Source organism: Momordica charantia (assembly GCF_013281855.1).
Source record: "Momordica charantia cultivar OHB3-1 chromosome 8 unlocalized genomic scaffold, Mcharantia_2.0 BLBB01000008.1, whole genome shotgun sequence".
In the NCBI taxonomy this organism is placed as follows: domain Eukaryota; kingdom Viridiplantae; phylum Streptophyta; class Magnoliopsida; order Cucurbitales; family Cucurbitaceae; genus Momordica; species Momordica charantia.
In genome coordinates this window covers 8174954-8446341 of record NW_028275166.1, presented here as the reverse complement: position 1 = coordinate 8446341, position 271388 = coordinate 8174954, and the positions used below count along the sequence as shown (strand labels likewise).

The 271388-nt window shown below is 34.8% G+C and overlaps 33 protein-coding genes, 2 long non-coding RNA genes, 1 other non-coding gene and 4 pseudogenes across 64 annotated transcripts; 22 read left to right on the top strand and 18 right to left on the bottom strand.

Annotated features, from left to right (window-relative positions):
* Positions 1–18797: 18797 nt before the first annotated feature.
* LOC111021032 (ENTH/VHS family protein) lies at positions 18798–25479 on the bottom strand. The gene is made up of 5 exons (XM_022297864.2): positions 24734–25479; positions 23422–24171; positions 23123–23278; positions 21517–22476; positions 18798–19273 (listed from the first exon to the last, which is right to left on the bottom strand). The coding sequence occupies exons 1-5, from the start codon at positions 24938–24940 to the stop codon at positions 19232–19234; spliced, it is 2115 nt and encodes a 704-aa protein (XP_022153556.1). The 5' UTR covers positions 24941–25479; the 3' UTR covers positions 18798–19231.
* A 7185-nt stretch (positions 25480–32664) lies between these two features.
* LOC111021056 (protein JINGUBANG-like) lies at positions 32665–35624 on the top strand. The gene is made up of 3 exons (XM_022297892.2): positions 32665–33313; positions 34168–34504; positions 35039–35624. Exons 1-3 carry the CDS (start codon positions 32728–32730, stop codon positions 35505–35507), a joined length of 1392 nt encoding a protein of 463 aa, XP_022153584.1. The 5' UTR covers positions 32665–32727; the 3' UTR covers positions 35508–35624.
* A 2266-nt stretch (positions 35625–37890) lies between these two features.
* Positions 37891–41554, bottom strand: LOC111021054 (protein JINGUBANG-like). Its single transcript, XM_022297891.2, has 2 exons — positions 40938–41554; positions 37891–38736 (listed from the first exon to the last, which is right to left on the bottom strand). The coding sequence occupies exons 1-2, from the start codon at positions 41517–41519 to the stop codon at positions 38008–38010; spliced, it is 1311 nt and encodes a 436-aa protein (XP_022153583.2). The 5' UTR covers positions 41520–41554; the 3' UTR covers positions 37891–38007.
* A 966-nt stretch (positions 41555–42520) lies between these two features.
* LOC111021111 (DNA-directed RNA polymerase subunit beta) lies at positions 42521–45577 on the top strand. The gene is made up of 4 exons (XM_022297965.2): positions 42521–43001; positions 43579–44023; positions 44118–44233; positions 44880–45577. Exons 1-4 carry the CDS (start codon positions 42536–42538, stop codon positions 45293–45295), a joined length of 1443 nt encoding a protein of 480 aa, XP_022153657.1. The 5' UTR covers positions 42521–42535; the 3' UTR covers positions 45296–45577.
* A 2412-nt stretch (positions 45578–47989) lies between these two features.
* Positions 47990–51855, top strand: TED3 (Pex2/Pex12 N-terminal domain-containing protein / zinc finger (C3HC4-type RING finger) family protein). The gene is made up of 8 exons (XM_022297966.2): positions 47990–48385; positions 48697–48810; positions 48909–49062; positions 49354–49490; positions 49597–49697; positions 50258–50375; positions 50866–51032; positions 51439–51855. The coding sequence occupies exons 1-8, from the start codon at positions 48227–48229 to the stop codon at positions 51563–51565; spliced, it is 1077 nt and encodes a 358-aa protein (XP_022153658.1). The 5' UTR covers positions 47990–48226; the 3' UTR covers positions 51566–51855.
* A 4741-nt stretch (positions 51856–56596) lies between these two features.
* LOC111021027 (transcription factor bHLH68) lies at positions 56597–60167 on the top strand. 5 transcript variants are annotated; one of them, XM_088127042.1, is made up of 10 exons: positions 56599–56796; positions 56926–57112; positions 57214–57574; positions 57672–57752; positions 57901–57966; positions 58152–58217; positions 58377–58433; positions 58626–58709; positions 59055–59099; positions 59813–60167. In XM_088127042.1, exons 1-10 carry the CDS (start codon positions 56760–56762, stop codon positions 59954–59956), a joined length of 1128 nt encoding a protein of 375 aa, XP_087983168.1. In that variant the 5' UTR covers positions 56599–56759; the 3' UTR covers positions 59957–60167. The 5 variants fall into 5 exon arrangements, with proteins under 5 accessions (XP_087983172.1, XP_087983171.1, XP_087983168.1 ...); XM_088127043.1 differs by having other exon boundaries at positions 56600–56796; positions 59828–60167; XM_088127046.1 differs by lacking the exon at positions 58626–58709 and having other exon boundaries at positions 56597–56796; positions 59828–60167.
* Positions 60168–61944: 1777 nt separating this feature from the next.
* On the bottom strand, positions 61945–67952 carry SGB1 (Major facilitator superfamily protein). The gene is made up of 14 exons (XM_022297953.2): positions 66912–67952; positions 66727–66823; positions 66546–66613; positions 66322–66454; positions 65914–66013; positions 65692–65804; positions 65458–65551; positions 64591–64744; positions 64337–64480; positions 64180–64253; positions 63603–63691; positions 63353–63467; positions 62455–62639; positions 61945–62248 (listed from the first exon to the last, which is right to left on the bottom strand). Exons 1-13 carry the CDS (start codon positions 67006–67008, stop codon positions 62457–62459), a joined length of 1461 nt encoding a protein of 486 aa, XP_022153645.1. The 5' UTR covers positions 67009–67952; the 3' UTR covers positions 61945–62248; positions 62455–62456.
* A 6515-nt stretch (positions 67953–74467) lies between these two features.
* Positions 74468–79657, top strand: LOC111021053 (homeobox-leucine zipper protein GLABRA 2-like). Its single transcript, XM_022297890.2, has 12 exons — positions 74468–74623; positions 74719–74834; positions 74915–75040; positions 75132–75249; positions 75574–75774; positions 75866–76240; positions 76590–76691; positions 76769–76981; positions 77062–77239; positions 77716–77987; positions 78643–78729; positions 79016–79657. The coding sequence occupies exons 1-12, from the start codon at positions 74504–74506 to the stop codon at positions 79409–79411; spliced, it is 2304 nt and encodes a 767-aa protein (XP_022153582.2). The 5' UTR covers positions 74468–74503; the 3' UTR covers positions 79412–79657.
* Positions 79658–80716: 1059 nt separating this feature from the next.
* On the top strand, positions 80717–81818 carry LOC111021119 (photosystem I reaction center subunit VI, chloroplastic). The gene is made up of 3 exons (XM_022297973.2): positions 80717–80904; positions 81002–81128; positions 81446–81818. The coding sequence occupies exons 1-3, from the start codon at positions 80777–80779 to the stop codon at positions 81623–81625; spliced, it is 435 nt and encodes a 144-aa protein (XP_022153665.1). The 5' UTR covers positions 80717–80776; the 3' UTR covers positions 81626–81818.
* Positions 81819–81923: 105 nt separating this feature from the next.
* LOC111021117 (rop guanine nucleotide exchange factor 12) lies at positions 81924–85954 on the bottom strand. Its single transcript, XM_022297971.2, has 8 exons — positions 84854–85954; positions 84626–84765; positions 83954–84070; positions 83606–83760; positions 83423–83497; positions 83047–83319; positions 82642–82962; positions 81924–82504 (listed from the first exon to the last, which is right to left on the bottom strand). Exons 1-8 carry the CDS (start codon positions 84886–84888, stop codon positions 82097–82099), a joined length of 1524 nt encoding a protein of 507 aa, XP_022153663.1. The 5' UTR covers positions 84889–85954; the 3' UTR covers positions 81924–82096.
* Positions 85955–86194: 240 nt separating this feature from the next.
* On the bottom strand, positions 86195–86990 carry LOC111021121 (uncharacterized). Its single transcript, XM_088128124.1, has 2 exons — positions 86540–86990; positions 86195–86442 (listed from the first exon to the last, which is right to left on the bottom strand). The coding sequence occupies exons 1-2, from the start codon at positions 86675–86677 to the stop codon at positions 86296–86298; spliced, it is 285 nt and encodes a 94-aa protein (XP_087984250.1). The 5' UTR covers positions 86678–86990; the 3' UTR covers positions 86195–86295.
* Positions 86991–88006: 1016 nt separating this feature from the next.
* LOC111021116 (protein disulfide isomerase-like 1-6) lies at positions 88007–92255 on the top strand. Its single transcript, XM_022297970.2, has 12 exons — positions 88007–88745; positions 88845–88974; positions 89440–89605; positions 89690–89808; positions 90581–90661; positions 90753–90842; positions 90928–90999; positions 91098–91166; positions 91429–91509; positions 91593–91727; positions 91812–91865; positions 91944–92255. The coding sequence occupies exons 1-12, from the start codon at positions 88228–88230 to the stop codon at positions 92046–92048; spliced, it is 1620 nt and encodes a 539-aa protein (XP_022153662.1). The 5' UTR covers positions 88007–88227; the 3' UTR covers positions 92049–92255.
* LOC111021118 (uncharacterized) lies at positions 92248–92988 on the bottom strand. The gene has a single exon (XM_022297972.2). It carries the CDS (start codon positions 92917–92919, stop codon positions 92413–92415), a length of 507 nt encoding a protein of 168 aa, XP_022153664.1. The 5' UTR covers positions 92920–92988; the 3' UTR covers positions 92248–92412.
* A 2088-nt stretch (positions 92989–95076) lies between these two features.
* LOC111021025 (large ribosomal subunit protein eL37x) lies at positions 95077–96197 on the bottom strand. The gene is made up of 4 exons (XM_022297852.2): positions 96045–96197; positions 95800–95935; positions 95451–95552; positions 95077–95346 (listed from the first exon to the last, which is right to left on the bottom strand). The coding sequence occupies exons 1-4, from the start codon at positions 96045–96047 to the stop codon at positions 95300–95302; spliced, it is 288 nt and encodes a 95-aa protein (XP_022153544.1). The 5' UTR covers positions 96048–96197; the 3' UTR covers positions 95077–95299.
* A 3548-nt stretch (positions 96198–99745) lies between these two features.
* LOC148209464 (mitochondrial arginine transporter BAC2-like) lies at positions 99746–101709 on the bottom strand. Its single transcript, XM_088128254.1, has 2 exons — positions 101085–101709; positions 99746–100904 (listed from the first exon to the last, which is right to left on the bottom strand). Exons 1-2 carry the CDS (start codon positions 101316–101318, stop codon positions 100200–100202), a joined length of 939 nt encoding a protein of 312 aa, XP_087984380.1. The 5' UTR covers positions 101319–101709; the 3' UTR covers positions 99746–100199.
* Positions 101710–104193: 2484 nt separating this feature from the next.
* On the top strand, positions 104194–107659 carry LOC111021127 (uncharacterized). Its single transcript, XR_015792616.1, has 2 exons — positions 104194–106833; positions 107383–107659. It is a non-coding gene; the product is annotated as an uncharacterized LOC111021127 (long non-coding RNA).
* Positions 107660–109520: 1861 nt separating this feature from the next.
* LOC111021081 (uncharacterized) lies at positions 109521–112604 on the top strand. Its single transcript, XM_022297928.2, has 2 exons — positions 109521–109879; positions 111750–112604. Exons 1-2 carry the CDS (start codon positions 109609–109611, stop codon positions 112415–112417), a joined length of 939 nt encoding a protein of 312 aa, XP_022153620.1. The 5' UTR covers positions 109521–109608; the 3' UTR covers positions 112418–112604.
* Positions 112605–119352: 6748 nt separating this feature from the next.
* Positions 119353–123859, bottom strand: LOC111021063 (protein ALTERED PHOSPHATE STARVATION RESPONSE 1). Of its 3 annotated transcripts, none has more exons than XM_022297903.2 (5): positions 122467–123859; positions 121803–121978; positions 121422–121645; positions 119781–120594; positions 119353–119617 (listed from the first exon to the last, which is right to left on the bottom strand). In XM_022297903.2, the coding sequence occupies exons 1-4, from the start codon at positions 123467–123469 to the stop codon at positions 119817–119819; spliced, it is 2181 nt and encodes a 726-aa protein (XP_022153595.1). In that variant the 5' UTR covers positions 123470–123859; the 3' UTR covers positions 119353–119617; positions 119781–119816. The 3 variants fall into 3 exon arrangements, with proteins under 3 accessions (XP_022153595.1, XP_022153594.1, XP_022153593.1); XM_022297902.2 differs by having other exon boundaries at positions 119353–119605; XM_022297901.2 differs by lacking the exon at positions 119353–119617 and having other exon boundaries at positions 119680–120594.
* Positions 123860–124673: 814 nt separating this feature from the next.
* On the bottom strand, positions 124674–132669 carry LOC111021070 (protein ALTERED PHOSPHATE STARVATION RESPONSE 1-like). The gene is given in 6 exon segments (XM_088127500.1): positions 124674–125028; positions 125711–126457; positions 126710–126933; positions 127639–127833; positions 127835–129059; positions 130537–132669. Coding segments are annotated over 4 exon segments (2157 nt in total). The 5' UTR covers positions 128849–129059; positions 130537–132669; the 3' UTR covers positions 124674–125028; positions 125711–125733.
* LOC111021052 (uncharacterized) lies at positions 131278–134102 on the bottom strand. Its single transcript, XM_022297889.1, has 6 exons — positions 134073–134102; positions 133887–133986; positions 133691–133741; positions 133318–133403; positions 132704–132839; positions 131278–131285 (listed from the first exon to the last, which is right to left on the bottom strand). The coding sequence occupies exons 1-6, from the start codon at positions 134100–134102 to the stop codon at positions 131278–131280; spliced, it is 411 nt and encodes a 136-aa protein (XP_022153581.1).
* A 1729-nt stretch (positions 134103–135831) lies between these two features.
* On the bottom strand, positions 135832–140449 carry LOC111021069 (protein ALTERED PHOSPHATE STARVATION RESPONSE 1). 2 transcript variants are annotated; one of them, XM_022297912.2, is made up of 5 exons: positions 139161–140449; positions 138782–138957; positions 137695–137918; positions 136639–137439; positions 135832–136256 (listed from the first exon to the last, which is right to left on the bottom strand). In XM_022297912.2, exons 1-4 carry the CDS (start codon positions 140185–140187, stop codon positions 136662–136664), a joined length of 2205 nt encoding a protein of 734 aa, XP_022153604.2. In that variant the 5' UTR covers positions 140188–140449; the 3' UTR covers positions 135832–136256; positions 136639–136661. The 2 variants fall into 2 exon arrangements, with proteins under 2 accessions (XP_022153604.2, XP_022153603.2); XM_022297911.2 differs by having other exon boundaries at positions 135944–137439.
* Positions 140450–142609: 2160 nt separating this feature from the next.
* Positions 142610–146911, top strand: LOC111021068 (protein ROOT INITIATION DEFECTIVE 3-like; annotated as a pseudogene). The gene is made up of 8 exons (XR_015792602.1): positions 142610–143147; positions 143223–143336; positions 143471–143604; positions 143694–143842; positions 144712–144911; positions 145380–145507; positions 146047–146285; positions 146395–146911. The product of XR_015792602.1 is annotated as a protein ROOT INITIATION DEFECTIVE 3-like (transcript).
* A 747-nt stretch (positions 146912–147658) lies between these two features.
* On the bottom strand, positions 147659–151221 carry LOC111021067 (Putative methyltransferase family protein). 2 transcript variants are annotated; one of them, XM_022297909.2, is made up of 9 exons: positions 151027–151221; positions 150752–150868; positions 150468–150553; positions 150279–150381; positions 150058–150108; positions 149635–149788; positions 149078–149216; positions 148114–148219; positions 147659–148024 (listed from the first exon to the last, which is right to left on the bottom strand). In XM_022297909.2, exons 1-9 carry the CDS (start codon positions 151136–151138, stop codon positions 147870–147872), a joined length of 1023 nt encoding a protein of 340 aa, XP_022153601.1. In that variant the 5' UTR covers positions 151139–151221; the 3' UTR covers positions 147659–147869. The 2 variants fall into 2 exon arrangements, with proteins under 2 accessions (XP_022153601.1, XP_022153602.1); XM_022297910.2 differs by having other exon boundaries at positions 150752–150853.
* A 1216-nt stretch (positions 151222–152437) lies between these two features.
* On the top strand, positions 152438–154826 carry LOC111021122 (Pentatricopeptide repeat (PPR-like) superfamily protein). Its single transcript, XM_022297974.2, has 2 exons — positions 152438–152673; positions 152826–154826. Exons 1-2 carry the CDS (start codon positions 152598–152600, stop codon positions 154673–154675), a joined length of 1926 nt encoding a protein of 641 aa, XP_022153666.1. The 5' UTR covers positions 152438–152597; the 3' UTR covers positions 154676–154826.
* A 5339-nt stretch (positions 154827–160165) lies between these two features.
* LOC111021078 (FCS-Like Zinc finger 10) lies at positions 160166–163401 on the top strand. 4 transcript variants are annotated; one of them, XM_022297921.2, is made up of 3 exons: positions 160166–160465; positions 161552–162713; positions 162799–163401. In XM_022297921.2, exons 2-3 carry the CDS (start codon positions 161665–161667, stop codon positions 162965–162967), a joined length of 1218 nt encoding a protein of 405 aa, XP_022153613.2. In that variant the 5' UTR covers positions 160166–160465; positions 161552–161664; the 3' UTR covers positions 162968–163401. The 4 variants fall into 4 exon arrangements, with proteins under 4 accessions (XP_022153613.2, XP_022153614.2, XP_087984320.1 ...); XM_022297922.2 differs by having other exon boundaries at positions 160173–160465; positions 162802–163401; XM_088128194.1 differs by lacking the exon at positions 160166–160465 and adding an exon at positions 160472–160574.
* Positions 163402–166135: 2734 nt separating this feature from the next.
* On the bottom strand, positions 166136–166209 carry TRNAR-UCG (transfer RNA arginine (anticodon UCG)). The gene has a single exon. It is a non-coding gene; the product is annotated as a tRNA-Arg (tRNA).
* Positions 166210–166371: 162 nt separating this feature from the next.
* Positions 166372–176469, top strand: LOC111021065 (coatomer subunit beta'-2). 3 transcript variants are annotated; one of them, XM_088127224.1, is made up of 25 exons: positions 166372–166524; positions 167099–167119; positions 167212–167273; positions 167576–167630; positions 167735–167771; positions 167921–168246; positions 168337–168468; positions 168563–168711; positions 169634–169702; positions 169978–170128; positions 170210–170275; positions 170984–171172; positions 171680–171820; positions 171910–171984; positions 172156–172332; positions 172442–172533; positions 172627–172743; positions 173440–173554; positions 173712–173783; positions 173879–174075; positions 174164–174257; positions 174589–174695; positions 174996–175119; positions 175478–175662; positions 176035–176469. In XM_088127224.1, exons 1-24 carry the CDS (start codon positions 166522–166524, stop codon positions 175619–175621), a joined length of 2715 nt encoding a protein of 904 aa, XP_087983350.1. In that variant the 5' UTR covers positions 166372–166521; the 3' UTR covers positions 175622–175662; positions 176035–176469. The 3 variants fall into 3 exon arrangements, 1 of the variants encoding a protein (XP_087983350.1); XR_015792698.1 differs by having other exon boundaries at positions 166373–166524; positions 175478–175686; XR_015792699.1 differs by lacking the exon at positions 167212–167273 and having other exon boundaries at positions 166400–166524; positions 175478–175686.
* Positions 176470–177375: 906 nt separating this feature from the next.
* LOC111021066 (UDP-Glycosyltransferase superfamily protein) lies at positions 177376–183112 on the top strand. 4 transcript variants are annotated; one of them, XR_015792700.1, is made up of 7 exons: positions 177376–177620; positions 178403–179532; positions 180335–181227; positions 181552–181608; positions 182029–182196; positions 182539–182676; positions 182755–183112. XR_015792700.1 is itself a non-coding variant. In XM_022297908.2 (6 exons), exons 2-6 carry the CDS (start codon positions 178554–178556, stop codon positions 182551–182553), a joined length of 2112 nt encoding a protein of 703 aa, XP_022153600.2. In that variant the 5' UTR covers positions 177376–177620; positions 178403–178553; the 3' UTR covers positions 182554–183112. The 4 variants fall into 4 exon arrangements, 3 of the variants coding, with proteins under 3 accessions (XP_022153600.2, XP_022153598.1, XP_022153597.1); XM_022297908.2 differs by having other exon boundaries at positions 182539–183112; XM_022297906.2 differs by lacking the exons at positions 182539–182676; positions 182755–183112 and having other exon boundaries at positions 177377–177620; positions 178406–179532; positions 182029–182403.
* A 4618-nt stretch (positions 183113–187730) lies between these two features.
* On the top strand, positions 187731–188651 carry LOC111021095 (auxin-induced protein AUX22 pseudogene; annotated as a pseudogene).
* Positions 188652–191170: 2519 nt separating this feature from the next.
* On the top strand, positions 191171–192523 carry LOC111021082 (auxin-induced protein 22A). The gene is made up of 2 exons (XM_022297929.2): positions 191171–191660; positions 192160–192523. Exons 1-2 carry the CDS (start codon positions 191236–191238, stop codon positions 192245–192247), a joined length of 513 nt encoding a protein of 170 aa, XP_022153621.1. The 5' UTR covers positions 191171–191235; the 3' UTR covers positions 192248–192523.
* Positions 192524–194692: 2169 nt separating this feature from the next.
* LOC111021083 (uncharacterized) lies at positions 194693–196474 on the top strand. Its single transcript, XR_002602790.2, has 2 exons — positions 194693–194903; positions 196182–196474. It is a non-coding gene; the product is annotated as an uncharacterized LOC111021083 (long non-coding RNA).
* Positions 196475–199324: 2850 nt separating this feature from the next.
* LOC148209463 (deoxypodophyllotoxin synthase pseudogene) lies at positions 199325–201865 on the bottom strand (annotated as a pseudogene).
* Positions 201866–205319: 3454 nt separating this feature from the next.
* On the bottom strand, positions 205320–214461 carry LOC148209462 (pleiotropic drug resistance protein 1-like; annotated as a pseudogene). The gene is made up of 25 exons (XR_015792729.1): positions 213903–214461; positions 213358–213478; positions 213172–213260; positions 212555–212637; positions 212172–212331; positions 212004–212076; positions 211768–211771; positions 211403–211455; positions 211200–211292; positions 210794–211102; positions 210413–210693; positions 209922–210236; positions 209629–209787; positions 208777–208880; positions 208530–208668; positions 208377–208442; positions 208036–208148; positions 207580–207913; positions 207115–207404; positions 206870–206946; positions 206640–206777; positions 206321–206549; positions 206063–206234; positions 205730–205969; positions 205320–205622 (listed from the first exon to the last, which is right to left on the bottom strand). The product of XR_015792729.1 is annotated as a pleiotropic drug resistance protein 1-like (transcript).
* Positions 214462–223098: 8637 nt separating this feature from the next.
* LOC111021128 (uncharacterized) lies at positions 223099–226732 on the top strand. Its single transcript, XM_022297980.2, has 7 exons — positions 223099–223355; positions 223839–223954; positions 224042–224160; positions 224429–224591; positions 224690–224916; positions 225033–225354; positions 225455–226732. Exons 1-7 carry the CDS (start codon positions 223197–223199, stop codon positions 226509–226511), a joined length of 2163 nt encoding a protein of 720 aa, XP_022153672.1. The 5' UTR covers positions 223099–223196; the 3' UTR covers positions 226512–226732.
* Positions 226733–227581: 849 nt separating this feature from the next.
* Positions 227582–230828, bottom strand: LOC111021061 (plastidic ATP/ADP-transporter). Its single transcript, XM_022297899.2, has 5 exons — positions 229828–230828; positions 229022–229276; positions 228699–228842; positions 228272–228619; positions 227582–228176 (listed from the first exon to the last, which is right to left on the bottom strand). Exons 1-5 carry the CDS (start codon positions 230587–230589, stop codon positions 227811–227813), a joined length of 1875 nt encoding a protein of 624 aa, XP_022153591.1. The 5' UTR covers positions 230590–230828; the 3' UTR covers positions 227582–227810.
* A 10168-nt stretch (positions 230829–240996) lies between these two features.
* LOC111021087 (caffeoylshikimate esterase) lies at positions 240997–242230 on the bottom strand. Its single transcript, XM_022297935.2, has one exon. It carries the CDS (start codon positions 242194–242196, stop codon positions 241213–241215), a length of 984 nt encoding a protein of 327 aa, XP_022153627.2. The 5' UTR covers positions 242197–242230; the 3' UTR covers positions 240997–241212.
* Positions 242231–243684: 1454 nt separating this feature from the next.
* Positions 243685–250546, top strand: LOC148209461 (protein ANTI-SILENCING 1-like). 10 transcript variants are annotated; one of them, XR_015792659.1, is made up of 15 exons: positions 243693–243815; positions 244249–244348; positions 244673–245026; positions 245573–245741; positions 246308–246450; positions 246694–246888; positions 247046–247072; positions 247530–247622; positions 247928–248006; positions 248116–248212; positions 248702–248819; positions 248935–249051; positions 249459–249538; positions 249636–249709; positions 250125–250546. XR_015792659.1 is itself a non-coding variant. In XM_088127165.1 (14 exons), the coding sequence occupies exons 2-13, from the start codon at positions 244322–244324 to the stop codon at positions 249507–249509; spliced, it is 1470 nt and encodes a 489-aa protein (XP_087983291.1). In that variant the 5' UTR covers positions 243693–243815; positions 244249–244321; the 3' UTR covers positions 249510–249538; positions 249636–250546. The 10 variants fall into 10 exon arrangements, 2 of the variants coding, with proteins under 2 accessions (XP_087983291.1, XP_087983292.1); XR_015792661.1 differs by having other exon boundaries at positions 244673–244758; positions 244834–245026; positions 248935–249538; positions 249636–250546; XR_015792662.1 differs by lacking the exon at positions 248702–248819.
* A 540-nt stretch (positions 250547–251086) lies between these two features.
* On the top strand, positions 251087–256607 carry LOC111021105 (cytochrome c oxidase subunit 5b-2, mitochondrial). The gene is made up of 6 exons (XM_022297959.2): positions 251087–251403; positions 251519–251604; positions 251768–251818; positions 255022–255088; positions 255233–255312; positions 256289–256607. Exons 1-6 carry the CDS (start codon positions 251232–251234, stop codon positions 256349–256351), a joined length of 519 nt encoding a protein of 172 aa, XP_022153651.1. The 5' UTR covers positions 251087–251231; the 3' UTR covers positions 256352–256607.
* Positions 256608–260481: 3874 nt separating this feature from the next.
* On the top strand, positions 260482–265925 carry BOR4 (HCO3- transporter family). Of its 2 annotated transcripts, none has more exons than XM_022297978.2 (14): positions 260482–260609; positions 261237–261342; positions 261454–261536; positions 262201–262393; positions 262463–262601; positions 262786–262951; positions 263046–263212; positions 263354–263527; positions 263613–263708; positions 263804–263920; positions 264065–264387; positions 264606–264885; positions 265167–265304; positions 265414–265925. In XM_022297978.2, the coding sequence occupies exons 2-14, from the start codon at positions 261239–261241 to the stop codon at positions 265444–265446; spliced, it is 2013 nt and encodes a 670-aa protein (XP_022153670.1). In that variant the 5' UTR covers positions 260482–260609; positions 261237–261238; the 3' UTR covers positions 265447–265925. The 2 variants fall into 2 exon arrangements, with proteins under 2 accessions (XP_022153670.1, XP_087984237.1); XM_088128111.1 differs by having other exon boundaries at positions 260538–260678.
* Positions 265926–267137: 1212 nt separating this feature from the next.
* LOC111021124 (cytochrome c oxidase subunit 5b-2, mitochondrial) lies at positions 267138–271062 on the top strand. Its single transcript, XM_022297977.2, has 6 exons — positions 267138–267432; positions 267586–267671; positions 268289–268339; positions 269775–269841; positions 269954–270033; positions 270610–271062. The coding sequence occupies exons 1-6, from the start codon at positions 267255–267257 to the stop codon at positions 270670–270672; spliced, it is 525 nt and encodes a 174-aa protein (XP_022153669.1). The 5' UTR covers positions 267138–267254; the 3' UTR covers positions 270673–271062.
* Positions 271063–271388: the final 326 nt, after the last annotated feature.

The window sequence follows — 271388 nt, the reverse complement described above, 5'->3', positions numbered from 1 at the left end:
GAATTATTCTACATTGGCACACTACCGGTCATTGCATATCAACATTCTAGTTTTGTTCAGTACAATAAATTAGAGTATGAAGATTTAAACTTCAGACCTCAAAAAAATAAGAGATGCCAATACTAACATCTAATTTTAGTTATTGGTTTATTAAAATGTTTAATGAGAAAAATTAGTATATATAATAAAAAAATTATTGCATATATATATATATAGTGAGTTTAATACCATGGATAGAGGTGAGAATGAATCTTTCGATCTTTTAGTTAAAGATATATATATATATTTTCTTTTTCTTTTTCTTTTTTTTTATTACCCCAGTTGAAGTATATTTAGATTTATATTAAAATGTTTACTGTGACAATTTTATTAATTAAATTTGTGTAAAATATTTATTAGGGACAAAATCAATCTCTTACCTATTTATAATTTTGTAATATTGGTTTCACTTTGTTAAAGTGAATCCATAAAGCCTGGCCACCACCTTTAAAAATATGACTTCTTTTTTCTTTATTTTCTTACATTTTTATTAATATTTCTTATTTTACATTTTCTTTTTTTAATTATTATTTGAAGTTGTATTGATGTGCTCTCTCTTCCGTCTGGGAGGGTAGCCCGACCCGAACAAAACAAGCTCGGCCTAATTAAAATGGTATATTTTGTGATTTTTTTAAATATGTAATATATTATGCATTATAATTTATCTTTTACTTTATATTTTGTGATTTTCAATAATTCAAAAGTGAACTTACTATTTATACAGTTTTATATAGGTTATTGGATATATGTTGACTTGTCATTTCAATATTAAAAAGAAATCAATTAATAGAAGTTACAAAATATCACATAATCAATTTAAACGGTCTAAAGTTAAAGTAATACGCTAAGTTTAGAGTAATATAGTCCCTCAATATATTTTTTTAGTACAATAACATGTGAGGAGTTAGAGATATATGTCAATCACCGCTGAATTATGTTTGCTAATATACCCTATTTAATATTAAATAAAAAAAAAGATTTACATACAAAAAATCAACGAAGATACGAGCTTGTAATGAATTTTTGTGTTTCATTATAATAATTTAATATAATCAAAGCATAGATTATATTCCTATAATTAATTGCTATGGTTGAAGCTAAAGACAAATGTGTCAACTTTAAAGGCTAAATTATTAAGTGGGCTTAATGCCTTGTAGTGAAAGAGGGTCTCGCTCCTCTCTCTCTCTTTTTCCTAAAGAAATAAAACTTTACTAGTGCGTAAGTGTCACAGGACTATAGAAGTTGAAAAATCACCCTCAACAACACGCAGATGGGATTCCGATCAATATTGGAACTACACATCCCTCAACAACACGCAGATGGGATTCCGATCAATATTGGAACTACACATCTGAAGGTCGTATTTTGCAAGGAGATCTGCCTAGACGATTTCATAAGTTTTATGAGAATAATAATTAGACTTTGTGTTTAACATTCATTTTTATGTTTACGGTCAAAAATAAATTAAATTCGATAGTTTTATAGTCTTTCAAAAGATAAAAAAATATCTCCTTTTTACATTTCTCTCGTCTAATTATCAAAATTTTAGCGGTAACAAAAAAAAAAGAGTACTAATCAATTAATACATAAGTTTTTTTTTTTTTTTAATGAATATGCATCTCCATGGAGTTTAAAGTTACCATTATAAACAAAAGGAAGGTGGGAATTAAAAAGCAAAGACCTTCCATAAAGGCCAAAAAGTTTAGGTAAAGTGTTAGGTGGGTGCAAGAAATTAGTGCAAATTTGTGGGACAAATGTCGCTCTAAGACCTTTTTTTTTTTTTACAAGAGCTACTTTTACGTTAGATTACACAAATTAAAATTGTATAACCTAAAGTTGAGTGTGTGTTTAATTATATATATATATGGTGTGTTTATTTATCTCGTACTAAATTAAAAGTCTGTTCAAGTTTGTAGGATACATGGAAAAAAACTTATATAAAAACTTACCTTTTTTTCACTATATTCTATCTTTTACAAACTATATACCTATATATCAGATATAAACATGTGCTTCTATAACTAATTACTATATACAATCTAGATAAATTTATATTATAAACTATTTTTTCTTTCTCTAAATTGATGTATGGTAGTGATATAGTCTTATATTATTGCGACTGCGCCACTCCTATGAGACAAATTATAAATTAAATTGAAAATTCAGAAATCTAAGAGTGCGTTTTGTTGGTAATCAGCAAACCAAAATTCGAAAACAATGGATTCAATGAAAATCTGAGCTGTATTCTTAATGTTTTCAGGTATGTGTTTGGTAGCAGATTTGGTAATTAAATCTCAATTTTAAAATTTGGTCTGTTTAGTAATATATTTGTAAACTAGAGGTAGTTATAAACTAAATATTTGGTTTAATCTAAAGTTATATTATTTAATTTATTAACATTTTTTATAAATTTTGTATAATTATTATTTTACAACTTATATAATTTAAAATACAGTGTATTTACATGTTTTAATTTTAACAAACATAAAATGAGTTTATAATATGAAGTAATATATTTATCAAAGTTTTTATCTTGATGTAATTGTGCATCTTAAAAATTTCAAATTCAGGATCTGAAAACACTGAAAACATTAAAAAGAAAAAAAGTCGTTTTCAAAATTTCAACGAATCTGAGTTTCCAACGAAACGAGCCTAAACCTTTTATATTTAAGTTATATGAACTATGACTTATTAAAATCGTGAATCAACAAACATTCATGTGTGTCGTCTCCCAAATTTTAGTTTAAACAATTCAAGTAATTATCTTTTTCATTTTTCTCTTTCGGGTGAAAGCAACGTTGGTATTTTGTATTTATTTATTTTTTCTGACTCTTGAATGGAAACACAGTTGGCAGTGTAGGTCTGAAATTTTGAATTTCAAAATGGAAAACTCTCGATGTCCATGCCCAAAATGAATTTGAATAATTTTATTTAAAAAAATGTAATTTCAATTTCAAAATTTTTTTTTAAAGATTTTTAAAATGTTATTTTAATCAATCAACTGTCATACATGCTAGTATTTTATTTTGGTTAATAAACTTTTCAAACATTTTATTGTAAAATTATCTATCATAAATAACCTTACCCACAAATTTTGTTAACATTTAAAATTTTAAGAATCAAAATAAGATAAATTTTGCCTTTGAAGAAGAGACTTATCCATTAAGGTATAGAACTTCACCAAGAATATTTCCAGGTTTGGTTCTACTTTTTAATTAATCTTTCTTAATTACAAGTTTGTTGCTTATTTGACTTATTTTCTAAGCTAAAATCACTTGCCTTTTTTAAGGTGGATTACCAAAATGATCTTTCTTTCTACATGGCTAGCTGGCTCACAAGTTGATTTTAGCTGGCTTCAAGTGAATAGGGAAAGAAATAGATAAATAAGGATTCATCTATAAAATAATTTTGTTTGTCAACATTTTGGTTTAAAAGTAAAAACTAAATAGAGAAATTGTTGATAAATAAATTCCATCATTGTTATATATAGATTCTAGGACCTAAGTTATTGAAAATAATAGGATAATACTAAATCAATCTTTTTTTATTCGATCATTTGAAATAGTAATTACAAAAATTAATTTAAGCATAATTCAAATATTCAGGTTTGAGTGTTTCTTTTTTGAATTATAAATTTAAATCCTTGGACCAAAAAAAAAAAATGATAGTCGTTGCTTTGTAAAAAAAAACTTTGACATGTGGATATGTTTGTTTGTCTCATAATGATTGTTGAAAAAGGCCTTCTCATTTTTCATAATGGGAAGAAAATCACCCTACAATTAATGTAAAAGAAAATCTTCCCAAAAGGTTTCTTTCTTTCTTTTGCAAAAGCTCAAGTGAATTACCCAATAGAATTTGAGATTCTATTTTGTTTTTATGTTCCAAATCTTTTGCATCTACATTATTATTCAATAAATAAATAAATATTTTTTTGAGAATTTAACGTAAAGTGTTTAGACTCACAAATTAAGTGAAATATTTATCCGAAGAACCAAATATATCTGAATTTAAAACGTGTTTTAACATCTACAAAATTTTATTGTGTGAAACAGCACCCCATCAATGAATCCATAAAACTCAATTGGTTTACCATAAAGAATTTTTTTAAAAAAAGAAAAGCAACAAAAAGAAAATAAAAGTAAGTGGGGTTTAAAGGAGAAGAAAAGGTTGGTTGTGTGTGGTTGCTAGGGTTTTACTTAAGCCATTGGTATTGTTTGGGGAAAGGAATACCCTGGACACGTGGAGGACCCCTATTGGTGCTCCAAGATTGCTCATGAGTCATGCCCAACTCGGATAGCCGAGATGGCCGCCACTAACGTCGACAAATGCTAAGTATGAGGGCCGAGGTGAACCTGGCCCAGGTCTGACCTACCGGGGAGCTTGGTAGGGGCTGATGTGAGCAACTGTTGGCGGCGTGATTATCGGGCGTAACCGTCGGTCCCGAGATTACCGAATGTAACCGTCGCGAGATCAGCGAGACTACCACCCATAAGTAGAGGACCTCACTCCCCGATCAGGTACGACGATTTCTGGCCTCGAACTAAACTTGGAATCCGACCTATACTGACTTGATCGTCGGAGTGCTCACCTTTTTGTGCAGGTCCGCCCAAGTGTTCAGGTCGGTCCGGAGGCCGAGTTCGAGCTACAATCGGGAACACACTGTTGTGCATATCCTTGCATAAACATTTGGCGCCGTCTGTGGGAAGACAATATAAGTCATCTCAATTCTTTTAAACCAACACGCGAGCGAACATGGTTCAACCAGCGAACTCGACCAATACGACAGATCGAAGGACTCTAGCTGCCAGCGATGCCCACCAGAGGGAGGTCGGAGCAGCAGCGGTAGAGGGGCAAGGTCACGACGGCCTAGTAACGGAACCCCTCCGCAGGTCGGCACGGATCACCGCGCCTGCCCTACCGCCTGCGCACCCGAGGACGTCCAAGGCCACCCGTGGCCGAGGTGGGACCTCTAAGAAGGGCGCCCGGGGTCCAACCCCGGCTCCAACAAGCGAGAACTTTGATGCGCTCAAGAGAGAGATGGAGGCAATGCGCACACAAATGCGCTCCATGGAGGAAATGTATAACGAAATGATGCTAGCTGCAGGCGCAGGGTCCCGATCTGAAAATCGAGTTACGCGCGTGGACGTACGCGAGCAAGGGGGTTCCCACCTCGGCCCAGCCGAGGAGGAACGTCCCGAAGACAACGAGAGCGAGGGGTACACTCGCCAGAGGGGAGACCTCCGTGAGCATCTCAACAGAAAGAGAGGCTCGTCTCTCCGAAAAGGGCAGTCACCATCCCGCTCACACAGGAGCTCCAACCAGCAGGCTGAATCCTCTCACAATCCCGCAGGGATAATCACAAGGGAGGAGTTCGACCAGCTGAGGGGGGAGCTCGATGCTCAGGTGGAGGCCTTAAAGGCCAAATGTGAGCAGAAAGACGATTCACTGAACGATGGCGACTTGGGAGAATCGCCTTTCACCTCGGACGTTTTGGAAGCACCAATCCCTCCGAAGTTCAAAGCTCCTACCGTGAAGCCTTATGACGGGACGAAGGACCCCAAGGACTATGTTGAGGTCTTTGAAGGCCTCATGGACTTCCAAGCGGCATCAGACGCAATCAAGTGCCGCGCCTTTCAGATCGCGCTTACTGGCAGCGCGCGATTGTGGTATCGGAGATTGCCAGCCAGGTCGATCTCAACCTACTCTCAGCTGAGAAGGGAGTTCCTCGCCCAGTTTTCTTCTCGGCACTATGACAAAAAGACAGCGACCCACCTCGCCACCATCAGGCAGAAGGAGGGTGAGACGCTGCGAGAATATGTCACCAGATTCCAGGAGGAGCAGTTGAAGGTTGCACACTGCTCCGATGACTCGGCCATGTGCTATTTCCTCACCGGTCTAGCCGACGAAGCCCTCACGGTGAAACTTGGAGAGGAGGCCCCGGCCACCTTCGCCGAGGTGCTTCAGAAGGCGAAAAAAGTCATCGATGGACAGGAGCTTCTCCGAACCAAAACCGGCCGACCGGAGCGAAAGATCGGCCGGGGCAGAAGTGGGAAAGATGTAGAAAGGGCAGATCCCAAGTCCAAGGACAAGGGATCCTTTTCCAGCGGCCGAGCTGAGTATCGAAGGGCGGAGAACGGGCCTACTAGGAGCCGACCTTATGAGCGCTTCACCCCGACCACGATTCCAATTTCCGAGATCCTAACAAACATCGAGGAATCTGGGATGGAAAAACTACTCAAGCGTCCTGAGAAGCTTCGGGGAGCCCCGGAGAGGCGCAGCAAGGACAAGTATTGCCGCTTCCATCGGGAGCACGGCCATAACACGTCAGACTGCTGGGAGTTGAAGCGCCAAATTGAGGATCTAATTCAAGATGGCTACTTCAAGAAATTTGTGGGAAAGCCCTGGACCAGCTCAGCAGAGAAAAAGGATTTGCGAAAGCGTTCAAGGACGCCGCCCCGGCGCACTGACCGACCTGCGGTCATCAATACCATTTTTGGAGGGCCAAGCGGGGGTCAGTCCAGACATAAAAGAAAGGAGTTAGCCCGTGCAGCCAGGCGCGAGGTGTGCATCATCAGGGAGCAGGGGCCGACCTGCCCAATCACCTTCGACGGTGCAGACTTGGAGGAGGTCCACCTGCCCCACAATGATGCACTTGTGATAGCTCCCTTGATTGATCATGTGGTGGTCAGGAGAGTGCTGGTAGACGGGGGCGCATCCGTTAACATCCTGTCCTTACCGACCTACCTCGCCTTGGGATGGACGAGGTCGCAATTGAAGAGAAGCCCGACACCGCTGGTTGGGTTCTCTGGAGAATCGGTCATCCCAGAGGGTTGCATCGACTTGCCGGTCACGCTGGGGCAGGACCGAACTCAGGTCACTTAAATGGCCGAGTTCGTGGTAATTGACGGTAGATCGGCCTATAACGCCATCTTTGGGAGACCCATCATCCACTCATTTCGGGCCATTCCCTCAACACTTCATCAAGTTTTGAAGTATCCCACCCCCAATGGCGTGGGCACGGTCCGAGGAGAACAGACCGCCTCGAGGGAGTGTTATGCCTCCGCACTCAAAGGCTCATCGGTCTGCGCCCTTGAAACTCTCGCCGGTAGGGATGGGACGCTCGAGTTCGAGGCCGACCTGTCGAGGAAGGAGTTTGCCGCACCCACTGAGGAGCTCGAGCTTATTCCTCTGCTTAGTCCCGAGAAGCAGGTAAGCATAGGAACCAAGCTGGGGGCCACCGACAGATAGGAGCTAATCCACTTCCTCAGATCCAACTCGGACGTCTTTGCGTGGTCCCATGAGGACATGTCTGGCATTGACCCACGAATTATGACGCATCGCCTCAGCATAGATCCATCATTCCGACCTGTGAAACAAAAGAGAAGACCTATGAACAAGGAGAGGAGTGATGTAATTGTTGAGGAAGTTAACAAACTTTTGAAAGCTGAATACATAAGAGAAATTTTGTATCCCGAGTGGCTCTCCAATGTTGTATTAGTTAAAAAATCTAACGGCAAGTGGAGAATGTGCGTAGATTTTACGAACTTAAATAAGGCATGCCCGAAAGATTGCTTCCCACTGCCGAGGATTGATCAGCTCGTGGACGCCACAGCCGGGCACGAACTGCTCACCTTCATGGACGCCTACTCTGGGTACAACCAAATCAAGATGCATGTCCCAGATGAAGGTCATACCGCTTTCATAACAGACCAAGGTCTGTACTGCTACAAGGTCATGCCCTTCGGGTTAAAGAACGCAGGAGCGACCTACCAGAGAATGGTGAACAAAATGTTCGCCAAGCAGATTGGCCGGAATATGGAAGTGTATGTGGACGACATGCTTGTCAAGAGCAAGCAGTCTAAGTCGCATCTCTCCGACCTGACCGAAGCCTTCGAGGTCTTGAGGGCATATCAAATGAAGCTCAACCCGGCTAAATGTGCCTTTGGAGTCTCTTCGGGAAAATTTCTTGGCTTCATGGTGAACAACTGGGGAATCGAGGCCAACCCCGAAAAGATTAAAGCCGTGATCGAGATGGAGGCACCTAAAACGCTGAAGCAGCTTCAGTGCCTCAATGGCAGGATTGCGGCCCTAAACCGGTTTGTTTCAAGGTCGACAGAAAAGTGCCTTCCTTTCTTCAAAGTCCTACGAAAGAAAGGGCCGTTTGAATGGACAGCGGAGTGCGAGCAAGCGTTTCAGCAATTGAAGAGCTACCTCTGTTCGGCACCTTTGCTCGCCAAGTCCATGCCGGGGGACAAGCTCCAATTGTACTTAGCGGTGTCTGACAGTGCCGTCAGCTCGGCCCTAATCAGGCAAGAGGAAGCGCGACAAAACCCGGTCTACTACACAAGCAAGGCCATGACCGAAGCCGAGACTAGATACCCTCAGATGGAGAAGTTGGCTCTCGCTTTGGTCACCTCGGCCCGACGACTTAGACCATACTTCCAAGCCCATACGGTGGTGGTGCTCACTAACTTGCCCCTAAAAAGTATCTTCCATAAGCCGGAAGCTTCTGGACGCCTAATGAAGTGGGCAATAGAGCTAAGTGAGTACGACATCCAGTTCGAACCCAGAACTGCGTTGAAAGGACAAGCAACGGCAGATTTCATAGCCGAGCTCACACCACCTTCCGAGCTGCGCGAGGCCGACCTACCTTGGACAATCTATGTCGACGGATCCTCCAATGAGAAGGGGTGCGGAGCCGGGGTCCTCTTGCTCGGACCAGGAGGCGAGCGATTTGAGTACGCCTTGCGGTTCGGCTTCTGGACTTCTAACAACGAGGCTGAGTACGAAGCATTTATTGCCGGCCTGCGAATCGCTAGAGCATTGGGGGCCTCTTGTGTTAAGGTCTTCAGTGACTCCCAGCTGGTTGTGAGCCAGATCAAGGACGAGTACCAAGCCAAAGACACCCGAATGGAGAAGTACTTGGGCAAGGTCAGATCGTACCTCGCCCAGTTTCGAACTTACGAAGTAAGCCGGATTCCGCGAGCAGAAAATTCTAATGTTGACGCCTTGGCCAAGTTAGCATCGGCGTACGAGACCGACCTGGCCAGATCGGTCCCCGTCGAGATTTTAGATAATCCCTCGATCTCAGAGCCAGATCTGATGGAGATCGGCGCTCCAGAATCCTCATGGATGAACCCGATCGCGGACTTCATTAGGGGCAACTCACCGCAAGACCCCAAGGAGCGCAGAAAGTTGGCAAGGCGGGCAGCTCAGTTCGTGGTTCGAGATGGGGCATTATACCGACGTGGCTTTTCCCTGCCTCTATTGAGATGCCTAACCCCTGAAGAGGGCCTGTACGTCCTCAGAGAGATCCACGAAGGAGTGTGCGGCAATCACTCAGGCGCCCGGTCGCTGTCAGCCAAAGTGATCCGACAAGGATACTATTGGCCGACCCTCAGCCAGGACGCCAAGAAGTTCGTTAGAACTTGCGACAATTGCCAACGCTACGAAACCATAATCCACCAACCTCCCGAGCTGCTCACCCCCATCTCGGCCCCGTGGCCATTCGCGCAGTGGAGGGTAGATATCATTGGTCCTTTCCCTTTGGGCACGGGCCAGACCAAGTTCGCTGTGGTTGCGGTGGATTACTTCACCAAGTGGGCCGAGGCCGAAGCGCTCTCCCACATAACGGAATCCAGGGTCACGTCCTTCGTATGGACGAATATCATATGTCGCTTTGGTATACCGCAGGCCATAGTGACAAACAATGGGAAGCAGTTTGACAACGCCAAGTTCAAAGACTTTTGCAGCAAACTTGGCATAAGTCATCTTAGCTCGTCCCCCGCACATCCGCAAGCAAATGGGCAGGTGGAGGCAGTAAACAAGATCATCAAGCGAGGCATCAAACTTAGACTAGACTCCAAGAAAGGCAGGTGGGCCGAGGAGCTACCAGAGGTTCTATGGTCGTACCGGACCACCCAACGAGAGTCGACGGGTGAGACCCCGTTCTCCCTGGCCTTCGGCTCCGAAGCTGTAGTCCCGGTTGACATCGGCATGCCATCTGACAGAGTAGAGCATTACGAGCCTACGACAAATGAGGAAGAGCTGCTCCTCAACCTCGACTTGTTGGAAGAAAGAAGAGCAATGGCCCAGCTACGCCTGGCGGAATATCAGGGCAGAATGGCCAGACATTACAATGCCCGCGTTCGACCTCGGGCCTTTCAGGTCGGACATCTGGTCTTAAGGAGGGTCCAAACGCATGTGGCTGCCCTTGATCCGGCCTGGGAGGGCCCGTTTGAGATCAAGGGCATAGTCTGACCTGGGACGTACATATTGGCCGATCTGAAAAGAGACGTCCTCGCGCACCCATGGAACGCGGAGCACCTGAAGCGTTATTATCCTTGAAATGCCAAAAGGATTTTCAATGAATCTGTAGAGACTGTTCCAAAAGAATTATGATCGGAATAAATGTGATGATTTAATTTCATGCTTCCGAGCTCGACCAGAAATTAAATGGGGGCCACGAACTCCCACGCGATCACATTCCAGCAGTTGGTTCAAATTCAATCCTCCGAAGCCTAAGGGTACGAGGTGCGATGCCAAAACCACTGACGAACTTAAAATTCAAACCTTCAAGGCAAAGGGGCGATGTGAAAAGTTCAAAATGATCAAGCCTCCGAACTTAGGGGTACGAGGAACGATATGAAGAATAGTTACGGACTTAAGATTTTAGCCTTTTAACCTTTTTTAAGTTAAGGGTGAAATGTTAAAAATCCAGAGTTGGTGCAATGTATTGAACATTAAGAGATTCAAATTCAAACTTTCAAATTATTTTAATTGAAGGCGCGACCTTAAAAGTAAAAGGTGCGAGGTGACATTGGCTGCAGTTCAAAGAAAAAGCAAAGGAAAGATGTTGCCGACAACAAAGTAAAAACAAATGGGAGCCTCTTTATTGAATGGAGAGCAGAGCCAAGGCTTATAGACCTTGCAGCTCTGCCCTGACACTTACAAACAAAAAAGGAAGAGAAGAGAGACAGAGAAAAGCCTCATGAAGGATGGTCGCCTAAGGGTCCGCCTGAGGAGTGCCCTCCTGTGCGGCGCCGACCTGGTCCTCTTCGAGATCGGAGTAGTCAGAGTCCAGATCTCTGACATACTGATCCACCAACGCTTGGGGGCCAGGGGTGCCGCCAAGCCCAGACGCCCAGTTCTCGGCATACCTCCTTTTCAGACCGCTGAGATCGATCTGAAGGTCAGGCATGTCGGAAGCAATGCCCTTCATGAGGAACTTGAAGCCCGCGTCAGAAAAATCTTTGGCAAATCCATCGAAGTCAGGATGTTGCCTAAACGATTGCTCTAGTAGGACTCCATTGCTGAGCCGCTCCTTCGCCGTCTCCAGCTCGACAGTCGCATGCTCCAGCTCCTTATCCTTCGCTTCAAGTGCCTGGAGCATGTCGTCCTTCTCCTTCAGGAGCTGGAACTTCTCCTTCTCCAAGCCCCTGGTGATAGCGTGGGCAGCTCGGAGTTGGGCCTTGCGCCTGTCCTCTTCCTTCTTCAGCAGCTCGGCCTGGGACTCCACCTCGGCCTTCAACGTCTCCACCTCAGAGTGAGCCTTCAGCAGCTCATCCTTCATGGTGGAGGAAGCAGCCTCCAAGGCAGTAGAGAACTCCTCTTTCTCCCTCGCTGCCAGAACTTCCCTCCCATCCAGCTCGGCCTTTACAGCCAGAGCCGATTGAATGGAAGCAACGAACGCCTGAGAAACGATACAAGGAAAAAGTTAGACCGAACTACCTGTTGGGCGAAATTAAGCAAAAATGGGGACACTAGTCTTACCTCGGCGGCGTAATCGATGGTCCTCTGCAGAACGGACCCAGGGTCGCTCACAAATTTGGACGCCCTTCTTAGGCAGCGGTCCAAACTTGCAGCTGAGATGCGGGACACCTGGTCCCTCACCCCGGAACTCGACGGCTTAACTCTGAACCGTGCCGTCACGTCGGACGTCCCGCCCATCCTGGCCGCAGGATCGTCCACCCGATCTGCGAAACTTGCAGGCCAGACCCTGCAAGCTCCGACCTCCGAGGGGGAGATCGCCTTCTTTTTCTTCCTTCTTCGCTTCAGAGGGGCTTCCTCCCTCACCTCCTCGCCCAAAGGCGGGGCGTCCACCGCCTCGGTCTGATCCCTGGGGCGCTTCTCCCTCGAGGGACCCCCAGAAGACTCCAGCTCGACCACTGAGGCTGGATCTTCCGAAGCAGGCCCTGCCACGGCAGGGGTGGCAGGTTTCGAACTCTGGGCGGCCTCAAGAGCATGGGCTCGGCCCTTGGACTTGCGCTTCACGCTGCTTGCAAATCCGCAAACCATGGCTGCGGAATAAAAACAGGGGTCAACACAAGGTTGGAGGAAAAAGGGGGGAGGCAAGCTCGGCATACCAAGTTCAGAGTTCGGCCTTGAGGATTCAATGGGACGAACTGCAGGGTTGTAATCTAGCAGCAGCTCGTCGGTCACCAGGGTTCCGACCTTCCTACCCCTCGGAAAGCGCTCCTTGTAGTATTTCAGCGTGTCGAAGGAGGCTTGCGTTAGCTCGGGGACTGATCGGATTGAAACTGCACGAAGACAAAATCCGAGTTAGACCTGAACGACAGAAAAGAAAATTACGAAAAGCAAGAACTACTCCGTACCTAGGTTCCCAAACCTAGTGGGGACGTCAAAGAAGGAACGACTTGACTCGTCCTTTGCGAGCCATTCCCCAGAAGCGTAGAACCACTTCCTCACCCATCCCTTGATGGAGGTCGGCCCCTTAACTATACCGCCTGCGCCTTTCCTTGCGCACATATAGAACCGACTAGGCTTCTTAGCTATCCTTTTTGCTTCGAAGCACGCGAGGAGCTGGTCTACGTCCAACAGCTCGGCCTCCTCACTATCCCGAGCTCGTAGCCAAAAGAGGATGGCCAAAGCGAAAATGACACCCCACCCATTGGGGGCCACTTGAGCCGGAGCCAACCCCGTCCGGAAGAGAAATTCTTGGACAAAAGGGTGAAGGGGAAGCCTGAGGCCGTACTCAAACATTTTGAAGTAGAGAGTGACCCATCCCTCTGGAGGATTGCCAGCTCTCTCCCCCTCCTCCGGAAGCCTGAGGAGGATGTTCTCAGGGATAGTGAACCCCCTACGAAGGGATCCGAGGTAGTGCTCAGGTATCCTAGAAGGGTATTCCAAACCCTGACCTGAGGTGGAGGCGTCACTATCCTCCCCGTCATCGGAGAATCTAAAGTTTTCTATCTCCTCGAGCTCGGACTTTAACCTACGAGCTAAATCGGATCCTAAGTTGCTGCTAAAAGAGGACGACATGGCAACTACGTTCGAAAGAGAGAGGGAAGAGACCGACCTACCAAAGGTTCGAGCTGCCTTCAGATCGAACTCTACGAATCCAGGGAACGTAAGGTATGACCTGAAGGATTGGGGGCATTTATAGCCCGTCGGAAGAATTTCCCCACCGTACACGTGTAATCAACGAGCGGCTAGGATCCTCCCTGAGATCCGAAGCGTCGGAATATTTGAATATTCCGACGATAAATCTTCCGCGACGGTTGTATTTTCCCACGAATAGGAAGTCGCCACGTGTCCAAAGTAAGTCGAATGAACTTATCTGCCAGGTCGAGATCGGACCAGACAGAGAGGGGGCCAATGTTTGGGGAAGGGAATACCCTGGACACGTGGAGGACCCCTATTGGTGCTCCAAGATTGCTCATGAGTCATGCCCAACTCGGATAGCCGAGATGGCCGCCACTAACGTCGACAAATGCTAAGTATGAGGGCCGAGGTGAACCTGGCCCAGGTCTGACCTACCGGGGAGCTTGGTAGGGGCTGATGTGAGCAACTATCGGCGACGTGATTATCGGGCGTAACCGTCGGTCCCGAGATTACCGGGTGTACCCGACGGTCCCGAGATTACCGAATGTAACCGTCGCGAGATCAGCGAGACTACCACCCATAAGTAGAGGACCTCACTCCCCGATCAGGTACGACGATTTCTGGCCTCGAACTAAACTTGGAATCCGACCTATACTGACTTGATCGTCGGAGTGCTCACCTTTTTGTGCAGGTCCGCCCAAGTGTTCAGGTCGGTCCGGAGGCCGAGTTCGAGCTACAATCGGGAACACACTGTTGTGCATATCCTTGCATAAACAGGTATTAAACTGGCAGCTCCTTTAGGAAACAGTGGAAGAAGAAGGCAAAAATAAAATATCTTTTTTCCCCTTTAATTAAGAATAAATATGGCCTAATAAGTTTCCCCCACTGCCACAAAACTAATAAGGAAGTCTTTCTTTTAGTTTTTTTTTATACTTTCACGCATAATTTAGTTGATTCAACCATATATTTTCGATCCTAGGTTTAAATATTCATTTTTTAACTAAAAAAAGGAAAATTGTAATTAAAATGTAATTTGTTGTATCTTTTTGAAAGATTAATTAGAAATAAATAATGCGATGAATACTCATCAAAGAATTTATCAAAAAAAGAAGAAGAAAAATACTCATTATTGTAGGAAGAAAATAGAGATCGAACTAAACAACCGAAAAGAGGAAATGGAGCCGAAGAAGAAGCGGACCCGAAGAGAGGTAAGTGGATCGGGGCCCAGCAACCCGGGTCGGCTATGGTCAACGCCGAGTAGTTCTTGACCCAATGGTCGAGAACTTCACCGATTTGCCCCGACCCCCGTGCAACCCGATACGAGTCTACTTGGTCTCGGCCCTAAATGCAGCATGAGGCCCACTTCGTTTAGATCTCCTAAGTGCATTAGGATTCAACTTATGTAAATCTTCCTAGAGCGATTATGATTCGATCTCTATAAATACGAGAGTAAGCTATACCCTAAAGATATGCTCACAACACCCAACACTTTATACTCAACTACTCCGATTCTGATTTAAGCATCGGAGCCTGTGTGGCAAAGTGCTATTCTGTTTTGCAGGTATTGTCGATCCCTTTTATTCCAAAAGATTGGTGCGAACTTAGGCCACGTTTACTATCGTAATGGAAATTAATCGTAATGAAAGTCAATCGTAATGAAATCAATCGAAATCGTAATGTTATTTCATTGATGTTGTTTACCATAAATTTTCTGTTATCGGAATCAGGATCAGATATGTAACAATTACTAATGTATCTCTTTCTCCTTTTTAGCTAATTACAAATATAATATTGTGTTAATCTTTTTCGAATTACAATAATAATAAATTTTAATTTAATTTATTACTACATTATCGATAGTTAATATTTTTTTATTATAACAATTTATCTAATATTAATACATAATGAATAATTAAAATAAAATTACATCAAATAAAATATTTTTTATTAGAACAAACAAACTTTAATATAACATATTATTAAAGTTTTATTAATCTAATATTTAAAAGTAATAATATCTATTTAAAAAATTTATTGATATTAATTAATATTAATTTATCATATTATATAATAAAATCACATCAAATAATAAAATTGGAATATAAATAGAGAAGAAATTATAAAGGTATAAAAGAAATAATTAAAAATTATATGGATATAATCCATAGGAGGGAAAGGGTAAAACGAATACATTAATTATAATATGTATGTGGGATCCACGGAATAAAGAATTGGAATGGGATTGATGGGATTACAAAATTTGAGGTAGGTCTCATCGTGATTACATTCCTACAATTTGGTAAACATCATCAAAGCCAAAGGTAATCAAAGTTCTCATTACGATTCATTGAGTACGATTGCGAGTAAGTAAACGGGGCCTTAGCGGAATCACAAAAGACCAAATTTCTGCATCAAACACTCGTTAAGGAATTAATGTTAATTAGTCAGCTTATCATTTTAGATTAGTATTATGTGAATTCGAGATTATTCCATGTGAATTGTGATTTAGGTAAAGTTGAATTTTGATAACCATTTGGTATTCGTTTTCTTTCTTTCTTTCTTTCTTTCTTTTTTTTTTTTTTGGTTTCTATTTTGTTTTAAAAAATTTGACCGGTTTACTCTAATTTATGTGAAATTTTTTATTTGGAAATCTAACCCAAAATTTATAAAATAAAAAATAAAAAAAGTAACCTCTATTTTTAAAATTTTGCTAAGATTTCTTAAACTAATTTTTTTTAATACAACACATGGATGGGGAGATTCAAACTTATGACATCTTTAGTCAGACACAAGTATCAATTACAATTGAGCTAAGTTCACCTAGACTCTTAAACTACTTTTAAAATAAATTCAAATAAGATTGTGACTTAAAAAACAAAATGAAAAGAAACGAACTAAATAATCAAATATATGGCCTTAATTGAGCAATTTGATTTTGGGGAGAGTTAATTTGCTTAGAAAATATATTTATTTATATAAGATTATTTCTACTCAATGACATACTTACATATGATTTTTTAAAATACACCTCATGTGAGATACATTTTGACTTTTTGTTTTTCATTTTGTTATCTTGTGTAAATTTAATGATAAATTATCATCTCTAATTAGTAAAATAATTCAAAGAAATGAGAATGGAGATTTTTCGTGTTACAATAAGTGTTGAACACATGTTACATGTAGGACCAAATACAAATAATTAATTAAATATCAAATTAACAAAAAAAATCAATAATTGGAAGACAAGTACAGTCAATTACTTATAATATTTCTCTTACGCAACAAATTATTGGAGGGTAATTAAATTAATAATAAAGGTTTATATATATTTATTGTGTATTTATAATATATGTGATTTTTTTTTATTTTTGTTTTTTGCAAAGGAAAAGAAAAAATAAAGAAGGCTCTTTTTTGCTTTGATTTTTTCTAGAAAAGGTTGGCAAAGACTTTGTTTGGTAGTAAATAAATAATCTATAATCTAAAGTTTTTCCTTTTTTTTTTATTTTTTGCTGTCCTTTGATCATATTTTTTTCAAAGCAATATTTAGTGTAAGTTAAAGGTGCTTTTCATTCTTTCTATTGGCCAGTAGTGCTTGTCTTTTGTTTTTATATTAATATTAAAAAGCTAGCTAAAATAATATTAGTGGTGTTCAATATTGGAGTGAATTACAATGGTCTAGCTCTTCATTTGAATAACAAATTTAAGTTTTTTAAGTACCCAATTGTATAAAGAAATGAATGATAGAAGCTTGAGTTTGTGTTACATGGTATTTTGATTTATGGATTTATAATTTAAACAGGTTAATTTGTAATATACTAAAGATATATTTTAGGTAATTACTTGTCAATTTAAACCTAGCTCAAATTGGATAAATGTGTTTAGTTGATTGTTCGACTCCTGCAAAAGACATATGTAAATAATGTGGAGCTTACATAATCTATGAGTTAGGTAGCTTGTAGTCTAAGATAGAGCAATGCTCATGTATCAAACATAAGTTCGATTACTTGAACCTAGTTCATAAATCAAATATTTTCTAACATGCGTAGCTGGTAGGAAAACTTGGAAGGCATGTCATCTCCAAAATTTAAACCTAAAACATGAATTAAAGTAACGACCCGTGGATCTGATGATTTTTACCCTAAATTTGAAACTTTTTTCGTTGCCATCCTTGAAAAAATTTGTTCTAAACTTAAACTCTGTAAATTTTGAAACTCTTCAATCAACTCCTTTCAAAGATTTTTTGTTTTTCCAAATACCATCTTATATTGATTTGATTGGGGAAGTATTTTTCCAAGAAATGTTATAAAGAAAAGAGGGACAACTATGTTTTGCACAAATAACAAATTTGCTAATGATTAGCATAAAATCTATAGAGATTTGGATAATATAATGGATAAGACTTTGTATCTTATAGTATTTTCGTATTGATTGGATCAGATCACTCACATTAGTTTGAATCAGTACAGCCAAGAATATTTGTGTCAATTATCCCATAAAGCAAAGCATATGGAAAAAGTGCAATATTCTTTTCTTTTATACTTTCCATTTTTTCTCCTCTTTTCTTTTTTTCCTTAACTTGGAATCAAAGTGTAATAACATGTAGTTAGATCAATAATGTGGGTTTTGAATCTCTCCGATGGGATTTTTCTTGAGAAGAAAATTTTGTTTCAAATATATTTACCTAAATTCATTTTCTCATTGAATTTATTTGGATATTTCAATTAGTCTTGAAGCTTGTTCGAATTACCTTATGGAATCATATCTCTCTCTCTTTCTTGCCCTTTTTCTTTATCTTTTTATTTTATGTGAGATGTACAATCTAAGAATGGCTTCTCTGTATTAAAATTTAAAATTATGTCCCTCGCAACCTTGATTTTTTATCCTCGACTTTTGTTCATTTTAGTCATACTTTCAAAACGTCTATTTAATCCTTGTATCTAAAAAATAGACTAATTTAGTCTTTGTTTAATTTTATACACAATAAATACACAATGAAAACTCTTTGATACAAATTTAAGACTACATTTCAAAAAATCTAGTAAGTGAAGTGTCATATTAAAATTATAATCGAAAGAAATAAGATCAAAATAATTACTTTTTATAAGTAGAGAAAACCATTTTTTGAAAGCATGGAGACTAAAATGTACAAAAATTAAAATTACAATGTTTTGAAAGTAAAAGAGCAAAATGAATCAAAGCCCAAGTTCCACAAACCAAATATATTTGAACCTAAATTGTAAAAGAAAGAAAAAGTAATATATATACATGTCATGGTAAAATGCATACACATTCACTTTCAAAATGGACCAACTCTTGCAAGTTCCACTGGAAAAATGAAGATTACAGAGAAAAAAGCAATATACATGGCTGCAATTCAGTTCACATGCAATAGAATGATGGATACATTTAAAAAATAAAGAACAAACTGCTTTATTACCATTACCACTACAAATTGCAAGTATTTCATGCGAAAAAACCAAACAAAATTAGGGGGAGAGACTACATTTTTTTTTTCTTTTTGCAAAATAAGACTCTACAAATTGGAACTGAGGAAGAAACGCAACCAATCCAGGAATTACCACAATATAGAGCTGATTATGCAAAAGCAACTGTCAATTTTCTTCAACTTAATTGTCTGCTTTTTCCATTTTCTCATTTTTCCTAGTTCTTGATCACCTACCATTTATAATATGCGGCGCATCAAATTGTATTCCTCGTTTGCGATCGGAGCGTCATCTGTTTCTACTGGAACAGAATTTTGGTTTCCATTCATCACCTCACCTCTAACTCGCCCAACACCCAACAATGACTATTAAGAACCTCAATGGTGAGATATAGCCTCCCAAATTCATACTACCCGCTTTGGATCCCGAGCTGCCGCAATATGGTCCTACAAGATAGCATGAAAGTTAGTGGAAAAAAATTTACTGGTAAAATAGGATTCCTTAGCCCCTTGTATTTTAAAAGCTTTCTACAGATAGATGAGATGATATTGATCTAGAGCAAGTATTTGATACCCCTATAATGGAAGTTGACTTCCTCAACCTCTGTTCCTTTAAGTCAAACTTTCCATCTTACATTAGCCAGTGAAATCTCAAACTTGGTATGAAGAGAATTATTAAAATTCAAACAGGAACTGAGGATCGGATTATCCATGAAAATAGGAAATCTTCACTGTTCCCTTCACTACCATTCAATTTCAGACAGTAAGATTTGGGGCTCAGCCTCAACCACAGGCAAAAGAAAAAAATTACAAATTGTTGAGCACTTCAGCACTTTTGTTGCATACCAAGGCGCCAAAAGAAACAATCGTCAAGTAACATGGATCGCCAGAAAGCATCTATAGGTGCACTCAGAGGATCATGGATCGCCAGAAAGCATCTAGGACTTCGGTCTCTTCCTTGGGCAGGATAATCTACTACTTTTATTACATACCGAGAATTGCATTTTGTGGTCGAAGTCTTGACTTATTCCATAAAGCACCCCTATCTATCTTAAACTCAAATATAGTGCATGTGACACCATATTTGAATTTGAGGTTTGATCTTAGAGATTATTGGTTGACATGTTATTCCATTTTTCAGGGGCTCTAATCAGGAGAAGCTCTTCTTTTGGATTAGAATGTATACTTCTCTTGTTTAATAACATGTAGTCTGATATAATTGTGGCTATCTATAATAGTTATATGCATAAAAAATCTCTCCCCACTAAGTTGTGGCAAAAGGACAATGCATATATGAGGTGTAGGTAGAGTAAAAATTATTAACAAAATAAAATACTAACATATAATTCCAATAGGAGTTAATACCACAAGCTATAGAAGAAAGGATTCACCAGAGTAGTAGCTAGATGCCTCACCTCTATTTTTAGAGAGGGATTTAAAACACTATGGTTGGTTAGAATTTTGGTTACTCTCTGGGACAGTATATATTTGGTCGGAAGTGTAAGTATAGCAAGGTCTTTTTTTTCCCTTAACTATAGAAATTACAATCACGGGGGGTCAGAGGTTTGGATTTCAATAATTGAGCCTCACTTAACTTGATATTTGTAAATATTCCAGTTTCGTATAGCTGTTTGAGGGATGGGTCTTTTCCCTTTTTTCTTGGAAGTGAAGTTAGCTTCTTCTGGATACTTCCTTTTCAGCAGATTTATTTTGTACCTTCATCCTTCTCAATGTAGAAACTCTGTTAGCTCCCCCTGGATACACTAGTTTTCTTCTATTCAACTTTTTTTTTTTTTTGACTCAACATCTTGTCACTGCGTCAACACTTGCCTATTCAACTTTTTATTTAATATTTAAGACTTTGAGTCTCGAAATCCTGATTCATATTAGATTTTTAGGTTCAAATTTAAATCTGGTAGGACTTCTAGCGAGAATGGTTAAATAAATTTTAATTAGTTATGGAGTAGGAATGTTGTGTGCTAAGATTAGTGGATTCGGGTCAATCGAATCTAATAGTTATCTAAGATGATAGGGTGAATTCTTTTTTTTTTTAATATCCGTGAGTATTTGGGCTAGCTTGCATGTACCTGATACAACCACGTCTAACCCTACAACATTTGGTTGCCAAAGTAACTCGTTGGATATTAAATCCTAGGTAGGTGGCCACCATGGTTTGAACTCATCCCCTCTAAGTCCTTTACAACTTACATTGACCCTCATTGACCATTAAGTCGAACCTTTTTTTTTTGTTTTGATATCCGTGTGTCCGGACCCAGCTTACGCACAACTCGACTATTCACGGGTCAACCACCTGACCCTACTACGTTTGGTTGACAAGGAAACTCGTAGGATATTAAATCCTAGATAGGTGGCCACCATGGTTTGAATCCATTCCCTCTAAGTTCTTTACTATTTACATTGGCCTTCATTGACCACTTGGATCATCCCATGATGGTTACTAGGCCGAACCATGAACCATGATGGTTGATGATATGGTGAATTCTTTCATTTCCATTTCTATGTTTCTCTCTTTTCAGTTCTAACTCCAATGGCCACTAAACTCTCAAAGTTTTAGCACTAAATATATTGCCATATTTCTCTAACCACCGTTCAGAAGATCGCCATAAAAACTAAAGCAGTATCATAATGCACAGTTAGGAAAATTTAGAGTTAGATGAAACTAAACTTACCGAGATAAAATCAAAAGCTCTGGTCTCTTCTTTCTTTGAACTATTCATCATGGAGCTAGGCGCTTGTGTTGGAAGATTTGGATGGAATATGTCAGGAAGGGGTGCAGTTCCTCCATTAACCGCACCACCACCACTTGATTGGAGATTGGGGTTCCCAAACTGTTGGTAATTAGACATGGCTGATAGTAATTGTTGTTGAGCAAAGAAGTTTCCCGTGGGAGCATAACCCATTGGCTGAGAAGAAAAGGCTGTACTGAACATTGTGCTGGGAGGAAGATAAGCCATTCCAGGGAGAAAGGTAGCATTCATATTTGCCCCAACCATTGGTGAACTGTACATGCCATTTAAAGAATCTTGAGGAATCTGATACTGATGGTTGGGTTGGCTAGAAACTGAGAATGAAGATGCAGATAGTGAATCCTTAGAATCTTCCTTATCTTTACTCTTCAAGGCATCTTCATGGACGGACAAACCACTCATTAAGTCATTAACATCCTTCCTTGCATGTTCTTGTAATGCAGGTTCAGAACTTGATCCAAAAATATCAAAACCTCCAGGATCATTTTTCTTCTCCGAGACCGGCTTTTTATTTTCATTAGTAACATGATTACTATCAACATTCATCCCAGAAAACAGATCATCTGTATGTTCTCTAGTTTCAGTAGTGTGAAACGAGACATCTGAAAAGGGGTCGTCATCATTCTTTAGTTCACTGGTGCTAGTAACAGTGTTCAGGCCATCTCCAAATAAGTCGTCTACTAATGGAGTACTCGACGGATTAATACTAATATTTTTACTGTTTTCCACCTCTTGGGAATTTTTTGTTCCACCGTAATCATCTGCATCACTGGTGTCAATTAAGTCTGGCATCTGAATAGTGGAACTGGTGTTGCTTGGGAGGGACTTCTCTGAATCATTCATGGGGGGGACTCCTTTCCCTCCATCTAAAAGAGGGATAACCTGCCCAAAGAGGCAAGGAACTAAATTATAATTCAATTTCAGGATAAGACCTCGAAGTTGAGCTTACATTATTTCCTGCTCCATCATACTTCTTTCAAGCAATAGTAATAAAATTATACTGTATTCAAGGACAAACATCCAAATGATGAATTTATTCAGCAACTGCGTCAACTATCAAGCAGTTGCTTCCTCCAAATCTTAGAGAAAATAGAAGCAAAGTAAATAACATCATAACAAATTATATAGTATTCAAGAAAAAGCATCCTAATGACGGCTTTACTCAGCAGTTCATCAAACAGTCGCTTCCTTATTCAGATCTTATAGAAGCAAAGTAAAACAACATCGTAACAGCAAAAATTGTTATAAGAAGGTTTATGAATATAATGACAAAAGGAGTACCTACGACTCACATAAATTATGATATTATTCTTTGCAAAAAAAAAAAGAAAAAAAATTTATGATGTTATAATAAGTCTTAAATCTCCAAAGGGTAAAGTAAGAAGGAAAAGTTAATTCTGATGCGATCTTTCTCTTAAACCAAAAAAAAAAAAAACCCTCCCGTACCATTTTATGGAGAAAGTCACAAAAAGGAAAATGGCAAAACAAGCATGTACATTATATTTTTGCAGGTAAACTGATGATTTACCTTGCTAGCCTTCTCCCTTAGAGACGCTTGGGGAGATTCAGAACATCCAATCACTGCATCTTGATTTTCACTGAAATAAGATGTCACGATCGAAAAATGATCATCGTCATCTTTCCTCACAATAGACTCAAGGATGCAGAGAGCTTTGAAACGAACCTGAAAAATGAAACTCTCATGAAAAACAGATTGAGTTTGAAATCAATATGCAAATATCAACTTTCATTATCTTAATCCAAAACAGAAAGCCAGGCTTTGCTCATATAATATCATAGAAAAGAATATTAACAGCAAGAACATGCCTGCCATGATGGGGATGTAAGCTTTGATTCAAGAGCATAGCTCAGCGCCAATGCATCTAACTTTGCAGCTTCTACAAAAAATGCCTGAATAGCATCTCGAGTTGGTTGTAAGCGCACACCACCTGATGTTGCAATGGTATCCAGTAACCTCTCCTCTCGAGTTTTGCTCTCTGAAAATCCAGAACTCAGGCTCCCATTAGTAGGTTCCACCTTACTTACCCTAGAATCCTGGTTCCAAGTTCCACTAGTTGTACTCCTTGATGTGCCCAAACTACCATGAGTCTCACGGCCATATTCAACTGGTTCGTACCTATTATCATACTCCATTTCAGTAGTCAATGACCTCTGAAGGTTGGGACCCCTGTGACTACTAGCACCATTCTTTCTTGACGAATGTCCTTGTGTAAAATTACTTAGTCCTTGCTTTATAGATGCACTTCCTAGACCAACTACCTCCCTAAGAAATGACTTCTTATCTTCTGATGGCACTTCATAATTTGAATTCCCAAAACCTTGAATTCGACTGTTAAGATTCTCAGATGGTGCAGGCTTGTTGTCCTCTTCAGAAAAGATAGCGGAAATGGCTTCATGAGCAGTATCCCTCACAGCTTTATTAAGTGCATCACCTTTAAGGGGGTCCAATTGTCCCTTGTAATGAAATAACTGGCGGACAGCCACGGAGTGTCTCTGCATTTCCCTTCTGAATTCCACACCAGATTTTCCAACTGCATACTTTATCAACCTAAGAGCCTGTGGTAAAATCAAGCACAAATCCAAATTTTTCAAAATTAAACCACAGACTGGAACTCATGGAATGTTTTCAAAACTGTAGCACACGTCAGCTATCTAATAAATTATCGAAAAATTCAAAGCAATCATTGAACTGAAACAATTCCAAGATCTAATCGTGTTTCCCAGTCTACAATGGTATATCATAAAAGGGACAAGGAAAACAAAACAGACCAAGCAAATAACAATTAACGAAAACTACAGATTACACGATCAAAAATTCTGAGTTTCGAAAGAACACAGGTAAAAAAGGGATAATGGATGTGGGTGAATCTTGTGTTCATTACTGATTATTCTATCAACAGCTGAACAAAATCAAAACCGAACCAATCCCGAACTAAGATCAAACCAAATTCTCGAAGTAGGAAGCTCGACAACATAACCCAAAAGTGAATTACTTGACTTTGCCGTGCTTTCTAAGACCACCAAAGCATCAGAGAACAGAAAACCTATAGTCCTAAACCAATTAAGTCCCAAATTAAAACGAGAGGAATCAGAACAAGCAAGAAAAAGATATAAACACCTTCTGTTTGACAATCGGGCTCTTATGTTCAAGCCTCTTCCAGATAAACTCCGAGAACTCCTTGACAATACTGACATGCGAAGATCTCAACACTTCACAAATCTCTTCCAATTTGTACACCGGCGTGACCTTGTCCTCATCCGAGGTCGCCGTATCAATCATCCGCGACCTCCAGTACGACTCTACAGCTCTCCGACTCGAATCCATATTGACCAATTAAATCACCAACTCCACACCGAACAAGCGCTTCAAACCCGATCCACTCGAAACAATCCCCCGATCCGAATCCCAGAAACCCAAAGAAATGCGAAGTTCTTTAGGGGGGAAAAACCTCAGTCAATGCTTGCCTTATCCTCCAAGCAGTCTCACCACGCAAGCCTAATCAGATTCGTGGGAATAAAAAATTGCAGCTCCTCAATTCAGCCGATCTTCGTCTGCAAATCCAAAGGGGTTGATCTGAAGCCAAATTGGGTATCAGAATTGAGGGTCTTACAATCTGAAGAGGGGAAAAATGGCAAGAATTGGAGGATTTTTGGCTTCACCAGGTCCGCGCGGGTGACCACACGTCGGCCCACTGCTGGGATTTCACGTTTTCAATGCCACCTGCAATAGTTTTTGCTTTACCTTCTGTTCTTCTAGATTTTTCTTTTTGAAATAAAAATGAAATCTTTTTTGCCTTCGATTTTTCGTCTCCTTTTTTTTCTTCTTTCTTAATCCTTCTGATGCAATTGGAGCTTTGTTTGTTTGTGGGCTGGGAATGGCGATCAGCGATCAAACATTTGGGGATGCACTCTTAATTTTTTTCTTTTTCGATCAAATAAAATTATTAATTTTTCACGAATATCTAATTTAGGGGGTTTCTTATTACTATTTTTTATTTTATTTTTTTTAGTTTTAATAATTTTGATGAATAAAACCTAACTAAATAGTTGTGCTATATGAAGGTACATTTTTTAGGTTAAAAAGTAAATATAATTAATTGGGGAAAGTGAAGAGAAAGTAAATGAACGTTGGCCCCAATCCTATGCTAGCCAATATTAATTTGCACAACCAAACATTGTTGGAAGTTTAGTGAATTCATTTATATTAAAAAAAATGATCAATTTCAAAAGGTTCAATTTTGTTTATGCTGAATTCTATAAGGTTTGAGATACGTCTGAGTGACTAGTCGAATTGAGTGGAGCGACAAACACTATGATGCTAGTTAGTCAAATTTCTAAATCCTTAGATCCGTTCCAAACACAATTACATACTTGATTGGGTGTCGTAATTGCGTATTTATAAGGATTAGGTCGGAATCTTTTCGTTACAGCAGCTATTAATTTGTCACTAAATTGTTGAATTATTTTGAACTGTATTTTTAGGCCGTTGGATTCATCCACTCGAGCTTGTCAAGCTAAGGTATCCTTATCTTGCTTGAAACTTCAAGTGTCTTCCATCGAGCTCCGCAGGTCGGCACCATTAGATCGATTGTGGAGCATAGTTTTCAGCCCACGTGGCGTATCGTAGTTTCACCTCCAAACAAATTTTAACTACACGCTTTTAATTTTATCAAATTAAATAATAGTTTGAATCATTGATACAATTATTTTTAATACAACATGTAGGAGTGGGGGATCGAACTCACAGTCTCTTAGTTTGAGATATATGCCAATTATCTTATCGTTGAGCTATGCTCCTTTTGGTATTGATGCAATTAATATGTTTTCAATAAAAAAAATATATCAACCAATAATCATACATAATCCAACTAATAAAGTTTCCAAAATGATATAAAAAAAAATAACCAAACTCAATCATGAAAATAGTATCAACTCAAGTATGACTTGATGGCTAATTAGACTGGAAGTTCGATCATTTATCCTCACATGTGTGGAATTAAAGGAAATCATGAAAAATATTGAAACTCAACCACAAATTTAAGTCTAATTAAAAGCATTCAACACAATTAGAAAACGAATACTCGCAAAAAAAATAGTATTTTATCCATAAGAGTAATATTTATGATTAGCCACAAAATTTTTTTAAACCTAGCTAATTGATTGTATAAATTACACTACTTATTTAAATATAAAAATTAATTAAATAGATAAAATAAAAAGTTACAGATTAAAATTGACTATCAACATAAATATAGCAGAAATTCAGAATTTCTCTCGATTTCTCTCAATTTGAGAAGGAACGTTTCGAGACGGAAAGAAACAAAATTTAATCCCATTGAATTTCAATTTTATATAATTTAAATTTCGACACTAATCCCATCTCGATTTTGATAATTAAAAAAAAAAGACGACCCAACCCGATGCAAATTGCTCGACCCACCGTGAAACCGACTTCGGGTCGGTTCGATTTTGTAGGAAAACCGACCCGACTAATTTACACCCCTAAAAATTCTAGCCAGCCAAAACAACAACTGTTAAGCATCGGAGCCCGTGTGACTAGAGTCACACCAGTTTAGCTCGATTTGGTTTTGCAGGTACTAGTCCCGGATCAACAAGTTTGGTGGGTGCGAGGAGAAGGACCGGAGGACCGAAATCCACGCATCAACAATTGGCGCCGTCTGTGGGAACGATTTAAAGCATCCAGTTGAGCAACATGACACCAGAAAGGAGTCCACGACACTCTGATGATAACTGCTCTGCCAAGAGGAGGCTGAACTTGGACGACCCCCAAGTTGGAGGACCCGAGGATGGGACCAGCCAGCCAAGCCTAGAACGTCATGAATGGTTGCCCGAGGCGCATGCACTAACGACCCCTGAGCCGCTCCAAAAGCAGTTCGCGGTCTTGGAAGACAAGGTAGAGGGCATGCTTCAACTCATGACCCAAGTCCTTCGACAATTCGAGCGACAAGAGTCCGACGAAGTGCCCCTTGTCAGAGACCTGAGAAAGGGAAAGGGCCCAGCGCAAAGCAAGACTGAGGAGTCAACAAACAGTGCAGGAAGTAAGTTGCGGATAGGTGGAAATACCAGGCGACGAACCCGGATTTTCGACTCCCAAAAGATGAAAAAGCAACATAAACCCCCGACATCAAATGGGGGCAAGAGCGACCATGATGACAGAAACTCTGAGCCGACAAGTCTCAACAAAGGCAAACCGGCAGATCGGCCAGAGTCCTCGGAGAAGCGACATAACAAAAAAAAAGGGATTCGACCTCGAAGAACTACTGGATCAAGCCGACTCACCATTCACGGAGGAGATCATGAGAGTGAAGGTCCCTCCAAAATTCAAGCTGCCCACGGTAAAACAATTCGACGGGACGACCGACCCAGTGGACCATCTAGATGCTTATCGGGAATGGATGGATATCTACGGAGTGTCAGAAGCGGTCAGGTGCCGAGTATTCTCGACTACTTTAAACGGGTCGGCCAGAATATGGTTTCGACAATTAAAACGAGGGTCAATCTCGAGTTTCAAGAGCTTGGCCAGAGCATTCGTGACCTAATTTGTAGGGGGACGGTGTCAGAGCCGACCTGTGGCTTATCTTTTAACTATTAAACAGAGGATGGCAGAGAGTCTACACGACTATGTAGCTCGGTTCAACGAGGAGAAGCTGCAGGTAGAAGGCCTTACAGACGCTGTATCTCTGCTGGCCTTCATGTCCGGGTCAGGGATGAGCATTTATCACTTTCGTTCGGAAAGAAAACACTGAGTACCTTCTCGGAGGCGCTGAGCCGAGCTCAGAGGTACATGAGCGCTGGTGAGTTCTTTTACTCAAAAAGGGAGCCAGACGGAAAGCGAGCCGACCAAAAGAGGGAGAGATTAAAGGAGAACAACGAGTGTTGCGGGAATGCTACTATACCTCAATGAAGGGCAACGACAGGACTTCTACTAAGGGGGGCTGTTGACCTTTCCTTTCTTCCTTCAAATGTGGTTGTTTTTGTTTCTCTACCTTTAGCAAGATTTCTAATTATTATTTCTTTTATTCAATAAAGTGTCCACTTGTTTGGTTCTCTGTCAACTATATCTCTTAAATCCAAAACGAGATACCGACGACTTTGATAAAACACTTTGCCTCGTCTACAAGCGTACTCTCAAAAGATATCAACAATACAGTTGAGAGTAGGGGGCAATAGGTACCGACCACGGCTACTCAACGACGTAAGCTTGGTAAATCCAACTCTACACGGCGACGATAAAACCAGCTATAGCCGAGCAGGCCGAGCAGGGCTCGGGACCGACCACTGTTCGGCTTCGACCAAGTGCGAACGGACACAAATCTACATTAATCGGCGGTTTTATGAGATAGCCTATTTTGGTCAATAGGTCTTATTTTCGACTGAGCACGGCTCGGGTCCGACCACCACTCGACGTCAATCACGTGCGACGAGGCATGGATCTACTTTAATCGACACGTTTCGAAAGAACAATTAAACAATCTCAACACGGCCAAACCAGAAGCGGGTCGATTGACCTAGCACGGTTAAAACATGAGATGGAGTAAAAGGCCAAAAACAACAGCTGGTGTAAAACCTTCGGCTATGACCAACGAGTTAAAAACCAACGTCGGGCTTGAATAAAGCGACAGACCTCTCGGGAAAGGCAAGGCCAAGCCCTGGTTATCGACTTAATCCGACCACCCTTGATAGGGGAGAACCAGTGACGGGCCTGAATAAAGCGACAAACTTCTCGGGAGAGGCAAGGCCAAGCCTTGGTCATCGACTTAATTCGACCAACCTTGACAGGAGAAAACCTTTTTTGTCACGAGTCGAGGCTTGTATTATTACACCGTGATGCTGTTCGGATTGAAGAATGCAGGTACAACCTACCAACGAATGGTGAATCGGATGTTTGCAGCCTTAATCGGCAAAAATATGAATACCTACATATCTACGACCTGAATATCTACATATCTGCGACCAATCAAGAAACTCAAAATTGGGACGGACCTAGAAGCAGGTCGATAAGCTAAAAGCCAATCAGTGAAACTAGTGAAAAGAATCCCGAGGTGCTAAAAAAGGCATGCGTACAGGCCCAGCAAGGTTAAAACAGAAAACAGGCAAGCCTAACCGATTAACGAAACTCACGGGTAGAAAATCATATGGCAAAAGCCAAAATAGGTTAAAAACCCGAGGGTGTTGATTTAACTTGGGGTAAAAAACCGGCAGAAGCCAAATATGTTAGAAACTTAAGGGTGTCGACTAAACTCAGGGTATAAAAGCCATTGGCAAAAGCCAAGTGGGTTAGAAACCCGAGAGTAAACCCTGAGGTATAAAACATGGGCAGAAGCCAAATAGGTTAGAAACCCAAAGGTATCAACATTAGTTCTGTTAAAGTTAGATCCCAAGGCCAAAAGTAAATGGTTTAAACTCAGATGAGAATAAAACCAAGCTCAGGAGACTTGATTATGGTCAACGAAAATTGGAAAAAAACTTCCAATTCATGAATAGTATCGCCAAGTTCAAGGCACAAAACCAGTGGCAGGAACCAAGCACTAAAATCCAGAATTAGATCAAAAGCTTTTGGTAGAAGCCCTGTGCGTTAGCAGCCTTCTCATTTTTAGCCATTGATATACAACGGTCTTGTGATAACGACAAGCGACAAGTACTCTCAAAACAAAGATCTTTACACAATTATTCGTCTTCTGTTTTGAGAGTGGAGGCCATTGTTATGGAGAACAAAAACGACCTAATGCCGGGGCAAAGAGCGAGGAAAGCGGCTGGCGGAGAACTAACCGGGCCGAGAGGGCTCGGTCCCGACCCGGGGCTCGATCCCGACCCGGGGCTCGATCCCGACCCGGGCCTCGGCCCACAGCCCAGCCAACGATCCCCCATCTTCGATCGACGATTCCACCCAGGCCTTGCAACGGTGAATTAGGGTTAGCTATGGAAAGTTCTGAAACAACTCCACGCTATAAGTAGTGATCCAGCCTTAGAGGTAAAGGGGGCGAAGAAGTGACTACATTTACCTTGTTCTCTTACTAACTTAAGCATCGGAGCCCGTGTGACTAGAGTCACACCGGTTTAGTTCGATTTTGTTTTGCAGGTACTAGTCCCGGATCAACAAGTTTGGTGGGTGCGAAGAGGAGGACCGAAATCCACGCATCAACAACAACCACCCTCGCCCAAGTCCAAATGAGGTGTTTAAGAAATAATGTCCAACAAAAATAACATAAAAATAATAATAAGAAGAAGAAATGTATCGTCTTTTCATGTAAAATGTAAATGATCTCCTTCTTAGTTTACGTGGCATCCCTAATAATTATTGACTGTAAAATATTTAACAATCAAGCCTTTTCCTTTTCTGTTTCAATGATTTTGCTCTTATACTGATAGGGGAGTTACATAGCTAATGCCACCAAAAAAAAAAAATTAATTAAAAAATATTGTGGTCAAATAATCATTTAGTTACAAAGGATAGAAATGTCATGTAGCTGGAATTTCAGTAGAACTCGATGCAAGATAAAGTTACGACCAAGTTCAAAAAATAGCGAACTCAAAACGACAAGTAGATCGATCATCAACCTCAAAGAAATTCAGTATAAAGACATGATTGAAAAATGACTCATCCTAACCTATCCCCTAATTCATGATAGGCCAATATAAAATCTGCCTTTCGCGTGATGGACTCGAATACAACCTGCTAACTATGGCTCAAGTAGTTAGATGGTCATATAGTATTGTATTAGGTGAAAACCAATTTGTCTCTCTGATAGAATGAGGCCACTATAAAGGCAGACACACAGCCATATCAATAAACAATTCTCATCCTATTGGCCTCGATCTTTACTAATATCATATTCACTTTATTCACACTATGATTTTGCTTTTATAAATTTTCTTTTTAAATGTTGGTAAACCCCACATCATTTCTTGATCATATGATTTTGATTGCAGTAGATTGTGAATTGAAGAAATATATATACCTCCATAGTACCATAAACTTAAAAGTCAAGGACGTTCTCTACGAGATCATGCAACAACATATCATTATCTATTTTAAAGCTTTTATATACACATATAAGGGATAGCTATTTAAAAGTTCAAAACAAATCAAATTATAAAAATGTAGTGCTAAACTTGAGAAGCCTTTTAAGTAGAGAGAATTACAAAATAAGATTTCATATTTGATTCAATTCCTTAATCTCCATGCAAATATATCATCGTCCTATTTATATAATAGGATAATTCTTAATTATAATAGGAATAAAACATCCCAATCAAAATAGTATCTAAAATTAAATGTTAAATCTCAAATCGTATCAAATCGATTTCTAAATCATATCAATCGGTAGGTTCTATATATGTATAAAAGAGCATTATGATTAACTCAATCATATACCACATCAATTCTTACTAGCATTTAATATTTCTATTACTGCCCTTATTAAACTCACCACCTTCGACCAGTTTCTTTGGACATTTGGTCATGGTGGGTGTCCGGAGTGTGGGAAAAGTTATTTAATGGGCCATTCAGTGTCCTCTTCTAATAACTGCTCAGTTCAAAATAAATTTTTTATAAGTTTAAATAAACATTTGGTAAAGAGTTTAGTGGTATGTCTCATTTGATTTGGAATACTTTTCTATTCATCGAGTAAAAGTGGGCGGTAAAAAACTCATTCAAGCCAAACACTTCTCTATCAGAGAGAAACAATCCTTAGATTATGATAAAAGAAAGAAAAAAACTTTGACATATTGAAGTTAAGTATTTTTTTATCTAGTTGATGGCAAGAAGATCTTTTTTATGTAAAAAATAAATGTTGATAAATATTAAATTTAGTGATGGAACGTTAGCACCATAGTATTTTTTTCATTAAAATATATATATATATATATATATATATATATTTTTTAATATAACATGTACGAGTGAGAATTTAAACTCATGACTTTTTCAGACTTAACCTCCTAGATTTGGTTTGGCCTCGTTCAAATATATACGTTCCTATTAACTATTACATCTATTTTTAATTTCTCTCTCCTATATGTACATTATGAAACCCAAAATTAATATACAAAAGTTCGTATATAAATTTGATATTTTTCTTCCGAATCTCCATGGAGTTTCACCTCCCACAAACCGATCTCTGGACTACTTCCATGGAAGAACAAACTAAATCCATCGACAAACCCGACCCCATGTACTTCCCTTCTCCGGCCAGGCCCTCCGCCGCCTCCATCCCCACGCCCTGGCCCATGTCGCCGGCAAGGACGCCGCCGCCGCTGCCACAACAACAACAACAGCCCGTTGTTTACCACTGCATAGCCTCCCTCCACCGGCCGGACGGGAACATAGTGTCGATAGCGGTGACGAAGGAGTTCATATTCGTGGGGTCGGAGAGCGGCCGGATTCAGTCGTGGAAGCTGCCGGAGTGCCCCGGAATGGGGTTCATTAAGGCCAGCTCCGGCCAGGTGGGGGCCATGTTCGCCTGCGGGAGGATGCTGTTTACTTCCCATGGGGACTGCAGAGTCCGGATTTGGGATGTGAAAATTGGCGGGAAGAAATTGAAGCCCAAAAAGATTTCGACTTTGCCGCCGAAACGGTCGTTTTTGGCGATGAGAAACATACGCGCCGCCCAGCAGCAGCATACAGATCTCATCTCTTGCTTGGCTTATAACAATGTAGATAAGCTTCTGTATACAGGTAGTTCTAGAGTTATTAATTAAATAATTTGAATTAAATTATAAGTTTAGACTTGAAATTGTGGAGGATTTTTTTTTTACACGTGGGTGGTATTCGAAACTCTCAACTTCTCTATTAAAAATATATGTTTGTTAAGTTAGGTTCGTTTTGACTATGGGTTATTTACTCCAACAAATTTACAATAGGTCTCTGCTGTGTTGTTAAATCCATGGTTGAATACTCATTACACTTTTTTTTACCTACAAAAATCAACTTATTATGTGATTCTGATAAGTTCAATGAATTAACCCTAGAGATTTATTAAATAAAAAAATAAAAGTTCATGATTCGTATTAAAGCAGTAACTCAGTTCCAAAAGCTCAAAGGCCGAGAACTTGCAAATTTTAACCATAAATCTGTTATAGAAACTAAATTAGGTTTGTGTTAAGCTATAAGTTTTATGTAATTAATTTTTAGGATCAGTAAACTCTATAATTTAGATATTAAATACCTAAGCTACTGTTTTATAATCATTTTGTTTTTTATTTTTTATTTTTTAAAATTAAACTTAGAATTATGACTTTCAATATGTACGTTGTTTTGTTTTGTTATAGTTTTTATAAATATTTCCAAGACCAAATTTTGAAAAAAAAAATGAAAAAGTCCTTTTAAAAACTTATTTTTGTTTTTTAAATTTGGGTATGTTTTTTTAGATAGTGAAAAACTTACCACCGAGATTATCCAAAAACAAACATAGTTATTAAAAACAATAAAATTTAATACCAAATAGGGATCAGAAATAGTTATAAAAAATGTGATCGAGATTAAACACCACTTTTAACCTAACTATGGACTAAACTGAGTGTTTGATATAGGTTCGTGGGATAGCACAGTAAAAGCCTGGAACATCTCAGAAAAACGATGCGTAGATTCATTCATGGCTCACGAAGGCAATGTAAATGCAATCGTCATAAACCAAGAAGACGGCTGCGTTTTCACCTGTTCTTCTGATGGCTCTGTCAAGATCTGGAGAAGGGTCTTCGGAGAAAGCTCCCATATCTTAACCATGATCCTCAAGTTTCAGCTCTCCCCCGTCAACGCACTGGCTCTCGCCGTCAACCCCTCGCCGTCGTCTAAACCCTGCAACTTTCTCTACTCCGGCTCCTCCGACGGCCTCATCAATTTCTGGGAGAAAGAGACCTCCTCCAGCAGGTATAAATTTAGCCACGGTGTAGTTTTGGTTGATTTTCAATCTAATCCATAAGATTTCAAAGGTAACTTTAAGTTTTAGACAGGTATTTGTGGTTCGAGTTTAATTTCAATTTGATGTCCTTACGATTTTAAAATTTTAAATCTGGTCACTATGATTTGATTAAATCTCACGAATTTGTCCCAATTGTTACTATATTGTATATGTGAAGGTATATGATAACGTGCATGTACTAATTTGACTAATTATGTTAACCAGCTATATTAGAGTTTAGATATTATTCTCTAAACTTGTGGGGTTTAACAAAATCATTGGAGCTAAATTCAAAGTATAAGGACTAAATAGAAATTTTTAAAACTACCGGGACCAAATCAAAACTAACAAATATTTTATAATTTAACTTATATTTAATTATTCATTCATAATTCTAACATTCCTCTAACTCATAAATTTTAAAATTAGTCGTAAAGTTCAAATATAATGTCACTTCTTCTAATATCATTTTAAATCATAACTGAACTTAAAAGTTTAAACAGGTACAACCATGGAGAGTCCTTGCAGGGCCATCACTTCGCAGTTCTTTGTTTAGTAACCTTGAAGGATTTGATTCTCAGTGGCTCTGAAGACACGACCATTAGGGTTTGGAGGAGAGATCACGGAGAAAATGGGTTACTTCATTCGTGTCTTTCGGTGATCGAAGGCCACCATGGCCCGGTGAGGTGCTTGGCGGCGGCAATGGAGACCGATAATATGGGAAATATGTTGGTTTGCAGTGCGAGCTTGGATCAGAGTTTTAAGGTGTGGAGAGTGAAGGTCTTTCCGGCAAAGAAGTCGTCACCGCCGCCACCAGTGATGAACAGCTCCGGCTGCTGCAGCTCAGAGATGATAGAACAGTTGAAGGAGATTGTTGGGTGTGAGATGAATGCTGTTCTATCACCTTCTTGGGTGGAGAAGAGGAAGCTCCAAGGTGGTGATTATTATATGTCTAGTAGTAATCCTTTTTAGTTCAATTAGTTTATGTAATAGAGAGTATTTTGAACCTTTTATTTCTACTAGGTCCTAAATCAATGACATTCATTTCTTTTCATTAATTTAGATGGGATGATATAATTTGACAACTAATTGGTAAGATTTGAGAGATTAACCTAATGTGTTGGATGGACCTGATTACCTAAACGGTCAATCTTCTAAATTTAACTTATTTAATTGGTAGAGTGTAGCTAATAAAAATTCAATCTCAAGACTTAAAAATCTAAAACAGATGCGTAATAGTAAACATTTTGAAATAAAAGAATAATATACCTTAAAAAATTATTATCAAATCTAATATGACCTAGCTAAATCATGTAGCTTCATCCAAATTTTAAAGTAAAATAAATTGCAAATGTCTATACTCAATTAGATTATGTAGCAATATGAAATTAATATTATGAATTAAATAAATCAAATTAACCCTGAATAAGTTAAGACAAAATTGTTAGGGTATAATGTAAAATTAGAAAGATCGATCGATAACTCTTAAAAGACAGTTAAATTTGTACCGGTAGTTTTAAACATTAAAGCTAAAATTCAATGGCTTCAATCTTTTCTTCATTACTTTTGAAAAGACACATCTTCAGGAGAGTTAATTACTTGTGTAGTACACTCTTCAATTCTTCATGCATGTTTCCTATTAAATGCAGACTATAATACACCAATGACTAAGGTATATAGAAGTTCACACATATAGGCCATTACTTAATGAGAACGTGAATTAAAAGAATGGAAGTAAAAATCAATTGAAATCGATAATTCTGACGACATTGTTGGAGATGTGACCCAAGAGAATTCAATTAACAGTGACTGTTTTCCAATAGCTTTAGGATATGGAACACCAATTTTAATTTATATGAGCTTTTGATGAGATCTTGAAGCTTAACTCGTTGCCTATAATTCAATGATTTTATGAAGTTCTAGTAGCTAGGTCCCTCAAAAAATAGATCAAGGAAGAAAATGATAATCGAAAAGAGTGATAACAAAGAACAAAGTAAACATTTTACGAAACGAAATCTCAAATGCTTCCCTTTAACAAACGTATATTTTTTTTAAGAGTATTACATCATTCAAATTAAAATTTGGAAATTCATGACTTTAGAGGAATGTGTACACAAATCTAAATAAGAGGAGCTCTTACTAATATTTTGATATGAATAAGAAATAAAAATACATTATATAGGCAACTATTGTATTGTTCTATTTCTATAGAAAATCCAACGTCACTCCATAATGCCTTTCCAAATAAAATTTGCATTCGTGGATGCCATTCAATTCCTTTTTGTTTCCTTTTGCAATTTTTGATTTGACACTTCAATTTATTCAGTTATTGACAAGTCAAATCAAAACACTGTCACCAATAGGAAGGACAGCACGATTTTTTTAAGTGTTAATTTGGACGTCAGACTTTAAAAACTAATTTTCTTTTAAAATTAATTATAGTAACTAACTCAAATTATAGTAACGATTTTTTATCATTGCAATAAATCCTTCATTATTTGATTTCATCCCAAAACACTTAATTGGTCGAAAGATATGATAGACAGACTAATGGTGTAGGCTCATTGGTATATTTAAGTAAATTTTCATATAAAAATAAAACAAATTGTGATATGCTAGTCTGGTTGCATAACTTGCTTCCTTTTCATCTATTCTAAATTTGTTTTTCAATAGTTTCAAATTTCAACAGCAATAAAAAAAAAAATAGTTTCATACATCTATTATGGTTTTTAAAATTTAATTCAACTTTCAATTATATTTTTAAAAATAAATATTAAAATAACAAAAAATAGTACAAACTCTTTTTGTTTTTTGGCTAAATGTATATATATTAATTCTTAATATTGAGAGCTTGCAAAGGCTTCAAATTTTTAGATATAGAGCCTATCAAGCTCTTATAAACTTATTTTGATGAGGTGTGACAGTGGCAACAAAACAACATCTCGATAGATGGCAAGCGAGGATAGAAATGGCCTACAGTGACGATGAGATGGAAAATAAGGTGAAGAAGAGAGAAAAAGAAAAGATGGGAAGAGAACCCACAAATATATTATTAAATCAATATATTTTACTAAATTAGTACATACCATCAGTAATTTAACCAACGCGTCACTTTAAGGTTAGTTAAAAATAATTTTAGGACTTCTCAAACCTTAAAGATAAAAGTATCCCTTTTGAAATTTTTGGATCACATACAAACTACACAAAAAATGCGCGGTCTTACCCTATTTAAAACATCATGGGCTAAGTTAAAAAAATTTAAATAATGGAAACAAAAAAAAACAATTTAAAAATAGGGAAATCCAACCTCTGATCCCAAAATAAGAATTAAGTACATGTAAATTACCACGAAAATACTTAAATATTAAAGAATAAGACATATCCGTTTTAACATTTTCCATATAATTTACGTAGGTATAGTACAGTACAACAATACCACAGCCTTTTAATAATTAATTAATTAAATTAGCCCTTACAAATCAAGATTCTGCAAAGAACGGCGACGGCTTCCGTTTTTCGTGGAGGTCACGCGCCAGACTTTAAGAACGCCGTCCAAGCTCCCGCTGCATATGGTGCAGCCGTCGTCGGCCTCCTCTTCGTCCAAGCAGCCGGTGCCAGAAAACGCCGCCACGCACCTGACCGGGCCCCGGTGGCCGACCAGAACCGCGAGACACGTGTGTAGCTGGCAATCCTGGTCATCCCGGGCCCACACCCGACACGTGGAATCCGCTGATCCACTCACCACGTAGTTTCCGAGGGTGGCCAAACACATGACCGCGTGCGTGTGGCCCTGCAGGGCGCCGCCGTACTGCAGCTGGCCGGAGAACCAGCCCTTGAGCCAGTAGTGGAGGTAGCCGTCGCTGCAGCCGCCGTAGAGGACGCCGCCGTCGGCGGCCAGGCTTAAAGTTTTGACCGGAGAGAACTTAGCGGGGAGGGTGACGACGAGGGAGTGGGGAGGGCGGTGGCTGCGGGAGAAGTTGCGGCGCCAGACGCGGACGGTGGCGTCGTCGGAGGCGGTGTAGAGGAGGCCGTCGTCGGCGGCGATGATGGCGTTGATTGGGTCGGAATGGGCTTGGATCGTTTCAACGCATTTGAAATCGGAAATTCTCCAGATTTTTACGGATTTGTCGAGAGATGCTGAGTAGAGAACGTCGTCGGAAATGTTGATCGCCAGTGACGTGATTGGACCCATGTGCTTCATCTGAAACATAATCAATTTAATTAAAAGTTTAAAACCCACCACCACAAAATAAGATTTATGTTTACTTTCAGATCGTAGCTTCTTAAAATAAGTGTGCAAGAAGTAAATTAGTATTGATAAATTAAATTTCGTTTTTTAAATATTGAAAAACTAGGTCACACTAGCTATTTGTAAATTAATATTTATTAAATTGCTTTGATTTAGATCACTTTTCAGTGGATATGGATGATTTAATCATATTGGAGATCTTGTGTTCCAAGTTGGTTTGTGATTTAATCAGGTTTAAAAAGATAATTACTTAAAATTTTATATCCACCTACATTTTTTTAATCATTTTTAAAGTCACGTATATATATATATATATAGAGGGAGAGAGAGAATAGTAACTAAATAGTTAAATAATAACTTGGTACATGAACATTGTTCGAATTTGGCTTTTCTATAGTTTTAAGAGTTTCAATTTAGTCCAAATTTTTTTTTTAATAAGTATATTGAAAATTTTAAACTATAGAAAAGAATGTAGTTGAGACTAATTCAAGCTATAAAAACTAAAGCGGAAACTTTTAAAATTATATAGACAAAAATTATAATTTAACTCAACTAAAATATCATATAGACAAAAAAATTATAATTTAAATCAACTAAAATATCATTCAATGTAGTAAAATATTTAAAAAATTATTTTTATCCATATACTTAATTTATTTTTTATATTGATAAAGGATTTGCTTTCACATGCTTAATCTCGTCGCAATGTCTAATCTTATAATGTTTAATTATAAAAAATAATAATAAATAAATAGATAGAAGATTTCAATATCAGAAGAATTTATCCTCCTAAAATTTAATTCCATTTTTCATGTGCCTCTTTTTTATTTTTAACTTATATTTAAATTTGAAAACTATATATATATTTAAAAATTTTGATTAAATCTTATATAAATTCTAAGATATGTTCTTATTGTAAGACATCTATATACGACTAGATGGTCGTGAGTTTGAATCACCCACCCTCCCATATTGTACTCAACATGAAGGAAAAAAATATATGCCCATACTCTTTTAAATGAAGTGGTTCAATTGATTAATTATTATTTTTTTAATTTATTCCGTTTTCTAACTAAAAAAAAGTACGTACTTATTTGAATTTTAACAAAAATTTCTAGTATAAAAAAACTAGTTTTTGGAGATGATTTAAATCTTTGGTTTTAAGAGTCTACTATAAAATTTGTAGTACGCGTAAATCATGAAAAATAAAATAACGTATGAGTAAATTAAAGAAAGAAAAAAACAAAGGCAAGATTAGAACAATAATATAATAAATCTATTAATTTAATATACTTAAAATATTTGGTATATTATATTAACTAGCTCAACCAAAACCATGTCAAATGCAATAATGGTCATAAAGAATGGCATCACCAATATTTATGGGATCCAAAAAATTAATTCCGCTTTTTGTAGTATTTTCTAAAAGTAGGAGTGGGTGATTTTTTTAATGAATGCTTGTCACTAACTAACTATATTTGTCGTGTAATCTAACATTTTCGCAACATTTTCTAATATGCTTTGAAAATTATTTTGAAATCTATACCAATTTTAAGAATTAAAAATAGTTTTTAAAAATTTTAATTTTTTTAATACAGCATGTAGGGGTATGAGATTCGAACTCACCCCTTTTAATCGAAGATAATTATCTTAAGCAACCCTGAGAAGCTCACTACAAATTTTTTTTTAAAAAATTCACTAGTTCTTTTTTCGTTTGTTATTAAAATTGGCCAACGAATTCAAAAGATTTTTATTTTCTTTCTCACTGAGTTATCTAAAACGACAAGATTAAACCAATCTAGTTTTTATTAAAAAAAGCAAATTTAGTTGTTAAAAGTAATAAATAATAAAAACCATTATCAAGCAACATTTTAAACCATCTTTATTTTTCATATCCAAAACTTAAATTATGGAATCAGTAATATATATTCCAAACTCTCTATACATTACTCTATTTTTGCAACTAGTTGAATATAGTTTGGATCTTCTTTTTCAGTTTCCCTTTTATTGCAATTTATAAATTATCCCTTTATTTAGATTTATAAATTATATCAAAGCAATCAATATTTTAATTTTTTTTTTAAAACCCAAGAGACAGTGCAAGAAAGAAAAAATAAAAAAATTTATAAAAAAACAAAGATGAAGGAAATTACCATTTTGTCCTTCCCTGCAATGTAACTTCTGACGTAATTTCCGGTGGTCGGAATAGTTGCGAGGCGGAAATGCTTGAGCCCTCTGTCCCAGCTCCGGCGCCACACACGAATCTTACAGTCACTATAGGCGGCGTAAAGTTTATCATGAGAAACCTCCAACGCCACCGCCATGGCAGCCCTGGTCTTGAGCTCGCCGCACTCCGTGAAATCCGGCATCTTCCAGATCCTCACCAAGTTGCTATCAGACCCAGTGTAGATTATGTTGTTGAAAATCGCCATGCATAAGATCTGCCCGTCTTTTTTCAGCACGGACGACACGCAGCGGTACGAAATTAGCTGGTCGGAGATCTTGGCGGCGGCGGCCGGGTGCGGGGGGGAGGTGGCCGGCGAGTTGTGGAAGCTCTGAGGGAGGGAAGGGCAGTTGTTGCTGCTGAGGCCACGGGGAGGGGTGAAGGGAAATTGAGAAAAAGAAGGCTCTTTGGTGGAAATGCTTCGGTAGAACCTCTGGCCGACGGCGGCAGCGGCGGAGGAAGTGGTGGTTGTTTTTGGTGGAGAGGACTCCGGCGAGTTCAGAGAGGCCATTGTAATAATTCTCTCTCTAAAAGTAGAGGGAGAGATTAAATGTGTAATGTATGTAATGCCATTTTATTTTATGATAGAGGATTAAATGTAGGGTTGTTTCCTGTCATGTCACACCATTCCAATTTAAATTTATTCATATTGGAAGAGTCGAGATTATTATGCGAATTTGATGATAGTTTTATATTTATGTGTATGAGAGAAAACTTAAAATTTATATATTTTTTTACGATACACAATGTATAGGGGAACAATCATATGGAGACGACTATATTGTTTGTAATTTCAAAATTAAGGACTAACTATTTAAATGAGATCATAATTATAATGAATTATATATAGTGTTATAAAATTTGAAATCATCAGTTGTATGAATTAGTTACAGAAAGATGTGCTTTATCAATAATAATAAAAAAAAAGTGGATTGCGTTGAAGGGTTTAATGTGGTTAGTGAGGATTTGTAAATTTATAAAGCTTAGGATTAAAGGAACAAATATATGGCTTTTGGATGGAGAGGTTTGAATCTCAGCCCTATTTATGTGTTAAATTTCAAAAATAATAATAAATTAAGTCTAGAACAAATAATGTTAATTTGATAGTGCAACGTGACATCAAACTAACAAACTTTGACTATAGTTTAATTGGTCAAGACACCTAACTTTAACTAAAAGATATTGAATTGGAATTTCAATATATTTATTGAGATGTAATATAAATTTATATTAAAATTAATACTGATATGAATGATTAAAAGAAAAACAAATATTATGAAAATGATATTTTATCTACATTTCCATAAAAAAAGAAAAAGAAAAAAATTTTGAGATTTTTAGACCATCACATTAAGTAAAGAATTAATGGTGTTATTTTTACAAATTTGATTTGGTTAACCTTCTCACTTGGCATTGGCAAAGAAACAAACAAGGAAAATGTCCTAAAAATGGTGTTGTTTAAAGGGGGTAAAAAAGAGAGGGACGGTTGCTGTTTGTTTGCATAAATAAAAAAGGAGGAGCGAGGAAATGAAAGCATGGCAATCCAAGATTCCAAGCCCAAAACAGACTCTTCGGCTAGAACTCGACCATACCAGCAGCACCATGAGCTTCGACACTATGAGAGACCGAGTACAATCCTCCAGCCCCCAGAGCCCTACTTCCAATCGGATGCTCGAGCGCGTCCTCTCCATCCGCAGAGTCCCCTATCACAGTGGCGATGTTGACGACCACGACGACGACGACCATTTCTCCAAGACCAAGAAGCACAATTTCTCCTTCTTCACCCACCGATTCTCCAACTACTTCGCCCGGATCGGACCCATTTGGGCCTGCCTCGCTCTTCTTGCCTTAATCTTCCTCTTCATCTCCTCCTTGATATTCTTCCACTCCCGCAGATTTGTGTGCGTCTCCAACTACGATCCCGTTTCGCGCTCTGGGTTCTTCGGCATGGACGGCCTCGAATCCGATTTCGGCTCCCTTGGCGTGCCCTGGTGTAAGTTTTCTTGCTACTGCCATTCGATCTGATCCGTTTCGGTTTTCGAAATGTTGAGTTCTAGATCCGTGTTCTGTCTATTTATGATGGAAAATTAGGAGCAGAATCATCATTAATTTGTTTTTGGTGATGGAATTTGTGTGTACCGCTGTCAGCAATCTCATGTCGTTGATTTGTTGTTGTAACTAGTTGGCAGTTTCGCATCTCTTGAGCTTTTTCTATTTTGAAACGTACGATTCGATTTTTCTCTTTGCTCAGTCTTGGACTATGTATTGCGAATTTGCGATTGTATAATTTTTAGGCTTGTAAGCTGTAGCGTCATGATGATGTACTAGCTCATTTTTGTCATTAAAACTTTAGTTCCAACTTATGTCACAACATTGGAGTCTTGAACATACACGACAATATTTGATAGTGTTGAATTTTTGGTGTTTACGATTAAGAATCCTTATAAATGAACTACTATAAGTCATATTCTCTTTGACTTCGCAGTCCTAAGTTCTAGTCTGATCAAATATTATGAATTTCCTAAACTTTTTACCTGTTTGAATCCTTATAATCCCATCCTTGGCAAAAGGCAGATCGAAACATGGAAAGACAGTGGAATGGACCGCAAAAGATTTACTAAGAGGCTTGGAGGAGTTTGTACCAATTTACGAGACCCGTCCGATAAAAAACAACATGTATGGTATGGGCTTTGATCACAGCTTTGGCCTTTGGTTCATTGCTCGTTGGCTAAAGCCAGATCTGATGATTGAGAGTGGCGCATTCAAGGGACATTCAACTTGGGTGTTGCGGCAAGCAATGCCAGACACACCAATTATTTCACTGTCACCGCGTCACCCTGAAAAATACTTGAAGAAAGGGCCTGCTTACGTTGATGCTAATTGTACATATTTTGCTGGAAAGGACTTTGTAGACTTCGGAAGTGTTGCTTGGATAAATGTGATGAAAGAACATGGAATCGATGATCTTAGTCGAGTCCTTATATTTTTTGATGACCATCAGAATGAATTAAAGAGGTAATCAGAGTTTCATTTTAATCAATTATTTTCATTTTCTATATAACTATACACTTTGTTTATGCTGAAAGTTTATCGTGTTATTTGAGGGCAGAATAAAGCAGGCTCTGAAAGCTGGCTTTCAACATCTTGTTTTTGAGGATAACTATGACACTGGTACGGGAGACCATTATTCTTTAAGGCAGATGTGCGATCAGTTCTATATTAGAGGTGCCTGCTCTTCCACTTTGCTCTGTCTGTCTGTTTTTATACCAAATATGAATATGTCTAGGTAGCCCTCAAGGGACAGCCTAGTTGGCAAGGACTTGGGGTCTCATGGTTATACTGGCTCAGAGCCTCAAGTTCGAACCTTCTGTGAGCTTAATACAAAAAATCCTTAATATCTCCCAGGTTTGGGCCTTGAGGTGGGTGCGGGTGCACCTGTGGTATAGGGAAGCAAAGCTTTGACTCCTAGTTATTAAAAAAAAAAAAAAAAAATCTAGGTAGAAATACAACACAAATTTCTTCTTCACACCATCCATTGGGTATTCGGATAAGGAATTTTGCACAAGGAGCCCTCATTAATACAAAGAAACTGAAATCTAATGAGAAAACTGATCCATGTGATCCTTGTGATATTTTTAGGACAGAATGAATTAAAAATTATTTTCCCGTGTTACTTTTACTTATCTGAGTGCTCAATTATTTGCTCTAGTTCTCAGAATTTCAGTTTTCAATAACCTTTCAAACTTTTTAATTGGAGTGCAAATATTACTTCATGCATATCGTTGTGGCAATCATTAAACATTAGCTAGCAAGCAACTCCGTGACCAATGAAATTGAAGTTTATTTTAATGCCTTTATATTTGTGATTTAGGAGGTGGGCACAGTTGCTTCAAGGACAGTGATGAAGCTAGAATCAGAGCAAAAAGGCAGAAGTTCTGGGAGAAGGCAGTGGATATAGAAGAACTTTGTGGACCATACGAGTCTTGGTGGGGTGTCCAAGGCTACATGCGCGATGATTTTAACCACAGCAATAGGGCTATTTCCCACGCGGAGCACTTCCAAAATAGCAGGTACTTGGAGTCAATTCTTGATGTTTATTGGGAGCTACCTCCAGCTGCCGGCCCTTCCTTAACACATCAGACTAGATATGATCCCGCTCGTGTTTCCAGCCCTATTGTCGAAGATGGCAGGTACAGTTTGTTCCAGCGACTTGGTTTAGCTCGACTTGAGACTTCTGTATTTAGCGGTTACACACAAATGGTCTATATTCAGATATCTAAACAATAGTTGGGAGAGTCTGACAGAGATTAGGCATTTTACTCTACATGTCAATAGTTAAGGTCATGCCTGCATTTATCTCGTAGTCGTCCCCTAGTTCGGAAGTGCCATCTTTTTTCCATACCCACTTCTGCTTTTCAAATTTTAAGTCAATTTAGGGACAGATGCTTTCTGTTCAAACATATTCCTAGTGGTTTTGTTGATGGCAGTTTTATATATTGGCCACTGTTTGTTGTATCCTACTGTTGTAGCATATCGAGCCTCAATTGACTTTAGTAAACCGTTTTCGTATCCGCTGTCGGACTTCTGTATTTAAGAATAAGTCCTATAAGAGCAATCTTTGGAGCCTTCAAAGGAATTAATTTGTTAAATTTCACTGTTGCTCTCAACCTGATGAGAGACTGATAGGAAAACTGGATCATGATTGTGAGAACGAATCCTAAATAGGTTAAGAGAGCTCTGCTCAGCAAAATGAGTACATTTTATTCAGGAGAGATTAGGATGAGAACCATAAATCAGGAATACAGAATTAGATGCCTCTCTTACATATCTTATTTAGGTGGCTGGAAAAAGTTATAGTTGATCAGGTATAAACCTAGCTAGCCAAGGGGCTGGAAATTGAAATCATGCGGTGGGTTCTGCAAGAAATTGTCCATGGAAGATTTTCTACCCATCCCATGAATGCTTCCATTTTTAGCTCCCAAGGGTAGTCCAGTTGGCAAGGACTTGGAATCTCTTGGTCATTCTAGTTTAGAGGTCTCAAGTTCGAACTTTTTGATGAGCTTAATACCTAAACCTTCCAGGTCCAGACTTTGGGGTGGGCGTGGAGTACTCTAGGTTGGAGAGTAAAGCTCCGACTCCTAGTTGTGCTGCTGACATTGTTGGCCAAAATAAGCCGAAAAGGCATAATGTAGGGGAGGGATTTACTCAGTCTGGTAATTTTGGAACATTTCATGATCTCGAGCCTCCTACATGAATCAGTAGATGTGGAATTGCACCATGTATGAACAGCTAAGGGCTGCATTTGGGTTAAAGTTCATGAGGCATAAGCAGGTTGGTTATATAGAAAGCTACCCATGATTGAATCAAATTGACAAAATCTATTTAAATTTAGCTAACCAATTATTTTCCGGTTTTATATTTTTGCCAAGGGTGCGATTGGTTGGGCGATTCGATGAAAACTAGAGAGTTGGTGTTTTTGAATATACATACTTAGTGGTAGTTATTAACTAGATGTTTAGTTGAATTTAAAATATTATTAACTAATTTATTAACATATATGGAATATGTTTTGTATAATTATTATTTTACAATATTATATCCTCTGTAATGTAGTATGTTATACATGTTGTATAACAAAAATATACAACATGAAATGAAATGGGTCAATAACATATTTATCAAAGTTTTTATCTTTTTATTTTTAATGTAACTTTGCATTTTTAATTTTTATATCTAAAATCTAAAATTATTGAAAATATGAAAATGTTTTTTTTTTTCGTTCAGAATTTTCCAGTGTTGGATCGCAGTTCACAAAGTCATGAAACGATATAATTGACTTAACCCAATACCTGATTTGTCCTCTGGCAGGAAATAATTAAAGAATTACTTGATTAAACACACAATTAGTACAAAACAATTAAAGAATGACTTACATGATACCAAAGAGGACAAAAATTCTTGAAATTCCAAGATTCTTCATCGGATGACCTAAGTTCAATATTTAAAATAAAAATTAATATTTTGAAGACTTTGAGAAATTTCCATGAACGAACTACTCATTCCAATAGCTTATTCAATCACAGAATTATGATTACTAATATTTACATACTCATACCAATATATTTCTCACTTTTAATGTCCTCCCTATTCTAAAATATTTAGCTTGGTCCTTTTTTTTTCTTGGAAATTAGCTAATTAATCATTCAACTTTCAACTTCAAACTATTTAACTGTTTAATTAACAAATCTTTCTTACAATTTAAAAACTATATATATTTTAGTACAACATGTGAAAGTTGGGGGATCAAACTCACAACCTCATAGTTTGAGATATATATTAATTACCACTAAGCTATGCTCAACACGTATTTTTTAAAATTGAAAAAATGAATTGGGAAACAATTATAAAATAATTGGACTATCTTATTTTTCTATTAGAAAATATATTGGGAGTAGATTAAATAAAGCAAATGGTCCTTAACTTTTTAAGTAATTTACATGATGTTTAAAATTTTCAAATTCTCAAATTTACCCTTAATATACTAAAATTCTCAATTAAAACTTTCTGAAAAAAAAATAAAAAATAAAAATCAATTTACAGTTACATTGTTTATTAATATATTTCAACATGTTATTTTCAAGTATCACTTGGATAAAAAGTTAATGAATAGTTGAGTTTCTAATAAAGCAATAATTTAATAATGTATTAATTTTTTATTAACAAAAATTTAATTATATTTGAAAATTTCTAAAAAACTTGACAAACTAAACCAAGAGTATATAACTTAACATGAGCTTAACTTCGCGATAATTGATATATATCTTTGATGAAGAGATTATAAGTTCGGATCTCCAATTTCATTTGTTCTATAAAAAAAATAGCCTATATAATAAATTAAAACAATTTACCACGATTTTAATTTCAAATTGATTTTGTTATTTTATAGAAAATAATAATTGGACCAGGTTTGGGGCAGAGGATCCATTTTCTGGTTACCCCAAGAAAAGGGCACGCAGACCCAAACGGAGCTGAGCTGATTGCTGAGGTAGCGGTTGCTCCGCGTTTCGGCGTTTCTGTAATTGCACAGGGCGTCGCGGCGCTACTCAATCACAATCACAATCAGTCTTCTTCTTCTTCTTCTTCTTCTCCCTCAGCCATTTCCACAACGGAGCTCCCTCTTCCCCTTCTCTTCTCCTCTCTGCAACCTATCAATTTGTCATGGTCTTAGAAGCCCTAGCAACAGCTTCCGCCACCTCCTCCTCTGCTTCCCCGCCTTCCACCAGCAATTCTACTCTTCCACCACCTCCTCAAGATGCATGGACTCTTGCTTACCAGACCTTACTTCCTCACTGGAAATCTCTCTCCCACTCTCGCATGGTACCTTCATCTCTCTCTCTCTCTGTTCTAAACCTAATTTTATTTGCTTCTCGGATGTCTATTTTATTTATTCATACCTGCCTCGATTCCCTGGCCTAGCCCTCATATTCGTTCCTTTCTGAATTTGAATTTTCTGGTGATTTTTATTGTTTTTTGAGTTTGTTTCTAATTAATAACTTTACCCAAGATCATTTTTCTCGTTGGTGGACCTTGAACTGTCCATGTATTGTAATTTGTAGCTGGTTGATATTTCTGCGTACTAATTTACGACACCCTGCATGCCCTTTTTCTTTTTTCTATCTATTCTGTAGTCGCCAATTCCAATTTCGATATCGAAAGTCAATCAAGTGGATGCGGCTCGGCTAGATATTGAAATGTCAGCCATGTTGAAAGAACAGCTGGTTAAGGTCTTTGCTCTGATGAAGGTATCGGTTGATCATCTATTCTGACATTGAAATGTAAATACTTGGCTAGTGAAGTTATTTAGGCTTCATTCAGTATTTCTTCTACTTTGATGGATTAGCCAGGAATGTTGTTTCAATATGAAGCAGAGCTTGATGCTTTTCTGGAGTTCCTTATTTGGCGCTTTTCAATTTGGGTGGACAAGCCCACACCAGGAATTGCTCTCATGAATTTGCGGTATAGAGATGAGCGTGCTGTGGAAATTACAGGAAAAGGTAAGGTGGTCTAACAAGCTCCTGCTATGCCGCTTGTTTAACTGTTTGTTACAGTCAAGATGGGGTAGGAATTAAATCACGTTTCTCCAAAATTGACATGTAAGGTCAATAATTATAATTAAGTTTGAAGTTTCTAGAATTAAACTTCAAGAAACCGTGGGAGAACTGCTGTTATCAAATCTTCTTAGTAATATATGGTAGTCATTTGCTAGTTCCTTTCTTGAAAACTTCAATCGTTTTTAGCTAACCTAGTTGACCTACTCCTGGCTCTGGACTTCTTCTGCAATACAGTCAGAACTGGCTTGGAAGGACCTGGCCTTACAGTTGCTCAAAAGATTTGGTATTGTGTGACCACTGTGGGTGGTCAATACATTTGGACTCGATTACAAACATTTTCTGCTTTCCGTAGATGGGGAGATTCAGATCAGGTACTGGTTTTCAGAAACTCACCACCCCTACTATGTGGAGAATATTTTTATGCTGTGGATGGTTAGAATAAAATAGGCATTTTATATAACCCTATATTTTGTTCAGAGGTCACTGGCTAGGCGAGCATGGCTTTTGATACAGCGCATTGAAGGAATATATAAGGCTGCTGCATTTGGCAACTTGCTCATATTTCTTTACACAGGAAGGTAGGTTTACTGCATCTGTTAGCTGCACTTTTAAACAAACTCTTCCACTCCAACCAGCTTTAAGTAATTATTTGTTTCTAATTGATGCCAATAAGGTATTTTGAAAAGATTCTACTCAAGTAAAAATTATACTTACCAGGGTCAAATGATCTCTCTGCATTGATTACTTTTTGGTTTGCAATGGAAAAATGAAATTATTTTTCTATCAATAAAGTACAAGTTCATGTCAGTAGAGACTAGAGTGTGAATTCTTCTAATGAAGTTGGAGCTTTGATTTATTTTGTCATCATTTTGTGGATCCATTCGACTGCATCAATTTTCAGTTTATCCACAACATTTGCTGAGGCAATTTAAATATTTCTGCAATCATATTGCTGATTCTTGTGTCATTGTTGGTTGTTTCGCTTTCATTTGCTTTTCATTCAATTGTGCTGGTTTAAATTCTTTACGTACGTGTTCTGTGGAACTCAGATAAAAAGGTGGCAGGTTGTCGATTGTCATGAGTTGTTTACTTTCTTGGACAACTTGACCTGCAGCATCATATGTTTGGTGTGATGCAGGTATAGAAATCTTGTCGAAAGGGTTCTAAGAGCCAGGCTTGTTTATGGGACTCCTAATATGAACAGGGCTGTAAGCTTTGAGTATATGAATCGCCAGTTAGTGTGGAATGAATTCTCGGTAACTTTTTCTCTCCTTTACAGTTTGTTGCAGAAGTATTGGAAATTTTTTGGCTTAGAACTAAATGTCACACTTCTTGCTTCATTTCAACGATATATATTCTTTGAATGCATTATTATTGTTAACCATATGATGATTAGCTCATCCTCTTCCCTTTTTTCTCTTTAAGTAGAATTCTGTTTCAAGTCTAGCATGATACATATTGTCGGGATGTATTCTGTTTGAAGTCGACGTCTACCATGGAAAAGCTGTTTGTTTGGCGAAAATAATTGTCTAGATAGAATTAAAGTGAACTACAAGTTTCAGGTCGTTCATATAGGGTTTCCAATTGGCTTTCAGTGAATCAGTATCATCTACTATACTCATGCTTGCATGAATATTAGAATAAGGGTTTCAATTTTCTTTGCCCAATGCTAAGCTAAATACAACGTTATTGTTCATAGTGAGGAACGTTTGTCCTCAAGAGTCTACTTTTTTGTGCTCATGACAGGAGATGTTGCTGTTGCTTCTTCCTCTTCTTAATTCTTCCTCTGTAAGAAACTTTCTACGTCCATTTTCTAAGGAGAAGTCTTCAAGCTCAGCCGAGGATGACAGTGCTTGTCCAATTTGCCTGGCAAGTCCTACAATTCCCTTTCTGGCTTTGCCTTGTCAACACAGGTCAGTATTTTTTATCACATCACTCTTTCTAAAGCCGAAAAAACTACTATTTGTCATATGAAGATTGAAGAAGGCACAAACGATAAAATTAGATGTGTTTGTTCCTAAGCCCAATCGAACAGGCATACAAGATGATAAAATTATTTCTCTAATGAATAAAGTTTCGACATACATATTACAGTTTTCATTCAAATACTCAATTTTTTGACAGTACTATGTTGATTGATGTAGTCAGTTCTAACGATAGAACTTAAAAAACTTCTAACATAAAATTATATATGTAACCAGATAAACATAGTTGGATTTCATGTCTATATAATTGTATACTATTGGTTTAATCTCACTGGCTCAGCTTAGGCGTGAGATGGAGAAAAGTATTAAACTTATAGTTTTTCCTCTCTGCCAGATACTGTTACTATTGCCTCCGGACACGATGCATTGCAGCTCACTCATTTAGATGTTCCAGATGCAACGAGCCTGTGGTGGCCATGCAGCGGCATGTTGAAGGCACTGCTACAAATCCCAAACGGTGATCCCCGTTCCTCGCGGGCAGAGGGAGCAAATACAATTCTAAGTATAGTGATAATAACAAGAAAAAGGAAAATTGCTTCAATGTTGCATTTAATTTTTTTGCTTGAAGCATTACATGCTTACAGAGAATAATAAATTCCCTGGAAGAGCATTCTTGTATTGTGTAGTAGCCTAGTAGGGGGCTCATTCTTTTTTCTTTCCTAGTACACTTGTAGTTCAGGTACTCACTGATTACTTTGTGATTAATTTCCTTGCAGGAGTTACAAGAGGAAATAATATGCGTCTTTTTTAACTTTGCTTTTCTTCTTGACAAAGGTACAATAAGGGGTGGGGGGGAGAGTATTTGAACTCTGCATAGAAATTTAGATCAATTAGTATTTTCAATTGGTGCCATCACTGGCGGATAAATCTTATCTTGTTCATTTGGTGTGAAAACAATCTTGGCTGTGTATGCTTATATTGATTAGTTTTTGCAAGTTTAGCAATCCTATTATATAAATTTTACCTTGAGAAAATTTGACTGTAGAAAGTTTCTGTGGCCTTTAGTTCTACTTATGTTGGGCTATAATTTTTCATCTGTTTTCTGGATCCTGTCCTCTTGTTCTGTTTCTATCATCTGGCAGTTGGACCAATTTAAATGGTCTAGATTTGAAAATAATACCTTATGATTTCTTTGGTTTTTCCATTTCCATTAAGATATGGAGTCTAATCATCAAGAACTTTAGAACATTGGATTAATGATGTTTGAAATGGTGGTGACAGTGGTTACACTTTCAAAACCTGTAATTATGGTAGTAGTACACTTTCCACGCTTGTATATTCTTCTGCTCAGGATTAGGCCATCACTTTCCCATGGAAGAGCCGGCTTCTTCTTTTACCACAACTTTATGCTATAAAGTTTTGTCCGAACATTTTTTAATTTGTATCTGATCAAATAAATTCCTTAACTTTTAATTTTGCGTCAGGTTCTTGAATTTTAAAAATAGTAAATAGATTTTTAAATTTTCAATTTTATGTCTCTGATGTATTTGATGTTTTTTAAAATTTACGAAATTGTTAGACATGAAATTGCTTATTAGATATTTTTTAAATTGAGAGACTTATTAGACAATTTTAGAAGGTCAGGAAGTTTATCTCCTTAATGTCATAACATTTATATTTTTATATTATTTTATTAGTTAAAGTATATTTTCTCAAATTTTTAATCTTTGTACTTCTTAAATATTTGTCATCTCCATCTTTTGAATTTCAATTTATTAGTCTCAAACTTTAGTGTTAACCAGTTATGTTAATATAATGAAGAATTGACCTCTCGTATTGGAGAATGGAGAAATTATTGGAGGAGGCCCTCCGATGTATGCGGTAGTTTTACAAAGAGAAATTACAAAAATATTTCGAATTGGTATCTAATAATTATTAGGAGAATACAAAATTTTGAATTTACATCTAATAGTTATTAGGGTTAATCATATTGTGGCGATCTAATTTAATAGTGTTGATGATTGACATGATACCTCATTTGATAATTATTTTGTTTTTAATTTTCTATTTTTAAAATTAATCTTGTAAACACTATTTTCACCAATGTATTTATTTATTTTGCTATTTACTTTTTAAAAATGTAAAAAAAAGTAGTTTTTAGAAAATCTGGCAAAAAATTCATATATGTTTTTTAAAAAGACAGAAATATCCAAAAAATTTTGAACAACGAGTAAAAGTACATAAATGAAATTTAATATTAGAATTTATGGAAATAATTTGACTTTTTCTTGTTTGATAAAAAATAATTTGACTTATTTATTTGCTATTATTATTTTTGAGGTGGAAGGGAAAGGAGCGGGTATGGGGGTTTTGTCTAATGGCCCACTCCTTTATTTTTCGAATAAAAGTCATATAGATTGGTTATTTTTTATTTTCTAGGAGCCTACTTTCACTATTTTTTTAGAAAAAACAAAATTCCCAAATACTTTTTAATTTTCCAAAATAATAATTAACATCTTATTCTTATACTTGTGATATGAACAGAACAGGGCACTTAATTTTGAAAAATTGTTCGTCTTTTGCATTTCAATCTATGACGATTTCTATCAATAAAAAAAGTAGAAAGAGAACACATCATTTCTTTGAACTAATTACCTTTTTAATAAAATAGTAAACATGACTGGACTTAATCAATCAAACTCATGATATATCAATAGAAAATAAATAAATTTTTACCTAAACTCGCAGTTTTTACCGTAAGCTTTTAATTTCATCAAATTGTATCTTAAATTTATATAAGTATTATAAAATTTACCTTAAACTAAAAGATTATTGCACTTTTTACTTGTTACTAAATTTTTGTTTGCAAAATGGTTTAAAATAGTATTTTCACATTCAGCTATGCATGGTAATTGGTAGGAAATTGAAAGGACTAAAAAAAAAGAAAAAGAAAAAAACAAGACCACGGAGCTAGTTTTAGTTGAAATTCGTGAGTTTACGAAAATATTAAGCAATTGATTTTTTTTTTTTTTTTTTGATTTCTGGATATAAGAGGGCTCGAACCTGGATCTTGAGTGTCAACAACTCGTATATAAATTGAAACGTTGGTGTAAGTTTAAGTTTCAATCTGATTACCTTTAAAGTTTAAATGAAAATTGATACGATATGTCAAAGTATCAAAGTTTATGAGGTAAAAATTAATTTTTCCATTATAATTGATTGATTTTTTTTCCCTCCCCCTCCCGCAAATGTGAGAGTATACATAACTCTGACTTTCTTTTGTTCTCGAAAAAGAGGAAAAAAAAAGTCTGACTTTCTTTAATTTCTGAATACCGTGATCAACAATTTTCTCTTCATATATATATATTTTAAGCTTCCTAAGAAAACCCAATTGAGGTTCATTAACAATCAAATAATCAAATTATGGTTAGCGGATCGTTTTCGAAAATAGGATCTTTTAAAATTTTCAATATATAGCTATTACTCTGAAAAGAATTTATTTTTAAAGGAAAACAAAAAAGGATATTCCCACTATTTTTTCTTTTACCCATTTTAGATCTAACATTTACAAATTTTAGACAAGTGCACAACGCTCGAGTTTGCATTAATTAATGATATATTTAGAAAATTACTAACAATTAATGTGCCCTCCACACGGTGTTTTTAGACTTAAAAATAAGATTTTGTCAAAAAAAAAAAAAAACTTATAAATAAGTTAATTTTCTAATTTCTTTTTAGAGAAATTATGAAATGTAATATCATAACATATAAAAATTTCTCACACAGCTTTCATAATTGGAAATGGATTTTTAAGATGGGGATTTAGATATGTATTAAGGAAATCTAAAGAAAATTTCATGGGGTAAGGACTATAAATATTTACCTAATAAATAATTATAACATTTTGTCGAATCGTCTCATGTCCTCCAAGTCACACGATGTTTCAATTGAAAGAACTGTGATCGAGTGGTTCCTACCAGATGTGGATTAAGATAGATTAACCCTTGCCTATATATATATATATGAACTAGATTATTTGTCCCCAAAGGTTAGAGGTTCAAATTTTCCAACTAAAACTAACTAAAAATGGATGATTATAGTTATGAGATGTATCTTGTTCGTGCATATCAATTCTAGATGAGGGGCTGAGCTGACATTTGAATTGGGGTGACCTCTTTATCTGTTATTATAAGCCGAGGACTTGTATGTTATGGTGCTCGATCCATATCCACTTCAAAAACTTAAGTTAATACTTGGGTCTCGACTAGTGTCGAGTCGAACTTAGTGAACTTGCGTAGAAATTGTTTTGTAATTAAGGAGTGAACATTGCCTTGAGGGCTTTGAAAAATGTTACCCTACCATTTTGACGTTTTACACCGACAGTCAATGAATTTTATCCTTGTAGAGTTCGTGTTTTCAAGTTGGCACCGAACAAGATTCCTACAAGTCGATCAGGGGTAACCTCTTGCCTACCACCCTTAGCTTTCTCATCCTCGACTTTATCTCAACTGAAAGCCTTGATACATGTCCTCGAAAGGTCCACATGACAGGCTCTAATTCCACCCATATAACAATAGCATTATACATATATTTTTGTCAGATTTAATCTTATAACAGTTGTAGTTCTTTTTTATTATTACAATATTTAAATCGAAAACTCCCAAAGATCCAAAATGTGAATAGCAAAGCATATAGTAGGTGCGCAATGTAGGGGTTGCACTTTACCAATTTCAAGGACATTCCCAGCGATTGTCTTCTATTTGTCTTCCTTCATTATTTTATTAACCCACTTAGATCTTGGACTATATATTATATTTTAAATTCATCTGTGAATTATTGCACAAATATATATTACTACTACATCAAGCATATGCTTCTATACCAAACCCTAACATATGGTTATTTTTTTTCCACTTCTTTTTTCTTGGTGAAAATGGGTAACATGATTTGCACTTATAATGGGTGCTCCAATGTCAAGTGATTTTTTTTTCATTTGAGATGTCATTTTAATCACCTATACTTGTAATGAGTTGGAAATATTGTTTTTTAAGTTCCTATTTGTTTAAAAGGTTCCATTTTTTTTTAAAGTTTTAACGATTTTCAATTATAAAAATGTGAATATTAAAAAAAGGATTTATGATAAACTTACATGATATAATACTCAAATTAGGATCATTCTCGACCAGTTTTAAATGCATTCATTAACAAAAATGTTAAAACATAGGGACTAAAAATTTACTTTTGGACTAAATTGAAAAAAAAAATCAAACGTTATAAACTAAAAGCATAATTTTTAAAATTTCAATACCATCAAAAGTTTAAATTAGCCAAAAAAAACCCCCTTTTAAAAACTATCTCAAGATAAAACCCTAAATCCCCAAAAAGAAAATCTCAAAAACTCTTCAAAGTTTTTCTCATTTTATCTACTAGAAAAACCCATCAAGTTTAGTGACCTGGAAATGCAGCCCACCAGCTTTCTGAGCTACATAACTTTATACAAAAGCAAAGGCAAGAAATTAAATATAGAAATGAATTAATGAAGGGAAGAAGATTACAAAGAGCACCCACTTCTGTAAAGTGTTTGCTAGAGAGAGCATAGATTTTAACAAGTTTTCTTCAAAATCTTTCCATTCCCTTTGAGAAAAATTCAACCACAAAAGAAATCTATATGGTTTTGGCTAAGGGCTTTGTTTGGTTGCATTTACAAGGAAATATATGACAAAAGTGTGGATAGAAAGCAACAGAAAGAAAAGTTGTTCCCTTTCTTTCTTTTCTTTTCCTTTTCCTTTTCTTTTTCTTTCTCCAAGTTTATTTTTTTTCAGGTGGGTTTGATTCTCTTTGAAAGCATAAATTGGAGGAGCTCATAAATTTTTTTTTTCAGAAGAATTTTTGTGGCAAATGATGGGTGGAAACCCTAGTAATTGGTGGAGCATGCTGCCACCTAATTCTCTCTCTGCTCCTCAATTTGTTCTTGGATCTTCTCCACTTCCTTTGAGTTCCATGGCTGATCACCATAATATTCTTCATAACCCAGAACCCAATTCACAATCATGGAGCCAATTACTTGTGTAAAATTCTCTCTCTCTATTTTTCTACACATATATGTAATTTCTCTCATTTCATGGAATTTAAACTATGCCCACTTTGATTTGTTGTAATTTTCTTTCAGTGGTGGATTGCAAGAAGCTGGGGATCATGAAGAGAGGTTGGTTTTGAATAGTAATAATTTTGAAGCAAAAAAGTTTGAAACTTTGGAGGGCAGAATATTGATTCCATTTCCCAGATTTGGAGTTGGTAGTGGTGGTGATGTGTTGAAGCAAGAAAGTTGCTGTGAAAGTAGAAGTAAAAATTTGTCATTTTTATGGAATAATAATGAAGAATCATCATCATCATCACCTGCTGCTGCTGCTTCTTCTTCCTCTAACTCTAATTCTGTCAATAGCTGCTTAACTAGTAATGCCATATTGGACTTCTCTTTCCACAAAGTTGATTCCAAAAACCAAATCCCTGATCACAATTATTCATCTGAGGTAAATTCAAGTAGAAAAAATACTTTTTGATCTTTTTTATTTGTGGCCACACTCGAAAACTTTTTAATTTTTTTGTGTGTTTTCCATAATTACCTAGTGTGCTAGCACAGCCGCCACTGGTGGTGGAGTGTGTAAGAAGGCTAGGGTTCAGCCCACCTCCGGCCAGCCTCCGATGAAGGTATGCACCGCGAGATATCGAAACTTCTGTATCGAAATTGAATCAAAATGTCTGATTGGATGAACGAATTGAACCCTTGATCTTTTTTCTTTTCAAATTAGTCACAAAATTCAGTTTTTTTTTTTTTTTTTTTGGTGTTGTGAATCAGGTGAGAAAGGAGAAGGTAGGGGACAGAATCACAGCCCTCCACCAGCTGGTTTCTCCATTTGGAAAGGTAATTTAATCAAAGAAAGGCTATTGCTTTAAGATATCATATAATTAATTTTCTGATCTCTTCTTCAAATCTATAACAAATTAAAACTCTCTTTAGTGTACTTTTTTTCTTCTTGTTTATAACCTCAAAAGAATTCTCCATGTTGTGGTTTTTTTTTTTTTTTCCTTTTTTTGTGTTTTTTGCAGACTGACACTGCTTCTGTCTTGTCAGAGGCTATTGGGTATGTCAGATTCCTTCAGAGTCAGATTGAGGTCAAGCTCTATAACCCCATTAGTTTCTTCATTTCTTTATACTCAGAAAAAACCACTAAGAAAAGAACTATTTGGGAAGTTATGCAGTACAAAGTTTTATGAATATTATTCTAATGCTAAGCTTTGATTTTGTATTTCCTTATGAATATATATTTGCAGGCTCTGATCTCTCCATATTTGGGCAATTCATCAAAACCCACAAAGAAGGAGCAGTTTGTAAGTTTCTTTGAACCAAAACCCATTTTTGACATTTCTCCATTACCCAAAAAAAAAAAAGTCGAAATCTTTGACCCAATTTCACATTTCCAAACAAAACCCAAATCTTTTTGTTTTCTCTCTCTCTCTATAAGTAGATGAAAAGACATGAACTTATATATTACAATTGTTTTCTTTTTTTGGTACTTGAAGAGAACATTAAATGATGGGAGAAATTTGAGAGAAGTTGAAGGAGAGAGGGGAAGAAGTTGTGTATTTCCTGAAGACCCTGGTCAGGTATTATTGTTGCTTTATTGGATCCATCACTCTTACAAAAATTCAACTAAAAGAGAGAGAGAGAGAGAGATGAAAGAATCTCTAAAGAGATTAAAAATTTTGAAAACAGAAAAAGAAGAACCCTATTTTTTTATTCATAAAGGAAAGAAGTGAAAGAACAAGGGTCTCAGCTTTATACCAACTTTAACATTTTTTAAAAGTTACCCTAGAGAGCATTATTTGTGACTTCTTAATTGTTTTGGAATCATTAAAGGGTTTGATAAAAAAATTTAAAATAAAATTAATTACTTTTTTTTATTTAAATAATATTTTGTGTTTCTTTTTCTTTTCTTTTGGCCATTGCAGCTCTTGAATGACAATAGCCTGAAAAGAAAACTACCTCCTCACCAGGTATTCTTTAATCTTCTCTCTCTTTTTGAATGTTTTTATTTGCAATTACACACCCATCATTCTCATAATCATATTTAGGATTATGGCATAATTAAAATGGTAATAGAAGTGAACAGTGTTTATATTTAGGAAAATTGAAAATTGGAATGGAAATGAACTATATTTATATTTAGGGAAATTAACTATATTTTCTTTACACCTTCCCATTCTTGATCATTTTCAAGTTATGATCATGATTTGTTTGATTTTTTTTTTTTTTAAAAAAAGACCATTAAAATATTTGGAATTTTTTAAATTAGACCCTTCAAGGTATTTAGTGTGAAAAAATTAGGGCTTACAGATATAGGTATGGGATGGAAGGTCGAACCTTCCAGGAAAGATAATAAATATCTTATTCATATTAAATTATGTTCATATGGATAGTTCTTTCAAATATTGAGAGTTTATATAGATCGACCCCTTTTCAACTTTTACCTTCTAATTACATTGTCTTTTGTGCTACATGTGATACTTTGTGAAAACTAACCAGTTTTTAGATTCAATATTTAGATGAGAAAATTGAAAGAGAGAAAATAAGAAAGAAAGAAGACATGCATGTCTACTTTTGATATCTTGGGTAGCTTCCAAAATTCCCTTAATAAACTAACTTAATTTTTAAAATTTAAAAATAAAAATAAAATGGTTATCAAACGAGTCTAAAATTTTAAGAGCAGATTTTGAATGGGCAGGAAAACGAAGGAGGAAAGGACTTGAGGAGTAGAGGGCTTTGCTTGGTACCTGTATCTTGTACACAGCTTGTACAGAGTGACATTAATGGAGCTGATTATTGGGCTCAAGCTTACAATGGCAGTTTCTAACTCCTCCTCAAAATACCTATGCTTGGTGCTATGCTATCCATTATTCTCTATATTATTGCTGATTAATTAGGAATTAAGATGCTAACTTTTTCTTTCCCTTTTGAATAAACATGTGTTTAGATTTTTTCTTAAATATGTTCCCCTTTTTAAATGTAACTCAATCAAACCTTAGCCAAGATAATAAGTGACATATCTACGGTTTCTTTTTTGAGTACCACGTGTGGGGATGGAGGATCGAACTCACAACTTCTTGATTGGAGATATATGCCGCATGTTGGCTAATATATCTGCAATTTGTTGAGACAACAACTCTTTTTTATATCTTTTGCTCATATAATTTCACTTTTGGATTCTACTTAATTAACGGTCCTTGCATCAGTGAAAATGTTGTCTACGCCTAATTTTTCTTATTTCTGGCCGATATAAAATTACGTTTGTATATCGAAAAATTCTGCCTTCAAATGCAAAAGGATCAAAAGAGAGTCTTCAAATAATAGCCATTCTAATTCATTTAGAATAATGGTTAGTGAAGTAGTGGCAAATATTATTTATAAAAAAAAATATATACATATAACACTCTTTAAAAAAAACGGATGACTAATTTTAAAATAACAACTTTACCCAAGTGATCTATTTGTAATATATTTGTTATATATATGTGATATATATGTGATATACATATACTACTGATATAAGTAAAAATTTGTGCTATATTTGAAAAAAAAAACAGTTAAGCATATTTTGAAATACATAAAAAAAAAAAATTTTACTACCCACTGCAATTTACCTAATTGTTACTTGACCAATCAATTTCTCGTACCTTTTATAATCCAAAACCTAGTTGAGCCTCTCTCCTCAATCTTTCTATAGAAATATATTGCTTATCTAATAGAGTTTTAATCGGTACTCACAATTTCTTGTTCAACAATTGGAAGATTCCTATTGAACTCCACAATCCTAATATCATCTCTTCTTGATTAACATAATGATTACTTTCAATTCTATCTTTCATTTTAGCCAATTTTAGTAAAATTAACCAGAAATTGGACATTTTTCATTTTCATATGTTATTTATTCAACAATGCAGACTTTTTTTTCCAGGTATGAATGGTTCAGTGTGCGCCCGTTACAATTTTGTTGTAAGAGCATATCATAATTATCCTCTTCAATCTTTCAAATTCGTAATTAAACAATTTTTTTACTTGGAACTGAAGAATGGAGTCGACATATTTCCATAAATAATTGATATAATTTTAGTTCATTTCAAAGATTTCATCCGTATGCCGACAATCGATACAAGGGGATGTATAAACTAAGCAATCAATATCATAAGCAAAACTAAAAATATCAACAAAACATCGATAATATAAATATAAATAGCAAATAACTAACTTAGGAATCATTTTTATAATTTTTCTTAAAATAGCCATAGTTGATCAATTTTTCTATCAACAATTGTATTTATTTATATATGAGAGTTTCACCATATCTGACATCTAATTCCTTATAAATTATTTAGATTTTGACATCTCAACCAGAGAGGAAAAAAAAACTGAAAATTTTCAATCTTCAAATCAAAGCCATTCAAACTGATTCCAAAAAATGAAACTGGAAAAATATCACAATCTCAATTCTCAATCAAAATCCTGACCACATTATTTACAGAGCTACATCTCTGGAAAATGATGGCTCAACAATAGCACAACAGGTAATGACAAAAAATAAGCTACTCACTACAACCACCCAAGAGATGTGTCTCTTCAAAACAGCCAAATCAGTGAAAGGTCAAATAAGACATTGTAACTGTCAAAAAGATAATATTTTCTAATCATACATAATTTGACGGTTATGAGTGTAACAGTCACATTATTATGACAGACAATTTCTCATTTCTTGGATAAGAGTATGTGAGAAAATAAGTATATATAAACATGCAACTTATGAGTACAGAATGACATCATAAGCTGTGAAGCTAAGAGAGGATCAAATTGCATAAAAAATCAATGAATAAAGAACTTTGAACTGTGGCACATGGCATTTTCTGCAATTGCTTTTCATTGTAGCAAGGAAAAGAACCAAAGAAAAATGAAAATAGATAAAGAATACATGACCTGAATAGAGGTTAAAAGATTAGAAAGCCCGCCGTTGCAGGGTGCGACTGGGGAAAGGTAGAAGCCGTAAATTCTGAAGCTGTTGTACGCTCTTGTAATCCCGCGCTTTGAACATGGGCTTGTGCAAAATATATGCAAGATGATGATAGGAGTATTGAACGAATACAAATCTGTTTTCTGCCTGAAAAGAAGAACGAATAAGATCAGTAGAAACCAATATCAGATATGCACAATGTTTCTAAAGGAGAATTTCTGAAAACCATGAGAGTAGAATATTTGGAGTTGAAATGCTTGAGAAACTATCTGCCTTTACAATTCTGTTTGGAATTTTGGTTATACAACAGAAAGAAACAAAGAAGATGATGAATTGATCCAAGTATCATGTACCTCTACTCTACGGGAAGAAGTGCCATTTCAATTTCCTGGAGTGATTTTCCTTTTGTTTCCACTACATGTCTCTTCACAAAAAACACAGCGATCAAGCAAAACGTGCCGAAAACTGTATACAGGACCTGGGCTCCTATTTGCTCCAGTAATGGCAGGAAGAGTAAACCGACAAAAAAGTTTATCACCTATTCATGTCCCAACCAGCAAGAATGTGAGACATCCACAAGGTTTCTTTTTTCTTAATTTCCCTAATTCTTTTGTGCTTGCATGCGAAGGGAAGACAAAGAGAAGACAATAAGCAGTGGAGGAACCACAAACCAAACCACAAAAAAAAAACATCCAATTTAATTTTATTACAACAAAAAAACAACTCTGTTTCAAAGGACAAAAATTAAACTAGCTAGTGAAGGGGTTTAGCCGTTCCTATGAATTATGATATCACATGTGAGAATTCTTAAGGATGAATAAACCACTACTCAACCCAAAAGCTTAAGCTGATGGGTTGGGTAAATTTAATTCATTTATATGGATTCTAACACCCCCTTCATTTGTGGACTTGGAAAATTATGCGTTGAACACAGTCCTGCTCTGATACCATCTTAAGGATGAATAAACCACCACTCAACCCAAAAACTTAAGTTGATGGGTTGGGTAAATTTAATTCATTTATATGGATTCTAACAAGGATTTTATTAATGTAATAAATAGTTAAATATTTTGATCAAGTTTATCCATACATTAGCTTCTTTTAAGGGGGTTTGGATTTTTTCCCTTTAAATTATTGTTCCAAGTTCAAGATTGTAAAACAAAAATCAGATAGAGAATACAAGGACCAAAAGAAGCGCAGCAGATGACTTCTTAACAAAGTCTTATCAGGTTGAGCTGAGAAACATAGTACCCAATGAACCGACATGCAAAATGCCATTGCTTTTGCTCGAATTCGACCAGGAAATATTTCTGATAGAAGGAGACCAGGAACAGGACCAGCCCCAAGAGAAAACGTCAGGACAAACCTGCATTGTCCATCTTGTGCTTGTCAGAATGGACCAAGTAATAATTTTCTCTTTGGAACATCCCACATTCATTCGTCTAGCTAGGCATTCCAAGTTTTGTTTCAAAATTTGATTATCAGGATGTTAATAACTCACAGTAACATGCCGCCAGCAGACAGATAGAATGATTCAGTTCTGGATGGAAATGAGCTTGCTCCTACCACTTGGAGGCCCATTGACGCAACCTAGAACAAGACACAGTAGCGTCAAAATATACCAAATGCAAGCTCATATTATGAAAAGTAAAACGTTATCAAGGGCTTACCTAAAAGAAATTTGTATGCGATTTTTAATTTTACCTAATTTAGTTGTACCAGACTCGTACATGTTGCATAAGTAGTTTGCGGCTTTTATGTGGGACCAAAATCATGCTATAAAGAGCATAACCATACATCTTTTTGTTTCCATAATACGCTAAGAGAGGTCCTATCGAAACTTTCCAGAAGGAAAATTTCATATACGATGTAAAAGAAATAGAGCTGGAAAAATATAATAATTTAGTTTGAAATTTAATAGAACTGGAAAAATATAATAATTTAGTTTGAAATTTAGTCTCATAGTTGCTACTTTAGAACACAAGAACATGGTTGTCCTGTTCAGTCTCACAGTTTCTACTAAGATATCCTTTTAAACCAAAGAGCATTTTTCCCCAGAAAAGCACCAGAACAATTACCATGCCTGAAAAACTCCAAAGAAGCAGCACCCTTCTTCCAAGTTTATCCATTAGTATCGTTGCAACAACTGACCCTGAAAGATGGAAAAGATAAAGGCAAATACCAGCGTAATCTCATATCTGAACTGGAAGCTGATCACAGTCAGAGCCAACGTACCTAAAAGATTTGCTACTCCTATACAAATATTTGCACGATCTGAAGGTACGCCAAAACTTTTGAAGACAGTAGAAGAGAAATAGAAAACAGCATTTATGCCAGAGAGCTGCTGTAAAGCAAAAAGGGTTGAACCAATGAAAACCACTGCAAAATTTGACATGTAAATGTAATAATTTAGAGAAAAAAAAAGTTTCATAAAGAGTTAAAAGTATGTCAGAAACCATTAAGTGATCATTGATTACATTGTACAATACCTTTGAAATGGCGGCCATGGAGTAACTCTGATAACTTCACTGCATCTGCATCATCTCCTTTATCAGACTTTGACAATTCAGCATATGCGTATTTAACATGTGCCCCTCCCAGAAGCTTCTCAATTTCAGCCTCAGCTTCAGCAGTTCTTCCACTCTGAAAGAAATGCAGAAGAGATAGTTAGAAATCACTTTCAGAATTTAACAAGAAATAGTCCATGAAATGGGGAGCATGAAACAACATATATTGGCATATGAGTCTGAGATGCTAGATCATCAATTTTTCTATATCTAATAGAACTCAAGAGAGACCATCAGAGAATTATAGAAGCAGATTATTATATGAATTTGGCTACATAACTTGAATTTATCCTTCAGAAAAATCTTCTGATATTCTGAAAACTAATATTCTTTTGAGCACCGCAAACTATTATGACAAAGGCAGTTAATGGTGTAATTATTGTGTCCTGTGTCACATAGAACTGATTGACTGATTGAAGCATGCCAGTGGTACAATGAAATGAAGTAGGATAGGAAGATATCAGAGCCTTGAGATGTTTTCCAACACAAACAAGAAGGAAGAAAGCAGAGAAATAAAAGAATGGTTTACAAAGTCATAATTCCTATTCGCATTAATATGTAAATGACTACTAAAGTACATGATATGTCACCATTTAGCCATGACATGATATACCCATATGGAATTAATAATATATGTGCATGCTTGGGGGAAAGAAACCGAAACTGTAATTCCCTAAACTTACTTTGAGTTCAACCAATTTACAACCGTGAACATGAAGAAAGCTAACTCTCAGACACTAGTTGATAAACTTCCCAAGAGACCATTTAAATTATATATGGGATAATTACCTTGAAAAGCCAATGAGGACTTTCAGCAGAAAATTCCATCAAAAGGGCAAGTAAAGCAGCAGGAATGACTGATGCCCAAAAACAAGCCCGCCACCTGAGAAAATCTTCCAGTCAGAAAAGCTGTGATATCTGCTGATGTTCATAGAGAAATTGGTGAACTGTTCAATTTGCACAGATATGAAATGAAAATTTTGACGTATTCTTGAACCACGCATTTCCTGGTACATTACTTACCAACCCACTATTCCCTTGGCTTGAAGTCCCATAAATAGGGATCCCAGAAGACCGAGACATGATGAAATCTGAGTAAAAGTTCCAAAAGTACCTCTTACATAAGCTGGTGATACCTGCTCAATATAAATAAAGATTAACTGAAAACAAGGCAAACTGAAAGTAAGATCTTAATTTTAATTCCAGAGAGTGGCTTGCGGTACAAACTATCAAGATATTATGTACCTCAGAAACATAGAGTGCTGCAACAGCTGGGCCAAGACCCATCCCAGTTCCAACAAATAACCTCCCAAGAAGCATTCCCCAGAGGTTTTTTGTGGTTGCACTACAATCATATTTGTGCATAGAAAGAAAATTACTAATGAAACTGAATTAATTTGTAACAGATTGACAGTAATAAGATAGGACATGTTTTGGAACTTGAAATTGTGAGATATTATAAAAATGATCTAAAGGAGTAGAGTAAAGATTTATGAGGTTTAAAATGGATTAATTGCAAGTTAGAAAACAATGTACAAGAATCAATATGGTAAGCGAACAGCATTTGAATTTTTACTAAATATCAAGAACAAAAGTGGGTCTATCTAGTACCAGGAGTGAATCACTTGGGATTATGCTTCACAAAATGCTTACCTCATGGATGCACCAATTATCATTGGTAATGCACAGAGCTGCAATGCTCTACGACGCCCTAACCCATCTGCAATCCAGCCACTAACTAGAGATCCAAGAAAGGCACCACCTAAACACGTACTTACTACGAGACCTTTATTTAAAAAAAGAAAAAAAAACATTAGATTAATTGTTTTTTCCAAAAACACAAATCAAAATGCTAGAACACATATCTCTATAATCACCTTCGGCCAATGTACTCCCACTGAAGGCAAGGTCTAAGGAAATACTCTCTAAGGTTTCATTAACTACACTGCATCGTCAAAGATAACCAACTAATTGATTAAATCAATTTGAAACATACAATGGTGAATGTTTAACGAAACATAAAAGTAATATTTGGAATGGTGATGATTGAGGACATACCCAAGATGGTAGCCAAACAAAAACGAAGAAAGAGTTGCTACTACTACATGCCGCAAGGAGCGTCTCCATGAAGGGTGTCCACTTCCAGTAGAACGCACTAAAACATGTCGAGTAGTTAAACAGTTAGTTTCATTCCAGATGACAAAGAAATCATGAAAATCTTGATAGAGGCATTGCTGCCATACCTGAACTCTCTTGTTTACCATGAGCATCATCTGTATAGTCCTTCGATGCTGCACGTTTGTAAGTTGAGGACATGTCCACGACATGGCGCCCCCTCATGGCGTAAATGTTATAAACGAGCTCTCCTCAAAACCAGCTGCAGAAAAACTGCCTATTACTATTAGGAACTCGGTTACCAGTGGCACCTGAAAACGGAAAGACAACACAGGATGTTGAGTTTCAATAGGATCGATTAAGGATGTCGAGTTTCAATAGGATACCATCTTAAGATGCAAAAGGATCGCGAATGTCCAATCACAGTCACAATTAGCAGAGAGAATAAAAACCTCATGAATGCAGGGCATCTATATAGCCACAGATTATCTAATATTTCCAAATACTTTTTAAATTAAGTTATTCCCGCAGTTCAATACATTTCAGTACGGGCCGTTGATTGATTATAAAGCATGAACAAGAAGACATTCATGTCAACATCTCGTAGTAATCTATCCGATCGATACAAGAGACCTGATCGTCTCAACAACTAATTACCGAAAACATAAATTCTGCATAAAAACAAGACCGACACGCAACCGGCAGAGGAGGAAACGAGAAATCAAATGCGAATGATGAAGAGAAGAGATTAAATCAGAAAGATCAGGTGAGAAGTAAGTGTACGGCATAAATCGGAGAGGTTATGAATCAAAAATCGGAAGAAATAGAAAGACGAGGAAGCGAGAGGGCGGAGTAGTGACTAAAATGCGCCGGGCGAGGGCTGCAGCGGCGATGATAGCTCCGATGGAAGACGAACTGATTCCGGCATTGGAAATCGGCGGAGAGAGAGAATTGAGAGTCGTTGGATTCGCTGCTAAAAGAAGCCGATGAGGAAGGAAGTGGTTCCTGAATGTGTGAATTATGTGGTGATGGAGCTTCCCTCTCAGGCCTAACACCTGTGCATGTTTGTCGGAGCTGCCATTATTCACCTGCTCTTCTCCTCAGACTAACCATCTCATTTCCCAATAATTCTCAACATTCCCGCCAAACAATGGAAAAATAAAAATTATAGAAAGTTAAGACAAATCACAATTATTGAATTTCTTTTAAAATAGATATTAGAATTCATAACGTATTAATCCGAGATAGTTGTACACAAAGATAAAATAATTGTATTCTTTTAATGGGATGATTTAACCTTTTTTTTTTTTAAGTTGTTAGAACTTAGATCTCCCTGGTTTTAAAATAATGTTATGTGACTATAAATGAATGAGAATAATATCCCTAATTAATATTCAAATATTTATCTTTTAACACATTAGCATTTAGATTTGACAGATATTAAAGAACTTTAATACATACAATTATAGTCACATTATCTATTTGTTATAGAGTTTTTGCAGTGCAACAAATTTGGGGATGAATGGTTATTGAACTTTGACCTCTAGACTATTTATTATATAGGTAATGTACAACGTTATAGCCAACATGAATATACTCAACAATAAACAACATTTATTTCTTCTTTTAAAGTTGGAGTTCAAATTCTCATACCCTATATTCGTTCTACTAAAAAATCAAAATAATAAAATATAATTAATAGGTTGCCCAACTACTACCTATACCTATAGCGTATGTTCACAATCCATATACATATTTGCAAATATATCATTTATTTATTAAATATAATGGATAGAAAATAACGGTAACTACCAAATAATTAATGTTTTTTGGGCCAACTTGAGATATGATAAAAAAAAATAGCAAAATAGCAACCATATTTTGATTTTTCAAATATAGCATTTTTTTCCCAAAAAACAGAGGCCCACATATTAAATGATAACATTGGACTGCAGGCCCAAACCCAAGCTTAAAAAACTCTATATTTCAATTTCCATTTAATTTCCGTATGATATAAATGTGATATACTACTGATATAAGTGTGTGATATACTTTTAATATGTATATCTAATATACATGTGATATAGTATGAGCGTCTGATATACTATTAATTTGAGTATTCGATATAGTACTAAAATAATTGTTTGATATACTGATATGATTATATGATATACTATTGATGTGATAACCTGATTTACATATGATATAATGTTGATTTTACTTTAGCAAAAGAATGAAATATGGTATTTATTAGCAAAAGTACAACAATATTCAAAATTAGAATCAATAGATAACTTTCTAAAGATGCTAGCACCAACCCAAATAGAAATCTTTAGAAATTGATCATTTAGACACTTTATGTCATTTAATATTAGGAGATGTCCACTACAGTTATTAGTGCATCTAATTCGTTGAATATCTGAAAAGAGTCCACGAGATGCACTAATATTCAATCTAAATGGGAACTTTGTAAGATTTTGATTGAGGGAGTTTAACTCGATTACAAGTTTAAATTGTTTTAATGAATACCTTAATATTGATTAGATTCAGGTGTACATTAGATGTATATCAAAAATATATCAGAAGTGCATCGGATATACATCAGATATAGATTTGATGGATATCAGATACAGATATTCATCAGATGTATATCATATATAAATTGGATGTATATCATATACGATTTGATGTATATCAGATATCATAAGGGTAAAATTAGAATAATAAAAATCTCGAAAATAAAAATTAAAATATTTTACTATATTTGAAAATTTAAAAAATTAGTGACATTTTGTGAAATACATAAAATATTTTTGCTATCTACTACAATTATCCATGTTTTTTTTAAGATCAAATAATTAATATTTAAATGTTAGTCTGCGGTTAATATTAGATATTTTGAAAGTTGGATAAGGAGAGTGGAAGAAACCTAAAAACTTGTAGACTAAAATGAAATTTAATTTAAACCAAACTTAAAAAAAAAAAAAAGAAAGAAATTAGATTGATGTGTAAAAAAATCAATAATAATTTAAGCATCGTGAGAAATTTACTCTTGAAGTCTAGTGACATGAAGTATTGAAGTTTTTAATTAATTTAGCGTGGTGTTTCTCAAAACAACGTGTGATGATAAATAAAACATTAAAAATAAAAAAAAAATTTAACTAGATTGGTTGTAGGAATGACATTTATAGGAGCATGGATTAAATGTAGTCTAAGGAGAGGACTGAAAAGAGAGAGCGAAAACGCTATGGAAAATTTTAAGAAAAATACTAGAAGTTTTTATGGTACATCAATATGTCCATTATTTCAATCTTTTCAATTAGATGAATATGTCACGTATGTGTCAAGGTCAACATTGAATACTTCTTCTTTCAACTTCCTCACTTATTGTTGTTATCACCTTCGATTGAAGATAAATAATGATAGAAATGTTACAGATTTCTAGGAAGTCAATTGTTGTAACATTATTGTTCATCTTGACTAGAAATTACGACTCGCCTTCACGTTCTCAAAAGTAGCTTTCCTATGATATATCTTTCTTTACATGGACTAGAGTGATTAAAATGAATTTTCTTTTCTGTATTTGATTCAACTATTTTTCTTTTAGAATTTAGAATCTCGATATATAATTAAAGTAGTACAATAATCCAGCCTTGGATTATGTAGATGATAATGTGGTGCCATATAAAAGGTGAAAATCAAAAAGCAGCACTACTATATTTTAAGTTGAGAAAATTTCGAGCTAGGTGCATGTTACTTCTAAATAAAGGTATGCTTCATTTGTGTTGAGTTGAACTAAATCAAATTAACATAACTTTCTCATTTATGATGATGGTATAGCGCGCCATCAATGACATTATCTATTTTCAAGTAGATAGAGAAAATTATATATTTAAAAAACTTTCTCTGTACATTATTAAAATTATATTTACATAGAGTAGCAAGTTTACCAGCTTCATTATTATTAATGTGATCATTTATGTTGAATGTATGCCTTTTTATTTGTCTTTATTGCCTTTGAGGACATGGTTTTTTTTTCATGTGTGTTTGTGTAGCCTACTTTTTCCCTCTCCCCCATAATTTCTCCAACTTTTCCTCCTCAATTTTCCTCTGACATTTTGTCCTTTTATTGTTTCTAGTTTGATTTATTTCTGGTTTCAAAAAGCTGAGTTTGATTCTACTGGGTTTCCATTGGCTTGTCTCTCTCATTTTGTCTTTCTTCTGATTTGGCTATGGAGATGAGAAACATTACATCTCTAAAAGCAAATAAAAAAGAGACATAAAGTTGAAGATCAGTGTTGGAAATCAGAGAGAGCAAATGGAAAACAATGAGCTCTTCTTTTGTTTCTTCATTTGGATTCCTATGGGGACATTTTGTTTTAATATTCATATTATCTACCATTCCCAACTACCTTCAACTTCAGATGAGAAAAATGCAAAGTAAATAACTACGTTTTGGGAAATATTGTTTGAAATGCAGATGAGATTAAAACAACCGTTTTATTCCAACGTCGTATTTGTTATTGGATGAAATAGTCTGCTACGTAGTCCTCTCGCTAGGAAATTAAACATGTGTTTGGGCTTCAGCTGATCAGACAGGTTGAGGATGAGATGAGCCAAATCAAAGTTACCTACACCCAGCTACCGTCCTAAAAACACGGATGTCATCGATGTAAAAGTAGTTGAATACAAAATATGAAGTAATGAAATAGTAGGACAAGTTTTTCAAAGCTCCTCTAGAAAAGTTGGGGTTCATTCTTTATCGAAGGTAAGCAATTTCTACTCAACCTTATTACTAAAGCTGATCGCACTAGCTAGTTCAAACTCAGTATTAACTTAAGTTTCAAAGTGTATGTGGCTGAACACTACACCGATGAAAGGTTCTATTGGCAGGTTATTACCTCGATTGATTGGACATTCATCTCAAATTAGTCGTCTGTCCTTCACCTCGTCTAGAATACTTGCATCAACAATATTTATGATAGTCAAAATTATTGCTATACAAATTAGAGACAAGTTTGAATCTACAAAAAATGACATATAATGTCTAACCACTAGAGCCCTTAGAAGTACTATAATATCTTTAATTAGTTAGTGTTATGTTGAAGTTAAGTTGGCTAACTCTTTAATTCCTTGTACCACCAACCCTTCAAGACATGAATTTGAATCCAAGAAAATAAATATCAAAATTAATTAATAACCAAAATCATCTCATGACTTTGTAGTTACTTAAGAAAATAAATAGAAGATGTTATTATTTGAAAAATAAAATAGAACATATTATTAAGAAATCACTTGTCTAAATAGCGGTCATCAAAAGATATTATAAACTTAGGTTATATCACATAAGTGCTCTTTATAATAAAAGATAAATTTTCCTCAAATTTTGGAATAAATAAATCATGTGGTTTATTTCAACTTATTTAATTTCGACTCTGTTTGCATTTTTAATTTGTTATTTTGTTTTAATTTTAATGAAATTATTAAGGTTATCTTTGATAACAGTTTTATTTAATTTTTTTTATTAAAAAAATTATGCCTACTTTTTTCTTAATTTATTTAATGTATTTTTCTTACCATTCTTACCAACATATTTAAATTATTGGTAAATTTTTCAAAACAAAAATAAAATTTTAAATTTGACTGGAATTGTGAAAACATTAAAAAGAGAGAGATTACAAAGTAAAATAACACACATATATATATTATTTTTAAGCTAAATTTTCAAAGATAAAATAGTTCTAATGGAAGGATTTTTTTTTTAAAGATAAAATAAGATATAGGATTAAAAATACAATTCAAACTTGCTTTTGTTTCGGTTCACACTTTTTGGGCAAATTAAAGAAAAAAACAAAGGAAAATTGGACGCAACCCCATCAATTACACAAGGACATAAGTCATGCATAAGTCCAATCAGCTGAAAGTATATTGCCATGTCATCAGTTCCGTGTTGACTTTTTGGTTTGACTGTTGATGTCCTTCATATAATTAATAATTTATTTAATGTTAGTTAATCAATATTTATTATTCCCTAATTAACATATTAACATCTGTATATGCTACCTATAATTCAATTTCATATTTCAGCAACGATTAACACATCTGTATTAGTTCTGCTTAATTAATCAGTTAATTATTATATTTTAATGAATAACTAATATTAAATAACTAAGTACATTAATTTATTATGTGCCAAATATATAATTTCATCCTCAATATTTGTGTCATTTTTCAACTTCAAACCTTAATTTTTAAAATAGTCTAATTTACCCGCCTTACATATTAAGGGAAAGAGACCAACATATATAATTCCATCTTTTAATAATTAATGTCATTTTTTAATTAATATTTTAAAGCCTTCTATTTCAATTTTCACTTTTAATATTTTTAAAACCCAATAAAATTGCTACTATATTAACTATTATGGGTTTACCTAATAGTACTAGAACGTGTGGAAAAAAATAGGAATCTTGTGATATAGCTACCTACTAATTAGGATACTAAAGTTATGAGTTTCTTAATCTTTAATTAAAAAATTTATCCATTAAGATTGCTACGATATTAAATAACATTTCTGTTAAAACCCAATGGCACTGGAATATGTGAGAAAAAAACAAAATTAAAGAGAGACTCTAGAAATTAAATGAGCTCAAAATCCGGTGGTAGCTATCTTACTTAATTAGGATATTAAAATTATACAAATTTCTTAAAAATGAAATATTGTAATTAGAAAGGTTACTTTGTGAGATTAACTAGAGGCACGTACTAAGCTAACTTACATTACTAACTTACCATTCATTTATTTTTAAAATAGTATTTTAAATTTTTTTTTCTGTGTCAATTTCGGAGGACAATATTTGCCTACAACACATGTTAGGTAAGTGTTCCTACCATCTTTATGATATGTTTTGTAGGGGATCGAAATGCAGCTGCCACGTGTCACACCATCGGAACAATGCATTGAGGAGTACTCCAAGAAATGAGCCATGAGTATATATGAAAGTTGAAAAGGCAGAATTCAGTTACATTTGGGCACCAATCTCCAGTCCAACCATTACAACTCTCAACCTGTCGTGCCACCATCTTCAGAGCAGCCGACGACTTCGAGAAAGAAGGTAGTAAATATCAACGAAATCTCCACATAATACAGTAATCTAGGGAATAATTGACAAGAGGTTATTGATGACTTTTCCAAGCCATGGTCGCCTATAAATCAAAAGGGTAAAACTTACTAATATACGGCACGTTTGAATCTCTACTAAAAGTCTAATATACTAAATTCCAACCTCTATTGACTTGAGTATTGAAGTGCTCACCTTCTGCTTTACAGGTTTTCTCGATCGATTACAAAAGAATCTATTCGATCGTTTGGACGAATATTCTGTGCTCGTATATTTTAATTATACATTATAAAAAAGTTAGTAGAAACTCGTATGAATTAAAATTGGGAGGTAGCTAGGTTGAGGAAAACAAAGCCGTTGGTGGGAAAAGAAACCTACGAAATACCGTTGGAAGTTTGATTGAAAGAGAGTTAAAAGTTAGTTGGGTCATCTTCTTTCTTACATCGAATATCTAACAGTCAACCCCTACCATTCTCTCTCACTCATCTCTTTCTAATATTATATTTATTAAATAGATTTAAACATCTCGAAATTCGATCACTGAGCTCAGCCATTTTGTTGTCATCTCCTTTAAATCTCCCATCTTCTTTCCCTTAAAAATGAATCCACATCTCAATCTCAATCTCATGGCCGCCGTCGACATGTCGAATGATAATACCAATAATCGCCTCGCTTATACCAAAGACTTCTTCTCCTCTCCCGCCCTTTCCCTTACCCTCGTACGATTCGTCGTCTCCATCTCCCTTATTTCGTTAATTTTGATCATCTTTTCACACCAAGTTGTTTGGTTTCTGTTTTTGTTTTTGTTTTTCAGGCTGGAATTTTCCATCGTGGCGAGAAGACGGATGTTGAGATGGAGGAGGTGGATGACAGCGTAGGACGGCGAGATGATGTTGCAGAGATTAGCAGCGAGAACTCAGGACTAGTAAGGTATGTTAAAATTACTGTTCAACTCAAAAACTTAAGAAATTGATTACGGTAACTAAATTTAGTTTTGTATTATTTTTAAGATCCGACGAAGATTTTGAGGGTGGAGGAGTGCATGAAGAAGATGAAGATGGGGATCAAGGATGTCACGTGAAGAAAAGGAAGAAATATCATCGGCATACCGCCGAGCAGATCCGAGAAATGGAGGCGTAATCTACAGCGACATCGTTTGATTTTTTTTTTCTTTTCTTGTCTTGAAATTTATGTTGTTCTTGAACATTTTTGTTATGTTTATTGCAGGCTGTTTAAAGAGTCACCGCACCCAGATGAGAAGCAAAGGCAGCAGCTGAGCAAGCGATTAGGCCTTTCTCCGAGGCAGGTCAAGTTTTGGTTCCAAAATCGTCGAACCCAAATCAAAGTATGTCAAATTAATTAATTTCCTTTTTCTTTGCAAATTTTCAATGTCACTTTCGATTATTTTGACCAAAAAGTGTTTTTGAATGGGCAAAAAAAACACTTTTTACTCTCTTTTTTCAATGGGCTGAAATACACTTTTCCCAGCAGTCATATACCAAAATTTCGCTACGTAAAAAACAAAGCTTTTAACTTTAAAAGCAAAAAACACATTCCAAACTTTATTGTTTTTTATACTATTTTTGGGTTTTCAAAACCACTTTTTGTTGTTTCACCAAGTGTTGAGTTAACTAGTGGGTTTCATTTGAGCGTACTATTGTTTTTGCAGGCTATTCAAGAGCGCCATGAAAATGCATTGTTAAAATCTGAGATGGACAAACTCCGAGAGGAGAATAAAGCCATGAGAAAGATTGCCAAGAATAAAGCTGGTTGCCCGAACTGTGGCGCCACAGATGTTGGCAGCGGAGACCACACCGCATTGACGACTACAGAGCAACTGCGTATTAAGAATGCCAAACTCAAAGCTGAGGTCTGCTCGTTAAACTATCTCAAAAATTTAAGTGGATAGGTTACGGTAAATTCTATATTTCATTAATATGACCGATGTTTTCTATTCGTAGGTTGAAAGACTACGAGCCGCGCTGGGGAAATACCCAGCAGCAGCTGCCTCTCCTTCATACTCAACGGGAAATGAACAAGAGAACAGAAGTTGCTTAGATTTTTACACTGGAATTTTCGGGCTGGAGAAGTCAAGGATCATGGACAAGGTTAATCAAGCACTGGAAGAGCTCAAAACAATGGCTACCGCGCCTGAACCACTTTGGCACCGGAGTGTCGAGACCGGAAGAGAAATATTAAACTACGATGAGTACTTGAAAACATTCCATCTCACGAACTCAAGCAACAATTGGTTAAAGAGACACATCGAAGCCTCTCGAGAGACCACGGTTGTCTTCATGGAGCCCTCGCGACTGGTTCAAAGCTTCATGGACGAGGTAACAAAATTAGGATATATATTTGAATATAAATAAATAAATAAAAAGCTACGTTTATCTTAATCTATCAGGTTAAACTTTCGAGTTCAATAAAAGTTTAAATTGTTGTTATCTTTTCTTCCTCACAAATGTCTTAATAAAATTAGGTTATACTAAATTTTTAACTAGAAAAATGATGTTCTTAATATATATAACATGCATAAAAAGTTACCTCTACTGTGTAGCAGATACAAAGTATCATTTTTTTTTGTGTTATGTTACCCGTGATGATAAAAGATCGAATAAAAATATTAAATTTACGGTAACCTATTAACTTAAGTTTCTTCGATTCACTTACGTTTTCTCGTAGAATCAATGGAAGGAGATGTTTCCTTTCATGATCTCAAAAGCCGCTACAGTTGATGTTATTTGTAATGGAGAAGTTGCCTATTGGAATGGCGCAGTGCAATTGGTGAGCTGAAACAGAACTTTTTTTTTCCATTCAAAGTCACAATATGAATTAAAGGGCTCTTTCACTGTCCAGTGCAGATGTTTGCAGAGGTGCAGATGCTTACACCATTGGTGCCCACCAGAGAAATGTATTTCGTCCGCCATTGCAAGCAGCTCGATGCTGAACGTTGGGCAATCGTTGATGTTTCAATCGAAAACGTCGAAGATAATAATATGGATGCAGCCTTGGTGAAATGCAGAAAATGCCCTTCTGGTTGCATCATTAAGGATGAATCTAATGGGCATTGCAAGGTGACAAACTTTTTTAGTCCTGTGAATATATAAAGGAAAAGAAAAAGTAGTGATAATTAAGTGTATAATATGAAGTTCAGGTAACAATGGTGGAGCACTTGGAATTGGAGAAAAGCACAGCAGTTCATAACTTGTACCGCAGCATAGTGAATAATGGGACTGCCTTCGGAGCAAGACATTGGATGGCCACACTCCAACTCCAATGCGAGCGCCTAGCTTTCTCCATGGCCACCAACATTCCCATCAAAGACTCCATAGGTCAAATTAAACCTGTTTCATAACGGTTTCGTTTTTAGTTATCTTTTTTCAAAAGTTAGGCGTGTTTATTCACGATTTCTTTGATTCTCGAAGACGCATTTGAATTCTTAGCTAAAATTAAAAACAAAAACAAGTGTGTTTTGAAAACTATTTTTTTGGTTTTCAAATTTTAGCTTAGATTTTAGAAATGTTTTAAAAAAGGTGAAGGTAGAATTTATAAACTTAATTTTTAAAAATAGAAAACTAAAAATAAAATAGTTATCAAGCGGACCTAAAATATTTTTGCTTTTAAAAAGTTTTCATGTGTTTTTCACCTTCTTTATAAACATATTTGAACTTAATTCAAAAAATAAAATACTTTTCAACTAGGTGGATCCGACCCACCACTAAACTCAACGTTATTTCTCTCTCCTGTTTATAAAAAAAACTGCGGGATAAAGTTTTGAAAAATATTGACATGTTTTGAAACACATCAGGAGTGGCAACACTGGCTGGAAGAAAAAGCACTTTAAAGTTGGCACAGAGAATGAGTTGGAGCTTCTCCCAAGCAGTTGCAGCTTCAAGCTATCAAACATGGAGCAAAGTGGTGGGGAAAACTGGGGAAGATATTAGGGTTTGCTCGAGGAAGAATCTGAGTGACCCTGGAGAACCCATTGGGGTGATTCTTTGTGCAGTTTCTTCTCTCTGGCTCCCTGTTTCTCCTCACCTTCTCTTCCATTTCTTGAGAGACGAAGCTCGCAGAAATGAGGTAATTAGAGCCTGTTTGGTAACGGTTTCTGGTTCTTCATTTTTAATAAAGAAAAATTAATTGCATGACCATAATATTCATGAATTCAAATATACTAAAACAATTTTTTTATTTATATTTTGGAACAAATTGAAAATGTGTGAACAAGAGAGTAAATAAACTTGTTTTGGTTGTTTCTAATTCTATATATAATTTTGAGAATGTTCTTAAAAAAGTAAATAGAAAAAATTAATGGCTTGGATCGTGTATCAACAATCAATCTCCGGTAGAGGTAGATGATAAGGTTCATCATAACAATTATTTATTTCTATTTTAACTCGTCTTTTTTTTTCTTTTTTCCTAAAACAAAAGGGATGAAGTTGGGGAGAAATGACAAGAAAATATTAGAACATCCATCTCGGAGAGATGATGGAAGCAGAATATAAGAAACATAGTTAATTGCAAAATATCTAAATTTTTTAAGAAAATTAGAAATGAAAAACTAAAAATTGGAAACTTTACCAAACCAACCCATACTTAATTGCAAAATGTTTAAATTTTTTAAAAATAAATTTAGATACGAAAAACAAGAAACAGAAATAATAGCCTAACATATTTTCCTAAACTTTCTTCGCAACCAAACAATGACCATGTCATGAATTGTGAATCTTTTTAGTGGGATGCCATGTTCGGTGGGGAAAAGGCTCAGTTGATTGCAAACTTGGCTAAAGGACAAGATAGAGGCAACGCAGTTACCATTCAGGTAAAATAATTCTCTCTCTTATATTCTACTTTAGCTTGTAAACTTTTTTTTTATGAAATTCATTTTTTCAATTATTTTTTGGTATCTAAAATTTTGACTTATCCATTTTAGCCCTTCAACATTTTAAAATATCTCCATGAAATTTTAAATTTATCATTCCACCCCTAACTTTGTAAAATAAATGGAAAATATAATTTTGGGTATGTGTATGTTAATATAACCATACACGTGAAAAAAAATTTAAAAAGAGTTTAGAGATAATAAATTCAAACTCAAAATACTACAGACCATTGGAGCAAAAGAGAGCAGCAGCGTATGGATCCTCCAAGACAGCTCCACAAACGCGTCGGAATCCATGGTGGTCTACTCCGGAGTAGACGTCGTCGGCATCCAGTCGGTGATCACCGGCTGCGACTCCGGCAGCGTCTCCATCCTGCCGTCGGGGTTTTCCATTCTCCCCGACGGGGCTGAGTCCCGGCCCCTCCTCATCACTCGCCGGAACAAAGACGACGACAAAACCGCGGAAGCACAAGGCGGCGCTCTGCTCACCGCCGCCGTCCAGATCCTCACCGACGGCTCTCCCACATCCAAACCGACCATGGAATCCGTTGAGTACGTTAAAAGCATCATATCGTGTACGCTCAAAAATATCAGAACCAGCATGGGCTGTGAGGATGACTGATCACAAAATTAAAATCCCACAACTCTAAAAATGTGTAAATCTTTTTTTCGGTCCTTTTTTTTCCTTTTTTTTTTTTGAGCCTTTTTGTTGAAGGTGGTAGAGGTTTTTGAGGTGAGTAAATCCATCTTTTTTTTTTTTGCCTTTTTTGTGGGTTTGTTTATTTGGCTTTGACGTCTGAAAAATGTGAAATATTGTGACTTCTTTTTGGTAGATACAATCATTGTGACAGCTGATTACTTTGCTTTATGCTTTGCAATTACTTTTAAAACAAGAACAATAAATAAATCTGTAGCTGTCTATATTTATCTTTATCTTGACTGCTAATAAAAATTTGATAACTTTTTTATTTTTTAAAAAATAGAAAAAAATATCCAAAAGATAAGTGTTAGACGAATGATTAGTAAGCACACCTAAATATTTTCTTAAATACTTTGGTATGCAAAATACACCAATAACCATTACTTATTTTATTAAACAATATTATTCAACATCCAAATATATCCACCAAACAATACTAAAATTAAATCAAGTAAGAAAGGAAGAGAAGACGACAACACAATTTATTGTGGTTCGATCAATATGGTCTACATCCACTATGCAAGATGAGAATAAACTTATATTAATTTCAATATTCAATCACAATACAAACTAGAGATTGGAGAATAAAAAATCAAAAAAATCTCAAGTAGAGCAACCAACATTTTAATTAGTGCTAGCTATATATATTTAGGTCATAATTAAGTACATTAATTTAATTAAATTCAAGTTTATATTTTATACGGTTTTGTTTGTTTAAATTTATGGATTTTCCACTCTTCTAGCCGTTTAAACTTAAGTTATATAAGCTAATCCCCATAAAACTCATCCTTAATATTCCGTGCTAAGTTTTAGCAACCAAGCATTATTTATACATATATCTATAAACTAATCTTTTAAAGAAGTTTGAAATAATTAAATTAGACTCTACTCATTCACACATTTTTTCAAAACCAACAAGGTTAAAAAAAAAAAAAAAAGAAAAAAAAAGTTTGATTCTCCATCTCTCATATAAAATATACCCTTATTTTTTATTAAATAGCAGTGATATTAATTTCGTCATTTAGTCAAGTTTAGATTAAAGTTTATAGATATATGACTCCATTCCCCATATCATAATTCATATCAACAAAGGATAGGCTTATCCAGCTCCATCCCACGTGGCACCTCCTAAGTGATACTCCATATTGTCTTCCAAGATCCCGTTCCGCCACGTGTCAAAAGAACATCCAATCACAGGATCCAAAACCCATTTGAAGCCTCTCCACTGCTCTCCTCTGCCTCCCAGTTCCAAACTCCAAAGTTTGTTCCTTTTTTCAGACCAACGCCATGGCTTCCTTAGCAACCTTAGCTGCCGTCCAGCCGGTCGCCGTAAAGGGTCTCGCCGGAAGCTCCATTGCCGGAACCAGGCTCCCCCTCAAGCCCTCTCGCCAGAGCTTCAGACCCAAAAACTTCAGGTGCCAAAATCTTCTCTTTTTTTGCCTTTTTTTTTTGTTGTCTTATTTTGCTCCGAAATTATCTGAATTTTTCTGGGTTTCTTCTTGTTTTTCTTAGGGCTGGTGCTGTGGTGGCCAAGTACGGAGACAAAAGTGTTTACTTTGATTTGGAGGATTTGGGCAACACCACTGGACAGTGGGATTTGTATGGATCTGATGCTCCTTCACCATACAATTCTCTTCAGGTTTGTCTTTGCTTTAATGAATAACGAAAAAGGGCCAGAGCAGAACAGAACATAACAGAGGAATTGTTGTTTCTTTCTTTTACTTTTGAGTGATCTTGATGTGTTTGGGAGTGCTTTTTAAATCAGCAATTTTAGTATAAGTACTAATGTTTAATGACAAATCACTTTAAAAGTACTTATCTTCTCGTGCCACTATTACTTCAATCCAAATATAATGATTCTAACAGATTGTGAAGATTTAGAGTTCAGTTATATCTCTGTTGCTGCTTTGGTTGGATTGAACTTGCTATTGACTTATTTTGGTACATTTTTTCCAGAGCAAATTCTTTGAAACTTTTGCTGCTCCATTCACCAAGAGAGGATTATTGCTCAAGTTCTTGCTACTAGGTGGTGGTGCCACTCTTGCCTATTTCAGTGCCACAGCCCCAGATGATGTTCTTCCAATCAAGAAAGGACCTCAACTCCCACCAAAACTCGGGCCGCGTGGCAAGATCTAATTCGCTTTCAAATCCTTTTCTCTGGGTTTTTTGTTGTATGTAAATTTTCTCTCTCAACTCTCCTACCAGTATGTTTTGAAGATACCATTTGGGAGTGTTATTTAAGCAATTGTTATTATGTGATGAATGTACTTTTACAATGTGGCCTTGCCAGTTCCTTTGAAAGACTGATAATGAAATATGGTTAAAAAGACTTGCTCTTTCTAACAAAATTGACTAATAGTTAACATCTGCAGAAGAACCATATTAAAAATACTCCAAATACCAAATTAGTTGTGCTCATCCTTCATATTTACAGCAGGAATGAATTGAATGGATTTGGTAATTACAGCTCTAAAGAAAAACTCAGTGAAAAGGAGGTTGAGCTTTTAACTGTGTACTCCTGTTATGCTCTCTCCCCCTTTCGCTAAAATCTCATGCTTGATCTTTACTCGTTATTTCTTCTCAAGTTCCTTCCAGAATGAACTTGAGTCAATGTCGCGACGTGGGGCTTTTCAAACCGCCTATGTTCTCAAGGTACGAGACCAACTTATTATTAGTCACTATGTTTTGAAGCTTGTGCACATGCTTCATTTCAACCTCTGGCGATGGCGCAGTGTCAGAATTCCCTGTTGGCGACTCCTTCTTTACCTCATTATCACCAAGATCCGGACCCCAATTCATGAAATCCAATAGTGTCATAGAAGTAGGCGTCTCTGCTGCATTTTGTGTCTCTTCTGCAGGTGATACCGATGGGGTTTCCCGCTTCTTACTCGATGCTTGTGATGGATTTTGAGCGATATAATCTGCGTAGAGTACATCTTCAATCCTTGACATCACTGTGAAGGCTAAGCTTTCCAGGATTCTAGAGTAACTCTCTAGAACAGCCTGTCCAACATCCTGTAAATACAAGAAAGCAGTCTTGAATTAATCCAAATTTATAAAGTAACATAACATTGTAGAGTGATGCAGAAAGAAGTTCCAGCCTTTCAAGATTTGAAAACAAAGTATTCTCCAAAAAACATGTTGTGTTGTACCCGATTGTATTGGATTTTGCTAATGTCTAATGCTGACTGAGGAGTGCCTGGGAAACGATGTTTGAGGATGAGTAAAATTGTTTCTGCTCTCTCCTCGAAAAGCTCTCTCTTCTCCAAGCTCACAGCTGAGCCCCAAGCAGATTTTCCATCTTTCTGGTTCATCTTACGCTTCCATATCACAATGGAAGCCTCAATTCTGTCCTTGAGGTCTAGGATCTTGTGCTCTGAAGATAAGTCCATGGTAGATAGAAACTGATCCGGGTCGAAGAATTCGACCGTTATGTTTCTGTAGATAGAGTCTCCAAGGCTTTCCCTCCCATTCTACAAAAGGAAAATTCAGGCATGAAATCAATGAAAGATGGAGCATTCGAGATGTCGAGCACTTGTTCGGTAAATTTTGTTCACCTTAGGCAATGACTCAATGTAGTTTTCTGGGATCTCCATTTCTGATAGAACTTGAGCATTTATGGCCATGGCTGCTTTCAGGACTTGGTTTACACAATCCTTTTGATACTGCATAAACTTCCTTGAGTTTTCAGATAAACCATTCGTAGGAACTTTAGGAGTAGGTAGCCACCATTTGTCACTTCTCTTTGAAGCATTGTCTTTATTCGCATCACTCGAATCTCTCGATACGTAGTAGAACTCAGATTGGTCCTTAAAATTATCCAAACAATCCTATGCATCATGTGAAATCGTTAGAGAGAAGTATTAATATATCATTTACAATGAAAATCATTAAACTCGGAAGAGTAGACCAAGATAAGTAATCTTTTCCTACAATAAGCATCGCGTCAAGCTTTCGCAGTGCAGGGATGTTCATGTGAAGGTCATTGCGTTGACGGGTAACCATGATCTGTTAAATCAAAGAATGTGAAGTGTATTAAGTTATGATCTGTTTTTGCATTTTGCTGCACTTTGTGTTTGTGTCTACGTTGAAGAAAGAGGGGAAGAGAGATTATGCCTCCATGTTTGTTCCATCCTTGGATTTCTGTTGAGACGCAACAAATTCAACAATGTAATCTGTGACTGATAAAAGCAAGTCAATCTCTTTTCTCCACCTTGCTTTTCGCTCCACTGACATCGGCTCGAGACGCCATTGTTCCCCGAAAACAGAAGCTGCAAAAATGACAGGAGAAAGGTGAAAAAGATCACCACTTAACATTCTCCCTTCTCTCAACTAGAAAACTTCATTAGCTTTTGCATTGAAATCTGTTTCTAGTAACAAACTTTATTTCTTTTCCCACATCTAAATGAAAGCACAATTCAACAAACGCCGAGATAACAAAAGATCGATACGCTAACAACGTACCTGCAAGATTTGTGATTGCATTTGACAATGCTAAAGCCGATGAAACACCCTTTCCTCCACCAGACATGTCTTCACCCAAAAGCAATTTTGCAAACCTCTCCTTCATCTGTTCTATTTCTGATTGTATCCAAACAAAACATAAAAATTTCAAAACAAGCTCAAGAAAATCCAGAGGAGGCCCTCTTAATTCACATAAAACAATAGCACTGCAACCAGATCAGGCTAATTCTTTCTCCTGATGCAATCCAATGGCCCAAACCCATTTCAAGTAAAATTTTCAGCGGTACGATTCGACATCGATGCAATGAACACAGGCTAATTCTTCCTATGCAATCGAGTGGCCGAAACTGGTTCGAAGTAAAATGTTCATCAATAGAATTTGACATCGATACGTGGGGAAATCTCATAATGTTTCCAAGATGTCATGGAAAATATCACACAAACATCAGAATGTCAACCATTTGAATATAAATATCAACAATGATGTTAACAACTCATTTGAAAAGTCTCAAACTTAAATTTATTAATTCAAAAACATTCTGTCAATTCCAGCATTCTAATTTCAGAATATTGCATCAGAGCATTCACTCCCAACATCATCAAACTTTTCAAAAACAGAAAACAGACAAAAAAGAAACCCATTTGAATTGAAAGCAAGAAATATGTTGGAACCTGTTGGTGGCTGATCTTTGGGTGGCTTAACTGGAGCAGCAGCATCATCTCTGCATACCTTAGCTTTAGGGGCTTTGTCTTGGCGATTAGTGGGGGGCTTCTCCAAAACGGTGTCGTTCAAAGGGACGGAGCTCTGGCTTCTGTTGAAAAACAAAATCATTATTATCTGAAGAAAACAGAAGGCACTATTATTGTCCTGCATATCTTTTGAAATAGAACAATTTGGACCTGTGATTCTCTTCTTCTTCCATTTCCCGCACCATCTTCAGCTTTTTGATGAATCTTTTGATAGAATAAACGAGAGAGAACAAACCAGCAATCTTGACAGACCTGTAAAAACAAAGTTCATAGAAAAGAGAGAAGGGGGGAGGGGAGAAACTGAATCAGATTCAACAGAAAAATGTGAAGGAGTTGAATTTGGTTTGTGGGGTTCTTTCTTTTGCTCTTCTTCTTTTGTTGTTGGTTTGACAGAGAGAGAGAATTTAGAGAGAGAGGAAGGGGGAATTTGGTAATTTGTGAGATGGATGGCTGTGGTTTTTCATAGGAAGGTCAAAGGTTCTTAAAACCAGGGGAAGACAGACATGGCTTCCATGGCTAACCACCATCTATTTCTCTTTCTTTTCTATACAAAGTCACACCTCAGGCTCAGATCACAAGGGAGCCAATGGTAAGTTGTTATTTTTTACAACGTTGTGTAAAATTGTACTTGTTTTCCTGTTTTTGTGACATCTGGATCTGGTGTTGCTATATAAATGTTTTTTCTGTTGCAACTAATTGATTGTTATTGGTTTGGTTTAGACTTGGAATTGGAATTGGAATTGGAGGGTAATCTATTCTTCGACCTTGGTGAGTTTGAAGGGAAATTGACAAAAGTGTCCTAAAATCTGTGACAAAATAAGAATCACATGTATTCATTACATTGCACTACAAAGATGAAAATTATGATGAGAAGAATATTTGATAATATCTACTTTAATCTTAGATTTATGAATTTCGGTTCAACAATTCTAACACCAATTTTAGAACCAGGATGGAAATTAAAATCGCCAACGTGACCATAGTCCAGCCATAATTGGCACATGCTCCTTTCCTTGAGGTCAAACGTTCGAACCCGCATACCTTGTGGGAGCCTCTCAGTGTGTCGTAGCCTCAACTTGGATGCTCCAAAGACGAAGAGGAATGGATCGTTTCTTTGAAAGTATAAGAGTTCTTAACACCGATCAGGGAAGATTTTAACTAGCAACAAATCCATTGACATTCAGACATAAGGACGATTCCACTGTTAAAGGATCTTTAGCAAAAACTCGTCAATGAAAAGTTACGGGCGCCACAGGGTGGCTTAACATAACAAACTAAGTTCTAACTTCAACTTCAAAGTGTACGTAGTTGAGTACACGGAAGATCGTTGCTAACCGGAATGGCACAATAACCAATCTCCAAAGTGGTATATTACAAAATCATCTTTTATTAATGGAAATAGGCCTTTTCCCCTTCGCATTCAGAAATCTAAAAACCTTAATAGTAACCCAGATAAGAAAACCAAAAAGCAACTAAGAAAGAACATTACCCTTCAAAATCCACAACCATCCATTTCCATTGGCACAAACAACTATACAAATGAAGTTTGAAATACATATGTAGAGCATAAATAAACAAAAGGAAGGCCTTAGTTAGCCCCTCTGAGTCTGAATCTGAATATCAGAAAGTTGAGTCTCCAAAGTGAAGTAGATAAAAGTTCCTTTAGAATGAGTGAAGAAGCTCCCAAAATTTGAACCCACCACACATTGCCATCCCACCCCATGCCCATCATCAAACTTCTGCACAAACACAAAACCCCACCTCATATTTCACTCACATTACATTCAAAAACACATTCCGTAACAAAATTTCAGATCAAACCAATCAAAATTTGACCTTCTTGATGTGGGCAGCGATGGATTTACAGTCCAAGACATCGTACAGATCCAGAGCTTCAGAAGCAGCTTTCATGGCTTGGATCTGCAGCTTCACTGGCATGTCCGTATCATCGATCAAAGCCTTCCCTTCCAGCATTGTCCTGAATGCTCTGATCTTGAAGACCCAGAAAAGGAAACTTTGTCCCAAGCAGAAATATGATCCAAATTCTTACAGATGTCGCAGAAACTTACAAATGTCGGATCAGAAGTTGGTGAGCTCCAAATGTAAATGTGGTGTGTCTGATGCAGCCTCGAGCTGGCACGTTCACTGTCTTGTCAGCATCTTCATCTTTCTGTTACAAATTAATTAATCCCTTCCCTTCCTGTTTCTGTCTCTCACGTTTTCTTTCCTTTTTTCCTTTCTTTTGACTCCCACATTTGTTGAAATGAAGGTGTTGTGTTAGGTATATTATAAATAAAGGGGATATTAATGTGAGATCTTTTCTTAATAGAATACTAAATGAACCCAATAGAAATGTCTGCAAGGTGTCAAATTTAAGCCCATCTAATATAATTTAACTAGTGAAACACTTATATTTTTAAATTCGAATTCTCATACATTGTTATACTTAAAAAAAAAGTGTCAAATTTAAGTCCTATTTGATCTATTTTAGTTTTAGTTTTTCAAAGTTATACTTGCTTGCTCACCATTTCTTTTGATACGTTTTTACATTTTAAAAAAATGCACTTAAAATTTTAGCCAAATTTCAAAAATAAAAATTACTTTTTAATTTTTAAAACTTATCTTAAATTATGAAAATACTCCCAAAATGTGGATAGCAAAACAAAGAATATATATATATATATATGAATGAAAGTAGCACAAGCTTTACTTTCATAAATAAAAAACTAAAAATAAAATAATTATCAAACAAGCCATTGATTTTTCGAAGACAAAGTATAATTCAAATCATCACATGCTTACTTTCTAGTAGGAAGTTAGCTTGAATTCCCACCTTATGTGAAATTTTAAAAATAAAATTGTTAAATTTTAATGCAAAACCAGTGTCTACAAATTTATCATTTTAAAAGAGAATAGATATGGAATATAGAATATTTGTTTCCCACTCTAATTTTAGGGACAAAAATGTAGAATGCATTTTTCATCTTCATATTTGTTCTCAATGGTAATTCTTACCTTATCATAAACTTAATGCATATATTATTGAAATATATGTTTTTAGGTCAAAATGAATATAGTTGGTAAGGTATATATTTGCGATGTGAATTCGAATTTCCACCCACCACCACCGATACTAAAACTTAACCAAAATGAAAGTAAATAATTTGAAGAGAGACTGTAATTTAATTTGGAGGAAAAAAACAGAGAGAAATATATTAATGAAAGGAAAGCAGCGGTTGTCCCACTCACGTTCTAGTTTGTTTGAGCGCAGGACCGACAGTTTTAATTTTAATGGCTCACTCACATTTCCACACGTACAGCTACAGCCTATCAACCAAATCGGCTTCTTGCTCTTGAGATCTTCTTCTTCATAATCCCTACTAATTAACTCAGCCTCAATTAGCGCCCTTTTTACAGGAAAAGAAAAACCCTCAAAAACCCCATTTCGCCGCATGTTCTGAGCTCTTCCCCAGATCCAATTTCAACTCCACACCGATTTTTTCTTTTGCACAAGACCCATCACCATGATTCTAAGAAAACCCACTTACAGATTCATCCCTCTTGCCTTCACCCTCCTCTTGTTGTTCGGATTCTTGGCCATTGTTAGCTCATCCGAGACCAACACAGTTGAAAATGGCGATGAAGATTTCGAGGGTTTCGAGGAATTGTTGGCATTGGACGAAGAAGAAGAGAATCAGCAGCAGGATGGGGCTAATTTGAGGACCTCGGAGGCAGAGGTATTGAGTAAAGCCCAGAGGATAGTTCTTGAGCTTAGTAATGATAACAGTGAGAGAGTGATCCAACAAAATGAGTACGTTTTGCTTCTGGGTTATGTCCCCTGGTGCGCCAGGAGTGCGGAGCTTATGCCCCACTTCGCCGAGGCAGCAAATTCACTTAAGGAATTGGGGAACCCCATTTTAATGGCGAAGCTTGATGCCGATCGCTATCCAAAAGCAGCCTCTACCCTCCAAATTAAGGGGTTCCCTACACTGCTTTTGTTTGTTAATGGGACTTCTCAAGCTTACACTGGCGGATTCACTGCGTAAGTAATTTTTTGCAAATGGAAATTAATCCTATTAGCTACTTTATAATTGAATCTCTCTTAATTCGTTGAATGGGCGTTGTTTTTCCATCTATTCAGGGAAGAGATTGTGATCTGGGTCCAGAAAAAGACTGGTGCCCCTGTTATCAATATAAGCTCTTTGAACGAAGCTAAAGAATTTCTAAAGAAGCACCACATCTTTGTTGTCGGTCGGTTTGAGAAATTTGAGGTTTGTTGTTTCCCTGTGCATCTTGTATGTGTATGCTTTGTTTAGGAACATTGGACAAAAAATAGAGAACAAAACACAAAGAACACAGTTTTACACATCGTAGACAAAGTAACTTTGAACAAAAATAGCGTATCATGTTGCAAGAGGTTCGCTCCCATTCTCCAAATCGGATCGTTGTTAGGCAACGAATTGAGCCTACAGTGCCCGAAAAATTCACTTGATGTCATGTTGTGTGTTTCTGGAGTTGACTCGAAATAAAATTTGGGTTCTCCAGGCCTAACAACTTGATTGTAAGATAAGAATAAGTGCTGTTCTTGACATCAAGTTAATGATATTAGAAGTTTTTAGCTGCATATATTATACCCTTGGGGAACTATATAGTTTTTAAAATGATTTTCTCTTTCTTTAATTTATATGTACGGATCATGGAGGATGTGTTGAAGAAATGTGCTTTCTTTTTTCAAGGGGCCTGCATACGAAGAATTTTTTAAAGCAGCCTCAGATGATAATGAATTCCAGTTTGTTGAAGTGAGTAACGCTGAAGTTGCAAAGACTCTGTTCCCTGATATTAAACCCTCAAACAATTTCCTTGGACTTGTTAAGGAAGAGCAGGAAAGATATACGATATATGGTGAGTTTGTTTGGTAGCGAAGCGGATGTTAATATCGTTTAGTTTCCCATCAGGCATCTTTGCTTACTTTTTTGTATTTTGCAGACGGATCCTTTGAAAGGGAAAAGATCTTACACTTTTTGGAGCAAAACAAGTTTCCATTGGTCACCAGACTGACTGAAATGAACTCTATCCGAGTTTACTCCAGCCATGTTAAACGTCAGGTTGTCGATGTTTCTCGTTGATCATATTCATTATCTCTTTGAATTACATCCCTTCAAGTAGAGCTCTACATTTCCTTACATTTTCGATTCCTTTTTTGGGTTTCACAAGTTGATCAAGCAAAACGGTCGTACACTGTGTTCTTTCTTGTCTGTTTTTTTTTTCTTGTAGTTACCATCTAAAACTTTGTTTAAGAATATAAAAGGAAGAGTTGTCTCATTGTTTTTATTTTATTTATTGATTTAGTGTAGGCGTCTTCATCCTAACAAATTGCCTCCTTCCGCTGCTCAAATTCATCCAATATCTCTTTTCCATTTCGAGTAGAACTCTTTAGGCTTTCCTCTCAATGATGAGTCCTGAGGTATTCAAAATTTTCCTCAAAATCAGTAGTTTGAATATTGTTATTGCATGGCTCATAAATCTCTCAACGTACACGCCTCGAGGGGGTAATCCCGAGAGGCTTGGAATGTTCGAGGAGTCTTCCCCAGGATTATAGATTCAAGCCTCTGGGTGGAAAACCTTAATAAATGAAAGTCCCTTATGTCTTCTAGAGGTTGTGTAGCCACCCAGGAAGTTCCCAGTAGAGTAATGGAGTAGAGCCCCATAAAATACCACATAGAGGGAAAAAAAAATTATGGATGCGCATCTTCTCTCTTGGTGCTCGTACAAGGAAAAGCATATGTATATAGTGCACTCAAATCTAGCTCTATTGGCTTCTTATCATCTGTCAATAATCTCTCAATACAAACTGTCTAATTTTCATTGACTTTGCAGGTTATCATTTTCACCAATGACGATGAATTCAAGAATCTCCTTGAGCCCCTTCAGAATGTTGCAAGAAAGCTCAAGTCGAAGGTATACAACTTACCAAAACTTTAGTAATCAAAGTTTCTCATCACATTGTCTAGATGGAAGGATTGTCAACAATATCTTCTTGTGAATGCAGATAATGTTTATATACACAGACATTGCAAATGAAAATCTCGCAAAGCCCTTCTTGTCATTATTCGGTCTCGAAGAAGCAGACAAAACTGTGGTTCGTATTTGATTTCAGCCTATCCTTTTCCCTTAACCAAATCTATGTCTCCTAATGCACTTTATATTTGCTATGCATCCGGTAGGTTGCTGCTTTTGACAATGGAATGAGCTCAAAGTTTTTGTTGGAGTCAGATCCGACCCCGAGCAACATAGAAGTAAGAATCTTGTTCTATGTATTATTTTCTCTTAAAAGTCCTGACAAACTATGAAATTGGGGAGCTCATATAGTTCTATGAATTGCCATTTATTGTAGGAGTTCAGCAGAGGTCTTTATGATGGTACTCTGTCTCCTTACTTCAGATCACAGCCAATACCAAATAACGTGGGTTCCTCATGAATTTATTTTTGCTGTAGAAATATCCACTATAGTTGCATATTAAACAAATCTCAGGTTCTCACATTACATGTCATGGATTCGTAAGCAACTTAACTTGAAGTTTAAGCATATACGAACCTATTTGATAACGTTCCCGCTTCTTATTTCTCATCGAGAAACAAGAAAACGGTACTGAATGGACCTACATGACTCATTAAGTTGTACCCCAAACTTAACTTGAGCAAAATTTGTTGTTGTGATTTAAAAGGAGGGGGCAAGCGTTCAGGTGGTTGTGGGAAGGACATTGGAAGACCTGGTTTTGAAGAATTCCAACAATGTTCTATTGGAGGTAAACAGAAATCATTAGTGATAAGTTGTTCGTTGTCATAATCATGATTAGATTAAATTTGGTTGAAATGGTTGTGAGAGCAGGTGCACACGCCATGGTGTATTTCCTGCGAGACAACGAGCAAGAATGTGGAGAAGTTGGCCAAGCATTTCAAAGATTCCCATAATATAGTTTTTGCCAGAATTGACGCTTCTGCAAACGAACACCCTCAACTTCAAGTCACTTACTCACTCATTAATTAATATTTATTTACCAAACTCGTTGTGTGTTATCAATATTAATGTTGGAATTTCTGATTCCAGGTAGACGATTATCCAACTCTCCTATTTTACCCAGCTGCCGATAAATCAAATCCGGTAATTATTTATTATTTATGATTCCATTGTTATTGTTAGTTTTTGTGATAATTCCATAATTGGAATATTATGGTGCAGATAAAACTTTCGAGCAAGTCGAGCTTGAAGGATTTGGCTAAGAACATTGGCAAACGGTTGAAGTCTGAGGAGCAGCCTGAGGCCACTAACAAAGACGAACTATAGATAGAAACAACCAAGTTTTTACATTTCAAACACATCCAACTGAGGACCAGCAGCAACTACAAATTAATCAAGTTTCAAGGCATACACACTGTAATTGTCGTCGGAGATTCTAATATTATTACATAAGTTTTATGTATTTTAATACCAACGCCTGCCTTTGAAATAAACTTAACTTACTATCCTTCTTAATCATACCATGTTCATCAATACGAATACTTGGCAATTCTTATATTTTTCCTTTAATTGAACATAATAAACACGCATCCGAGTTCATGGAGAGTTGTTGGCGATTGATAATCACGCCAACAACTCTCCTGAAACAAAACAAAACAGACTTTCAGAGATGAAATTGAAGGGCAGAAGATTACGAATTGTTTGAAGCAAAACCTTCCCCTAAGATGGGTCCACCGCTCTTATCCTTCTCCTTCGCGTCTTCTCCGATCTCCAGTCCCTGCAATACGTCTACTACACAACCCTGCCCTCGCCTCTTCTCCGTTCCCCCAGCTACTGCTACTACTTCATCCCCTCTTCCTTCTCCACCGCCAATCACCATCGCGTCTCCACCAAACTCGGGTAATTTCGCTCCCTTCGCCGTGGCGCAAGGCCCCGGCGGATCCCGCTCTGGGGAGATTCCGGTGACGACGTCGGTGGATTCACCAGCATCAGCAGGCCGTGGATCCTCGACGCAGTGGCCGTCGGAGGAAAGAATAGAGGTGGCCCTAGACTTGACGGCGGAGGCGGCTTTGGCAAAGGCTTCGCGAATGGAGTCGGGGGGGAGGGCGCAATCCTCGAGGCCGGCGTCTTCGAGACGGGGAGGGAGGATTTCGTCGAAAAGACCTGCTTTTGGTTTCAGTTTTTCTGCTGCGTCCATTACGAACCCTAAGAACTGAGAACCAAGCTATGGGAGTTCCAGTTCCAACTTCCAACACAAGGAATTGGATTCGTCTAATAAATAGAGAAGAACAGTACTGTACAGTAAGAAACACGTGGCGCAAATCCCCCACGATGCTTGAATACGTGACGACACGTGTGACTAAGTGAGGGCTTGAATAAAAATAAAGATACTGCAGTTTTCAATTAATCCGACATAATTGTCGTTTTTTCTTGGTTCATTGATATTAAGAATCTACTGAACCTAAAAAGTAATTACAATAATTTTATAAATTCCGATGGTGAGATTATGCAATAGGCTTTTGAGGCTTACACCTTGATACTTTATCTCAAAGTAAGGCTCTAACTCTTAGTCTCGAGAAGAGGTTTACGCCTCTTTGAAAACACGAAGTTTAAATTTATATGATAATATTAATTATTACTATTTTTACCACTTAGACTTTAAAAATATTGAAGAGAATAATTTATAACTACCTTGACTTAGAATTGATGATAATAGTAATTATGTTAAAAGATTTTTTTTAGAATTTTTTTGAGTGATAAGTAACAGGTGAACATTTTGATAATTTATATAAGATAATACTTAACCACACAAATTTAAAATTTGTATAATTTTTTAATTAAAATTGACGCTTACGCCTTCCTTTAGCCTTTAAAAATTTGATATTGTGCAGTAAAAGATTTGTTCGATAATAAGTTAAACGGAGTCTTAAAAATGGACAAAATGTATAGTTTAACCCAGCTTTGACTAACACAATTTCATGAACAGCTACACATTGTTTTAAATAAAATATAATATATATGAGTATAGTTTCTGATAAAAATTAAGGTTCAACAATCAACACCACCATTTTTATATTTCAATTACCTTGCCAACCATACTTTTAAACAAATTCTTGAATCAAGATTTAGTTAAAAAGACAACTTGTTCTTGGAAATCATGGACCTGTAATTTGGCTAGTTCAATTGCACACTAATCTCGATTTGTACACAAAAGAAATTTTTTTCCAGAAAAAATAATTTCAAACAATCCTCAAACGAGGATTCCGCATAGTGACTGCCTCCACCATCAATGTTCATGGCCAAAAATGACATGTTAACTTCACAAGAAACATATAGGAAAAAAAGATAAAGATTAAAATCATTTCTTGGAATGTTGTGGTCTAGGAAATAGACCAAATGGTATCCCATGAAATGCATAACATCGACATTCAAGACGAGTTTTACTTGTCCTTCATAGGGGAGCAGCTTCAATCCTTAGAATCATTCGGCATTTACACTAGTAAATCCTTCTCTATTTCATCAACTTTCTCCTCAAAGCTTTAAAATTTCTATATCCCTACGAAGGTATCGTTTTTTGGGTTGGCAGGAGGGTCAACAGACTAAATACCCTTGAACAAAACAAGTAGGAGAGAATTTGAGTCAATTCACAAGACTGCACTTTTCTTCTACTAAATCCCCCCGTCGGTGTGCGGTAAGAGAGAAGTTGAATCAATATTTCTTCTGACTTCTAAATCAAGATTTTGTAGACTTCCAAAGCGGCTGTAAAGGCTTAAAGGGGTTTAGAGGAGATTTTTTTGTAACTTGATGCATTTTAACATCTCTATTTAGTTCCTTTGCTTCTAAAATATTATTGAAATCTTGTCTTACTATGATCCAAAATATTGAGACCCTTTCTCGTAGTTTTGATGTTCTATTATGATCCTTTATCTTGAGTTGGCCTCTAGTTTAGCTTTTCTATATTCTATATCCCTTAATGAAAGTGGTTTTCTTACTTATATAATAATGATGGCAAAAATAAAGTCATACACTATCACTAACATCTCCAGAAAGAATAGCAACATGCTATTTTGTTGTCAATCCCACCTATTCTCCCTTAACATGTCGAACAGCATTGACCAGTCGAGCAAACTTTTACTGTTTTTCAGTTTTATCAACACTAATCATGGTCAGGAGAAAAACATTACACTACAAATTTCCTATCATACAACACTGAGGCCCCAGAATAACGATTAACGAACAATTCAAACATTAGAACATAATAATAATATCCAATTTTCTTATTAATAAATTCTATCCCTGCCTTTAGGATGATAATATCACCAGCCAAAACCTTGTAAAAATGGTTAGAAGTATAGACCCCAAACAAGACATAGATTAAAAAAAAAAATGTGAAAATGCTATCAATCCAATCATAAGAAATTCCATAAACAAAATAGTAAGGAATTAAAGTGAGCTTCAGTATTGAAGGCAATAACATCATCAAACAAAATTCATATAGATAACCGTCCAAAAATGACATAATCCTCCTAAAAACTATGATAAGGTACCAAGTTGTGCCACAATCAACCTTCAACGTTTTAAGCTGATGTTGCTGCTCCTTTGCCCCTTGGTGCTGCTTGAGTGCCTAATAATCAAAGAACCCAATGTAATTAAAAACCACAAAATTCCCCAAAAATTTCGTTGATATGAAGAAAAGGAAGAAAAGGAAATATAAAACCACACTAGTACCTTCTCTGAAACCACTCTTAAATCTGCGAGGAACATGGCGCATGTACCTCATCCGCCCAGTTCCAGTGGTCTTCCTACGGATCGCCTTCACGCTCCAGTTATCTATACCCCAAATCCCCATCAAACAATTGAACAACTAAACCAAATTTGAAAACCTAAAAGTAAAATAAATTCACTCGAACGAATTACTATGTACAAAACAAATCTACTGCCATCTAAGCCGATAGTGGGTGATCTACGGTGATCATTCCTAATCGATGAAACGAATTAAGCGCAGTAAACAACACATAATCGAATCATGCGATAATGTAAAACCTAAACAAAACAGCCTCTCCTTTGGCGAACTTACATTTACGCTTACGGGCGGCAGGGAATGCACAGGCGGAGCATCGACTCTTCTGCAGGTGAAAGCTCCGGCGGCCACATCTCACACAGAGAGTGTGGGTCTTGTTCCTCCTCTTACCGAAACTTCCCGTTCCCTTACCCTATTTTACCGATCAACACGCAAAAAATTAGCCAACTCGAATTCCCGATTCAACAACATTCATACAGAAAGAGAAAACTTTTGGAGAGTAAAAGCAAGTCCACCACTACCATTTAATCGAATTCGACGATGAAGCGCTCGGATTCTTCTTCCGTCCAAAGAGGACTGAGATGTAAGCGGCAACCTTTATATGCGAGGGTTTAGGGTTTGAAGGGATTGCGGAGTAAATTCGGTGCAAGAGAAACCGACCCGTATAGCTTCGACCTAACCCGAACTTTTTTACTGGGTCGGGTCGGTTTGTTCTCTTAATAGAACTGATGTCTTTGGGCCTTGAATTGAGCCTTCCTGCACACGAGAAAAGGGTCCTACATGTTTGTTCTCTTAGAACTGAGGCCTTTTGGGCTTTGAATTGGGCCCTCCTTTACACGATGAGAAAGCCCAACATGTTAGTTCAGGTTTAAAAGTATTTTGAAAAATATGATATTTTGACCATTATAGTATTCATATCATATCTTTTTTCTTTTTTTTTTAATACTGTGAGATGGAGATCGAACTCACAACCTCTTAATTGGAGATATATGTCAATTATTACTAATGGGGAATCGAATTCACAACCTCCTAGTTGAATATATATATCAATTACTGAGTTATGCTCACTTCGTAAAATTCATAATTTGAACATCTCCCACATAAATAACTACCTAAACTAAATGGTTTAATTTATTGCTATTTAATAATAAACTATTCTTGGAAAATTATTTCAAATATTTTTTAAAGTAAAAATTTCACTAGAAATTAGAATATGACTGCACTTTATCAATTAACCAACCACATGGGGAAAAGCAACCATGTTTTTTGAAATATTACGAGAAAACTAAAAAGGCACCGAAAAAGACCATTCCTCATATTTGTGGACACGTGGTACGGGGTCTGAATCACGTGCCCACCACCGGTCCATGCGGTGTGGCCGTCTGGCGGATCGTGGAAATTGTAGGGACGATTTGTACCTGAAAACCCCAACTTACGGGCCACGTGTCCATGGAGTGGGTCCCACTGTTTTGTTTCTTTTGGGCTGCCCGGGGGAGGGGGCAGTAACATCCAACGGTGAGAATCTATTCAAATGGTGTGACCGATAGTGAAGATCGAACCGCGAATAATTGACGGGTCGTAGTTGGAGTTGGTGGATCTCCTCCAACAGGTTGAGCCTCTTTTGTAATGGACGGCATGACTTACAAACAGATAAACGAAAGAACAAAAACTCCAAAACGTGATTCATTTTGGCCTTTTCTTTTCTTTTTTTCTAATTTTATTATTTTCTTTTACAAATCTAGTTAAAAAGAGAGGCTACAAATATAGCAATAATAATAGCCTAATGATACAATTAATAATTTATAAAAATTATATAAAAAAATAATTTAAAATTGGATAAAAAAAGATATGATGCACATCAATAATTGAGGATTGATTATTTCAATCAAAATCTATAACAATTATCAATTATGTGACTTACTTGTTTAAGGTTACTATTGTTGTCTAAGAGACAATTTCGCTACAGAAATGAATGATGTAATTCTCTCTATTAATGATGAAATTAAGTCTTACGAGTCAAGACCGTAAATGTAAATTAGGCTAAACTAAAAGGAAGGTTGATCCATGGGCAACCTGTGGTCAGTCCAGGGTCATGGTCCATTTGATCGGCTCAGTGCCACGACCCACCTTAGATCAACTATCCCTTGGACTAGCATCCATAGCCCAGCATAAGAGTACATCTGAACTCAATGACTCATTCGATTATCAAGTGACCAAGCCATCAAATTTAAAGTTCAAGATGAAAGGAATTCAAAAAAGTTATTAGACTTCTTATAAATAGAGAAAGAACTCATAATAGAGTTATGCTACAAAATCCACTCTTGCTATGGTTTATACATGCAATTTTGAAAGAAAAATAGTTAAATGTTTTATCTAAAAAGTACCTCTATATCATTTTTATTTACTTTATAATTTCTTGAACCACTTTTACTTATTAAAAAAATTAAGAAATGCTTTTAGTCAGCCAAAAACACGTTTACAATTTTTAAGAAAGCAATTTTCAGTCGAAGGCATGCGAAACACATACCAATACTAACAATTAAACTTCATTAAGGATTTCATTTTTAATTTTCAATTTTTAAATATTATATTTTTTTTACAACTTTTTAGTATATATTTTCAACTTTCTTTAATCTGTAGTATAGGTAGATTATTAGTCAAATTTTAAAAACAAAAACGTCTGTTTATTGTTGTTTTTCACTAAACTGATTATTTTATTATATTATTTAAAATACAAAACCAACCAAACAAGTTATCTCCAAACCATCTTTCACAACTCCATGGAAATTGAATCAAATAACTTTAATTTTTTTTTTTAAATGCTCAAATGACCCAACCCTCTCTAAATGTGTCAAGATGACCTACTTTAAGCATTAATGATGTGTCAGAGAAGATGAAATGATCAAAATGTCCTTAATTATAAGACATGACGGCGGGAAAAAACCTTGGCCGAGGTCATATTAATTCCCGCCCAGGAGTCATTTAATTCACAACAACCATTGTCTTTAATTTTGCTACTTTTGATTTCTTCTTAAGATTGGACTTTGCTGTTTTGTTTGCTTTGATTTTGAAACATGTTGTCAATTTTAAATTTAGTTTCGTATTTTGGCATGATTCTGTTAAGGTTGACTATGAACCTTGGCGGGAGTTATGGTTTTCCGATCGAGTTTCATAAGAAACGTTGAACCTCGGGCAAGGTTTCACCCAAGGTCAATGGTTGGTGATAGAAAAAGTTGACGCAACGTCGAGGTTTCTAAGCCTCTGTCATTTTTCTCGGGTTCGGTCTCGGGCGAGGTTGAGCCTGAGGTAATTGAAGGTCATTTGAGTTAATTTTCCAACTCTATCCCAATTTTTCCTTTTTTTTTTTTCTTCTTTTTACACTTGTGTTGGAAATTTGGAATTTGATGGTAGACATCTGGACTAATATTAAAAGAAATTCGTAAATTCTAACCGTTCACATCACTGTGGTTTGAACTAACATTTTAAAATCTATTTACTTAGATAAATTCTGGAAAGAACTTCCAAATCCTACGCCATGGTTCAAGTCTATCAAGACCCAATTTCTATCCTATCAAAATAAACAAATTATAAACACAGTTGTGAAAGCAAACCTACATTTTAATATACAATTCTTTATCTGCACTTGCAAATTTATTAATTCCATGCAATTAAACACTTAACCGACCTAAACACCCTAATCAAACATTTATGACACTCTTTAAAACTCTTGACGCTTAAATCTTCACCTTTTATGTTTGATTAGTAATCCAAAAAAAACAAGTTAAAATTACAAATTTGATTCTAATTTTTTAAGTTTTCTAATATATTATATTATTGAGCTTTTAAAATTGTGTTTTAAACGTTTTTGTTTTTGCTAACCATCTTAATTGTGAAAAAAAAAATCTAATATACCTGGAATTTTTTTTTAAGTAGAATCACGTGTGGGTTGAGATTCAAATTTGTAACATTTTGATTAAAGATAAGTATATTTTGATTAAAGATAAGTATAAGTTGAGCTATGTTAGGATCTATCAATTCCTCTATTAATTATTATACACAAATTTAAGGTCAGACAACTAAAACTTATACTTTAACCAAAAAAAAGTGTCATAAAATTACATCTCACGTTATAATAAAGCACAAAACCGACCAAACACAATCTAGCTAAATCTAAACATTTGTGATTCATAGTAAATCACTAATTAATAAATCACACATAATCTACACAAATCTAAATATTTGCAACTAGTTTATTTACACAAATCCAAACATTTCAATTATAGAGTCAAAGTTTAATTCAAACTTATTGAAAAGCAAAAACAAACCAAAAAACAGAGACATAATTTTCTAGAACAAGTTTTCAGACAGCGAAAGGATGCACCTCCCTCAATCCTCCTATTTGCCACTGCATCTAAATCTCCTATACAATCAATAATTATACAGCAGCAATGATCTGAAAATGCACAAATTTTTCGTCATCATCATCATTTTTTCCCTGTAACTCCAATCAAGAAGTTACAGAATTCAGAGAATTCGAACAATTCTTTCCACAAGTTCTTCACCCACTCAAATTAGCAGATGGAACTGGAAAACAGAGGTCGGTCCCAGAGATAAATGCTTGAAAAGAGACAAATTAAACCCCAATCTTCTCTTTTCTCCCATTTTTCAATCTCCTCTTAGATCGTATTCTCGGCGTGAAGTCCTCCATTACTGGACAGACACCTCAAGCTGAGCTCATACGCAGAGAAAATAGCTCCATTCACCACAAAAGCTCTGGCAATGGCGGTCCCCAATCCACGATACAATACGCTGTACCCTTCTTCCTTGACGCTCTTGTAAAGGCAATCCGCAATTCCAGAGTACTTTTGAAACGAGAATTTGGACTGAGCCTGAAGTCTGGTTTTCACGACGTCCAGTGGGTAGCAGCAGACCCAGCTGGCGACGCCGGCAAGCCCGCCGGCGACCAGCATCGTCCTCACCGTCTCTTCGCCGGTCATCCGGCAGCCAGGGTGAAGCTTCTCCCTCATGTATTCGTAAGTCAAAAAGTAGAAGCAGTGCGAAGGCGCGTCTCTGAGCATCGTTATGGTCAAGCCTCTGTAAAGTCCTCTGTATCCTTCGCTTCTGAAAATGTTCTTCGCCACTTTCATCGGCCCCGGCCGGGACGACGACGACGACCCCAGATCTGCGTGGCTCGAGGAATTCGAATCCTGTAGCTGAAGCCGGATTTTCACGAGCTCCACCGGCGTCAGAATTAGGCTCTGCAGAGCTCCGGTTCCGAATCCCCCTAATGCTACCGCTTTGTACGACGGTGGCCGGTTCTCCGTCGCCGCCGGATCGAACGCCCGGCACAGCACGGCGTTCGTCTGGAAAACAATGGCGTTCTGCAGAATACATGTGAATTTTCAGATGGATGGTTTTGTTTTCTTCCTCAAATTTTAAAATTGGCCAAAATAAACAGATGATTTTGTTATAACGGTTTCTGGGTAGTGGGTAGATTCTGGAATCTGAAATGATTTGATTGAGGATTAAAAAGAAGAACAGATCGAGAAAAAAAAAAGGACCTGAAAAGTGACGGAAGCGAGTGGCGCTCCCATGCCTCTGTAGAGGGCAGCGGGGCCGCCGTTGGAGACGATGTTACGGAGGACGCTGAAGGCGGAGCCGGAGGTGGAGTGCTGCTGACGGACGCGAAGGGTGTCGAGTGGGTAGCCGGATACAATACCCGCGGCGCCGCCGATCCCGCCGGCGACGAACTCTTTCCCCCAGCTGCTGGCGAGGAACTCCGGCCAGAAATCCATTCTCGAATTTTCTTTCTTCTCCTGCTTTTTGACAAGGCAAAAAGAAGAAAAAAAGGGTCAAATTTCGCGGCTTCCTCCGTTTGGATTTTGCTTGCACGGAAGAAATCGCGAGTGCAGAAATAGATTTTGATTTTCGTTTTTATCCAGAAAACAGGGGAGGGGATTCGGTGGTTATCTTTTCCGGGAATCAGCGAAGAAGAAAGAAAAAATTTTCTCACTTCTTTTTCTTTCTCTCCCGGAAAAGTTAAGCCACAGAAGCACTTCCCAATTTCTCTTCGCCGATTTCACCCAGCACCCATTAGTCTATATCCTCGTGAAAATTGGAATCTCACAAACAAATATCTTTTTTTTTTTAATAAGAGAGAGAATCAAAAAAGAGAAATAAAAAAATGACACTTTTTTGAAAAATAAAAAATAAAAATGGCCAAAAGCCACGAAGTGACAAATTATGACCACGTTTCCCGCTCCTAATTCGTTTAAGTGCAGAGGAAAAAGCCACCGGCTGCGTGAAATCTCACCTCAATTCAATTGCATTCAGATATAAAATTAATAGAAAATTTATATAGGTAAAATTCCAAATCATAATTTAAATAGAAAGTTTAATTAAAATAATATAACGTAAACGCCATGTAATTTAAATAACTTAATTTAATAATATAATCTAATATATCCTTACTAATCACCTATATTTATCTGGGCCATCATTGAAAAATTAATGGGTAATTATTTAAAAAATATTTATTTTTTTTTATTTTTCTATCTCAATGGTTAAAGATTTAATGATTGGAAGCACAAATATGGTTCTCCTTCCTCAGTGAAGACCTAAGTATTAAATATAGACTATATATTTTAGTCTAAAATCTTGGTAAGTTCTTTAAATTTAATATCTATAGTTAAAAAAAATCTAATTTAATTTTTGTGTTTAATATTTTTTTAAATCTAGTTCATCACTATTAGTTATATATTATAATTAATTGATGATAAATTTTGATATAATACCCAGTGAATTGATGAAATTTTAAAATAAAAATGTTATTAAAAAAATTTGAAATTCATCGTAAAAAATAAAATTGAAATTATTGCTTAAATTTGGATTACCTGCATTGCTAAAATCACACCAATCTAAGATGATCTGCAAAATAGGATAGTGTAGTAAAAAGTATAACTCTATAGCGTATCTCAATTATGAGTGCCTTATTTCTTTTTATAGAGAAGAAATTCTAAAGGAGCTAGGATATCTATGAGTGCCTTATTCCTTTTCATAGAAGAGAATCCTAAAGGCACTGGGATATCTTTTTCCAAACATACTTAATCTTTATTTGAACTTCTTGGATATTATAAGAAATCCTCCTCTATTTAGCATATCTTATTCTTTTTGAACCATGGGCTTTTAGGACCTTTTTGTTGGTCTTTTGGTATTCTTCACACTGAAATGACAATATGAACTATACCGACTAGTCAAATTTCTTAGTTGGTCGGCCTCGACCTAGCACCAAGGTTTAGAGCTCTCAGGGCGCTCGGGGCATGGCCTCGTTGCCGCTAGGAGCTGGTTGGGGTGCCAGCCCTACCGCTAAATGACGCTGAGTGCTCTTCTTTTAGTCAGCTACAAATTTTTCTTTTGGCTTTTAGGTCATTTGTTGTTTTTTACTCTCGGATATTGATTCATAATTCGTTTGCCTACTTCATCCATCACAGTATCAAATTCTCATAAATTTAGAAGGTGAATTATAAAATTTTATCTCTTAAATAATTTTCTCCAATGAAAAATTAAATTAAAAAAAAGTGGGGTGGTACACCGTAAAAACGAATCGGCCATCTGCTTCCTCATTGTGATTTGTAACCACGAGGTCCAACAGAAACACGACACGTGGAATTTCCGGTCTTGAAAAGTTCAAAAATAAAATTTTACCCACCCACCCAATTAGTAGAGAGCCCGTGAGACATCCTTGTCGATATCCGTTAACCCGACTACGTGGGCCCCGCTGTGTCTGGCAGGACCACGTCACTTTTCCGGCCACTTGCTTGACGTTTGTCAGACACAGTACGGCAGTGTTATGTTTACATAGAAAATCCCCACCATGGTTTTTAATTTTAACTTCCCCTAAACCTTTGGATATTTTTAAAATTTTAATTTTGTTCAATTTCCGTGGCCCCACAAATTTTCCTTTTTTTTCCAATATTCTATGGATGTGATAACTTACTTTTAATAATTCGAGGTTTGTGGCCCAAAAATTTTGTGTTGGGTTGGAATATTAAATTTCCAATGTGTTATTATGACAGGTTTGAAAATTATTTTTATTTTTTAAAATTTAATTATTGCAGTTAAATATTTTCTTTTTGTGTGTATATATATAGTAGTCTTATTTAGAAAGAATGCATTTAAAAACTCTATATTATAAATATCATAATTGAATATTTTTAATTGTTTTTTTACAAATATAAAAAACTACCTAAATATTGTTATGTTTTTAGATTTGCCTTTACGCAACTTCTTTGTATGGGCAACGTTAAATATTAAACCGTTTCTATATTTCTTTTTAGTATAAAATGTGGGGTAAGAATTTGAATTCATGGCTTTTTGGTCAGAGATAGGTGTCTTAACCACTTGAGATACGTTCGATTTTGTCAACCTTAATTTTATCCAAATATTTGAAAGTTATTAGTTACGAATTTAGAACCACGTTAAGTATTTATTATTATTATTTCATATAATGACTGTGAGGGAGTGCAAACCTTTTTTTCTAAAATTACACTGTTAAATAAATATAAATGCAACAATTATTTTTTAATACAATAATATGTATGAGTGAAGATTCGAACTTATTGTTTTTATTAGAGACAAATACTAAATACTTAATCAATTGATAGACTCGAGTTTGACAATTACATTCGATTATTTGGAGAAGAAATTACATTTTTTTTTAGAATTTTACTATCTACAGAATTGTAAAATCAAGCTATGAAAAGATGTGATAAGTGATAAAGGTGCAACGATATCTTTTCAACTTTACACTAAAGAAAAAAAAAAGAATAAAAAATTTCAAAACAAATATTTCCAGAGAAAAAAACAAAAGGAAGAAAAAGAGAATCTTTTTGTACCTTTTTGGATCTGAGGGAAAGGACGCGTGCTGATCGTCCAAGGAATCCAACAGCATCTGCCTCCTTAATTATTGACCGTCGGATCCTGATTCATATTTGTCGTATTAGCGGCCTTTCTGGTGGGCTCGGAGGCCCATTGTGGCGACTGATTCGGCCCATCGATTCATTGCCGCAGGGAGTTTCTTTGCTGCCGACGAGCGGCTGTTTCCTTTCTCCTCCGCCGCCGTCGCTCACTATGGTGAACGAGACCCGAGAGTAGAACCGTAATGGTGTAAGGTGTTACAAGGCTCCGTCATATCTAAATTCTCAATTTCCTGAGCCGTACGTCGCCGTCGCCGTCGCTATCGCCACCGTCTGTAAGTTTTGTGTGTCGCCGTTGTCCGAATCGCCATATTCAGGGCTCTCGTTTGGTATAACACCAATTCGTGTTCGAATTCGTCGCTTGGAGAGGTTAATTGTTCGTATGTCTCCCGAAGAGGAAAAAATGACTCGCCGCTCTCCTCTTGATTTTTCTTTAATTTTGTTTGCTTTCGTTTAGGGCTCCGATTGCTATCTTTATCTGATATATTTGTGATGAAAAATTCGGGGGTAGGAGATCATAAGAAGGAACCCTATAATTTCCCACTCGAATCATCGTCAACTGTCAACTCTTGTGTTAACTTACATCGATTTTTCATGTTTATTTGGGGATGTCGATTAAATTTATCAACAGTTTCGGGGGTGCTCAAGAAATTAGCTAAATTTTGAATGTAATTATGCCTGGGTAATTCTTGTTTGGTTGATTTTGAAGCAGTGGCTCATTATGCTCTGTCTTGGTACTTTGTTTTGATGGAGTCTGAGTGAGCAAAATGATAACGTGGTGCAAAATATAATCACCAAAAACAAAATTTCATTAGTTTCTATAGGGAAAACCAGCATAGCTTTTTTTGATAATTTGATGCTAGACTAAATGCTGTTCAATTTTATTTTGTTCTTAGCTCATCCTTTATCAGCAATGCTCGTGTAGAAAAAACATGTGAAATATTTTGTCTAAATGGATGTGTATAATGCAATCATACATGGATGAGTGTCTGTTATTGTAGTCTGGTTGATATACCGCACTTGAAATCAGATTTTCATTGAAATTGTAGGAATGGGGCAGACCGAAACCCCGGCAGAAAGCAGATATATTCCCTCAATTCAGCCCCAAGAAGACGAGGGCATAGAAGAAAACAAGGAAGAAAAAGACGAAAAACCCGAAAACGGAACAAGCACGAAGAAGAAAACCTCTGGAGTTCAACAGCATCCATAGGTAGTTCCCAAACTTTTTGGAACGAAGTAAGATGTATTTCTTTTTGTTTTAGGGATAGATTTGTGCCTAGTCTAGTCGGGAAGCTTCTGAGCTTCCACAGGTCTAAAGAACTCAAATCTTTCCTTTGATATCGATGTGATGAAAAACCCAGCTGGGAATTGGGATCTCACTCCAACCTTTCCTGTGGCCCATCTCTGGGGTCACTACAAAGATGCAATAATGGAGAATCCACGTGAGAGAGGAGCTAGAGGGACCTCTTGTTCAAGATTAGATCTTATTGTGGACCACATCAAGACGTCAAATTGTGGAGAAATGCACATGAGAGATAGAGGATTCTGGTAGCATGCTATTTGGATTATTCTGGAGAGAGAGAGATGGAGAAGATTCTGGTTAGATGCCACTTGAATTATTGAAGAGAGAGAAAGAGAGTGGGAGATTCTGATAAGGAGTTATTTGAATCATCCCAAGCCTTAGGAGTTACTTTAAGAAGCACTAAAGCAGAGTGAGAGATAAGAAACTGCCCCAATTATCCAAAGGCTGAGCCCTGAGGAGTAACTTTAAGAAGCAGAGAGATATATAGATGAGAGATTCTGATAAGGAGCTATTTGAATGATCCCCAGACTGAAGACCCAAGTAACTTAAAAGGAAGGAGGTTCGTTGTATTTGTAAAACAGTGCAAACAAAGTCTCACGTTGTCTTACATTAGCTATGGTACGTAAGAGAAGATAATTATCTCTATTTGTATGAAGTCTTTTGAATGGAACAAAAAGCAAAACCGTGAAGATTATATCTAAAGCGGACAATATCATACAATTGTGGAGATATTTAAGATATTGGATACCGTTATACTTCACAAGGTTGAATTGTATCTTTAAGAATAAGACAGTTCATAGAGAGGCTATCTTGACATGGTAACTAAGTGGCACAGCATCTCTCTCTGTGTATAGAATATGTATCCAAATTCCAAATGTTGCTGAAAATGTCATGTTGGTGGGCCGCCTACCACTTTTAACAACAGTAGCAGCACGGACAGCGATGGCTGCAGCCTGCCACGTGTGTAACTTGCGTAGGAGTTCAGCCACATAGGCAATAATTTACAGCTCAACAATTCGACATCATTCCGAGGTACATTCACCTGTTTTTTCGTGTATTATTTTGGGCAACTGTCGTTTTGAATGATTCATTTGACATGTTAAAGAGAGAACTTTAGAAGTGTTTTAAGTTATATATCTTATTGTGATGGGGGATAGGCTGTATAATATTAGTCACTTTTTAATGATTTCATTTTCTTAATCTTTTGGTGGCAAAGAGGAACTAAAAGTTCTTTTAATTATTTATGTAGCGGGTGCTTTTTGAAAAGATAAAAACACCCACTGAGGGTTTCTCCCCGATTTAATTTAAAATTTTCTCTTCTCCAGCTCTGTTTTTCCACTCTCCAAACTACAACAAATAGGTAAGATTTGACCATCTAACATCAGAATAAACCGATTAGTTGAGTTGGGCTCATATTAGTATTCTTGCATCAAAGTCGGTGCAAGGTTTTAATATTTATAGGGTTTCTCTTTTAAATTGTGATTAAAATTAAATAGAAGATTGAAAAGAGAATTCGATAGATAGAAATGGAATATTTTGTTGAATACTTCTAAACATTTTCTAATCCGTTCTTTTTTGCAGGAAGTTTCCAAATCGATCATTTTGAAGTTGCTCATTTATTTTCAGGCTTATTTGTTTGGTTCAAGAATTACGGGGTGAAAATCGATCGAACATGAGTGATTGCACATTTAGATTGACTTTTTGAGATATTTTAAGTAGGCAAGAACTTGAATGGTAAATGTAATAGCTGATTTCAAGTTATGCAAAAAAAATTTAGTGGGACAAAGAATCTTTCTTTGAAATCCAAATGGATTCGGAGAGTTTATAATGATTGTTTCACTAATCTATTGGTTTTGAATTTTATATTTTAAAAAGTCTAAAATATTTTAATAAAAGGATAATCTAATCTAATAACTAATTAAAAGATAATTTTTCTTAAGTTTTAGATAAAACATGTATACTTTTATGTATTTATAATTTTTGCTCGTAGAATAAGAATAATTATAAAAGAATAGGAAATTATTTTTGGGACTCATACCATTTGAATATTCTTAGAATTTGTAAATGAATGAATGGATGGTAATAGGATTAGAACTTTTTGCAACTTTTTGTGGTTATGTTAATTTTGAAGATTAAATATGGTTGAATTTTATTTTGTTACACTTTTCCTTTCTTTTGGTGGAGCCTCCACTTCTGCTAAATCAAATAAAAAGGAGTTAGGAATTGAGCTTTAAATCTTTTATTTAACTCACGTATCAGAGTTGGGAGACAAATATTGAACATGGTATCCTTGAGGATTATGTATAATTGGATTTTATTAGGAAATCATTTTAGTGAAATCATTCGAGGAGAGAAAGTAGTACGAAATGATTGATGAACTAGTTTTATGAATTATGGAACTCACTTATAAAAACTAGAAATAATATATAACTAGAGGTCACCACCATCGGGGTCTTAAATGTAGGTATTGGTGAAATGTTGACGTTTTAATTTGATGGAAATATCAAATAGATGTTTATAGTAAATTTATAAAAATAAAATATTAATTTATAAAAATAAAATAACAAATATTTAGAATAATAAATACGCATTTCATTTTTTAAAATAAGTTAAAATTTATTAAAATCAATATTAAGTTCACGTTGTTAATATTTTGTCAATTTTTTTTTGTGATATTATGAAAATGTCGATTCATCCCTCATATGAATGTCGAGCTCATAGCGTATAGAAATAATGTATAGATGTTGATGAAAATTTAATATCAAGCCTCGAATCAACGATCAACTTTAATTTTACATTGTGAGTACAGCTTAAAATGTTTATAAATAAATATTTTTGTTAAAATAATAATAAATATAATATTTTCTAAATATCTATTAAGCAATTTGACTTAACCATATATATATTGAAACTATAGCATTACCAGTCATTAATGCTTTTAACTATTGAGATAAACTCAAGTTTACACATGAATGAGTTACTTGAATCTTTTTGCCATCATTATTAATTTAAAAAATAAATAATTGACCTCAAAATCAAATGAATTTTAACTTAGATGTTATCAATATGATGTATATTATTTATGCACCACTAAGATCATTTTGCGAGGTTCAAATTGAAGGGCCCATCTTAGCATAGAATTTGCACGAGAGAAGAAGTCTTTGACACTCAAACCATAATAAGTCCAATCTATAACTTCAAATACCAAGAATAGAATCGTGTATATTGGTATGTGGAGCAAGTCCCTCGATTTATAGGCAAAAACCAATAGGTCCCACTTATCCAGTAATTAACAATCATTCCGTGATCCGCAATGTGTTGTTGGATTAGCGGTTAAAGAATAGTTAGGTGTGGTCTTACGTATTTCGGCTCATCCTTTATTAAGGTCGGTGGCATTTAAAATCCAAATAGCTCAACTTGGTTTTTAAGAAGATTGTAGCCTATATGGTCTATTCGTCGACTCAGGCAAAGGAGACATCCGAACCATTCTCAAAGATGCATATATTTCAAAATTAAGTTTCATACATGAAACATCATGGTGATGTGGCACCTTCCAACCTATACCTCATCGCCACGTGGTAGGTCGTTTAACTATACACATTTTGTAAGTAGAAATTGAAATACAAAGGTCGGAAATGGGCCTTAGAGAATTAAAGTTGGGAGAGGTCCGGCCCAGAGACCCATTTACGTTCTGAGGGCACGATATAAAACGACACCGTTGCAAGTTTCCTCGCCAGTAATCGAGTGTGGAGTTTTCATAACAGAAATACCAGACGGGACAGTCCCGCGAAAGCGCGAGCGAGAGAGATGGAGATGGCGACGCAGACCGAAAGCAGAGTGGATCGAAGGAGAAGACTGATGAGCAGAGAGATGGATCGAATGGCTCTGATCACCGGCCGCATAAAAAATCTGCCACCGTCGCCTCCGCCTTCTCCGTCTTCCCCATCGCCATTTCTTTACAATCATCATGCTCATACTCATCAGCGCGGCCATTCCCACACCGGAATTTCCCCCTCATTCTTCTCCAAAGACCTTCACAAGAATCCTGATTCCGTTCCTGTCATCTCTCACATCCACGGTACGCCCAATTCTGATTTCATTTCCTCAATTTCTCCATCTCAATCCTACATTTGATTCAACATTTTACATCTCACTGCTAGCTAGGGCTTTTTTCCCTTTCCTTTTTCTTTTATCTACCGATTTATTGGTTGTTTCGTGATAAAATGCTATTTATCTTGTTATGTGTCTCTATGTAATAGTTGGTTGCCTTTTTACCTATTTTATTGCTCCACGTATCGAGACTCTTCTCTATATATTTAGAGTCTTGTACCTTTTCATAATATGAGTTGAAATATTCTTATTTTGGTACTGTACGGACTATCATTTTATATGTCGTAATTGTGATCTAGAAAGCCAGATTAATTAATTGTAGTTTTTCATATAGATCAATTATATTCTTTTAGTCCATTAAGAGAAAAATTAACATGATTGGATTGGAGATTATTTGAGGCTATTTAATATGACTAGTAATTTTACATGGTTGGATTGCATGAGAGATATTAAATTGTTATTAGGGACATACAAATTTTGAATCGGACAAACTACACGCTGTGGCGGTCACATTCAATAATTTCTCTTAGTTCTATGTGAAGTTGTTTGTCATGACGATTTGATGGATTGATGTAGCACGTGAAATGTTTGTTCATTGAGAGATTTAATTTCATCTAATATTATATGCTAGCCATCATTATATATTTGAGTTTAGTCTACACCTTGATTAAATATCATGTTGAAACCATCTTTCTAGTTTTATTTTGATATATGCACAATTGAAATAGACTCAACTGGGACGAAATCTCAAAAATGCTAAATTATAGCCATATAGTTCTCTGAGTCGTCCTATAAAAATTTCTTTCACTTCATGTTTCATATTGAATTAATCAATTAACTTTGCATGACAAAGTCTTTATCAATGTAGTTATATAGAAAGGTGGTTTCTACACGTGTGCTAGTATTGATCAGATTTTGGTTTTATTATTTGAGTATCTATGAGGTTGCTGGGAAGAACTTTAATTTTTCATTTTTTTGATCATTATGAATTTATGATACATTAGGTTCTTTTTCTTCTTTTCTTTTGTATCATTATGCGGCTCTTAATACAAAATCAAAAGAAAAAAAAAATCAATAACGATATCATAGCTATTCTGGCCATTAATTGTTGGAAACTTTCCAAATCAATGTGCCTCACTTAAAAATTATCGTTTTGTTTTTCGGTGCTAGTTGTAAAAATAATTTGATATTATGATTTACGTGAGTTAGTTTCTAATATAAGAAATCTCATTTGACAGAAGAAAAGAAAATCACTGATCAAGTTAGTAATTTATTATCTCAAGATGAGCTATTAATCACACGTATTTGAATATGAGAATATGGGAATGACTCTTCTATTTATGTACTATTGGTAAGTGTGGTCCACCGTGAAGGTTATCAGACATTTTTGCAGGAATTACAGTGTTGGCTCCGTCATCGTGGGATGATGGGTGGCAGATGTTATTACTTCAAAGTACATTGGCATGACCTCAGCCATTACCAAGGTTATGTTGAGGTCCGATGTCTTTTACCTCGTTCTTTTTCTTCCGACATTTCCACGCCTCACCAAGCGGAGGGCATCTTGCGCTATTCCTAACCATCGGTATCAAACTCACAATTATGGTTGATGGGTGATAAACAATTGGATCCTTTCTCACACGATCTTGAAAGAAGTCGAATGTTGATCTATAAATGAGAAGCAGAATTTTTATCTGTTGCACTAAATATAATTTTGGAGTGAAAAATCTCAGTTTGTTTAATATGGACAATTAAAACCACAGCAGGATCAAAACCTCTGTTTCTCAGATTTGTAATTGTACAAGAAAGAACTCATTTGACTAGTTTCATTTGTTTTGCAGGCATCCCCAAGCCCAGAGATGAAAAGGCAGCCACTTTACTGAAGAGTATGTCCAGCAATGAAGTCGTCCTAGAAGAAAAGAAAAATGCTGTGATTGGAGGATACCAAATCAATTATCAAAAGCTGAACCCCATTGGAGAAGTAACCAGTCCAGTCTCAAGTCCATCTGCCATATCAGTGGCTGAGAAGGCCTCCATTTTTAAGGAACCTGCAGAGTCAAAAACACAATTTTCAAAGCCAAAACTCTTCACTTCAAAACGAGTGAACTCCTGCATTATTGCTTCTCAAACCACCAGAGTTTACTGCTCGGTGATCATCGCATCTTTGGCGGTTCTATCGCACCTGGATCACCTGCTGTTCATAATTAGGAACATAGTCAGGCCGGAGAGCACGGTGGCATCGAAGCCTCTCTACATTCTGCTGCTCACCGACGCGACGATCATCGTGGCGAGAATGTTGTCTGAGAGGCAGAAAGGTGGGATGGAGGAGGTGGCCGCGGTGGAGGAAGAACCCGAGAAAGTAGTAGTGAAGGAAGATGCACATAACTCGTGGGAATCCGCCGTGAAGCTTTTGGAGAGAGGTTTGGTGTTTTATCAAGCTTTTCGTGCCATCTTCATTGATTTTAGTGTTTATGCTGTGGTTGTTATTTGTGGCCTCTCTTTGCTGTAGCTTTACCTTATGTGTCTTTGCTTTTGATTTGATCTCTATTCAAGCATCCTCAGTTCGTTGGAGCTTAGCAGATGGAATATCCCAATTTGAAAGATTTTTGTTTTGATTATGTTTCTTTCTTTCAGAGGTACATATATATCACCATTTAATTTTGGTGTGGCTGCTTATGGCCAATCTTACATAGTTATATCATTCATTTCAAATGTTTAAAGCGTTTACAGTAAATAAATTCCTCTTTTTCATTTTCAATTTCCAGGTTCCTGAGCCATGTTTACTCTAATTAAATTTGAAAGAGAAAATGAGAATCATTCTTTGATGATCTGTTCTTGTTTCCCATGAACGATTTCTAATTTGGTTTGAGCCTACGGTAAGATCAGGGATCATTCACATTTATTATTTTGTTAGAAAGAATGATAGGGAATTCTTTCATCTCATTCTCACTCTTTGTTTGGACATTATATCCTCACATCCATTTTGGTTAAAGTCTCTAGTCTTTACAACAAAATGTTGTTGGTTTATTCGTTTTAATGAAATTTCCCCTTACTCGTAATTTGTAAGGGGAGTTTTAAAATCTCGTCCACATTCGACATCTTTGCATGTCTATATAGATTGATATGGACACAAGGAATGAATCGACATTTCTATTGTATCATATAAAAGAATTGAAATGAAAAACAAAATAAAATATTGTAACGTGGACATAAGTTTAATAATAAAAATTTTTAGAGTGAAATGTTATTTTTTTATTTTTATATATTTTAGAATTTCTTAAGATTTGTTTGATGAGTATTTAGTTTTTAATTTTATGATTTTGAAAATTAAGTTTGTTTCACCTATATATTTCCTCGTTTTATTTAGGAAATCTTTTAAAAATCTAAGTTAAAATTTGAAAACTAACCAAGGTAGGTGTTTGATATCATTTTTTCATTTTTCATTTTTAGTTTTTTGAATAAAACCTTTTAAAAATCTAAGTTAAAATTTGAAAACTAACCAACGTAGGTGTTTGATATCATTTTTTCATTTTTCATTTTTAGTTTTTTGTTTTAGAAAGTACGCTCGTTAGTTCTCTCACTATTTATTTGGTTTGTTTTTCACATTTTTTTCATTAACACTTCTTATCTAAATTTTAAAATAAAAACAAGTTTTTGGAAATTTTTCTTAAAAAAAGTTTAGCTTAAATTTTGAAAATATTTTTAAAAAGTTAGTAACAAGACAAAGAATACATAAGTGGAAGTAGGGGTGTTAGAAAAACTCGATGACTCGAAAAAATCGATCAATCCAACCCAAACTTTGAACCCTACGATTTGGGTTGAATTATAAACTTATTTGGGTTTAAATAAATGAAAATTGTATGGGTTGGATTGATTTAACGATTCACTCAAAATAAGTTTTGGTTGAACTGAACCAACTCAAACCTATTATTAATTTTAAAACTGTTTTTTAGTCACCATAAAAATTATATATTATATTTATTTTAATTTTATTTAATTCAATAATTATTTATTCTACAAGGACTTTTAAGAACAACCTTTTAAAGTTTTTGTTCGGCGTACCTTTTCACCATATAAGTAAAAATCGAATTATGAGTATGGATTCAATGTCTGACAATATATATAAATAAATGTTTAAGATATTATCATTCACTTTTTCTTTTTTTTTTTGTTATACAATACTTTGAATAAATGACCCGAATAATCCGAACCAATCTAATCCAACCCAAATATTTCATAGTTGAGTTGGGTTGAGTTATCAATTAATAAAGATTGTTTGGGTTGAATAAATTTACAACTTGAACAATTAGGTTGAGTTAGGTTAGATACCTGGACTCAATCCAACCAAACCCATGAACACTGCTAGGTGAAAGTAGTAGTTTTAAGCTTAATTTGCTATCAAATGGGATTGTAGTTTTCAAATTTTTGTTTTTGAAATTTGGTCAAATATTCAAGTGCGTTTTTAAGAAACATGAAAATATACTAAATAAATTGTAATCTAACACGCATAATTTTCAAAAAAAAAAAAAACGAAAATAATTATCAAATGGGACCTTGATTTTTTATAATTTTTATCTAGAGCATCCTTCGACATCAACATTTCTATAAAATTGATACCTCGATATTTTTATCAACATCAATCTTTAAAATGTTGCTTGTGGTACTAAATCTAACCTCTTTTTACCGACCAAGGTCACATGTGAAATGAAAATGGCTATACACAAAAGAAAGAGCTCTTTAGCAACTTTCTTATAAGCTTTGGCTTTCTCGCCTATCATGGCTCCTCCTCCTTTTGAAAGGGTGTTCTAATCTCATTATATTCACTCAAAAAGTTATGCATTTTTAATTAATTTTGACAAGTTAAACCCAACTTTATTAATTCAAGTTCATGGAAAATCTTACCTCATTTGATCAAAGCAATTTAAGAACAAATGAATGATAATTTAATATATGTTCACTTTATTTTTATTTTTTTATAGGTGCTTTTAACTTTTGGATAAACAATCATTTTTAATCATTTATATATTTTTATCATAAATTATTTTACATATAAATCTTATTTACTTGAAAATTAGATATTTAAAGAATCTATGAGAGGCAGAGATTCAAACACATACCCATAGAGAGAAGTCATTATTATTAGTCTTGACCATTTGAACTATGTTTAGACCGACACTAATAGAAAATATTTTGAGCATAACAATTTTAAGAATATATGCTTTATGAAGTAAGTTGCTTTTAAACATTTTTTTAAATATATAGTTTTGAATATATGATAGTGAGGTCACAGGTCATGGTTCGTGCTCAATTTCATTAACTTATAAATAAATAAAACAGAAACTTTAATTTGTAGCTGTGCTTAATAAAAACAAATAGAATCTGCTGATGTTGTAGTTGTACTCAAATTATTTTTTGTGAACGTCAGTTTCTTAGGAAGAGCTGTGTCCACTGACAGGCCAAACCAACTACTGTCCAACTAAAATCGACCCGAACCGAAACAAATCAATGCATCGATCCCTATCTATTGCTTAAACTAATTAAATTTATTCAATCTCGTTTGATAATAATTTTATTTTTTTTATTTTGTTTACAAAAAATTATGTCTACCTTCTCTCAATTTTCATAGGTATGTTTTTGTAAACATAGCCAGAATTTAAAAAACAAAAAAAAAATTTAATATTTAGTTTAAATTTTGATTTTTTTCAAAAAAAAAAATTAGATAATAAAGTATTTTGACTTTATTTCAAGAATTTATAATAGGTAGCTAAAATATTTGCTCTATTGGAACATATAGCTACAATTTTTGGGTTTTTGCTGATATTGACAAAATATTTTTATTTATTCTGATTTCAGCGTTCCAAATTTTCAGGTGCAATGGAATATCAAATCAAGCACGTATAAATTATATAATTAGTATATCATATATATCATTGTTTAGGCTTCATGTTCAGTAAGAATATAATTGAGTTAAACCTCCATATATGTATATTTTATAGAATTAAGAATTGGTTGCTACTTATGTAAACTCCTATAATTTTTTTTTGCTACTCTAGAAAACTTTAGCAAGCTCCTCTTAAATTGGGAATTTATAAGGATATATTAGGTATATCGTTACTATATTAGCACTCATAATTAGTATATCAATAGTATATTAAATCAGATATATACATATATCATTATTCGAACATGTTAAGAATATATTGGACCTTTGCTTTATCCAGAGTCGAGCTACCAAATTTACTATTTTTGCGAAATTGAACGGTGAGGGCTGCTTTTAGAAATTTTCTATTAATTTTTTTATACTTTTATACCGACTTCTCTTTTATATCATCAGATAAACTCTCCATATTAATTCTGAGTTTTTATTATATTTAAGACCTAACATCTGTTTTTTTTTTTTTTTTTTTTTTAATTTGCAAAGGGAAAAAATTAAAGGCTGCAGGCTGCAATTTCAAGGCTTGTTCCTTTGTCAAAGCTGATGAGATGACTACCAAAACCAATTGAATTTATGATAACTTTTGAACAGTCAAAATCTATGTTCCTTCCTACTGTATACCACTTCAAATTCTCACTTTCTATTTTCATCTCTCTCATTCCTTTTTACAAGTTCCACAATCAAAATCTATGTTCCGTACATTTGTTAAATTATGTAAAAAAAAAAATCCATTAAGTAATTATTTTATAACATTTTAAAACAAGAATATGTTACTGACACATGAAACTCAATTCATCCATCAATCATCAACAACATTCATTTCTTCCCAGCGTCATCTTGAGATCATGTGTCCAAATATGACTTTTTGTTAACAAATTTTCAATAATTTTTTTTTTTTTTTTTAAATGGAATGACTCAATTGATGATAATTTTTAATATATTACCAATAAAACTAAAAACCAGGGACCAGGCAAATTGTGAATACCAGTTGTCCACTTCAAAATTTATGGCCCAAAATGTGTCTTAGTCTCAACTCCACATGACAAAATTAAAAGCTCTCAAAAAATTGTAATGACCAAATGAAGAGTATGAAAAAGACTCTTCCCCCTCCCAAATTAAAAATACATAAGCTTTTTCTACATTATAATTATCTATATCATCAACATAACAAACTTTGAGAAAACAATTATTTAAAATAATTAAACAAATATATTTTCATTGGTTGTTTTATTCTTCACTAAAAAGGCAGTACTTTTCATAAACAAAAATTTTGGTAGAATCCAAGTTTTGTTTAATCTAAGAATCCATAGTAGTGAATCATTGAAGTTTTAATTATAAAAAGTTACATTAAATAGCAAAGTGAGTTTGAAATAATTTCTAATTCAATCGCTTTTACCAAAAAAAAAAAAAAAAAGTAAAAATTTAATTTAATTAAAATACGGGTGTTTGTTTAATTTAAAATGATTTTCTATCCATCATTTTTTGGAGAATTCAACCTTTTTACAGAATGATTATATACAAAAAAAAAAAAAAAAGTGATTTTTATTTGTTATCATAAAACACACATTTTTTGCTTTCCAAAATTACTTAAGAAGTTGATCAAAGAAATAAGATAGATAATGCCTACTATAATAGTTTCTTCTGTCCCCATATAGCTACAAACTCCCAAAAGAAAAAGACTAATCGTATCCATTTTTAATTTCTCCCAATTATAAAAATAGCTACCAACTCCAAAAAATAAATAAGAATTCAAGTATTATCCTTGTCAAAGGCGTATTAATTTTCCATTATAAATTTTTTATTTCATCGAATTGAAAGAAAATTGTTTAAATTCAACTAGACTCTCGATAACCTTAATAAGAAGATTTCTCAAAATTAAGTAGCTAATTAATATTATGAAAGTTTAAGAAACACAAAACAGAGGAGAGAGTTATTGAAGAATTAGATGGGGGCGGGGCGTATGCAAAATGGAAGAAGAAATGGCGAATCTGGCCGAGAATGAGCGGTCGGGATCTGCTGCCACGGACCCTTCATCAAAGTTCTGCAAATAACTCTGCGGATCATAACCAACCCGAACCCGAACCCGCCCACCCGAACCCGGACCACACCCGAATCCGATCCTCAAGATTCTCTTCTTCTCCTTCTTCAGCCTCCTCCACACGGCTCTCCACCTCCATGATCCGGATCTCGCCGCCGTCTTCTCCCCCAGAACCGCCACAGCCACAGCCACCGCCACCGAAGGACACCCACGCCCGCCGGGGCCGGACCACCTCAAATCCATACACTTTGAACTTGGCGTTGTTGGTAGAGAAGATCCAAGAGAGAGAGAGAGATTGAAGTTTCAAGTCAAGAGGCATGTGGGAGTGTGACACCATTTATGTTATGACTTATGAGTATCATCATCAATGTATTTATAGTTAGAAACTTCAAATATTCACACCTAATTTAATAATTGTTTATTTTTTTAAGGAAAAAAAATGTATTTTTCTCTTACAGTGACCTTAATTCGAAGACTAACCAATCAAGAGACAAGCAAAAATCATACTTCCTTGTTAACTAGCGGCATCATACCACTAAATATTTTTTTACAACTGTTTATATTTTGGAAAAATAATATATAAAAAAAATAAGAAAAACTAAAAATCTATCTTAAATTTAACCCCCTTTACACTAAAAATATTCTAATAGACCATTTTATGTCTAATATAATAGATTTTTTTTGTTGTTACTCCATTTAATTTAACATTTATGTCGAGACACACGTTAATTACTACTAAGCTAAGTTCATGTTGACAATAATGCAATGTATTTAAAGATCATGTGTGGTTGTCCATCTTTATCGAACCATTAAAATTTAAGAATTTTTTTCTAATAATCTATTTGCTCATATTCATTGTTTAAGGGTTAAATTTGCCCTAGACTAAAAATTCAGATTAGTCAAAATTAATATTCCAGACTAATCATCAACTTAATCCAACCTCTTTATTTTATATTCTTCAGTCTTATGTTTCCCTTTCCGTCTAATATTTAGAAGTTAGACATCTCAAGTTCGTACTTTACTCTTCCCCTGAAATCTTATTTGAGATAAAATGAGGGAGGAAAAAAGTATTTAAAAAGTTGTAATATCGACCACAAAATTTTATGTAATTATATGTAATTATGATTATTATTTTCCACGAAAGTTTAAAAAAATATATAATAAAGAGCACTTTTTTTAATAATGCATTAAAAAAGTAATAAAATAGGTATCACTCTTCTACTCCTAATCGTTTTCCTAATAACCACTGAATATTAACTGAAATCATGCAATCCTATTATGAATTCTGCCGTTTCTTTCATCGCCCCCCTTTCTTAATGGATGGATTCCACGTGTCACTTTTTGATTGCTTTTGTTACAAAAGCCGAGAAATGCAGGCTTTTTATCTGAATTCTCTTTCTCAAAAAAAGAAAAACAATAATATGGGCATTTGTCTATCAAAATTATTCCAACTAATAACATCCAACCAATATTAATGTGAGAGAGAGAGGCAGGCCATTTATTTATTTTCCTCTTTCTTAAAAATAAAAATAAAAAATGCACAAATTATTCCCAACTAATAACATCACATCAAAATTGAAACATGAACTTAACTCAACGGTAATTAATATCTGTCTCTAATCAAGAGATCATAAATTCGAATCCTACTGAGAAAAGCATCCCACAAAAAATACATGGGGTGGGGAGATTTAAGAAAATCAGTAACCAACAATGGAGGAAACAACCTGCAAGAGAGACTAGAGAAAGCCATTATCAATTTTTCTGAACTGTAGGAAATATATATACCATACCAACCAGATAAAACAAACAAGGCTATTAAAATTAAATAGTTCCAAAGCTTTTCTTAAGATTAGTTTTGATGTCAAACACATTATGCCAAGGAAATTATACAAAACTTACCAGGGAAATTCTCTTGCTGGGCTGCGGCTTCGAATTTTAGACCTGACAAATCGACCTTAAGTTGTTGTACATCTCCGAACCTGCGTAAGAGAACTCAGACAATGCCCTGAAGAGTTCTGGCAACTGATTCTTAAGGCTCACCAGTGATTTCTCCCTCACATGAAGGCACTGCTTCGCGTGAGTTTCCTTTTCCTCCTCCAATCTCTTCTTCAACGACTCTACCACAATTAGCTTCTCTGTAACTACGGCATCCTGCGCGTTTTCTTCAGACTTCTCGGGGTCCAACTCATCAGGAATTCTTCGTTGCTGGTATTTGTAATGCCAGTCGTCAAAATGCCTCTGCCTGCGGTCGAGCTCTTTCTCGGTCTCGTCGCATCTTAACTTTAGCTTCATCTCTTCTTCCTGCTGCAGCATAATAGTATTTATCACGGCACCGAAACTGGAAATTGCTGTTCTAAGATGCTCATCTGGGAGTTTCTCGAGTTGGTCGTGCCAAACAATGAGGAGTCTCTGAATAGGAGGATTTTGAGCTCTTGGTGGAGAAGACACCTTCTCTTTCAGGCTACTCTCTATAGGAATCAAATTTAGTTTCAACCAACTGTTTAGTGCTTTAATGTAGTCTTTCTGACGTTGCACGAGCTTCTCGAACTGTGAATGCCATTCTCTCACGACATTGCACAGCTGTAACGTGCGCTCATGGTGGTGCAGACTAGTTTCTTTTGGGGACTGAGAGAGATCCAGGTATCTCAATGCATTCACAATCTTCAATTGCTCTTCATGGTGAATTCGCATCGCAGCCCACATCATCGTCATCCTGCATCACATCAAAAATTATTTGTGGTGCTAACATATAAACCTCCTTTGCAGTGGCAAAAGCATGGTGGCAACCTCAGATAAAGAATACGCACAATAAGATTTGGGAATCAATAAAATTAGATATTTGACATGTCAAGTTAACCAAAATCTACTTGAACCACTTTGAGAATAACCCCACCAGTCAATCTCTAACTATTACAAACAAAGGTTCATCACATTGTTCACGGATCAAAAGCTCTCAAGTGCTTAATTAATATAGTCCCCAATCTTTACCAGTGCGCCTATATCAATCTAAGCAATTCTCTATCATATGGTCAATATCACAATCGGTATCTTAAGGAGCAGTATCAATATATCCGATAAGTTCATGTTGACATACTCGACGAGAATACTAGATCGCCACAATTCCAGACAGAAACAGTGTTCCCAAAACAACCAGAGATTGGCAGCATGCCTAGGCCTTGCATCAGGGAAAGTTTTGTTTGGTGGGTTTTTAGGAAATATGAGTCATTAAAAAGAGTTTACAAGCCTGCCAGAGATTAATAAACTTAAGCAGACCAGAAAGATATTCATAGTTATTCAATAAAAACAGTATCTGGCATAGTCAAATTCTCTCCATTTGTCATGCCACTAGATCTTAATTAGCATTAGAGAAAGAATTTTGACTTAATTGTAGACAAATGGAGAAGTGACATCTAGATCAAGAATTTTTTCCATGATATATGTTATGTCATTTGGTACCACCACCTCTGAGTTATCAGCATCACGTGCCAAAATGAGAATGCAAGTAAAATATGTATTTATTGTATGTCTCATACAACATACCCATGAACAAGCTGAACGAGTTTTGGGTATAACTGTTCGTCTCGTAAACGATTAATCTCCGAGACAGTTGAATCCAAGGATTGCATGTCAACAATGTATCTTGTATGCAAGTGACTTACGGCTGCTTTTGCTTTCTCCAACGCTTCTGAACTAGAACCTCGTTTCTTTAGCCTATTCAGTGCAGCAACCTTTCTTTGGTACTCGAATTTCATAATTTCACCTGCCTATTGAATAATAATTATCACAAATAAAATTCAGTTCATAGAGAGAGATATGTCCTTATTAGCATCACAATGAAGATGTGTTCCATCATAGACATAGACACAAATGAAAATAATCTCCATTGACAACAATAATTAGAAAGATCACACTTGAATGTACCTTCACTTCATCAAATAACTTCTTTTCCCATGCCAGGAGTTTATCTAGCACAGTGGCATGAGTTTCTTGATCTTCTGCATAGAAATCATCTTTTCCATTATCCATATTAGAAAGTCCTCTAAATGACCGGTTCCATGTAATAACACGCATCACTCTAGCAGAATGATCAATGTGCCCTGATAGGAAAACAGCAAAAGGCAGTGAGTTCTTCAGTAATATGAACAATAAATAAAAACAAACCCCACAATATCTTAAAAGGGAACAAATGTGAGGGTGGAGTTTCTTTCCATTCCTCGCGTTCACTTCGGGCAAAAATACTGCTATCTAACTGAATGACTCTCTACACACATTAGCCTTCTAAATATTCCCCTCCCCTTAAACTAACAGCCATAATGTCAAACTCGCCCTGCGAAAAAACACTTCCCTCACTCCTAACATAAACAAGTTTACTCCACAAGCTTAGCTTGTTCTCCTCATAGAACATGTAAATTGGACCAAAGGTCGTGCATTCCTAGAACTGAAAGCAATATTGAGTGAACCCCAAGTTCGACAACAATTTAAACAGAGAAAAAGTATAAATAGCTTATGTGCAATTAATGTTGCAATATTGTTCAACTAGACCTTCAAAATGCTTGAAAGTTAAAAGGCAAGAGATCTTGATTACCTCGACCATCAGCGAAATTTGAGTGATAATGCAGTCGTGTCGCCTCAAGCATCTTGGACACTTCATGGGCACTCTCAGAAGCCTTGAGAAAATGATCGTCAAGATTCACAAATATCTGCAACAGATTAAATTTGGCCTCATTCATCCGTCTGCCCTCCATGGAACCCACAGCCCCCACCTTCTTCAAGCTCTTCGATGTGGAAGCTGATGGCTCTGCAACAACAGGCGGTGGTGGCTCCACCACCTCGGCTTCTTTGTGCCCTCTTCGGTCCTCCATTTCATCGTTGTCCCCTCTTTGGGGACTTTTATCAAACGGTTCGCGCTCAATGTCTTCCTCATCGATATTGACCTCCTCAGCCTCACTCAAAGTCGGACCAGGCATACTGTCAACAGCAAAGAAGTAATCGTACGTCGAGTTCTGTTGCTGTGCTGGCGGCAGGTGCCGGTTCACATTCAACGGCGGCGTGCTAGACGGCGGAGGCGGCACTGGCGGCGGCGGACCCTCCAAGTCTTCATCAAGCTCTGTATTCCCTATTCGGCTGCTCCCACCGCCACCGCTACCTTTTTTGCTTCTCCTCCTCCTCAACGCACCAACAGAACCCTCGTTGTCTGTTTCATTCTCATCCTCTTCCTCGATGATTGGCCCAACCGGCTTCAGATCGGACTTGAGGATATTCATCTCCGGCATGCTAGCAGCCCTATGAAGAGGAGAGGGAAAATTCGGGAGAGGCGGCGGCGGCGGCGCAAGGGGCTCATAAGACGCTGCAGCAGAATCAATTATCGGGTTCGATTGAGCAGTCCCGTCAACCAATTGAGGATTCTGGACCTCCCCATGCGCATAATCGCTCAAAGAAGATCCAGTGTTCTTAACGGACATGACATAGGCGGAATGAGCAGCAGCAAAAGCATTTCGCGCCGCGACCGCATCTTTCATGTGAATCTTCCGTTCTTTGCATCGCGCAATCGCCTCTTCGTTCTCGATCTTCGACTGGGAGCAACCCATCAGAGCTCCGCCGCTAGCAGTGACGCCGGCGGTCCGGTAGATCAGAAATGAAGCATGAAAAGAACTACTTTTCTTGCTACAGCTCACTCCTCCGGACTAGCATTACAGAAGAATCAACGAGGAAGAAGGAAAAATCATCGATTTGCTACGATTTGGCAAAAGGGGGGAAAGGGAATATGCTTTCTCGTCGGAAGAAATGGCGGAGAGAGCTTTGTGCGGTGATATAAAGTGGCTTTTGGACAGTGAGCTGATAACACATCGCTAATCTGACGCGATTGTTCATTGGTGGCCCCGCTTTTCAACGTTCTACGCAGCTTTTTCGAAGGATTTTGCCATAAATTTGTTATTCTTTTCAGATAAACAAATATTAAATTACATCTGCGGTCGTATGTTTTGAGAACATTTTTTTTTGGAGTGGATTTTGTTAGTGGCTATCACTCCCATCGCTATTAAAGCTTACGTCTTTTACAACCAAAAAAAAAAAAAAAAATCCTACTTTAATTGTAACTTTGCTTAGTAACAAATAATTTGATATTTAGTTTTATATTTCTAAAAATATCTCCACACTTTACAAGTACTTTTGTGCTTTTTCACATAGCATTTAATGTGACTGTCGGTGATGTTTTGACTTTATTTTACTACCAAACGTGATAAATTGGGGTGGAAATACTTTTTGAATGTGCATGTAATTTTAAAATAAGTACTTCTAACTATAACCATTTAGTACAAAGTATTCAAGAACAAATTATTTTAACGTGCAATTCCACCCGTTTAAATATTTCTCAATTTAGCATATAGTATTTCAATTTTGTCAAAACATTTCGCATTAAAAAATTTTTGTTGTGATAATAACACTGCCAAAAGTTCTTTTAAATGGGTCAAATGTAGTTCCAAATAGTCTAAATGTCTAAGAAATATTATTCAATATTTGCATAAAATGACAGCTAGAAATAAGTTGTATTTGTGATGGTCAAAAGGGTTGGGAAATATGTTGAATTTATTGAACTATCACATAATATCACCTCTTGTATTTGCTCTTATAAAGTGTTATAATATTAACAAGTCAAGACGAATGATATAAACATGACTCAAAAATCGGAAACAACAAACAAAACCGTTTAAAATTATATTATATATATAAAATAAAAACATAAGCTAAGTAGGTAGATAAAATCTTCAAATTAGATCAACAAAATTTGTGATATAAACCAATAACAAAGGTTACTGTGTTAATTTACAATTAAAAAAAAATCGAAACCAAATAGAAAGTTAGAATATAAAATTGGGAACGAGGACAGCATTCTCTTGTCAAGAACAAAATTTCTTCCCATTTTCTCACGCAAACATTAAATAATATAATAGTCTACCAAAAGCACCCAATCACATTGACAAGAAAATGGAAGAGATGATTCTCGCCGTCGAGAAAATCAGGTCTTAACAAATCTCTGCAGGCTCAAGCTCCGAGGGAGGAGGCCGCCGTAATGCAGCAGTGTCGTGGCGAGCGGTTGGGCCGCTATAGCCATAACCAGTCGCAGCAGCTGGGATCAGAGCATCAACGGCTGCAAAATCAAACAAAAAAAACAGAAGTAAAGTTTGGGGGAGCTATTAGGATTCGTTAGTAACGATCTTGTTTCTGTTTCTTCATTTTTAATAAAGAAAAATAAATTGTATAATTCAAACATGGATTCAAATATGATAAAATCATATTTTTATTTATGTTGAAGAATAAATTTGAAAATGATAACAAGAAATGAGAAAGTTGTTTTAGTTGTTTCCAAAATTTATATGCAATTTTGAGAATGTTATAAAAAAAAGGTGAAACAATAAACATGATTAGTTGTAAAATGTCTAGATTTCTCAAGAAAATTGAAAACGAGAAACGGGAACGTTACCAAACGAAGCCTTATTTGTTGAGTACAAAGCTTTGGACTGAGAAACCAAGGAGAATAATAGTAATAATATCTTAGGAAATCTCGAACAGGCAACAGGGCCATTCTCACAATATATAGACCATACAGTCATAGACACAGAAACCCACCATCTTTTGGACACGTCAGATAGATATCCTAAATTCAAATTATGTAGAAATTAAGATCGAAGATAGTAATGTAGACAAAGACACATGTCAGCATATGATAATCACAAGTTCCATAGGCAAAACATGAAAATTCCATAGGTTTTGGTTTGAAGTAAGAATAAATAAAAAATAATAATTGCAAAGGAGAATAGACAATAACTTACAAGGATGTTTTCTGGATTCAAATCTAGACCCGACAAATAGACTTCAAGTTCTGGTACATCTCTGAACTAGCAAAAGAGAACTGTGACAATGCCCTGAAGAGTTCTGGCAACTGATTCTTAAGGCTTACCAATGACTTCTCCCTCACGTGAAGGCATTGCCTTGCATGAATTTTCTTTTCCTCCTCCAATATCGTTTTCAACTTCTCTACCACAATTGTTTTCTCGGGGTCCATCCCATCAGGCATTCTTCGTTGCTGGTATTTGCAATGCCTCTCCTTGCGCTCGAGCTCTTTCGCAGTCTCCTCCCACTTTATCCTCAATTCCATCTCTTTTTCCTGCATCAGCCGAATATTATTAATAACAGCACGAAAAGTGCATATGGAAGTTCTGAGATGCTCATCCGGGAGTCTCTTGAGTTGGTCGTGCCAAGCAAGGAGGAGTCTCTGAATTGGGGGAATTTGAACCCTTGGTGGAGAAGAAACCTTCTCTTTCAAGCTACTCTCTATGGGAACTAGATTCAGTTTCAACCAGCTGCTTAAACCTTCAATGTAGTCTTTTTGACGGCGCACAAGCTTTTCAAACTGTGAATGCCACTCTCCCACGATATCACAGAGCTGCAGCGTGCGCTCATAATCAAGGCCACTAGTTTCTTTTGGGAATTGAGAGGGATTCACCGATCTCAGTATATTTACAATCTTCAATTGCCCTTCATGGTGAACTCGCATTGTTTCCCACATTGTTGCCATCCTGCAGGACAACAGAAATTATTTCTGGTTTCGCTAAAACATGGTGGCGACAATCTTAAAAACAGAGCATAATATGTTCTAGGATCTCAAGCGAGATACTAAAAGATGTCACATGTCAGATAAACTTATGTTCGACAAACATAAAAAATATCCACGAGTCATTATTACCAATAATAAAGGTGACTATAATGTACAAAAAAACAAAAAAAGAATGGTCATATGCATATACATATAACTATCTCATGCAACTCACCCATTAATGAGGTGAACAAGTTTTGGGTATAACTGTTTGTCTCGTAGATGATTAATCTTTGAGATAATTGAACCCAAGGATTCCATGTGAACAGCATATCTATTTTCCAGACGTCTTACTGCTTCTGTTACTTTATCCGATGCTTCTGCATTAGAATCTCGTTTCTGTAGTCTATTCAATGTAGCAATCTTATTTTGGTACTCCAATTTCATGAGTTTACCTGCCTTTCAAGTGCAATTATCACAAATGAAATTCAGTTAAATTAAAAAAGAGTTCCTCCTTCATGCCACATTGTAGATCTACCTCCATCATAGAAACACAAATTTCTTTCGGTAAGATCATCAAGTATCAAACAAAACAACTGTAAACCTCAACATAAATGGTGCCTGCCTAGCCTATTTTCCATCTCTTCATAGTTCATAGAGGACATGGTTGTGGCCTCAAGGCCCCACGGATCAGAAAGGACAGTGATGGAAGCCCGCAGCAAGAAGCAATTTACTTGGAAAATAAATTCAAGAAAATCTCCAAACACTCAATATCATAATATTCTGATCATTATATGACCAAAAATGGAGCTAATATCTTAGATCAGCTGAGAAGCTTTATATCTAGACTCAAGAGAGTAACAATCATGCGTGCAAAACTCTAGGCAGTTACAACTTACAAGTCGGTATATTTCTAGAATCATTTCTCATTTAATTTATTAAAAGAAAATCTTCTAACTTTACACATAATTGAGGTTCAAAATCATATGACAGTGAGAGATTTGACCTCACAAATCTAGAAAGAACTTCCATCATCATCAGGAGTTAGGCATCGAGTATTGAAATTATACCATATCACGTCAACGATTATTTGCGAAAATGAAGAACCAAAAGAGATTGCTTAAATATTAAGAAAGGAAGAATACTGTTCCATCATCCATGTACCTTCACTTCATCATAGAGCTTTGTCTCCCATGCTAGTAGTTTGTCTACCACGGTGGCATGAGTTTCTTGCTCTTCTGCAATATCTTTTCCATCATACATATTAGCCAAAGCTCTAAGTGATCGGTTCCATGTAATAACACGCATCACTCTGGCAGAGTTGTCGATGTGACCTGAAGAAAAGGGCAAGATCCATACCTCGGTTATCAGCAAAATTGGAGTGATAGTGTAATCGTGTGGCCTCAAGCATCTTGGACACTTCATGGGCACTCTCTGAAGACTTGAGAAAATGATCATCAAGATCCAAAAATATCTGCAACAGATTAATATTTGCCTTAAATATCTTCTTCCCCTCCGAGGAACCAGAAGATCCCGCCAGTTTCACCGTCTTCGAGCTCTTCACCGCGGCTGCGGGTTCTGCCACTGCAGGGGGGGCTGGCGGCGGCTCCACCAGCTTCTCGACCACTGGTTTCACTGTCTCAGCTTTTCCACTCATTCTGCGCCCCTCAATATCTTCACTGTCCACTCCCTTGGACTTTTTATCAAACGGCTTGTGCAAAATCTCCTCTTTGTTAACGTGTACCTCCTCGACTTCGCCCAAAGTCGAGAGGAGGACGTTATCAACAGAGAAGAAATAGTCGAAAGTTGAATTATGTTGCTGCGGTGGTGGAATATGCCGGGTCACCTTAATAGGCGGCACTGGCGGCGATGTACCCGCCAAATTTTCATTGAGCTCCGACTTTCTAATTCGGCTACTCCCTTCATCGCCGTTACTTTTATTGCTTCTCCTCCTCCTCAACGCACCAACAGAAGCTTCGTTTTCATTCTCCTCCTCTTCCTCCATAATGGGCGATCCTGGCTTTAGATCGGGCTTGTACATATTCATCTCTGGCACGGTCGCAGCCCTTTGAAGAGGACTAGAAAAATTAGGAAGAGGCGGCGGCGGAAAGGATTTAAAAGAGATGGCAGCGGCGGCGGCAGAAGCAATATCACAGTTTGGTTTGGTAGCCCCAGTGCCGAATTGTGGATTTTGAATCTCGCCATGGGCATAATCGCTTAAAGCAGCTCCAGTGTTTTTAAGTGACTTCGAATAGGCGGAGTGAGCGGCGGCGAAACGGTTGCGCGCCGTCACCGCTACGTTCATAAGAATCCTGCGTTCATTACAACGCAAAATCGATTCTCCATTATCGATCATCGACGGCGAACAACCCATTGACCTTTGCTTCTGCTACACGGCGGGGATGGCGGTGGGCGGAATTCGGCTCGAGCATGAAGGATTTGAGATTCAATTCAGAGAGAAGCTGCAGATTTTAGGGAAAACCGGAGTTCGGTTTCGGAAGTGATTTGAAAATTTTCCTGGTGGAAAATTCTGCTCATTCGAGGACTCTTGCTCCAACCGAACGTTCCAACAGCGCCGCGCCTGTCTTTCATTTTCAAACGATTTCCTTATAAATACATGGGACCTCTTTTTCAGCATGTTTTGTTGTTATTATTTTTTCTTTCAAAAATAGAAATTTCCATTCGATCTAAACTATAAAGGCTAAATTTTACTTTCAGAATATAAATTCGTAAGAAAATGTGTCAATCATGTATGTTTTAAAATTTTATTTTTGTTATTTTTAATTGAACATGATTTAAGAAGAAAAGATAATATTGATCATTATGAAAATTTGATCTGTGATTTGAGAAATTAAACGCATGTTAATTGGTAAGATTCTTGTTTATTATTTTTACTTTTCGTTTTTAATTTTTTTAGAAACATAAATATTTTGTAACTATTTTTTAAATTGTAAACAAAAAATTTAAAGATAGCAAAATTAAATTTTTATTTTTTATAACATATAAATAAAAATATTATTTTATTATTTTTTACTTATAAGATGCCTAACAAATATTAAAAAGTAAATATAAGATTAAAAATTTTGAAATTTAAATTTAAATTTTTTATTTTCATAAAAAAAATAGGTTTCTTAATTTAAAATTTGAGGAAACCAAATCCAAAAAATTATTATCAAATATGTTTTTTTCCTTTTTCAATAAAAAAATAAACAATTATGAAGTGTTGTTATATTTTTATTTTTCTTAACATACCCTAAAAATATTATTTTTTATATTATATTTATTCAAAATCTTTTTTAAAAAATGTTAAATATATTTTCTTAAAACGTGAAATTTGACCAAAAAAAAAAGTAGCTTTTTATGCTTTATTTCCTAGTAAGTTCTATTCCACTTTTCCAAAATACATTAAAACGAAGTCCTCAAGCTTTACTTTTCATTTTCAGTGGGCAAGATTTGTGAGATCCTCTTGCTAGTTTGAAATTTATTTAACCAATTATATTTTTAATACCTAAATTTTATTTCAGGTACTTTTCACATGTCGAGTAAAAAACATCCTCGAACATACTAAATTTGTGCCGAAAACCCCGAAAAGTGTTAAATTAATTCTAGCCAATTAGATTGATATTTTTATTTGAAATAATAGTTTGATGTGAAAAAGTCAAAAGTCAATTTAGAAAGATTCAAAACCATCAAGAAGAAGTAGTTGAGTGCATGAGATTATTTTAAAATACCACTGTAACCTTGAGATTTTTCCTATGGATTGAGATCTATAAAAATAGTAATTTTATATATGCAAAATCGATCCTTGAAAAGACACATTCCGCCATATTCTTAATAACTCTATAAATATTTTCAATCCTTAAATGGGGAACAGTATGATTAAGATTTTGGAGTTTAAAAAAAAGAAAAAACTTCAACAAACATATAGAATTAGAACTGAGATTGGGACTGTTTCTAGATATTTGGCTACAAAAGTAAGAAATTCCCATTCATGTGCTCTAATACCAAGCATTTTCTTGGTAAAGTTCTAACATTGCATCATAGTTTGGATGGAAAACTCACCAAAGTTCTCAAGGTAGGCTAATGAATTATGACTTCCACAGCTGATTTTCACTACCCTTCTTGAACTTAGGACTCTTTCCTATAATACTTTATCTGTCAAATTTCGACATCTTTTCCTCTTTCGTAATTGACGACATACGACGGGATGTTTGAGAGATTGATGTGGTTGCCTACACAATACAACTTTGATTTGTACTCTATGCTATCAATTTTTGTATCATCTATAGTGAAACCACAAGCAAAACATGAGATCGAGATTGAAACGTCGAAGATAGAGATACCTGTTGAATGTTTGTGTCAACTTCCTTCCTTACCCTTCAGGTAACTTAGGAAATGATAATCATTCACTACAATGTCAAAGTCATTGAGTGTGAAGTTATAGCGCTTTCCCAAAGCCAAGTACAGTATCTAAAGTTAAATAAAAAAAAAAGTAATTAGCAAGTTTACAGAGATATGTTGTAATGTAACCAGTGACCAAATAACCAAAGTAGCAACTCATACTAATGGTTTCTGTCGAAACAAGATAGATTTTATAGCATATTTTAAATTACAAATTTGGCATCTGAAATTTGAGGATCATATCTAATTAGCCCCTACACTGTAAAACGTTTTTAATGGGTCCTTAAACTTAAAATATTCAATCTAATAGAGTTCTAAATTTTAAAAATATATAATTAGTTTCTAAACTTTCACTTTCAATTTTGTCTTCCACGGGCCCTGAACTTTAAGAAATGTTATAAATCAAAAATCTATTAGACACAGGATTAAAAATTCAGATAAAGATCTATAGATAAAACCCTGAAACTTGATAATCCATTAAATACTTTTGTCAATGACCTATGGGCACAAATATTTAAAGTTCAAAAATTGTAATTTAATACCAAGCAAAAATGAAAAATGGCCGTTATTTTTTTTTTCTCAAGAATGAGAAGTACTTCTTTTGACCGATTTTTAGAAGCTTCAATTTATTTGGTTGTTTCATGGTGTAAATGTTCCACTATGTTTCATCACTATAGTTTTTCTTCCCTATTATACACTTGAAAATATTTTAAGTAATTCCCTTAGATAGGATTCCTCTCTTGTAATTTCATACCATCAATGAAATTATTTCTTAAAAAACAAATAAATAAATAAAATAATTATATATTTTCTATAGTTAGCATTTCATTCACAACTATTTATATGTGTTATTACCAATACAACATCTACCACTTTTTACATTTTTCAATGAAATATCTCTATTTAAACTTCTTGTCAACAAAAATGTTTAGACTACACACCATCAAACTCGTAAGTAACAAGGAATCTGTTGGGTATGCCAATAGGTTGAATTCTAATAATTATTCAGAATCGCTTATCTGTCAACTGTGATCATAAGTAAGAGAAAAATAGGATTGGAAACATAAGTAAGAGAAAAATAGGATTGGAAATTAATATCTTACATCATGAAGGTTGCAATTTAGTTCCAAGGAAAAACATGTAAATGATCTTGTTGAACAAAGATCAACCATAAGTAAGGCAGCAAATTACCTGACAACTCCATGATGCCTAATTAGCTCCAAGGATCAATTAGTGTTTTCATTTCGACCCCAATGATCTCCTCTCCACAAAGGAGGATTAAGGGGAAAATATGAAAGCATATAAGGCTCACATACATGTACATGTTTCATGTCCCTGGCCTAATATAATGCATTATTTTAAGTAAATGTTTATGCTTATCATTTGTCCTTTTATATAAGGTCAACGATCACTAATTCTTCCATATATGGGATGTGAGGCACATTTCATTATTTGTTTATAACCTAACCCATAAATTAAAAAGATGAAATAACGATTGCATGTGAATGCATACCTTTTCTGAACCTTGAGACATAAATTTTTCCAATATATTAAAAAATTCACCAGTCAAGTCATTATCGCTATAGATAATATGAAAGAATATGAAGGAGAAAATAAGAAAGAATATAAGGCTCACATACATGTCTATGTTTCAAGTTCCTTGCCTAATAATGCATTTCTATGTTTATCGTCTGTCCTTTTACATAAGGTCAACGATCAGCATTTTTTCCATATAAAAATAATGGGACGTGAGGCACCATTCATTATTTGTTTATAACCTAACTCATCAATTAAAAATATAAAATAATGCTTGCATGTGAATGCATACCTTTTCTGAACCTTGAGACAAACTTTTCCAAAATATTAAAAAATGCATCCGTCAAGTCATCGCTATAGATAACGTCAGCAGCTACAAGCAACGAGACTCCCTGTGCTTCTTCAACCTCTGATAAGGCCAGGAATACCTGGATGACAATGAAACCACAATCGAAACATCACTTGCTTCATATTTTACAAGTCCAGATATCGTAAAAGGTCTTATTCACAAAGCCTCCACCCACACTAGCAAGCCCAAGTTTGGTTGTGTAGTGTGTATTTGGCTTGCCTTTTAAAAAAATATTTTTAAGTGAAGTATACAAGTACTTTTGAAAGAAAATGAGTTAAATACTTGATCTGAAAGCACTTTAAATTTTTACCAGTCTTTAAAATTTTAACCAAAAATAATACATAATTTTTGAAAAAAAAAACTTTCAGACGTATGACCACTTTACTATCGATACCAAACACACTCAGTTGGGGAAAACATTGAACATCATCCAGGGTGTACACTGAACACTTTTCAAATAAAGTGAATCGCAAAACTCTAGTCACCTGTTATTTGGTGGGGCATTCACCTCGGGTTTGCTTAGGAGGCCAAGGTTCTGTCCAATCGAGTTCCCTTACATATTGCACTGCAACTCCAGCACTAAACCCTCCAGAATTAAGACCAATGTTTTTGGCACAGTTTTCAAGAACATGGTCACCTTTATCTGTCAATCATTAAGAACACATACTCGCTTCAGAAATATTTGCCAAATATTACAAGATTAAACCATTCAGTGAGTTATTTTCGTTTTTACTTTAAGAAAAAATGTGTGCACACTCACAAATTCATCAATCTATCAGAACCAGATCAAACTAATAAGAGAAATTCATCAAGTCCATGATTGTCAATTTGAAGATCTGCATCCATTTCCAAAATGGGAATACAAGGAATCACAAAAATCAAAATCAATGATGATTGCTATACCATTTAGAAATACTGTATTTTAGCAACCCGTGCAAGCAATATTCCCACCAGTCCTGGCAAGAGCAATAAGATAAGACCCTGTCATTGAAATAGTAATATAGTCAACAGTGGTTTTTCAAAAATCTGTTTCAGCTAAGGGTACAATAATACAAAAAGATGGTCAGAATCAGAACAATAACAAATGTGTGAAAATAAATACCAAGAAAGCATTTCGCTAAAACACCTGTTCCAGCTACAAGTTCTAAAGCAACAGTTCCATCAAGCTCAGATAAAGTTATCTTATGCAAAACAAAATCAGATAATGCCAGTTCTGCTTTCCACACCTGAAAGAGGAAAGATACTAACTCATATAACGAATGTAGCTAAAAAAGTTATATATATAAAATCAAAATTCATGAGAAACAATTACCTGCAAACCAACAATTGGGATCGTTGACATAATATTATGTTGGATATTCACAATATAACTACGAACTTAAGGTTCTACTTCTACATCTGTTTTCGATACAGAAATGTCACAACATCTCAGCAATTAAAAAGCTGATAGATACTAAGCGTTCAAACGCTCTTATTTCCAATTCATAAAGTTTTTAGGTATTTAACTTAATTTCCGTCTCTGTTAAAATTCAAACGCAATTACTCTTCATACAAAAATATGGCTATTCCTAGTATTGTTAAATCATTAAAACCTATATCTGTGTCAATAATCTTATCCGCCATTAATTTCGGAACTGAAATTATAGAAGTAATCGCCATTGGCAGAATCAAGCCTAGCTAATGGAACGGTCTATGGATCTCCATATCAAACATGGAAGAGATAAATTAAAGGAAACATGGAATTACGAACCGGAAGGAATGGAAATGGTGAAGTGTGAAATGTACGGCCCGGAGAGACCAGGTGGACAGGCAAGATGAACCTCGCTCATCACCAACTTCTCGTCCGAGACTCCGTCGTCCATGGAAGTCCTGTTCTTCGTCTCCGATGGCGGTGGTGACGATACGAATGTATGAAAAGCGCGCTAAATTTGCAGGAAAGAAGGAAATGCCATTGCCAAGGGTAAAAATTAAAATCTTCCTTTTAGGAAAAGAGGTGATAAAAACCGATTGGACCGAACAACCGAATCAAACAAATCAAATCCGACCGGTTTGGTTAGAAGGAAAAATATGTTTTTACAACAATTACATTTATAAATAAATCAAAATTGGGAAAAAATACTTTTTTTTTAATTTTTTAGTCTAAGATAAGATTCTTAAAATTTTCAAAATAAACACTTTTAATCAATGAAATTTATAGTTAATGTTTATTTAATCTCTGAAGTTTGAGAATTTTTAAATAGTCCCCGGACTATTTATAATAGACTAATATTAAAATTATATGGCATTTAAATTGATATTTTACTGATTTGATAAAATATATTAATTTAATATATATATATTTTTTTGAATGATTGGACTTTTTCTTTGTCAAATTATCTGCTTCCTTCCACTCTCTTCTTCTCCTTCCGCTTACCACTGGTTGCCGTTAGTCAGTCCCCACCGGTCGTTACCACCAGTTTCTGATGACCTATAATTCGACATTTAACACTCCACCAAACCTAGTTCTCATTCGTCTTCCCCCAAATGCCCCATCCTCCCAATTTTCTTTATTTACAAATCCGTCTCCAACAATTAATTTGTCCTTCGTTTTAGTAATCAGGATTCGATTAAACAAAAATATTTTCTTTATGGATTTGATTAAACAAAAATTACAAAAATGTCGCATAAAGCTGGAGTTGTTGTAAAATAAAATCACCATGGAATTAGGGTTAGATTTGGAGTGTTAAATGGAATTAGAGTTGGAGTTGGAGTTGAAGTAGTAGTAAAATAAAATTAATGTGATCATAAGAATGCCAAAAGTGCTTCTAAACGGGTCCAATGTACTTCCAAAATAGTCTAGATTCCTAGGAAATATTATTCAATATTTGCATAACTCAAAATCTAGAACTAAATTGTATTTGTGATGGTCAAAAAGGTCAGGAAATATGTAGAATTCATCAGACTGTCAAATCATACGACCTCTTTTACATTTACTCTTATAAAATGTCATATCACCGTTCTGTTATTAACAACCAAGACGAGAGATACAGACATAACTCAAAATCGAGGAGAACAGACAGAACAATTTAAAGTTAAAAAAAACATAAGCTAGGTAGATACAATCTTCAAATTAGATCAACAAAATTTGTAATTTGAACCAATGACAAAGGCTCTGTGTTAATTTATAAATAAATGAAAAAAATCAAAACCAAATAGAAAGTTAGAATATAAAATTGGGAACGAGGAAAAAGAATTCTCCTGTCAAGAACAAATTTTTTTCCCATTTTCTCACGCAAACATTAAATAATATTATAATCTACCAAAAGCACCGAATCACATTGACAAGAAAATGGAAGAGATGATTCTCGCTGTCAAGAAAATCAGGTCTAACAAATCTCTGGAGCCTCAAGCTCCGAGGGAGGAGGCCGCCGTAATGCAGCATCGTCGTGAAGGCGGCAAGCGGTTGCACCGCCATAGCCATAACCAGCCGCAGCAGCTGCGATCGAAGCATCGATGGCTGCAAAAACAAACCAAAAAGTACAGAAGCAAAGCTTGGTGGGGGGGAGTGCCAACTATTCTTTGTTGAAATATTACTAAACAGAAATAAAGTACAAAGCTTTGGACTGAGAAACCAAGGAGAATAATAGTAATATCTTAGGAAATGTCGAACAGGCAACAGGGCCATTCTCACAATATATAGACTATACAGTCATAGACACAGAAACCCACCATCTTTTGGACACGTCAGATAGATATCCTAAATTCAAATTATGTAGAAATTAAGATCGAAGATAGTATAATCACAAGTTCCATAGGCAAAACATGAAACTTCCATCGGTTTTGGTTTGAAAATTAAATTTAAAAAAAATAATTGCAAAGGAGATTATACAATAACTTACAAGGATGTTTTCTGGATTCAAATCTAGACCTCACAAATAGACTTCAAGATCTGGTACATCTCTGAACTAGCAAAAGAGAACTGTGACAATGCCCTGAAGAGTTCTGGCAACTGATTCTTAAGGCTTACCAATGACTTCTCCCTCACGTGAAGGCATTGCTTCGCATGAGTTTCCTTTTCCTCCTCCAATCTCTTTTTCAACGTCTCTACCATAATTAACTTCTCTGTAACTGCAGTGTCCTGAGCGTTCTCTTCAGACTTGTCAGGGTCCATCTCATCAGGCATTCTTCGTTGCTGGTATTTGTAATGCCAGTCACTGAAATGCCTCTCCTTGCGCTCGAGTTCTTTCGCAGTCTCCTCCCACTTTATCCTCAATTTCATCTCTTCATCTTGCTGCAGCACAATAGTATTAATAACAGCACCAAAAGTGAATATGGCAGTTCTGAGATGCTCGTCTGGGAGTCTCTCGAGTTGGTCATGCCAAGCAAGGAGGAGTTTTTGAATTGGAGGATTTTGAACCCTTGGTGGAGAAGAAAGCTTCTCTTTCAAGCTACTCTCTATAGGAACTAGATTCAGTTTCAACCAGCTGTTTAAGGCTTTAATGTAGTCTTTCTGACGACGCACAAGTTTTTCAAACTGTGAATGCCACTCTCCCACGACACCACAGAGCTGAACCGTGCGCTCATGATGATGCTCACTAGTTTCTTTTGGGAATTGAGAGGGATTCACCGATCTCAGTACATTTACAATCTTCAATTGCCCTTCATGGTGAACTCGCATTGTTTCCCACATTGTTGCCATCCTGCAGAACAACAAAAGTTATTTCTGGTTTTGCTACAACATGGTGGCGACAACCTTAAAAACAGAGCAGAATATGTTCTAGGATCTCAAGCAAGATACTAGAAGACGTCACATGTCAAATAAACTTATGTTCGACAAAGTTAATATCCATGAGTCATTATTACCAATAATAAAGGTGACAATAATGTTACAGGAAAAAAAAGAAAGAAAAACAATGGTCATATGCATATACATATTACTATCTCACGCAACTCACCCATTAACAAGCTGAACAAGTTTTGGGTATAACTGTTTGTCTCGGAGACGATTAATCTCTGAGATAGTTGAATCCAAGGATTGCATGTCAACAATATATCTAGTGTGCAGATGACTTACTGCTGCTTTTGCTTTCTCCAAAGCTTCTGCATTAGAATCTCGTTTCTTTAGCCTATTCAATGTAGCAACCTTCTTTTGGTACTCAAACTTCATGAGTTCACCTGCCTGTCAATTGTAATTATAACAAATGAAATTCAGTTAAAAAAGAGTTCCTCCTTCAAGCCACATTGTGGATCTACCTCCATCATAGAAACACAAATTTCTTTAAGATTAAGGTCAAATGTCAAACAAACTAAAATTGTAAACCTCAACATATATGGTGCCTGCCAAGCCTATTTTCCATCTCTTCATAGTTCATAGAGGACATGGTTGTGGCCTCAAGGGTTAGAAGGACAGTGATGGAAGCCCTCAGCAAGAAGCAATTTATAAGGAAAATAAATTCATGAAAAGCCAAATGCTCAATATCATAATATTCTGATCATTATATGACCAAAAATGGAATCTAATATCTTAAACCAGCCGAGAAGCTTTATATCACACACTGACCTGACCAACCAACAAATTTGGTGTCTGGGAGACAAACAAGAGACAGAGAGAGAGTGGGAGGAGAGAAATATCCAGACTCAAGAGAAAGTTACAATCAGGCCCATCCCATTACATTCATGCGTGCAAAACTCAAGGCAGTAACACATCGTTATATTTCTAGAATCATTTCTCATTTAATTTATTAAAAGAAAACCCTCTAACTTTAAACATAATTAAGGATTGAAATCATACGACAGCGAGAGATTTGACCTCACAAATCTAGAAGGACACATGTACAGATAATACATAATACAGAGGAGCAGAACAGAATCCAACTCAAAATAGTTGAAAAATGTCACTCTTTCTAACGGTATGAACTTCCATCGTCATCAGGAGTTAGGCATTGAGTATTGAAATTATATCAAGTCAACGAATATTTCTGAAAATGAAGAACCAAATAAGATGCTTAAAGATTGAGAAAGGAAGAAGACTGTTCCATGTACCTTCACTTCATCATATAGCTTTTTCTCCCATGCCAGTAGTTTGTCTAACACGGTGGCATGAGTTTCTTGCTCTTCTGCATAAAAATCATCTTTTCCATCGTCCATATTAGCCAAACCTCTAAATGATCGGTTCCATGTAATAACACGCATCACTCTGGCAGAGTGGTCAATGTGACCTAAAGAAAAGGGCAAGATACATCAAATTCTTTCCAAGAAAAGGTATAAATATAAGAAATATCTCAAGGAAAGATTAAATATTCCAAACCAAAGCTTCCGCAGCTGCTTTTGAGCATGTTAATATGTTATATTACATAAATCTCAGCAAATGTAATACTAGAACCCAGAATCAAAAGCTTAAACTTCACGGCAAGATCCATACCTTGGTTATCAGCAAAATTGGAGTGATAGTGTAATCGTGTGGCCTCAAGCATCTTGGACACTTCATGGGCACTCTCTGAAGACTTGAGAAAATGATCATCAAGATCCAAAAATATCTGCAACAGATTAATATTTGTCTTAACTATCCTCTTCCCATCCGAGGAACCAATAGATCCCACCTGTTTCGTCTTCTTCGAGCTCTTCGCCACGGGTGCGGGTTCTACCACTGCAGGCGGGGCTGGCGGCGGCTCCACCAGCACTGGCTCCACTGTCTCAGCTTTACCACTCATTCTGCGCTCCTCAATATCTTCACTGTCCACTCCCTTGGACTTTTTATCAAACGGCTTGTGCTCAATCTCCTCTTTGTTAATGTGTACCTCCTCGACTTCACTCAAAGTCGAGAGGGGGATGTTATCGACAGAGAAGAAATAGTCGTATGTTGAACTCTGTTGCTGGGGTGGTGGAATGTGCCGGTTCTCATTAAGAGGCGGTGTCCTAGATGGTGGCGGCGATGCAGCCGCCAAATCTTCATTGAGCTCCGAATTTCTAATTCGGCTACTCCCTCCATCGCCGTTACTTTTATTGTTTCTCCTCCTCCTCAACGCACCAACAGAGGCTTCGTTTTCATTCTCCTCCTCTTCCTCCATAATAGGCGATCCTGGATTTAGATCGGGCTTGTACATATTCATCTCAGGCATGGTCGCAGCCCTTTGGAGAGGAGTAGAAAAATTAGGAAGAGGCAAAGGCGGCGGCGGAGGCGGAAAGGATTCGAAAGAGACGTCGGCGGCGGCGGCGGAAGCAATAGCGGAGTTGGGTTTGGTAGCCCCAGTGGCGAATTGGGGATTTTGAACCTCGCCATGGGCGTAATCGCTTAACGCAGCTCCAGTGTTTTTAAGGGACATAGAATAGGCGGAGTGAGCGGCGGTGAAACCGTTCCGCTCCGTCACCGCCTCCTTCATATGAATCTTGCGTTCTTTACAGCGCAAAATCGCTTCTTCATTATCGATCTTCGACTGCGAACAACCCATTGACCTTTGCTTCTGCTACACGGCGGGGATGGCGGTGGGCGGAATCAGAGAATGATTTGAGATTCAAGACAGAAAAAAAAAAAGCTGCAGATTTTAGGGAAAAGGGGAGTTGGGTTTTTGGAAAGTGGAAAGGGGTTTCGATTTCGGGAGTGAATTTGAAAATTTTCTTGGTGGGTTTTCGGACAAACATGAAAATTCTGCTCATTCGAGGTCCCGTGCTCGAACCGAACGTTACAACAGCGCCGCGCCTGTATTTCACTTTCAAAGGATTTACTTATAAAAATATATGGGACCTCTTTTCATCATTTCTTTTCTCTCAAAAATAAAAATTTCCATTCATGTACAAGTATAAAGGCTGAATTTGACTTTTCAGAATATAAATTCATAAGAAAATGTGTCAATCATATATGTTTTAAAATTTTCATTTTGTTATTTTTAATTGATCATGACTTAAAAGAAGAAAAGAGAATGTTAACCCTTATGAAAATATGATTTATTATTTGAGAAATTAAAGGGATGTTGTTGTTTGGTTACCCTCTTGTTTATTGTTTTCTTATTTTTCATTTTTAATTTTCGAGAAACATAAATATTTGGTAACTATTTTTTTCTTTATTTCTTATTTTTAAGAAACATTTTTAAAATTATGTAAAAATTTTAAAGATAAAAAAAAATAAAATTTTGCATAAGTAGATACATTATTTTATTATTCTTTAACTTATAAAATGTATAATAAATATTAAAAATGAATATAAGATTAGAAATTTCGAAATTTTAATTAAAATTTTTTATTTTCATATAAAAGAATTTAGTTTTTTAATTTAAAATTTTAGAAAACGGGAAATAATAGATTATTACCAAACATGTTTTTTCCTTTTGCATAAAAAAATAAAAATTGCACAACATTGTTACATTTTTATCCATTAAAAAACTAAAAACAATAAAACTAAACATACCCTACAAATATTGTTTTTATGTTATATTTATTCAAAATATTTTTAAAAAAAGTTAAATATTTTTTTTTAAAACGTGAAATTTGTCAAAGAGTAGCTTTCTGTGCTTTATTTGCAAGTAAGTTCTATTCTACTTTTCCAAAATAATTAAAATGGTCTTCAGGCTATAATTTTCATCTTCAATGGGCAAGATTTGTGTGATCCTCTTGATAGTTCGAATTTTATTTAACCAATTATATTTTTAATACCTAAATTTTATTACAGGTACTTTTCACATGACGAATCGGAAACATCCTCAAACATACGAAATTGGTCCCCAAAAAACCCGAAAACTGTTACTTTCATAAACAATTAATTCTAGCCAATTTGATTGATATTTTTATTTAAAATAATAGTTTAGAAAAATTCAAAACCATCAAGAAGAAGTAGAGTGCATGAGGATTATTTTATTCAATTTAAAATACCACTATATATAAATTTCGACATCTTTTCCTCTTTCGTAGTTGACGACATACTGGGATGTTTGAGAGATAGATCGATGTTGTTGCCTACAAAATACGGCTTTGATTTGTACTCTAGGCTACCATTTTCTGCATCATCTGTAGTGAATTCACGAGCAAAACATGAGCTCGAGATAGAAACGTTGAAGGTGGAGATACATGCTGAATGTTAATGTCGACTTACTTACCCTCTTCAAGTTTCAGGTAACTTAGGAAATGATAATAGTTATTCGCTACAACGTCAAAGCCATCTAGTGTGAAGTTATAGCGCTCCAGATCCAAGTACAGTACCCAACGTTCAATAAAAAATAGTATTTAGCAAGTCCACATAGAATTAAAGATATGCTGTGACAAGTGACAAAATAATATAACGTAGTAGCTACTCATCCTAATGGTTTATACTCATTCTATTACCCACCCAGTTGAAAAGGTTTTATGCAACTTCCTTGGGTAGGATTCCTCTCCTTTGTAATTTTATATCATCAATGAATATATTTATTAAAAATAAAGTTTATTTTCTAGAGATAGCAGCTCATGCACAACTAGTTATATGTGTGATTACCAATACAACGTCTACCACTTCTACTTTGTTTCAATTTAGTATCTCTATTTAAACTTTTTGTCCACAAAAATTTTAAGACTACACACCTCCAAACTCGCCTTTCTACTTAGATCTTAGTAACAAGGAATCTTAGGAGTATTTTAATAGGTCGAATTATAATAATTATCTAGAATTGTTTATCTGGATCTATTTGTCCACTATGATTATGAGAGGGAAATATGATTGGAAATTAATATCTTACATCATAGAGGTTATAGTTTAATTCCAAAGAAAAACATGTAAATCATCTTGTTAAAATAATACAAGTGTAAGTATTTCTATTAAATAAATAAATAAATAAATTTATATTTAATGTAAATATATTTTAAATATTAATATATTAAACATATTTATCCCACGCTAATTCCTACCCATCCCGCGCCCTGATTTATTCTCTTTCTTCTTCCGCCGCTTCTTCTGCTGTTTCTTCTTCTTCTTTCTCCGTCTTTTTTGCTGCTTCTCACGCCATGGATTGCACACCTGACTGAAAGGAAAAAGAGATTGCACGATTTGTTTTGATGCGTAGTTGAATTCCACTCTAATTCGATCCTTCTGTCATTCCTTGGCTCAGAAGGTTAATCTAAAAGCCTAGCAAGACGCTCAGAGTTGCGCTCCAGTTTTACATAACCTCATAACCTGCCCAGTCTGTTCACTGCCACAAGCATTCAAACGAAAACTGAAACTTAAATCTTCTCTCCGGTGAGAATGGTGCTAGTGGTCGCTTCGTCCTCCATTGATTCTGGAATTGGTTGCTGGGACCTCCACACGGGTGCGGAACAACTACGTTACAAGTCTTCTGCTTCTCCTTCACATGGTCTTGTGTGTGTTGGCCAACAGTTTCTCACATGCTCTCAGCTCCGTGATCCCGCTGCCACTGCACGCTCCATTCTCTACTGGTCTTGGTTTAAGGTACTTGTTATTGCAAGTGTAATGAAATCAATCATCTGTTTGCCAATAGCGCGCTTGATTAATTATTCTCTGCAGCCTCAAGTAGAAGTTAAGAGCTTTCCGGCTGAAGCAATGATGCCCTTGGCTGCCAACAATGAAGGTACCTATATAGTTGGTGGTGGTTTCTCTGGAGATATTTACTTGTGGGAGGTATAGTTTGTTTTACTTTTGGAGATATTTTCTTGTGGGAGGTATAGTTTGTTTTACTTTTAAAAAAACCATGTAAAAGTCTACTCGTCATTCCATAATTTTAGTTTCCTCAGCTGGCATGCTCATTGTTGCAGGTTTTGAGCGGTCGATTGCTTAAGAAATGGCATGCTCATTATAGGGCAGTTACTTGCCTTGTATTCTCTGAAGACGACTCCCTGTTAATTTCCGGTTCTGAAGATGGCTGTGTTAGAGTTTGGTCCCTTCTAACGTAAAAAATTTCATCCTTTCAGTCATGTGTATTTGTTTAGAGTTTATTGTCACTAATTGAAATTATTCTTACGACTATGTGTATAACAGGGTATTTGATGATGGGTGGCAAAGGGAAGCAAAACATTTATATGAACATAGTTTCACTGGGCACAATATACCTATTACTGATGTTGCTGTAGGTTATGGGGGGATCCAATGCTATTATAATCTCTTCCTCCGTGGATCGGACTTGTAAGGTTTGGTACTCTAAAGGATTTTCTATGTTGATAATATAAATAATTTTATGATGATTTGGCTGTGTGAAATGAAACCATAGTTTTGAGGAGCGTGTTCCTACCATTGTATATGTGGGTTTCTTTATGGATCTTAGAATATCAAATTAATTAGTTTTAAAATCTCTCTGGATTTTAATTTATTTGATTATTTGATTTCCATGTGATAGTAAAAGTACATAAACTTTGCATTTGGTGAATTGTCCTTAGATTTTAATATTTTTAATAGAAATGTGGGACATATGAAACATCTACAAACACAATTATTCCAAACATGCAAACACAAGTTAATTAAAAAAAAAAGTATAAAAAAAACAGATGGTGTAAGTGTGCTTTATTATGATCTAAATGATAATTAGACGTGTTGAGCTACTAAAATTTTTGTGCTTGACATAGTGATGGTCATTGGAGAAAGATTTGAGAATTTTTTTCTATACTCTGTTGTAATTAGGCAACAGTGTCACCTTTCCCCCTAAAATTTTCTGAGACAGTTTAAGAGAACCTATTTGATTAGCATTTAGCAGTTCTGAAACTATTGTGAGTATAAAACCTTTCTCTTGCAACTTTTCAAAGATTAGCAAGTTGAGAACTCCTTACGTGTGCTAAAAAAGAGCCGTTGCTGAAACTGCATGCTAAACATCAACTTCTATGCAAGAAGTTTTAGGACGCAGTTATGTTCCAATTCTAAATGTTCAAGGAAGTTTTTGAATTGTTTATGATTTATCAACGAGTAATGACTACTTTCCTGCCCTTATTTTTGTTATTTATAATTTCTTCTCATTATACCATATATGTTGAATGTTGTATGTTTTATGTTAACTTGGATTTTTTAGGTGTGGAGCTTATCTAACGGGAAATTGTTAAGAGATATCATATTTCCTTCAATCATTGATGCAATTGCTCTGGATCCTGGTGAACATGTATTCTATGGTGGTGGTAGGGATGGAAAGATATACACTGCTGCACTCAATGCTAAAAGCTCATCTAGTAGTGATTATGGATTGCACATTCTCGGTTCATTATCAAATCAGAGGTCTGTATCTGTGTACAGATTTTTATTGTGTAAACCATTTATCTTGTCAAGTTTCATTATTAGATCTCACACTTGTCGAGAAGATTAAGGCGTCCTCAAAAATTTTGAGCACGTTCCAATTTTTAGAATGTTATTTGTGTTCTTTGAAATTCAGATGTTTAACTAGTGATATAATTATGCAATACAATTGTTGAGGAATTTCGCGTTGCTATTAGTTGTTTACTTGCACTCCGGGATATTTTAATGACATCTTGATTTTTTTAACGGTGTCTTGATTTCTTTAGATGGGAACCAGGATTCTATTTCCATGTTGATAATATGTCTAACATTACTAAAAAAGCTGCCTTTTGGTTTCTGTACTTTAGATAAACAGAACATGTATAATATGTTTTCTAGTGTTTAGAGCAGGATATTATTTTTCTTTATTGCTCTGTCCTCCAACTAAGTGTACTTCTGTATTTTGACTAGCAAATCTGTTACTTCTTTGGCTTACTGCGCAAGTGGAAATTTGTTGATATCTGGATCTGAGGACTGAACAATCAAAGTTTGGGATACCAGTACGAATAATATTATTCGTGTTCTTAAACATTCAAAAGGTTCCAACTCATCAAAATGTTATTTCATGCACAAATATCTGTTTTGTTGCACTATATATCCTGTATTAGCATTCATGTTATTTCTTGAATAAATATATTTTAAGTTTCACTTTGTTTCTTTTATAAAACGGGTATTATCAGCATTTCTTTGATGGATATGTGAGGAATATTTTTGCTGCAAATCAATTTTATACTTGGCTGAAGCTTTGCATATATGATATATCTTTTGTTGCTCGTGCCAAATTTGTCTTCTGCTTTGTTTTGTAGTTCTAGCCGTAAGAGATTGGAGAACTATTAAAATAAGATAAAATATGTTATGAAGCTATAGTACCCTTTCTTCGTCTTGTTTTTTTACTTGTATCCAATTTTATGAACTTCATTTGATAATCTTGTTTCCTAGTACATTCATTTATATGATATACTGCATTTTAATATCCCTAGCTACTGTATTCAGCTTTCGATTACTATGTCCAGGACCTGAATTTTTATGTTATAATCTGAATGCAAATGCACTATTGCTCCATTCTATTATTGTGCAGGTCCCGTAAATAATATACTTATCGTTAGACAACAGCTCCTCCCTAAATCGCAGATAAATTCTACTTCCCAAGGTTCCTTGAGAAAGCATCGTTCGCTATTACCTCCCTCCCTTGCAAAATTTGAAAATTCGAAGGACGAGGATGAAGACACTGGTGTTATCATTGGTCTATCAGGAGAATTTATGGGTTCTTCCCCCCTTACTTGTCATGTGATGGAGAACCAAATCGCAGAACTTCAGGTGCCAGGACTCAATAATGTTAATAATACTGTATTCCTTATTTTTGCTGGCATACATATCATTTTGTGGCTTCTAAAACGTGTATTAACATGTGGTTTCTCTACTTCAGCAACAGGGTTCTGCTGCCACGGGAATAGAGTTGGAAAGACTAAAGCGCGATTATGGAAAATCCATGCAAATGCTACAGCACTGGAGAAAAATGTACGACAATTTACATCAATTTTGTGTAAATGAGCTTCTGGATGGCAATCAAACGTCAAATTAGATGCCAATTCTGCCTGAGCATTGCTATTATTTCGCACGATGCCATTCAGCATTGCTATTAGATGCCAATTCTGCCTGAGCATTGCTATTATATGTAGACCCTGTCACCAAGTCAGTAGAGTATCAACAAACAGTATTCGATAGAATTAGGAGGCCATTCTTGATTAAGTTAATTTGCAGAGCCTTTTTTGTGGGATTGGATGTGTACATTGTTTTGTCATGCGGTGTTTGATTCTGCTTGCATGTACTAGAGCTGTTCATTTTACATGATTGGGGAGAGATCCAAAAACTGCCAAATATTAGCTCACTCCGGCAAAGGAACAGAAATGAAATGAGCCAACAAGCAGAGAAAAGCTTATTTACGTTTGGGAGTGATTTTACCATCTTTAATGGATTGATAAAATTGATTTAAAAAATATATATAAAATTACTTTTAAGTGATTTTTTCTTTCTAAATTCACTCGTTATGTTATATGATACTCCTAAACATATCCTTATTTTCTTTTGGGATAAAAATCAATTTCTTTTTACATTAAATTTCTAATCTAAGTGATTTTAAGTTTTACCCTTTATTAGAATTTGGTTTGAGGTTCCCTCTCCAAGCAACTAAACAAGAACTTCTAGACCTAAATCTTCAGAATAACTAAATCAGCTACATTAGTTCCCATTACGAATTATATTTTCAATAGCTAAATTTTATTGCAGGTACTTTTCACATGACGAATCAGAAAGAAACATCCTCAAACATACCACCCGAAAAGTGTTACTTTCATAAACAATTAATTCTAGCCAATTTGATTGATATTTTTATTTAAAATAATAGTTCGATGTCAATAAGTCAAAAGTCAAATTTGGAAAAATTCAAAACCATTAAGAGAAGTAAAGTACATGAGACTTATTTTTATTCAATTTAAAACACCACTATATATAACCTTGAGATGTTTCCTACGCATTGAGATCTATAAATAGCCATTTTATATATGCAAAATCAATCCTTAAAAAGGCACATTCTGCCATATCCTTAATAACTCCATAAATATTTTCAATCTTTAGATGGAGCACAGTTTGATGAAGATTTTGGAATGAAAAAAAAAACAAAAACAAAAAACTTCAACAAACATATAGAATTAGAACTGAAATTGGGACGGTTTATGGGTTACAGAAGTAAGAAATTCCCAATCCATGTGCTGTGATACCAAGCATTTTCTTGGTAAAGTTCTAACATTGCACCATAGATTGGATGGAAAACTCAACAGAGTTCTGAAGGCAGGTTAATGAGCTCTGACTTCTACAGCTGATGTTCACTGCTCTTCTCTAAACTTATGACTCTTTTCTATAATACTTTATCTGCCAAATTTCGACATCTTTTCCTCTCTCGTAGTTGATGGCATACTGCGGGATGTTTGAGAGATCCATGCGGTTGCCTACAAAATACGGCTTTGATTTGTACTCTAGACTACCATTTTCTGCATCATCTGTAGTGAATCCACAAGCAAAACATGAGCTAAAGGTACAAATGTCGAAGATGGAGATACTTGTTGAATGTTAGTGTTGACTTACTTACCCTCTTCAAGTTTCAAGTAACTTAGGAAATGATAATAGCCATTCACTGCAATGTCAAAGTCATCTAGTGTGAAGTTATACCGCTTTTCCAGAGCCAAGTACAGTACCTAAAGTTCAATAAAAAAATATTTAGCAAGTTTACAGAAAAGAGAGATATGTTGTGACCAGTGACAAAATAACATAATGTAGTAGCTACTCATCTCAGTGGTTTCTGCTCATCCTATTATCCATTGAAAAGATTTTATGTAGCTCCCTTGGATAGGATTCCCATCTTTTGTAATGCACAACTAGTTATATGCATGATTGCCAATACAACGCCTACCACTTCTACTTTTTTCAATTTAGTATCTCTATTTAAACTTTTTGTCAACAAAAATTTTTAGACTACACATCTCCAAACTCGTCTGTCTACTTAGATCTCAGTAACAAGAAATCTTAGGAGTATTTTAATAGGTTAAATTCTAATAATTATCCAGAATTGCTTATCTTGATCTAGTTGTCAACTGTGATCATAAAAGGGAAATAGGATTGAAAATTAATATCTTACATCATGGAGGTTACAGTTTAATTCCAAGGAAAAACATGTAAATGGTCTTGTTGAACAAAGACCAACCATAAGTAAGGCAGCAAGTTACCTCACAACTCCATGGTGCCTAACTTAATTAGCTCCAAGGATCAATTAGTGTTTTCGTGTCGACGCCCCAATGGCCTCCTCTCCTCAAAAGAGGATCAAGGAGAAAATAGGAAAGAATATAAGTCTCACATACATGTACGTGTTTTATGCCCCTTGCCTAATAATGCATTATTTTAAGCAAATGTATGCTTATCGTTTGTCCTTTTACACATGGTCAATGATCAGCATTTTTTCCCATATCAAAATAGGATGTGAGGCACATTTCATTATCTGTTTCTAACCTAACCCATCAATTAAAAACATAAAATAATGATTGCATGTGAATGCATACCTTTTCTGAGCCTTGAGACATAAACTTTTCCAAGATATTAAAAAATGCATCAGTCAAGTCATCACTATAGATAACATCAGCAGCTACAAGCAACGAGGCTCCCTGTGCTTCTTCAACCTCTGATAAGGCCCAGGAAAACCTGGATGACAATGAAGTCACCGCAATAGAAACATCACTTTTGCTTCATATTTTACAAGTCCAAATATCATAAAAGGTCTTATTCACAAAGCCTCCACCCACACCCACGAGCTCAAGTATGGACTGTTTAGTGCATGTTTGGCGTGCCTTTTAGAAAATTATTTTAAAGTGAAGTATATAATTAGTACTTTTGAAAGAAGATGAGTTAAATATTTCATCTGAAAGCACTTAAATTTTTACTAGTCTTTAAAATTTTAACCACAAATAATAGCAAATTTTTGGGAAATAAAAAAATACTTTTAGTAATTTATGGCCACTTTAATATTCCTACCAAACACACTCAATTGGGGAAAAATTGAACCATTCAGGGTGTACACTGAACACTTTTCAAATAAAGTGAATCGCAAAACTCTAGTCACCTGTTATTTCGGGGGCATTCTCCTTGGGTTTGCTTAGGAGGCCAAGGTTCTGTCCAATCGAGTTCCCTTACATGCACTTGAACTCCAGCATTAAACCCTCCAGAATTAAGACCAATGTTTTTGGCACAGTTTTCAAGAACATGGTCACCTTTATCTGTCAATCATTAAGAACACATACTCGCTTCAGAAATATTTGCCAAATATTACAAGATTAAACCATCCAGTGAGTTATTTTCGTTTTTACTTTAGGAAAAAATGTGTGCACACTCACAAATTCATCAATCTATCAGAACCAGATCAAACTAATAAGAGAAATTCATCAAGTCCATGATTGACAATTTGAAGATCTGCATCTGATTATTTCATTTCCAAAATGGGAATACAAGGAATCACAAAAATCAAAATCAATTATGATTGCTGTACCAGTTAGAAATACTGTTTTAGCAACCCGTGCAAGCAATATTCCCACCAGTCCTGGCAAGAGCAATAAGATAAGACCCTGTCATTGAAATAGTAATATAGTCAACAGTGGTTTTTCAAAAATCTGTTTCAGCTAATGGTACAATAATACAAAAAGATGGTCAGAATCAGGACAATAACAAATGTGTGAAAATAAATATCAAGAAAGCATTTCGCTAAAACACCTGTTCCAGCTCCAAGTTCTAAAGCAACAGTTCCATCAAGCTCAGATGAAGTTATCATCTTATGCAAAACAAAATCAGATAATGCCAGTTCTGCTTTCCACACCTGAAAGAGGAAAGATACTAACTCATATAACGAATGTAGCTAAAAAAATTATATGTATAAAATCAAAATTCATGAGAAACAATTACCTGCAAACCAACACTTGGGATCGTTGACATAATATTATGTTGGATCTTCACAATATAACTACGAACTGAAGGTTCTACTTCTACATCTGTTTTCGATACAGAAATGTCACAACATCTTAAAAAGCTGATAGATACTAAGCGTTCAAACGCTCTTATTTCCAATTCATAAAGTTTTTAGGTATCTAACTTAATTTCCGTCTCTGTTAAAATTCAAACGCAATTACTCTTGATACAAAAATATGGGTACTCCTGGTATTGTTAAAGCCCGATGAGTTGGTACTCACCATTACTCATGCGTCTGGGTAAAACAAGATCTCCATCTTCGTCAAAGCTGATGAGTTGCTTTCTGGACGGTAAATCACCGACGTATCTTCTGGTTTCAGTATCTAAATCAATAAAACCTATATCTGTGTCAATAATCTTATCCGCCATTAATTTCGGAACTGAAATTATAAAAGTAATCGCCATTGGCAGAATCAAGCCTAGATAATGGAACGGTCTATGGATCTCCGTAGCAAACATGGAAGAGATGAATTAAAGGAAACATGGAATTACGAACCGGAAGGAATGGAAATGGTGAAGTGTGAAACGTACGGCCCGGAGAGACCAGATGGACAGCCAAGATGAACCTCACTCATCACCAACTCCTCGTCCGAGACTCCGTCGTCCATGGAAGTCCTGTTCTTCGTCTCCGATGGCGGTGGTGACGATACGGATGAATGAAAAAGCGCGCTAAATTTGCAGGAAAGAAGGAAATGCCATTGCCAAGGGTAAAATCTTCTTTTTAGTCAAAGAGGGGATAAGAAAACCGATTGGACCGAACAACCGAATCAAACAAGTCCAAACCGACCGGTTTAGTTAGATGAGAAATTTCACCACCTTACTCAGCTATATTCCTTATCTAATTGAGCTATATTCAATTTCTCCTACTTATATATCAAGTATCAAGTTTTCAACTTAGAACTTTAGACCCAGTCAAATGCAGTAATTTTTACTTTTTAGCAAATTATATTGAACTACATTCATGTATTAATTTTAAATAAAAAAAACAATTTAAAGATTTTCCAAAACTCACTCATTAATCAAATTTGGTACGAAATCAACCATTAAATAAATATCGCATGTTGATGTTGAATTTTGGAGGGGTCTATGTGTCTTTCGAATGAGTGGCCATTGAACGAATGAACCTACAACAACGAGTCTCGACACTGATACGATACTCTGTCTAATGTTGTTTGACGATTGAGTTAGAAATCGGAAAAACAGAGAAACGGTAAGCACCTTAATAAATTAGCGACACATTTTTCACTTACCATATGGTCAGGGTGTTCCGTCCCTCTAATAGGTGTTGGAGCTTATTAAGGAAGACGTTTGTCGTGTAGATGGTCCACTTATGGGTTATTAGAGGACATTCTTGACGCATGATTGCACCTGTATCACATGCTACCATGACCTACTATAGAGGTCCTACAGTAGGATGTGTCGTGTTCAGCCCGTATGTCTCTACCAAAACCAATGTCGTTCCTCCATTGGTCCTAAGTTCGTAGAGGGTTCAGTTCCCATTGCCAGTTGTCGTCACTCGAGACTCACACGTTTTTTGCTTAATTTTTACACTCAACATCTCAAAACTCGAGCTTCAACAAAAATCTAACTTTTAATCGTATTTATTTGGAATTTCATTAAATTTGTACCATATAATATCAATAAAATTACATCTATATACAAATAAAAATAAAGTTCCTCTTTGATTTTATTTAATCAAAATCATTTTTTTTTTCTAATCACTACTTAGTAGCCTAGTTGGACTTATTTTTTCAATGATGAGATTATTTATTTCATTTGAAACCAAAAAAAAAAAAGTTTTATAATAAAACAACAAGAATCAGAATTAAAACTTACAAGAAACAGTCGATTTTTTCCCCCTTAAAAATTAGGCTATTTGATTCTTGATCGGAGAAAACCGAACAATTCGTAATTAAAAACCAAAAGTTTAATCCCTGGGGCAGCCCAAAATGATTTATCGAACATTAACACCAGTTTTCCCCTACTTTCCTCCTCTCAACTCGCTGCAATTTTTCTCTGTGGTTTGATTCAGTGTTTCTTGATTCTCCCCATGGCATTGTAGCAGAAATGAATTTCGCATCACTTGCTTCAAAGCGGACCATCTCTTCCCTGCCCTGTCTCTCTGCGAGAATAAAGCAAACAGGTGAGCTTCACTTTCATCTGCTTCAATGGCGACCCAGAAGAATCTGTAATAACTTTGAAAATCCACGTGTTTCACGTTCTATTGCTCCGGTTTTGTTGCGTATAAATTCCAATTTTTACTCAATTAGTGTTTATGTTCTGCTTCTTATGTAGAAAATGAAATTGTCCAAATGTTTCGAGTGCCCAGTCCAAGGGACGAAGCTTCCAACTTCCCCATCAATCGAAGGGTATCGCGTAGGGATCCTTCTGTTCGGACTCTGGACGAGAGGTTCACCAGGATTTTGAAAGTATTCAAATGGGGGTCTGATGCAGAGAAGGCGATAGAAGTGCTGAAGCTCAAAGTTGATCACAGGTTAGTTCGTCAAGTTTTGCAAATTGATGTAGAGATTAGGGTTAAAATTCAGTTCTTCAAATGGGCTGGAAAGAGAAGGAATTTCGAGCACGATTCCACTACATATATGGCTTTAATTCGATGCTTGGAGGAATCTGGACTTGTTGGTGAAATGTGGAAGACAATCCAAGACATGGTTCGCAGTCCATGTTCTATTGATCCAGCTGAATTGTCTGAAATCCTTAGGATCTTGGGGAAGGCAAAAATGGTGAACAAGGCATTATCTGTGTTTTACCAGATTAAAGGTCGCAAATGTAAACCAACAGCAGCCACTCACAACACCTTGATCCTGATGCTTATGCAAGAAGGCCACCATGAAAAGATCCATGAGCTCTACAATGAGATATGCAGTGAGGGTAACTGCACCCCTGATACAATCACATATAGTGCACTTATCTCCGCGTTTGGAAAACTAGAGCGTTACGATTTTGCATTTCGGTTGTTCGACGAGATGAAGGAGAATGGCTTACAACCAACTGCAAAGATCTATACTACCATATTGGGAATGTATTTTAAATTGAATAAGGTTGAGGCAGCTTTGGGTTTGGTTGAGGAGATGAAAGGGAATGGCTGTGCTCCAACTGTCTTCACTTACACTGAATTAATAAAGGGGCTTGGGAAAGCTGGAAGGGTGGATGATGCCTATGATTTGTTTTTTAATATGTCGAAGGACGGTTGCAAGCCTGATGTTGTACTTCTAAACAATTTGATCAATATATTAGGCAGGGCGGACCGTTTGGAAGATGCTCTAAAGCTTTTTGATAAAATGGATTCTTTACAGTGTACACCCAATGTGGTTACTTACAATACTGTGATAAAATCTATGTTTGAATCAAAAGCTCCAGCTTCTGAGGCTGCTTTGTGGTTTGAGAAGATGAAGGCGAATGGCATCGCTCCCAGCTCGTTCACGTACGCAATTCTTATTGATGGTTTCTGCAAGACAAATAGAGTTGAGAAGGCCTTATTGCTTCTTGAAGAAATGGATGAAAAGGGGTTTCCTCCCTGTCCAGCTGCTTACTGCAGCCTGATCAACAGTCTTGGACAGGCGAAACGATATGAAGCTGCAAATGAGCTATTTCAAGAACTAAAAGAAAACTGTGGACGCTCCAGTGCTCGGGTATATGCTGTGATGATAAAACACTTTGGCAAGTGTGGACGTCTCAGTGATGCTGTTGATCTCTTTAATGAGATGAAGAAACTTGGATGTAGCCCTGATGCTTATGCTTATAATGCACTCATGTCAGGGATGGTAAGGGCCGGAATGATCGACGAGGCTCATTCCTTGCTGAGAACTATGGGAGAGAATGGTTGCACACCCGACATAAACTCACACAACATTATACTGAACGGCTTAGCTAGGACCGGTGGCCCCAAGCGGGCAATCGAAATGTTTACAAAGATGAAACATTCGAAGATCACACCAGATGCAGTTTCTTATAACACTGTACTCAGCTGTCTCAGCCGAGCTGGTATGTTTGAGGAGGCTGCAAAGTTAATGAGAGAGATGAAGTCGAAAGGATTCGAGTACGATCCCATCACATACTCATCAATCCTCGAAGCAGTTGGTAAGGTCGATGAGGATCGCAGTCCAGTTACTTCATTCACATTGTAAAGGTTGGGTTCTTTTAGGCTTTATAAGTAAACTTATTATATGCAAAATTGCCATGTTACTTCTAAAAGCACCTTGAATATACAGAAACAATTTTATTTGAGTAATGCTAATACAGAGTTCATGGCTAGCAGCAAGCTAGATAAAAGTCAAATGTTTGTGACTGTGAGAAGATTGCATTTAATTTAACCATTCAAAAGTTGAAGTGCCTTGAGGATTCTAACAAAGTTCCCCTATTGTAATCTATGGAAATTGATATATCTATGCTTTTTATAACTTTTCCTGGTGGCAAGCCAGCAATGTTTGAGAAGGCAGATTAGGACTCTGTTGTTTGAAGTGAAGAATATTGATCAAGTTTATGAGTGACATTCTCCATGGATCCATTTCATATTTTGGCTATTGGCATTAGATGAAGGACTTCATGGATCCTCCATTAATGGGCAATTATTGATGCCCAGTCTCTTGTTGGGCAATTTTTCAAACCTATTCAATATTCCAGCTTTGGAGAATGGGGTATGGATGAGATTAGAAATTCTCAAAGAATTTAAAGAGGAGCTTAATTTGATATAATATAACTAAAGTTTCCATGTTTTTTCGTATTTTATTTCAAACTTTTAAAGTTGTTCATCTTATCGAATGTTTAAAAAAATCAAGCATCAAGAATTGTCCATTTAGTAGTAATTATGTGACACTCGAGTATAGGAGAGGTGCATGAACGAACAAATACTACATCTAAGTAATTAAGAACGTTTTAACATAATTTATAGTAAAAGTAATTACTTCTACCAACAAAGTGTACTTTCTTTTTCTCTAAAATTAAAGCATGTTTGGCGTGACTATCGAAACTACCTGGTGTAGTGTAAAAACATGAACATCGTGAATCGATGGTTTGAAGTTTTGAAAATATAATTGATAAGCATTGACATTACGCACTTTCATCTTCCATGTAAGTTGAACCACCACCCTACATATCAACCAATAGTTTGGAAGCATAAGATGATAAAACTTTCTTATGCTTATCTAATTTCTTAACATGTCCAATAACGTTGGTTTGACTTACCTAAACAACATTTTTTATTCCTTATTGAAAATAAATTTTATTGATGATCAGATGAAATGCCACATAGCCTTTAAGTAAGAAACAATTAAATTATCATTTCTTAGAGAGACAACCTTATCATATAGAACAATCTCTTCAAATTTCAAAATCATATAACATTCCTCATTTGAAAAGAGAAAAAGAACTACGATTTCAATCTTATTTTAATCGAACTTTTATTATCTTTTAAAAAATCTTTATACTTTCAAATCCTAGTTTTTAGATTGTACCTAAAAATCTACTTGAATGCTTGTTGCTAAACCTAGGGATTGTATTGAACAAAAAGTATGTGTTGAAGAACAAATGAGTGATATGTCAACACTTCCAACAGCTTTATAAAATATTATTTTTCAATTGAAACTCTCTCTTTACTGTAGAGATAAGATTTTTTACTCAAGAAAGACGACTAAATGGGCAGAAAATTAATGTTGATTGCTATTGAGTCTTGGGTAAGAACAGTGTAGATTTAAAAATTGAAAATTATAGTTATTTTAGTTAAAAAATACGCAGGATTGAAACTCGATACTTTTTGATTGATAGTATAATGCTCTTACTAGTTGTTCTATACATATACTGAGAGGTTGGTCAATTAGATAATACTTTTTTCTTTCTTTTTCTTTTTGCTAAATTTCACAAATAAATCAATATTTTTTTATTTTAGGATGATTTTAAAAAGTATATTAAAAGATTAAAAGTAATTATCAAACATATAAAAAATTGAAAAAAAAAAGAATATTATCAAATGGAGAGTTTAGACAACTTTTAAAAAATTGAAGAGATATAAGTTATGTATAAAAAAAAGGGCAATTTGGGTGTTGTTTTCAATTATTTTCTAAATTTAAAAACCTATAACAAAAGGAATGATACGATAAATTGTCGAAAAATCAACCTTTTCTCTTTTCAAAAGTAATTTATTGTATTTCAATTATTTAAACAAAGGAATTATAAAATTGATATTAAATATAAAAGAAAAATGTCAAGTGAAAAATAGATCTAAAGTAATATAACAATGAGTAAGAATATGAAAGGAAGAAAACATAATCATTTGGCTAGGTCTCTTTTGGCACAATTAAAAGCTAAAAGAATAAGAATATATATATATAATTTTCGAACATTAAAAAATGTTTATTTTATAATACAACATGTGGGATGGGAGATTACCGCTGAACTTATTTTTTAAATTAAATAACAGTAATAAATAAATAGATTGAGTATGTTTTTTTTTTTTTTAGAAAGTTTATTTTAAAGCTTTTAAATGATTACGAATCATGTTAATAAAAAATGTGGGTGAAACCATGTATAAATAAAAATTTTGAATTTATTCCCTAAATAAAAAAAATCATTTTATAGGTTTCATTCGATCTATAATGTTCTAATATATGCTCACATGTCCACTTCTTATTTGTTAAATTAGAAAAATAAATAACAATGATTAAGAAAGTAGCTATTTTAAGTTCATAAGCTAATATTTTAAAGTTTTAGTTGAAAGTTTGGATGTTAGAATAAATCTTTTGAAATTTGAGTGAAATGTAATTTAGATATATTATTATAGTAGTGATGATACCATATTTCACTCTAAATTGGAATAAAATAAATCACAATAAAGGAAAATAAAATAAAATGTCGAATGTAAAACCAAAAATAAAATAATAAGTTGGGTTTCCGAAAAGCGACGAAACGAAGCTTTCAAAAATATAATTAAAAAGGAAAGGAATAAGCGGCAGAAGAAGAAATGATTACGCAGGCGGCCTCTGCAATTCTTATGTGGGACCCATTATATCATTAATCAATGGGTCCAAACGCCGTTACTTCACGGCGCCCATCTGCTCCTCTGTCTATTTAAATATTTGCTAGAAAACATTTTTTCTCTCTAAAAACTCTTTTTGACCACACGATTAAATTTTAGTTTATATTTTATAACACTTTAATACCTGTGCTTTTAAAGTTATAATAATTTTTAATTATTTAATTTATAATAAATAGTTTCGTATTTAAAAAATTTCATAACTTTAGTTTTTATGATTAATAAATACAGTTATTATTTTTTGTTGGTTTATCAATCTACCTAGGTAAGAAATTATATTAAATCTTAACGTTGTTTTTCAAAATAAGAATTAAGTTGTTAAATTTTAAATTACAATATTAAATTATTACATATTAAAGTTTAGAATACTAAATTGTTTTGACATTAAAAATATAATAACTAAACCATTATAAACTTAAAAATACACAAATATTTGTTCTAAAAAAAATCCTGTCAAAGCAAAAAAAAATATTTGTGGTATTTTTTATGACTTCTTTCTCAACTAAAACCCAATAATGTCAAAACGAGTATAGTCCAGTGATAATTGGCATATATCTTAAATCAAGAGGTACGTGTTGTACTAAAAAAACTAAAACCAATAATATGATTTTTTTTTTATAATCACTTCGACGTGAGCAAAAATTATTGATATTTTTTTGGTACAACAAATAAGGGTGGAAAGGTCCTAAATTATCTTACTTTTTGTTTCTCAAGTGAACCATTTGTCTAATTTTAGACATCAAAGTGTATTAAACTTAATATCAATATATAAATTTTATAAAACAAAAATATGAATATTTAACAATAAATACCAATAATTTTGGAAAAATATGAACAGTAGAAGAAACATACAGAGGAGAAATTAATTGAGGGTAGATTTGTAGATAATGGTCAATTAATCTTCAATTGCTCTGTCCCACCACTACCTTTGTCTTTTTCTGCCAATACAAAGAGAGAAACCCTTTGAAAAGTGTTTTTTTAATAAAGAAAAAATCTTCAATTGTGCTGATTGTGAGCCAATCAAAATTCAACTAAAAAATACACAATTATTTTTTCCCTATAAAAAGATGCTCTAAACTCTAAAGTCAAAGCAAAAAAATATTTGTGGAACAAGTAATCGGAAATGGAGATTCGAACTCACGATCTTTAGTTGAAGATGTATTTTAATCGATTGAGTTAACCTGATAAAATTTGTGATTATCGATAAACTTACTTGTAGGTCAAATATTTTAATTTTCACCTTATATTTACAATATTATATTCTTAAAAATAACTTTCTACGTCTGATTTTCTATACAATATTTTCAAACTAAATATAAGGTAGATGATAATTTATAAATGTATTATACCGCCAACTTAATATAACTCAATTTATTTATTTATTTTTAGTACCAATACAACTCAATTCCCTCCTACGTGTTTGATTTTTGAACTAAAAAATAAAAAATAAAAAGGTATTAACCTTGCAATTTATAATATTCTCTAAATGTAAGACTCTATGACTTTTATTGTTTTTTAAACTTTTGGATGAATATTGATTGTTTTGAGGGAAAGAAGAGGATATATAACAATAAACAAATTAATGAAATAATAGTAAAAAGTATAAATAATAGTTATATTATTATAATTGAAAATTCATGTATATGGTTTGGCCTGCACTTTGTATAAATTAATACCAACCATATCAATAATTGATTAAGAGCCGTATTAATATATTATGGCAAGAAATCTCAACTGTGCCATGTTGTCTTGTCCAAGATATAATAAATATTGAGATCTTTTATCAAATAGATAAGGTTAAGATCTTTTTTTTTTTTAATATAGATAAGATGATATGGAGTATGAAAAAAAGTACATATTTCATACCAACAAAAATTAAACTAAGATCTAAAGTTTGTTATTTATACATTGTTTATAAAGATTACAAATAAAACGATTAAATAAGTTTATTCAAAACCGCTAAAGTAAGTATAGCTTAGAAGTGCATATGAAGTTGTGAGTTTAATCCCCACCGTACATGTTATACTAAAAAATGTTTATCCATTGAAAAGCTGTTTATAAATTATAAGATAATTTTCAAATAACGTTTCCATGAAACATGTATTACTAAATTTAGTTACATTATATTTATATAATAAGTACTTGTTTTTTCTTTTTGAAAAATTTCTTACATTTCAAACGAGATAAAAAATGTTAAGGTTGTTTCTCGGCGTCGAATTTCAAACCTTAAGATATTTATTAAGAGATAGAATTTAGAAGTTCAATCCTCGTCCAAAAAACGTAAGTTTCAATTTACTCTTCATCCTTGTGCTATTAACCATAACTAAAATTACCCAAACCACTTTTTAGGTTAAATTTTAAAACTATTTCATTATATTTTTGTTTGTTAATGATTTTGGTTTATTAATGATCTTGATATCTTACCCTAGTGAAGTAACACAAGAAAGGATTTTCTCGTGCACATCTTATCTTTGGTGTGAGTGTTTAACACGTAAAAGAAACCCATTTTTCCTTTAAAAAAAACCATTTTTTATTTTTATTTTATATATTTTCTCTCTCTCATCGAGGAATATACGTATTTCTATACAAACTGGCGTAGAATACGTAGTTATTCTCCAGAGAGAGAGAGAGAGAGAGAGAGAGAGAGAGGAGAGAGAGAGGGCGGTATTTCAAGGCTGAGTGATGGTTTTTATTGCTGCTCTGATTTTGATACGTTCGAGAGGCCAAAAATGGAGGATAGAAGCTTGTGAGTGAAGGATTTACTTCAAAGGATTTGGAAAATTTGGCCACTTTTTGGCACTGTTTCTTAAGGGATAACTCCGATTGCGATTTGGAGTTTTTTCTCCGCGTTTCGAACTCTCATTCTTCGACGGTTTTCAAGCAAAACCAGGTGCTCTCTCCTTCCATTTTCACCTTTCTTTTCAACTTTTTTCCCCCAAGTTTTGCCCATTCCCCTATAATCTGCATTACTGATCCGTCATCCATGCTTCGCATTATTGGTGATCTTTTTGTTTTGTGCATTTTTATGCCCTTTTGAAGTTCGTCTCTCGCCTTCGCGGAGGCTGGAAGATTTTGTTTCGTTCTCATTCTAATTTTTAGGAATCGTTCCGATGAAGAAATGTTTAACGAGTTTTGAAGTACCCACGCATAAGTTTTCTTTCACTTACATTTTCCTACTTCCGATTTGGGTTTAGACGTATTTTTGAACTCCTGTTGTTAATCAGGAGCTGTTAATTCCGAGCATCAATTAGAATCTCGGAGAATTTGAAGCTCTTTATGTATCGGTTTCTATATGTGCTTTTAAATCTCGTGCTATCTTACTTCGATTTTGGGATTAATGATCATTTTGGGAAAACTTTGACTCTTTGATTCTTCTACTTGTTTCCTTGCTAATAAGTTTTGGTTCGTTTTCGGAAACCTTCGTAACAACCCCCCGGGTTATTAGGGATTTCTCCAGAAATTTGAATCTTCGATGGTTCTAGAACCGAAGCTCTCCGTTTTACGCTGCGAGCTTTTTGTTGAAACTCTTAAAAAGTATTTAATGCTTCTTTGAGACAAGTTTGATCAAAGATCTCGGTAAAACGTCTGTCCTGGTTATGTTACTTCGTTCCTTAGCTTCCATAAAAATCTATTTTTGTTGAACTTTTTCTGTTGCATTTGACATGAATTTTAGGCCTCCATTTCCGAACTTATTGCCACCAAACTTAAACTACAAATTTAGGTAGTACCAGATAAGATTTTTGTTAAATGTATAATTGGGACATAATGGCAAAGACCAAAATAGACTTTTATGTAAAGTTCAAGGATAAAAACAGGATGTTTGAAACTCACTTTTTAATTGTTTGGATTATGTATTCAACTTCCCTTCATTTTTATCCCATATTTCCTCATTCTTATTGTTTTAATCCCTGTTGCTACTGAGATACATTTGCTGCTTTACTCAAAGAAGATTGTAATTTGTATTGCTTTTTGGCAGTTACTTGATGAAGTTAGCTGATCCTTGTTGTTAAGAACAAAACAATGGTTCTGAATAAGACTAAGGAAGAGAAGTAGTTCTGAGAGAGAGAGAGAGCATTTGATGGTAGTTTGATGGCTAATTCTGCTTCAGACTCCTACTTACAAGCTGGATCACTGGGCAAACATATAAGCAGTTCACTGTTCGGTATTCCTGGATTCTTTTCCGGGTTTGGGTCGAAAGGTTCGGTAGATAGCGACTCACTTAGAAGTCCTACATCGCCGTTGGATTTCAGGCTTTTTTCCAATCTTAGCAACCCATTTGGTTTTAGATCCACATCATCGGCAGAAACTGAAAGCGGTCGCCAAAAGAAGTTTATTTCTAGTGAGGTAGGTCTTGGCATCATAAATTCTATTGTTGTTGATGACTATGGACCAGCCAGTGAAGTTCTCGATTCAACTCGAAGGAAGAATGTGATTTTTGGACCACAGATCAAAACTAAAATCTCTAAATCGTCAAACCATTATATCAAATCCTTTGGTTCTACTTTGAAATCTTATTCTTTGCCAACCAATTATACAATCTCATCACTTTCCTTAACCAAAATTCCAAGCTCCAACTCTGGAGCCATAAATGGTCTCTCTGGCAATGGAGAATTTTCTGCTTTAGAATCTGTACCCTTTGAAAGCAATGCATCATTTTTGTCAAATGCTGGCAGCTTTTCCTCCCTTGGTAATGACTCGACTCAAAATTCTGATCCAAGTGCTGAAAATTTTCCATTGGAAAGTAACAACACTATCTTTCCAGTGATTAACAATAGCCCCCAAAGGGAAAATTCATTGCCCATCAAATCCAGTTCATTGCCAATCACTATTGGCTCAAGCCATGCATATGTAGGCTCTCTTACTGCTAGAGAAATAGAACTTTCTGAAGACTATACCTGCATAATTTCTCATGGTCCAAACCCAAAGACAACACGCATTTTTGGTGACTGTATTTTGGAATGTCACACAGACGAAAATATTGATTCCAGTAAGATGGAAAATCCAGATATCGAGTCGTCTCCATTGGGAAGTTGCCCAGAAGGTTTGGTCCATGGAGCTGCGGATGCTGATTCGCAAATCTGTTACTCATGCAAGAAAGTTTTGAAATCGAAAGAAGAACATGATATTTATTTATGCAGGTCCGTCTGATTTTCAGCATTTCTTAACTTATGAACTCCAACGCCAAATTTTAAATTGATTGTGTGTTTTTTCCTCTTACTCTAGCAGGGATGACAAAGCTTTTTGCAGTTCTCAGTGCTACTCTGAGGAGAATTTTGCAGAAGATAAGATTGAGAAGACTTCAAAAGATGAAAGTGAAAGCTCTGCAGTGTCAAGCTACCATGAAGATCTCTTCATCATGGGGCTCCCTTTGCTTTATGACAATGAGTTATAGTTTATTTTCACGCCCTCCCACAGCCGTGTTCGGTGAGACGACACGACAGGAAGAGGAGGATCATCTGTTTACTAAGAGCTGTCTGTGTAAATCAGTGTGCAGCCATGGATGATCGCAGAGTTTATAGTTTTTCCCCCATTTTGTGCTTTCATGGTGTTGGTGAGTCTCGAGTAGAGAAGAAAGATGAGTTTTTGCTTCCCCTCCTCCCTCAGGCAGAGCATAGATATGATGTTATATCTGTTTTGCTTGTTCATTGAAGATTTTGGTTCAACTTTGTTAACTGGAGATCATTTTGCTGTATCTCAAAGACTTTGTTGACTTGAAAAAAAAAAAAAGGTTTTTGCAAACAGTTTTTAGAAAAGTTATGGATAGTTTGGTATTTGAGATGGAAACATAATAATATATTATTATATTCTCCTATCTTTTTTGAATGACATTGGAAATTCAAACATTTCACTTTCAATGGTAGTAAGACATGTCTCTTGATTGGAACTATGTTTTAAGGATTCTTGCTTTATTCTCAGTTCTATATATGTGCTTGGATGAGGAATGAGATTCTCTCTCATCTTCATTATTTTATTTTTACAATATTATAATACCAAATTAAAGGTCTTTTTAAATAATATCTAAACTCTTTATCTTTTACTAGTGTATTACCACGTGCAATGCACGTGCAATACATAAACATTTTTTTATGTATTGACTTCTATGATTGTTTTTTTTTTCAACAATAAAAACAGGAGCTTGTAATTATCTATATTTTAAACAAATATTCTAAATAAAATTGCTCAAAAAAGAAACATTCCAAATAAAAAAAGTACATTGAACAATAAAAAAACATTAGTAACAAAAAGAAAAATCCAAATCCTAAACTAAATAAAATTGCTAAAAAAAAGAAACATTCCAAATAAAAAACACACTAATTAGAAAAATAACAATAGTAACAAAAAAAAAATCCAAATACTTACTATACACTAAAAGAATAAAAAACACACTAATTAGAAAAATAACAATAGTAACAAAAAAAAAATCCAAATACTTACTATACACTCATCTTTTAGAGTAAATATGTTCATTCTTGAAGATTGCTTGACATATACTATTATTCAACTTTGTAAAATTGTGGAATGGTAATGTCACAAACCTAGTATTCGAGATACGTACATTCAACATATGCCTCCTTGCAACTTGATGAATATGTCACAAATATCTTGGGATGTTTTCATGATTGAATCATCTTTGAGAGATGTTTGAAGTAACTAAGAATAAAAAAGTATTGAAACTTGTGAAAAACATGTAGAAGAAAGCCTATTTTTATAGTAGTAGATGATAAAACGTTACAAAAGCCTTTCAAATTCTAAAACTCTTGAAATTCTAGTATGAATTTTAATTAAAGAAAAAATTAATTTTATGTTGTTGGAAAACTCATTCTAACCTTTTATATTCCATGCATTTATAGTATGGATAATTAATAATTAATTTAATATTTGTAATAATATTTATTAAAGGGCAAACATGTCCAAAAATGTTTTTCCTACATCCTACCTTTTTAATATAGTATAGATAGTTTCTTAATATTTGAGTTTGATTTAAATTATATTGTTTTTGTAAAATTTAAATTTCATGCTATATCTTCACATATATGTTTATTTGAGAAATTTTAATGGGTGATAAAATTGGTCGTTATATTTGCTGATTTGTTACACAAATGAATCTTTGCAATAAAAAGAATATTTATTATTATTGATATACTATTTTAATTTTATTTATATGATATATTAGTGATAGACCAAACATACTATTAATAGAAAATGAAAGTAAATTATATATCATTTTGATTTTATTGATATGGTATATGCCTTTATTTATTTTATACTATTTTTATGTCCCTTTTTATTACTAGGTCAGGCGTACCCTCCAAAATTAAGAAGATTTCGGGTTTTTGGTTCTTAGAATAATTAGGTGGATTATTAAAGAAATAATAATAAATAAACAAAAACTAAAGTGAAAATTGAAATATTAAAGTTTACAGTGGGAGTCGAACCTTTTGATGTGGAGTCAAAACTAAAAGCACCAATCCACTGCGCTATGTATTTTTTGACATGATATTTTTATTTACTTAATTGATTAATTAAATAAATTCTTCCACAGTGGCCTTCTGATCCGAAGTTAAATGCGCTAATCCACTGCCACTATGAGGTCAAGTTGTGAAGATTCTGTCAAATAATTATTTTATACTTTTAATATAATATCAAATGATCATCAATTACACAGATCAAATTAAATTGCGAGGAAAAGTTAAATTTTGCTCAATTTCCGTCAATAAATTTTTAGATGATGGAAAAGTTAAAAATCTCAATTATAAATAACATCTTTAACCTATTCAAAAAAAAAAAATTAGTATATTTCAATTAAAACAATTATATATTTAATTGCGTTAAATTTCTTTTAGTTTGAATTATCTCTTGGATGAATTCACAAATATGCCAATTTTAATATAGTTAAATTAATCGAGACATATATCTTCAAGTAAAAAAGGTAAAATGTTCAAACGCACTCATATGTTTTTTAACTGACAAAAAAAAAAAAACACCACGTTTGAAAAGTCAAATATATTACTTTCTCCACGGGAGGTAGCAATATCTAACCATGAGGCATGAACTAGACTAAATAAATTTGTTTTTTTTAAAAATAAAACGTCTCGTAGTTGTAAACAAATTTCAAATAAACATTCTTGTTCCTATAAATATTGGAGATTCAAATCCCTGGATTAATTTTTGTTGATTTCAGTTAATCTCTAAATAATTTCATTATATTTGTTTTTTTCTTCACACTAATGCAGATGGGTTATTTTATCAAATTTATATCAAAATTTTCCAATTAATTGACGTTATTTAATTAACAATTTGAAAATTGAAACCAGTTTATTTATTTTGGTAAAAAAGAAAAAAAAAGCCGTGCCAATTTTAATGTCATATTTTTGAAGAAAAAACTTACATTTAACTAAATCATTAACGAGTCTAACAATTTAAAACAGTTTAATCGAACGAACGCGCCAATCCACTGCTACGGTCAAATAACGTTGATTAAGCATTATTTTATTTGGTGTTTAATTAAAACATTTAAAATTAAATAACTAAAATACAAAAAGGAAAAAAAAATTACATACGACCACAGTGGGAGTCGAACCCACGACCTTTTGATCCGAAGTCAAACGCGCTAATCCACTGCGCTATGCGGTCAATTGATGATTTTTCGTTGCTTTCTAATACCTAATTATATAATTTTAAATTGTGAGACTCATCGTCCGGAGTCGCGGCATACGTCCCTCCCTCGCCGACATATCGTACTCTAGCCAGTGGCAATTTTGTAATTCTTTACGAACTGCAAACCATCGATCTCCTCGGTTTCCATATTTCCGCAGAAGGATCTCCTAGACAATACCCAAGGTTCGAATCCCATCCCGTTTCTTTTCTCTCTCTCCCTGTACGAATCGTCTGGATCGTTACGGCTGCAGTATTCGAATCTCTTAGACAGCTTCTAGTGAGCGAAAAATGGTGAGTCTACGATCTTGCATCATTTCCAATTAACGTTTCAGCGTGCTAGTGAAGCTTAGATCTGACTGAAATCTGCTTCAGTTTGGCATTTCCTGTTGTATTGTTTGCGTGGTTTGTAGTTTCTTCTGCTCAATTTTAATTCCGGAAACTTGCTTTACTTTCTAGTCTGAATTTTGAATCCAATTAGTCCAGTGTGGCAATTGGTTTAGAATTTTGTTCTGTTGTACTATGGTGAAATCATTACTCGAATTTCCTGGGATTTGGTTCTTGATTCGTAACAGTTGAGGAGGGGTTTATCATGGATTAGGTGGCACTAGTTGAAATATATCTCCTCTATCTACTTTTGAGGCTGCGAATGGGGATAGAACGGAAGCGAACTAGTAGCACTTGGGCTTTTTTGTTTGAGATACCTGATCGTCATTCACTGTCTATGATTTTCTTTATTAATTCTTATTCTTATTATTTTTTATTTCTTTTTGGGTTTTTAGACAACTAAATTGATAATTTCTTGTTTGTACACGGGATCTACTATGAAGATTAATTGGTTTTGTTTTATTTTCTTACGTGTCCGCAGCCTCTCAGACTTGCAATCAAGGTACGTTTACCAACTATTCTTAAATTAATCAGATTTCTTATTGGGTATATATGCAATTATGATTGAATACTTTTATTTTCTTTTCTGTTTAGAGGAAACTTGCTCAAAGGTCAGAAAGAGTAAAATCTGTGGACTTGCACCCAACGGAACCATGGTAAGTTCCGTTTGTGTGTGTTGATACACTTTTAGGAGTCTGATATTTTAGCAACTGCTTGGAACAGCTTCTAAAATATGTTACTGAAAGGAATCTGTTTCAGTTGGATAGGGTACAAAAGTTTTGGCAGTTTAATTGAAGATGGTAATTGTTTTGGATTATGGCAATTCTAGGTTTTTGGGTAAATGAAAAGATGATAGTGCTCCCGAGCTGAAATTACCTAAACGAAAATTTAATTTGTTATTGAGAAAGAGGACAATGGAAAGGAAGATGAATTATTGACATTTTTATCATTACTGCAGGATACTGGCAAGTCTGTATTCAGGAACCGTTTGTATCTGGAACTACCAGTCTCAGGTATTATAATCTGTTGATTGGAGGTCATTATTAATTTTGATTTAGTCCCTTGTCCCTATATTTAGACATTTAAAGTTAACTCTTGCCTTTTAATGATCTTTCAGATCATGGTTAAATCTTTTGAGGTCACTGAGTTACCAGGTAATAGATATGCCTTCCCTGTGGTCTGTTTATGTTTGTTTGTTTCCCCCCTTTTTACTTAATGGGAATGAAACGTGAACAGTAATTATCTCTCACTATTTTCTGATCGGGCCATATTTTACTCTTCAATGTTAATGCTATGCTTGCAGTCAGGTCGGCCAAATTTATTGCACGAAGGCAGTGGGTTGTTGCTGGAGCTGATGACATGTTTATTCGTGTATACAACTATAATACAATGGACAAGATAAAAGTTTTTGAGGCACACACAGACTACATTAGATGCGTGGCTGTTCATCCTACCCTTCCTTACGTACTGTCTTCATCTGATGATATGCTTATAAAGCTATGGGATTGGGATAAGGGTTGGGTGTGCACTCAGATTTTTGAGGGGCATTCTCATTATGTGATGCAAGTGACATTTAATCCCAAAGACACTAACACCTTTGCAAGTGCATCCCTCGATCGGACAATAAAGGTACAATAATCACTGTCTGGGAGCATATTGTCCGATTTTCTTTACTTATTCTAACTATTCTCTGGTAATTCACTGGCGTCCACTTTGCAGATTTGGAATCTTGGATCCCCTGATCCCAATTTTACATTAGATGCCCATCAGAAAGGAGTGAATTGTGTTGATTACTTCACTGGAGGTGACAAACCTTACCTCATTACTGGTTCTGACGACCACACTGCTAAGGTCTTTATTGGCTAACCAGTTCCTCAAGGGTAGTTGTATTTAACGGGTAAATGATAGTATGGAATAGCTTATGAATGTAATCTTATTGACACAGGTATGGGACTACCAAACCAAGAGTTGTGTTCAGACACTTGAAGGTCACACTCACAATGTCTCTGCAGTCTGTTTTCATCCGGACCTTCCTATTATAATTACAGGTTCCGAAGATGGAACAGTTCGCATATGGCATTCGACGACTTATAGGTAATTTTTGCCATTGAAACAATGTGATAATAGTATGATATGTGAAGGACTTGCTTGGATCAATGCTTATATGATGCACTCTTCCTAATAGTATTATTGGAGTAAATTTAGAGAACACATTAGTTGTGCATTGTTTAGGAGTTTCTGTTTTACCCTCCAGAAGTTTTTTTCTTTTAGTCTGTTACATTCATCATACACATGAATTCTAGAGTTCGAACCTTTTGTTTTTTTCACCTGAGCCTTCAAATACTTAGCCATGTAAAAGGCTTTAGATCTAGTTTTAATTTGGTTATTTTAAGTGTCATTTGGCAGTCTTCTCCCCGAGCTTCCTTTTTAGCCATAAATTGGAAATTGGATATCCTTTCATCTAACTTTTACTTGATTTTGAAATACCCTTTTTGATTTTTTCATCTGGGACATTGTTCTTGTCAGTAATATCATTAGCCTGCTGCATGTCTGTTTTGATGATCAGTGTTTCAACGTTAATTAAGGCCAATAATATTTGCATGAATCTCATTGGATCTCTCCTTTGGACTTCTTGGGTTGATTAGGAACCATAGAATTTTTCAGGGAGATGAGAGATTGTTTATTCTTTTGCGGGATCATACTGTTCTTTTGGCTCTTTCTTGGTTGGAATTGTCCAAATCTATTTGTAATTATGGGTTTCCTTCTCTTTGCACTAATTGAAAGGTTTTCCTGTAACTTTCTTATCTTGGGTTGAGACTTTTCCTCTTTTGTTTATTTCATGTCTTCAATGGAATAGTTTCTTAAAAGAAAGAGAGAGTATAATGATGTACCCTGGTTTGTTCTGGATTTTTAGTTTTTCGTTCACATATTTTTTAACTTTTTGTAATCTATATTTTGTGGTATCTGCTACATTGCTATTTCCACTAGTTTTAATCTTTTTCTTGTTGATTTGCAGGCTTGAAAATACATTAAATTATGGCCTTGAACGAGTTTGGGCCATCGGATACATGAAGAGCTCACGCCGGTAAGTTTATCAATTTTCAAGTTCCTCATGCACGTTAAAGTTTTAGTTATATTATTACTACTGTCACTATACTTTGATGTAGGATCTTTTAATGTTATACTTATAGTTTTTATCTTTATTTAAGATATTAACTTGAGATCGCTACCATCGCAATGAAAATGGTTAAATTTCATGATGGATCAAGAAGAATTGCACCACGGTTTCTACCAAAATTTTCCTTAATCTTTTCTCTTTCCCATGAATTCAACTGGTTGAAATACTACTTCTTCCTACAGGGTTGTTATTGGCTATGATGAAGGAACCATTATGGTAAAACTTGGTCGGGAGGAACCTATTGCTAGTATGGACAACAGTGGAAAGATTATATGGGCTAAGCATAACGAAATTCAAACAGTGAACATCAAGAGTGTCGGAGCAGACTTTGAGGTCAGGAATGGTTTTTATTTGCAACTTTGTATTGATCATTACTTTTTTTCAGATGTGGTACTAGCTTTTTTTGCTTGTTAGGTTACTGATGGCGACAGATTGCCTTTAGCTGTTAAGGAGATGGGAACTTGTGATCTTTACCCTCAAGTAAGTTACCTTACATCTGCATTTAAATTCTCTGTGTATCTTGTCATGGATTGGCTGTTAATTTATCTTATGAAAAATCTTTGATTGTAGCCTCTAGTTATGTCTGCACTTCTGCACACTTATTCTGGTAATATACTGTCGTTTATAGCTAGAGACATGCATTCCATTAACTGTAGTCTTCTAAGCATCATTTGTGGACTTAACCTGCGTGTTAGCTGAATTTTAGTTCAGAACCTAGTGAGAACTCTTCATAGGTTTTTTTTTCTTCATCTCAGTCTGTGTGAGTTCAGATCCAATTATAGTTCCTCGTAGTTACTTGATAATTGATAGTAATCAAAATCCAAGTATGATATTCAAGTTGTTCAAATTCCAAGTACAATATTTATCTTAAGTTTTGTCTTAAATTGTGGTGGGGATGTTGGGGTGGGGGACCAAACTCATAACCTCTTGGTTAGATTAGAGATATATGTCAATTACCGTTGAGCTATGCTCGCTTTGGCATTCTGGTGAGGGCTTTTGATTGCAGTATTGCATAACTATTTATAAGTTACCATGCTTGAGCATATTTTATATTGGATCCCATTTGTTTTAGGTGTAATTCAGTTAAAATATTGTTTAAAGAAAATAACAACCTTTTTCATTTAGGTTGTGTTGTTTTGTTAGAGTCTTGTTTTTGATTTTTAAAACCCTATGCTTCATATCTTACAGAGCTTGAAGCACAATCCCAACGGGAGGTTTGTTGTTGTCTGTGGAGATGGTGAATATATTATATATACTGCTCTCGCATGGAGAAACAGGTCATTTGGTTCAGCATTGGAGTTTGTTTGGTCAGCGGATGGAGAATATTCTGTGAGAGAAAGTACATCAAAGATCAAAATTTTCAGTAAAAATTTCCAGGTTTATGTTTATTCTTCTTATTATAGTACTTTTGTATTTGTTGCTTTAGTGGTGAAAGAAATTAATGTGATTTCATTTTTGGACCACAGCTTTTCTAATCTTTTTTTGTTGCAAGCATGCACATGCATCCAATTTTTAAGTGATGAAGAGCACAGTTGTGGAGTAGAGATCATAATTAGTGTTTCAAATCCAACTAAGTGCTTTGAAGGATTTGTTTGAACTTTGATGTTTACAATTGCCTCATGTGTGGATATGTACAGTTAGGGTAGAAGCATGTAGTTAGAAATCCATTATAGAGTTTGACTGCAACAACTGTGATGATTATATTCAAGTACACGGATATTAGATTATTCAGTAAAAATAAGTACATCCTTTTGTATTTTCAATTGTTTGAACTTTGGCCATCAATTGTGATTTTTGTTTTTTTTTTTTAGGTTTTTTTAAAATATGATTATTCTATGTTGTTCCATTGTTAGAAAATGGAGTTAATTAGAACTAACTTCTCAGGAGAAGAAGAGTATCCGGCCCACCTTTTCAGCTGAGCACATATATGGAGGAACTCTATTAGCCATGTGCTCAAACGATTTTATTTGTTTCTATGATTGGGCAGAGTGCAGATTAATACGACGAATTGATGTAAATGTGAAGGTGGGTACAAACTTGCACTTGTTAGCTGTTTTTCTATTTCTCTGGTAATGTGGTTCTAATTCCATTTTTGATTATTTGGTTCTTTCCAGAACTTGTATTGGGCTGATAGTGGTGATTTGGTGGCAATAGCAAGTGATACATCATTTTATATCCTGAAGTACAATGTAAGAATCCTTGTTATGTTCTCATGAAGTTGAAAGTCCCGACACAATATGAATCTGAATTGTGCTTTTCACTGCATTATTGTTTTGACATATTTTTGTCTATGCATAGTTTGGTGCTTTGCTGGAGAAGTTGTTTCTCATCTAACGAAAGTATGTATGCAAATATTGCAGCGTGATGCTGTGTCTTCCTATTTAGATAGTGGAAGGCCTGTTGATGAACAAGGGGTTGAAGATGCATTTGAGCTCCTGCATGAAGTGAACGAACGTGTGAGGACTGGCCTTTGGGTTGGGGATTGCTTCATTTACAATAACTCTTCCTGGAGACTGAACTACTGTGTTGGTGGTGAGGTACTGTGAATGATCAACATCCTTGGTTTTTTGACATTTGTTAACATGCAGATATCCCCATCTACTGGCCACAATGAAGCTAACTTGATACATAACCTCATAATTGCAGGTGACCACCATGTTTCATTTGGATCGGCCCATGTATTTGCTCGGGTATCTTGCCAGCCAAAGTCGGGTCTATTTGATAGACAAAGAGTTTAAGTATGGCAACTTTTACTCCTTTCCTTGGAAACATGGAATGTTAGTTGGAAATGAACTGCATTCAGAATTTTGATGCTATTTATTGTGATGCAGTGTTGTTGGATACACATTGCTTCTTAGCTTGATCGAGTACAAGACCCTTGTAATGCGTGGGGACTATGAAAGAGCCAATGAAGTCTTGCCTTCCATTCCCAAGGAGCACCGTAACAGGTAATAGTTGAATAAATCGTTTTAAGTTCAATTATATTTGGTTTCTAGCCTTCTAAAATTTGCCTCAGTTATGTTAAAGCTTGTACCTAATATGCTGGGTTTGTTTGGTTACGTCATGTTTTGTAGATGATTCCTACATCTTCTTATCTGATCTGAGATTCAACTTCTTCTCTTTTTCCCTTCTTCGTCTGTTTTGTTTCTTCAGCTGTTTTTCCTGAAATTTTTACTTCAAAACCTGACATTTTATTAACTTTCACGAGGTTTGAAATTGAGCTCTGCCCAATCTTACAGTATTTAATCATATGGAAACTTATGGGGTGCTTGGGATTTCTGTACCTGATCAAACATTTTGAATCCAAGGGCTCCACCTGAATTTCTTGGGTTTTCTTTCTTCCTCCCATTTGTCTGTTTTGTTTCTTTGAATGGAATTTATGGAAATTTGGTTTTGGTTCTTGTTCGAATGTTTTGATATGTATTTCACTTGAGCATTTTTTATTTAACAAAGAAATGAAGATTTTCATTGATACGAATTTCAGTTGGGCATTATAAGGCAAATCTTTCACATGGTATGAATATTCTATTATCTTGAAGCCGAAGTTTGTTTACTTGTGGCTGTGCGTAAGTGTTATCAACTTTATATTATTGTCTTGCTAGTAAATTTTATAGTGTATGATAGTAGACCCTGTTCCCTTCCAGCGTGGCTCGTTTCTTGGAATCACGAGGTATGATAGAGGAAGCTCTGGAAGTAGCTACTGATCTGGATTATAGATTTGATCTTGCGATACAGCTTGGTAGATTAAGGATTGCAAAGGTATGATTTACTCATTTTAGTTTACTGTGAGATTCCTTAGTGTAAAAATCTATTAAAATTGTCCTCTCTCTCTCTCTCCTTATTTCCCTTAGCAATAGTATAAAGCACTGGGTTATTTCTTCTCATGCCCATTGAAATTTCAATTGTCTACTTGCAGGAAATTGCGGTAGAAGTCCAGAGTGAGTCCAAGTGGAAGCAGCTTGGTGAACTGGCTATGTCCATTGGAAAGGTTTTCCCCCCTCATTTTAAACTGTTGCTGCGTTCGTCTCTTATGTACATTGATAAACATTTTTTCCCTTTATTTCGTCCCTTGTATTGTTGCAGTTAGACATGGCCGAGGAATGCTTGAAGTATGCTGTGGATTTTAGTGGTTTGTTACTGCTGTATTCTTCCCTAGGAGATGCTCAAGGGATATCACAACTTGCAACCCTCGCCAAGGAGCAAGGAAAGAACAACGTTGCATTCCTTTGTTTATTTATGTTAGGTAGATTGGAAGACTGCCTTCAGTTGTTGGTAGAAAGGTAAAAAAGTTAATCTTCTGCCACACCCTTCTGATGTTGGATAATAATTGATCTTATATTATTTATGTATATAAATATTATTTTCCAGTAATCGGATTCCAGAAGCTGCATTGATGGCTCGATCATATCTTCCAAGCAAGGTATCAGAGATAGTCGCAATTTGGAGGAAAGACCTGAATAAGGTAAACTAAATGGTTACCTTTCTGTTGATGATCTAGCTATTTAAATGAACAGGTGAAAGAACATCTTTGAAAATGTCTTGTATTAACATTGGTGTATTTCATAATTCGTATATTAATTTTAAAGTGGACATAGTTAATAAATTTATGCATGGTACATTTTTCAAAATTGTGAAATGTAAAGATAGATATGTACTATCGCATGCAGAAATTTGTTGTCTCATTATGCCCATGTAGTTATGTAGCTAATATGTAGAGAGAGACTGCATTTAATGGTTATATGAGCTTTTCTGGACCATCTGGAACATCTTGATAAAATTTGGCCTTAATTCAGGTTAACCCAAAAGCTGCTGAATCATTGGCTGATCCTGAGGAGTATCCCAACTTGTTTGATGACTGGCAAGTGGCATTATCGGTTGAATCTAGAGCCGCACAGAACAGGTAAAAGTTCTGTTGTTTTCTCCTGCTGATGGTTCTATTTACACATGTTTTGGTGCATGCGTCGAATGAAGTGCACTAAAGCATGTGCATAATTGCAAATTTATAATTTACTGTATATCTATGTGGGCTTCCACTCTTGTTATAACCTATTCTTCTTTAAAATTCTGCTGTGCTCATGGTCTTCTCTCCATTAACTGGGAATGGAAGTTTACATTACAAGGCTGTTCTGTTTCCGGTACCCCTATGTATGGTAGCTGCTACCCAATGTCTACTAAGAATTTATTTTGGAATGTGTTACAGGGGAGTTTTTACCCCTGCAGAGGAGTATGCCAATCATGCTGATAAGCCATACACGACACTTGTGGAGGCATTTAGGAGTATGCAAATAGAAGGGCATCTTGAAAATGGAGACGTGGATTACGAGGTATGGGACTTGCTTGAGTGGAAGTTAAATAGCATCATAGTTGGAAATGCTGTTTTTGGTCCTGTTATTTATGGGTGTGAATGTCAGCCACGAACTAGTTGGTACTAAGAAGAGCATAATTCGAAGGAAGTGTTTGCCTATTCCAAGTGGTAGGAGACTTTCATCTGTACCCAATGAATATGATGCCAATATTTATAGAAGATAGCATAATCCGAAATTTGGAGCTCCATGATTAATTTAATCTTCAGTCACGTCTCATCCATAGTTCACTGTTATGAAATCTGGTATCTTTTATTATATTGTTGTGATCACTTTCTCACTTTCTTTTTTCTTCACCCTTTCAACTGTTCTATGACAGGGTACTGAACAGAATGGAGATGGACAAGACAAGGATATTGCAGAACATTATGGAGACGAGAGCCAAGAGGAGGGTGTTGTGGTTGATGGTGATTCTACCGATGGTGCAGTTCTCGTTAATGGTAGTGAGGCTGATGAAGTATGAGTACAAATGCCCCATCAACCTAGAAGCAATTGGTCGGGCGAGTGCGAAATCCAATTTTGTCTCTGGTGATTAGTTGATTCCAAAATGCAATTTAGAACTTCATTTCCGTGACCTATATATTTTTACCATCTGTGAATCTGGTCGACTACTGTTCCTGTTTCTAATACATATAAGTGCAACATTTACCACTAAATTAACTATGCTTGTAAGCTTTATATGTCTGATCATGAAGGGATATGAGGGAGAGAGCTAATATGCTCCTCCAGTCCTCTTCATTCCTGTGATATATTTCGTCAAATCTTGAAACTTCTCATTATGTGCAGATGATTTTTTCCCCTAGATGATCGAGCAAATGAAGAATATTTGTATTCGAGTCGGTTTGTAACTTTGGTTGGTCATCATTTTCATTGCAGTGACTACGGCACATAACTAGGTCGTGTAAGATGATTGGTTCCTGGCTGCTGATTGGAAACACCCAACCTGAGATGAGGGAAGGAGTAGAAGTATTTGGCATGAGGAGGGGAGCTTTGGCGCCATGATAAACGGCAAATGGAGGGCACAGAGATTCCTTTCACCGTGTCGGGAAACGGCATCCCAAAAGCCCTTGACATTCTTTGCAAACAACTTCAACTTCATATATTATTGTGATTTAGATGTGCCCTTAAATCATGTTGTTTAATTACGTTAGTTTACTAGATTCATTGTCATCATCTGGCCTTTTTCTCTAGGGATTGTCTTGTGCATCATCGGCACTGAAGTGAAGAAGTTTCTTTCTTTCCTCTGTGAAGTTTTGTAAACATTTTGCTCCGGACATTGTTGAAATGAGAAGTTTTGTGAATTTTTTGCTATTTTTAGCTCGTGATTGTTTGTTGTTTTAGCTTTTCTTATCACTCAAAATTGAAGAAGAGATTCCCACTCAATCCTTTGGCATAGATCTTTATTTTCTTCACCAGGTTGATAATATTGATGTTTGTACTATATTAGCATTGAACATATGTAATTACTATCACTTTCTTGTTATGGACTCAACATTATTTTAACTGATAATAATATAACTACAATAAATGAGAGCAATGGTAGTACCAAAACTTTACTTAATATTTAATGTATTGGTTGGTAAGAAAGAATCTTACGGGACTTGAGATATAAATTATTTATTTAAAGTGGCTTTATGGATTATTTATTCCAAAGGGGTTTTAAAACTTATTTTAATTTAAACTTTAAAAATAAGTTTTAAAAACCCATTTGATTTATGTGCTTTCATTAGAATAATAATTTAGTTTCTGAAATTTGATGATTTAGTCTCTGTATTTTTATTTTAGTAACAATTTAGTCATTAAATTTTATATGTAATAATTTAATCTCCATATTTTAAATTTTAAAATTTGAATCAATTTAGTTCCTACCGTGAAAACTCTCATCAAAACTAAACGTCAATTTCTATCATATTTTACAATAAGGATTAAATAGTTAAAAACTTTGAACTTCAAGAACTCAATTATTATCGGTTAAATTTTAAGAATTAAATTATTACTAATTTGAAAATATAGGTATTAAATCGTTACTTTTTTTAAAGTTTAGTCGGAAGAGTGTTTTTTAAACGATAATCATAAAGAAGACCTACAAATCGGACGGGTGGAAATCGAGGGTCTACGATGTGGAGAATAGGATCGGCTCACCAAATCACATTTTTTCTACACCAGTAGTTTCACGCGCCAATTGCTGCACGTGCGATCATTTCCGTTGAATTTTCACTCCCCGCTTCATTCACTCACAGAGCTCTCTCTTTCTCCCGAATTCTCCGCTGCTACTGTATGCAAAGCTTCCTCCACCGCGCGCTCTCTCTCTAAAGCTCTACTTCTCTCTCATCCAATTTCTTCAAAGAACCAGATCAGAGCGATTCGACGGAGTTCGTCTACTGTGCTTGAGCTTGGAATCGCGCATTCAAGAAACTCGAAGCTCGGATCTCGATTGAACTTCCTCTCTGAAGAAGATCCATGTAGCAATTCTTCTTCACACTCTATAATCTCTAAGCTCATTGTTTTTGAACTATAATCTTTCAGAAACGAGGAAACGCTTTCTGTTTCCGTAATCTTGCTTCTTTTGTTGGTTGATTTTTGACGCTTGATATGAAAGTTTGCGCTTGATCCTCAGGAGAGGGGATAACTATGCCGCATTTCACATTCTTGGATGAGATTATGTATGAATGGATAAATAAAGATTTTGGGATATTTGTAAGAGTGTGATTGTTGTTGATCGGGGGAATTTAGCTAATGTATTTTATGATATTTGCAGAAATACGGGCTTTTACTCGGTGACGTATATTGACTAGGAAATGTTTGCCGTACTGTTTATTGCATGGTTCTTGGTTACCTTACCTCGGGAAAAAATGACTTCAGAGACTAGGAAATGTTTGACTTCCTCTTTACTGAATGGTCCTTGGTTATTTTAGGCAAAGAAAAGAAGCCAGAGTTTTGAATTTTAGTCACTGGCTCACTGGTTACTTGGGAAAACGAATAATCGAGTTTGAAATGTCATTTGTTTTTATTTTATTGAGCTTGGTACTTGTGTAAATCATTTCTTGCTCTTGAACTTTTTTGACTAGGCAAGAGAAGTGGAACTCGAGAATTTAGCCGTTTGCTATCTACTCTCACTTAGTTGAGAACTTGAGAATGCATATTTCTTTTTATTTCCAAATAGCAGTCAACTTCAGCGATAAAAATTTCATTTATTTGTAAATTAGATTAAAGTGAGATTAGTGATCTTCTTGTTTTTGTGTAGAAGCCATATCAAACTGCCGCGAAGGATCTTGCTTATAATATTTGACTGTTCGTGAGTGGTCCAAGGTCCAAACACTGCTCGTTTAAGTTGTCAGTGCCATTCAAACCTTAAGGACAGTGGTCCTTGGTAATGTAGAAAGTTGAAGGAACAGATGGAAGGGAACAACAGAGGAGATTTTCTAGGAAATGTAGTAAAACAGTCTTCTTTAAGGTCAAGTGGCAGTTTTAAGTCAGCATTGTCTGGAAAATCAACGCCTAGAGGTTCCCCTTCATTTAGGAGATTACATTCAAGTCGAACACCAAGAAGAGAAGCTAGAAGTTCTGGATATGGTTTGCATTGGATTCGAAGTAATAAAGTCTTGTTTTGGCTATTGTTGATTACTCTGTGGGCTTATCTTGGGTTTTATGTTCAGTCAAGGTGGGCTCACGGTGAAAATAAGGAAGACTTTTTGGGATTTGGCAGTCAACAAAGTAATCAGAAGTTAGACTCTGAACAGAATCAGTCTCAAAATCTGGTTGCTACAAACCATTTAGTTGTTGAAAATAGACCCGGAGAGAATAATGGGAGTGATGGAGGCATGGTCAATGTGGTTTTAGCTAGAAAGGGGAATGGTGTTTCTGCTTCTAAAAAAACAAAATCAAGGAAGAGAAATAAGAAATCAAAGCGTGGTAAAGTGCGTGGTAGGGGGAAAATGACTGCAGAAGTCACAAGTCATGACATAGAGGAGCAGGAGCCAGAAATTCCTTTGAAAAATTCTTCTTATGGATTGCTCGTTGGCCCATTTGGTTCAACAGAGGATAGAATTTTGGAGTGGAGTCCTGAGAAGCGTTCTGGCACTTGTGATAGGAAAGGGGATTTTGCACGTCTTGTCTGGTCTAGAAGATTTGTGTTGATATTTCATGAGCTGTCAATGACTGGAGCTCCTATTTCAATGATGGAGTTGGCAACGGAGCTCTTGAGTTGTGGGGCCTCAGTTTCTGCTGTAGCTCTTAGCAAGAAGGGTGGATTAATGTCAGAGCTTTCAAGACGAAGGATCAAAGTGCTTGATGACAAAGCTGACCTCAGCTTTAAAACAGCCATGAAGTCGGATCTTGTGATTGCTGGATCTGCAGTGTGTGCATCATGGATTGGTAAGAGCCTTTTAACAATTTTCGGTGCATTGTTTATGAAATATGGTTGGTGTTGGCCCCGTTTACTAGTCTGGAATGAGAATGAGAATGAGAATATGAAAATCTCTCTTTTATTTGCTTTCGTAATGCCTTATCAAAATATGGAAATTATTGTTCAGAGGTGGATTTGACCTAAAATAAAAGATGGTTCTTAATTTTGGGAGAAGCGATGAAGGAATAGGGATTTCCATTGCCCCTTTCCCCTCATTATCTTCCTTTTTTAACATTTTCTTTTCATATTTACTTTTGTGGTGGGTCTAGTACCAAATTTAAATAAAATTTATTTTATTAATGTCTATAAACAAAATGATGATGACATACTCTAATCCTGATTCCTATACTAAGATTATTTTAGTAACATCAAATTAAAGATATTATTCTCATTCCCATATATATCCATTTTGATTGCGTTGCAAACCTAATTCTGATTAGTGGCACAGTACCTTACAAGAAATTTATTGCTGTAACGCCTGGAAGGAATTGTGACTGATATTCTTTTTTCCAAAAACAATTAGCACCACATTTTTATCAGAAGAATGAAAGAGTAAGAATTTATCTTTGCCATGAGTTTTTGCATGATTCATTTTCTTGCTTCTTTCAAGTCTTTGACTCATGATTCATGAAAGGCTTGTCAAACTTGAAGATTATCATAGAGATTAAAGTTACTCTAAATCTGGCTCTCTTTTTGAACGTATGCTGATGACTTTTGTTTCTATCTTTCAAGATAAGCATGTATAAGATGCTCACATTTTTTTTTCTTCAGATAGCTATATTGAGCATTTTCCAGCTGGTGCAAGTCAAGTTGCTTGGTGGATCATGGAAAATCGTAGAGAGTACTTTAATCGGTCTAAAGTTGTCCTTGACAGAGTCAAAATGCTAATTTTCATATCAGAGTTACAATCAAAGCAGTGGTTGAATTGGTGTCAAGATGAAAATATAAAACTGAGATCTCAACCTGCAATTGTACCACTCTCTGTTAATGATGAACTAGCTTTTACCGCTGGCATTCCATGTTCTCTCAATACTGAGTCTTCCAGCTCTGAGAAGATGGCTGAAAGGAAACAGTTATTACGTAGTACAGTTCGAAAGGAGATGGGAGTTGCCGATAGCGATGTAGTAGTAATGACCCTAAGCAGCATAAATCCTGGAAAGGGCCATTTCTTGCTTCTTGAATCAACTAACTTGTTGATCGACCCTGGATCAAAGCAAGATAATTCTAAGATTATGAATCCAGATGATACAAGTCCAGTGCGATCCAACTTGGTCAGAAGGCGTTACATGAGAGCTTTGCTTCAAAAGTTGAGTGATAATGGATTATCCTTGAAAGAACTGCCTATATTTAACGAGACATTTAATAGGTTGAATGTGTCGAGAAAAAATAGCATTCAAAACCTTTATCCACATAGCCCTGTGAATGAAATGGCCAGTGCAACGGGAAGGAGACTGCTGGTTGATAGTGTAGGAAGGCAGGAAATGCCTTTCAAACTTGTAATCGGGTCTGTTGGATCCAAAAGCAACAAGGTGATTTATGTCAAAAGACTTCTAAGGTTTTTGGCACAACATTCAAACTTGTCAAAGTCAGTGCTGTGGACTCCAGCAACTACTCGTGTTGCCTCACTTTACTCTGCTGCAGACATTTACGTTATAAATTCCCAGGTTAGATTTATCTTTGAAGACTTAATCATGTGAAAGCTGTAGAACTTGCATTATCCATATAGTTCAGTAAAATTAAACTGTGATGACCTAGAAGGTTTGGAAATTATCACTCTATGAAAGATAGTGCATGTAAATAACTTTTTAGTCTAATTATATGGCAATTCAAACAACAATCCTTTGCGGGTCAAATATACTAGTCAGAATTTTCTCACTCTATTGGCAAATTAAAACGAATCTTTCCTTGACGTAGAAGTCTCTGGAATATGCAAATTCAAGCACATTGCTAGTATGCTCTCTTGTATACTGATCTTGAAATTGTTACAGGGACTAGGTGAAACATTTGGAAGAGTAACTATTGAAGCAATGGCATTTGGTCTACCGGTATGAAATTCAACCTTACTTGCCTCTTCTATTTATGCCGGTCTTCATAGAGAGTAATTTTTTTCTCTGCTGTGTCTTCTATTGCATTCCAATTGTGGATGTGTTTAATCATGTCTTGGCCGAAACCAGAATAAAATTAGAAAAAATAATGATGATGGAGGTCACTGACCAGTAAATTCATGTTCAGCGTTTTAGTAATGCACTCTCTAAGGATGCTGTCCACCACCTATTCATGAAACCGCCCCTTCATTAAGATTTAGTGGAACTTTTTGACTTAGAAGGTTTGGGATAATGTTGAATTTGTTGCCATGTCTTAGAGGTCTTGTTCCAGAGAACTTGTTACTGTTCTTTGATTACCTATCATTGGAGATTATAAGACAAAATTCCTAATCTAATGACATGATCACTCAATGGGGGCAGGTACTCGGAACCGATGCTGGAGGAACAAAGGAGATTGTTGAGCACAATGTGACAGGTCTTCTTCATCCTTTGGGGCATCCAGGCACTCAAGTCCTTGCCCAGAACTTGCAGTTTCTGCTAAAAAACCCACAGGTAAGGGAGCAAATGGGCGCTGAAGGAAGAAAGAAGGTAAAGAAAATGTACTTAAAGCGGCACATGTACAAAAAATTCGTAGAGGTCATTGTCAAGTGTATGAGAACAAAGTAACTTCCATCTAGGATTTGAGATCTTATTCTTTCATTGCTTGTAAAATTGAAGAATTCGAGCTACTCATTGGCCATTGTTGAATTTACTCTGAAGAATATATAGCATAATCATCTCTTTGATTGGTCCAAAGATTGTTGTTTCTATTTGGATTTGCATAGCAAGCTGGGAGCTTGTTTACAGCTTCAGTCGTTTTTTTTAACTGATTTTCTACCGAGTTTCTCACTGATGTGTCTTACTGTCATTTACTTATCTGACACTGCTCAGGTAGAGAGCTTCTAGAAGGGAAGTATGGAAGAAAATGGGGGAAGCTAGTGAGTGAGTTGAAATTGGAAAGGCTGACCGAAGTAAATCGGTTCGGTTCGTTTTTTCATTCTGTTCGGTTTCCTTACACTCCTAGTAAATGTAGCCACCAACCCAAATTTCCCTCCTATTATTTACCATCTATTTCTTCTTTCTGATCTGTTGATAGCAAATAATTAGGCCCATGTGGAGAGTGGCATAACACCCCTGTTGATGGGCTTGTTCATGGAGGGAAATTGTGTGTGGACTCGATCACTTTTAGGTATGGCGAAGGAGTTTCTGTTTCTCTCATATAATTTTTCAGAAAGCCAACTTCTTGTACAAAGCTCTGCAAAATCATGCTTTATTGTCTTGTCGACACTTCAAAATATGGGAGTCCATGTTTTGTTCACGTGATGGTATGTCCCCTAATGTCATATGTGTCAACATATATATGATTTGACACATCCCACATGTGACTGACTGAACTCAAATATTTATTGAAATGAAATGATGGGCAAAAGAGATCAAAAGAGAGAGAATACTCATCAAATCTTAAGAGACTGTTTTCAATAATTAAGATATTAAAAGATAGGTTTGATCAGTTTTGATTGATCAAAATTTTCTTCAAAGATTGGTTTGTTTGGTGTTGCTTGATTGTCATTTGACAGAAGATGAATGTTTATGTTCCGTTCGTAAGTGAGACTCTTGTAATCTCTGAATAAGAAGTTGAGCTATTCTAAATTTGGTTGATGAAATTCGTATTTTTATAAATCGTGAATTTGTAAACCAAATACAGATGATGTGTGCGACCTAGATTTGTATAATCTATTTATTTATACAATTCAAACATAAATTTTGCAAAATTCAATCTTTATGAGTTCCTACACGTAATTTGATACTATGTTAAATTATCACTAGGTTAAAAAAATTTTCATCAATATTTACACTAATACACACCAACTTAATAGCTTAAACTTTAAATTACGTACGTCTATGGAGATATAATTCAATATATATGACATAGAGAAAATTTTGAAGTTAAATGTACCACTACCTGATTATTTTCTTGTCCTAGCTCATTCTATAGTCATTTTCCATTTATTATTGTTTTATTATTTTTTGAGTTCATCGACACGCGAATTTATTAAGTGTCTCCGCAAACCAAATATTTGATGATCCTCGATTAACTCGATTTACAAACTTCCTCAAGATATCAATAAATGTTAGGAAGATTTGGAGGGAGAAATGGTCATATCAAGAGCCCAAATCTTCATCACTATAAATCTTCCTCAAGATAATGATGTCTAAATTTAGACATGTTATGAGAGTTCTTACAAGATGGGGTTTAGAAAGAGGAATCCAATAATTGAACTCTTTGTTATTTTTTTTTTGAAAGATTAAGAATTTGAAAACTAACCAGCAATAATAAATATAGAGAATCTCACTGACAAAACCAAATGATAAAAATTGAAGAGACTTAGAAACCAAAAAATGCCCCATTGGGTTCAAACAAACACAGAGAGGAAGAGAGGTCCACCGACTCCAAAGGCTTGAGAAATGGGTCTCTGTGAATTTGGTTTGCCAATCTGTTCAAAGTACTTAGTAGAATTTTGTCCCCAAAAGACAAGGAACGTCCCCATGGTCTGTTCTCAAACAAAAATCTACCACGTGAGCCTTGGACTTTGACATGTCTATTTGTCCCCATTTTCTATTGCACTTTTTCAAACTAATCAAACCATGTGTTGGGTTGGGAACAAACATTTTCTTTTCACCTTTAGTTTAAAGATCAGTCATCAACATAGCTCGCTCGCACGTATAAATTAAAACGATATATATGTTCGTGTACGTATGTGTATATTTCGTAATGGAAGGGAGAGAAAAAGAGGTCGAGTTTGTTCTCATATGTGATGTAAAATGATGATGTGACATGATATTTGAAATATTGTAGTGTAAAATAATATGTAATTAGCCAACATAAATTTAGCTCAACAATACTGGCTAGGATCGAGAGTAGACTTTACATAAAATCATTTTAAACGTGATATTATAATTTTTCATTCAATTTTAACAACATTATTAGTAGGTGAATTGAAAAATTTTATGGCATAAGGAAAAGAGAAATCAAAATTTTTAAAACACTAATACAAAATGAAAAACATAATGGTATATATTTTATGGACCAAACCATATATATTTAAATGCTAAATGTTTTAAATGTCGAGGTGGATAGAAACGTCAAAATCTCAAATTTTATAAAAATGTCAATGAAAATATTGATAAAATGTTGAGATGTTGATGGTTTTGAAAAAATTATAAAAATAAAAAATTCATAACAAATATTTAAATTAACGAAGGAGCATTTCACACTATTTAAATGAGTTAATTTTTTTAATATTTACATTATGTCCATATTTTCTATATTTTGTCGAATTTTTTAGCAATATAATAAAAATGTTGATTCACCCCTCATGCCGATCGATCTCCCATGGACATATAGAATTGTCAATGGAAACGTGGACAAAATTAATTTGATTCCATATTTATTTGATCTCGCAGAAATAGTAAAGATAAATATCAAACTACCTTTGGAAGTTTGAATCCATAGGTCGACAAAAAATAATTATAAATAGTACAAAATGCTTGCTTAATAATGGATATCTGTCTCCCAAGAAACTATAAGTCAAGATCATCATATATTTTAGGTGCCATATGAGATTGTGACAAGTAATTATTTATTTGAATCCATATAATTATAAACTAATCATATATTATATACAGTTCATTTCAATGATAATATTTTTTTTTTGTTAAACAAAGTTAGTGAGTAGTCTATTTGGGTGCACTCCATTGACTCCATTTGATCTTGCCCAATTGGTATCAATATTTGAAAGAGAGATGCATAAGCTTGAAATATATATTAATGATGATCAGTCATATCATTTTTCAAATCTTTCAAAAGATTCACTTTTGTAATCTTATTCTGAATTAAGTTGATGATGATCATTAATTCGATTTTGTTCCAAAGTTTGATATTAAACAGTTAATAGAATTTGTCAAAATGATCAATCGGTTAGCATGTGATTAAGGGAATAATATTGAATTATTTGTATTTAACATGTAGATATAGCCCTAAGTATATAAAAGATATATATAATATATACGTTAATTTAGGGTTAGAATCTTTAGCACAAAGGTATGATTAAGGCACTTCATTTTTATACACATTATTTATTTGATAAGTGTTATACTTTTATATCTCCAAAAATACTAATTGATTATAATATATGATATGCTATAATTAGTAGTTGGTGAGACTTGAAAAAAAAAATTAGTAATTTGGTGAAAATTAGGGGAATTGAACCCAAAGAGCTAAGAAGCTGCGCACACACCAATAAGGTTGAAGTTTTGTAATTGGGGTACCTGCGTCTGTCCCAAGACTCGTACTCGAAAGATATCAAAGATTTTTGAGATTAAGCTCACCCAAAAAGTTTGAATACAAGACTTTATAATAAGTCATACCACAAGACTTCGTACCTTTGTTAATGAAACAGCTCCTTATAGACTTAAGTCATAGGTTTCAAATATTCTTTTCACCTTCGAATTATAATATTGTTCTTAAAAGCTCTACAAACATTTGACGTAATAAAATTAAACTTCATTTGACGTAATAAAATTAAACTTTTGTATGGTGTTTATTTGAATATCATATTCAAGTTTGAAGATTTTCATATTTATTTTGTTCTAGTTTTCAGCGCACTCTTATTTAATCTTATATCATTATTTTTATGAGTCGATATTTAATTCGAACCACCTTTTGGAAAGTAAGAGTTTAACGATGTGTGTGTATATATATATATATGTATGTATATGTGTGTGTGTGTATATATATGTATGTTGAACCACCTTTTGGCAAGTAAGAGTTGAACGATGTATATATATATATATGTATATGTATGTGTGTGTATATATATGTATCTACATATCCATATATATATATATACATATAAATAAATAGTCATCAAATTTTTAGTGCGGGTCGATTAAGAGGGTAAGTCTTATACTATTATAATAAACTAGTATGTATTATTCTTAATATGCAACTCTTCTCTCTGCTGAATCATTGAACCATCTTTTTCTCCACTGCCTTTTCATAGCGCTCTATGACGTCATCTTTTCGAGATTTTCCAAACCGTTCTCGCACTCCCTGGACAAAATAGACATTTTCTTGAGAGAAATATAATCTCTCCATCCCGCTTACAAACCAGCATAATATATTATGGGTGCAATATTTTTTTTCTCTTCTTAAGCATAATTGATCGGAGAGAAACAACGGAACCTTGACAGATTCCATAAAATCACTATCGATCTTTCGGGAGGATATCAAGATTTCTACTTCTTTCATCATCAAAATCTCCCTCTTTTGTAATTATGATGTACTTTCCAGTGCCTTCATGTAGATCTCTTTTTTTTTTTATTATGTTTCTCACATACCTTAATGAAGTGGTTCCTCCCTAAAAAAAAAAAATATTATTCTTATTATATAGTATGAGCATCCTTATTTGATATATGTCAAAATTAATAACCACTCAACTAAAAACTAATGACGTATTGTTGGAGAGAAAAAGCCGTTTGTTTATAAAAATCCATAGAACCACATATCAACTATGGGACGATGTCGTCAAAACGGATGCTTCATCTTGATCTTTCAAATCCCTCTTATTTTGTAACTATGCCATATTTCATCGATAAATTGGAGGACTAATTTCTTTTAGGCCTTCCTTTTTTAATGTATAATTCTCACATACTTTCTAATGAATGGTTTGGTTTCCTCTAAAAAAACCTTTTAATCTAACCAAAACAAAATTTGAAAGACAAGGGACACAAAACAAGTGTAGAAGTTGAAAGTACACCAATATCCAATACAAATCTACACAGTTAGTTAATGATATTGTCTGCAAAAACATAAAGATGAAGAAAAGAAGTTACAAAATATTAAACATTTCATATTGTTGTTGAGTTGGTTTGAAAGAGTAGAATCATAAATTAGTGGACAGGATATGGCCATTCACATGGGTGTGAGCGAATCCCACCAAATCAGAACCCAAACCCAACACCCTTAGAAAATTATTGTCATCTAATTTTAAAAAACTGTTCCCATGAAACATTAAGACCCCACTTCTGTTTCTCTTGTCGCCGACCGGCCGGCGACCAAAAAATTCCGATCATCCCCCATTATTATTCCCTCTCTCTCTTCTATTTATAAAGCTCTCATTTTTGTTGCTAAGACCATTAAGAAAACTACTCACACAACACACAGAGATAGAGAAAAAATGGCAACCAATGGATTTGAACTCGAAATCACTGAGCTCAGATTGGGGCTTCCGGGGAGTGCTGGCCGTGGCCCAAATTCAGCAACCAAGAACGAGAAGAAAAGGGTTTTTTCTGAGATGATTGGAAATGGAGATGGAGATAAGAGTAGCTCGGACCGCGGCGACCCGAGGAAAAACCAAGTTGTGGGGTGGCCGCCGGTCCGCTCCCACCGGAGAATTAAGAGCAGAGTTAACGACATGGATCTATTTGAGACGCAGAAGATGTATGTGAAAGTGAGCATGGATGGCGCACCTTATCTTAGAAAACTTGATCTGGGATCGCACAAGGGATATTCGGATCTCGGCGCGGCGATGGAGAAGCTCTTTGGATGCGGTGTTGGATGCTCCGATTATGTTCCGATCTACGAAGATCGGGACGGCGATTGGATGCTCGTTGGGGATGTACCATGGAGGATGTTTACTGAATCATGCAAAAGACTGAGGATAATGAAGAGATCGGAAGCTAAAGGATTTGAGATTCATGTCCCAGAAACCCTAAGTAGTAGTTCTTCCAAGGAACTGTGAAAAGATGGGAGAAGAAGATCTCAATTGGATGATCAAGTTTACACAAATTTTTTTTTTTGTTTCTTTGATGGAAATGTATACACATATAATATATACACTGATTAAAAAAAAAACCTAACTTGATGAGGAAACGTTAATGTTCTTGTGATCTAATTTGACTATTTTCACTACTATATTAATGATAAAGATTCTCTCTTTGCATCCAATTCTTCAAACTTGCCTTCTCAACCAAAAAAAAAAAAAAATTGTAAGTGAATTTTTCAAAAAATACTGGAAATTATTCTTTAAGGATAATTTCAAGGAGTCGTTCAACGATTTTTTCAGAACGGGAATTGTGAATCGTGTGCTCAATGAAACTCATATTGCTCTTATTATTAAAAAGTCAAGACCATTACACATGACAGAGTTTAGGCGCATCAGTTTAACGACCAGCATCTTTAAGATTCTGGCTAAGGTTCTTTCAGATAGACTAAAAACTGTTTTGCCCGGTACGATTGCGCTTGCTCAATCGGCTTTTGTCCGGCGTCAAATGTTGAGATATCCAATATATGAATTAAATTTACCCAAACCCATTAACTTAGATTGAATGGTCGTTTGTTTAGATCGAACCCTGCGTTGTTGTTTCCTCCCCATTTATTAGGATTTTCACTTGTTGGAGGGGGAGTGTTGAGATATCCAATATAAGAATCAAATTTACCCAAGCCCATTAACTTAAGCTTAATTTACCCAAATTCATTTAACTTAAACTTTTGGATTGAATGATTGTTTGTTCATCTTTAAGATCAAATTATAGATCCAATCCTTATGGCTAATGAGATGATAGATTTTTGGCGCTGCTCTAAGATGAAAGGTATAATCCTTAAATTGGATCTAGAGAAAGCTTTTGACAAACTCTATTGGAATTTTCTTCTCAACGTCCTTGCTTTCAAAGGCTTTAACAAAAAATGGATTACTTGGATTCGTGGCTGCATTTCTTCTATGAATGGCAAACTAAGGAATAAAGTTACTGCTGGGGGATCCGCCAAGAAGATTCTTTATCTCCCTTTCTATTTGTTACAGCAATGGACTACATCTCAGCTGTCTCCTTGATGAGACATAAAACATATCTTATTCATGGCTTTCATATCCAGGGTAGTGATTCAAGGAGATGTCTATTATTATTTTTGTAAAAGAAAATTACTCAAAATTAATTAAAACCTATGCTTAATCAATTTAAAATTTGGACAATTTATTTTCAATTCAGTGAATTAAAGAGGTAAAAAAAAAAGAAATTAAAATAACTCATTCTAATAGATATATGCTAGAACTAGATTTGAAATCTTGATGGATCAATAAAGATAATTAAATATCTTCTTAAAAAGAAAACCCACTTTTTGCAACATGAGAATCTTCTCTATGTAATTAATTATATGATATTCCTTCCAACGACATTTGTAATTTTTAGATATTAATTATAATGTGTTAGCATGTGCTTGTGGAATATTTGCATTAAGATTAATAACCCTAATTATATATATAAATGGCATTTTTAGATTCTTCAGTTCTAGGAACTTTGGCCCGGTAATATTAAACAACTTTGATATCAGTTTCCGTTTAAACTTGCTATTATTTTTTTTTCTCAAAAAAAAAAAAAAACTTGCTAGCTAATAATTTAAGCCTCTCTGATCTCTATGATACCTTTGTGATTTAGGTGATCATGTATATAATATACAATAATAAATGAAGACAATTTATTATAAAATACATATATTATTTATACAATGATAAATCACTAACAAAAATTTAATTGGAGAGGAAACTGCATGAATAAGAAGTGAATGGCTCATTTGGTAATATTCTGTTTTTTATCCTTAGTTCCTAATTTTTCTAAAAAAAATCTAAACATTTCGCAACTAACTATGTTTCTCGTTTCTCTATCAAAATTGTATAAAAATTTTGGAAACAACAAAAACAATTAAGTTCTTCTTTCTTGTTCCATTTTCAATTTGTTCCAAAACACAATTATTTTTATCATACCTAAATTTGTGGACGTTGGAGGCATGCAATTCATTTTTTTTTTATTAAAAATAAAGCAATAGAAACAAGAAACAAGAACGTTACTAACGGATCCAAATATCCTCAGTCAATTTATAGTATACCTGACTTTGAAATAGAACTCGTTAATATTGATATCATATCAAAGTTCAACAAGCTCGGACGAACATTAGACTATTCAAAATGTTGATTTACCTTATATTTTCGTCAAATCATGACAGATAAAAATCTCGGTAAAAATTTCGACACGTCGATTTCTTGATGTGATAGAAGTCCTATTCTGGGCACAAGAGAACTCATCCTCTCTGTCAAGAGGGTCCATTTTCCATGCAAAGAAAACCAAAACAAAAACAAGAGGAGAGATATGTTTATGAATTATGAATACAAAAAAAAAAAAAACCAAAAAAAAAGTAAACCGTGTCACAGTACCAAAGACCTAATCAGAGCACCAACACAACAAAGGCAAAATCACATGGAGGATCATTCAAAAAGCAAGACAATCAATCAGACGGCAGAGATCAAATCCCACCTAAATCTCACAACCATCGTCAGCCGTCCGATGTATCCCACATCTCCACCTTCCGGTACCGGCCGACCAATAGGCCCTACTTTTTGCTTCTCTTGTCTCCTCTCTGTCTTCTCCAATTCCCCAATTCCTCATTATATAAATAAATCACCTCTCATTTTTCTCCACATATCATCATTACCAAATCAGAACCCAAACACCAAAATCCACAAAAAAGGACCTACAATGGCAACTGAGGGATTAGGGCTTGAAATCACCGAGCTCCGGCTGGGACTCCCCGGCGGCGGCCCAATTCCGGCGGAGAAGAAAAGGGTTTTCTCCGAGATGGAAGAGGAGGAGAACGGTGGCGGAGGACGCTGCGGGAAGAGGAACCAGGTGGTGGGTTGGCCACCGGTTCGCTCGTACCGGCGGAGGAACAGTTTTAGGGAGAAGGATGAATCTGAAACAACGACGAAGATGTCGTACGTGAAAGTAAGCTTGGACGGAGTGCCATTTCTTCGGAAACTTGATTTGGTAACGGTGGCGGGGTACGCCGATCTCGGCGGGGCGATGGAGAAGCTCTTTGGTTGCTCCATTGGATGCTCTAAATATACTATTACTTATGAAGATAGAGATGGAGATTGGATGTTGGTTGGGGACGTCCCTTGGAAGTAAGTAGAAATGTTTTAACTATTTAACTTACTTTAATTTGTTTGTTATAGGTTTTATTAATAAGTTTTTCAAAAGATGAAGAACTAAAATTGAAATTATTTTCAAAATGGGGGTTTGATTTCTAAATTTGGCCAGACTTTAACTAAAAGCTGTAGTAAACAGATTACACAGTAAAGAAAAGGGTTAGAGAACAAGCTTAATATGTAAAAAAAGCAAAATGACATTTCAGAAATTGATCTTTTTTAAATCTCGTGCTCTATTATGTTAAATATTCAATGATAAATTCAAAAGTTTGGGCGGTTAGATTAGAGTATTTTTTAACAGTTTTAGATATAAGAATTCAAAAGAAAAGGAAAAGGATTAGAAATAAAAACGTTATCAATTACCAAATGAGAATTAAGTTCATGTTCTTGTGTATATATTGATATTTGAAATTATATTTATTTTAATGATGAATTTGGGATCTAATGTGAAGCAATTTTCACCATGAATTTGCAGAATGTTCACTGAATCATGCAGGAGAGTGAGGATAATGAAGAAAACAGAAGCCAGGAGATCATCAGAGATGAACTCATTGAGCCAATAGAGAGAGCTTCTTCAAGGGAGCTTATGGAACATAGAATATTACAAATTCTCATGAATCTCAGCTAGATTATTTTCTTTTCATCCAATTTTTTAATTTTCTTGTTTTAAATTGATTTTTTTTTTGGTTCATCATTTGCCAGAAATAAACTATCTAATTAAGGGGTTATGTTCTCTAATTATTCAAACCATTCTACCTTTGTAATGTGTATTTAGTACCTTTTAGCAGTGGTATTGGTTTTGATGAATATTGGAATGAAATATAGGCTTGTTATTTGAAGTTTTCAATGAAATTAAGTATCAATTGTACAAAAGAAAATACCGCAGAGATTTTGACATCTTCCCAAAGAATGATGAAAGTTGGTGTGGATCTATTCATAAAATAGCGATGGTCCCTTTCGAGCCAAACGCGTTCCATGAAATAGACACTTGTTAGCATAAAAATTAGGGATTCTAACCTTCAAATCAACTTAAGTTTACATGTTTTATGATATATATGCAATTCGAGTCCAAGTTTAATGGATCAGACACCTGTCTTTCTTGAGATTAAAATATTTGATTCTCGACCACTTTTAAATGGTTAAACTAAAAATATAAAAAAAACCCCTTCATTTTGACATTAGATTGCTGTAATAGACCTATGGTACAAAAATGATTTTTCATTTAAAGGGAATTATATAAAGAAATCATGCACGTATATAAGTAGTGATATTGAAAATGATAATCTTTATATTTACCTATAATCCAACAATGTTTTAATAAGATTTTGGGTCAATATATATTTGATTGGTTGCCTTAGTGATATTATTGTTGCTAGCCATTATCACAGATCTACTTGATTTTTTTAGAAGAAGAAATTATTTCATTGAAGAGGTATACATAGAAAGAAGAAGGCTAAGCGAAAGCGTTTCAATTTAGCGAAATAGTAGAAATATCATAATTACAAAATGGGGAAGATTTTGAGGACTACGAGGAGACGGAGACTTTGATATCTTCCCAAAAGTTGACAGATGATCTGTAGCTGTCTGAGAAAAGGCGGTTATTTCATTCAAGCCATACACTCCACAGAATAGCATCAATGAAATTACACCAAAGAATGTTTTTACTGCTGTTGGATTGAGATGCAAAGGCTTCTTTAAAAAATAGCTCGATCTGGCCAGGGAGGAAGGTACAGATATTGAAAATATTGAGCAGCTGATACCGTAGATATAAGAAGTGTATGGACAGTGGAGAAGCAAGTGATCCATACAAGATTCACTCGAATGTTTACATATAGTATACACTAGTTTGGGTTAGTGCATTAACAGGAAGTCTTGATTGAAGCTTATTCGCTAGTATTTATCCTACAATGAAAAGAACACCAGATAAAAAATTTGCACTTCTTTGGTACGTTTAAAACCCATAAATTTTCGAAGAACTCGGTGGATGCATCAGCCCTGCCAGTTTGATGATCGGCAAGATAACCTTTCACATAGACTTGACAGTAAGACAACTATTATTAAGGATCTCACGTTGAAGAAAAAAATGAACAATAAAAAAGTTTATAATATAAGTGGGCTAGTCCTTTTATTGGTAATGGTCTTGAGATGGAAACCATGAATATTAATATGGTATCAAAGCAATTCATTAATATGGTATCAAAGCAGGAGGTCATATGTTGGAGCCTTTGCATTGTTGCTTCCTCCCACTTTAATAATGATTTCAACTTGTTAGGATTTGTGCAATTATCTAAGTCCACAAGTGAGGGGGAGTGTTAGAAATCCAATATATGAATTAAATTTATCAAATTCATTGACTTAAGCTTTTGAGTGGTGGTTTAATTTATTCATCCTTAATAATGCGGTATCAGAGCCCAAAAGCTCAAACGAACATCCAGTCCAACAAATGTGATCTGGTCAAGATCGATGAGTCAAAAGAGCCATGATCTTAGGGACATGTTAAAGACCTACATTAAAAAGGAAAGGGACCTTACAAGGGCATTGATAGGTGTCCTTTGAAGGAAGCAACATGAATTTGTGTGGTCCACTAGAAATTGAAGGAGCCCGGCCAACATATTTAAGATCCCAGATCCACTTGATAATATTCTCATTTCTTTATTTAGTATCTTATTCAAATTCATGAGACATAAATAAAACATTATCAATCGAAGAGTTTATCTCTATTGGTATGAGGTCCTTTTGTTTGAAACCAAAAGTAAAACTTGGGATATCGTTGTCCTCAACATTTATCACCCAACTTAACCTTATGAATTGGGTTGGATTTGGTTTCACCGGCCTTTTTTGAGTCATCAGATTTGTATGAATACCCCTAGAAAAGAACCATATAAGAAAACTCTCTTTTTGGTGCAAACATTTATGAGAGGGTGAAAAGAAAACATATAGTTGGGTCATAGTTAATTGAACTAACTAGTGGTTGAACATTAAAGAGGGCATTGAAGGCCAAATGGCCCATCAGCCATAGCATGTGGATAATAACTACTAAAATAAAAGCCATTTTTTGGCTGCGAAGGAAGACGAGATCAGAACAATGAGAGCAAGTGGAAGAGATCAATAGTTGCAGCTAGCAATGGCAGAAAAAGCAGCTGCACCTCAACAACAGATGATGTCGTACTATGATCATGTCCAAAAGCGAAGAGAAGACAAAGGCTGTCTCTATGCTTTGTATGTGGTTTCATTTATCCAATGTTTTCTCTTCACCTTTAATTTCTGTTTCTTTTTTAAAACTTGGGATTGATATATATATATTTTTACTATCATCATGTCCAAAAGAAAATATGTATGTTGTTTTGTTTGATTCTTCTAGCATATATGTGTCGGTGAGTAACATTTAATTTTGTATATATTACCACTAACAAGTTTTGTTAAAGGAAAAAAAATGAGTAAGGCCAGATATAAAATATTTAATTTGATACCTTGGGGTTTGAATAACAGACAGCGAGAGTGAATATTTAAAACCTTAAAAAGTTCTTTTTTTCTTCCTTCCTTTTTTTTTTGAAAGGAAAACCTTGAGAAGTATTGGCACATAGAAAAAACTATTTTTAAATGTAATGGTGTCAATTAATTTGACATAATTGTTAATTTGAAACATTAAAAGATGAAACCAAAATTTTGAAGCATTTGGGACAAGCTTTTCTCTAATTACTTCCAAAAATTATATTTCCAGTAGCATTTTCTCATTAGATAATGTTAAAAACCTAAAGTTATTTTTCATTCAGGATTAATTGAGAGAGAAAAAAAATTAACTCATATATTTTAACCTTTGTATGCAACTACGCTGCCATTTTCGTTGAATATAACTAACTGATCAAGACATCCATCTCTGATCGAAAGATCGTGAGTTCGAATCCCCACCATCTTTCAATATCAATATTCATGAAATTCTATCTTAAAATCAATTGGCGATGAGATGAGCAGTCCACTTATATTATAAATTCTTGTTAGACGATCCCTTATCTTATCAACGTGGAATCCTTAACATGCCCCCTCAAGATCATGACTCTTTTGGCTCATCGATCTTGCTCCAATTCTATTTTTGAATCGGATGCTCGTTTGAGCTTTTCTAGGCTCTGATATCATATCAATAGTCATGAGTTTTATCTCAAAACCAATTGGTAATGAAATGAGCAATCCACTTATATTATAAATTCTTATTAGGTCTTTTATCTTACGATCCTTAACATTCACCGCGTTACAAACCAAATTGCATGCAGTCAAAGACACGTCTCATATTTCTCTTGATGAGTTGATCAGTTTGTATTCTCATCCTACCACCTTTTTCTATTAGTATTATTTAACAAAAAAAATTAACTCTAGAAGTACTTTCGAATAATGAATTAGTCTCATAAACCATGTCAATACTCTCAAAGTTTCATTTTGATTTGTCTAATTAGAAAACCTTTTGATTACTCTTTTTTCTAATTCTCTTATTTTTGTTGACAGTTTGTTTACACTATGTTGCTGCTGTTGCTGCTACGAGACTTGTGAGTGTTGTGTGGATGGCATCTGCTGCTGCTCTTAGCCTCTCTCTACAAACTATATGCTCCTCTCTTTAATGGACCTCTGCTTCCTAAAAATAGTTTCCTATTTTTTTAAAATCAAACTTTTTAGTGATCATATCATCGTTCAGATTATTATTCTTTTAAATTTTGTTTTTTTTTTTATTTCTAATATGAACCTAGCTTATCGGTAATTGACACTTATCTCTAACCAAAAGGTCACCGGTTTTAATCTTCCACCCCTTGTTGTAAAAAGAAAAAAAAAACATTAGTGTGTCATCATATATATATATATATATATGACTTTTTTTTCCTTTATTTAATTAGAAAAAATAAATTATAGTTAGGATTCTATTTGGACTTTATATTTCAAAATATATGATAGTTTAGTTCTTAAATTTTGAAAATATTTATAAATAGTTACTGAAGTTTAAACTGTTGTTGGAATTTTTAACAATTTATGACGTGGCAATTTGACATGTATATTTGGCCATTTTTATTTCTGACATGGAAAAAGTTATTCAAACTAACATATAATTTTTTTTCTCTCCCAACCTTCTTTCTTCTCCCCCTCCCGTTCTCCTCCATTCTTTCTCCTTCATCCATCCGAAGCTTCCCAGATAATTATGCTCTCTTCCCATACTCCATGGACTCGGTTTGGATATTAACGAATTCTCCTCAGTCTCAGTTCAATTGGATAAGCGAGCTGTGTTAAGGATTAATTAATTCTACGCTGAAAAGATAAGAAATTTAACAAAAGTTGATAATGCAAGTGGACTACTCCTGTTACGAGTTGGTTTCGAGATGGAATCCGATGAATATTAATATGATTAATAACTAATCGATAATTAGTTAGTAATATTGTTATCTTCGGTTATATCTAGCTGTAACTTCAATTCCTTTCCGTTCTTTATTTTTGGGCCTTTAAATAGGCCCGTAAATTCTTCTTTCATTGGTGAGGAGAACTCTCTTATTTTCTTAAGAGATTATTATAATGATATCATAGCACAGTAAGTTCAGACAAGCAATTAATCTAAAAATAAGACCCGACCAAGAATATTGTAAAAATAATATACCTTCAATGTATTTGATAGGTTATCAGAGAAAGATAATGTTTTCGTTTTCATGTCAGCAATAAAAAATAATTTAAAATTTAAAAATTTGTAATATAGATATACATAAAATTGTCACACATCAGATTTCTGTTTAAAATACTAATGACAATTCCCTAAGGACCCATTATAACGATTTTCAAAACGTTAGGGATTAAAAAGTTGTATTCTGAAACTAGGGACCGAATTAATCCGTCTAAATCTCGCTACTAAAAATGTATTTTACAATTAATTTTAGTTTTTTTAGAATTTAAAAAATAAAAAATAAATTAATTTATATAATTTATATCTATTTTACTGAAAATGGTTATTTACCGGTATGAATAATTAGTTTTAAAAAGTATTTATTATTTTATTCATAATTTAATAAAACGGGTAGTAAAATAAATTTTGGTTATTTAAGAATGAAATCTAAGACGGGATCAGGACATGGTGGGAAATGAAATAGAAATACAAAGAAATATATAGAGATGAAAATTTTGGAGAGATAAATAATAGTAAATATTTGAGAGATGAAAATTTTAGAGTGAAAAATTTAGAAGGGAAATAAGTTTTAAAATGAGAAAGATATTTGTTAGGGAGAAATACGTATAAAAGGAAAAAAAAAGTTAAAAACATTAGAAGAAAGTAAACGAGATTTTGTAGATATATGTTTTTAAAAACTTTTTTTTTAATTTATTTATAATTTCAAAAACATTTAATAAAAATTTGAATTGGTTATCAATTTCTCAAAAATCAAAAACTAAAAAATAAAACGAAATGGTTATAATAACATGCCTAGAATTTGATTTTTTGTTTGGTTTGGTATGGTTTTTTCTTGAAAATTAATGTGCTCATGAATGTTTGCAATAACCATAATGATAGAACCAAAGTCGAAAATAAAAAGAATCTAACCACGTAGATGGAGCAATGGTGCCAACATGGTCGCTAAATCGAGCATAGTTCAAGTGGTTAAGGCATTTATTAGTAACGAAGAGATCATGAGTTCGAACCCCCACCTCTACATGTGAGGATTTCCACCGATTTCTTCAAATAAGATCAACGTGTTCATTGAGAGAAATGATCTTGGAACATGATATCATCTTTGAGAAGGATTCCCGCCATTTCCAACACATTTTTTAGGGTCATATGCACCTCTGTAGTCACAAGTTACAATGCCAACTATCATTGCCAGCAATGAACGAAGGCCAAAATCGACCTATGCTTACCCCATTTACCCAAACTTTGGCATTTTCCCATTCCTTGTATGTCCAACACTGCGGGGTTCAGTTCCTGAAGGGGTCTTAAAGCTTAGTTTTGTACCAAGTCACCAGCCTTCCAATAGATCTTTGACTTAAAGCTATCCATTTTGTTTTTGTTTTTGTTTTTTTTTTTTGGAACATGGGGTTGTAAAGTTTCTTCTTTTCTGAGATGTAGTTCCTGAAGTGGGGCATTGAAACCCTAAGATGTAGTGATGAATGGACCTACTGATATTCTTTCAAAGTTAGTGCCTCCATGATACATGCGCAACAGTTGTTAAACACAACACCTAATTGAAAAAAATCTTGTCACAAAAAATGCTACATCTTCTACAGTTCTGTAAGGGTCTTTATCGTCCACTCCAATTTAGATTTTGAAAACACCATCTTTTGACTCCTTGAAGATGTAATGTAGCGCTAGGCTCATTTTTTTTTGTTCGATCCAATGTGAACGCTTACAAGTAAATTTGTAAAAAACAAAAAAACTCAAAGCTTTAGTCGATGAACATTAAAATATAAAGATCTTATCTATCGAAATATAAACTTTTTTTTTTAAATTCTCATAATCGTGCTGTGAATCCCTATAATGGAGGTTGTTGCTTGGACTGAACAAACATAGTGACTAGCACGGGACTTAAATTTAAGACTGGTAGATAATACTACAAGACTCAAAAGCTCTCGCGACTGTACCATCGCCAAAGTCAAAAGGACACATGGGCATATAATACAAAATAATATCAAACTCCACAATAAGCTTTGGCAGTGGAAGGCATTTTATGAGAGTCATGTGTGGAAAAATAAGCAAGTAATCCATAATGGTTAAATGGATGAAATCTTAAGGGATGTTTCTCATCCACCAACTCATATGGAATTTCAATAATTCCTTTGTGGTATGAAAATAGGGCAGTCGAATATCTCTCTTTAGTTCCCTCAATCATAACTCGATGGGTGGCTGAGTGGATTCTCCCATTGCTCCATGCCTATCCATGCAATAATAATAACATTATTTGTTTTAATACTATAAGAATTTTGAATCAAGAAATAATGAAAACAAAAAATATGCCATTCGGTTTTATTGTTAGGAAAAAGGGAAACTAATTGAGGTTACTTATTCCACGGTTGATAGGGAGGTTTGAAGGAGTGAAAATGGAAAGGATGCTGATTATAGGACTTTCTTATAATGTGCACCACGCACTAACAATTAATTAATAATTTTATGACATGAATATGACGATGAATATGGATGTGTACATCACTTATATGGAAAATTAAGAAAATAATATATATATATATATTTTGTTTTATGTTGAAAAACAAGTGACTTGGGATGTACTTGGTTGGCTATCTGGATTCTATTTATTGAAAAACAAGTGACTTAGGATGTGTTTTGTTGGCAACTTATTCTCTTATATAAAATAGTGAAAATTCTGGAAGATTATTTTTTGTGTTTTCAATATTTCAATATTGTAAATTTAAAATTTTGAAATGCAGAATTACATAAAAGAAAATGACAAAAACTTTAATAAATATATTATTTCATATTATAAACTCATTTTATTTTTTAAAACTTATGGAATATAATATATTATAAATTATATAGCATTGTAAAATAATAATTATATAAAAAACAAAAATGTTAATAAATTAATTAATATTATTTTAAATTAAACTAAATATTTAGTTGGTAACTAAAATATAGGGCTAAACACACAAAAACAAATAAAATACAATTATGGTTTTCATTGAAATTCTTTGTTTTCGAATCATCAATAACCAAACCTACGCACTCTTAATTAACAACTACTAAAATCTAAGGATCACAAATACTTAGGGGGGTTTGCATATTAAAATAGAGCCTCTTAAAACTTTCAAGTATACTAAAACATAATTAATATCAAAATAGGATTTCGAATCTATAAAAAGATATATTTGAACGTAGCTAAGATATCGCTATTTCTTTCAATAAGTTACGCGTTCAAACCACACTCTAATGATGTATTAGTGTGATATGATATTCTAAGAAAACACAATTAATTAAGAAGTATACCAAACAAGCATCTCCAGCCATGACCAAGAAGGAATTTGGAGTGAATTCAACTCCAAGCCAATGGCCATCTTTTGTTTTGATTTCCAAGCCATTGACTTCATTTTGATGAAGAATGGTGAAGAAACTCTTGTCTGTGTGAGCATCTGCTCCAATATTCTCCTCACCCATCTCTGGGATTCTATATTTCATGGTTCTTAAGAGGTAAGTGGTTGAAGCAATGTGAGAATCATAGTATTTTTTCACTCCATAGCTCTCAAAAACCATCACTTTTACTAGTTTCTCCATCTCTGATACCATCTTTGTGTATGAAAACACATTTTCACTGTCAAGAAAAAAACACCACAGGGTGAGAAATCCTTCAAAGACATTAACCATTTCTGTTTTCTTTCTTTCAATTTCAAAACTTGTCATGAGAAGAAATAATTAACAACATCCAATAGCGTTTGCATTTCTAGTAATGTTCTCATTTCTCGTTTCTCTCGTTTTTAATTTTCTTAAGAAATATAAGCATTTTGCAACTAATTATATTTCTTGTTTATCCTTTTTTAGAACATTCGCAAAAATTGCAAAGAAATTTTAGAAACGACTAAAATAAGCTTGTTCCAAAACACAAATCTTAATATTAGTTTTATCATATTTGATTTCATTGGGGCACGCAATTCATTTTTCTTTATTAAAAATGAAGAAACAGAACGTTACATACCAAACTGGCTCAGACATGTTTATTTCTAAAAAAAAATAAGAAACATGAACAAAAAACAAGAAACAAGAAACGGGAATATTACCAAACGGACCTTAAATTAGTAATTCTTTCAAAAGTGCACGTAGAAAAAGTACATTACCAGAAACGACGATTTCCAGATGGCCACATGAGGTTCACAAAAGACTGTACAGCTTCAAAACTTTCTGAATTTTCAATCCCAAAGCTTTGATGGAGAGGCAGAACGAAAGGAGTCCTATGGTCCAAAAATCCATGGTAAGGCTTATCAGACACATTTTTCATTTTAGTTTCTAAGGGCAAATCAAAAAGCTCTTCCAAACCCTTGAAGATTTCATCATCAAGCTCTGGTGTGGCACTCCCAAATTCACCCAAAAAACATCCATATTCTTCAAGAGCAGCCCTCAAATGGCTGCATATTTCTAGCCAGTTGGTGCTTTCAGGGCTTACATTTTCAATGGACAAGTTGATAACTGGAAGCTTGGCCTTTGCCAAAGAATATTCAAACTCCATGGCTTTGGCTTAGCAAAATATTATTATTTCGGGGTGTGAGCTCTTTATCTCTGCATATTTGAGCCATTTATAACTTTAATTTTAGTTTGCAAAGGGGCAAATGATGAAACAGATGTGGTGGGGATTTGAAGGGATTGAAAATTGGGTTAATAATTAATAAGTTTTCGATGAAACCTATCTTGGGGAAATTTTTGGCTGTATGTTTTGTGATAGATTTGGAGTTTTGTCAAAGGAATATCCTGAGTGAATTTTTTTTTTTAAATTTGATAATAGTAGGACGAAGGGCATCGACTTTTGAGATGGTAATAGACACTACCTTATTGAGTACGTTGTATGGGCGAGTGAAATAAAAAAAAATGAGGGTGAGTTTTTCACACATACTTCTTTAATAAAAAAAATATTTTTAAGTAAATTATTTATTTTGTAAAGCACTTTTGAAAGGCAACATTTGTGTACATATTAGTCAATAGTAACTCATACTTTTGACGTGATGTATTTTGTTAAGAATTTTACGTTGAAAATATAAATGACCTAATAAATGTTTATAATAAACACGAGCTACTCTTTATTGGTTTTTAGATGGAATCTCGTGAATATTGATATGGTATCAGGCTAAAAAGATTTCGAGCATCTGGTCCGAAAATGGAACCCAGTCTTTAGAGATATAACCTATTGATATATTTTCAAGAGCCGTTGCAAATATGACAAAAACATTTAGTAAAATTAGTAAAATAGTAACCCCATTTAGTTTTTTCAAATATAACATTTAGAAAAAACGGAGGTCCAATTTTAAAATGACAACTTTACCCACATGATATACATCTGTTATATATCTGTAATATATCTGACCACTAATATATGTATGTGATATACATCTGATATACTACTGATATGAGTGGTTGATATACTTACAAATATATGTATGTGATATACATCTGATTTACTGATATGAGTGTTTGGACAATATGTATGCGATATACATCTAATATACTATTAATATGAGTATATGATATACTACTGATATGATTATCTGATATAAGTGAAAATTTTTGCTATATTTGAAAATTTAAAAAATAGGTGACATATTTGGAAATATACATAAAAGATTTTTACTACCTACCACAATTTTCTATATTTTTATTAAAATTTTTGAGCCAACAAAAACATACCACATCAGAAAGCAAGGAGCTAATACTAATTAAATGTCACATTTAAAAGCATTTTAAGTGTCTTTTTTTTTATCTATTTTTAGAATTTTCCAAACTATAAACATTTTTAAAATGCATATCAAACCCATACTAATAATATGTTTGGCTCATATTTTTAATGTGTAAAGTTTGTAAAATTTTGGAGTTGAGAAGGCTATATTCAGATTGTACCCTTCAAAGTTAATGAATTAGAAAGAATAGTGTATGGAGTTCATAACATTAGCAAAGTTGTAGCTTTATAATAAGTATACCAAAATACCAAATGTAAATTTCAGTTCAGTTTGATACTTTATAATAAACTTTTATATGCTTAAATCGAAGGTGCTAACCATATTTTAAGATGGATATTATTAATTTCTTGACTTTAATTCTCATTCGGTGGTTAGTCTTTCTTTTTTATTTATTTATTTATTTTTTTTATAATTTTGACATAGGTGGTTGGTTAGTATTTATTTTAAATTCATGTACATCTTCTTTTATTATTTTAGATGATATCTATAGCAGATTTTAAGGAGCGCCGATTAAAATTGTACCAATCTAATTTTCGTTCATCTACTTATTTTTAATATCAACATAATTATATAATATAAAAAGTCAACTATTAGATTTAATTCATCAAGTGTTACAACCTCGGCCATCCCTATAAAAAATATATATATATATTATCCTCTCAAAAAATATATGGATAAATTAAATTGTTTTGCAGATGACAAAAATTATTAAGACGTTCAAATAAAATAGGTTAACCTCGTCTAGTTAAGACATATATTTTTTATCCTTTAAAAAAAAAAGACATATTCTTTAACTAAAAAATTAGGTTTGACTTTACACTTTCACGATAAAAAGGTCAAAATAATGTTTTCACTAAAATTTCAGTAGATATAGGTTTTGATAAAAGAAGAGAAATAAAGTATCTCGGTAGTTTCTTGTTATCATTTGTCTTGTTTTTCCCTTCAATAATAATCCTATTGAAGTTTCGTATCCAACTATGGCTAACAAAACGATAAATGAAAGTGGTCTAATGTGATAAAGGTTTTAGTATTATCTTGATCTCTTCATTTTAAAAGACGGAGCAATTTTAGAATGTATTTGCAAACTTTTAATTTATATAAATTTTTTATACAATACAAATTATTCTATTCCGTCAATTTGAGTACAGCTCAATTTGTTAAAACATCAAAATGAACCCGATCAAAATGAATCAAATTATAAAAAATTAATAATACTAAAAATAAAAAGAAGTAGTCGACAAGGATAAATTAATATATTAGATTATGCTCTCTTGAGTTTGCATTTCATTCTGGTAGACTTGATTGTCAGTTCGTGGTTGGATTCCAGCATTTTGTGCAACTACATTGGGTTCAGGTTGAATTTACAAATTATATGTTTGGTTTATTAATTTGATTTATTAATTTGTGTGAACCAATGTATTTATATAGGAAAACTTAATAGTAAGGTAGAAGAGTTTCTTTCCATCTATATTTGTAGATTTGTTTGTTGATGGATTCTAAACATAGAAAATAATAAATATATTAATGAATTTGCACTCACAAAATTTTATTTGAGTTACCATTTTCTACACTTAAAAAAGGAAAATGTATTCCGTCTTATTCCACCATAACTCATTAACTCATCCTTGTGAGACCCTTGTACATCTCACCGCTAAATATTTGACAATTTATTATTATTTAAAAAAATATATTTTTGTCAAAAAACTGTAATTGACATATACTTATCCCCACATGTTGTATTAAAAAAAATTATATTTTTGTATTTCTCTATCGTAATTATCAAACCTTTAATAGTTAGGAGAACAATCTCTCGTTGAGGAGTCAAATATTTTCCAAAATATGTATACCTAATTGACGAATTTTTTCCTAACACAAATGTGCTTGTTTAGATTTTAAAAACATGGTCATTTAACCCCTCAACATCATGAATGGATCATAACCATTGTAGTTAGTATTTTTCTGGCAATGAGAATATTTGTTTTGTGAGATTTTAGGGTATCCATAAAATTTGGTGGGTTTTATTTAAGGAGGTTGGTCTATTGTTCTGACTTATTTTAATATGTAAACAAAGTTTCTAAAAAAATTACAATAAAAATATTGTTCATATATTTATAATTTTCCCAACCCTTTGACTCTCTACAAGCACATTACAAAGAAAAGCAATTAATATCAACAACTTTTACAATCAACTCCCTCCAAGTACTTTTACTCATAGAACACTATACAATCTCCCCATAAATAAATAAATAATAATAATAATAATAATAATATTAACTATCATCTTCTTTGAAAATTTAAATTTTTTAAAGAGATGGCAAATATGGAAGCAAAAAGAAGAGCAAATCCAACAACCACAGAAGCAGAAACTCCCAGAAAATCATGTCTGAAACCAAAGTAGTGTCTCACAAATTGTTCCACAGTTTGATCAACATCAAGCAGCACATCTTTCACATCTCCAAATTGAGAGGCAACCAATCCATATAAGGTCCAACCCACAGGGCAAATCCAGTAGTACCATACCCACCAAATTGGAATCCTCTGTCAGTTTGGATGCCAAAAAAAAAAACATGGTTTAAATAAATATTAGTGCGGTCTACTTATCTATTAAATGCAATAGAAATTGACCTATAAGAATCGAAACTTACAGGTTTTGGGACAACAAATCCAGAAAAGAGGTTCCACAATGCAAAGAATGCAAAGGAGAGAATAGAAGCAATGTGATGATTTGGTGTCATTGCGACTGTCATCATCCCATAGAATGTGAAGTACATGATGAAGAGATACCACATGAATTTAGCCACGGTCCATTCGAATCCAATCATCGAGTACACTATGAGAGTGTAAACCACTGCTTGAACCAGAACATATGGGAGTTCAATCAGCACCTGAAAGATGAGATGGGATTATTATTTCAATGGCTAAACATATTTCTCATGTTAGACATGGATAAAGATTCTGACATGGAAAAGCATTATTACCATTGAAAATGCATATGGTATAACCGAGTACATCCCAGCAGCTCTTTCACGATAAAAGGCAGTTCGTTCTACAGCGACCACCGGTTGCACAGAGAAAGCATTTTGGACTCCCAAGAAGAGAGTAGCAGTGTACATTGAACCCATAGAATTGAATAGATCTTGTTGCCTTTTCCTTCATTGGGCAAGTAAACTTATATGAAACTTTTTAAAGTACAGAGACTAAAAAAAACAACATGAAAGTTAGAACGATGTGCTTACCTTTTGGTACCAAGGTCCCAGAACATTGTGCCAAACATAAGGGCAATGACGATTGTAAAGAGTAATCTCACTGCAGAATATGAAGGATTGCGCCAGTTACACCAATGTTGTTTCCATAAACAAGCCACGCATTGTGTGTAAAGCGATCACTGAGTACTGTGTTGGGAAATATAAGTCTTTCGAACCCGGAGCTGGACTACTCAATTCTTCAATTAGCATCTTGTTTCTCCTGTTCCACATTTTCAAAAACATCCATAACAAGTTGCATTTTTTCAACAATTAATTCCTTAAGCGTGATACTATGGTATAGTTGAATTACCTATATAGTTCTGAATTTTTGTACAAATCTGTGAAATCAACTCCAAAGCTGATTCCTGTGCTGGGGAAGTTACTTCCAACATCCATGTGGCCGGGTTGTGGCAGTCCTTTATTTTATCAACTCCTTTAATTTCCTGAAGAACAAAAGATGCATTAGTTTAATTAAATTATATGGATGTTAACTCTTGTAGACTTGTTGCATTGACATTTAATCATCCTATTCCTACCTCAAATACTTTATTAGATGAAGGAATGGTGACCCAATGGACCGACGTAGATTTCTTGGCCCCCGGCTTCATCAAGAAGAGCTACAAGCAAAAGCAAGCAACATTCCAAGGTTTTAATATATCATGCTCTTTCTATTGTGCTGTTATTGAATTCATTGAGGTAGGGCCCCTTTGGATTTCCATTTTTTGTTTCATGTTTCTTGTTACCAAACAAGCCCGTGAGTATCCGTATTTTTTTGTGTTTCTCACCTCGTCAAAAGCTTCAAAGATGTCGATGCTTGGTTGGTGAATGGTGCACACGACAGTTCTTCCTGTGTCCACAGTGTTCCAAACTGTTCGCATGACGATTGCTGCAGCTCTAGCATCTAGGCCTGAGGTTGGCTCATCCATGAATATTATAGATGGATTTGCAACGAGCTCCACTGCAATGTTAGTCGCTTGCGCTGCTCGGTTGAGAGACCGTTTTCACCAGGCAACCCAACTAGAGCATGCCTCAATGTCTTCAATTCCACAAGTTCCATCACCTCTTCAATGAACATCTGTTATCATTCATTGCAATCAAATTGTCAACCATAACACCAATACAAGTACTAATAGTTCAAAGAAGAACAACTAGGCCTTTAACCTACCGTTTGCGCTCCCATTCATCATGATCATTATCTACAAGACTTGGTACAACATTAACCTTGATAGATTGGTATTGGTTTCGTTTACCTTTCTAGTTTCGGAATCGACTTCACGAGGCAAACGGAGCCATGCTGAGTAGAGCAAGGACTCGTACACGGTAACATGAGGAGAGTGGATGTCATTTTGCTCGCAGTAACCCGAGATCCTGGCAAATGTTTCTTGCTTCTTTGGATAACCGGATATTTTGATGTTTCCTTCAATGTAACCACCTGTTTTTTCTACCGGCAAGCACATCCATTAGTGTCGTTTTACCAGCACCACTCACTTCCATAAGAGCTGTTAAAACACCAGGCCTGAAAACGCCACTTATACCCTTCACTAGTACCAACTTATCATCAAGAAAACCTTGATTTTTCATCTCCTGGAGGAAGCCCATCTCAGATGATTAGGATTAAAAACAAATACCATAAGATCTACATTTCTAAGTTTTAGATATCAAGCATTTTTCACTAGTCAGAACAGTCTCATTTGGATTTGAAGTACCTGCGGCATGTCAACAGAGTATGTGATATCTTCAAAGACAATTGAATGTTGCTCAAATGGAAGAATCATTCCTGTTCTCTTTTTGGCATAGGCCTTGAAAATTAGTTGCTGTACTTGAATCCAGAGCCCCTGAAATCATATTTCTCCCAGCGTTATCATCGTCACACGCCCAACAATGACTATAAAAATTAATTGGGGAGGAAAAACATTACAATACAACAGTTCGAATACATAACACTAAACTCAAATGTTAAGTTGATAGGTTACGGTATATTTAAATCATTCATTCATATTCTTTTGACACTTCTAAGTTATCAATCACAAGTTACAACTTGATATACCTCTTTTGTCACCATTGTGACTACTTTCTGGTTCCCCTGATTTAACAGTTTGAGCCTTCCCAAATGCTACACAATCAAAAGTAAGATGGTTGATCCAAAGTTCTTTCTTATTCAGGTATGTTTTATGAAGTCAGATAAGGTCGAGATAATTACGGTTGAGGAACGACAGCGCCAAAGTGAAAAGGAAGTTGAACAAAAATACATAACCAAGCAAAGCTGCTGCACCAATCCAGTACCAGCATGCATTCGGGAAGAATGCTCGGGACTTCAAAACTGTGATTCCTAGAGTTTCCTTTGAGTTTGAGAGAATTTTCTGAATGGAAAAACAAAGGTATTTTAGTAAAACATCATCCAAAAGTGAGAAGCAACAAATTATTCAAGAAGAGAATTAAGAACCTACATGTGCCCAGCTCTTTCCAAGGAACTCATTTACAACTACGGCATTCTGGGCATACATTATTGGCGAAATCCAGTAGCCCCATGTCCACCATTTCTTAATGTCCTCTGCATACAACAAGTAAATAAGATAAAACCGTTAATTACGAATTAAGAAGCACGGACACTTCATCTAGATAACGTGTCCGTTTCGAGTACATGTCGAACACTTATTGAACACGTGTTGGACACTTGTTAGCTCACTAGATCTGTGTCACATACTAGTTGTATAAAGTGAATATGGATTTGACATTTATGGTAGGCACGCATCAAACACTTGTTAAGTATAAGAAATAGACATAAATAGTAACATAGAACAAAATATAATTTTGAGAGTAAAATACATCAAACTAATTTTTTAAAGTATGAAAATGCAAAAACTTGACTTTGGATTTCCTTCCGGTATAAAATGATATATACATAAAAAAAATGTATAAAAATGTGTCCTTGACGTATCTATATCCTAGATGTTTAGAAATGACATGTCACTGTGTCCATGTTGTATAATATTTTTCTCATGTCCGTATCCGTGCTTCTTAGATTGCGAGCATAATTTGCAAAAGGGTTTCTTCAAGTTACAATTTGATCTTAAAACTTTAAATAGCATCTAATAAGCTCAGACTTTCAATTTTGTGTCTAATGAGTTACTAAACTGTTAGAAAAAATTGAATATTCAGTAGTCTATTAGATATCATTTAAAGTTCAAAGACTTGTTTATGGACTTATTAGACGTTTTTTTCAAAGTTCAGGAACGTATTAGACTCAATTCATAACGTTCAAGAATCAAACTTATAATTTAAACGTAGCAATGACGTACCTCTAGATAGGACAAAACCGCCAAGTGCATAGAGGGTCAGAAGTGCAAAAGAACCGCCGTGTTTGCAACAACCATGTTTCTACATAATGCAGCAATGAATCGAAAAGAGCAGAAGCCATCTGGTTTACTAGTAGAAGCACCAGGAATTGTTTGAAAAACCTGCAGCATTTGTGTTTCCAATTCACATTCACATCAAAAGGCAAAATAAAAAAAGAGGGGGAGAAAAGCCTTCATAATCACATCAAATGATAGGAACAGAATGAACATGAACAGAGTACTTTTTTTTTGCTTGCCTTTCAATATTTGGATCAAAGCCAATGCCATAGTAGGTGATGGCAACCCACAGAGCAACTTCCGCAAAAGTAATAGGAATCTTGAGGATCCAATTGGGAAGAGAATAAGACCATGAAGGGTAGAATAGGAGGTCCCTTTGCTTGTAGAAATTTGGAAGCTTAACTGTGGTCATTGAGAGCTCTGACAATCCATTAAACATAACCATAATAACTGTGAAGAACAAAGCACCTATATATTCCTCCATCAACAATAGAATCGTGGTGCATCTCAGTTCTTAGGAATACGCTCATCGTAATTAAAGCCATTACCATTAGCTGAAAAGCCCCAAAAAGTAATTGTGTTAGTTACCGCTTAACATGCTATGTTAAGGACCGTTAAATCCAAAAACTTAAGACAGGAGATTAAAGTAATGGATTACAGTAAGTTTAATTTTTTTTCGATTCATACTTTAAGAAGATACTCTAGAAACAAAATTATATTTAAAACCTACCTGAAAGAGTTTGAATATGTAGACGAATGAGTTCCTCTTCATAAGGAGGATCTCTCTAGAGAAACAAGCTTTTAACAGTTCTCTTTTCCGACGCCATACCTTTGTATCGTCAAAGCTGCTCTATGGCTCTTAGACTTATCAAAAGGCATGGCAAGTTCGTCTCCGAGCTTTCGGCCAACATGGAACGATTGAAATGCTTCAGAAAATTCTTGGGCCGTAATAAAGCTGTAAGGCTCATCTTTGTTCTTCCAGTACTGCTCTTGATCTTTCCTTGATGTCACCTATAAAAGGTTATACTTAGTAATAAACCGTGTGCTTAAGCTTATAGATTACAATGCTTATAGATTACGATACATGTAAAAGGAGACAGTCTAAACTTGCCTCTTGAAGAAAATCAGCGACTCCCTTTCTCTCTGGACATACAAATCCCATAGATTCAAAGAACTCAAGCACCTCATCGCGAGGACCCTGATAAACAATTCGACGACCATCAGATAGGAGAATAATGTCATCAAAAAGGTCATAAGTTTCTGGTGCTGGCTGGAGAAGTGAAATGACAGCAGTTGCTTTAAGAATGTGAACACATTGCTTCAAAGAATTCACAATCTGAAAGGTTGTGGAGCTCTCCAAAAAACCCGTAGAAATTTCATCCCATGAACAGTGCCCTCGCTGGGCCGACTAACATCTCCCCTGTACTTCAGTTTAATGGAAGCTTTAGTTATCTAATGTGATTGGTGAAAGAGAAAAAAATACAGCATATATATGTGGTTTGTATAAACCAATTTACCTGTAGTAACTCTCTTCCTTTGTCCTCCAGAGATGCCCCTTACCATTTCATCCCCAACCATTACATCAGCACACACGCTTCCAATCCCAAAATCTAAATGATTTTAATGCAGTGTGTTAACGTATCTATAAAAGATTTAATTTATCATAATCCATCCGTTTAAGCTTTTGAATTGATTGGTAATTTAACGGTTAGTATGTTACCTTCAAGATATAATCTGTCACCACACTTTCCTCTTGGCCTTCTGTCCAGCTGCCTAGAAATTAACGCCAACGAGAATGGGAATCTTAAGTGAATAAGTGTCACTGATATTTCAATCAATCAGCCAAAGAAAATTAAACCATTCTTTTTCTTTTTTGAATCTAATTTTGTTATAGTAACTCTGATGTTGTTCATGAACTCAACTCCACCAGCAATTTTTCTTTCTAAGGTAGGGTATGAGATGGAAAAATATATTTTTTAGTACTTAATGTTTGAGTATTTTTTTTTATTTAGTCTGTAATTTAAAGTGTTTCAATTTAAAGTGTTTCAATTTAGTCCTTTGCATTGTGATGTTTTTTAATTATACTTTTCTTTTTTGGCAAATGCTAAAATGGAGTGATGAATAAACTTAATGTCATTGATACTTAGTGAGTGAGAGATATTTAGAGGGAGAATTAAATCAAACTAAGAGAGGAAAGTTTCTAGTTACACCCAAATTTCTAAGGGCCTAAATTGAAAACCACCCAAACATTAAGGATTAAATATATATTTAGCCTTACGAGAGTAAGGAAACTTATTTGATTCAAACTAATCATGTATTACCTTCATCATATCGATATTAGGATCGGGCTTTTATTGGCTGCAAACTCTCTTCTTGAGAGTTCTGCTAGCATGTCTGCAAAAGTATGTCATGTTAGAAGCTAAAAACTTGAACAAGCTAGATAATTGAACCAAAACCAATACATGAATGTATGTCATCTTTAAGCTAACCATAGCGCGAGCCAACGCCCTGGCATCGTGCAGCGAAAGCTAGAGTTTCCCTAACAGTCATTTCTCCAATATGAAGATCATATTGACTGATGTAGGCTGCAGTCCTCTGAGGTACAAACTCATTCATGCCATGGCCATTGTAAGCCACCCTTCCAGATGCCTAAATCCAATACGTATTTCAGAGCAGACAGTAAAATTTTAGATAAATAATCTTGTCAAGGTTTGAATCCTACTTTTTGGTCCCTGAACTACTTTTATACTAATTTCATTTTTTTTCTAAATATTCTCTTTCGTATCTCAACTTTCAAACATTATGTTTAAAACCTTTATTGTTACTTTATTGTGAAAAATTAAAGATCAAAGAATTGAAAAGTGATGTATACTTTTAGATAAGGATCAAGCTTTCCTGCAAGTGCTAATAAGAGAGTGGTTTTTGGAGCTTGGAGGACCCAACAGCAGTGTCATTCTGCCAAAAGAATTAAAGAGATTAAAACATTAAAAAAATGACCAAAAATTTATATTTCTAAAAAATATCATATAAATTTTCTAAAAAATTGAATAATAATGTTTTTATTCCTAGAGAAGAATCATCAACTGAAATTTTCTAAGTTTGTTTCCTTTTACTTTAATTTCTTGAAATATTGAACAAAATTCTTATCTTTAGTTTCTAACTATTTTTTCTATTCTATATTTCTCAAAAACAAACGCAATAAATAAAAGTTACTGACGGTAATATTTTTATATTTTATTTTCTATTTCAAAAATTTGTGTTTATTTATCAACTTTTTGTCTTTTGCTGATTTAGCTTCAAATTATTTTTGAAATCATAGCCCAAAAACTAGTTCCAAAATACCTGTTTATGATGCTTCGAATTTAGTATAGTTTTAGGAGATATTATATGTTTGATTTTTAAAAAACTAAAAACAAAAATCATTTTCAAACTGCTAAAATAATAAATAAATAACTAGAAATTTTGGAACTTTTTATTTGCTCTTCCTACCTTCCAGGCTTGACGATTCCACTGATATTATGAAGGATTTTAAACTGCTTCTTTCTACTGGAAAACATATGAAGGCAACCCAACAAACCCTTTGAAATCAAAACCAAATCCATCAGCAAAAGAAAGAATTAACATAAAATCTTGTAAGATTTTAATTCAACAATTCATCAGTTAAAATGATGTTACCTCCACCATATTAAGTGTGAAATTGAGAACCGTAGGAAGAGCTCTACTTCCAACATAAGCATCTGCCTCCACATTCAAATGCTCGAACCGAACTTCAATGGTCGGAAGTTCGATTCCAACTCTGAAATTTAAGAAAAGACCGAAAAAATATAAAAAAATTATTCAATATACTGCCACAAGAAAGCGCAAAGATAAAGTAAAGAAAGCTCCCCTCTTAATTTGACTTTATTTTGCGAACATGGATATAATATTAAAGTCCAACAAGCTTAAAACGAACATTCAGTCAAACTCATTACCAGCAACGTCATTCCCTACCTTAAATAATTTCTCAAGCAAAATGAAATACATTTTGTTAGAGATATTCATTTACCCAGACCATCAACTTAAGCTTTTAGGTTAAGTAGTGGTTTATTCATGTCGGAGTAGAGTGGGAGGTCCTGTGTTCGAACCGTAGTCGGATTGTTTCCTCCTCATTTATAGTGATTTACACTTGTTCGGCCTTATGCAATTATTTACACAACCCATATAAAATGACAAAAATTTACCTATCAAGACGATCGTGGAGCTTCAACAAGAACTTCTCATTGTCCTGTTCAGCAACTCTTATAAGCCTCTCAATCAAAATCTTCCTGTGTTGAAACCCAAGATTTGGGACATCAACTTCATTAGCTTCACCCTCCAACGTTGTCACCAACCTTTCCTCAAGCGCCGGAAAGTTGGAAGCTTTTCAATGGCTGCCCATTTCAGAGCCTCCTCGTCCTCCTCATGTACAGATGGTCTCGAAAAGAAATCCACACTTCCATTGCTCCTAAACGAGCTGCCACTGCCAACCCCCAAATCCATCTCTGTTTTCCAAAATCTCAGCTCTCAAATATCTCTGTTTTACATGAGAAATGGGAAACCCACAAGGAAAAACAAAAAGATTGTCTTGTTTCTTGTTTTTCTTATAGGGAATGGGGCAGAAAGAAGCCAAAGAAATGTAAGTTTTGGTGTGGGAAAAAGCAAGAGGAAGTGGAAAAAGTTGCTCCAATGTTTTGGGAATTTGTGATAAAATTTTACAGGAAGCGAATCAGAAGAGATAATCGGATATATGGAGGGGGGAAATGGCAAACCTGATAATCTACGTTCGATGTATCTCTGATATACTTCCAATCTACGTCTGATGTACATCCGATGTATCTTTGATATACATCAAATGTACATATTATACATCTAATATACATCTGATGTATCTCTAATTAATGATATACTCAATATATTTGTAATGATATACCTATGTATATCTTATCTTATATATATCCGATGTATTTCTGATGTACATTTGATGTATAAATCTCTTGTATCAAAGTTTGACACTATAGATAACTAAATATTTTTAAAGGTAGTTGAAGATATGACAAAAATATTTAGTAAAATTTGTAAATTATATTTAATTTTTTTAAAATATAGCATTTAAAAAATCGAATGTCCAATTTTAATTCCACAATTTTATACAAAATAAATGAAAATTTGTGTTATATTTGAAAATTTAAAAAATAGGTAACATATTTTAAAATTAAATATATAAAAGATTTTTCCAACCTACCATAATTTCTATATTCTTATGTATTGTTAAATAAGAGATGAAATATAAGACATGTGAAACACAAATTAAAAAAATCACATAAATTAATAGTCAACATCTTCTAAATCATGTTTTCAGAGTGTTGTAATACTATTTTTGTTATATTTTAAATCATTTGTATATCACTGTAAAATATTATCGTATGTATTAGAAGTGGTTTTAACTGGAACAAATTATTTTTGTCAGTGTTAAAATCATTTATATCTAAAATAGTAATATTTTACGAGGATTTACGCATGATTTTAAAAAAAATGAAAAAATAATTTGACTATACCAAAATGTGTTCAATCATGTGTTAAGAGGGTCTGCAATAAATGGTATAAAACAAGAAAGTATACCTAAACCAAGCAATATACCACTGACATTATATATTCAATTCTCATCCATAAAAACCTCTCTCTTTTTTTTTTTATTTCTTCTTCTTTTTTTCATTTAATATTTATGCAGGTGAAAAACATCATCAAATATGTCATCAACAATCTTTCTATTCCGTCCAAAATAATAACAATATCTATCGTTCTTTCTAAAAGGGCCCTTTTCCTTTATGTGTCGGGACAGAGATCTAGCTAGCTAGTTATATGCTATCATGCTATATAATTTAACAAATAATATGGTTGGAGGTGAATTATCACAGTCAAGTGTGTCGGACATCAGGATCATCAACTACTATGATGATCAAAAGAATCAAATGAAGAGATTCATGTGAACAAGTTCATGCAGCTCGGCGCCGTTAAAGTCGAGCCAAGCCATATCCTATCTGTCAACCGATCCTTACCAGCTACACGCGAGTCGATCTTGAAGAGCATCGTCTGTAGGCGCAAAAGCGACATACACGTTCTTTGACAAGGCACCATGATTATAGGCTGTTACAAACTCTGTCAAGAGCTACCTCTATAAATATAGAATTTCTCCTCTCGTGCAGGTATGCAAAACGATATTCTCTCTCGAATATTGATCAAATAATGTACTAACTTAAACGTCAGAGTGCTAACTCTGCTTTGCAGATCTTTCGTATGTCGGTAACAAAAGTATAATCTTCGTGATCAAGCTTGATCGTTTTTGTGATGAAACAAATATGAAGCTTGGATTATAATTATAACTTTTGATTTTTCATAATCTTTAATGTTGTCTTGTCTATTACCAACCTAAATATAGTTCAACTAAGACATTATACATCTATTTTAAACATCACTAACCTAAAAAAATATATATACAAATATTTTCTATCAACTTAATATTTTAAAACAAAACCATTGAACCTAGAACACACAACAAAAATCTTTTCCGTCTCTTGAAGATTTGACTAAAAGATTCAATATTTAAACTATATATACACACCATATGACACAAATTAATTTTTGGCAACTTGAACAAAATTCCACTAATTCAAGCCTATATTCTTTGTTAAGGATCTCATATGGAATCTAACAAAGATTTACAAAATAAACGAGCTACCCCTCTCAATGCCAATGATTTTAAGATAGAACCTCGTGGATATTAATATGGTATTAGAGTCCAAAAGCTTAAACGAGCATCCGATTTAAAAATTGGATCCAATTAAGATGAATAACCCAAAAGAGGCACCAACTTCGTGATCTCATAATCTTTCGAAAGGTTCGAATGTCCACCCTATTGGAAAAAAAGAATAACACAAACTAATTTTTTAAATAAAATAAATATGGCCACTCCACTCAATCGACATCCCCATGGTCTACTTGTATAGATATCCAACCACAAAGTAAAGTGAAAATTCAATGGTTTATACCATTTTTTTCTCTCATAGAAAATATATCAAAATCCACACAGCCGACCGTTGGAAAGATCACATTTACTTCACTCTGTAGACCAAATTAAAGCCTAAGTTTTAGCATGAAACACGAAGTGAAAATGATTGACAATTCTACCAACTCTTTTCTTGGCCACTCAAATCTCCACTTGTCGAGGCCCTTAGCCTCACCCACAAATATCCTAGTCAGTTGTCAAAATTTGCCTTTTCAAAGTATGAAAAGGTTTAGGCATTTTTGATAAATATGTTGTCGGGTAGATGAAGTCAGGTCTGACGAGGATACGGAATAGATGCAAGACGAGCTCATGATAGAATAAACTCAAATTCAGAAGTCCAGTCGACAGTCGAAAGGACCTAACCCAAGATGCCGAGCCCCACGGTCAACCGAGGCCAACCAATTCTGGACCGTCGACATAACCTTCGGTGGCTGCCAACTGACGTCTTCCAAAGATGGATCTGAACCCATATCTTGACTTGATAAAGCTATGCAACGATGACCTTTCCGACTGATATCTGACCTACGACAATGTATTGAAGCCTAGAGAACTAGATTTCTTGGGAAGGTAATGATTTAAACATTATAAATAGAATGGGAGGCTGAATCCTAGAGGTATGCTAAAATGACCTTACTCTTTACTATACAACTTTCAATCTCAGATTCCGACTTAGGCATCGGAGTATGCTTGGCTAGCACCACACCAATGTTCAATGTTCTTTGTTTTGCAAGCTAACGTCGAGTCTCTATGGGCTATGGTGCGATATTTAGTCAACAAGTCATATCAAATTTCTGCTTCAACATATATTATAGTCCCAAATTAATGAGGTGAAAGAATCAACAAAATAAAGTTTAAATCTCATTTTATCCACTGAAAAGTATCGGTGAACAATTTCATATTTCATTTAAACGTCATTAAATTATTATAATTATGATTTTAAACATGAATAGTGTATTCAGAAAAATAGGAAAGAAACCCATGAAAATAGTAAAATATTGTTTTTTTTCATCCTAAAAACTGTTAAAAAGGTATGCACTCAAAACATATATATTAGGAAGTATAACAAACTAACTCCTACTTTATCTCTTGCATCCTTTATCTAAAATTTAATGTCTTTAGGTATTTAGTTGAATTTTGTAATGGAATGTTTGCATGACGATTTTGTTTTCAAAAAATTATAATATATTGTTAGTTTTTTACTTTTTAGATTCGGTGGGATGGAAATTCGAACTTACGACCTCTTGATCGGACATCAATACCTATTGAATTATGTTCTAAGTTGGCATATATATGGTTAGGTATATAGACAAGATTAATAATCAAACTTTCTTGTTCTTTGGGATGACATATAAGTGGTAAAAACATAGGTACGGTCTTGTGGGTATCACCTACCATAAGGATCCCACTTGTATAAACCTCACGACATGGATGATGGGAAATTAAAACAAAAAAAACAACAATCAAATTTTCTTAAATGACTAGCTTTCAAAAACTCTTTTTTTTTTTAATTTGATGAAGACTTGAATAGTGCTTTTTAACAAGTGAAAAACTTAGAAAATAAAAATTTTTGTTATGCATGTCAATTTATAAAAGTAATTGCAAAATAAAAACATTTTTATAATAAGATCATAGATTTTAAATTCTATTTTGGGTTTTTAAAATTGAAAACATGCACAAAATTGTAGAAACATTAGAAATTTAAATATAAAAATTTGTTATCCAATGTGGTCATTAATTTTTTGGAAACCCTAGCTCTAATAACAAATATAATAACAGAGTGTATATTCGATTCTCATCTCTACCATTAGATTTTGTTATTAATGAGTTATTATGAGTTTACTTGTGGATGGGTTTGATGGAACCAATTTACATTTAGTTTTCTAAATGTAAGCCTATACATATATAGATACATGAGTATGTTCTTAAAATTAATGAATGATGGTGACTATGAGTTTGTCCTAAATATTTGAGTTTTCGATTTTTCTTTTATACTGAAAATATAGTAATAATTTACGGCATGCATGTGCTTTGAAGTAAAATCATAACGCTCAACGTGTATGGTTAGAAGACGTTTTTAAAATTTTCTTTCATATATATAACCAAATATAAAAGCATATTATTTATGTCAAACGTACAATATTCATTAAATAACTTGTTGGGGGGATTCATTTACTACATTTTTGCTAGACTAAATGCTTTGAATTTTCAATTGAATCTTATAGCATGAACATGAGGTGAAAATGACTGACAAGTTCAGCACTCTAATTTTCTTGGCCACCTTAAGTTCCTTGTTGAAGACTTGGCAAAGGCTTTATCAAAAATTCATAAATGTGACCATCCTTGGCCACTCAAATACTTATCTAGCCTTGGACAAAACCCTAACCATAAATAAAGGTTCGAAAAATATGTGGTACGTCGTATTTATGTCTTACTTTTTAAAGCTCCGTTGGATAACGTTGTTGTTTCTTATCTTTCTCATTCCTCATTTTCAATTTTGAGAAACATAGACATTCGGTAACTGTTTTTGTTTCTCATTTCTCATTTTTAAGATATGTAGCTACAAAATTAAGTTTTTTAATTTATTTTTCTTTTGTTATTGTTTCTAGTTTTTTTTAAAACCTAGATAAAAGTATTATTTATCATTTTTTATTTATAAAATGCACAATAAATATCAAAGATTAAAATAAAACACAAATTTCAAATTTTTAATTTAAAATTAATTTTCATATAAAATTTTTACTTTTTCTTGTAATTTAAAATTTTAGATAACAAAAAAAAAACTCCTACCAAGCATATTTTATCAGTTTCGAGAAATATTTTTATAGTTTTCTTGATTGAAAAATATCAAGAATCGGGAAAAAAAAATAGTAAATGAGAAACAAAAATGTTACCAAACGCATATTAAACTTCTCGATACTAGCTAGCTTGTTAGTTAATTAGGTGTTGTAAATTTGAATTTTAGAACTCTGTGATAGGACGATTTTGCTTATTGTTAGCTCTGTGATAGGACGATTTTTACATTTGGAATCCCAAATGCATGATATAGTGTTTATGATAATTCTTAGCTTTAAAACTTTCAAATATATATTAATTTTATTTTTATTGTCTCTAATTAACATCTTTATTTTAAATTTTTCAAATCTAGCTACTGTTAAAAACGAATTTAAACTTTTAATTAAAGTAGCTAAAGAATCTAAAAAGATAATCGTTATGAAATATAACCTAAAATTGGAGCCAAATGTGCAATAAAATTAAAGAAGGATCCGTTGATGTGTGTTTATGTTTTTTTTTCTTTCTTTTTTTTCCTTATCGATGTTTTCCTTTTCCCCCTGTAATGAACCCTACGTTTGCCTCTCTTTTTTTCTCTTTCTAAAAAAATTTTCCCTTTTCACAATTATTTTTCTTTTCTTTTATCAAACCTAATTATTGTTCAACCCATTAAAGTGTTAATAATCTTTACCAAACGTTTGAAATTTTTTCCCTCATTCCCTTGTTTGAAAAAAAAAAAAATAATAATAATAATAATAAAGAAGACAAAAACATGTTTCGTAGTGCTTTCTTGCTTTTTGTTCTTAAAATCCTTACGAGATGTTCGAAATTTTTACCTCATTCCCTTGTTTGAAAATTTAAGAATAAAAGACCCGAAAATATTTAATAATCATTTATTAAAGTAAAAGTTTTATATGAAATTTAATTTTTCAAATTAAATATTCAAATTTTGATAAAATATGATAAAATAATATTTTTATCTATATTTTGAAAAAAACTAAAAACTAAAAATAGAAATTAGAAACAATGAATTAATTTTGTTATTTACAAAATTTCTACACAATTTTAGGAATGTTTCTTAAAAATGAGAAACGAAACGAAACATGATCATGTATTTTAACGTGGAAAATAAACTTGCCTAGAATATAAATACGTTGAATTATGACATCGTTTTTCTTTATATTTCTAGATTATAATATTTAAGTGTACGGTGGAGATTTGACGAATCCCTACATGAGCAAAAATGGCGTTTTTTCACTTGTTGACCAAATTAGTAAATACAAGTCCTTCGTATTTAATGCACTTCATTTCATGAACCACCCATGTGAATCTCACTTTTTAGATGGAAATTAAATCAAATTTAATACCCATTTTTTCATACCAATGGCTTCCTTGGAAAAGGACATTTAAAAACCATTTTTCTGACTTTGGCCTCCTACGATTTAATTTGGTTCATTATCTAATCATACTGAATCGGGTAGAAAGTTGATTTAGTAAAAGACATTTTTTTAGAGGATGATGACTTGATACGGAGTATCCCAATAAGCAAAAATAATACAGACGATAAGTTCGTATGACACTATGACAAGAGAGGTGTCTATATACGCACTCAAAAGTAGATCGAATGATATATTCTTGATTTTTAGAAGAGATTAATATTATTGTTGATTTTTGGCAAACTAATATCCTAGCTAGAAAAGATAAAGATTTTCATGTGGAGAGCATGTCGGAGCTCTCTCGCCCTACCAAACTCAATGTGTATAAAAGAAAGGTAGTCAATGAATGCACATGCCACAACACAAATGCAAAAGAAAGTCGAGTCTAAAACCTATGCAATTTGGACTTGTAAAAAGGTTAAAGGGGCATGGGCTAAGTGGAGCTCGACGACCTCGTTTATTAGATGCAGCTTATATTTATTTTCTCTCTTTTGTATCTCTCTTTTGTAGGGTGGTGGAAGAACTGAATCATGATGAACTAAAAGTCTTTGTCATTTGTTACTTTAATTTGATTACCTTGAAAATAAAATATATTATCTAGTTCTTTTAAATCGTTAAAAATAAAACAATACATAGGAGTATCATACATCTATATTTATATTTGTCATTTTGATGGTGTCTAATTTAAAAATTAAACATTTTTTAATATGGATTTTATTTTAGAAAGTTCAAAATATAATATAATTTATTTTTATTTTGAATAGGACTAATTTAAAATATATATATATATTATTTTAATTTAACATTGGTTTTTGAAACTAAGTATCTTAACATTATTTTTATTTTAAGTTCACTAGTTTAAAGTTATATATTTTTACAAACTATAATTATTTAAATATGTATTTGAGAAAATAATAATAATAAATTTGCAACGTTGAAATTTAATTATTTAAACTGAAATTTTAAAATTTATTTTATATCAAGACACAATATACATAAAATTGAATTATAATTTATATATTTTATAATAATTAAAAATTATATATATCTATGAATTAAAAAAATGTATTTGCATTACAATTTAGAAACTTCAATATTAATAATTGTGAGTATGGAGAGGTGTAACTGGAACAATTAAATGGTAAAAGAAAAAGTTGAATAATTGAAAATCAGAAGAAAAAAATATCGGAATAAGAAATGGTAGTAAAAATGTCAATTTTAAAACTTCAAGATCAAATACACACCTACTACAATTCATGGACCAAAAATGTAATTTTTTTAAAAAAAATACATATATATGTATATATATATATATATGAGAGAAATGGTAGAACCAATCAAAATTGAGGAAAAATTTGATGGGACCCTATACATATATAATTTTAAATTTTTGTTAGTGAGACCCTATAGAACATTTAACTTAATTTAAACACATTAGAACCTTTAACCATTAATCAATGCTCAAATTGACTATTAATTTTAATTTTTGAATGATTCTGAAAATGATAACATGTCATTTAGATATATTCCTCAATTAACAAAGTAAGAATCAATAGGAAACTCTTTTTTTCTTAAATCAAGAATATTTTTTCCTTTTTATATTATCTTTCAAGAGTGGAGGTTAAAATATCTGACTTCGAGTTTACCTGTCTTGCCCAATTGATAGAGTTATTCAACATTTTTTTTCTTGAGGAAGAATAGAACAAAATAAATTAAAGAGAACAATCTCAACTTGCAGTTCAAAGTTAGACAATCACGTATGAGCTTTTCAATGTGTCGGGTGGGACTCTCCTCCAGCCAGATTTATTCCCGACGCTTTCTTCGAGCATAATTATTCAACTTTAGTGGGAAAGAAACTCATAAATTTTCATTTTTCCACTTCATTACATATATATAACTAATAAAATAAAATAAAAATATTATGCATTTGCATTTGATACTCAAAATAAAGGTAAATGTTAGTTTGTCATTTCAAATTGACCACTATCACCCAATGGGCCTAACTTTTAAGACCCAATTTATTATTGTATATCTATTAGCCGTTACCATTGCCCCACTCCGCACCGTTTTGTCGACGTGGCATCCGAAAATTTGAAAACTAACTTTTTAAAGTGATATTAAAACCAAAATCGACCGTTGGGTTCATACGCTCCTCTGTCAGTTTCCTCATCTGAGGTGAATTTTGAGCTTCCATTCCACGAGAGAGAAGAAGAAGAAGATTGACGATAATGGCCGACAATTGCTTGTTTACTGAAGAAGAAATGGCGATTGATGAGGCTGTCGGCCATCCGCAAGCTTACGGCAAGCTCTGCCGCGACCGACATGTCGGATTTTACACCCACGGTCCTCCTTTCATTTTCACGCCTTACAGTCTGAAGAAACGAGAGGTAGAAACGAATCTCTTTTGAAATTATGGTGTAATTTTACGGAAATTTGGGGAATAAGAACGAACTGAGCTGAGATTTTAGTGTTCTGTTGATTGAATTCCTCCAAATGAGATAATTAAATTCTTCGATTAAGCATAGTAGGGATGAAGCCCTTTCTGCTCTTTCGGAGAAAATTATGCATGATTAGTCCTTGTTCTTTCTCTTTGGCAAATTTTTGTGGATTTCTTGACTAGTCCCCTTCAAATTGTTCGTTTTGAAGGGAATTTTTTAAGATGACATGAATTATGCAAGAAAGTAGAATTCCCCAATCTCTAGTATTTTGAGTATACGAGTAGTTGGGAATTTTTTGCAGAAACCCGAACTTCTCGTTCTGAATCCGATTTTTGTTGTAAATTGTGCTCGAATAACATTATTATTAGTAAACTGTGATTTCTCATTATGAATCTTCATTACAATCGTGTGGGTCTTTGCATAATGTTTCAGGCCGCAGCAGCAAGGGAATTAGATCAGATGTTTCCTATAATAAATCCAAAGGCAAAGCCTACTGCCAAGCCTAAGCTTTTTGTCAGCCTCTTGTGGAAGCAACTCCATCATCTCGGGTAAATAGCTGAGTTCCAATTCTAGTCTTTCTAAAAGCTTCTGTGTGTATGCCTTTTTTTAGATCAATCTGATTTGTGCAATCTCAGGAATGCTGGCTTCGATCCTGCAGTAATTCGAGTCGACCATTACGGCAATGTTCTCTATTATCATGCTGATACGGCTTCACCGCTTGCTTGGGATATTGATCATTGGTTTCCTTGCTCAAGTACGCTTCTAAAATTGTTACTCTCTCTCAAGAATATGAATGAAATATCAAATTTGCTGAAATCTATCCATTTGAGCTTTTAGATTCACTGGTGAGAGATCATATCCTATGATAATCACTTGTTGGGTGTTGTGCTAATTTCCATGAGGGTGAGGATTAAGAGTATAATAAAGGACTAAATTTACTGTAGGTCCCTAATGTAGCGGCTTAAGCTTTTCAGTTTAGTAGTGAGTTAATGGTATCTCATAATTTTCTTGCTGAAATACAGGAGGAGGACTGACTGTTCCTAGCAATTTACGGATACTGCAATGGCAAGCCTGCAAGAGGAAACATCACAAGTTAGAATTCCTAGTTCCATGGTGGGATTTTCAATTGGGAATCTCTGTAAACCAGTTTCTATCCATCTTTGCTTCCTCCAACTCAGATTTCAGGTTGGTTCCTTTAATTTATTGATTTATGTTCATTTTGGTTCATAAATATTAAGGTGGTGATCCTATACGTAAGCATTTCCATAATATAATGACGGCAGGCGCAGGGCATTTTCATTTTTGTTCTCTGAAGGTGAAAATGAAGAGCTGAATGCTTCACAGACAGTTGAATCTCATTCTTTTCCACAACATTTCATGGAATCCAAAGAGCGACACGGCTTTGCTCCGGCTGCTATCGTTTTATCTCGAAGAGAATGTTATGATTCTCCATCACCTTTGAGATCATTGGACTACAATAGGCAACCAAGACCAAGTATCCCTATAGTTGGTTGGTTCCTGAAACTCTTTCACGCTCTTGGAAAGTTGAAAATTAAATTTTTTACTAACAGTTTAAATTTGAATCTGTCAAATTGAATAACTTTTGGGTTTTTTGATTAATGTTAGCTTCAAGGAAAGTGAAACCTGAACTTCTTAAAGAGAATGAAAACCCGGACTTCATTACGAACCCATATCAAGCCATTGTCATGGCCAGAGATTCTCTAAGGCAAAGAGAAGAAAGGGGAAAGCTGAAGGCAGAAATAGAGAAAGTAGATGATGAAGTGAATGATATGAAGCTAAATAATGAAGAAGAGAAGCTCACCATTCAGGACCTGGAATTGAAACTAATTAAACACAGGAGAAGGGCCGAGAAATGCAGGCGATTAGCTGAGGCGCAATCGTCCTACAGAACCATGCTGGAGAAGATGATCCGAGATACCATGCACCAGTAAGATGAGATAATTAATGCACTCGTTGCGAAAATCAACTCAAAAAGCAGATTATTGTTCAAATAGACTAAACTTTGTAATTTGATCGTTTTCTTGTAGGAGTGTTATTTACAAGGAGCAGCTGAGGCTGAACCAAGCAGCGAGTAATGCGCTAATGGCCAGGCTCGAAGCGCAGAAGGCAATTTGTGACGCTGCCGAGAAGGATCTTTACCAGAAGTACAGACAGAGAGATGAGCTAGAGAAACAGTTGAGGCCTGAATACGAACAAGTTCGAAAAAGATCAAGAACAGACGATATGTTATTGGAAGAGACAAACTACAAAACTCCTACTTTACATTTGCCAGGAATCAAGCCAAAGACACCTACACACAAAGAGCTGAGATTATTTCTAGAGGAAGAACAAAGAGCTTCTGAATATGCTTTGTCCCAAAATGGAGAGCAGACAAAAAAGGAAACTGATGTGACCATGGAGAAGCCTGGTGAAAATAATGACAAAGCAATTGTTCCACTGGAGGAAGGAAGCTTAATCACTGAAAAGCTTCAGAACTTAGAAATAGGGGAGCCAAAGAAACATGACATGCTTTTTCCTTATCTGCGGGAGTCGGATGTAGAAGACGAAGACGAAGATGAAGAGAGTAGAAAACAGCGCGGGAAAGGAAATGTCGAGAAGTGGCTTCAAATTCTGTTAGAGGAAAACCAAGAAAATGCTGCAGATCATCTCCAAAATGAAGTTGAAAGTAGTGGCACAGGCAAGACTAACGAAATAAGCACAAAACCAAATGCAGATTCCCCACGGAAGGAGGTCGAGATCCCGATAACTATAGAAGAGCAAAACAAAGAAGAAGATAAAGACAGGATTGTTGGAACTGAAGGAGGAGGCAGCAAAGCAGAAAAAGAAGTCAGTACTGAAGAGTGCGAAAAGAATGAGCAGAGTGGGAAGGAAAGAAGGCTCACAAGGACAGACAGTCCAAGGATCTTCAGGAGAATCCCATCTTCACCATCTCTGATCTTGGGGGGGATGAAGAAGGGAGTGGACTGTATGGGAAAGAAACCGATAGTAAACGGAGAAGACGATGTCGATGGCGAAAATCATGCTGCGAAAGACAGCTTCATCAAATCCTCTATCAAGACACTCAAGAAGGCAGTAAAAATATGAAACTTCCCTGTTTCAGTTGTGCCATTATTTGGTATGTTTTTTCTTGCCATATAGTGATTTTTTTTTTCTTTTCAGAGTGTTGGTTATTCTCTTGAAAGCCAATAAGTCAGTGCAATTATATGCGCTCTATGTAAAAGATTTAGTGCATTTCCATTCATGTGTATGTTTATAATATACGTTTTTTTTTAAGAATATAATATAGGTTTTTTGGTGTGGCAAAAGTACAATTTTATTTATAAACATTCTTAAACCGGATAATCTTTTATTAAAAAAAAAAAAAGCAGATAAATTTTAATGGTTGAGTTTCATGTTTTGTCTTTATATTTTCAGCCTTATTAACTGAATTTAAAAAGTTTTAATTACATTTATGAGTATTTGATGGAATCCGAGTGCGATAATTCATTTTTAAAATTTGAATGAAATTGTGTGATAGGACATCGATCAATTAGCGGTTTAAAACAGGTGATCTGATTAAATTTGATAAATTTTTTGGACAATTCGTTTATTTGATCAATTTTTGGACAATTTGTGTATTCTATTCCTAATTTTTCAAGTTTATTGTTCCTTCAAATTTTCAAATCTTTCCGATCGAGAAAAATAAAAATCAATATCTTAAAATTTCAATAATTTGTCTCTATGTTTTGCATTGATGACCTACTCGGTCAATTTGTCAAATTTGTCAACTATCATATTACCCACTTTATTTGCCTCCATCAAATTTGTCAACTAACCATCCTATCATCCACTTTATTTGTCAATATCAACTAAACCAACATCTCATCACTTGTCTCTAGAAATCAGAAGTTTGAATCTTCGTTACTTTATTAAAAACATAACATTCAAAATAATAACAAAAATAGTAATTAATTAATTAAAGTGGAAAGATTTGGTTAAAGTAAATCATCATAGATTGGTTCATTCGTCCAAAGGGATAAAGTAAATCAAACCACTACTTAGAATTCATTTCCTTTGTAAGCTGGACAGTTTCTAACAAATTCACATGTTTGACAAATCAGACTCATCCAGAAAATCCATACAGCTTTTCTAAAACTATCATGAGATAAATGGAATTACAATAAAATTTGGGGGGTTCCCCCCATTATATATAAATGCGATTACAAATACGGTACAAGAGCGATTAAATTATATTGAGGGCAAAAAAAAAGAAAGAGATTTAAGGAAAAAAGTCAGATCATACTGTCTTGGCTAATTTTTATTCTATAGAAAACTAACACAAAATTCTAAGCCAAACAAACCAACTTCTCCCTGTTTGTTTGAATTAGCGATGGGAGGACAAATCTAGGCGTTGGTTGGGGCTGAGGTTTCAGATGAACTGCTCGCAGAGTCTCCTGCTGTGGGGTTCAAAGGCGAGCGGCCCGCTAGGGAGCCGTTGTCACCGTCGTTCTGTGACACGACTGGGATCTTCACGGCTGATCTTTCCATCTCCTTCTCGAGCTCTTCTTCCCGGCGCAGAGCTGTGAACTGGCTGTCCAAGGATCTGGCTGCTCCCAACCATGCAAGGACGATGACCAACAGGATTCCTCCGAGGTATGGAGTCGAGTTGGCAAGAGACCCGAATGTCAAGATCATGAATTGTTGAATGAGAGCGCCTCCAGACTTCCCCAATGGGTTGCAGACGACGTCGATGGCAGCCTTCCCTTTGACCTGAAACACAAGCATTTGTCACGCAAAGCCAACGAAAAACGAATTCTCAAATAACGATTTCACAGTCGATGTACAAACGAATCATCAAACCATACCTTGGTATCCTCATCCAAAGGAATGTAAGCCATTTCTTTACAAGGATCAAACAAACTGTACTTGGCACTCTTGCTGAAGATGTTTTGCATAGCACCCACATAAACAGCAGCAAGAAGAGGAGTTAACCCAAACTGGGTAAGCATAGGCGCGATCGGGCCTCCAAACAAAATCAATGAAAAGAAAGCAACTCCGGTCACGAGGAGCACTGTGGGCGTAATATTGGCTGCAACTCCCCATCCATACTTGTTGAATATATATTGACTTAGCAACATCATTATGAACGTTACTATTCCGGTAGCAGTTGAGAAATCTCCCATGAAAGAAGAGTACTCGTTCGGGCTTGGAAACTGCACAGTTGATAAAGGGTATTACTTATTGAGCAAGCTGATTGATAGACAGACATTCCAAAGTCAAAAAGCAACAAACCTGTGCTTTGAGCTTCGATTTCCACGTAACCTCGACAAGGTTGATACTGATTCCATACGCGACCACCAGAGTGGCAAGATCCCTGATGTACCTTGAAGATGCCAAGAATTTCAAGCTCTCCATTGTCCCCATGTTAACCTTTTCCTGCAAATGAATGCAACAATCACAAATACTCAGAATCGCTTGTCGAAGAAAGATAACAGAAATAACGACTTTGCATATGTGGGTTAACAATAGCAACCGCACATGGATGCCGGGATATCAATTATTATCAATGCCATCATCCTAAATATAAATATAGCATAAGTTTCTTAAGAGGTTACCTTCTTCTTCTTGCTGCGAGTAGGAAGAGAAGCAAACTTATTCACCCACCAATAGAGGAAACAGATTGCAAGCCCCATACCGACCACAATACTCATCATTCCTTTTAGAGAAATTGCCCAACCATCAACTCCAGGACCCAAATTTTTCCTCAAATTCGAGAAATACTTCACGGTCCTACCCGAGAAAATGAGGGCAACATTTGCACCAAGTCCAAATAAGGGATAGAACTTTTTGGCTTCATCAACAGTTGTAATCTGCAGAAAAATGAATCAAAGAAGAGAAAGTTAACGAGCTAATCCATTCAAACTCTGCTTTGCTAAACATTGGTCACAGCTATACCCCTAAAAGAACCAGTAAATGGAGATAAATAGTTCTAACTTCAAGTCACTCCCCCAACAATATTTTTAGCAACATATAGATTTAACAAAACCATGCATTACCAAAACATAAGCCCAAAAATCAAACAGATAGAAGCTACTTCGAGGAGAAAACCATTTTGTTCCACAAAATACAAATGCAACAGCATTAATCCTGTTTCCTTCCACATATCATAAACATGAACTTAAACATATTTTACAATTCCAAACCAAGTATCGTGCCAGCAGAAGCAAAAACTAGCATCCAGATAAATCATTCAAAGAGTTTTGACATCGACTTCAATGGTATTAACATCCATCCAATCCGCATTCAAATGAGATCCAAATCGATAGCAGCAGTCAACAACACACAAAAAAAAAACACATCATAAATAACAAAATTCAGATTCAATAGTCTGAGTCTAAAGACAAAGCCTTAGAATCTATACCTGATTGGCAAATCCCCAGAACAGAACAGAAACCACCACGCTTCCCCACAACTCAGCCATCACATAAAACAAACAGAAGCTCCAGATCCTCATAATAGCCAGAGGGCCAAGGAACCTCGGGCCAAGCGTGTTGAGAAGCTTATCAGCAAAAGCTTCGGGGTGGATATAGTTGCTGAGGGGATACAAAAGAAACCCAAAAGCCCCAAAGAAGGCAATGAATGGGACGATAACTGTGTAGAACAGGGCCTGCCTAGGCAGCGCATTGGCCAACTTGGTATACAGCAACATAAAACCAACAGCCATAGGCAAATTAACCCAAGTCTTCAAAAATGGAATAATCTCTGCGCTGCTACCTTTAGCCGTCACAACCAACACATCCTTCGTATCCCTAAGAATTGTGTAATTAAAAAGGATGCAAAAGAACATAAGCCCGAGAGGGATAATCTTCTTGAGGGTCTCAACCTCAATCCCCAGAAACTTAGGGCTCTCAGTTTCCGCAAACGCCGGCTGTCCATCGGCGGCGGCGGCGGCGGCTTCGGCCTTGCAGATTAGGGAAACTCGCTCTTTGGGACAGAGCGAGGGATTTTTGGGGACAAATCCCTGAAATCTTTGGAACCCATTAGAGGAAAGGGAAAACCCAGGAAGATTTCGGGGCTTTGTGGATAAAATCCTATGGCGGAGGCCGTGAGAAGGCAATAAGCTCCTGGTTTTGGGATTTGGGGGTAGAGAAAGAAGCCCTTTGCTCTGTAAAACGGCCTCCATGCCTCTCTCTGATCCCTTCGAGAAAAGAAATCCGATGGATTTGGCCTTTCAAGAGGAGAGCATAAGAGAGACACAGATAAGGAAGGAGGATAGAAGATAGAGGAAAAGGAAGGAAGATAAGAAGATAGCAGCAGGGAATTGCAATTTCCTTCTCGAGAGGATGGGTGAGCATACAAATATCTTTTATACAAACTGCAGAAAATCAAAAACCCTCGAAATCTTTCAGAGAACAAACGCCAAAATACTAATAAAAATCAAAAAATGACGGACGGAATAATATGAAAACAATTAACGATTAACCTTTTTTTTCTTTTGTTGACAGAAGTTTGATTGTGGCTAATCCGTTTGTGCCAACGTTCATGTTTTCGTGTTTTTTGTTGGTTGTTTTTGTGTTTTTTGATTGTTGTTTTTTGTTTTTTGTTTTCTACTTTTTTTAATAAGTAAAAATTTGTTTGTTGTTTTTTTTTTCTCGTTATTTTTTATTGTAGAACAATAAATAAAAATATAATGGTAACTCTTTATTGCTTCAGTTACTCTCTAATATTTTGTCTTTTAACTTTTGTTCATTTTTGTCTTTAAACTTTTGAAACATCCTTTTGGATTCCTAATTTAATAAAGGGATGGTTTTTGTCTCTTTATTTTATCTTTTTATTTCATTTTCTTCAATCATAGTTAAACAAAAACTAAAAACATAAATAATAAACAAAAAACAAAACGCTTGATTTTACTTTTTTTAAAATTTTTACACAAATTTAGAAACGCTTCTTAAAAATAAGAAACGATAAACAGAGACAATTATCAAACGCTTACATTTCCAGAAAAAATTTTGAAAATAAAAAACAAAAAGCAAGAAATAGAAGTATCAGTATCCGGGTACTTAAAATCTAAATAGCTATTATAGCTATTATGATTTTCTTTTGTATAAGTTAGCCACTAAGGAAAAAAAAAAATTTATCCTAATTAGTTATTTAAATGTTAAATTGTGAATCAAGCCCGTAGTTGGGTCCACTAGTTGAAATTAAAACTAAAGGGTAACATTTATTATCTATCAAAATTCGTTTCATTTAAAGTTTATTTCTTTTAAGAAGGTTAAAATACTACTTTACTTGAATTTTATCTATTTCAATTCCTAAATTTTAAAATATTAAAATTTAGTCTATAAATTCGTTCTCTCGATAAAGTTTACAAATAGTCCTCATTATTAATTTATGCTTAATTTTTTTACAATAAAAGAGAAAGAAAATAGACTCTACAAACATTTTTGTTAAAAATGATATTATTTTTAATAATAAAGACAGAGTCACAGACTTGCAAATCAAATTGCCTATGCAAAAAAGGGAAGAATCATGGGACGAAATTAATTTGTCATCGGTACGAAATGTCCAGAATGCCCTCCCACGGAAGATATTTTTCGAGGTTTTGCCAGTTGGTTATTAAAGTGCCACGCTCCCTTTTTTGCCCTTTTTTCTCATTTCTTTCCAATGAAAACTGCGCATTAGAAAACGATGTAATGCTTTTTGTCCACCAAATAACAAAAAGTGCATCTCATTTACCTTTTATGTTTTTTTCTTGATTTTTTGTGGGCTGAGCATTGTAATTTTATTTTTTCTTTTATTCAAAATTTTAAATATATTTATAAAAATATCATAACTTTTATTTTTCTTAAATATAGCATATGTAGCATATGTGTGACTTCATGAGAAATTATCTCTCGACTTTCATTAGATGAACGATTTAGTATCTAAACTTTGAGTTGAAACGATCTAGTTTTTTGTACTTTTAAATTGCTCATAATTAGTCCTCTTAACTTTAGTATGCAGTTCTAGAATTTTAGTATGCAACTTTTTTGTTTATATAATTTAAAATTACTAATAATTTAGTCACTGCCATGAAAAATCACATCATAATTCAATGTTGAATTTTATCATCTAGCAATTTTAGTATTCGTAATTTATAAATACATTTTTCATAATTAGTTTATGGATATTTTCTTATGAAAGAAATTGTCACGAAATTTTGAAGCTAAATTCATAATAAATTGAAATATAAAGCATTACGGATAAAAACTACTAATATTTGTTGAATTTGCTTTCTCTATCACATAAATTTAGATATTTTTACTAAACAGATAAATCAAAATTGTTACTTCATATTATCTATTTTGAGTATTTTGTATTTACGTGTTCAACGACTCATTGTTTAGATATAAATTCAAATATTATAGTTATGGAAGAGACTCACCAACATTTTTACTACTACTCCTAGAAAACGAATAATCACTCGGTATTAGACCAACAAGTATAAAGAGATTTACCAACACTAACTCATCTTTTGTCATCACAATTCGTTGTAATCGTCAATGTCATCACAAACTATGAGGAAGCTAGAGAAATAGCTAAACTTAATAATTAGTTGTATATTATTTTATTGTTAGATCTAAATTTTGGTATGATATAAAATTATTGTTAAGTTATGTTCGCAAATTAAAATTTTTAACTTTCATCTCCAAATTGACAATAATTTTATTTTAAACTAAATTGTAAATCAAAAATGTTTTCCAATAAAATTATCCATTTCTCTTTCTCTTAAAGTAGTTAAACTTTACTTTAAATTAGTTTGAATAAATAACGTTTAATTACAAATTTAAATATACAATTTTTGCAATAATGAAATCTCTACAAAGCTTTTAGTTATTTTAAAAATATTTATTATAACATATATGGTGAATGTTCTAACAGATACTTTAAGTATTTAGTTTATTTGTTAAATAATATCAATTCGAAAAGAAATTTGCATTTTTTAAAGGTTGAATTGAATTACATATTTTCTTGCTTTTTTTAGAGGGAGGAAATAATGATAATAATAATAATAATAATAATCAAAACAAAAAAAGGGAGGAAGAAAAAAAAAATGGCCACCCACCCCGCTAGAATCGGATCCAGGTCAGCAGTGGGGCCCACATATTGCTTACGTTGTACCCAGCCATGGTTATGGACAGACAGCACAGCCTTCTTTATTAAATCAATCAATTTAATTAAATAATTAATTAATTAAACTTAACGATGGGTTAGGAGAGTACACGTCAGCAGACTCTCACATTGAGAGTCAAGACGAGTGGCTGGGCTCAACTTTCTTTTCCCCCTCCGTCCACTAATTAATCATTTCACCTTTTTTTAGTGACCAAAAAATAAAAATATTTTATTTTTTGAGGAAGTGACAAATTAAATTATATTTTATTTTCAGTACCCGATGGCTACTTAGATAAAATAATGCAATGACCAGTGGATACACGAATATTTTATATACCTTTGATTGGGTGACGTAGGAAATAAAAAACAATATTCAAGAATTTATCTTTTATCGCCATTTTCGAATTGTTTCTAAAGTTCTTTTCATTACAAATTCTCCTTACGAGAACTTATTTATTAGGTATGTATTAAAAAAATTAAGAAATAATCAGAGCGAGTAATTAAGTGAAGAGATATATAAATATCCTAAAATAAATGTGTGTTTCTAAATAACATAAATATTAAATTCTACAAAAATGGTTATTTGAATTTAATGTAAAGTAAAGCATGCTGAAAATTTTAAATATATGCTGTATTTGAAATATTGAATAGTTGTGACTTTTTAAAAATACCTATTAAATTAATGTTCTTTGTTAAGGAAAAAATTAAATAAAAGCAACTAACATCTAATTTGATAGATCCACGCCATTAACTTGCTGAAGCTGTGGAGCAATTTCCTCCAGCAACCAAGACTCCTTCGATTCCTTCACCTACCGTGCAGCTCCCCACTGCATAAGCTATGTACGGAGCTTCATTTTGGCTGACAATGGTGGAAAAGTATCTCTTCGAATAGGTATGTCTTCAAAATTTCCTGTGCAATCATCTCTTCAGTTGATAGATTCTCTTTACCCGTTTGTGGCGCTGCGGCGCTGTAATTATGAGATAAAAGCTCAATCTTCGTCTACAAGTGCTGTGATGCGGTGTGATGGTGTTACTTCTTCGAATTTTTGCTCTCATCTCTGTCCTGCGAGTGCCATGGCACTGTGATGCTTCTTTGGCTGGAATTAAGCTTTTCCTATGTACTTTGACTCTGATTTTCTTCTCAATTAAGATCACTTATGGTCGAATTCTTTCTAATGGTTTGTTATTGTAAAAATATAATTTATATATAGATATGTCAATACTCCCCTCACTTGTAATTTTTGGAAAGTTGTTGAAAAGTTGTACAAGATCCAACAAGTGGAAATGATAACATAGGATCTGGTACAATATTAAATATGATTAAATGATCGATCAATCCAAAACCTTAAGCTAATAGTTTAAGGTAAATTCAATTCATATATAGATATCTCAACAATTAAATTACAAAAATATAACATGGATCCAAATATGGTCAAATTCAATAAAGGTATCAATTACCATCTCTAAAGATTGATGGTTTGATCCTCACTAGAATACAATTGATGAACTGAAAGAATGTTTAAATATTATTTTGTTCAATGTGCTTTTGTCTTTTTTTTTTCATATTGTACTTTCAAAACATATATCCGATCACGGTAGTTTTAAAAAGTGAGAATTTGGATCCATATCAACACAAATTTTATACACAATTAAAATCTTCTTGATACAAATTTATGGCTACATCTCAATAAATTTGAATAATTAAAAATATAGAGACTAACTAAAATAGACATTTTATTAATACAAGAACTAAAATAATATATAATTTTTAAATTAGTAGAGATCTAGAGCAGAACATACTGATTCTTCTGCTCACAATAAAGAAGTTAAATTAATCTATCGTATTATTATACTATTCATCTCGAGACATTCCATGATCCATCCCTATTGAAAAAATATACATTATTTTGAAAAAACTAGATTACAAAAATGGAAATGAAGATGAAAATAATAAATCATTTTCATTGGAAAAGGAAGCTGCCACGGAATCTGTGCAGTACAGCCCTAAGTTCCAAAAAAGAAAATAAAAGTGGACCAATTTTAGGAATAAAACAAATTCAAAATTCAAATACAAATTGCTTTTGGGAAACTTGTTTCTCGTGCTTGCAAGCTAAAGCAACCCCACCTCTCTCTCTCTCTCTCCCCGGCCCACCTACCTCCTTTTACAAGTTACCACATTTGAATTTTGAATGCAATTTCATTGGCTCAAAAATATAAACGTCTATCAACTGTTCAATTTATGATGGGAGAATCGTGAATTCTAATTTTTATTCTCATACTATCGCTGTAATACTACGTTAATGATTAACAAACTGTCATTCAATCCCAAAACTTAAATCGATGAATCAGATAAATTTAATTTATATATTAACATACCAACAAAACTATTTTTAAAAATTATTTCAGTGTAGATGGTATGCCAATAACCATGATTCGTATGATAGTTTTTTTTTTCTTTTTTTAAAGAAGAAGAAAATAGCGATGTAATTTATTATTGGTGGGAATGATCGCGACGTGATTGGAATTTAAGAATGGGTAAGCCAATTCCAATTGGAGAATTAGATTCCAGATTCGGTTGGTCAAATTGGAAATGAAATTAAGAGATGAAGTTTCGTGGGGTTTCAGAATTTAATTTCACAATCAAATTTGATGGTCAAATACGACTCGTTTTGGAGTTTTGGTCGGAGCCACCGTTTCAGAGAGCGTAGCGCCGCCCTAAATAACACGCCAGGCCATATGATTTTGCCATATTTTTCTTTTAACCATTTTTGTATTTTCTATTCTACCTATAAATAAAATCTTCACTAAACTAAAATTGGTGTGATTTTTTTAATTTGATTTTATATTATATTCGAGTTTGAATTTGACACTTTAATCTTATCATAAATTTTCATTAAATAGAATAAATTTAATACATAATTAAAACAAATGTAGTAACTTTACATTCTCATGGATGTTAAATAAAATTAACTTCTATTATTGTTTTTTATTAAGGTCATGTTTCCTTAACGGCAATCGTAATGAAAACCAATTGGAATAGTAATGTTATTCCATTGATGTTGTTTATTAAAAATTTTCTGGAATTGTAATCAGAATTGGTTTGATGTTGTTTTCTAAAACTGGAATCGGAATCAGGATCAGATATATGACAATTACAAATATATCACTTTCTTCTTTTTAGCCAATTACAAATATATTATTGTGCTGATATTTTTTAAATTACAATAATAATAAATTTTATTTTAATTTATTACTATATTATTGATAGTAAATATTTCTTATTATAACAATTTATCTAATATTAATATATAACGAATAATTAAAATAAAATTACATCAAATAAAATATTTTTTTATTAGAACAACCAAACTTTAATAAAAACATATTATTAAGTTTTATTATTCTAATATTTAAAAGTAATAATATCTATTTAAAAAATTTATTGATATTAATTAATATTAATATTATATAATAAAATCACTAATCAAAAATTATATGGGTTTAATCCATAGACGAGAGAGGAAGGATAAAAGTGGTACATTTATATACATGAGGTTCACAAAATAAGGAATGAGAATGAGATTGATGAGTTGGAGGAGTGCAATGAGATTACAAAGTTTGAGGTGGGTCTCACCATTTGATTACATTCCTACCGTAAACACCCTCAAAGGGAATCAAAATTTTCATTACGATTCATTGATTACGATTGCAGGTAAGTAAACGAGGTCTAAATGTCAACCAGCACAATTCGACCAATTCAAATATATATTTTGATCAAAATATCAGTAATTGAAATCTCCGCTCTTGCATCTTGTTTTGTTGAATAAAAAAAGGTTGATTTGACCAATCTAGAATGTTTGGTACTCTTTTAGCTATCCTATATGACCATATAAAACTCAACTTGAGTTGTCTTTTTTTTTTTTTTTTTGGAACTTCATACTTTTCTAAAATAAAAGTAACAATGTTCTTCTCATGAACTTTAATATCAAATTTTTTTACGTAATATATGCCGTTGAAATTATTAACCAAATGTTCACATCATATATCCAAACACATTAACGCATTGCATCAGCTCCAGAAAAAAAAAGCATGAGGCATTTTCTCAAATTTTCATTTTTAAATATGTTTAAAAAAAAGGGTAAGGGGGTGAAATGTTATTATGAAATTGTGATAAAATAAAATTGAGATTAAAAATGAAATTGAACGTATCAAAATGATTATTTTTTAAAATTAGAGACCAAAATGGATATTTCCAAAGTATAAAAACTAAAATAGACCAAAATAATATTTAAATCTATAAATAAATATGGAGAGAGGGAGGGAGGGTTGCCTTTTTTTCATTTTTTTTTATTAAATGAACATTTACATCAGAAAAGTGGCCATCGTGCACCACAATCAAAATACACGAAGGAAAATAATTATCTCAAAGAACAGAGAAACACTAAGAAATGACAGACTTGACCTTGAAAGAATTAGGAACGTGAACAAATTTTAGACCACTAAACACCTTCCTCAAAGTCATAACATCCTCAACCTCATTCAATATGTCGGAGGAGACTCCTCAATTAATGGAGAGATTTGTCAATTATTGTATCCTATTTAGAATTGGAAGAGAAATAGTTGTCTCCAAAGTTACCTTATTATCCGCCATGACATGCAACATGCAAGAAGCGATTGAGAAAATTCCTCAAATCATGCTAGTCATGGAATCTCACTACAATCAAGACTAATAGCCTCCACAGATTTCATAACGATGTTCGAACTAATCGTTACTGCTAGTACCTCCATCGTCGCCCACCTTCAGCTCCGTCATCCTTGCCTCTGGACCATGGAAGTTCTCTCAACTAGGATGCAACGAAAATGAAGAGCCATCCCAAGAAATCGCAAATGGGTGTCCTCTCCAATTTTGTGCTTGATAACTCTTCAAAACGTTCTGATGATGAAACCACGAACCATACATAATAATGTTGTCTTTGATTTTGTCAGCTGCAACAACATTATCAACGTCCAACGTGGAGAAGAAGGAAAAGGAGTGGGGAAGAAGGAGAAGGAGTGGGGAGCAAATGACTAACTACTCAAGAGGGAGAAAACGTAATAAAATAATCCGTAGTTAAAAAGGAAGGGTTTTGTTTTTGAAACAGTGTTTTCTTCAACTTTAACAGTAGGGTCCAAAAGGCAAATGAATTATTAACATTTAACATTAATATTTATAGCACAAGCCAGCGCAATGATTAACTTTAGCCGCTCAATTATTTTATCAAATTAATATTGAATCCTTTTTAAAATATCTCTAAATCGTTTATTTAAATATATTATTCAATTTTCGAGTTTCTACATATTATGTTATCCCATTTTTTGATGGATGCGGACGCCTCCAACGGCTCGGTTCTGATCAATTTCCCTGAAACCGTCCTGTCCCTGGGAAGGACCAGCGTGGGGCCCAGTACAAACGGTTCTTATTAATACACGTGGCAACAGAATATTTTTCAATCAAAATCGCGAGGAGAATTGACGGTTCAGAATCGTCTTTTGACACCGCACGTGAGAACATCCCGTGTTAAATATTCTATTTTCAATTTCTTAATTAAGAAAATCATTTTAAATTAATTCCCTAAAAATATATCGACAATATTATTTATTTATTTTATTAATGATTGAATGACTATTCGAAATCTAACCTTCCATCTACCCTACTCAATTCAATTTTTTTTTTGGACATATCAATACCAAACTTTTTGTGTTCCGAAGATTTTGGGAAAAAAATATATCAATATGTAAGTTGATAGAAGTTTTATTTCATGATATAAATAACAATAGTAGTAAAGCATAACAGGTTTGCTGCCTACCAAAAATTTGGTCCTACAAACGTTTACACGTAGAATATGAAGGGTCATTCATATTTTTTCCATTCAAATATCGGTATAATTGTCAACTGAAATATAATTATAAATGATAATAAATATATGAATTATTTAGGTGATTACCGATCAATACTAAAATTTTACTGACCATCATTAACTTTTTTACAAATAGAGGAAGAAAGGTAAAAGAAAAAATTAGATAATATTTTTGCTTTTAAAAAATTTCAAAGAGGTATCAATTTTTGAATGGTACGTCCTCAAATCAACATCCAAATATTGTTCCAAAGATATTTACTCATTTTTTTCCCTTTTGAATTGATATTAAAAATGATTCTCTATGTTTAGTATCTATCAAAAGTTGTATTGGGCATAGACTTATTTATCACATGGGAATTAAATACCTGTCAGTATTACCATCTACATGCATTAAAATTAATTTAATATGAGATCAATTTAAAATAATTATAGTTGTCCAACAAATTCAAAGTATGGAAATTACAAAGTTGTCAAACAACACAGATAGACATTCTCTATTTAAAGAATTAAAGGGCATCTCTTTAATAGTATTATATTTTAATTATTAATCTAACATTCTTCTTCTTATATGTTAACCTACCAATTTTCAAACATTTTAATTCCATGGAAATTGAGATGTTATCTACTATTTTTCTTTTTAAAGTTGGAGTTTAAAACTCCTAGTTCTTAATTTATTTTACTAAAAAAATAATAAAATTTTGGTCCAACAATGAATTTCAGTTTTCAAATAAGGTGGAATTATGACAAGATGGGTAAATAAATTGCTGACTTGAGCAAACTCAATAGGTCAAAGTGTTATCATCAATTAAAATGTTGTAAAAAATAATAATAATAAAGACGAATTTGGAGGATTTTTTTTCTCATCATTATTCTTTGGAGTTTATTTGGTATGGAAAATTTGCTCCATTGCACAATTTGGAGCTCAAAGTGGGCCACAAAAGTGAGCCCATGACCGCTTGGCAAGTTTTTTGGGCTAACCATACTTCGGCCCGTGTGAAAAGAAGGCGCGAGAATTTTATTCTTGAAAAATAATGTAGTAACTCAATTCCATTTGCTTAAAAAAAATTTAAAAAAATAACTTAATTCATTTTGCCTCTTAACTTTAAAAATTAATATATTTTAGTTTATCAACTTTCTTTAATCATGGCCATGGGATTTTATTTTTTTTAAGGGTTGATCATGGAATATTAACTTCTTATCTTGATAAACTTTCTTAAAAAGAAAAACATTGATTTTGAACGTGTATTAAGGAACTAATGTGGGAATAAAGAACTAATGTAGCAATAAATTTTGCTAGCTTAAATCAGCAGTAATTGATATATGTTTCTGGCTCATGAGTTCGTATCCCACGACTCACTTTTATTAAACAAATGTGGAATGAATTTTACACGAAAACTTTTTAAAACTTGGAACAAACTTGAATCTCCAAAAACCAAAATAGGACCTGAATTTTTCTTCTCCAAACTTAAATATTTGCACGACCACATTTGTATAACTTGTTTGGATACTCAAATATTAGTATAAAATAAAAGTGATCGAGCTAAACCTAAAAGAAATCTTACATTAGGAATCAAGTTTATTGTTTTTTTAATATAATAAAGTAAAATAAGAGAAAGAAAGTCAATAAAGTAAATTGCTATTACGAAATTGTTAACCCAGAAAACGCATCAAATTTACCATTTGTGTCATTTTTGGCTATCCATTCCCACCGTCGCCATTATCGCGATCTTTCTTCTTCTTCTTCTTGGATTCGAATTTTAGGGTTTCGATTTGTGAGATGCGTATTTGCGAGCCCTCTCATCGATCCACTCCCTCATATCCCTCAGCACAATTTCCATATTCTCATCCGGCTCCCCCTGAATCAGAGAATGGTACATCCCATCGTACAGCTTCAAGCTCTTGTCCACGCTCGCCGCCTTCCCGTACAGAAGCTCCGACGACGACGGACACGTCACCCCGTCCGCCGTGCCGTGAGCCGTCAGAAACGGCGCCGTAACCCTCGAGAAGTTGTCCTGAATGTGCTGCGTAACCCTAACCAATTCCCTCATCGTCCCCACCCGCGGCGGCCCCGTGTACCTTCTAGGGTTCGACGCTATGATTTTCAGCTTCTCCGGATCCTTAATCGCTTTTCCGACCATTTTATTGTCCGGCATCGCAGCCCAGGTGTCGGCGACGCCGAAGAGGAGGCCGTAGAGGAACAGCCGGAGCTTGCTCGGCTTCATGTTCTCCGGTATGACGAAGAGCGGCGCCGAGAAGATTAGGCCGGTCCACTCGTCCGGGTCGGATTGGAAGTACATCAGCATCGTGGCGGCGCCGCCCATGGACTCGCCGAAGAGGAACGCCGGGAGGTGTTTGTAGGGGTCGCTGCGGCGGACGTGGAGGAAGAAGGATAAGGAGGCGGCGGCGACTTTGTCCATGTCGCCGAGGTAGCAGCGGAGGCCGTCGGATCGGCCGTGGCCGAGGAGGTCGGCGGCGAAGACGGAGTAGCCCCAGGAGGCGAAGCTGAGGCAGATCTTCTGGAACATCCAGCCGGTGTCGGAGCCGTAGCCGTGGGTCATGTAGACGGTGGCCTTGATCTCCGGCGAGTCCAGAGGGATGAAGCTCTGAGTGAAAACCTTCCCATACGGCGTCTCGAAGAAGGATTTGGAGTTGCGGACGCCTTGGGAGGCGTAGAATTCCTCCTCCGGCTGATCGCCCCAGAAGTTCGGAGGAGTCTCCGGCGCCGGCGATTCCGGTGGCATGGTGTCGGTTTTCGTGGGTTGTGTTACTTGGGAGGTGGGTGTAATGTAAAGTGGGATGAGAGTGGGGGTAGGTGGGGAGGGTAAAGATGTAATTTCGTAAAAGTAATTTAATTATTTTTTTTTGGGGATAAGATGTGTTTGGTGGAGGACGTGGTTGTTGTTATTGGTGGACTGAATTTTCTGTTGGGTGGGCCCGCGTGGGGTCCGCCACTAAGGAAGTTAAGCGGTAAGCTGCTAAATGTTGGTTGGTAATGTTTTTGTTTGATTAATATCTAACTTATTTATTTATGCTGAGTTTTGGTTTCTCTTTATTTTATGTTTTATATTTATTTTTTATGCCTAAATCGTCAAATATTTGATCTTTATAGTTTCGAAGTTACAATCTCGTTTATAATTTAGTTGAGTTTTATGAGTTGTCCCTGTGGTTAATAAATTGTAATACCTTATTTTTCTTTCCAATTTTAACATTGTGAATGATACAGGTTCATCATACCTAATGTATTTGTGGCAATTAATTGATATTTTCTATTTGATTAGTTGATTGCATTAAAGTTTAAAAAAAGAATAAAAAGCATGAGAGGAATTGGTAGATTTTTAGGTAGATCATGAGTGAATATAAAGCATTAATTCATTATTATGTATTTGAAACGATAATAAAAGTTTCGCGATATTTATCCAAATGATAAAGCACCAAATTGACAATTTTAAAATCAAACTATTCTTAGAGTAATACAAAATTTGTAACGGTTATAAATCCAACATTTTATTTTTGTCATTGACACTGTTTTAGTTTTCTCACGTTAATTTTTATAAATTATTTAATGAAATCTACACAAAGGTTGGTATTTTATTCAGTTGTTTGATGTGTGAATGTATACTAGAAGAGTACTGTTCTAGTTATTCTAGTACCATGATGTGTCAAGTACCAACGTAGATTTGTAAATCTTTTATTCCTTTACTGGGTTGAATTCAAATAAAAATAGAAATTTTATAAGTTTGGTTGAACCTAACAAATTCGAACTTATTATTAATTTTAAAACTATTTTTTTACTCAATTTTGTTTCATTTAATAATTCTTCGTGAATTATCTATTCTACCATGTCTTTTAAAAAATAATATTTTAAAGATTTTCTTTTAATGTACCCTCTCCCTACCTAAATAAAAATCAACTTATCAATATTGATAGAGTGTTGGACAATATATAAATAAATGTTACCATATTATCATTTATCTTTTTTGGTTATACAATATTTTAAATAAGTGGCATGAATAATTTGAACCAGTCCAATTCAAATATTTTATGGTCGAGTTTATAATTTAATAAAAATTATTTGGATGAAATAAATTTACGACTAGAACATTTAGATTAAATTTAAAATGTCCACCCAATTTATAAACACTCCCAATAACGTGAGAAACAAGAAATTACCAATGGGACCATTATTTCCGTTAGACGAAGCGTTGTATATATCAAATTTCCCGCGAGAATATTATATCCAACATTCTCTTCATTTCCCGCTCCCACGACCATCACGCTTTCTCTACTGTCGCCATTTTGATTCTTCGATCCTTCCGATTTAGCTTCTTCGGATAACCAGTTCTTCTTCTCTACCTCAGAGGTAAACATTCTTTCTGATCACGCTCTGCCTCTTCGTCAATGACGCTGCTGCCCCATTTCTCTGCTGTTTTCGACAATCTTTGTAGGGTTCGATGTTGTCTTTTGAAGAACTTTCACCTCCCGTCTTGCTTGTTTGAAATGAAATGGAGTTCTGTGTCTTCTCTTGCTCTTCATTTCTCTCCGATATTCTTGTTATTAGGTCTTTGAGTTTCACTCTTCTGATTGTTCCATTACTGTGGGCTCTTTGTAGGGTTTGATGTTGTCATCGTTCTGTCGTCTTTGAAACCCGCACCAAATAAATTGTTATTATGATTGAAACGGACTCCATTTTTTTTCATCTGTAATTATTAAGAAGATGTGGAGCAGATTATTGGGCCATCAAACTCGTGAAGAGGCCAGTAATGGTATTAACTAACATGGAAGTTTTGGTTCAGGTAATCATCCGGGCCAGTGTATAAAAAGACATTTGAAATTATTACAGTAGCGAGGAGAGCTTATGGACAAAAAATGAAACTCGTCGAGAGGCCAGTAAAGGTATTAACTAACAGGGAATTTTTGGTCAGGTAAAATTAGGCTAGACAATAAGATAGAAACAAAAGTAGATCTCTCTCTTGGATATTTTAACATTCTGTATCGAGCTTGTGTAGTGGCTAATTCAAAATTGCTCCACATCCGGGTTTATGAATGTCGTTAGTTTTTATTCTACTTGTGGGACTGTTCGAGTTATATTACTCAAGACTTGGTCTCCTTGTTACTTCGTTGTCTTTAGTTTTATTGATATCTCGAACTTCCTACGCTTTTCAGTACATACGTTTTGTCTTGATATGACTTTTCTCTTTATTACCGTATTTTGTATAGACAATGTTGCATGTTGGAGAAAGGAATGTGAAAAATGAATTTGGATTCAAGTGGGGCTTGAAGACTAAAGTTGTAAAGGAGAAGGGGTATCAGTTCTACGAATCATTTTTATGCAATGGGTTGGAATACTTTCTTTATGATTGTGTGTACATTTACCACAGAGGTGACTGTGAAACCACCATAGGCAGGCTTGTGAAAATGTTTGAAACGAGAGCTCACGAACAGAAGGTCAAGGTGGTGCGTTTTATGCGTCCAATTGAACTACGTGATTTTCCGAGAGATTTTGAGCCACGTTGGAATGAGATATTCTTGGCTTCTGGCGAGAGTGCTGGTGTTTCCAAATGTTATCTTTTGGTAAGTTGAATTTTTCACGCATAAGCAAATTTAAATTCTGGCTTTCATGGTATAGGCTGCAGTAGCGAAGGGGATTTCTAACTATTCAATTGTTTTAGCATTGGTATGTGATCTTTGCCTGATATACGGTTTTTATGTGAGCTCTTAACTCTTCCTTTAAGCATGAAATATGTACCTATCATCTTGCAAAACTTTTCATTTTGTCTATGAGCTTGGAGGTTAGAGTTCATTCATGATTATGCAAGCTTTAGTTTTCATGTGATGTTTAGGATAACCAGTCTATGCAACCTATAGTTTAAGAGCTTTTAATCTTTAACATAAATAGATGTTACATAGAATAAGATCGATTTGACGAGAGATATAACTAGCTCAGTGCTCAATTGATGGTAACCAGATATTAACTTGGGAACAATTTGAAACTCCTAATTACATTGTCCTGGACTAATATTAATCCTCTGCAAATGTGGAAACGAACTCTTCAAAGTTCTGCTAAGTATCCAATATTACCTTTCCTCTATTCACCCGACTTTTACTTCTGTAATTTAGGAAGAAGTTATTAGAAAATGCAATGTTGTTTGCACCCTCAAGGATGGGAGAAATCCTCAGCCATCCGACGCGGAGTTGAATTCGGCAGATTATATTTTCTACCGTACTTATGATGTTAAAAAATGCATGATCCTAGAGGACTTTCCAGATGAAATTGATCATATTAAAGGTTAGACATCAGTCACTTTTCATCACACTTCAAATCAGCATGTAGTTCTGCGTAATTATATTCTTCAAGGAGAAGCTCTGGCCTTAAAAGGCTATGCTTGTTGAAAACTAAGCATTTACAACCATAATGTTTTTGTAATAAGTGCATTATATTTTGAGCTTTGTATAAAAATAATAACTTATAAATTGCTAGAAATTCAGCAAATTAGAAGTTGCCTCTTATTATTTTTCTTGTCTTTCTAGTTTGAGAGTGCTCGTAAAATATGTGTTTTTTTCTTTCATTTTAGTAAAAGGTAATCAGTAAAAACTTACTTAGACGTTTGACGTTTAGTTCTGTACGTTCTTAAAAGTACTTTTGATTATTTCTTAATTATCTTGTGTCAAAAGTACTCTTCAAGTACTTTCTCAGAAGCACTTTAAAATAGTTTTGACTTTTTTAAAAAATATTTTTATGTTATTTTCACACGTGAGAATTTTTTAGAGGAGAGTACTTACTAGCCGTGAATGACACCCTCAAACATAGCCTGCCGTTAGTCACACTTTAACAATATTGTCTATTCGCTGCAGTGGAGTGCCTTTTTAATAGAGAACCAGATGCAAGGCAGAGTAACCAAAAAACCATGGGGGAGCTTGGTGGAAATTCTAGTCTTCCCAAGTTTGGACGAGAAATAATTTGTGGAAGCAAAAGTCAAATGGCCAGTTCAGACAATGTATATGGCTTATGTTTTATTTTCTCAACTCCATTTATTTCATAGTTTTTTCGTTCCTACCTGTTCAGAATTAAAGAAATGCTTATCTAGAGAACAAGAATTGGTGCTCTTTTTTAATGGTTGCAAGACCTTGCAGCACAAAGTTCTTGTTAATATAGAAGTGACATTGAGACCAAGAAAATTTATCAGGATCAAAACAATTCCAGAGTGAGAGGTTTCTAAGATTTGTCACCAACAATTCAGGTGGAGGTGTCACCTTGTAAGAAGACGAAACTTCTTTCAGATGGCAATGGTCGAAATGTTGGATCTGTGAAAGGAGCCTACAATGTGAAGGCAAGTGAGATTTCTAAAAGAGCAGCACCTCAACTCAAGCTTATTCAAGATAAGAGAAGGTGTAAAAGCACTCAACTTTTGCAGGTCACCAAGAAGCTAATAATTGTAAGTACTTGGTCAGTTAGGATTTAAGGTTTAGAGTTTAGCCACACCATAGTAAGCAGCAATACTTCAATTTTGCATTTTTTAAAATGTTGTAGAATCAATCAGTAGTTTTAAACCACTACTGTTTCATAATTCCTTTGTGTCATGATGTTTGCAGGACAGAAGTAAATGGTTCAAGCAACCGGTAAGTTCCCTTTTCCATACACATGTAGTCATGTTTGGTGTTTGACTACTGCTAATTATAGTTTGATTTGGACCATCGGATCACTCTGGCCATATAAGATTGATTACCAGGATAAGTGCTGCTATTGTCCCAATAAACTCGCCTTCATCACCTGTTTTCTATATTGTAAATTAATCTATGAAAACTTAAAATTTCATCTCATAGAGGACACAAAACTCCCTTAAACCCCCTATATTCTTGATGTTCAAAAAATCCCCCGGGATACCAAGTGTTGGCTATTAATAGTTTTACTAGAAAATGAAAATGACTAATGAAACCGAAAATACTAATTGGCAAGGTAATAAAAGTTATTAAATTAATCTACTAAAAAAAAATAATCAACTCGATTAATTATTTAATTTTTGTTTCTTACACCTTAAGTTATTAACAAGCGTTGCCTTCTTGTATAAATTTGTAGCCTTGGGAGCACAGATTGCGACAAGCTCAAGAAGTGGGAACACTTGTCTTATTGGAAAATCTGGATTCAACACTTTCATCATCAGAAGTGGAGGTAGATGTGTTTCACAAAATTAAACAGTAGTTGATCGTTAGAACGGTGAAATCATTTGTTAAATCTTAGTTTTTTATTTGTTATAACTTATAGATGTATTTACAAAATCACCCATCTGATCATAGTACCTCGTGAACAATCATTCTGACTGTTACATAGGCTATAAAATATGCCCACAAAGTAAGAAAAAGGTGGCTTGAAATCGTAGGACATCTTGAATCAGATGGGAAGTGAAATTTGGGGGACCAACTGTGCAGAATCTTTATAATCATTTGTATTGATTCTCATTCTATTTTTCTTGGCAGGAATTAGTTCAAAAGGCTCTCAAGCAAAAGGTTGATGCCAACATGTTGCCGTGCAGTTCGATTTCAAATCCACACTATGGTATTCTTATATTTTTTAAATTTTTTTTGGGATAAAAACTTGAGGTTATATTCAATTTCGAACATCCGTGTAGCAGAACATGGAAACTGATTTTTTCATGTCTTTTCAGGCAAGGCTTTAGTTATTTTCAAGTCAAAGGCAGCAGCTGAAACTGCCTTGTCAGATTTGACGAAGAGATGTCTAATGCTTTCAACTTCTGATGGGAGGTAATATTGATTTCTCCATTTCTTAAGAAAACAAATATCGACTTCATTGATTTTTTTATTTGTATATATGCCATATTTTAGGAACCTGATATCTTGCAATGGAAATTGACAGAAAATACTCTGAAATGTATTACAATATAGGAAGGAAGATTACGATAAACTTGGGAAGCATGGACTCTCCCAAAATTATTCTCACAAATTCTACTTATCCATATCTCTCTAACCTTTCATTTATAAATACTTCCCCCTAAGTTATTATTATTTTGCTATTACTTAATATCTAATAATACGTCCGATATTGTCAAACCAGTTAAGACATCTTGTTCCTTTCCTAGAAGTTGGAGGTTTAATCCACCCTCTCCATCTTTGTTGTACTCATAAAAAAAAGAAAAAGGAAAAAGGCCTAATATTTCTATTGAAATATTGCTAACACCATATTTAGATTTGGCCTTAAAGAAATAAAGGTTCTATTGCCATGTTTAATTGCAGTGGTTTTAGACCCGTAGTTGGTAGCAGAGGATTCTTAGCCGATTCTAGCAAACGAGTCAATTTTGTTGGCCATCTGTCCCTCCCAAAATTATTGCGTCAAAAGTATACTATGGAGATGGTAACTCACTTTTATATATTGATTATGATAGTACATGCTTATTAGAATATCCCTTGCCGATTTTAAAGTACAATTCTAGTGTTCTTTTTTAATATTTTGTTCGCACATCTCTCAGAAAAATGCAATATCCACGTCACATTGCTCTCAGCCCAATACTGTTGAGTGGGATCTGGCAATGGAGTGGCGACTATTGCAAGAACGGTCGGATTTGTGGTGGAAAAAGTTGCATGCGGTACTTAGTACTATGATCTGTTCTAACCATTTGGTACTATTGAATATATGCCACATTTATTTCAAGATTTTTAATTTTTAAGCTTGGTATTTCACCTTACATATTGATTATATGGGTATTTGAAAAAAGTTTGTAGATTATTGTGACTGTAAGACGGTAAAGGGCTTTCGACTACAGCTCATGGGTTAAGTTTATCTATTCTGAATTTGGGAAACCTAGTTTACATTTGATATAGTTTGCGTATCTTAAACTAAGAATACACTTAATCTTAAAGGTTAATAATATTCAGCTACACAAACCCCAAATTTTGAAACGTACTGTTCAGGCTTTATACACGAGCTTTTATAACTCACCAACTTATGAACCAAAATTACTTCTTGCTCTGATTTGGCTTATCTAACTTGTAGAATCAAAATGAGGAGGTACTCAATCTTAAGAGACAGCTAAAATTAAAGTAAAGTGTGCTTGTAGCTTGATCTAGACTCTGGTGAGCACATAGGACATGAGTCATGGTCCTTCCACATTCTCTTCCGAAAGACAACTTTTTGCGGATAACTAATGATGGAGTTGTTTATAATTTGCAGGCATTCTTTCTCCAAACCCGATGTAGATATTTTGGTAGCATGATACAGTCTCACTAATTCAAAAAATTTCAAAGGTTTCTATGACTTTCCCCACGAGCATGCATATTTCTTTTCCTTTGACATATGTGAATGTTTGGGCCAACTTACATACATCTCTGAGCATGAAATTTTTATCAGTTCTATCTTAATCTTCTCAATTATGTCATGAGATCGAATGGGTTTTGTCTCGCTCATGAACTTGATGCGAGGACCTTGTTGAAATAAAATTTAGCCTTTCCTTCCATAGAAACTGTTTATGAATCTCTATTTCTTATCAAGTCTAATATTTCTAGTTTTGAAATCGTTAAATGAACAGCCATTTTGTTGAGTTCGTCTCGTGCCAGGTTGCAGCAGCTGCAAATATCTCACAAAGCTACTCGTGTCTCGTGATCTTTTGCAATCATATTAAAGCTCGATATCCATTCATGAGTTACAATATTTCCTCTGCAGGTTTATTCTTAGTGAGGATGGAGCAGTCAAAAGGTTGACTGTGACAACAGCAATGTATTCAACTGTATTTTGTTTTACAAGGTTGAACAAATTGAAGGGATTGAACTTGTTTTGGTGTCTGTCTTTTGCAAGCATTAGATTAGCAACTTTCAAGTTCTGCATCGAAAATGTTCAAAACAAACCCCAACAGAAATTTAGTGTCGTAGTCAATTTTTGCATGCTATTATGTTAGGCAGTTAGCTTCGTAAAGAGAGTATTTGCTGAAGTTTTAAGGAATTAATCCTTTCCCTAGCCCCCACACTAAAGAAGTGACTAGAGTAAAAGAAGTGATTTATCAGAGAAGACACAGATATGTTGAGTATTAAGTATTTTCTTTCATAAGTATATTGGAGAAAATAAAATATTATGTTTAACTGATTCAATAGAGCGTGGTCATGCTTCTTCAATTTATCTCTTTCAACCTTGATACTATGAAACGGATCTTGAAAATGAAATCTAAAATAAAATTAAAAGATTCTTTTAAAAATCCAAGACCAATACGACCATTTTAAAAGTATAAGAATCAAGGTAAATCTCATGAAAGTACAAGAAAAAAAATAAATAAAATGTGAAATTACAGTAACCAAAATGGTATTTTAATCAATTTATTTGATAATCAATTTACAGTATCTTCTAAAGAAAAAGAAAAAAAAAAGAAAGTAAGATTACTTAGTTCATACACTCAAGATTAAAAAAAAAAAGATTATTATTCGTTTGTTTATATTATTACATCAACATCGAATCGATTAAGACCATAGATTAAACGTACATGAACTAAAATAAATCAAATTGAAAGTATAGATACTAAAATAAATATGGTTTAAACTTAAATAATAATAATGATAAAAAATCCTGCGGCACGTGCGACGTTTTGCCCTCGTGCCAAATCATTGGGCAAAACCCCCCTGCCCAGCCACTCTTGACTTGTTCCTTCCTTGTTCGTCCCATTTCCGAAAGCGCAGACGCCGAAGTTCGCCGTCCAATCCAGTCCAGTCCAATCCAATCCAATCCAATCCAAGGGGTGCGACCTGAGATCACTGCCGGAGAAATCACCGATCACAATCTACCATGTGGAGGAGATTGCTCTCTTCGCAGCTCAAAGCCCTAAAATCTCTTCCCTCATCATCCCCCAACCCTTCCTTGGGACGCATTTCTCAAGCCACACGACTCGCTGCTTCATCTCACGCTTCTCCTTCCCCTTCTGCTCCGCTCTTCCATCGCCATTACGCCTCTGATTCTGGTAGATCTTATTGTTTTCTTTCCATTTTACACTCTCTGTAAGTGACTGTATGGATGAATCTGTAATATGAGTGCGAATGTTGAATTGATCTCGCGTGATTGTTAATTTTGTTTAGCTGATTCCGGTCTCAAGAAGAAGGTTGAGGATGTAATGCCAATTGCAACCGGTCACGAGCGCGAAGAGCTTGAAGCCGCACTTGAGGTGATACTTCTCGTTTCTTTTCCGTTTCGTGCTTTCATTTTTCTTATTTGGTGCGGACCGTTTTCAAACTGAGACTGGTATAATATGTTAATATTTTGGCTGGCCTCTGATGTCTTTCTCATTCTGGGGGTGGGTCTCATTTCAGTTGGTTTAATGTTTGCAGGGAAGAGATATCCTTGATATAGACCATCCCGTTGGTCCTTTTGGAACTAAGGTTAGTGTAATTTGTGGTTAATTTTATCTTAGCACGCTTTTGGTTGTTGGAAGTAACTCCTCACATGCTTTAGTTTCATTTTAACTTTCGTTCCATATAGATTTCATGGCATGGGTGATACAATATCACTCGAGGTTACTTCCACTTGAAACTTGAGCAGCGGTTTTGTTATGCTATCTTCTCTGTTTAAACTTTTTCATTAACTCCTCAACACGTTTGCAAACAGATTGTTACGAATTTTGGTTTCTCTCCTGATTATTTACGCCTTTTGTCTTTCTTTCATGCTCTATCGTGTATCATAAGTTGTTATTGAACTAGAATTAACAATACCCGGAAAGGTTCTACTTGATTTTGATTTTTTGGATAAGGAAGAAATTACTCACACTATGGATAAACAGTTATTTCCTCTTTTTCAACCAAGGATATGACAGAAAACACTCCAGTTGGTTTCAATTAGGCAAAAAAGAGAAAATAGTGATGTAGTGTGCGACATCTAGAATCAAGAAAATTTGCAAGTTCCTCAATAGCTGTCTCACTTCTGGCATTCCCCTTAAGATACCTTTGTTCTTCACCAGCTAGCTAGCCCAAATCAAGTCTGAAAAATAGGGTCATTCAAAGAATATTAGGCTTCCTTTTAATTGCTATAACTGATAATCTTAAGCCATTCTTCTAAACCCTACCTTTGGCATCTTGAATCGGGTCCTATTATTCCTTATGTATCATTTTATTTTATCTGGTTGAAAAGTTTCTTTGTTTTGGAAAGTTAAATGCTTGTGATTGGTTGCAAAAACATTGGCTGTTCCCTTTCTTCACTATCTAAACTGCCGTTCAATTGTTATAAAGCACATTAATTGGCAATTTCTACTTTTCAGTATAGTGATCTTTTCATAATTTTTGTACCATATGTTGATATGTTCCTATTCCAGTTTGATGTTATTCGGGGTACTCCAAGAGATATGCATTCTCTCTTTAGTTTTGATATATTGGAAGATCGCTAGTCAATGATGGAATGCCTTTTGGATATTTTCAGTTTCAACTCTTTGTTGCACAATATGTTGTTTTCTGTTAAAACTCATATGGGTTAATAGGCCATTGATGCTATCTGGTCAACACCACTTAAGGTTGAAGAGACTAAAAACTCTGCACCAAATCTTCTTCTTCTTCTTTTTTTTTTCAAAATTACCACAAATATACATGTGGCCCTGATTTTCTCCATCATGATGACATAATACCAACTTGGGATACAAATTATAGGATGGGGAAGTATTTCCCTTTCCAATATTTTATTTTGTCAATTCTCATTTGAAAATGGTGTTGTTTAAGTGCATTTAGGGTACAGTGTGCTAAGTGTCACGGTCGTACATTTTTCAACCGCGTGGCGCCATGATCTAAGCTCGACCATGGCCAGCCTTACGAGGAACACTAGCCCCAATCTACTTTTCGCGCCCTTTATGGCTTCGTCGGACCTTAGACGAGGTTCTTTCTTCCTCGACTCGGCTTCATTTCACTTTTCCAACCCTCTTGGTTCTCGGCCACTCGGCCGTCCCGCTCCTACGATGAGCCAGGACCTTACCGGGATGAGTTCTGACATATAACGAGGTCAGAACGAGCTTAAAACGCCAACCGGGTACAATCGGGACATTCCTGCCGCTTAACTATGTTAGAACTAGCTTATCGGACCCATCGGACGTCTCTAGGACCATTCCTGCCGAGAAACTAGTCAATAACGGGCTAAACGGCCTTACCAGGTACTGCCGGGATGATTCCTGCCGAGATCCGGACAAGGAATGACTAAACTTGGTAACCGGGATGAGTCTTGCCACTTACCGGGCCAAGACTAGCTTTTTCTCACTTACCGGGTGTCGCCGGTACTGTAGGATGCCACCCCGAGCATCGGGATGTCATCGGACTTCGCTGAACTCTTGGGCACGCATACCGAGAACCGACCCATGGACTTATATTTATGATCGGGGCCTTTCAGACATCCATCCATCCGGACATAACCGTGGCACGTCGACTCCCACGGCCGTGCCTTGTCGTTCGAGCATACCGTACCGCATAACGACCCCTATGTGCAACCTCCAGCCCATGGGACGAGGCGCAATGCCGGCACACCCGTGCCGTCCGACACTGTCCTTGAGATTCCCATTCTCGAAGGAAGACGCCCAAGACCTTGGTCTTGCAACGCTCGCCCACGCCATGACACACGCATGTGCCATGGGGTAGCTCACTTAGGCCACAGGGCCCAGGGGTGGTGGAGAGCTAACACCATGCCTCCCCCTAAGGTACATTCTAAGGCATTCTTGGTCTGGCAGGCGTGTACGTGCAAAGTGGCGAGGAGTCACTCGCCAACGTAGAGCGCACGTCTGAACTCCGATTGACACGAAACTTGGCGTGCTTGCATATCTCACTTATATGCATCTAACTCTAAAGCCGCTCGTCCAAACTCTCGATGGAACCCCGACTTCTAGGGTCATGCCCTGGGGCCCCAACTGGCCCCCGCTGAGCTTGTCACCGACACCACTGACATCGCCTTCGCCTTGCATTCTGCATATGCCTTCTCTAGGCATTCTTGAGTACATCCATGGGGTGTGATAGGTGATGCGCCATCCTCCTTGGTCGCATCACGACACTTCTCTCTTGGCCCTCAACATGGCCCGACGGACGACATATGCATGTCGCCACCACTTGTTCACTATGTGGGCGTCACAACCTACTCTCTACTAGTATGGTTGTGACACTAAGCAGATCTATGGTGCATTGTTGTCATGTAAGTGCAGATTTTTACTAAGGTTCCTCCCCTTTTATTAAATTTATGATTTTTGTTTAGTCTGTAGCTTAGTGTTTATTTTGTCTGGGCCTTGGGGCGGTCACGGGTGCATCTAAGTATTGGGTAGCAAAGCTCCAACTCCCAGTTATAAAAAAAAAAAAAACTTAATGTTTATTTTGTATCCGTGACTTTGAATATTTAGTTTTTTGTTCTTATCCAAGAACCATTCACTTTTATGTGGTTTTTGATTTTCTGATCAGTTGTGCAATCAGCAAAGGCTTCACTTTGCTCAAATGAAGTGTTATTTTATTTCCTCTTAATGTGTCTGTGCTTAGCACATAAAAATACTGTGTTAAGAGTATGTGAATGGAAGAAGGCATTTTCTCGCATGATTTATTTGTTGGAGGAAGCTTATACTTTTTTATTTCTTTAGGAAGCTCCTGCTGTTATTAAGTCATATTATGACGAAAGAGTAGTTGGATGCCCTGGAGGTGAAGACGGTGGGTATTTGCAATCTCTCTTTTTCCAATGGGTTTCATCATTTTCATGCAAGTCTGACAAAATTCTACATAAGTAAATTTTGCGTTCTTCAATTACACGTGAGAATTTCCACATCTTACTCTGTTGCTTCTTTTAAATTGTAGAGGATGAGCATGATGTTGTTTGGTTCCGGTTGAAGAAAGGCGTGCCACATGAATGTCCTGTGTGCTCACAATATTTTGTGGTGAGAAATTACTATAAATTATTATGTTGTGTTGCCATGATATGGAATGCTGGAAGCTGAAACTAAATTTGAAAAAGAATGATGGAAGCGAGGTTAATTCAGATATCATATAATCTATCCTTTCAAGTTGAAACTAAATTTCATTGATTGAATAAAAAAAAACCTTTTCACTTGATCATGATTACAAAAAAGAACTTGAAAAAGAGCTTAAAGAGGAGGAAACTGACACCACCGGAACTCAAATTTCTTGCCACTTTTTAGCTTAACCTTGAAAAACTCTTATGTTTCCATTCGAACAAAAACTCCCACCAGAAAGCACATATTCTACTCCACAAAATTTTCACGATTGTCAAAAAGTGGCATCCTCCAACCAGCATGTTGAGAGTAGCTCTCACATTAGAAGGGAAGGACACACAATAGTGAAAAAAATACTATAAATACAATACTATAACTCCTGTGATAGTAGGAAAGTGTTTTGAACTAATTTTGCTTTGCAAATACCTTCAATTTCTCTTATGACCTTTGGCTACATGGCTAAAATTTCTTTGATTGAAAGCATGATTTTAGGGAAATAGATTAATTAATGATCTTTTTAAAAATACTTAGAAGAAATGTGTTTCGTTCGAAAACCCTACTATAATTTGGCCTTACAATAGCTAAGTATTCTCCGTGTATAACAGAATAGGCAATATAGGGACTGAAAAGTTCATACGAAGCTGCTTCTATTAACTGCCGTCCACTTAGTCTGTGCATGCTTTCCCTTCCTCTCTTACTTGTTACATATGCAAGGCTCGTGGTAGATCTATCTATTGCATTATTTTGGTTTAAATTAGTATTACATGGAATCCCAATGAGCTTAGACTTAGAGTTACTCTTTCTCTCTCTATTCCATGTTATCCTACCTTCTCATTTTATAGGCAATATAGTGTCTAAAATTACTTTGCAGAATTTTCCTGATTGTAATTTGTGTTGGCAGCTGGAAGTGGTGGGACCTGGAGGATCGCCCGATGGTTTTGGAGACGAGGATCATCACCATTGATTGCAACCATCTCCTTTTCCAGAATAAACCTTGGCTTTTAGAAGAGACAGATTTTCACAATATGCCGCAGTGATTATTTAAAGGTGTGTTTTGTTTGTTTTCTACTGGTCCTTAGTCTTTGCAGTTGTTCCTTCAGCAACAACAGGAATCTGAGTTTTTTCCGAGTCAGTTAGACACTGGCAAGTCATCTGTTAGAAGTACGGATCTTTTTAGGTCTTCTTTTATGCAATTCCAAATAATTGGAGGCTTTTCTCAATTCTTATCCATAACCTTACAGTACAAAACCCATTGATCTCATAATATCATTTCGAGAACTTACTGAAAATGAATCCATTTACTGCAAATCTGAAATTTTGCATACTTGTGATTTCATTTTGTAATTTTTTTTTCATAACCCACTTTGGCCTTAACACCTCTCTTCTTGATGGTACTGCAGTGCTGTAAGCCCTTTCTCAAAATTTTGCTTATAGAACTTTGTGATGCCTCTTAGTTTGGAACATGTAGCTGAAAGTTATCATTTTCATGTGCACCATAGAAATCCTCAGTCATCTGAGATGGAGTTTGAGTTTTGGTGTTATAAAAAAGTGCATGATGTTGACCTTTCAGGATGAAATAGATTTAGTGCATATTTGTTTGGTAATTTTATTTTTGAAAAATGTTATTTGGATTCTATGATTCAAATAATGAAAATAATATTTTTATGTTTCTAGATTTTAAATTTGAAACTTTTAAAAATGCAGGATTATAAATTATATAATATTGTAAAATAATTATTATACTAAATATATAACATATATGTTAACAAATGAAATAATAATATTTTAGTTGAAATATGTTACTACATTTTTGTTGTTCATCGAATAATATTATAAATTGTGGTTGTGGTATAATTTGGTTTATTTAATTTATTTGTTAGGTAAAATAGTTAAGTACAAATCTTATTAAAAAATAATTAGAAATATGAAATAAAAGTTTGGCAATTCCGTCGAGACTCGTGAGAAGTCACTTTCTTGAGGTTAATGGAAGTTTCTTTACAACAGTTTTCAGAAACGATTTGATTTGCCGAATTAGTTCTCAAAATGGATCAAAATTCTTCTAAAGTACGATGTTACTGTTTATTTATTTAAAAAGTTTATGTTTTCTATAAAATAACGAATTTAATGATTCTTAAAAAACTACTCAGAATGGAGTACGACAAAATAAATAAATAAATAAATAAAATTTCAAAAACATTTTTACGAAACAAGAAAAAAAATCACACGAAACATTGTTAAAAACATTTGGAAATTGGTCAATTCAACTGTAGTCACTTTCTCTCCTTCCTAACATACGAGCTATTTCCCTCTCTCTGGAATATTCCTACATAAAATCATGTTCCTCTAAGTTATTGTCTTACTAGCTTAGTTATACATGCACGTGGGAAGAATATTCAACTTTGATTGATATATTTTAGCCTATGGTTCTATATTATTCAACATTATTATTATTATTATTGATGTGACCAAAAAGAAATAGTAGTAATATGTAAACTTTGTTCATATTAGAAAGCAATAGCAAAATTTCCAACCCTAGTTCCATAATTCTCCCATCCCCATTTCCTAGTCTCATAAAAGTAAATAATAATGCTGTCTTTTGACTTTTGAGCTGTCAATCTAGTAATAGTTGGCACCTCCAGAAAATATTTAATGTCATTCTTTTTATCTTCTATTTTAGTTTTTAAATTTTACTTTTTCTCCAAAAAAAAATAAAAAAAAATCTAATATCCTTATGTGTTGAGTCATTTGCAATGGCCATCATATCCTCAAGAATCCATGAGATCTCCGTGAAATCATCGTTGAAGAAGTTGTACAGCCTCCATAGAATCCGATTCCAGATGAATCGAATTTGTACCCTCGTTCGCAATTGCTTCTAGACCTTCACGAATTGCCATAAGCTCCAGGTAGGTAACTCCTCAATCTTTAAATTTTGGTTTGCACCTTGTCGTAACGACTTTTCTTCTATCTCTACACAAGTTCAGAGCAAATTATATGAGAATTCAATTAAATTTAAATTTGTGGTCTATCTAACTATTTGTCACATCTGTCAAAGCGAGCATATAGCTATCAACGGTAATCGACATATGTCTCCAACCAAGAGGTTGTGAGTTCGATCTCCCATCCTTATATGTTGTATATATATATAAAAAAACTATTTGTCACATCAACCCCAATTTTTCATTCATTTCTTTAATGTTAATAATAATATATAACTATTGCAAGCCGAAAACCTTAAAATAGACCGGAGGAAGATGAAAGATGTGTGTGGGAAGAGGAGAGGAAGAAGATGAATAGGGTAATTTGGAGCCATAGAAATTTAAAAAAATTTCCACAAAAAATGATATATTTTAGTTGTCTCTGCCATTTTAACTGTCAATAACAATTGAAATATTGACAGACAATAACGAAATGGACGTTAACAAAAGTCTAAAACTTGACGGTTTATTGCATCAACTTTAATATAGACGTAAGTTGAGGTTTTATAGCTATCAATATATGTATATTTTTTTAAAAATAACTTATTTTAAGGAGAAAATTGAACTTTTATTGACATTTTCTTTCACTGCATCAATTAAATAAAAAGTGACGCATCAACAAAGACCAAATTTATAGTAGTATATAAATGTAATTCAAATTAGTGTTTAGAAACATAATAGAAATCTTTTAAGGTATGAAAATCAAATTTCATAATGTAACCTTAACAATATGATTTTTCCCTATTATATAAGGAGAGGGGAAGAGAGAAAATTAACCTAATTTTCATGTGCATGCAAAGGAATAAACCAATTTTATGGATAAATGTTACCCAAAAAAACCTCATCTCCTTTTGAGAAAATTAGGTGTTTGCAGCCACAAATAACCAGGCACCAACAAGGGAAAGAGAAGGTTCCAAATAATTGCTTCTGCTTTTTGGACTATTCACATTCCCAAGTCTTTTAAGGGCAAGTGATTCAATTTTATGTGGGCTTCTTATATAGAGCTCAAATGGTATGATTTCTAATAAATAAGGGTGGGAAGGAGAGGAAAAAAAGTTTGAAAGTTCTTAAAATAGAGTATTTGTGGTGCTGGTGTTCTAATAAGGACGTGTGAAAGTGAGAAGATAAGAATGCATATAAAAGAGTAAATTTATGTATATGTCGATATCTATTAGTTTGGAGGTAATTTAATTAACATTGAATTTGTAAAGGATCGATATAATCTCAAACACACTGTTTGATTCATGACAAAGATAAATCAAAGACTCTCTGTGAAGCACGTAGCTCAACTCTCCCACAATAAACTTGTAATCTCATCACGTGGTCTTGAAATTCTCTCCAATAAGATTCTTACTTCCGTACCATATATAATTGTTTTTAATTATTCTTTAACGGTTTTTAGTTTGAAATTTGTAAAACTCTAATTTAGGCTATTGCCTTGTATGTTGAAATAAGAAAGCAACATTGTTTTCACCATTTCGAGAGTCTGAAAATATATTATTGTATTAAGGTAGAAAGTCCTTCATTTTCTCTCTAGTATAATATTGATTTCTAAACTTACAAATATATATATATATATATAATAAATTTTGATTGAATATGCTATATAACTTATTAGCTTGAAAGTTCTGGTTCAAGTAGTTTGAAATACCATTACATGATATCTAATAATCATTAAGTCCAACTTAACTGTTAGTTATTGAAAATAAAAACAATTTAACCAACTAATTTGCTCTAAATTTCAATTTAAAAATATGTATTTCTTATTTAATTAAAAACTAAAAAAAACTTACAGGAGAAAATTTTTCAAACCATTCCTAATCACAACCTCCTAAATCAAGGATGAGGAAGACATTTTCGACCACTCCACGAAGATCATAATTGTGAAGATAATAATCAAACCATCAATTTTTGAAATGATAATAAATAGCGGCTCAAATTCAAACTATTTTTCTCCATTTGCTTGAATTTTAATATTCTGAAAAGAAACGTTACAAATCACTATCTTCAAAGTTCTCATGGAGAACAAGCAGCAGCAAGTAATTGACCAGCTGTGCGGGTGTACGGTTACCATATTTTGTTGAGCCGTAGAGGATCAAAACTCCTTATTCGGGTTCGGACCCCACTTTGAGCTCTGGCGGGTCTTTTTAAAGACGCAGGAATTTGCCTCCAAAGTCCTCCACCACAAGCCGCCAAGTGAACAACTCCGATTACGCTCGTCATACGGGAAAGCTCGCACAATCTCCGGCAAGTTTTCCGACATTGTTCTCCGGTCATCTTCTCCGATGATCCGCCGCCCTTTTCCAACTCGCTCCTGTATTCGTTTCCTTTATCAAGATTCAGTTTCGCAGTATTATACATATATATACTATTGATGTTTTTGCATGAACTAGCTAACTATATTGTATATATGAGCGAAGTTTGTGATTATCTTCGTTATGATGAATCTGATTGTTGTGAAGATGTGAAATAGTGGTTAATTGGATAATTTTCCCCTGTTTTGGCCGTAGAGTCGCTTGGGATTAATGAGCAGGCAATGGAAATTCAAGCGTTCGATTCCGCTATGATGCTTCACTCTATTTTTTAATTTCTTTTTCTTGTCCTTTCTGCAAAATAATCAGAGAAAAGAAAGAAAAAAAAATCAAAACAAGAAGTTGTTGTCCATGCCGGACTGCTTTCGAAGTATGAGAAGAATTTCATACTTCTCTCCATTAATTATGGAGTTCAGTACTAAATGCAATCCGACCTCCTTATAAGTTATATCTGTTATTCTTATGCTTCTATTTGAAACTGCTCTCTCTTTTCCTGTCTTCCTCGTGCAGAAAACGTTCAGTTCTTTGTTTTTTTAAGCATACTTTTACTTCTTCTATACAGAAATGGGGAATCTCAGGGCTCCATTTAGGGGTATTGTGGATGATATCAGAGGAAGAGCAGCCTGTTATAAGCAAGATTGGGTTGATGGTCGACTTTCAGGAATCGGGTAATTTATGTGTAGACTTTTTATTTATTATATTATTTTCTTAGCTCTGCTCAGCTTTAAGTTTGATGCTGCTTTTGATTAATTTCCAGTTTTCTTTTGATGGGTTGACAGAATTTTGGCCCCGACTGCCTACATTTTTTTCGCTTCTGCACTTCCTGTCATTGCTTTCGGTGAGCAACTTAGCCGAGATACAGGTTGGTCAGTTTTGCTTAATTTTTCTACACTGTTTGAAGCTTGCAGAATTCATATCTTATGCGTAAACTCAGAAGTAAAATTGGGAAAAGATTGGCTTGTCTGCAATCCTTTGCTTTGTGATCATCGTATTTTGAATCCTATTTTGTAAGCAGTTTTACATTATCTAAACATTTTATTTTTTCTAGATAATATTGGTGAAAAATAGAGGTTTCCGCTTCATTATGCAAAATATTGGAATGGAGTATCTTAAAATTGTTTTATTATGATTGATTTAATCTGTTAGCTTATTAGTATATATACCAGCGCACGCATATATATAATTTTGCGTGAAGGAAAAGAAAGAAGTAATAATTTGGACAAGTCAACTGGATGTAGAAACATTTAAAACCAAATATGGTTTTACAATTTTAAGATTTAATATTGTGAATCACACATCAATTATATTCATAAAAATATTAGTCATTTGCAAAATTAAAAAAAAAATTCCCGTTTTTCTATTACATTTACAAGTAAAATAAAATTAAAATCAGGTCCACAGTAGAGCCATTGACTATTTTCATGAGAATAGAGAATAATTATACTCCCTAAATTTTCTCTTTACTAGCTTCCATGTGGATTGTGGACTGCCCAACTTACTTCAGTATATTAATTTATATTCCATAGATGGAAGCTTGAGCACGGTAGAAACTTTGGCTTCCACAGCCATTTGTGGCATCCTTCATTCAATTCTTGGTGGGCAACCTCTCCTAGTTGTAGGGGTTGCAGAACCTACAATTATTATGTATACATATTTGTACAATTTTTGCAAGGATAGGAAAGACATAGGGAGAGACCTCTTCTTGGCTTGGGCAGGATGGTGAGCTATCAATCTTAACTACATATGTAAAGGCTTCGGTATGGCACAATATTGACTTTTGTTTTACAGGGTTTGTGTCTGGACAGCCCTCTTGCTATTCCTACTTGCCATATTCAATGCGTCCCGTCTAATCAACAGATTTACAAGGATTGCAGGGGAACTTTTTGGCATGTTGATCTCTGTTTTGTTCATTCAAGAAGCTATTAAGGTAGGAATGAATTTCCTTTTGGTGACTCAAGAGGTAGTACAGAAGCTGTCAATTCTCTTTGTTGGTGTAAATTTATTTTCCACAATGATCCAAGGAGATAACAGTTTACGATTTGAAACTTGAATGAATAATATTGCCTTTTTTCCTTTTTTTTTTACCAATGGCTCAATTTTGAATCATTCAGGGAGTGGTGAGCGAATTTAAAGTTCCAAAGGCCGAGAATCCAAGTTTAGAGCAGTATCAATTTCATTGGCTTTACACGAATGGATTACTGGGAATCATATTTACTTTTGGCCTTCTCTATACTGCTTTGAAGAGCAGAAAAGCAAGATCATGGTTGTATGGCACAGGTTTGTCAATGGAGCAGAGATTTGTTCTCTTGTGAAATTACTTACGAGAATGGCCAAGCCATGGATTTTAAAACTTTTTCACTTCGTCCCCTAGGCTGGCTAAGGACTTTCATTGCAGACTATGGAGTACCTCTAATGGTTCTAGTATGGACTGCACTATCGTTTAGTGTACCAAGCAAAGTTCCCTCTGGAGTTCCTAGAAGATTCCATAGTCCTCTGGCATGGCAATCTACTTCCCTGCACCATTGGACCGTTGTAAAGGTAAATCCTCTTCCCCTCAGTATTAGAGTCCGAGCCCTTGTAGTGCGGTTTATCTTCAAAGTAAGCCATAAAAGGTACTTTTATTTGAACTCATCCCGTTTCCTTAGTGAAAGCTAATAGAAAAGTACATGTTTGTTGCAGGACATGGGGAAGATACCTCCTGTATACATTTTTGCTGCCTTTATTCCTGCTGTGATGATTGCGGGACTTTATTTTTTTGATCATAGCGTTGCTTCCCAGATGGCACAACAAAAGGAGTTTAATCTCAAGAACCCTTCCGCATACCACTATGACATTTTGTTACTGGGATTTATGGTAACGTCTACATGGTGTTTTTAGTAAGTCACTCTTATCCAGTTCCCAGAAAGACTAATTCTATGTGATGGAAAATTAATTTCAGACTTTGCTTTGTGGGTTAATCGGGCTTCCTCCTTCAAATGGGGTCTTGCCACAGTCCCCTATGCACACCAAGTGCCTTGCAACACTCAGGAGGCGTGTAAGTCTTCACCAAGAAGTGAAATGTAGCAATTACTGTACCGTAGAGATGTTTAGCCATATCAGATATTTAATTTTACTGATCATGGATTGCAGTTGATACGAAGGAAGATGGTGGAAAGTGCAAAGGAAAGCATAAAAATGAAAGCTAGCGATTCTGAAATCTACGGCCAAATGCAAGCTGTGTTCTTAGAAATGGACAGCAGCCCAGTTGTATGTCCTCTAGTTGTCAAAATTTGAAATTGCACTACAACTTGCTATAACTGACACTGGAAGTAGTTGATTGATCAAATACTTGGTAGTTGCTAGAAAATAAAAGTTAGCAAATAACTATTTGATCTTTATGGTATTGAGCAGACGACATCAGTAGTTAAAGAGCTGGAAGATTTGAAGGAGGCTGTCATGAAAGGAGAAAGTAAGCATGACAACGCAAAGGATATGTTTGATCCGGAGAAGCATATTGACGCTTATCTTCCTGTCCGAGTAAACGAGCAAAGATTGAGCAATCTGCTGCAATCACTTCTAGTGGCAGCATCAGTCTTTGCTTTACCAGCAATAAAGAAAATACCAACGTCAGTTCTCTGGGGATACTTTGCGTACATGGCCATTGACAGTCTGCCCGGAAACCAATTCTGGGAAAGGATTTTACTTCTCTTCATAATGCCGAGTCGACGGTACAAGTAAGCTTTTTCGCACCCACTTAAGAATTATGAGAGGCAATTGACACATATTTTTCACTTATGAGTTGCTGATCAATTACTCTTCCAACTTCTTTTATGGCTTCTTGATTGAGTCACATACTGTTACCTAGTATTGATCTTTCTTGAGTTGGTGGGTATTGAATTTTCTTTAACGACTAACTTTTGTTGTGGTCGTCTATATTTTTCTCTCTTGCCAGGGTCCTAGAAGGCTTTCATGCTTCCTTTTTGGAGTCTGTGCCATTCAAATACATAGCCGCATTCACTCTATTTCAATTTGTATACTTCCTCATTTGTTTTGGAGTGACATGGATCCCCATAGCTGGAGTCTTGTTTCCTTTGCCTTTCTTCCTTCTCATCAGCATAAGACATCACATCCTTCCCAAGCTACTCCAACCTCATCATTTGCAGGAGCTTGATGCAGCTGAGTACGAAGAAATAACCGGTACCCCGGTACTCTCGCTTAGCCTCTCTCTCAAGGTACTCGCCAAAAATACAATCAAAGTCTCACATTTGCTAGATATAAGATCATAAGTATATAAATGAAGGACAACAATTCTATTGGTATAATGACTTTTTGGGTGAAACCAAAAGCAAAGCCATGGGTACTTATGTCCAAAGTGGACAATAACATACCATGGTGGAAATGTGGATGGTCCGTTGTCTAACAATATTTAAATATCCATATCCTTTGTATCATAGTCTCTAAAACTTCCAGCATTCTACATAAAACGCCAGCCACTTTTTTTTTTATTTGTTAGGAAAAGGATACCATTCAAATAGATAATGACGAAGATGAAGTTGAAATATGTGATGCTGAAATACTAGATGAGTTGACGACCAATAGAGGGGAGTTGAAGGTTAGAAGTATAAGCTTAAGCGACGATAGACATGGCCAGGTATAAAATAATTCTTCCTACTCTTCCAAAAAATTTTAAGAGTAGCCACAAAATTCACTGTCACTCCATTGAATGATCCTTCAGAATCATGTTTGTTTTCCTTTTGCAGGTTTACCCTCAGCAAGGCGTTGGCAAATTTTAAAAGTTTAGATTGACCAAACAGTGATACAAAGATCATGAATGTATGTATGTATCCCCTTGTGATGGTCTTGGAAAATAAATGTGAAGTTGCAAAGAGTAGTAGCAGCTTATAGGAAGTTCCATCTGAATTTTGATGGGTAATACAAGAAATCTAGTGGTTAGGACTCAAAAAGGGTCAAATTTTAGTGGTTAGGGCTCAGAAAAAGAATATATATGTATGTTGGATATAGGTCATCCCAAGTTTTTTATTTTTTTTTAGCACAACCGTTCAGGGTAGAGATTTTAATTCACGATTGGTTAGCCAAATAGATACCTTAACTTATTGAGCTATACAAAAGTTGATAAGGTTGAACGAGTCAAGTGTTTAATTTCACCTTGCTTAAATATTTTCCTCGACCTTTGTTTGTGACCTGTGAGCTTTGAATGTTGGTCAAATAGAAATAAAATATATATAATTATTGGTCTATCCATTTATATAAATATTATTTTGATCTATCTTATTTTGTTTTGGTTTATTTTATCTTTGTACTTTAAAAACATTTATTTCAAAACGTTTTTTTTTATCCATGTATTTTTGATTTTGTTTATTTTAATTCCTATATTTTGAAACGTTTATTTTGGTTATTGTATTTTTAAAAAGTTATTAATTTAATCATTTCATTTTTTATCTCATTTCTTTCCATCATAATTTTAGGTTTTTAGTATGACACATAATTTATTGAACTTTTTGAATTGTAGTTATCAATTTGTATTAAAGGATTTCACTCATTATTCATTAAATGATACTTTACTCGTTTGTACCAAATGAACTTTTGAAAATAAAAGGAATAAAATAAACAAAAAGTTAAAATACATTTACCAAAATGATCTAAATCAAAAGTATAAGAGAAAAAATAGTTGGATAAAAAAAAAAGTAGTTTTTTTTAGACTTAAATAAAAAGAGAAATTTTAAGAGAGGGAACTAATTGGAAAATTAGCATGATTTGCAAAAAGGTCTTGACTTTTTGTTTTAACGAAAATGGTAGTATTAAGACTCAATTGGACAAAGGTTTTGTTTTGGCTATTTTTTAATCAAGCTCAATATAATATTATAATTAGTTTTAAACGTTTTTAAAATTTTAAGATTTTAAGGTTATTTCATTTTCCGTTTGTTTTAAAAAAAAAGAAAATATTTTTAGTCCATGAACTATCATATTTTAGACTCGGACTCCAATACACATCTACGTTGACATGTTAATATTAATACTTAAAATTGCCAACATGAATTTAGCTTAGCTCTATTGTATCTATCTCTAACCATGTGAGTTCGAATCCTCCACCCCACTTATTGTAAAAAAAAAATTAATACTTAAAAGTCATATTTCAAGCTAATTAAAAGTAAAAATAATATAAAAGATCAAACTAATTATTTTTTAAAATCTTAGAGACAAAATTAAATATTTTGAGAATTTGTTCGATCAATAAAATAAAATAAACTTAAATGACATTTTATATTCTAAACCCATAAACTTACAATGTCTGCTGTTAAACTCTCTTTTATTTAACCTAAACTCTTAATACCATTTTTTTTAATTAATGACCTTTAATTAAAAAAAGAAAAAGAAAAAAAGACCTGCGGCACGTGTCACGCAACGCCCTCGTGCGGTGCTACCACCCTCAGCCGGAGGAACCTCCTCTTGAGTCTTGACTTTTTCCTTATTGCTCCATTTCCCAAACGTAGAGAGGGTGAAGGAGAAAGAGCGTGAAAGAGCGAATAATTTCGCCGTCGAAAGGCTGTGACCTGAGATCCTCGCCGGAAAATCACCAACGATGTGGAGGAGATTGCTCTCTTCGCACCTCAAATCCCTAAAACCTCGAACTTCATCATCCACGGCACCGTCTCCTCCATCGGGATCCATTTCCAGAGCCGCACGACGTCCCGCTTCATCTCATGTTTCTTCTTCACCTTCCGTATCGCTCTTCGCTCGCCATTATGGCGCTGAGGCTGGTAGATCCTACTGTTCCCTATCGATTTTCATACTCATAACTAATACATTAATTTACAGTCTCTCACTGTATGTATGAATGAATCTATAATATATGAGTGTGAACGTGGAATTGGTCTCTCTTGATCGTTGATTTCGTTTTATTGTAAACGTAGCTGGTGCTGGTCTGAAGAAGAAGGTTGGGGATGTCATGCCAATTGCAACCGGACACGAGCGCGAAGAGCTTGAAGCTGCGCTTGAGGTGATATTACTTGTATTTCTTTGCGTGCTTTCAATTTTCCGATTTGATGTTGAGAAAAAAAAATCTAATGGTTTACATCAATTACGTTTTCATGGAGAGATCAATGTCGAACTTCTATGTATATATTCTTAATTTATATTTGTGGACGGTCATTTATGAAACAAATGATTTTTGCTGTTCCGCAATTTGGTTTAAGACACGATCTAGGGTATTTCGCGGGAAAGAGAATTTTCTGTATGAGGCCGGATGACGTAAGCTCTTTTCTATTCAAATATATAGACAGGTTTTATAGAGGTATTGATAGGTGTAATAATTAACGAATAAAAGAAGAATCCTACAAAAAATATACAAACGTATGCTAAAAGGTACAACAGAATGAATGATTAAATCATTTCAACGTACAAGCTGAGCCAACATTCTACTGGGTCTGGTAAGTTGAAGGTTCTGGAACAATACAATTCAGTTAACATGTGTCATATTCAGTGGGCTGCTTAAGTTTTCTGATGCATTCTCATATTGAACTGAATTTAGTTTATGTAAATATTTTAGTTGTTTGGCATCTAATGTATTTCTCATTCTGAAGGCGACTCTCATGTCAATTGATTTTATGTTCGCAGGGAAGAGACATCCTTGATATAGACCATCCCGTTGGTCCTTTTGGCACCAAGGTTGGTATAGTTTGCATTTAATTTTATCTTTGCACAGTTTGGGTTGTCTTATGCCGCTCAAGGAGGCCCGTTTGCTTTCTTTCTCCATAATTCATATTGATGTTTTATTTGTTATAAATATAGCACATGAAATGGTGAATTATACTTTTCTATGTTGTGAGTGAGTGTGTGTGTGTTATTTTCACGTAATTTATGTCCCCAATCACCATTGAAGTTTGAGGGCTTTTGGGTTACTCAAAAAGGTATGTATGCTCCTCTTTAATTTGGACATATCGACTCTTTGTTGGGATTTTGTGAGAAATAAATAACGTCAATTTTAAGATATAAATGTAGGTTGATTTTTTTTTTGGATTGTAGTCTTATTTTCCACCTGATGTGTGTCTAAGAATATACCAAAGTGTGGCTTCATTAGTTGAGGAGGAATTGGGATTGCGTTTTAGTTCTTTGTATACTAGATGATCTACTTTCTTTTAATTGTCTTTCTTAATTCTTTTTCCTGATTAGAAACAAATTTTATTGATAAAAGTAATATACAGGAGTTTCTAAGAGGCTCCCCCTTTTTTCATGATTGAGGATTAGGGGTAGTTTCAATATTGATTATCGTGAGAGGCTCAGGAAGAAGCCACAAATATCACCCCATGTATCTTATTATACAAGACTCCGACTTCGGAAGCTCTATTTCTTCTCTCCTAGTTTTATCTCCTACCACAGCTTCCAGAAAAATGGGAAAATACCATTGGTCCATAGGTTTCTTTCCTATCTTTAATATTTGACCTGTCAACATTTGAAATAAAATCCTTAAATTATTAAACCGAATTAAACTAAAAGTTGAAGAGTTAGAAGAACTTACCGAAACCACTCAGAGAAATGGCTTACAGATTCTTCATTCTGTATATATAAAATAGATGTTTTAGGCGAAATTTAGAGGAAAGAGTTCTTTGAGCAACATTATTTGTATTGACCCTTTTAGGGAAAACTGACCCAGGGAGCACCTTGCATTTTTTTTCGAAGTTGGCTCTATAATACATTTTGTAGAAATTCGGGAGAAAGGAACCATCATGATTTGGCCAACTGGTTGGGCCAATTTAAATAGTAAAGTCTGTAACTTGCTATTTTCTTCCCTTGCTGCCACCTGAGTGAGGATTTTCACTGCAGTTGTCCCCATTTTATTAAGTTTGTGATTTATGTTTGTCTGTAGCTGGGTGTGTTTTATTTTGCATTCAATTACTTTGAATTCTAATACTTTTATGTGGTAATGGTCATTGATTTTGCGATCAATTGCTTACTTCTCGCTGGTTCACTTTGCTTCAATAAAGTCTGTAACTTGCTTTGCTGTTTAAGTATATTGAAATACTGTGAGCGGATGTGCATGAAAGAGTAAGTTTACTTGCATGAATTATCTCTGGGATAAATCTTATGCTTTTTATTTCTTTAGGAAGCTCCTGCTGTTGTTAAGTCATATTATGACGAAAGATTAGTTGGATGCCCTGGAGGTGAAGGCGGTGAGTACTTGCAATCTCTCTTTATCCCTACTTTTCATCATTTTTGTGCAACGTTCTTCAATTGCACATGAAACTTTCCACCTCACTTTTGATGCTTCCTTTAAAATCGTAGAGGATGAGCATGATGTTGTCTGGTTTCGACTGAAGAAAGGCGAGCCACATGAATGTCCTGTGTGCACACAGTATTTTGCGGTGAGAATTTATTATTAATTATTATGTATGTTCCCATGATGATTGATATTGAATGCTGGAAATGAGTTCAATTCAGATATAATATTTTTTGAAAAATAGAACTAAATTTGATTGATAGAATAAAATATACAGAAAAAGGGAGGAACAAACCCTCAAAACTTAACCAAAGATTAAATAACCGTTCTAATTGGTCCTGGTTCAAAATAAATTATGATTACAAAAGTTATTATAAGTTGTGCAACTTGTGCTCCAAGAGGAGGAAACAAACTCCAATTTTTTAGCTAAACCTCGATTCTTTTGCCACTTCCAACAAGAATTGCTTCTATAATCATTTATTTATTTTTATTTTTTTCAAATGAGGATTACTTCTATTAACTGCTGTCCTATTATTTTGTGTATCACTGCTTCCCTTCCCCTCTCAATTGCATTCTACATGGAGTCCCCCATTGAGTTCTACTGTTCTCTCTCTCTCTCTCTCTCTCTCTAATTATCCCACTTCTCGAGTGGATGAAGCCATTCGTGTCTGAATTACTTCTAGAAGTGCCAAAATTTCCTAATTTTAAACTGTGTTGGCAGCTGGAAGTGGTGGGACCTGGAGGATCACCAGATGGTTTTGGAGATGATGATCACCATCACTGATTGCAACCATCTTCTTTTCCAGAATAAACCTTGGCTTTTAAAGAGAGAATTTTCAAAAGACGCTGCAGTTTTCATTCATTTAAAGCTGTCTTATTTGCAGTTGTTGCTTCAGCAACGATGGGAATCCAAGTTTTTTCCGTGTCAATTAGAGACACAGGCAAGTCTTCTGTTGGAAGATACGGATCTTTTTAGGCTTTCTTTTTGTGTAATTCCAAATAATTTGAGGCTTCTTAATTCTTTACCATGACCAGGTGGCAGTACAATAACACACACCCTTTCATCTTAGAAAATAATTTGAGAACTTGCAAAAATGAAATCCTCTATTTAGAAAGTGTGATATGGCTGTACTATAGTCATTGCAATTTGCATTATACTTTTTCTTGTAGTTCACTTTGGCCTCAACGCTTCTTGGACGTGGATAAAGGTAATTTTTTTACGATGTTGTAGTACTGTAAACTTAAAAAAACTTTGTTATCCTGTGTCTTTGTCGTCGATAATGCCATGGGATTCTCTAGTTGAAATACAGAGTTGAAGTTTATGGAAGGAGGCAGATTTTGGCAAGACCCTTAAATAAAGGTAGTTTGCATTCCAATCATATCTGATTCAGCTGTTGATGATAATCAGGAAATAAACTGTTGTGCATTGCTATATTATCTGCCTCGTAATGAGGAGTAATTAGGGTGTGTTTGGGAGTAATTTTGGTTATTGTCAAAATC

Coding starts and splice junctions, on each gene's coding strand:
- LOC111021032 (XM_022297864.2), bottom strand. CDS start 24,940: ATGGATTCGAGTCGGAGAGCTGTAGAGTCGTACTGGAGGTCGCGGATG. Junction 22,477..23,122: donor TAAGGGAGAAGGCTAGCAAG/GTAAATCATCAG, acceptor CTCTTTGGGCAG/GTTATCCCTCTTTTAGATGG. Junction 19,274..21,516: donor GAGCTTTTGATTTTATCTCG/GTAAGTTTAGTT, acceptor GCTATCTTGTAG/GACCATATTGCGGCAGCTCG.
- LOC111021056 (XM_022297892.2), top strand. CDS start 32,728: ATGGAGTTTCACCTCCCACAAACCGATCTCTGGACTACTTCCATGGAA. Junction 33,314..34,167: donor AGATAAGCTTCTGTATACAG/GTAGTTCTAGAG, acceptor TGTTTGATATAG/GTTCGTGGGATAGCACAGTA. Junction 34,505..35,038: donor AAAGAGACCTCCTCCAGCAG/GTATAAATTTAG, acceptor AAGTTTAAACAG/GTACAACCATGGAGAGTCCT.
- LOC111021054 (XM_022297891.2), bottom strand. CDS start 41,519: ATGGCCTCTCTGAACTCGCCGGAGTCCTCTCCACCAAAAACAACCACC. Junction 38,737..40,937: donor TTGCAGGGAAGGACAAAATG/GTAATTTCCTTC, acceptor ATTATGTTTCAG/ATGAAGCACATGGGTCCAAT.
- LOC111021111 (XM_022297965.2), top strand. CDS start 42,536: ATGAAAGCATGGCAATCCAAGATTCCAAGCCCAAAACAGACTCTTCGG. Junction 44,024..44,117: donor CATCAGAATGAATTAAAGAG/GTAATCAGAGTT, acceptor ATTTGAGGGCAG/AATAAAGCAGGCTCTGAAAG. Junction 44,234..44,879: donor CGATCAGTTCTATATTAGAG/GTGCCTGCTCTT, acceptor TTTGTGATTTAG/GAGGTGGGCACAGTTGCTTC.
- TED3 (XM_022297966.2), top strand. CDS start 48,227: ATGGTCTTAGAAGCCCTAGCAACAGCTTCCGCCACCTCCTCCTCTGCT. Junction 48,386..48,696: donor CTCTCTCCCACTCTCGCATG/GTACCTTCATCT, acceptor TCTATTCTGTAG/TCGCCAATTCCAATTTCGAT. Junction 49,491..49,596: donor GATGGGGAGATTCAGATCAG/GTACTGGTTTTC, acceptor TATTTTGTTCAG/AGGTCACTGGCTAGGCGAGC.
- LOC111021027 (XM_088127042.1), top strand. CDS start 56,760: ATGACAAAAGTGTGGATAGAAAGCAACAGAAAGAAAA. Junction 57,753..57,900: donor CCGGCCAGCCTCCGATGAAG/GTATGCACCGCG, acceptor GTTGTGAATCAG/GTGAGAAAGGAGAAGGTAGG. Junction 58,710..59,054: donor TTCCTGAAGACCCTGGTCAG/GTATTATTGTTG, acceptor TGGCCATTGCAG/CTCTTGAATGACAATAGCCT.
- SGB1 (XM_022297953.2), bottom strand. CDS start 67,008: ATGAGGGGGCGCCATGTCGTGGACATGTCCTCAACTTACAAACGTGCA. Junction 66,824..66,911: donor TGGTAAACAAGAGAGTTCAG/GTATGGCAGCAA, acceptor GACATGTTTTAG/TGCGTTCTACTGGAAGTGGA. Junction 66,455..66,545: donor TGGGAGTACATTGGCCGAAG/GTGATTATAGAG, acceptor TTTTAAATAAAG/GTCTCGTAGTAAGTACGTGT.
- LOC111021053 (XM_022297890.2), top strand. CDS start 74,504: ATGAATCCACATCTCAATCTCAATCTCATGGCCGCCGTCGACATGTCG. Junction 74,624..74,718: donor CCGCCCTTTCCCTTACCCTC/GTACGATTCGTC, acceptor TTTGTTTTTCAG/GCTGGAATTTTCCATCGTGG. Junction 75,041..75,131: donor CAGATCCGAGAAATGGAGGC/GTAATCTACAGC, acceptor TGTTTATTGCAG/GCTGTTTAAAGAGTCACCGC.
- LOC111021119 (XM_022297973.2), top strand. CDS start 80,777: ATGGCTTCCTTAGCAACCTTAGCTGCCGTCCAGCCGGTCGCCGTAAAG. Junction 80,905..81,001: donor TTCAGACCCAAAAACTTCAG/GTGCCAAAATCT, acceptor TGTTTTTCTTAG/GGCTGGTGCTGTGGTGGCCA. Junction 81,129..81,445: donor CACCATACAATTCTCTTCAG/GTTTGTCTTTGC, acceptor CATTTTTTCCAG/AGCAAATTCTTTGAAACTTT.
- LOC111021117 (XM_022297971.2), bottom strand. CDS start 84,888: ATGGTGCGGGAAATGGAAGAAGAAGAGAATCACAG. Junction 83,320..83,422: donor AGCTTGACGCGATGCTTATT/GTAGGAAAAGAT, acceptor CATGATGCATAG/GATTGTTTGGATAATTTTAA. Junction 82,963..83,046: donor ACATTGAGTCATTGCCTAAG/GTGAACAAAATT, acceptor TTCCTTTTGTAG/AATGGGAGGGAAAGCCTTGG.
- LOC111021121 (XM_088128124.1), bottom strand. CDS start 86,677: ATGCTGGAAGGGAAGGCTTTGATCGATGATACGGACATGCCAGTGAAG. Junction 86,443..86,539: donor TCGCTGCCCACATCAAGAAG/GTCAAATTTTGA, acceptor GTGTTTGTGCAG/AAGTTTGATGATGGGCATGG.
- LOC111021116 (XM_022297970.2), top strand. CDS start 88,228: ATGATTCTAAGAAAACCCACTTACAGATTCATCCCTCTTGCCTTCACC. Junction 89,606..89,689: donor GGAAAGATATACGATATATG/GTGAGTTTGTTT, acceptor TGTATTTTGCAG/ACGGATCCTTTGAAAGGGAA. Junction 90,662..90,752: donor CAAGAAAGCTCAAGTCGAAG/GTATACAACTTA, acceptor TTGTGAATGCAG/ATAATGTTTATATACACAGA.
- LOC111021118 (XM_022297972.2), bottom strand. CDS start 92,919: ATGGACGCAGCAGAAAAACTGAAACCAAAAGCAGGTCTTTTCGACGAA.
- LOC111021025 (XM_022297852.2), bottom strand. Junction 95,553..95,799: donor TGCCGCCCGTAAGCGTAAAT/GTAAGTTCGCCA, acceptor TTTGGGGTATAG/ATAACTGGAGCGTGAAGGCG. Junction 95,347..95,450: donor TAAGAGTGGTTTCAGAGAAG/GTACTAGTGTGG, acceptor TTTGATTATTAG/GCACTCAAGCAGCACCAAGG.
- LOC148209464 (XM_088128254.1), bottom strand. CDS start 101,318: ATGGATTTCTGGCCGGAGTTCCTCGCCAGCAGCTGGGGGAAAGAGTTC. Junction 100,905..101,084: donor TCGCTTCCGTCACTTTTCAG/GTCCTTTTTTTT, acceptor TGTATTCTGCAG/AACGCCATTGTTTTCCAGAC.
- LOC111021081 (XM_022297928.2), top strand. CDS start 109,609: ATGGAGATGGCGACGCAGACCGAAAGCAGAGTGGATCGAAGGAGAAGA. Junction 109,880..111,749: donor TGTCATCTCTCACATCCACG/GTACGCCCAATT, acceptor TTTGTTTTGCAG/GCATCCCCAAGCCCAGAGAT.
- LOC111021063 (XM_022297903.2), bottom strand. CDS start 123,469: ATGGGTTGCTCCCAGTCGAAGATCGAGAACGAAGAGGCGATTGCGCGA. Junction 121,646..121,802: donor AGTTATTTGATGAAGTGAAG/GTACATTCAAGT, acceptor ATTATTCAATAG/GCAGGTGAAATTATGAAATT. Junction 120,595..121,421: donor CTCGTTCAGCTTGTTCATGG/GTATGTTGTATG, acceptor GATGTGATGCAG/GATGACGATGATGTGGGCTG.
- LOC111021052 (XM_022297889.1), bottom strand. CDS start 134,102: ATGTCAACGATCCCAATTGTTGGTTTGCAG. Junction 133,742..133,886: donor AGAACTTGTAGCTGGAACAG/GTGTTTTAGCGA, acceptor TTTCAATGACAG/GGTCTTATCTTATTGCTCTT. Junction 132,840..133,317: donor CTGGAGTTGCAGTGCAATAT/GTAAGGGAACTC, acceptor ATTGTCATCCAG/GTATTCCTGGCCTTATCAGA.
- LOC111021069 (XM_022297912.2), bottom strand. CDS start 140,187: ATGGGTTGTTCGCAGTCGAAGATCGATAATGAAGAAGCGATTTTGCGC. Junction 138,958..139,160: donor CAATTTTGCTGATAACCAAG/GTATGGATCTTG, acceptor CCTTTTCTTTAG/GTCACATTGACCACTCTGCC. Junction 137,919..138,781: donor AGCTATATGATGAAGTGAAG/GTACATGGAACA, acceptor TACAATTGACAG/GCAGGTGAACTCATGAAGTT.
- LOC111021067 (XM_022297909.2), bottom strand. CDS start 151,138: ATGGACGACGGAGTCTCGGACGAGGAGTTGGTGATGAGTGAGGTTCAT. Junction 150,554..150,751: donor ACCCAGACGCATGAGTAATG/GTGAGTACCAAC, acceptor TATCGAAAACAG/ATGTAGAAGTAGAACCTTCA. Junction 150,382..150,467: donor TCCCAAGTGTTGGTTTGCAG/GTAATTGTTTCT, acceptor TTCCTCTTTCAG/GTGTGGAAAGCAGAACTGGC.
- LOC111021122 (XM_022297974.2), top strand. CDS start 152,598: ATGAATTTCGCATCACTTGCTTCAAAGCGGACCATCTCTTCCCTGCCC. Junction 152,674..152,825: donor TGCGAGAATAAAGCAAACAG/GTGAGCTTCACT, acceptor CTTCTTATGTAG/AAAATGAAATTGTCCAAATG.
- LOC111021078 (XM_022297921.2), top strand. CDS start 161,665: ATGGCTAATTCTGCTTCAGACTCCTACTTACAAGCTGGATCACTGGGC. Junction 162,714..162,798: donor CATGATATTTATTTATGCAG/GTCCGTCTGATT, acceptor CTCTTACTCTAG/CAGGGATGACAAAGCTTTTT.
- LOC111021065 (XM_088127224.1), top strand. Junction 171,173..171,679: donor TTTTCAGTAAAAATTTCCAG/GTTTATGTTTAT, acceptor CTAACTTCTCAG/GAGAAGAAGAGTATCCGGCC. Junction 171,985..172,155: donor TTTATATCCTGAAGTACAAT/GTAAGAATCCTT, acceptor CAAATATTGCAG/CGTGATGCTGTGTCTTCCTA.
- LOC111021066 (XM_022297906.2), top strand. CDS start 178,554: ATGGAAGGGAACAACAGAGGAGATTTTCTAGGAAATGTAGTAAAACAG. Junction 179,533..180,334: donor AGTGTGTGCATCATGGATTG/GTAAGAGCCTTT, acceptor TTTTTTCTTCAG/ATAGCTATATTGAGCATTTT. Junction 181,609..182,028: donor CAATGGCATTTGGTCTACCG/GTATGAAATTCA, acceptor CAATGGGGGCAG/GTACTCGGAACCGATGCTGG.
- LOC111021082 (XM_022297929.2), top strand. CDS start 191,236: ATGGCAACTGAGGGATTAGGGCTTGAAATCACCGAGCTCCGGCTGGGA. Junction 191,661..192,159: donor GTTGGGGACGTCCCTTGGAA/GTAAGTAGAAAT, acceptor ATGAATTTGCAG/AATGTTCACTGAATCATGCA.
- LOC111021128 (XM_022297980.2), top strand. CDS start 223,197: ATGGCCGACAATTGCTTGTTTACTGAAGAAGAAATGGCGATTGATGAG. Junction 223,955..224,041: donor AAGCAACTCCATCATCTCGG/GTAAATAGCTGA, acceptor GTGCAATCTCAG/GAATGCTGGCTTCGATCCTG. Junction 224,917..225,032: donor ACCAAGTATCCCTATAGTTG/GTTGGTTCCTGA, acceptor GATTAATGTTAG/CTTCAAGGAAAGTGAAACCT.
- LOC111021061 (XM_022297899.2), bottom strand. CDS start 230,589: ATGGAGGCCGTTTTACAGAGCAAAGGGCTTCTTTCTCTACCCCCAAAT. Junction 228,843..229,021: donor CTCGCAGCAAGAAGAAGAAG/GTAACCTCTTAA, acceptor ATTCATTTGCAG/GAAAAGGTTAACATGGGGAC. Junction 228,177..228,271: donor CTTTGGATGAGGATACCAAG/GTATGGTTTGAT, acceptor CTTGTGTTTCAG/GTCAAAGGGAAGGCTGCCAT.
- LOC111021087 (XM_022297935.2), bottom strand. CDS start 242,196: ATGCCACCGGAATCGCCGGCGCCGGAGACTCCTCCGAACTTCTGGGGC.
- LOC148209461 (XM_088127165.1), top strand. CDS start 244,322: ATGAAACTCGTCGAGAGGCCAGTAAAG. Junction 247,073..247,529: donor GTAAATGGTTCAAGCAACCG/GTAAGTTCCCTT, acceptor ATAAATTTGTAG/CCTTGGGAGCACAGATTGCG. Junction 248,007..248,115: donor GATTTCAAATCCACACTATG/GTATTCTTATAT, acceptor ATGTCTTTTCAG/GCAAGGCTTTAGTTATTTTC.
- LOC111021105 (XM_022297959.2), top strand. CDS start 251,232: ATGTGGAGGAGATTGCTCTCTTCGCAGCTCAAAGCCCTAAAATCTCTT. Junction 251,605..251,767: donor AGCTTGAAGCCGCACTTGAG/GTGATACTTCTC, acceptor TAATGTTTGCAG/GGAAGAGATATCCTTGATAT. Junction 251,819..255,021: donor TTGGTCCTTTTGGAACTAAG/GTTAGTGTAATT, acceptor TTATTTCTTTAG/GAAGCTCCTGCTGTTATTAA.
- BOR4 (XM_022297978.2), top strand. CDS start 261,239: ATGGGGAATCTCAGGGCTCCATTTAGGGGTATTGTGGATGATATCAGA. Junction 263,528..263,612: donor TTTTGTTACTGGGATTTATG/GTAACGTCTACA, acceptor AATTAATTTCAG/ACTTTGCTTTGTGGGTTAAT. Junction 263,921..264,064: donor AAATGGACAGCAGCCCAGTT/GTATGTCCTCTA, acceptor GGTATTGAGCAG/ACGACATCAGTAGTTAAAGA.
- LOC111021124 (XM_022297977.2), top strand. CDS start 267,255: ATGTGGAGGAGATTGCTCTCTTCGCACCTCAAATCCCTAAAACCTCGA. Junction 267,433..267,585: donor CCATTATGGCGCTGAGGCTG/GTAGATCCTACT, acceptor TTGTAAACGTAG/CTGGTGCTGGTCTGAAGAAG. Junction 268,340..269,774: donor TTGGTCCTTTTGGCACCAAG/GTTGGTATAGTT, acceptor TTATTTCTTTAG/GAAGCTCCTGCTGTTGTTAA.